This window comes from Diceros bicornis, chromosome 12 (assembly GCF_020826845.1).
Source record: "Diceros bicornis minor isolate mBicDic1 chromosome 12, mDicBic1.mat.cur, whole genome shotgun sequence".
NCBI lineage: Eukaryota > Metazoa > Chordata > Mammalia > Perissodactyla > Rhinocerotidae > Diceros > Diceros bicornis.
The window spans coordinates 5,885,656-6,174,013 of NC_080751.1; the positions used below are offsets into that span (position 1 = coordinate 5,885,656).

At 36.4% G+C, this 288,358-nt stretch overlaps 1 long non-coding RNA gene across 1 annotated transcript; it reads left to right on the plus strand.

Moving 5' to 3' along the window:
- The first annotated feature begins 40,643 nt into the window (after positions 1–40,643).
- LOC131411785 (uncharacterized) lies at positions 40,644–230,943 on the plus strand. Its single transcript, XR_009221646.1, has 3 exons — positions 40,644–40,906; positions 209,135–209,285; positions 230,462–230,943. It is a non-coding gene; the product is annotated as an uncharacterized LOC131411785 (long non-coding RNA).
- Positions 230,944–288,358: the final 57,415 nt, after the last annotated feature.

Sequence of the window (288,358 nt, forward strand, 5' to 3'; positions counted from 1 at the left end):
AACCCATAGAGACTGGTCTACTTTAAATTAATCACCACAAATTTAACATGGTAGCTCAACATTGCTTGGAGATATCATTTCACTTCCTTAGGATGTTTGTTTGTCTATAATCTTAAACTATGCACTCACATTTTTTCTTCACTCTTACAACTACTTAAACCTCTTCCTTTTGCCCTCCACTCTCAGCTAATTCTAGAATCTTCTCATCTTCATACTACTAAATATCCTACCTGATCTTCATCTTCACCCTTTCTATCTAGTTCCCTTCCTGTTCCCATGAACAAGCTGGAACCTCCTCTTGTGCTTGGAATCCCCTCCCTTCTGGCTTTTTCAAGGACTTTGTTCTTGCAATTATTCCTTTTCTGTTCTGCATCTTGAATATATACTTCTGTATCCATCCGCCTATAGATGTGTCAAGGCTTCCACCTTACAAACAATAACTAAAACAAAACAAATGAATCCAACATTTCCTCCAAACTATGATTCACTTCTTGGCTCCCTTCACGGTAAAACATTTTTGTCTATGGCTGTTATCTCCACTTCCTCCCTGTGGTAGCTCCAATAGTGAACCAAGTATAAATCCTGTCAAATTTCTCTTCTGAATTTGTAGCCAAACTACTAATGTTTTTACCTTCTCCACTACCATTTTATTTCAAATTATCATCAATTCTCATCTCAATTATAAGAAAAGCTGTCTGAAAATTTTCCCTACTTCCATATTTGTACTTTTGTCATTACCTACAAAATAGCCAGAATCATCTGCTTTTAAATAAAAGCATGATTATGTCATTCTTTTACTTAGTTGCTTTTAGAGTCTTCAGATTACAGTAAGGATAAAATCTAGTAGTTTTACATGTAATTATTAAAAGTCATGTAATTATTACACTCATAATCTGCCTACCATTTTTGCCTCATCTCATGTTGTTCGCACGCTCACTCTCTAATGTATATCCATCCTGACTTTCTATTGGTTCCTAAGACCTACTAATGTCCCTTAGAATTCAGAGCTTTCACACAAACTTTTCTTTCTGTCTTGGAATGTTTTTTCCTTGCTTGGTCTTATTCATGCTTCTTATCTTGCCTTAAATGTTATTTTCACAAGGAAGTTTTCCATGAAAACCCAAGCTTAGGTCCCTTGTATAGCACCCTGTAGTCTTTTAATATGGCATATAAGAATTTTTAGTTAATATTTACTTTCTAATTATATTATCAATTTCTGACTTATTCCTCAGACTCTAAGCTTCATAGAAGAAGGAATGACATTGGAAGTGTTGATTCCTGTATTCCCATCTCCTCAGTTTGTCCTCAACAGTTATTCATTGAATGAACAAATGAGTGAATAGATACCAAAAAAAAGAGGTAGAATCTTTCATTTATGGAGCGTCCACCACGTACGCGGCACTTCAGTTGATGTATTCTCTAGATGAAGAAACTAAGATTCAGCACACCTTATAAACTTGTTTAAGACTATATGATACCTAGCAGAAGAGGGAAGATTTGAACTGAAATAGTTCTGGCTGCAAAGGTAACCTCCAAGGCTGGTGGAATCCCCGATTCCTCCTGGAACTTGTTTCTTTGGATTGTCCCCTATTATGGGTCTCAAAGGGGCATCTTCTGTAGTAACTATTCTATATTTCTGCTCCCTAGGTGCTGTGGTCCCTTCTAAAATTTTTTGGTTCCTGATCTCTGGTACTCTGGAGAAATCAGTCATTTCCAGATCTGTCCTCAGACACTTGGCTTCAGTTTATTCACTCACCTCTCCACACATTTTATATACTTAATAAATGTTAATTTACTTCTTTTCCTCAATAAATACTCCTATGGATCACTATTTTAGTAAGGACATCCTATTATCTTCTGACATCAAAGTCTCTGGGATGACAGGATGACATAAGAGAGCAATACTTGATCTCTTTATGGTCAGTCCATTTTTTTGTTTGCCCCATCCAACCTCACAGAGTGTGTAAGGGTTAAAGTCACAATAGAGCAGAGTAGAAAATAGCACAGATAATAAAGAAGCCAGCAGAAATATCCTTCTGTCCTACTGCTTCTGCTGCAGGGCCTTAGGAATATTACAAACTATGACTATATACACATTTATGTGCCCTTGTAAATACATCACATGTAAATATTTTTCTGGAAGGTTGGGAAGGCTGAATCAATGTATGATCATTTTTCCTCCTGTCAGAAGCAATAGAATTTTTATTAGCATAATTTCCATTACTCAGCACTGACTATGGTATCTTTGATCAAACTAATTAGAAATAGTTACACTTTACACCACAAGATACATCAAATTTATTAAAAAAAATTATGTATGTGCACACATAGAAAATAAATAGGGATATTAAATATAGAAATATGACATTTATGCCACTGGTTGGAGTGAGGAGGCATTCTAATTAGATCATGAATTTCTTAAAGTATGGATTTCCCTGTGTGGATTGCACTATTCACTTAAACTACAATTGCTAATAGAACTTGAATGCATAAAGGAGGGCAAAGATTTTGTTTTTGAGCAATCAAGTCAATCTGTATTCATTGGTTCATTGTTATGTGTCTTTGCTAGAGGCTATGATGAGGAAAATGGGTTTCAGGCATTGAGAAGTATTGAAATATACCTTGTGGACAAAGACTAATTAGCTAGTATACAAAAATAGAATGTTTTAATATCTTCAGTTGTGTGTTAGAAGAAAGAACTGATGGAGTTGTTCAGAGAAAAGATGGAAACTTGTGGGTGGGAGTCATATTTATGGAGAAGTTTAGACTTAAGTGGTTTTGAAAACTGAGTTGGGGAGAGAAGATAGCGGTAGGGAGTATATGTCAGGGAGAGAATGGGAGAAGAATTGGAGCCTTACTTCCTGCACCCAAGGACTTAAATCATCAGAGATGGAGAGACTCAGACCCTGTAATGAATATGCAGTGTGTCCAGTGAATATTCACGAAACTTTTGTGTAATGGGATGAATAAACCAGAAGTGCTGGATGCTGCTGCTATGGTTTCTCTTGCTGATGATTTTAAGCATCCTTATTTAGAAGCAACTTCAGAGATCATGAGAAAACGGGCTTTCCCAGTCTTGGCAGTTGAAGAAAGTGTTTAAGTGACTTATATCATGTGTATGTCTCCAGCTTTTACTAGTCTGTGGTACAAATGGGGTCATATTATTGTAATGATCCACACTTCCTACAGGTCTCAGGTTTTGCAGAACCATCTCCATCAATGAGAGCTAAGGTCACGTCTACCAACATGGCAGCCACTCTCAGACAGTACCCCTTGGAGTCCCATCCCTGTGGCTGTGGCATTTAATGCTCTCTAATGACAGAGGTCCCCAACTCTGAATTCCACCAAAGCTCCACTCACAAGCAATATCCAAATCTTGGTAATTTGCACCTGCTGAGACCCTTTGTAAATTTACATTGAACTAAAATTAATGCTTGTTCTTCTCTGGAGAGCCAGAAGAAAGTAATCATATAATTTACCAGCTCTCTTCAATTTAGAGCCCTACTGCCTCACTTGATAGACATTCAAACATGAAATAGTAGCTGTCATTCCTCTTGAAGTGGTGAGAAAGTGTCCCTTCTCCTCACAGAAACTTTTTTTTTTTTTGCTGCGGAAGACTGGCCCTGAGCTAACATCTGTTGCCGATCTTCCTCTTTTTTTGCATGAGTAAGATTATCCCTGAGCTAATATCTGTCCCAATGTTCCTCCATTTTGTGTGTGGATTGCTGCCACAGGATAGCTGACAAGTGTTGTAGGTCTGTGCCTGGGATCTGAACCTGTGAACCTGGGCCACCGAAGCAGAGCACTCTGAACTTTAACCACTATGCCACGGGGCTGGCCCCCAGAAATTTTCTTTTCAGTTACCAAATTTTCTCTTTGTCAATTCTGAACTTTTCAGTTAATTTTACTATAATTTTTCAGACTGATGGACAATACCAAATATATTTTCAGTCATTTGAAATTCAAAGTTCCATCATGTGACTGCTCTGTAAAATGCCTGTTTTCTTCTGCCCTTGGCCTCCCTTCCCACTTCTTTCTTCAGAAGCACACAAATGACTGACTCAGAGCAATATATCTCTTTGAGAAAAATTAATCTGCATTGGCAAGAGTCAGCAGAGGTGAAGAGATTTGTTATTTGAATTACTGGCAATTAAGCAACCACACACAGAGTCGCATAGCAAAGGCACAGTTCTAACTTGTACCCCGTGGGAAGCAATCAGGTGGAAGCAGCAGTATAACACTTTTTTATTGCATTCTCCTTCTCTTGTCCTCTCATTTCATTTTACGGTTCTTTAAACTAAAACGTATTTAGATTACTGACTACTAAAAATGCTAAATATGCTGAAGGAGTAGTACACAAATATATGTGTGTGTGTGTGTGTATATGCACACGCACACAGGTCCACATTTCTGTACAACTTTCACTTAGTATAAACTTCTTGGAGGAGATAGGTCTCCAAAATCATTTCTTGGAGAAAGTATGTTCGTCTAGGTGCTAGAGATGGGAGACAAGACTGGGTATGTGAGACACTTGGTTTATGCAGGTCAGGAAATTCCGTGTATAATTGTTGCCTGTTTAGGTTCTTGCCCAGATAACAAATACATACCTTTGGGTTGACTCTCTAGTATTGGTTGTTGTCAAATAAAGTGACTTCTAAAGGATGTCTATACTTTTTTGACTATATAAAATAAATAGTTGACTAATAAATTGTTGACTGAAAATTGGCACCAGGAAACTATTTTGTTCCCATAAAGGCTATGTGTATTAGATACCATTAGATACTACAGCAAGCATTAAAAGTATTTGGAAAGAAAAATCTTTGAAGTTAAAATAAAAGTTTTCTTTGAGGTGTTAGTTGCTCTGGGCTATTTAGATAGCCATCTATAACATTAGATCCAAAACACAAGTCTACTGCGTGGCTTGACACAACTGAGCATTTATTTATCGCATAATCGGGACAATGAAAACAAGATAAAAAAAAGAGGAGTGTCCCAATATTTTAAAAAAATGGGCAAGAAACAATGAATTTAAAGTGGATCTCAAATGCACAGAATTGGATTAATTATAATCCTAATCTCATCATTTGCCCATTAATAACCTTTTGCATTTAGTTATTTTCATAATTAAATGTAATGTATTTTGAAGATGCAACTCAGAAATCCACCATTCTACAAGTACCCTAGGACTTTGACAATAAACTGCATCTAATTATACATACCTTGCCACTTGAGGACTCATCACCCTAAATCTTGTGCTCATCATTCCTTTCTTCTTTATTTAGTTTTATAGCACAGCTATGTATATTCTCTCTCTCTATGTGTATACATATATATATATATATATAACATACACACACACACACACACACACATATAGACACGCACACACATACAAGCATGTCTTTTAGGACTTACTTTTTTCACTCAATATTAATTGTTAAGATGTATTCATACTGTTATATGTCACTGTTTTAGACCGTTTGACCACTGTATAATATACCAGTTGGTTCATCTGCTCTGTGTTGATAGATATATGGATTGTCTCCATGTTTGTGATTATGAACAGAGCTTCTGTGAACATTCTTGTAGACACTTTTTGGTGAACATGTGCAAGAGTGGGAGTAGAATCAGTGAATTAAAGGGTATGTGAACATTCAGCTTTAGGAGACAATGAAAAACTCTTTTCTAAAATGCTGCTACAATTTACCCTCCACCACCAAGATATAAGAAATTTTAGTCATTCATGCCCTGTCCAATACTTGTTATTGTCACACTGTTAAATTTTTGCCAATTAAATGTGTATAAAATTGTAACATATTGTAGTCTTAATTCAAATTTACCGCATCAATAACAACATTAAACATTTCTGCATCAGTTTCTTAGTCCTACATACTTGCTATTCCGTGAGATCCCTATCTGTGTTTTTTGTCAATTTTTCTGTTGGGTTGTTATGTGCTTTCCTTATTATTTTTCATGAGTTTTTTTTTTTGATCATCTCATTACTTCAGTAAGTTATATGAATTGCACAAATATTTTCCCAGTGTGTAACTATCTTTTTTCTTTTCTTCATAGTATTTTTTATGAACAAGGTTCTTAATTTTAATATAGTCAAATGTATCAATCTTTTCTTTTAGAGTGACCACTTTTTGGGTTTTGTTTAATAATTCTTTTCATTCCCAAAGGTCTAAAGTTATTATAATTTTAGCTTCTATATTTAGGTCATTGATCTATTTAGAGTTAACTTTTATGTTTGGTATGAGGTAGGAATCCGGCTTTTTTCTTTTGCCTGTGACTGTTCAGTTGTCCCAGCACCACTTATTGAAGATACTAGTCTTTCGCCATTGAATGGTCTTGAAACCCTTGTTGAAAATCAATTGGCTATAGATGTATAAGTTTATTTCTGGACTCTCAATTCTATTCCAGTGGTATATATGTCTATACATATGTCAGTACAACATTGTTTTGATTAACATAGATTTGTAGTAAGTTTTGAAACAGGTAAATGTGAGCCCTCCTATTTTGTTCTCCTCCGCGAGATTGTATTTACTATTACGGGTGGTGTGCAATTCCATATAAATTTTAGAATCAGCTTGTCAATTTCTACAAGGAAGTCATCTGCAGTTCTGACAAGGACTGCATTGAATCTGTAGTTCAATTTGGGGTATATATCCTTCTTAGCAATATTAAGCCTTCTGATCCATGAACATGGGATATTTTCCATTCAATGTTTTCACTCATCTTTAACTTCTTTCAACAACGTTTTGTAGTTTTCAGAGCATGAGTTTTGTCCTTCTTTTGTTAAATTTATTCCTAAGGACTTTATTCTTGTTGATGCATAATTATCTCTACCTATGTCCTCTCCCTTGTGGTGCGTGTACTGGAATTGCCATCTAGGGTTACTATCTTTCAGCCTGAAGAACTTCCTCTAGTATATATTGTATGAGGTCTACTGTCATCAAATTCTCTCAGTTTTTTTTTCTTTAATTATAGAAATGTCCTTACTTCCTCTTCATTTTTGAAAGATAGCTTTGCTAGATATAGAATTCATAGTTGACAGTATTTTTTCTTTGAGCATCTTGAATATGTTATCCCACTGTCATCTGAACTCTATTATTTCTACTGGGAAGCCAGCTTTTAATCTCAAAGACATTTCCTTTGTCCTTAGCTTTCAGCATTTTTAGTATGATGTGTCTGTTTGTGAGTCTCTTTGCATTTAACTTACTTGGAGTTCATTGAGCTTCCGGGATGTGTAGATTACTGTTTTTCAACAAATTTGGGAAGTTTTCAGCCATTGTTTCTTCAAGTATTGCTTCTGCTCTTTCTCTCTTTCTATTCCTTCTAGGATTTCCATTATACATATGCTGGTGTCTATATTGGTGTCCTACATGTCTCTGAGGCTCTGACCATTTTCTTCATTCTTCTCTCTGTTATTTGACATGCATCTAGTGTGTTTTTCATTTCAGTTATTGTGCTTTTTAACTTAAGAATACCCATATTAATAAAAATTCTGTCTCTATTAAATATACTCTATTTGATGTGACATTGTCATGAGACCTTTCTTTACTTTTAATCATGGTTTCCTTTGAACACATTTATAGTGACTACTTTGAAGTCTTTTTCTGCTTAATCTGACATCTGGTTTCTCTCACGCAGTTGCCGTTGCCTGCTTTTTTCCTGCTGTATAGGTTATACATTCTGGTGTCTTTGCATGTCTCATAATTTTTTGTTAGGAAGTGGAAATTTTAAATAATATATTGTAGCAACTTTGGGTACTGCCCTCCTCTAGGCCTTTTAATGTTCTTTTCTTGAGTTGTTATAGCTAACACTAAAAACTGAGTTGGAAGGAAAAGGAAGCGACAGATACAGAGACTAATCAAGCAGGCTGCTAAGATTAAGAAAGTCAGTAGATCAAGATTATTTATTAACTTCTATTGTAGGAAATCTCATGTCCTTTGCAGTTGAGCCATATTACTGTTTCATCCTCACTTAGACTCCAATGTTTATTCAATTTTTAACAGAAGCTTATTTATTTTTTATTTTTGTTCATTGACTTCCTACTATGTTCCAGGCATTGTAAAAAGAATCTCGTATAAATTATCTAACAATTTTCACAAAAGCAATTTAAAATCCGTGTTATTACTCTTTTTATGAATGAGAACATCTTGTTTCAGAGATTAAGTGACTTGCTCAATAGTACGTCCTGGTAAGTAGCAGAGCAAGGATTCCATCTCAGATATGTCTGATTCTAAAGCCTGGGCTCTGAATAACTATAATACTTGACTCCTTTTGGCTAAGCTACATGTAAATCTCTTTGCTATGGACAGTTCTGTCACAGATTCTGAGACATTAGTAAGCAGCAGGGTGTCAGATGTTGCTGAACACTGGGGCGGAGGAACATCTGAATTTGTATGCCGAAATTCGTAGTAGCCATGCATATTTCCTCCTGAATCAAATGGTTACCAAGTGTGACCCTGAGGAGGCAGTTAGCCTGATTCTGTCCTTCCTTCTGGTGTGGGGTGGCTGCTATCAGGAAGATTCATGGTCTTCTTTTGCTTCTTTTTTTCCCTTATTCCCCACTCCCTTCCCCTCCAAACAATCCCCAGTACACCTAATGATCCAGCCACACGCATTCATTTTCCTGAGAAGGGCTTTTGCCCTGCTTTGTCGTGAATTCATACATCTGTTGTTACTTGATGAGCTGGTCTAGTCAAGAACGACCGATTTGTTTTTTTTAAATGTCTAAGCAAGAGTCATATCAAGCAATTCACTTATGACTTTGTCTGATCTGGACCTCTCTGACTCTGACTTTCCTTTGCCCCTAAAATGCGCTACCCTCGTCTTAACACCCACAGTTCTACTCAGAACAGGGAGAAAAGGAAAACAGTAAGAGTAAAGGGAGAGGAGCAGAAAATTAATATCTGTATTATATAATATATAATTTATAGTTTATATATAATATTATATGCATAAAATATATTTTTAAATCAAAATATACAAAGCAACTTGACACAATTACAAGAAGAAACAGATAAATATATAACCATAGTGGAGTATTCTAACATGCCTCTACAGAAATTAATGTATCAGACCAAACAATTGCAAAAGGTGCAGGAAATGTGAACTTAATTTACAAGCTTGAACTAGTGTATGTGCATGTATGATATCCCTAATAAATAGAAAATATACGTTTTAAAACAAACCTCAGAGAAAATAGTGGTTACTTTTGACAGCAGATTCTCAACCAAAATATTAGAAATGAGAAGATAATAAAGTAATACCCTCAATTACTGGAGAAAACAAATTTTTGTATAAATAAGTAGACAGACAGATGATAGATAGACCAAGCAATCTACAAAAAAAGCAGCAGGAGGATGGGGGTGGAGGTGGGGGTTGATTGGAGACACACAGACACTAGAATAAAGGGCAAAAACAACTTGCAAGATATAGAAGTTGTTTGAGACTAAAGCATTTTAAACTACTTTTATGCCTTGAAAGAGAGTTTGAGATACTAAGAATTTTTACGTTGAGTATATTGCAAACATTTAAAGGAAATTCTAACTATTAATAGAATAGAAAGAAATTATATGACTTTTAATCCAGGAGAAGGAAAACAGCTGAATTAAAAAGAAACAATTAAATGAATATATATGTTCATATGTATAAATTTGTCTAATACTGGGAGTGTTATTTAACCTTTGAACATTGTATAAGATAGTGTCTGCCAGGATCTTCCACTGTAAAGTTGGTTTTCCCCTTCTTGTAATCCATAAATACTTTTTGAGGAGGTAGTTTAAGACTATACAAATATCCTGTCCCTCAGAAAATTTCCATTCACTAATTGTAGTATTCACTCTTAACTGAATTAATCATTACAACTATGGTTGCCTAATGGAGATTTTCAATTCCGTCACTCTTTCTACTACATTCATTAGCATTCCTCTGTAAAAAAATTTCTCTCCTCCCTATTTATTTATTTACTCATATTAGAATGCACTCATGAATCATTACTTTATTAAATAGGTCAGACTTTATTACATTATTTTTCATTTTGTTGATAAAATAATCCCAGATTTTCTCAGCGGGAATCCTTTGAACTGGCTACTGGGTCCGTCTCACATAGCCTAGAGCACCTCCTTACTTGCTCTTATAAATGTTCTAGGCTCATCTTGAATTTTCCTTGTGACAATCTAGGATTTAGCCATTTCTCCAAGGAATCCTGGCTCCTTATGGTGGACAATAGTATTTACAAGCCAAGATAAGGGCATGAGGCATGCTGAGTACTATTGGGGTGTTATCGCTCTTAGACTCTTTCAATGGTTGGAGCTAAGAAATATATGCATGTCTGTGTGTGTCTATGTTTATATATATACATGTATATGCACAAATGAAAACCATGAGATCAACGCTAGTAACTTCAATTCCAATCCAACACTACAGGGCTTATTCTAGTTTTCTGCCTTTCCTTATTTATAACTCCCTTCTTTCACACTAAGAATCCTAATTCTTGCTATCCTCACCATATTTACTAACTTGATCAATTTTCCCAGTATATAACCAATGTGCTATTGCTATTCCTGTTGTTGTCTACTATGAAGACATCCTCCTTACTCACCTTGGGTTTTGCTAAGCCACTCTGAGATATTCACCACACAGCCTCTAGCAACTCCTGTGGTTACTCTCCCCACCCTGCTTGGGCTCTAACATTTGGTCCAAGCAGTTCAGTCCAGCTTTGGACTGAAGCAGACTCGACTCAGGCTTCTACATGTGCACTTGGCCACTGTCTTTACTCCCCCAACACCATGAATTCCTAGCTTACCTGTTCCTACCTAACGTGCTCTAGACTAAATTATCCAGGAAGGAGAGAAGGAAGGGAGGGAGAGAGGGAAGCTGATATAACTTAGAAACAAAACCTACAACAATATTAACAGAAATAAAAATTAAAGATGAATATTACTTATAATGTGGATATTAAAAATATTAGCAAATAGGGGTCAGCCTGGTGGCATAGTGGTTAAGTTTGTGTGCTCCACTTTGGTGGCCTGGGGTTGGCAGGTTCAGATCCTGGGTGCGGACCTACACACTGCTCATCAAGCTATGCCATGGTGGTGTCCCATATACAAAATAGAGGAAGATTGGCACAGAAGTTAGCTCAGCGACACTCTTCCTAAAGCAAAAAAAGGAAGATTGGCAACAGATGTTAGCTCAGGGCCAATCTTCCTCACACACAAAAAAAAGTATGAGCAAACTGAATCCAGAATTATGATAAAAATACATCTAATCTAGTTAGGTTCAACCTAAAACAACAGACATGTTTCCACATTCTAAACTGTTAATGTAATTCAATACATTACCAGATTAAAGGAGAAATATCACCATTTCAATAGATGCAGAAAAAGCTTTTGATGAACTTCAATACCTGTTTTTGATAAAATTTTTAAAAATTTTAAGAAGAAACTTTCTTAACCCGAAGCAGTAGAACCACCAACATTCTACAACAAATATATTTAATCATGGAATATGAGAAAAATTTCATTCAAGATCAGGTACAAAACAATTAAGCCTAAAATCATTGCTTCTTCTCATCATTTTACTAGACATTCTAGAATGTGAAATAACAAAACAAAAGAAGACAATTTTTTTTAATCCATGATTATTGGGGTATAATTATATAAGGAAAATTCCTTATAATTATATAAAGAAAATCATCCTTTTTATGTGTACAATTGAATGAGTTCTGACAAACATATATGGTCATGTAACCATCACCACATAAAAACATAGAATATTCCATCACTTCCCCCAAATTTCCCTCTTCTCTTTGTGTTCAGTAACCCCCATCCTCTTGCAACCATTGATCTTATTTCTGCCCAATAGCTTTGCCTTTTCCAGAATGTTCTTGTGATGGTTAATTTTGTGTCAGTTTGACTGGACACTGAGTGCCTGGACATTTGGTCAAACATTCTTCTGAGTGTGTCTGTGAGGGTGTTTCTGAATGAGGTTAACATTTGAATTTGTAGACTGAGGAAAGCAGATTGCCCTCCCCAATATGGATGGGCCTCATCAAATCAGTTGAAGACTTGAATTGAACAAAAAGGCTGAGTAAGAGGAAACTCCTCCTGCCTGACTGCCCCTTGAGCTGGGTCAAAGGTCTTTTCCCATCTTTGGATTTACACTAAAACATTGGTCTTGGATCTCAAGCCTGCTGGAGAAGGTAAATGTTTAAGGATTAAAAAGTAAAAGACAAAATTGTCATTCAAGGTTTTATTTTTATCTAAACAGAATGTACAAGAAAATCTTAGACAATGAAAATTATTATGAGAGTATAGCAAATGTGCTGGATGTAGAATCAATATATGAAAATCAATATGCTACTTTACATCAGGAAAAATAGTAATCTAAATTTTTTAAAAAATATTATTTAGGGGCCAGCCTGGAGGCATAGTGGTTAAGTTTAGTGCACTCTGCTTTGGCAGCCTGGGTGCATGCATTTGGATCCCAGGTGCGGACCTACACCACTCATCAAGCCATGCTGTGGTGACCCACATACAAAATATAGGAAAGATTGGCACAGATGTTAGCTTAAGGTGAATCTTCCTCAAGCAAAAAGAGGAAGATTGGCAACAGGTGTTAGTTCAGAGCCAATCTCCCTCACCAAAAAAAAAAAAAAAAAAAAAAGATATTATTTACAAAACAAGTTACATGGAAACAAATCTAACAAAATGTACCTTTCCGGGAAAAATAACATTTTATTTAAAAACCACTAAACACGACCTAAGTGATTGGAAACATATATTGCATATGAAAGGGAAGATTTTTCTACTGTCAAGATACCTATTCTCCATTCATTGATCTACGAACCAAATACAATTTGAATAAAAATCCCAACAGGATTTTTCATGGAACTTGAAAAGGAGATTCTAAAATTTTCTTGGGAGAGAAAAACGACCAAGACCACTGAAGATAATTTTTAATAGGAAGAACATAAAGGGGTGGTGCTTCCCTTACCAGTCATGCAGGTTTATTAACGTCCTAAATGTTTAAGTGGGTGAGCCATCTGCATTATCAAGTATAAAGATTAATTAAAATGCCAAAATATTTTAACAGATAGTGTCCCTTGAAGTTTAGAAGTTTTTAACTTTTTTTAAATTTGAAGTTGCAATTTCTTTTTTTTTTAATTGCAGTAACATTGGTTTATAACATTATATAAATTTCAGGTGTACATCATTATACTTCTATTTCTGCATAGATGACATCATGTTCACCACCCAAAGACGAAGTACATTCCATCACCACAACCATTTGAAGTTTTTAATTTTGAAGAAGTACAATATATCTATTTTTTCTTTTGTTTCTAGGTCTTTTGGTGTTGTATCTAGGAAACCATTGCCAAACATAAAGACATGAAGTTTTAGTTCTACGTTTCTTTTCTTCTAAGAGTTTTATAGTTTTAGCTCTTACATTTAGGTCTTTGATCCATTTTGAGTTAATTTTGCATATAGTATGAGGTGAGCATCCAACTTCATTATTTCGCACGTGGCTGTCCAGTTGTCCCAGCACTATTTGTTGTAAAGACTATTCTTTTCCTATTGAATGATCTTAGCACCCTCATCAAAAATCAATTGGCCATAAACATATGGTTTTATTTCTGGACTAATGGACAAATAAAATCATTTAGTTATTGGTCCTTATAGTTTGAAATCAATAGTTTGGAAAGGAACATTTCTTTTAATCAGATAACTATAAGAGCCTCTATTTTCTTAGAAGCCAGTACTGTTCTTATTATGCCTACATTATTTTATTTAATGCACAAAGTAACCCTAAAAGGTGGATATTGTTATATGATTGTTGCATAAAGACAGCAAACGTAATGATTCACAGAAAACACTTTGGAGTCATACCACCTGAGTTGAATCCTGACTTTACCATCACCTTTGTAGCCAAGGCCAAGACACTTAACTTCTTTGTGTTTGTCTCCTCATTTGTAAACTAGCACAAACCTCATAGGATTACTGCAGAGATTAAATAATTTAATATACATAAAACACTTAAATTAGTGCCGGGCTCAAAGAGCTAAATAAATGTTATAATTATTTCAAAGATAGGAAGACTTGGATACATAAAATTAGACCATTTGCTCCACGTAATTAAACCAGAAATTGATGTATTTGATAAAGCAAATGAGTTCTGTGCTTATGCTCCTGACTACTCTGCTTTCTGACTCCCGTGATGTTTATTTAGATTATTGTTTTTTATTGTTTTACGGGTGACTGGTGATGCCTGTTTTGAAATTTCCCAGGTGAAAAGCTTTTCAGTTTAAATGGCATAGAATTTTGGAAAAGTGATCTTCATTTGTCTGTGTGTTGACTAGACTCCAAATTCTCTTCTGGGGAATCTTTTGGCCCTGCCCACACGTTAATTTGGGTTGAGGTGAGATAGCCATCCATTCAATTATATGTCATGGTCACACTGTAATTTTGTAACTCTACCTACTACACAGGTGACTGTTACTGTGTTAATTGTCCCTTAACTAACTGATAACATATAATACCTGCATGTCAGGCTTTATATAGATAATGTAAACTCAAATCTTATGTTTTTACTCTTTATCAAAAGCTTTGTGTTAACACAGGGTTCCCGAGATACACTCAGTCCATTCATTCCTATAGATATTTAAAATGTATTATTAAATGAAGTCAGATCATCAGAGTTTGGTTGCATCTGGTTTGCATTATTATGTCCCCTTATAAAACCATTTACAATAAATTCCATTGTGGAATTATACAAATGACTTAAATTGAGGCATGTGTAAATAGTAGTTCTATAAATTCAGCCTTGTGTCTATCGTGAGGATTTGATTCAACACATGTTGAATGAATCAAATTCTTGACATATGCCAGTTACTCTACTAGGTTCTGGGTATACAAAAACAGTTAAGGCATGGTCTTACTTCAGAAGGACTCACAGACTTGCAAGGACAGAGTAAACAAATAATTGAAGAAAGAACTTTTATACCTGGCATGATAACATTGTATACTGGCAGCAGCAAGTTAAAATGAATCAAAGATTTAATTTCACCCGAATGGTCAGGAAGGTCTTTATGGCAAGGAGAAAGACATAGAGATAGTAAAGGAAGGCAGGTTCATCTTTCCGAAGGGCTTGGGTACAGAAGGAAAAAGGAGGTAAGTGGTGTTATGTTGAAGGAGGATCAGGTCTTCTCTCATTTATTTGTTTTGGTTTGTTTGTAATAGAGAAGAGTTGAACAGGCTTTTAAAGTGTTGAGAGGAAGTCATTGAAAAGAGAAATACCTGCTTGAGAAATACCAGCTCTCATCCTCCAGATCGGCAGTGGCCGTGAATATGGCAGCTTACACTCCTGGTGTAGGTTGCTAGTGTCAGAGTGAACAATATTGTCCTTATTCTCAAGTAATTATGGTCATATTTTCAATCCATCTGGTGGCTTCCTGAAAGACTGGTGAAAGGGCTCAGCTTTATTTAGCATAACTTGGAGCATTCCAGGGACTGAGATGGCTATCTGGGTGGCCTTCACTGAGCTTCTAAATGCAATAGTATTAGCCATAGCAGTCTGGGGCAAGGGAGAAGTCTAGACAAGCAATAGACAGCCTGGAAAGTCTGGAAGAAGTTGAGAAAGGAGACACGTGGGAGAATAAAGGCTCTTAAAATTTCCTGTGTACACTGGGGAATCAAGAACACGTACATGTGCAGAGCTGGACGCACGCTCAGAGAAGACCTGAGAAGACCCTCAGCTTCCGTCTCTGGCTGACCTTCAGGCTCCACAAGGGCAAGAAGTGAAGGTTACAGCAGGATTGTCAACAGCGAGGCTAAGTGCTGAAGGCGAGCCCTCACACAGAGCCAATCTGCAAAGACTAGGAGAGTATTTTTTTTCTTTTTTTTTTGGCCCCAGGAGTTTAAGGAAACCTCAGTCAAAACATTTGCTGATCACTAAGCTAATGGAACACAGACTTTAGTGGTCACACACAACAAAGAATACAGACTTTACAAAAGAAGGTTGGGAAAGTCAATAAACCAAACAGTAACAACCCACAAGAAGCAGCAACAACAAACCCAGAGTTGCCACATTGTAATATTTAAAGTGTCCTGTTTTCAACAGAAAAATTATGAGCCACACAAAGGAAAAAGAGAATGGTTCATTCACAAGAAAAAAAGAAATTAATAGAAACTGTCCCCGAGGAAGTGCAGGGATTGGACGTACTAGACAAACACTTTAAATTGACTATCTTAAGTATCTTCAAAGATCCTAACGAAGCCAAGGGCAAAGAACCCAGCTAAAAGAACTCTGTATCAGCAAATAGAGATTATCATTAAAGAGACAGAACTTTATAAAAAGGAACCAAATAGAAAAGCATAGGGAAAGATTTAATCTGAGTCAAAACAGGACATTTCCTTTTCTTGAGACTGGTGTTAAAGAGGTGAGGGGGGGTGCATCTACAAGATGCAGGGGTGGAAAATTAACAGAGGTCACAACAGAGAGCTTCATTTTGCTCTAGAACAAAGTCAACTGCTGAAAAGAGAGGATGATCTCTATAGGTCTGAGGGAGGTTGAAGATTCACATGTGGATAAAATGATGCTTAATATCGGGTTGATACTGGAGATCATGAACTGAGGTGGTGAGAATTTGCACCACTGTGATATTTCCTCGAGCTCATTCATCAACCACAGAGTAGGAGCAGAGAGGGCGTGTTGTCGTATTGATCCAAAATTCTTAAACTCTTAACCAGTGAAATCTCTCAGCGTTCTCTTTACTAGTATTTCTTACTAGTCTCAGTAACAGGAAAGGGTGTTTCTCCTAAATAACATTTAATTTTTTCACCAAGGGTTTGCATTAAAAACTTTTTTTATCAGGTGTTATGAAGTACGGAATCAAATTTCTATGTCACCTCCAGAAACTGGAAAGAATCATACGGTATGCATTTCTTTAAGTAGATATTTAATTCTTAGTTTTCACTCCACCGGCTTTCCTATAACAGCATTTTATAAAATGGATATTACCTAGAACTCAGTTCTGGAAATTTTAGCTAAATAAAGTCTGCATACTATATACCCTTCTTTGACAGTCACAAATTACATTAATATTCAGAGAGCACTTGTGTAATAAATATTTAACTATTTTTAAAGCCAGCTTTTCTCATATTTATTTTGTTAACTGTGGAACATTTGGCAGAACAGTGCTCTGTGAAATACTGGTTTGGGCAATTTTGCCCTAAGCCATTTATTTTATTCCCTCGTATTTTATATGTTTTTCTAAACTGCCTGAAACTTTTGTCATTTGAGGAAGGCGGGGGAGACCAGCTGGTCTCTAGATCGAGGGAAGAGATGATTTCATTTGACTTTTATGGGTTAGTTCACATCCAGGAACTTGTGTACCCATTTCACATCAACATCTTCTCTTTTCCCTCAATGCATTTTATTTCATTATTTTTTATTTATTTATTTTTTTGTGTGTGAGGAAGATCAGCCCTGAGCTAACATCCGTGCTAATCCTCCTCTTTTTGCTGAGGAAGACCGGCTCTGAGCTAACATCTATTGCCAATCCTCCTCCTTTTTGTCCCCCAAAGCCCCAGTAGATAGTTGTATGTCATAGTTGTACGTCCTTCTAGTTGCTGTATGTGGGCTGCGGCCTCATCATGGCCGGAGAAGCGGTGCGTCAGTGCGCTCCCGGGATCCGAACCCAGGCCGCCAGTAGCGGTGCGCGCGCACTTAACCGCTAAGCCACAGGGCTGGCCCCCTCAATGCATTTTAAATGGTGTTTTTCCACTCTCACTTCTTTGTTTAATATAGAATAAACCAATAAGGAAACACAAATGACCCATGGGTTGACTGCCTAGTGAATATCTGCTGAAATAAAAATAATAATAATATGTTAGGTACTTATGGAAAGAAATTGCAAATATCAAAAAATAACATAAAGTTATAAATATTATTCTTTCTAAAGGAAATTATTGTTAATAGTTTCTGGACTTGATTTTAAGAAAATACACCATACATCAGTAAACAAATATGCACAGATGTACATACTTACAAAAATAAGCAAAAGTTATCATACTATGTTGATTCACTAACTTGTTGCTTTTTTTCCCTCTAAAATACAACTTAGAGACTTTTCTGTATAGTTAAAAAATATGGCTATGTTTTTAAGAGTTGCATACCATTGAAGGAGAAAAGTAGAACTAATTTAACCACTCCTCTTAAAAACTTGACATAATTGGATAAATTTTCAGCAATAGGATTCCTAAGTCAAAAAGAATGAGCACCCATTTACATACCACCAAAAACATATGAGGTTGCCATTTTCTTCTTGTCATCACAGTTTAAAGAAGACATCGTAAAACCAGCACACACACAGCAAAGATGCTGAAAGTGTCTGGAAACCAGTCCATGTGAGAACAGATTGATAAGACTGGGCGACTGATTCTCAGGTAAAAACACTAGAGAAAATTAACTGATTTGCCTTAAAGCATAAACGAATTCTATTCATCCTACTTTGCCTTCCTGGGGTTATATTTATATTTCACAAGAAAATTATTTTAGCATGAGTTATTTTCTAATCGTGGATTTTAGGCAGTGTAGGAAATTATCAAGTTTAAAAAAAATAAACAAGAGTTATCAGAGGTTTTGACCTACAGGGTTTAAGCTTCCACAGCATTAATCTTGTAAAAGCTTCCTTCCTTTGTATATTATTCTTTACCCTCTTTTGAAAGGCACATATACTAAAAGGATTAAAAGAAACTATAGATGATTTACACTATAGATCAAAATAGTTGATCACTTTGTTTCCTAATATTGAGTTGATAAATGTATCAGGAAAAGAAAGCTCTGCTGGGGGAAGGGCAGTGAGGGAAAAAGGGTATTCTATTTTGAACTGTGACTTCTTTAAGCTAGAAACTGGGTTGACCTTGGGGCTACCTTTTGGAGGGACAGAAGGCATTATGCAGTCAGAAGGGCACCTCTGGGGAATAAATAACTGCCTCAAGAATGAAACTGAGCCTCACAGAACGGAGGTATGGAAACCACACAAAGACAAGCTCACAGATTTTATGAATGTTTCCAGAGCTCATATTACTGCTCAGTCTTCTTCTCATCCCTTTTTTTCTTTCTTTTTTAATTTTCTTTACTGTTTTCTCTTTCTTTTTCTTTCTTTCATTATCTCTCTCTCTTTGTTGGAAAATTAATTCAGTACCATCTGCTCAATAATGCTTTCCTGAGAGGTGAGGCACAGCCCTCCTAACTCCTCTCATCCAGGTCCTAAGAATGCAAGGCCAAGTCTGTGTCTCCACCTGCTTTCTACTGATTTCTACTTTGGATCCTTTTTCCACATTCCACCTATAGTGTATACACATTGTTTTGAAATCCTCAAATTACTGCCACTTTTTTTTCTTGCCTTCTCATAAATACCTCTCCTATTTCATTCATGAGATTCTAGTGGACAATTCCATATACCTAGGTAGTTCTGCTCCTTATCCACATTTGATTGGTGTGAGAAGGGCATGTGAACCGAGGTTGGCCAAGCAGAGTTCTTTCCTTAGACTTTTTCAGACTGGACTACTAGGTGCCTCCTTGAATAAGAGCATGGGGAGAGTCCAGAACACTGATGACTGAGTGTTCACCTGAAACATTTACCCAAGTTTCAAAGAAACAAGATCTAGTTTTACCTCCCGCCAGTTCTCAATAGAATTTGCAGCCCACAGCAGGATCATGCAGTCTGAGCATTCTGACTCATACTGATATGAACATTCTAATCTCTCAAAAGTGGCATTGAAGATGTCACCATTTCATTAAAGATATAGGCATAAACAAGTTAGACGTTGTTCCTTAGAAAAATTTTAAACTACCACAAATGCCTAGCGAAAACAAAGAGGAAAAAGTCAAGCTGCTATCACAAAGTAAACTTTAGGCAATTCACCTTTGATGGATGATTTTGATTCCATGTTGAAAGTTATCTTGGAGTTTAGTTTGAAGTGGTTTTTTCCTGAATTCTTATTCTTTAAGATAGCTTAAGATTGACGTCTTGGAAAATGCTTCCCAAGGTCACAATCTGTCTTAGAGTAGGCATCTTCCATGAAGCTATGAATTTAAGGAACAAAATGAAAATCTATTTGTCTCAAGAAAAATGTAATAGACAGATACTCTTTGGTGAATGTGATTTATGGTAGTTGATGGCTTGAGTTGTGGATCTTCATTTCATAAATCAGAAAATAAAGCCTATGACATGGTGATTGGCACTAACAAAAAACTCAAGCCTAAAATATATCCGATCTTAACTTTGTCTTTTCTGGACAAAGATTATCGTGTCATCTTTTCTTGGTGGTTTTATAATACCTGTGATATGTAGATGTCAACATCACTAACTGACTATTTAGAATTTGTCAGATAAAAACATTCCAAAGCACTGAAAATTTGGAAGTCAAATCATCTGCGCATTTCCATAATTACATCTTGCACTCATGTTTTTATTGATGTATCCATTCCTTTATTCAACTCAAATTTGTTGCACTCCTAATGCATGTTAGACATTGTGTTAGACTAACAATGGTGTGTACGCACTCTCATTCTGATCATCGTTACCCCAGAGCTCTGTTCTCTCTCTTTTCTTCATGTAGTCCTCAATGGTACATTTGAACCTACCTTAATGACTCACGAAAGTCATGCTCCAAATCACAAGTAACCACAAAATAAACTCTGTCTTATTTGCATATGTCCTAGAAGGGGCTGAATCATTTCTTCTCGTGAAATAAAGGGGAGAAAACCAAACAAAACAAAACAATAGAGGGATAGATGAATCTCTGTAAAGCAGGATTCACTTCTTTATTCTGCTACAGATACAAATATTCTGCTTGATTAATATCTCATTTTTAATTTATAGCTTTTCCAATTCTTCAACATTGAGTAACTTCATAAATCAGATACTTCAACAAAATTCAGGGAGAAAATTACACGTTGGTGAGCAACCACAGGGTTTCTTTGCTTACATGATCCTCTCAGGTTCTTTCCATATTCTTCCCAAACTAAAGCACATGAGTATGATTGAATTTCTCATATACATTTGGATCCAATGTACTTTTTTCCAAATTAGAAGTAGGATAAACACCATAGAGAATTTGTGATGAAGATTAATTGCTTTTCATTTCAAAAACATTGCTCCCTCATTTCATACCAGTGCTATGCATCAGTGCAAGGTGAGCTTTTTCTATTTTCTTGTTTTTGCTCAGCCAGTTAAAAATACTTCTAATTATTCAGTCACCTTATCAGGCACACATTCATTTACACTTAAATTTCCATTTGTGTGCTTTGAAACAGTAAAATATGAGAATAAAATAATAAATCAGCTGAGCCTAACATGCAAAGAACTAATCCAGAAAGATTCTACCTATTATTATGAAATGTCTTATGTTATTAAGGTTAGAATTCTTAGCTTGATCCTCACTAAGTCATAATCCTTCTTTGATACAAATATAAGTCAGTCCCTGAAGGCAGGATAAACAAGTGATAAACATATTTTTGTTGTCTAAAATTCAAATTTATGAGAAAGGCAGAATGGTAGGAAAAAAAACAGGAAATCATAATGTAAGCAAATTGAGAGGGAAACTTGTATTTTAAAAGTAGAGAAGAGTTTGGGGGCCGGCCTGGTGGTGTGGTGGTTAAGTTCACATGCTCTGCTTCAGCGGCCCTGGTTCCCAGGTTCGGATCCTGGCTGTGGACCTACACGCTGCTCATCAAGCCATGCTGTGGCGGCGTCCCATATACAAAATAGAGGAAGATGGGCACAGACGTTAGCTCAGCACTAATCTTCCTCAGCAAAAAGAGGAAGATTGGCAATGAATGTTAGCTCAGGGCCGATCTTCCTCACAAAAAAAAAAAGTAGAGAGGAGGCTTTCATGTAAGTTAGTTATTAATCTGTGCACAAAATGTGTCATGTGAAAAACTGGGCTAAACTCAGACGAAGGAGGAATGAAAATTGGTGGAGGAAATATCAAAAATCTAAAATACGCAGGTGATACCATCTCACTGGCAGAAAGCAGCAATGACTTGAAACAGCATTTGAAGAAAGTGGAAGAAGAAAGTGGCAAAGCAGGGCTGCATTTGAACACCAAGAAGACAAAAATCATGATACAGAAGAACTATACAGCTTTAACGCAGACAATGAAGACGCTGAAATTGTTAAAGATTTTGTTTACCTTGGTTCATTCATCAATTTAAATGGAGACTGCAGCCAAGAAATCAAGAGAAGACTGAGACTCAGAAGGGCAGCAATGAAAGAATTAGGAAAGATCATCAAGTGTAAGGAAGCGTCGTTAGAGACGAAGGCCAAGATTATCCACACCCTCGTGTTCCCGATTCCTAGGCATGGGTGTGAGAGCTGGACAGTGAAGGAGGCTGACAGGAAACAAATCTGATTCATTTGAAATATGGGGTCGGAGGAGAGCTCTCCAGATACCCTGGACTGCCAGAAAGGCAAACAAGTGGGTCCTGGAGCAAATTAAGCCTGAGCTATCGCTGGAGGCAAAAGTAATAAAATTGAGGCTGTCCTAGTTTGAGCACATCATGAGAAGACGGGATTCTTTGGAAAAGACAATAATGAGGGGAAAAGTAGAAGGCAGCAGAGAAAGAGGAAGACCAAATGTGAGATGGATTGACTCCATAAAGGCAGCCATAGGCATGAGTCTACAGGAGCTGAGTAGGGCTGTTGAGGACAGGACACTGTGGACATCACTCATTCATAAAGTCACCAGGAGTCAGAGCCAACTTGATGGAAGGTAGCAATAAAATATTGCAATATATAGGCCAGACCCATTTGGAAGATGACAATCAACTTTTGGATGTTAAATTTGACTCTTTCTGAACATGTATTACACGCTAAGCATTATGAAAGGGTGACAACAACATTTGCGCCCTCGTTCTGTGTTTTCATGGCATCCATGGTCTGTCCATAACTCCATTCCAGTCCCTGTGCAGCCTGATTACCCTAATAAAATATAGAGCTCCATATGTCATTGTCATTTTATTGTTATGCTAAACTGGTTAATTTAAATACCCAATCTGGTTGACATTTTATTGCTAACATTCTATCCCTTGTGGTCAGTGATTGGGAGTTTACAGTCAAAAAGTGGGCAAGATCATTGGGGCCGGCCCGGTGGCGCAAGCGGTTAGGTGCGCGCGCTCCGCTGCGGCAGCCCGGGGTTCGCTGGTTCGGATCCCAGGCGCGCACCAACGCACTGCTTGGTAAGCCATGCTGTGGCGGCGTCCCATATAAAGTGGAGGAAGATGGGCACTGATGTTAGCCCAGGGCCGTCTTCCTCAGCAAAAAAAGAGGAGGATTGGCGGATGTTAGCTCAGGGCTGATCTCCTCACAAAAAATAAAAAAAAAAAAAAAGTGGGCAAGATCAGTAAAACTTTTCACTATAAGAATACAGACAAACAACAAAACAAACAAAAGAAAAAACACGTCATAAAACAACATCCCTGACAAAGATAATATTTTCATCCTCAGAAAGGGCTTCATAAGGTAATTTGTTGATTTCAAACCAAGGATGAATCTAATAGCTAGAATTTTAGGCAAACCTGAGAGTCAAATGTAGAACATTTATCAAAAGGAGCAGCTTTCAGTGCTAAGCGTGTTACATTTTTTTAGGTAACCACTTATTTCATCTTTTGCTAAGACTCCAAGTTTCACTTAGCAGCTTCTAGTCTCTCAATAACTTTCTAGAAAAGGGCTACCATATGCAAGCTAGTACCTACTCTTGCTGAAACAAATCAAACCCCCCCATATTCAGCCCATTCATTACCTGGATTCTTTTTAACTGCTTCATTATGAATGAGACCAGAACAAAGAAACTTGGCTTTCCTGGGCAAGCCACATGCATCGCACCATGTATGGATGCACAGCCCTGGTCACGATGTGTTCCTGTTATTTCTACTAGGAAGATGGAGCAGAAGATCTGGGGAAACCGGGCACCAGACTGTGGCTTGTGATCCATGATTTCAGTAGCAAGATGAAAATAAAATCATGGGACCAACCCCCAACCTTTCTTTCCACCTCATACAGGAACAGGCAATCCTGAGACCTCTTTGGCCCCCATCCAGCATGGCAGCTGTGACTCTCAAATCTGTGGATTGATGCTGGCAATGAAATTCTCGACAAGATATTTTTCTGCCATATGTTCTGGGAGTGCCCAGGGCATCAGGCTTTCAATGACAATGTAATTTAATGGCTTAAGAGTATCTTAACCATATTTCCTTCCAAAATCTTCAGACTGGTTGAAATCTGAATGAAATCTGCTTCTGATACTGGACATTTACTTTCTTGAACTGTTAATTACCTGGTTTTGTCCCACAGACACTATCCCTTTGGGACTCTGGTATTACTGAGTTATTTCATTTACTTAGACTCTATGGCTTAGAGTACTAACTGCCTTTGTGGAAGAATCGTGACAGTGATGGTGAAAGAAAAGATTTTTTTTGGAAGTTTAATCTGCCTCTCTTCAACCCTAAGGCAACTTTATTTTCCAAACCCCATTTACCCCTGAGTGGAATTAACCCATAAAAACATAGTTTATAATGCAATGGCCTTTCTTGATACTTAACTGTTTCCTTCACAATATTTCTTCACATCAAGGTTGAAGCAAAGTGGATGGGGGCAGTAGCAGAGAGAGAATTTCTTTTTCTTCATGTCACCACAAATGTAAATCTTAAATCTGCTGTGTCCCTTAAACCTTCTCTATCTCCTGTGTTCTTAGGCCACTTACAAAAATCTTTATGGCTAGAAATATTGACATCACCCTCTATATCTGCCTTATCTGTGACAGAAAATTAGGTGTCATTTTAGCAGAGTTACCTGCAAAACAGCTATCAGATCTGACCTCCTACTCGTTTCTACCATCATTACTTTCATTCAGTTGTTCAGCATGTCTCCCCTAGCCATGTTGGGTAGCTTTTATATCAATGCCCTTTCCTTTAAGATACCTCCTGAGATATATTTTCCAAACTGTTGACACAGTTATTTTCCCTAAGCCAACTATGATCATATCACTTTCTCCTTTAGATATCCCTAATGATTACCTCTAGTACTAGCAAAATAACACTCTAATCCCTTACCAGGGTGTACAAGGCGCTACTCTACCACTGAAACATGTCTTCTGACACATTTACCCACTATGCTCCAGTCATACTGAATTTATTCACCATCTTCTGAATAAGCCATGCATTCCCATAGCTACATGCATTTGAACAAGTTCTTCATTCATTAGAATGTCTTTGCCCCCTCATCTACCTAATGAATGAATTTCTTCTTACAAATTCAAGGCACAGCTCCAAAGCCACCTGTAACTTTTCTCCTCTCTGCATCCACGTTAGTTATTCGTTCCTGTGTTGTAGCACACATTCAACTTAATTGTTAGCCCCTGGGAGGGTCTCTAGGTTTGCTTCTTAGGAAGGGTGCCTCCAAGTGCACTCTGCTGTTGAAAAGCTCATCTACTAGTTGGGGAGATAAGATTAATTTACATGAAATATTATACCAATGATACAAAACAATGGCATAGCAATAATGCCACAGACAATAATGTTATGTGCCACACAAGTTAGAAGAGTAAAAGACTACGTAGAATTGTTGGGAAAACTCTTATTGATGAGTTGAAAAGGAGTGAGTAGAACTATAGTACATTCTCTATGACCCAAAAGAAGTTTTACATGTATATTGAGTTCAAAAAAGAGAAAAAAAAGTTGATTAAATGATAAATTTCTATCAAAATAGCTATGGAATATCATACCTTCAATATTCCTATTCACTCTAGATATATACCAAGGAAGAATATAACATAAAGGATAAATTTAAGAAAATATATCTAAGCTCAAAATTAAAGTGCGTATCTTTCTGTAACAGAAATCAAAAAGAAATGTGAATTGGTTGGCAGTGGAAAGAGCAGAAACTGTAGGCCTGCTGGGCTCTGGGTCCAGGGACAGACTTATGTAGCGTAATGTAAAGAAAGCTTGTTCACACACACAGAATACTTTTCAATGTTAAAAGCCACAATTTTCCATGTTAAGGATATCTACGCACCAAATAACATAGTGACTCCTTTATAAAGCAAAAAATATAGGAACCGTAAGAAGACATGGTTAGAAACACATTATTAAAAAGAAACTAAGGTGCTACTTTTAGTACAACACAGATTGTGGGGCACGAAATTTTAAGTAAGGCAAGAGAAGACCTAAAAAACAATGAATAAAGCATTATTCATTATATATAACCTTATGGTTATATGTCAAATTTTATACACAGATAATAGAGAATACAACTTTTTCTCAAGTACACATAGAACATTCAAAAAAATTGATCATATATTAGGTAAAAAAATCATTGGTAGGGTCAATAAAGTAGAAATATTATAAACAATACTTTAATCACATATAATATAACTAGAAATTAGTATCAAAATCAAAAACAAAAAAGCCCTTTCTTCTGCCTATAAATTTACAAAAACCTCATCAATAATTCCTGGGTGCGAGGGGAAGTACAAATTTAAGCAATTTCTAAAAATAATGATTAATCATTTTGGATTTTCTCAGTTAAGTTTATGACCACTTTGAAGAGTTTCACAGGTTTTAATTTCATACTTTGGAGAACAGTAAAGGATGAAAAATACTGTTTTTTTCCCTAACTTTGTAATAATGGATTTGTACTTTATATGACTGAATTTTTGGATCCCACTATCACGTTATGTTGGGGTTTTACTGTGCTTCATTATACGATTAAACAACAGTTTATCTACCGTCCTACTGATGGAACACTAGGGTGTTGCTGACAAAGCTGTTGTTAACATTCTTATCCAGGTCTCCTTGTGCTTATGCAAAACATTTAAATTGCTCTTTTAGAGTATTTGCATCTTCAGATTTACTACATGTTGCCAAATCACTTTCCAAATTGGCTTTATACAAATATCACCTTGATCAGTAAAACATGGGATTTCCCATTTTGTCACAATTTTACCGACACTTGGTTAGAAGCTCTTTAGTTCTTGCCAAATTAAAGTGTACAAAATAACGATCTTATTACAATAAGCAGTAGAGGCTGTGGTTAAGAATAGACTCCACCAGCAGATTGCCTTCCTTCAGTGTCAGCTATGCCTTTTATTCACTGTGTTATCAGGGTAGGTTCCTTGGTTTCACTGTGCCTCAGTTTCCTCATCTGTAAAATTATAATAATTCTACCTTAATCATAAGGATCTCATTAGGGTTAAATGAGTTAATATATTAAAAACACTTAGAACAATGCTTCCTTTATAGTAAGCACCATGCAAGAGTTATCAGTTACAAATTATCCTAATAATTTCCTTATAGCACAAGAAAATCCCTGATCATGTGCTGCATTTGGTTGTCATGTCTTTTTAGTCTCCTTTAATATGGAATGCTTCATTAGATTTTCTTTGTCTTTTATGACATTAATATTTCTGGAGAACACAGGCAAGTTATTTTTCAGACCATTCATCAGTTTGGGAAAGTCTGACGTTTCCTTACAGTTTGATTCAGGTTGCTCATCATCTGTTCTTCTCAAAAACGGCTTCCTCTGACCCTCCATAGGGAGGTCTGGAGTTGGGATGGCCTTTCAAAACTTCTTGAGTTGGGTTGAGGGGACTGGGTCTTTACACTCCCCATTGAGCAGGCTGCCATGGGGAAGAGTGTGACCGTGGGGAAGGCAGCTCTCTTTAGCAGGGGGTAATTTCCGGAAAGGTCTGACAGCCGGGGGCTCTCTGTGTCAGCACTCCCAGCAGCTGGAAAGAAAGTCCCTCAGTGTTGAAGGGGGAGCTGGGGAGTACACCACAACTTCACTACGTGAGTGACGCAAGTTGAAAAATAATATGACCTACATCATGCCTTTTATATAATCTTAAAATAAGTAAAGCTATACTAAAACATATGTAAAGAGTAAAACAATACGTCATTTCAGGCACCTGTATATGCAGTAATAGTATGAGATGATGAGCATTAAATTCAGATTATTGGTTACATCTGAAGGGTATGTGGTTAATGGGATAAGGGAGGAATACCCAAGAGGGTACCTATGTTAGTAATGATCCTTCTTTAAGTGAAGAAAACAAATAAGATTTCTTAAAGCTGGATGAGAACACACGTGTTTCTAGTATTGTTCTGTTTATGTTTCACCATATCTGAAACGTTTCACAATAAAACTCTTACGGGGATCATTAAATCATTTAAGCATTTCCTGGCCACAACAAATGATCCATGCTAAGTTTTAAATAATTTTATTTTAATTAGGAAAGTAATTTGTGCTTATGGTGAAGCATCAATTGTACAGAAGTGCATTAGATGAAAAATAGTAGCGTACTTTACCATACCCTCGTGCTCTCAATGTCCCTTCTTAAAATGTCCTTTGTGGGTCTGGCCTGGTGGTATAATCATTAAGTTCAGCACATGCCTCTTTGGCAGCCCAGGGTTGGTGGATTTGGATCCCAGGCACGGACCTACACCACTCATCAAGCCATGCTGTGGCGGTGACCCATATACAAGATAGAGGAAGATGGGAACAGATGTTAGCTCAGGGCTAGTCTTCCTCAAGCGAAAAGAAGAGGATTGGAAACAGATGTTAGCTCAGGGCCAATCTTCTTTACTGAAAAAAAAAAGTGTCTTTTGTTTCTTTCTAGAAATATTCTACTTCTCTTCTTTGATAAGAAAAATTGGACTACTTCATATACACTCTTCTCAGCCACTTTTTTTATTTTTATTTAAAAATAAATCTTGAACATATTTCTTTATCAGCACTTGTATAGTTAATTCATTCTGTCTAATGTCAGCTTAGTACATCATTGAATGGCTGAATTATTATTTCTTTAACTATTTCCCAATTGATGGGATTTAAGTTGTTTTCAAATTTTTTATTTTGTTTTTTGATTTACACTCAATAATGTGTTAATTTGTGTGTTACCCAATCTCAGTTAGAGGGTGATCATTCCTTACGTGTGAGAATGGATGGCAGGAGAAGAGAAGGTCCACAGTTCTTAGTATCTTCATCATCTCAAGATATTACTATTTGTTCTTCAAAGATATTCTGCTTTTCTCATCTTATTTAGTCTCGTAATGGTACTGATATTTCTCAGCCTTTAGAGGATACGTTCATACCTACCAAGAATCTAAGAACTGCTTATTTGTGGACTTTTAAAAGGATATCAGGTCAAGGCTGGTTGAGTTTCAGAGAGATGGGAGTGCGATGATTAGGAAAGAACCATCTTGTCATCAGGAGTCCAAGTTTCTCACCTCAAGTATATGAAGTGTATTACTCTGAGAGGCATCTTCATAGAAGAGTCTGCATATTTTTAGATCCCTTGGGTCTAGGCAGACCTATATATATTTGCCACAGAAAGAGAATGTCTTCTGTTGGACTTTCCAGAGTGATATTTGAGGTCACTCTGATCCATTTCGGCCCATCCCAGTGACCTACACACTGGTCATCACTATGTTCCTTATTTTACGTTTATATTGGCCCTGGTGATGGTGACCTATAGGTCAGAGATCTATATAACAGGTTCCCCAAAATAAAACAAAATAGCTATTAAGTGTAGTTAATAAGGATGTCTTAATTTAAACAACTTAGTCCTAAACTGTGAAAACCCAAGTTGGTTTGACTGGGATGATTTATGTAAGTCCTCATAAAATAGCAGAGTGGGAAGAACACTATAGATCCTTCAGCTTCTCAGTACCCATTGACTGGTAGAATCAAAGACAGTGGTTGCTCCCCTTGAAAGACTTTTATCTAAACTGACAATACTATTTTATGGGAGAAATCCAGAGAGACTGAACAAATTACCAAGGTTTCACAGCTGGTAAATAGTAGAACCAAGACTAGAACCAACATGACCTGTCTTCCAGGTCCGTGCCTCATTGTCTCCAGTTAATTCATGTGCTTTTGGCATCAGTAAGCCAGAAAATTTATATGATAACTATAGGCTAAGCTGATTTTGTCATTAAAATGAATTAATTAATTTATTAAAAACTTTCTTGTTATTTTGGTCATTTTGGACACAGGTTCAAACTGTCAAGATATCTGATTGATTTCCTGCAAGGCAAGGTCACATAGCAATTTGGGAAAGAAAGTCTCCAAGAATAATCAATCCATTACCCAACTTTCATTGAGAATTTTTAAACTGTTATATTGCATTTTAATAATGGTATGAAAAGTTATATACTAGTCCCAGTTTTAAGGAAAGGGCTAGAGGGTGATGTATCAATTGCAACTTGATTGAAATACTTGTGGTCTGTATTTTAGTGGGAAATCAACAAGGGCAATGGCATGAAATAAATTTTCCCTGCTAATAGAAAAACCCATAGTAGTACAGAATTGAAAATCCAATCATGCTGCCTTCTTGTGAATGAAACATACAGATTGAAAGGTAGGGAAGGACCTAGCCAGAGCACCTGAATCACACAAAATTATAGGTTTGGTTTACAATTTGCCACTTGGGACTGCATTTACATAATAACAAGTGATGGAGTGTGCTGAGGCCAAGAAAGCATTTACTCTCCCTGTATCTTGAAGAAGACAATGTCCCTGGGCCCCTCTTGGTTGGAAATCACTTAGAATCTACTCTAGTAACTGTACCAAGCCAGAATTTGGGTTTGGACCTCTAATTCGAGAGTTGAGATTTGTTTTCATGATGTTATACTTCCTGTTTTTGGATTAATCATCTGACACTTGTGTTGCTTCTCGTCTCTCTTTGGGAAAAAAGCCTCTAATCCTTTGCTGATTGACATTTGAACTCGCTACAGTAACTATATTTCTATTTAATGTTGTTATTGTCCCTCAGGTTGCCTGGAACAAAACTTCCTGTTTACTACTCTCTGTTCTGGCCATGGGAGTCTTAGCTCTTGTATTGTCTACAAGCTGACTTTTGAAATCATTGACCTTAGAGTAAATGTCTGTGTGTGAGTGGTGTATGTGTAGGCATATGTAACCCACCTGTCTGCTCAGAGCTGTTATTGTGGCCTCATAAACATCTGGCTGCAGCTATATCTCGGGAGCTGGAATTTGCCAATGGGAAGGCCGGGACTGTTGAACTTGAGGCAACTTCTGCAGGTTTCCTCAACCTTTCTTATTTCTTCCCTTCTAACACATCAAGAAATTTCAGAAATTCTCTCCAAGCTTCCAGCACCATTTTCAATCTTGGGAGTGGACTAGCTTAAACTCTTTTTCTTCTTTCCTTCCAACATGATGAAAGCCAATTTTAAATCACAAAGAAAAAGTCTTCACCAAAGAAAACATAAGCAATAGTGAATTTCTGCTTCCCTGGCCACATAAAAAGCGGTAATCCTCTGGCCATATGCACTTGCTCCATCCACTTTGCCAGAAGCAGATGACTTCAAGTTTCTCCCAGGAGAATGTCCATGCTGGGACATCACGGGGGATGACTTCCATGCACACTGAGAACCAGTCTTCTTACTTAACCCGCGGAGAAACTGCTGTTTTCTCTTGTCACCATGTGGGGAGATTTCCTATAATTGTATCATTACAAAAAGGGAAGCTGCATACCTGATGCCACTAAAGTTACCTCTTGCTCTTGTTCAGACATGTCAGTGTCCCCTCTGCTGCTGAGGTTTCTCTTTCATCCCAAAGATCAACATAATATAGGTCAAGGACACTGTACACAAAAGTGCCTATTGGCCAATGTGGAGGGCACTCTGGATGGTGTTCACACTGTCACTAGGGCCCAGCACTAAGGCCCCAGCCACACTAATATCATCTTGATGGTCACCACTGTCATCAGAGCTGTAGTTGATGTCCTATGATCTCAGGCTTTTATAGAACTTATTGGAAAACACTCCGTTAACTTACTCATTTCTTGAAGACCTCTTTGAAACATGTGAAAGATTTTCCATTGCTCGTAGGATCAGAATCGTTAGGGTAAGGACCTTGTCAGTTTTTCTCCTCGGTACCTCTTCAGTACGTACCAGAGGGGCTGGCCCTTGGTAAATGATCAATACAAGTGTTTTGAGTCTATGAACTAAATCATCCGGCTGTGGGACTTTCCTATATATCTGTGGGATTTGTTACACTCTGAGACAGAACCCTACATTTAAAGTTGCCCGTCTTTTCAGAGTTTGATCCATTATTTGCGTTTCAAACCTCGACAATGAGTTTTTCTCAAAACAGTAGGCATACTAGCAGTCTGCCCTGTAGTTCTCCAGACAGACCTGGATCTTAATTTGGAAGGAACTCGTGGTTAACTTGTAACCAGTGATACATTGTTGGTTTATATTTCCGCTTCACTCACAAAATTCCAATCTTCTTGAGGTTTTAAATTTTCTCTTATTCCTGTGCCCTGGGGCCTAGCATACAAACTGGCTAAATAAATAAAATGTGTACAGATTGCATTTGTGTGTGTGTATGTGTGTATATATAGTCTCTTCCCCAGGATAGGTCATGTCATTGAAGCTTTCTTTACTGAATGCTGAATAAAACGGGGCAATAGGCCATAATAATTGAAGATCTGCCCAGGTGATCCTGTTTCACATGCTATGTTAAAAGGGAGCCCTTATATAGTGTTGATGGGAATGTAAATTAGTCCAACTACTATGGAAAACAATATGAAGATTCTTCAAAAAATTTAAAATGGATCTACCATATGACCCAGCAATTCCACTTCTGGTACCCAAAGGAAATGAAAATAGGATTTCGACTAGATATATGCATCACATGTTTTTTCACAAAAAAATGTTTGTGAAAAATGTTTACAGCAGCATTATTCACAATAGCCAAGATGTGGAAACAACCTAAATGCCCATCAATGGATGGATGAATAAAAAAGGTGTGGTACATATATGCAATGGACTATTATTCAGCCATGAGAAAGGAGGATATCCCACCATTTGCAACAACATGGATGGACCTTGAGCACATTATGCTAAGTGAGATAAGCCAGATAGAGAAAGACAAGTACTGTATGATATCACTTATATGTGGAATCTCAAAAAGTCAAACTTGTAAAAAAACAGAGAGTGAAATGGTGGTTACCAGGGGATGGAGGGTAGGCAGATAAGATTGATGCTGTTTAAGGGTACTACTTGTAATGAATAGTGAATAAGCCATAGAGATCTAATGCATAGTATAATGAATATAGGCAATAATACTATACTACATGATGTAATGTTATAAATATTGCTTCAATGGCAATTAAATTACAATATATAAATGTATCAAAGTAACATGCCATACACCTTAAATCTACAAAATGTAACATGTCAAATTTATTAAATAAAAAGAAGTCACTCTAGATTTGGTTTAGAAACCCATATTTCATTGCTTTATTTAGCTGCATGGGAGTGGAGCGAGTGCATGAAATGAAACATTCCAAATTCAAAGCTCATCTTTTTACTGGTATATATCTCCACAGGTTTCTACTTAGTAAGGTGAAGTGTGAAGAAATCCTTTTGTAAGAGATCAGGCAACATGACTTTTAGATGATGACAGGGACTGTACGTCATAGACTCAGCCTCACTCACAATCATGGAAGGACCTGGGATGGAAGTAGAGCTGAAACTGACCTTTAGATTCAAGTACGTGAAATAAAAGCTTTGTTTCAATTATTTTCTTTGGCTTTTGTTAGTTTTTATTCTTTCTCTACGTTTTTATTTTTAGCTTTCTCTTTCATTCTCGCAAGCAACAACCTAAAACTGTAGAACATCTACTATGTGCAAAGCCTGAAATTAGATATTTTTAAATAAAGAAATTGGTGAGAGATGGGTGAGCCCCTAACATCCAATAGTTCATAATAAATGTGTGCGTGTATGCCTGTGTGTGTGTGTGTGTGTGTGTGTGTGTGTGTGTGTTGCTGTGGGGAAGGGCAGGAATGGAGAAGGAAAGGAACCCACCGAGTATAGGAAAACAGTTGTATAGCCCAGTAACGAGAACTTTCAATGGAGAATTATGTGATAGATTATAGAAATACCAGAGGCTTTGTGCTTCAATTTCTATCCATATAGAATGAGAAAGTAGGGTTAAAAAATCTGACTTAACATCTAGAATATACAACTATGTACTGGGGCTTTGGGGAGGAAAAAAAAAGAAAACGAAGAGACGAAGATTGGCAACATATTAGCTCAGGGCAAATCGTTCCTAGCAAAAAAAAAAAAAAACACCTGGAATACTTAGAATTAAAAAAAAAAAAATCTGGATTACTGCAGTGACTTCTTCATCGGTTTCCCTGTTTCCTGTTTCATCCCTGCTCAGGCTCTTTTCTCCATTTTCAGAAAATTCTTCCTTATTTTATTTTATTTCTTTCAGCTTTATTGAGGTACAATTGCCAAACAAAATTGTACCATTTTCAAAGTGTGCATCATGATGATTTGATATACATATACATTATGAAATGGTTCCCCCCATCTAGTTAATTAACACATCCATCACCTCACATATTTTTCTTTTTTTTTGGTGAGAACATTTAAGTTCTATTCTCTTAGCAAATTTTGATTATAATATACAGTGTTATCAAATATAGTCACCATGTTATATATTGGATCCTCAGACCTTAGTCATGTTATAACTGAAAGTTTGTACCTTTTACCAACCTCTCCCTATTTCCCCCACCCCCCAGCCCTTGGCAACCACTTTTCTACTCTGTTTCTATAAGTTTGACATTTTTTGGAGGGGATTCCACACATAAGTGATATCATGCCCTATTTGTCATTCTCTGTCTGACTTATTTCACTAGGACTTTATTTCTCACATTTCTCACTTGGTCTTTTCCTTGATCAATGTGTTTCAGGATAAAGTCCTTAGCTAAAAATAATCTTGTATCCACTCTCTCTCTTATCTTGTGTCTTCAGACATGGCTGTAGCCATTCAATTATGATCCCTAACTCCCCCTTAGTGCTTTCATAGCTTAGCATTTATGTATACTGTTGCTCTGCCTGGAAAGCCCTCATCTTTTGATCCCTAGCTAAATTCTACTAATTTTTAAATCATCTTTTAAGACTCAAAATACACTTTGATTATTCTTTTCCACTAAAAGACTGGTTAGCTGCTTATTTCCTGTATTCCCATGGCACAATATCTTTATCTTTTTACTGATTATCAAGGACTTGTATTAGATATAGCAAATGACTATTTCATATGTTTAAATTAAGAATTATTATTTGTTAGTGCTGCGGAGTGGATTCCAACTCTTGGCAACCCTGTGTACAGCAGAGTGGAACCCTGTCCAGTCTTTGCCATCCTCTCACCTTCCAGCACTATATTAGACAATGCTCCACTGCAATTTATAGGATTTTCCTAGCCAATTTTTTCAGAAGTGGGTGGGCAGGTCCTTCTTCCCAGTCTGTCTTAGTCTGGAAGCTCTGCTGAAACCTGATCACCCTGGGTGACCCTGCTGGTATTTGAAATACTGGTGGCATAGCTTTCAGCAACACAGTAACACACAGCCACCACAATTTGACAACCAACAGACGAGTGGTTTGGTTCCCTGAACTGAAACGATTCTGGGCTGAGGTGGTGAGAGCTCTGAATCTTAACCATTAGACCACTAGGGCTGGCTAAGTATTACTATTATTCACATTATTATTGCTTTCTTGTTAAAGAATAGCCACCACTAACTGAGCTTCTTTGATGCGTAAGGGAGGAAAGTACAGCCGTCTCCACTATAACATACAGTTACAAGGGCTGAGAATTTCACATTTGTATTTTGAAAAGCCTTTATCAAGCTATATTTTTTGGTTTGATTTGCCCTCAATCACTCTCTTTAATTGGCTAGGGTATCCTATTTCACTTAAAGATCTAGGGGGAGGGAAAGGGAGAGAGCTGGGAGTAGAAAAGTACTGAATACTATGTCAGAGTGGGGAAAAGGGTCCTCCAGGTTCCTCTCTCTCTCTCTCTCTCTCTCTCTCTCTCTCACATACACACACACACACACACACACACACACACACGAAGGTCTCAGCAGAGGCACCGGAGGAAGCCCTCAGCAGTGGGAAGACCCCAGATAAAGAGACCTGTGAACCTAGATGCCTAGGCTAGGAATGCAAATATGCAGAAGAGCATGGCTGAGTCCTTGGCTGCAACTCCCTTTAGAGACTGTAATACACCAGCTGTGCACCAAATCTGATGTTGGGAGGCCAGCTTTCCTCTGTGAGGCCTGCCAGGTAAAGTCGTTGAATCGTCTATGGTTGGACCTGAAAAATCACACCTAGTTTTTTTATCCAGGGGTTCACTCCTCAACTGTCTCTTGGGTTCATACCAGGCTCTCCTTTTGGGCAACATACTTAGACGGGCTTTAGGAAAACCTCAGGAATATTTGGCTTAGACCTCTTCTACCTTTTCTTCAATCAACCCTGGAAATGTGGTCAGTTCTCACCGCAGCCTTCTCTTCTTGTGTTGGCACAAGAGAAGATAGCCAGCAGTAGTCTTTCATGTTTAGCCTCCCTCAATTATAGGGCCTGCCAGGTTCACAGCTCAAAGTCTAGTGTGGTCCCATTGAAGCCTTTCAACTTGGCTTTGATGTAAGAGGGAAGCCTCCATTCCCATTCCTCATAGGAGGGGATATTTTGCCACAGTACTGCAAAGTTTTCCAAAGAAATTCTAGTTCCAAGCTCCTTCAACTTCCACAATTCTATAACTAAGAGATGAGTATAAACCTAAGGGTTATCAAAAAATAGTTTTTGGTTATCTTCTTTGCAAGTTCTGTATAGCATGATAAATATGAGACTATTTACCACATTATTTTATGCTCACCCTTTTGGGAAACTGGCCAAAACTGATATAAAGTGCAAGCATCCCATTACACTTAAAGCACTGCTGAGAAGAAAATAATGTTGGTATTCAATCCTGATTTTACAGCTGAGAAAAGGCCCAAAGATGTGAAATAATGTTTTAACCAATATTACGCATTTTATCAGGGTGCTGGAGACTTAATTGTTTATATTTAATTTCAATAGTCATCCCTACACCAGTTTACTAGCTGTGTGATTTAGAGGAGAATAAATAAGGACTTTGAGCCTCAGTTTCCTCATTTTAACCTAATTTCTGTTATGATAAAAGGAAATAATGTAAGTCGCTAGTAGGGCGCTGATCCATTATGTATGCCAAAAGTATAAGCACTGTCCTTCCCTTACTATTTTTCTCCATGCTCCCTCTCTAAATCTACATATATTTCTAAAAATTCCTAATATAGTTTTAAAATAAAATATAAATTTACTTATTTTTTTTTTTTGTATGAAATTAGGATAAATTTTGAGACCTCTTCTTCTAATGTAGGTCCTAGGGGAGAAAGAAGATGCCTGGAAGGAGGATTCTTGCATCTGAACGTGAAGAGGGGAGAAAACATCACTTAAAAAATTCTGTGAGGGTGAGAAACTAAAAGGGGAGATGAATGTCTGGGATGGAGACACAAATGGCATTGAAGGAGAAGATCTTAGTGTAGCACTGAAATCTGTAAACTGGTAGACAGATCAGTGGTCTCAGGCAACTAATGATTAATCTATCAGCAGGGCTGGTTTTGCAAATAAATGCCCTACAATAACATTAACCTGACCAATTAGACTCTAAACACACAGATGCAGATCAAAAAATTTTAAAAAATATTAGATAAGACACCTGAAGAATGACAGTGCCTGGAAGGTGTCCAATGCATCGTTTATTGAGTAGATGACTTATATGCACTATAAGCAAATTCCGTAACTCAGTAAGTAGGAGCAAATTGGATTTCTTCTTTTTTATTTTCATATTGGAAAATGAAAATAAAATTTTCAATTGGAAGGAGAAGATTATTTTTGGTTCTACAATTCTCACTGCTTACTTACGGAGAAAAAAATTTGTAAGAATTACTGTCCACTGGGAAATCTCAGATTTGTCAAATATCTGGTGATCTTCTCAGAAGAAAGACGCAATTCCAATGTGAAATTAATTCTGAGCTTGTGTCACTCCTGCTCCTAAGTTCCTCTCCAGATGTAATTAGGCACATCAAGAATAACAAGTTACATCTTCCTGAAATGCCATTTGTCTTAAACAAATGCCTACTATTAGTCACTATAACAGTAAACCATACCTGACTTGTCTTTTGATACCCTCCATAAAATGGCTTGCTAGTTTTTTTTTTTTAATTTTTTGTTTATTGCAGTAACATTGGTTTATAACATTGTAAAAATTTCAGGTGTACATCATTATACTTCTATTTCTGCATAGATTACATCATGTTCACCACCAAAATACTAATTACAACCCATCACCACACACATGTACTGAATTATCCCTTTTACCCTCCTCCCTCCCCCCTTCCCCTCTGGTAACCACCAATCCAATCTCTGTCTCTATGTGTTTGTTTATTGTTGTTATTATCTACTACTTAATGAAGGAAATCATATGGTATTTGACCTTCTCCCTCTGACTTATTTCACTTTGCATTATACCCTCAATGTCCATCCATGTTGTCACAAATGGTTGGATTTCATCGTTTCTTATGGCTGAGTAGTATTCCATTGTGTATATATACCACAGCTTCTTTATCCATTTGTCCCTTGATGGGCACTTAGGTTGCTTCCAAGTCTTGGCTATTGTGAATAACGCTGCAATGAACACAGGGGTGCATGTACCTTTACAAATTGGTGTTTTCGAGTTCTTTGGATAAATACCCAACAGTGGAATAGCTGCATCATATGGTAGTTCTATCTTTGATTTTTTGAGGAATCTCCATACTGTTTTCCATAGTGGCTGCACCAGTTTGCACTCCAACCAGCAGTGTATGAGAGTTCCCTTCTCTCCACATCCTCTCCAACACATGTTGTTTCCTGTCTTGTTAATTATAGCCATTCTGACGGGCATGAGGTGATATCTCATTGTAGTTTTGATTTGCATTTCCCTGATAGTTAGTGATTTTGAACATCTTTCATGTGTCTGTTGGCCATCTGTATATCTTCTTTGGAGACATGTCTGTTCAGGTCTTTTGCCCATTTTTTAATTGGGTTGTTAGTTTTTTTGTTGTTGAGATGCATGAGTTCTTTATATATTTTGGAGATTAAGCCCTTATCAGATGTATGGTTTGCAAATATCTTCTCCCAATTGTTAGGTTGTCTTTTCGTTTTGTTGATGGTTTCCTTTGCTGTGCAGAAGCTTTTTAGTTTGATGTAGTCCCATTTGTTTATTTTTTCTATTGTTTCTCTTGCCCAGTCAGACATGGTGTTTGAAAAGATGTTGCTAAGACCGATGTCGAAGAGCATACTGCCTATGTTTTCTTCTAGAAGTTTCACACTTTCAGGTCTTACATTCAAGTCTTTAATCCATTCGGAGTTAATTTTTGTGTATGGTGTAAGGTAAGGGTCTACTTTCATTTTTTTGCATATGGCTATCCAGTTTTCCCAACACCATTTGTTGAAGAGACTTTCTTTTCCACATTGTATGTTCTTGGCTCCTTTGTCAAAGATTAGCTGTCCATAGATGTGTGGGTTTATTTCTGGGCTTTCGATTCTATTCCATTGATCTGTGTGTCTGTTTTTGTGCCAGTACCATTGTGTTTTGGTTACTATAGCTTTGTAGTATATTTTGAAATCAGGGAGTGTGATACCTCCAGCTTTGTTCTTTTTTCTCAGTATTCCTTTAGCTATTCGGGGTCTTTTGTTGTTCCATATAAATTTTAGGATGCTTTGTTCTATTTCTGTGAAAAATGTTGTTGGAACTTTGATAGGGATTGCATTGAATCTATAGATTGCTTTAGGAAGTATGGACATCTTAACTATGTTAATTCTTCCAATCCAAGAGCACGGAATATCTTTCCATTTCTTTGTGTCTTCTTCAAATTCTTTCAGAAATGTTTTATAGTTTTCGGTGTAAAGATCTTTCACCTCTTTGGTTAAGTTTATTCCTAGGTATTTTATTCTTTTTGTTGCAATTGTAAATGGGATGGTATTCTTAATTTCCCTTTCTGCTACTTCGTTGTGATGCCTTAGGAGGCTTCCAGTGTGCTTCCCTCAGTTCTCAATGTTTCAGGGGTGACCCCTATGTGGGCTACGTGTGTCCTTCTGTTGTGGCCTGTTTGCTCTCCCTGTAGGCACCCAGGGAAGCTGAGTTATGCTCCTGGCCAGCTGCTGTAATGCTCAGCTTCTTGTAGTTGTTGTGGGCCCTTCAGTCTCTTTATCAGGTGTGGGGAGCCCCAGCACAGTTGGCTGCAAGTTCTAATACCACATTTGTGTTGCAGTATTTCTTTTAAGTGAGTAGGCCCCCAGCGTGGCAGGTTGTTAGGCTCAGGGTCTTACAATTGCTGTAAGCCTCTAGCCTATTAGGTCTCTTGTCAGCTCTCTGAGGATTGCAGCTCAGTGGGGCTGGCCTCAGGCACAGGGGCACCCAATTGTTTCAGGCTTTGGAAGGTGGGGCAAACCCCCTATGTGGGTCTTTGAGAAGCACAAGTCTTCTGCAGCTGACAAGCCCTGTCACCCACAGGTCCACACACACAGTCAACACAGTCCTGCCCCGTGTGCACGCCCCGACCTCCCGAAGCGGACCCAGTCTCTCCATGGCGGGAGCCCCACACACTCTGCCACCGCCCCACACTCTCCACCCGCTCCTTGTGCACACCCTGCCCCGCTAAAGTTGGCTCAGTTGCCAGGCTGCAGAGACTCCAGTCACCAATCTATGCAGGCCCGCAAGTTGCCTGAGGGCTTGTTGTTGGGTGGGACCAGTCTCTAGGGTGGGCTGCCTGCCCTGGCTGAGCTGGATTAAATCGGTGCTCTAGCGGGTGGGGCAGACCCTGGGCTAGCAGGCCCCAGGGAGAACTCCAATGGCGTCTGTGTCAGCACGCCCACACCAGGCCACAACAATGGCCGCCACCAATGTCCCAGTCCCTGGAGAGGTCTCACCCCTCACCGAGATGCACTCAGGGCCTATTAGGTGAGTCTCTTTTCACCATAGCACTGTGCACCTCTCTTCCTGGTGATTTTAGGTTGCTTTCTGAAATGGGTGAGTTTGCGTGGGCCCTTTAAGAGCTGGTTTTAGTTTCTTTGTGAACCGGGTTTTCTGGGGGTACTCCCCAATGTTTTAGTAGCAGGCAAAGTCAGATATTATGCCGCTGGGGTCGACTGTGCTGGTTCCACAAAATGCCCACAGCGGGGGCGCTCCCCGGCTCAGGGCCCCGCTCCTCCAGGGAGGCTGTGTACCTGTGGGCTGCTCCCGGGCGGCCATGAGGCACTGCAGCTTGTGAAGGCAGCGTTTCTCCTCTCCAGAAGGGAGTCTCTGCCTCTTCCACCTCAGTTAGGATTGTCCGTTGTTGCAGGAGTTCCTCTTATCCAGTTTTCAGTTCTGTCTCAGGGGTAATTTTTCCACAAGTAGTTGTAAATTGGCTGTGTCCACGGGAGGAGGTGAGTTCCGAGTCTGCTTACGCCGCCATCTTGACTCGAGATCCTGGCTTGCTAGTTCTGATGAAGCTATACTTCCTAATATTCCTCATTTTTCTTCTGTTCTATTTAGAGTTGCCATTCTATCAATGGTGCTGGGACCAGTGGACTCAAGTGTTGATTCAAGGATCAATTATTGGTCTGACTTGGTATCAGGCATGCTTGTCCATATGGGAAGAGTGAAAGGGAGAAAGAAATTTGTACTTGATTTTAAAAGGCTATGTGTGGACATTGGACAGTGCTGCAGAGAATTCGCTTGACTCCCAACTGATTTCAGGTCACAATGTCCCCATAGGCGACTCAGAGGTGGATGTTTAGAACTAGGAGTTCTGCTCTGAAGGGCCATGCTCCAAAGCTCTGATCTGGATATCTGAAATAAAAATCTTAGTGGATGGTCTCAACAGAAGAATGAGAGAAGCACATGAAGAAAATAGGGAGTCGAATAACAGAACAATAGATTACTCAATTTGAGAAACAGAGTGAAAATAGACTTAAAAAAAAAAAGAAGAACAGAGGCTCAGGGACTTGTGGGACTGTAATAAAAGATCTCACATTTGTGTCAATGAAGTCCCAAGAGAGGAGAAAGAGGACAGGGCTGGAAAAATACTCAAAGAAAAAATGGTTGAAAATTTCCCAAATTTGGCAAGTCGTAAATGTACAGATTCGAAAAGCTGAGTGAATCCCAAACAGGAGAAACCCAAAGAAATTCACACCAAGACACATTATAGTCAAACTTCTGAAAACTAAAAACAAAAAACAAATATTGCTTCTGTGACATAAAACCACCTTACCTATAACAGTGGATTTCTCATCAGAAACCATGAAGGCCAGACAAGTGGCAAAACATTTTTCAAGAGCTAAAAGAAAAAAATCTGTCGACCCAGAATACTAAATCCAGCAAAAGTAACATTCCAGAAGAGGGGAAAATTGAGACATTCTCAGATGAAGGAAAACTAAATGAATTAGTTGCTAGCAGGCCTGCCCTGAAAGAATGACTAAAGGAAGTTATCTGAACTGAAATGAAACAATAAAAAAGAAATCTTGGAACATAATCAAGAAATAAGGAAATGATAAACAAAAATATGAGTAAATACAATAGACTTTTCTTCTATGTTTGAGTTTTCTAATTTATGTTTGATGATGAAGAAAATATAACACTGATATGGTTCTAAATATATAAAGAGGAAATATTTAACATAATTAAATTATAATCAGGGGAACGTAAAGGGATGTAAAAGGAGGTAAGATTCTACACTTCACTTGAACCATTAAAATGATGACATTAGTAGACTTGGATCTTGGACTTTATATAATATAAACCTAAGTAACCTATGCAAAATCACTATGCATAAATCAAAATGGAATTATAAAACATGTTCAAGCAACTCATGTGAAAGAACTAAAAAGAAAAAGAATAATATTAAAAAAACAGAATGAACAAAGAGAAAACAAAAAATAAAATGGCAGATTTAAACTCTAACCTATCAATAGTTACATTAAATATAATTGGTCTAAATATAGCAATTAAAAGACAGAGATATGAGGCAAGGACTGAAAAAAATGGCCCATCTATATGATGTCTTGATATCTAAAAGAAACTCACTTCAAATCTAATGATATAAGGAGGTTGAAAGTAAAAGAGTATATATTAATTTTGTAGGGCTGCTGTAACAAAGTGCCATAAACTGGGTGGCTTAAAACAGCAGAAATTTATTGATTTACCATTTTGGAGGCCAGAAATCTGAAATCAATTTGTTGGCAGTGCTGTTCTCCCTCCAAAATCTCTGGAAGAGAATCTTTCCTTGTTTCTTCCAGCTTCTGGTGGCTCCAGATGTTCCTTGGTTTGAGGCCACATAACTCAAATCTCTGCCTCTGTCTTCACATACCCTTCTCCTCTGAGTCTTTCTTTTCTTCTGTCTGTTATAAGGACACTTGTCATTTGATGTAGGGTACGCTCAAGTAATCCAGGATGATCTCATCTCATTATCTTTAACTATATTACATCTGCAAAGACTTTTTCCAAATAAGGTGTCATTCAGTTTCCAGGTCATGGGCATACCTTTTTGGGGACCACCCTTCAACCCACTCAGGATGGAAAAAGATATATCATGTAAAAATTAATAATACAAATCAGGAATGGCTATTTTAATATCAGCTAGATTAGACTTCAGAGCAAAGAAAATTACCAAAGAAGACAGGACTATCATATAATGACACAAGAGGTGAATCTCCAAGAAGACATTATTGACCCTAAATGAATATGTACCAAACAGAATAGTGGCAAAATATATGAAACAAAATCTAATAAAACTGAAATGAAAAAGAAACTAATCTGTGATTATATTTAGAGACTTAACAACCCTCTATCAATAATTGATGGGAAAATTGGATGTCAAATCATCAAGGATGAAAGTAACTCAACAACACCATCAACCAACAGGATCTAATCAATGTTTTATAGAACACTACACCCAATAACAGCTGAATACTCATCCTTTTCAATTATCCACAGAATGTAAACCAAGATGAACTACATCCTGAGTCATAAAACAAAACCAACAAATTTAAAAGAAATGAAATCCTAGAGCATGTTTTCTGGCCACAATAGAATTAAACTAGAAATCAATAAAAGATGACAAGAAAAACTCCAAACAATTGGAAACTAAACAACATTCCTAAGTAATCGATGAGTCAAAGAGAAACTTTCAAGGGAAATGAAAAATTCATTGAAGTAAATTAAAATGAAAATACAACACATCAAAATTTTTGGAAAACAGATAAAGCAGTGATCAGAAAGAAATTTATAACACTAAATGCATACATTGGGTAATAGAAAAGTCTCATCAACAATTGAAGCTCCTATCTCAAGAACTATAAAAAAGAGCAAAATAAACCCCAGGCAAGCAGAAGGAAGGAAATAAGAAAGCAGGAATTACTGAAATTAAAAACAAAACAAAGATGAATGAAAAAACATACAATGGAGAGGCCGGCCCCAGTGGTGCGGTGGTTAAGTTCACGTGCTCCCCTTTGGTGGCCTGGGGTTTATGGGTTCAGATCCCTGGTGTGGACCTACACACCATTCATCAAGCCATGCTGTGGCAAGTGTCCCACACACAAAATAGAGGAAGATTGGCATGGATGTTAGCTCAGTGACAATCTTCCTCAAGCAAAAAGAAGAAGATTGGCAACAGATGTTAGCTCAGGTCCAATCTTCCTCACCAAAAAAAAAAAAAAACAAAAAACAAAACAAAAAAAACCTCACAATAGAGAAATCAGTGGAAAAAGGAATTGGTTCTTTAAAAAAATTAATAAAATTCACAAACCTCTAGCAAGACTGACAAAGAAAAAAGCAAGAAGACACAATTTACCAATATCAGTAATAAAACAGAAATATCACTACAGACATTGCAGGCATCAAAAGGATAAGAGAATACTATGAACAACTTTACACATATAACTTTGGCAATCATAGATCATAGATCAATGGACCAATTCCTTCAAAAACACGCCCTGCCACAATTTACTCAATGTGAAATAGATTATTTAAATAGCTCTAAACTATTAAGGAAATATAATTCAAATTTAAATACTCTCCACCCAAAAATCACTTGGCTGAAACAGTTTCACTTAAGAATTCTTCCAAATGTTTGAAGAATTCACCATGTTACACATCTTTTCTAGAAAAACAAAGAGTAGTTAACAATTCTGAATTAGTTTAATGAAACAAATATTATCCTGATAACAAAGTGAGACTAGGACAGTCCAAAAAAAAAAGAAATGGCAGATCACCAATATCTGTCGTGAATATAGGTGTACATATCCCTAACAAAGTATTATCAGATATAACTAAACAAGATATAAAAATAATTACATACCAACCAAGAGGAGTTTATTCAAGGGGTGCAAGCCTTCCTCAATATTGGAAAATCAATGTAATCCATCATATTAACCATGGTTAACATATTAATACCATATTATTATGATATGAATAAAAAATTATATGATCATAGCAATCATTGAAGAAAAAGCATTTGATAAAATTTAACACTCATTTATGATTTTTAAAAATCTCAGAAAAATAGGAATATGGAGTAACTTCTTCAATCTGATAAAAGAGTATCTACCAAAAAAACCCCTTATAGTTAACAGTATATTTAATGGTGAAATACTGAACATTTTCTCCCTTAGATTAGGAAGAAGACAAGGATGTCACTCTCACTGCTCTTAATCAACATGGTGCTGGAAGTTCTATTTAGCACAATTAGACAAGAAAAGGAAATGACAGATATATTTATTGGAAAGAAAGAAATAAACTGTCCCTATTTACAGATATCATGATTATCTATTCAGCAAATCCCAAGGAATCAAAAAACCTCCTAGAACTAAGAAGTGAGCTAAGCAATGTCCGGTATACTAGATCAACATACAAAAATATTCATGAATTTTATTTCTGTATACTAGCAATGAATACATGGAAACAAAAATTAACAATCACTCAATTGTACTCACCGTTTACAACCACTCAAAAAAAATGACCTAAGTAGGCGCATATCGAACAAAACATGACTTTTATGCTCAAAAGTGCAAAATGCAAATGAAGGAAATCAAAGAAAGTCTAAATAAATAGCCAAACCTCCAAATCTTCATGAAGTTCACGGTTTGGAAGATTCAATATAATAAAAATGCAAATTCCTCCAAATTGATATACAGATTTAACACAATTCCTATCAAAAGCCCAGTAAGATTTTTTTGTGGATATAGACAAGATTGTTCTAAAATTGATGTAAGTAGTCAAATGGACTAGAGTACCAAACCAATATTCTTTAAAAAATAATAAAGTTGGAGGAATCAACATACCTTATTTTAAGACTTATTATATAGCTACAGTAATCAAGACTGTGTGTCTCTGGCAGAAAGAGAGACACATAGATCAATGGAATGAGATAGAGAACCTAAAAAGACACCCACAAATATGCCCAGCTGACTTTTGAGAAAGATGCAAAGGCAATTCAATGGAGAAAAGATAGCCTTTTAAACAAATGTTGCTGGAACAATTGAACATCCACGGGCAAAAACAAAACAGAAACAAAAAAAGCCACTTTGACCTAAGTCTCACACTTTATATAAAAATTAACTCAAGTTGGATCATAGGCTCAAAATGTAAAACTATAAAACTTCTAGAGGAAACATAAGAGAAAATCTTCGGAACATAGGGCTAGGCAACAGTTCTCAAATGTGACACTAAAAGCACAATTTATAGAAGGAGAAATTGAAAAATTGAACTTCAATAAAGTTAAAAGCATTCCCTCTGCAAAGGACATGGCTAAGATGATGCAAGACAAGCTACAGGCAGGAGCAAATATTTGCAAACCACATATCTGACAAAGGACTAATCTAGAATATACAAAGAACTCTCAAAACTCAACAGTAATAAAATAAACTCATTTAGAAAATGGGCAAATGATATGAAGAGACATTCACTGAAGAGGATCTAAAGATGGCAAATAAGTACATGAAAAATTGTTCATGATCATTAAGGAAATGTAAATTAAAACCACAATGAGATATCATTATACATATATCTGAATGGCTAAAACAAACAAACAAAAAATAGTGAGAATACCAAATGCTGACAAATAGGTGGAGAACTGCATCACTCTTACATTGCTGGTGGTAACGTAAAATAGTACAGCCGCTCTGGAAGACAATTTGGGAGTTTCTTATAAAACTAAACATTCAACTAACATATGATCTAGCAATCATAAACTTATGGGCATTTATCCCAGAGAATTTAAAACTTTATGTTCACATAAAAACCTGTATGTAAAAGTGGATTGTAGCTTTATTTGTAATAGCCCCATACTGAAAACAACCAGATGTCTTTCAATGTGTGAATGGTGTATATAGTCCAGGGAATACTACTCAGCAATAAACAAAGAACAAACTATTGACACTGACGAAAACCTGGAGAGACTTGTGCTGAATTAAAAAAAAAAAGCGCCATTCACAAAAGGTATGTATGATTCCACTCACATAACACTCAACATTTTTGAAATAAGAAAATGATGGAAATGGAGGCTAGATTATTGGTTGCCAAGGGTTACAGAAGGAGTTAAAGCAGGAGGAAAGAGTGTGGTTATAAAAGCACAAGGTGAGGGATCCTTGTTGTGATGGAAATGTTGTGTATCTTGACCATATCAATGCCAATATCCTAGTTGTGATATTGTCTTATAGTTGTGCATGATGCTACCATTGGGGGAAATTAGATAAAGGGTACATGGATTCTGTGTGTATTATTTCCTACAACTGCATGTGAATGTAGAACTTTCTCAAAACTGTTTAATTTTAAAAAGTAAAATGAGTATAGTCAACTGATCTTTGATAAACGAGCAAAGGAAACACATGGAGAAAAGATAATCTTTTCAGCAAATGATACTAGATCAACTAAACATCCACATTCAAAAAAGTGAACCTAGCCACAGACCTTATACACTTCAAAAAAGTTAACTCAAAATGGATCATATTTTACATAAATGTAAAATCCAAAACTATAAAACTCCTAGAAGATAATAGGATAAAATCTAGATGAACTTGGGTATGACAGTGACTTTTTAAGGAAGAATACAAAAGTTTTGTGAAACAAATAATTGATAAGCTATACTTCATTAAAATTATAAATTTGTGTTCTGTGAAAGACACCATTGGGAGAATGAGAAGACAAGCCACAGACTGGGACAAAATATTTGACCAAGACACATCTGAAAAAGGATTGTCATCTAAAATATACAAAGAACTCTTAAAACCCAACAATAATAAACAATTCAATTAAAAATGAGCAAGGGGGCTGGCCCCATGGCTTAGAGGTTAAGCACGCGGTCTCTGCTACTGGTGGCCTGGGTTTGGATCCCGGGCGCGCAACTGACGCACCGCTTCTCCGGCCATGCTGAGGCCGTGTCCCACATACAGCAACTAGAAGGATGTGCAACTATGACATACAACTATCTACTTGGGCTTTGGGGAGAAAAAGGGAAAAGAAAAAAAAGGAGGAGGATTGGCAATAGATGTTAGCTCAGGGCCAGTCTTCCTCAGCAAAAAAGAAGAGGATTGGCATGGATGTTAGCTCAGGGCTGATCTTCTCCACAAAAAAAAAAAAAAAGAGCAAGCAAAATACCTGAACAGATACCTCATCAAAGATAAACATATGGCATGTAAGCATATGAATAGGTGTTCCACATCATATGTCATTAGGGAGATGCAAATTAAAACAACAATGAGATACCACTACACACCTATTAGAATGCCCAACATCTGGAACACTGACCACATTAAATGCTGGCAAGGATGTGGAGCAACAGGACACTCATACATTGCTGATGGGAACACAAAATGGTACGGCTACTTTGGAAGACAGTTTCCAAATCTCTTATAAAACTAAACTTGCTCTTACCATATAACACAGCAATCACATTCCTTGATATTTGCTCAAATGAGTTGAAAATTTATGTCCTCACAAAAAGCTGCACAAGAATGTTTATAGCAGTATTCATAATTGCCCCAATTTGGAAGCAACAAAGATGTCCATCAGTAGGTAAATGGAAAAACAAACTGTGGTACAACCAGACAATGGAATATTACTCAGCACTAAAAAGAAACGAACTAGCAAGCCATGAATTGACATGGAGGAAACTTAAATGCATATTGCTAAGTGAAAGAAGCCCATCTGGAATGGTTACATATTGTATGATTCCAACTATATGACATTCTAACAGAGGCAAAACTATGGAGATAGTAAAAAGATCAGCGGTTGTCATGGGTTAGAGGGGAGAGATGAATGAATTGGTGAGCACATAAAATTTTTAGGGCAGTGAAACTATTCTGTATGATAATATGATGGTGGATACATGTCATTATACATTTGTCAAAACTCACAATTTACACCACCAAGAGTGACTTCTAATGTAAACTATGGACTTTGGGTGACAATGATGTGTCAGTGTAAGTTCATCAATTGTAAAAAATATACCAATCTGGTGTTGGATGTTCATAATGGGATGGCTGTGCATGTGTCAGGACAGAGTACATGAGAACTCTGGACTTTCTTCCAAGTTTTGCAATGAACTTGAAACTGCTCTGAAAATAAAATCTATTTAGAAGGGAAAAACAAGTGAAATGAGCTAACTTAACTCTGTTTTTTTTTTTCCTTTTGTTAGGCTTTTACAAACATTATTAATACTAAGCAACAGTTCATACAAAATATGATATGGTATTGTTGATAACTGTTGATAGCACAGTTGTAATTTAATTTCCTGCCAAAGACTATAATTCCCTCATATTTTAAAATATGATGTTTTTAATTCTTCTACTGCATTTCCTATTTTGCATAACTTAAATCTAATTGGTTTAACAGGATTAGCCAACATTCCCATTGTGTGTCTGTGGACAGTTATAAGTCAATTTTGATACATGTTTCATCAAGAAATTCAATCTTTGGGCAGATCTGCTCAAGTCAAAATCTGCCTTTTGAGTCAGAGAAAGTTCATTAATTTTGACTTGTTTTATTTTCTCTTAGTTCAATAGTATGTATTATAAGTGTTCTTTGTTCAACATTATTTTTGCTCATTGTTACAATCACTGTATTTAGTTATAAATTAATAATTTTATCTTAGATCTTTCTTAAGCAGTAATGATTTTTTTAATACTTTAAATATATCTTATACATTATGTTTAGCCATTCTTACATCAGATTTTAAAATCATCTCTACAGATCTAGAGATTTCCCTCTGTTCTCTGTAACATCTGCTCTGTAAATTCTATGATAAATATTATTTTAGTTAACTATTGGATACATAATATTCTTTTATGTACCTCATGTCAATATCCTATTTAGTTGTTTACTTGCCATTGTTGAATAGCATCAATTATTTGTTTTTATTCAAGCATATTTTAAATTCTAATCAAGGCATTCATGCTTTTTTGTGTGGAAGTGACAATTTGAGTTCTTTTTGTCAAAAACTTGTTTCCAGTCACAAATATCTTCATTGGACAAAGTTTATCTTAATATCAGTTGTGAAATAGGTAACAGAATTAAAGTATGTATATATATATTTTTTTTCGGTAGAAAAGCCTGGTGTTACAATTTATTTTTCCATTTGAAAAATGTTTTGGGTGAAGTGAAATATTGCAATCACTAATTTGGATACTACTGGATTTTACTAGAAACATTTCACACTGTCGAAAGAATGTGAAGAATGCATTCTAAGATCATGAGTCTTGATTATCAAACTAGATCATACAGACTAAGATCATTATCCACTATAGTCAAGCACCCTTCTAAAAATTTTTCCTATTAAAATGCTAATTTCCTGTATGTAGTTTTCTTAATCTCTCAATGGAAAGGTCAAAGCTACTATTTTTGCGTCTGAATTGTAAATTTTGTATTAATCATTCTCTTTTAAATTCTTATTGTTTTGATAAAAACTTTTCATTTAATAAGGAATGTAAATTGCACAAATTTTATCTAACCTCTTCAGATTGTTTATTTGATAAGAATATTTTTATTGATCATTTTCACTTGATCAGTAATTAAGTTTTAATTCCCTAAATAAAGAATCTGTAATGCCCCATTTGAGAATTTTCATGGACACTATGTCCAATAGCAGGCTGGTCACTTTTGTGGTTTCAAGTTTTTAAAAATTTAAGCAGACTATGTATTTTTTTATATTATTGCAAAATAGATTACTACAAACTTAGAGGCTCAAAACTGAATACGTTTATTGTTTCATGGTTTCTGTGGGTCAAGGAGTTGAGCAGGCTCACCTGAATCTTTTGCTGCAGGGCCTGAGGAGAGTCATCCAGAGCTGTGTTCTCATCTCAGTGTTCCCCTGGGGAAGGATCTGGTTCCAACCTTTCACGGATTTTGGCAGAATTCCATTCCTTTTGACCACACAAATGAGAGACTCAGCTTATTGCTGGCCGTCACCTGGATGCCACCCTCCATTCCTTGCCAGGTGGGCTTCTCCAACATGACCATTTGCTTCATCAAAGCCGGCAAGGGAGAGAGTCTACCATCAAGATGGGCAGTACAGTCTTATGTAATGTAATGAGGGGAAGTGACATCCTGTCACTCAAACACTCACACAACAACATGACACTGGCCCCTTCTTAGGCTTGGAGACTTTAAATGTGATTCTGTTGTCTCTTTCATTCTTTTCTCCCTTTAGTCCTTCACAAATGTAATGGGAAGGAAAATAAAAATAAAAATGACATCTTATCTGTTTATACAGAATTTTGTAGTTGACTAAGTATTTTCATATGCAATATTAGAAGGTAAAAGGATAGAATGGGAAGAATGAGGAATTTGGAGCCAGATGATCCTTAATTTCAACTCACTGAATGCTCAATTAGCCTAGTTGCGTCATCTGTAGAATGGGGATGCACAGTTTCGTGATTTAAAAAATGGCAACGGCCGTCAGAGTGGTTGCTATTATTGCTTTTGTCTATGTTTATCTGCATGGCAACATTTGGATCCAGGCCTCTTGCTTTTTCTTATCCTAATTTTACTGATGTCAACATTGAAACCTAGAAAGGATATTGCCCAAGGCTATAGAGCCTGCAATGGGAAGGTCTGAGACTTCTGGTCTACAGCTTAGTCTTAACTTTTCTATCTGCCCAACCTCCTCTTATAGAACCCACAGCATGTGCCACTTGAGACAAATAAAGCCCCAGGTAAATGTCACAAGTTTTTCTTTTTTGGGCACAAGGTCCTGAAAGATTTTCTTATTAATCATGCTCGCAATGCTCTGAAAATTTTTTTATCAATCTGTTAAACAAGACTGTGCAACCCAAGATATCTTAAAGTTCTCTTTTTCTTCTGTCTTTTCGCTTCTCCCTCTCTGGCCTGGACCTTGTTTAAACCTAGAACAACTCTTTGGAAACAGTGAGTATATGCTGTATCATGACCAATAAGAGTGAGGCTATATAGCCATCATACCCTCTGGTTGTCTGGAGATCAGCACAATCTCCTGGTACCAAACTCCCTCCAGGTGGCAGTGTGCTCCAGGAAGGTCCTGAGATGGGAACACCACAGCAGAAAATGACACTGATTGTTTTACTAAATAAGCTTTGTTATTTTCAAATGTTGTCTAAGTTAGGCTCTGCCCCAGCTCTACTAACACCATTGTTATCGTACTGCAGTGACAGCTTGATGAGGGAATGATGAGCCAGTGTGTGTAGTGACAAGAACTTTGGCCTGGGAGTCAGACTCAAGACTGAGTAATGGCTCTGCTATTGCGTCCCTGAGAGATTTGAGGTCTAAGATGACTTAACATCTGATGCCTTACCCTAATGTGATGTTAATCTTGAGACCTAAGGCAATGTCTTCAGCCTTGGGGAGTTATTTTGGCACCCTTAGTTTGTTTATCTGTGAAATGAGGGTGTATAGAACATGATACTCAAATCAATTACAGATTTTATATTCTGAGACATCATAGTGCATTGCTATAATATTCCCACATTAATTTACAGTTTCAACACCATTTCAATCAAATTGACGTGTTCTAGGAGCTGAATTTGAGATAATTTTTAAAATGTTATTATATTTTCTTGATTCTAAAATGTCTGTGATATTAAGAAAGACCACTGTTTTGATAACAGCTTTTCCAGGTAAAAAATACACATTCGAAAATAAGCAAAAAATATTAGCTGGCAGTATCATTTATTTACACAATTAATATGATTTTAATCTTCAATATCATATCCTAGAATCTAAAATTTCTTAGCATCTAAGATTTCTTCACATTTAGATTCTAAAGCAAATTCACTTTTGATTCTTGTCCATTTTGCCTATCAACATGGAGACATACTGCTTTTTTATTTGATTTGTGATTGTAACCCATTTCATGAGACATACTGCTTTTTTATTTGATTTGTGATTGTAACCCATTTCATACCAATACAATTAACAGAATAATTCTTGTGGTAAGATGAAGAGTGAAGTTTTATCTCCATTTCTAAAATGAGTAAAATAATAGTTCTTTTTTCCCTAAATTGAATTATGTATCACTGAAAATTAGCAGCTTTTCTTGAGAGGCCACTGGGAACTTTTGACAGATAGAGTTTCGATGTCTTTAATAGTCCTCTGCTATGTAAGAATCAGCCATGCCAGTCTCTCCAGTTTTGCAAATGCTTGATCTACCCTGAAAGGTTTGACAGTTACAATAGCCTTTAATTGCAGTGCCTGGCGTGTGTCAGGAAACACTTTTGTAAGTGTCTTAATGACAAAAGGCTCCACAGTTTTGGGTGTCTTTTCTTCTAAAGTCTTATGAAGTATTTGGTTATTGCTTTATAAAATATTTTATAAGTTCTTTATTCTTCCAGTAATACAAATTTACTTTCCTTTTAAAAGTAAACCTATCTTTTTTGCTACTTTAATTCCATGCTCTTTTGTATTTATAGTATGTTTTATCTGTTCTACTTGTTCTGTTGCATCTCAGTGTAACTTTGGTAAAATATTTTCAATGATGATGAAATGCAAATCTAAGTTATATTTCAGTTGCATATAGTGATAGCTTTGCAAATAACTGAACTGAGACAATAATCTCAGAAGCAGATACATTTTCCATGTGGCACAATTCATTCATGCTCAACACTGAGGCCTACATTAGCACTTAAATCTTCTTTCTAGAGTGAGCAAGATTATTTTGACAGGAACTTGAGAACACATCCTGGTTTGGGTATAGTTAAAAGACCAGGGAAAGAGTGTTTTTAAATCAAGAAACTATGTGTATGAATGTGTGCATGTGTGGGGCATGATAAATAAATGGCAAGCAATAGGATATACCGGAGTATATGAGGAAGCCATTTGGTGTAAAACTAATTCAGCCCAGAGTTTGTTTTTCCAAAAGGGCCTGTCACCTGCATTGTGTATCTGCTTTACCACGTCCCAAAGAGAAGAGCAAATGCCCTTAAGATAAGGATGCAACTTCCCCCTCATTGGCATTTCCTTAAAGATAAGCATTTCTCCCTAGGCTAGGATTTGATTGCTGCACTCATACTGTGACCACCCAATTTGAAACAACAGACCTGCTACCTGCCATGCCCATCAAGACAGCAGACCTGCTCCCCACAGTGTCCATCAATAACTATGCTGACAGGGCAATCTGACAAGGCGATCTTGTGACTATTGTCACTGTGACATTGCAATCACATGTGATACATGCTCTTTGATGGTATATAACCACTCTGTACACCCCACTTTGGTGCCCTTCCTTCCTTGGGGAAGGAAGGCCCCTGGCTATATGGTGTTCAAAAGTTGGCTCATAATAAACTCACTCTAATTTTCATTTATAGGTTGATTATGGATTATTTGTGTCGACAGGCATATTTATTGTTTGTTGTTATTGTTATTGTTATTTAAGAAAACAATGCTTAACCACAATGTGGATGTTAATCTTGAATAAGGCGATATAGCAGGTCTCTGAAAGTTATTAATGGAGGAGGGGTCCCTCTAGGCAAAATGGTGAGATATTCAGTTTGTCTGTGGTAGCTGTATTCTCACTACAAAGTCTTAGCCATCAACTCCTTTTCCATGAAGGATGCATATTCCTTCTCTAAATATATCTTCCACAAACTTCGTTGTTTCACTTTCTAACTCATGCAATACACAGCTACCCACAAACTTTGTGTAGAACTAGACTTGCAATCAAATAGATTCAAAACTCAATAGTTGAGACTTGTTTTAATTAGTGTATTTTCTTTTAAGCTGTGATTCTCTATACTTGGTTAGCATCCATTTTTCAGGTTTCCAATATCCTGTTTCTACACTAAACACTTATTCTGAATCCTGGAAAAAGTTAGAATAAACTGAAAAAGCAAGATATACAATTAAAAGTTCAAGTGGAAAAAAACAAAAGCAAGGTGGAGGAAATATACATCGTGGACCTAAAGAAGAATTGCCCCATCACATATCTGCTAGTCCCCGCCTTCCCAGGCTCAGGCAATATCTCACCTTCTACTCACAGTTTCTGAGCTTCTGCTAAATGTAATGTCAAGATGCCTGAAAGCATTCATACAGTTCACACCTAGCCCTCTAGGCAGAGAAGAGAAATGGCTGTTTCCAGAGTGATGTATGCCATACTGATTAACCCCTCACAAAAATCAAAAGCAAAGGAGAAAATCCATAAATAAGGTCTGTTTTTGACTTTTAAGTTATGGTGGAAATAAATGAAGACCACTCAAATGAGACCAAGCAGAGGGTATTTATTCAGAGCTTGCTATAGCATGGGAGTCAGCCACCAACACTTGAAATTGGCAGGGACTCAAAGGAAGGCAGGGGAATGAGAAAGCTTAAAAGTGAGATACGGGAAGACTTCAAAGTATGCCCTGATTGGACACCGTTGGCATGGGGAGGCTAGAGACATGCTAATTATTAGCAGGGTAACCTATGTGATTGGTTTAAAAGCATATTTGGATTTCTCTTGTTGGTCTTAAGTTGGAAACATGACCAAAACATGATGGAAGCTGACAGTCATTGACCAAGTCCAGAGCATTCTGGGTCGATTGCTTGCAGAGGTTGTAGTAATTTTGCTTTCTGGGCTGGTTGATACAGAGGTTACGGGTCAGAATTCTTTCATCATATATGGTCTATTGTATATTCAATTTCTCATACATATCCACATAATTTAAAATCTGCCGAAAATTTCCCACAATATCTTTGATACTATATGTGATAAAGGCAAAACAAACAGCCTGCATACATTTCAACGAATATATTTCAAATTTTCTTTCAGCTGTATTTGATTTGGTGTATAAAAAGGAGTAGAAATTAGAATGCAATTTTATTTATAATTTATAATTGGGATTAAGTAAGATACACAATTGCACAATTAACATGCACATGCTCAACAAAAACATAATATTTGGAACTTTGCTGGAACAAAGTATATGTAGTTTCTAGTAATCAAAAGAGGATATTTTTAGATAACAGATCACAGTGAAACTCTAAATAGAGGCCTAGGAAGGGGCATGGACACTTAGGACTGGAGTGAATCTTAGTGACTATCTAAATTGAAAAGAAAAGTAAATAAAATATCCAAATAACCACAGCGCTTTGAGGCAGTCAGTTAGTAGCAGAGTTGATGTCATTCTTCAAATCAGTTCAGCAATTGGCAAAGATTTTGTGTAAAGGACTAGATAGTCTCTGTTGCATATTATTAATATTTTTCATGCAACCCTTCACAAATGTAAAAACCATTCTTAGCTGGCGAATTATGCAGAAACAGGCCATAGTTTGTTGATCCCTGGTAGTATATTAAACAATTGAAGACAACGTAAGGAGCATAACAGCAAAGTTTCCAGTTGACTCCTATGCTCAACTCCCAAAACTGAACACCAGGAAAACCTGTTGAAAACAGAAAAACAAAGCACAATTTATTGAACCTACAGCAGTAAGAGAGAATACAGTGTCGTAATATGTCTCAGAATGGAGGAATTCAGGAAAGGATATTTATTGTATTAAGACTTGGGCCATTTTTATTTTTGTCCCCAAAGCCCCAGTACATAGTTGTATATCTTAGGCATAGGTGCTTCTAGTTCTTCTATGTGGGACGAAACCTCAACATGGCTTGATGAGTGGTGAGTAGGTCGGTGCCCAGGATCTGAATGGGCGAACTCCAGGCCACCAAATCAGAATGTGCGAACTTAACCACTATGCCACTGGGCCGGCCAAAGACCAAAGAGTAAGTCTTGCAGGGCAGGAAACTGTCTGAGATCAGGTAGACTTTATAACAAAACAACTTTGGAATGATAGGCACAACAAGGTGAGAATTTAAATTAATTACTGACAAGAAAGCTGTTATTCTTGATAAGTAACCTATTTAGTTTGTTCAGAGTTTTATTTTCCAGTAACAGGTATTTCCTGAAGCAAATAACTAAGAATTTGTTTCCCCCTGATTCCAGCATTGCTCAGCAAAGACAGCAATACTCGCTTTGTTCCAGAATTGTTAGCATAGGATAGGTACAAAAGGAGTATTTTGGCTTCAGTTCTCAGGACCTAAACACAATTTTGTTTTGAAAATTACCTTGAAAATGGACAAGTCATATATTTACTCTCCACTGCCTAACAATAGTTTCTTGCATAGTGTAGCTGACTAATGAAAAAAATACTGAATCTCACTGTACGATTGTGATTTTTAATCCAAAAGGATTTAATTAGCTGAAAACAGAGATGATGTTTTCCATCACCTTGATTTTCAGTTAAAGATTTTCTGAATAGTAATAAAATGGATGAAATCAAATGAGCGGCACCTTAACTTCCTACGTAACAGCATTTCTGTTTTAACCTAGAGTTTATTGGAAAAAAGTGCTCCTTCTACTATCCTGGCTCTACTTTTTTATTATTTTCTCTTTCTCTTTGAGACTGAAGCATACTAGCTCCACTCATGATAAGACCAGTAAAAGAAACCAATATTCTTCTACAACATACAAACTTCCCCGTGAAAGAGTTGCTTACAGGTAAGGGCAGGGAGGTACCCTAGCTTAACCTATTCATGTCGCAATCTGAAAACACTAATCTCCTAGACATCTTCATTTCCCCAGGTCCCCTTGCTGAGCCCCCAATTTGGAGAGAAAAATCTATTTCTTATATTTCTAAGCGGAAATTCTCAGCTGATTGTTGATAAATTGTGCATTGTAGCTGTCAGCAACACATGTTATAAAACCCCAGGAAATGTTCTTTATTTCACATGTCAGTTGGCTTTGCCTTGCATAAGCTGCACTCTATCAGTTGGTAATTTTCTTTCTTTTTTGGTGGCCTCTAGCAATTCATTCTCTCGCTCCCTGCTACATAAAACCCCACTCCCTCCACAAACATCCATTCACATATGGTTCTACTGCAGAATAGGAAGAACGCATCCCAGGACATTATTTTTACAAATGAAAAGACTAAGGTAAGACTGAAGTGAGACAAAATACCTGAAGGATAAGTTCAAAATAATCAAGGTAAAAAAAAATTGAGGATTTGAGACTGAGGACATCATGCCAAGTCAAGTTTAGGATGAACCATGGGTCAAGTCAGGAGGTAGAGGTTCTTGTCTACCACAGGTTCTTAAGACAGGGAACAGCTTGCTCATGTAATTATATAACTCATAATTATATGAATGAATGAGCAAATAAATGAGCAAGAAGGAAAACAGGAAGATGCATGGAAAGTAAGTTCTGGTAGATATTAGAGAACTGAGGTTGAACATTAGGGCCCAGATAAAGCTCCCAACAATAGCTAGGATTTCTCCCAGAGATGCTAAATGCACAAGGAGGACTACCAGTCAGTTGGGCCAACATTTTCAGCAAGGCTTTGATTTCTCATTTCATGAACTATGTCCTTTGGGTGTATATAGGGTTTCACTAGGACCCTGGTACCAAATGCCCCGCAATGGAGCAATATTGTATAATTGGATAGATTTCCCCGTTCTAGTCATATTTTCAGACTTATTTAGAGAAATAACAAATTAAAGATTGTTCCACGGAATAGGAAAGAGACTTTTGAAAAGAGCTTTAAGAAATTTAGTTTGTCAGTTTGCTCTTCTTTAAATTAATAAAATAGTAAATAACTAAAGATTATATAGTGCCAGACTTACTATGTGCCAGACTGGATTCCAGATATTTTTACATATTTTAATTTAGTATTTTATCAGCATTGTACTCATCATTTTGATCCTCATTTTACACATGAGGAAACTAAAGTACAATGTTACGTATTCATAGTCATATGATTATGTTACAAAGTCAAATACTTGGTAGACCTAAGATTTGATCGCAAGTAGTCTGGTTCCAAAATCCAGGCTCTCAATTATCATGGCCAGCAATGATTACCTCGCAAGATTGTTATTTGTTTGAATCAAGACAATGTATATAAAAATGCTTTGAAATGTTATAGCAATCTGAAAATATAAACGATTTCATTTGCAAGTAAAAAATATATTTCAAGAAGTTTATCAATATAATTGTATTGCTGTCCACCTCAGTACAATTCCTAGATGCTCTAGCATGGTAGTTGTCCTTATGACAGTGTAAAGGGCATGAAGCCAGGAGTTGGACAACTCGTGCTCCAACTGATGCTTTGAAACTAAGTCTGTGAGCCAAGTTTCTCGGCTTCTCTGATCCTCAGTTTTCTTACCTATATAATTAAAATGGTTGTACATCAGCAGTCTTCATAAGGGTTATAAAAACACGTTAAATAGTACATGGGAAAGTGATTTTGAACTGTAAAACATGGTTAACATATTTAATATGTTTAATTCTGCTTCTGACAATGACAAACTAGGTTATTTTGAAAAAACTCACCAACTGAGAATGACTAGGAAAGCTGGGTTATTTTTTCACAATGTATTGTTTGAGCATCAGCAAGCCACCAAGGCACTAAGGAACTACGATCTATGGAGCCAAGTTTTGATAGAGGAAGGAAGCCTAAAGAGGTAGTCAGGTTCTTATTTGTTTGTTTGTTTGTATGTTTACTTGCTTAAGGCATTCTTCATTTCCTAAAATGGTGTCTGAGAGACTGAGCCACAGATACCGCATTCAGTAAACTCACATAAAACAGAATTCAGGGGCCACCAAATAGGAGGGATCTTAATAAACATCTTGGGATTTTAGTTGGAAACATGAACGTCTACATCTTATGTATTAGTTTCCTATTGCTTATGTTACAATTAACTACAAGCTTACTAGCTTGAACTATAACAGATTTATTATGTTGCTATTCTGGAGGCCAGAAGTCCAAAATATGTCTCACTGGGCTAAAATCAAGGTGTTCCTTTCTGGAGGCCCTAGAGGAGAATCTGTTTTATTTGTTTGTTTGCCTTTTCCAGTTTCTCCTAGTTGCCTACATACCTTGGTTTGTGGTTCCCTTCCATCTTCAAAGCCAACAATGGTTGGTTCAGTCTTTCTCACACTGCATCACTCTGACGCTAAGATTCTTCAGCCTTCCCCTTCCACTATAAGGACCCTTGTATTTAGATTATCCAGATAATCCAGAATAATCTCCCTATTTTAAGGTCTGCTATTAGCAACCTTAATTCTCCTCTGCCATACAACCTAACATAATCAATTTCCAGGGACTAGAATGTGCACATCTTTGGAGGCCATTATTCTGCCTCCCACACTGTAAGAGTAAATGTGGACCATAACTGACAAGCCCTCACAAGAAGTAAACTCAGATACAAATAGTATGAATCTCTGAATGAAGTCAGGAGATTTGGGGTTGTTAGTGCCCCTAACTGGGCTTCATGTGAGAAGCAAAAATAGAGTTTCTCTGAAGGAAGAGAACAACATTTAGACTCTCAAGATGTCTAAATTTTTTAGAACTATCTGGCACCAAATCAAAATAACAGGGCTTGTAGAGGATAATACTTGAGCAAACAAAATGTGAAATATAAGGCAATTAAAACAGATTAATGTGAGATAAGAAATTACTGTTATCATATATCAGGTTTAAAATAGCTATGATTAATACATTCAAAAATATATTTAAAAAACCCCAGAGACCTAGAAGTTATAAAAATATTCAAATGATAGTTCTATACCTAGAGAATACAATTTCTAGAGTTAAGAACTCATAGAATATGTGTTCCAGTTATCAATTTTTTGACTTTTAGTTCTAAGCTCACTTTTTGGGGGGAATGGAGCTCTGTGTCAATGGAGATGAGCTTTATAAATATATGTTTTTTGCAAGTTAGTGCCTTTTGAGAAGAGGGTTCTGGGTGGACACTAGAGAAGGGAACGTCCTCCCTTCCTGGTTTTAGGGTAGATCATTTGCTAGATTCCAGAAGAGTGAAATTTTTTTTTGTCCATTTCTTGGCCTGTGCCCTTGCTCCAGTGCTAGGCACCAGCAGGACACCTAGCACTTGTCCAGGGGTTAGTAACCACTTGCTGTCTCTCACTTTCACCTTGGAGAATGGCAGTATATCTGGGGGCCCTGGACACTGCAGGCATGAACTCATGCCTAAGTTACTACTCCTACACTCTCCTCTCAGCTCTACGCATGCCTGTGCCAGAGTCCATGTGGTGCTGGCCATCTAGTGAGCTGGTTGCCTGACCCTCATCCTTCATGCCACCCTAGTCCAAGCTGACATAGAACATAGAAGTACACTAGGTTCCTGCAGGAGGAGACCTCTCCAGCTCCCAGTTCCAGTCATGTAGATTACCCTCACTCCCTCTGCATTGCCCATCTCTCAGCCTCTGTCCCAGAGCATTGTTTCTGTTTGCCCAGTGGTTGTGGAACCACCCTGGTAGGGCAATCAAGTGAACTCATCCTCCATCCAGTGGGCTTTAGCCACACCTAATTCAATGAGGTCTGCATCTCCATTCCAAGTTTACTTTCCTTGAGTACTCTCTCTGAGCTCTAGGAACTCTTTAGAGTTTTCTTTTCTTCTTTATAGTTACTTAGTATAGCTTAATAATTCTTTATAATAAACACCACTTATTTAAATTACTGTGTGATTTCTGTCTCCTGATTAGCCATAGACTGATTTACTGTACTTAGTACCAGATTAGACACAGCTAGAAAAAAAATTAGGGAGCTAAATGGAAGGTCAGAAAAAAAGTATGCAGTCTGAAGAGAGAGAAATAAATGTTTTCAAAAAATAAAAATAATTAAAGGGACTCAGAGGGCAACACGAGAGAAAAAGGGGCAGAAGAAATATTGGAAGTGATAATAACTTAGAATTTTGTAATACCAAAGAAAGACATCAAGTCAAGATTTAAGACACATTGTAGAACTCAAACAGGATGAATACAAAGAAAATCATACCAAGGCACACTATTATAATGCTGCAGAAAAATAAAAGCAAAAAGAAATTCATAAAAGCAGTCAGAAAATAATTGTCATAATGCTGTTGAAGAAGCAAGAAAACTGAAAAAGGAGTGTTCACAACAGAAAAAAAAAAAAAACGAAGCCTGAAGACAGTGGAATTTTACTTTCAAAGAACTTTTTAAAAATCTTCCAATCTAGAATTCAATATAAAATAAAAATATATTTAATTTTGAAAGTTTCAGCAAAAGAAAAACTGAGAACATTTGTTAGCAAAAGGTAAAAAATAAATAATATAAAAATACAAAAAAAAACCTTGAGGCAAGAAATATGTAATCCTAGGTAGAAGAAAGGAGATGCAGGAATAAAATGAAGAGCAAATGATTCCAGAAATATGTACATCTAAAATAAAAGTAGGTGGATAAATAGTAAGCTGGCAGCTACATAGATGGATAAATAACCTAGATAGAGAGAGATAGACTGATAGACAGAATTCAACTTAAAGACAACAATAACATAAAAGTTTGGAGGAGGCCACACAAAGTTAAATTGTTCTCAGAGCCTTATGTTGTCTTGGTAGTGATAAAATTATTCATTCACAGTAGATTTCAACAAGCCAGGGGTGCATGCTATAATTTTTAGTATAAACAAAAAAAAAAAATTAGTAAAAGTATGTATAAATGAAAGTTAGCCAAGAAAACACCTTGTAACTAAAATAAATTGATAAAAAAGAGAATAAAAGAAATATAGAACAAGATGTCTAAACAGAAAAGAAATAAAGTAGTAGTTTACAAAATATCAATCATTATATTAAATATGTTCTCACTGCCAGTTTACTGAGCTTTAAATGAAAAAAAAAGGGAGAAATAAGCACAGCCCAACAGCAGTTGCACTGAGAAAACATGCACCGTCTCAGACACAATTTGCAGCCCCTTCATCAAACGAGATGCCTTCAGTTACAGGCGAAGCGAGTGCAGCAGGTGCACGGCGTTCCAGCTCAGGGCAAGCACCTCCTCTGTTTCTCACCTACCTTTTGTACTGTGCTTGTCACATAGACCCATTAGGAGCAAGGGACATGTCACAGTCCTTCCAGTGCACCTGGAACTCATCAATAAGACTTTTCACAACAAATAAATCTGATAAGCAGTCAATTGACTTGATATGTCACATAGTTAAATTTCAACATTTATCTTAACTAACTACATTCCAAGAGCAGTATTATGAAAAGGTGATATTCCCAGGTATCTCTGGGTCTGGGATAAAAGTTCAGACCAGCTTTTAGTTCTTTACCTGTACCGTATAAACAGTAATCAAAATAAAGCAGTTTTAGCTGTACTAATGTCAGGAAAAATAAACTTAATGTGAGACATACCTTTCAGATGGTAAAAGGGTCCATCTACCAAAAATATATGACATCTCTAAATGTATATACACCCAATAACATATGTAAAGCAAAACTCATAAGAAATAAGTAGGGAAATAATCAAATCCATGATCATATGGGAATATTTTAATACTTAATAGAATAAACAGAGATAAACAATCATTAATAGCATAGAGTATCTAAACAAAAAATTTTAAATTTTGATCTAATTGATAGATATAGAAGAAATGTACCCAATAACTCCAGGTTGGATATTTTGATTAATTGCTCATAGAATAGTTACCCAAATTGATCATATTCTGATCCACAAAGCAAGAAATTGACTCGTATAAATTATGTTCTTTGATCACAATGGATTTAAGGTAGAAATCAATGCAAAAAAAGATCATTAGAAAATCCTCATGGAAGGAAAGAGTTAATGGATGGTTGTAGAATTGTCCCAAGGCTCAAAGATACCTGAGGATTTGATTCTTGGTCCAATCCTCCTTGTAATACTTACTCAAAAGTTGTATACCAGATCCAAGATAAATTTGAGTCCCCTTGAGGTTGCTATGCACTGACCCAAATATCTGTATCTGGTTAATAAAATTGTTTATTGAGTAACCTATAAGTGAAGAGTAACTTGTAATTATTTGATGGAGTTGCAGCAAAGAATGGAAAATAGTCACAGATTTTGAACAGTTCTGTGACTAAAAAGATATGAAAAACAAAGGAACCAAAGGAATGGGCTTCCAAGTACCTAAAGACAATGATGGCTGACTGGCAACCTGCTTCCCAATATTCCTTCCCAAAACAATTAAAAAAAACAAAAAACAGAAAAATGAAAAGAAAAGTTAATCTACACCAAACCATACCTTCTATATTACTTGAAAACAGAGAATGCCTAAACTTCATAATAATAAATAAAAATAAAATAATAAGAATAAAATAATAAAAATAACATTAAAAAATAATAATGAATAAAAAAGGGAATGGTCACCGAATGTTAGCATATGTCACTCATGTTTCTGCCCCGTCCTCACTCTGCTGCAATGCTTGGGGCAAGCAAAGGTAAACCAAGAAAAAAAATTGGGAAAGACAGAAAAGGAAAGCTAGCAAAGTGGTCTAAAGCCTAAGTTTACCTTAAATCTGAAAATACTAAAAAACGTTCGATAAAATCACAGTATGAACTACAGACATGGGACTTCAAAGTATGTGTGACTTAAAGAGTCAGGCACAATTCTGAGGGGGCAGTCTTCAAAACACTTTGCTTATGAGAGAATAAAGGCAAAAAAAGAAAGGGGGTTGTGCCTTTGGCAATTTATTAGCAAAGGGGAAAAAAGCAGAAGGGAAAACTTTAGTGTCTTGCAAGAGAAGAAAACCACAAAACTGGACGACTCGTAACCCCTCCCCTCACCAACAGAATAAGCAAAAAACAAACAAAAAACCACTAAATTATCAGGACTCTGTGACACTGACAGAGGAAGGTACCGTTAATCTTGGAATCTAGTAAAACACCCCAATACTATAAAAATGAATAAAGAAAGGTTAGCAGGTTTACATAGAGCTACTGAAATAACTTGGAAAACAAAATTTGACATATATCAACCAAGAAAATTATCACCTAGAGAAAAATGAAAGGATTAGAGCTTCCCTAGAGATGGTCCACGCTCAGCCACACTTGTCTTATTTAACTAAAACAGCCCAAGTGCTGAGTATTTTCAGGTATTAGGTGCTGTGCCTTGGAGGGAAGAAGCACCAGTCTGCTACCATGCATATAACACTTTTTGTACTGTATCACTTCTGAAAGATAAATAAACTTGGTTCTCAGTGAGTCCTTGCATCACATGAATTTGATTTTCAGTCTGAATCCAAGACCATTGCCATTGGTGAAACAAAGTGCAACTCATAATTTTGGAAATTAAACAATCAATGCCCATCAAGTAAATAGTGAATCAAGGAAGAAATTACATTGGAAATTAGAAAATATTTTGAACTGAATTATAATGAACTTATGCCATATCAAAACTTATGCAATGTCCATAAATTTGCATTTAAAGAAAAATATGTCCTTGCATGCTGTATGAGAAAAGAAGAAAGACTGAAATCAATGACACAAACATTCACTTCAATAAGTTAGAAGAACAGCATCCAAAGAAAGTACGAGGAAGGAAATAATAAATACAAAGAAACAAAGGAAGTAAAAGACAAAAGTTGGTTCTTCGAAAAACAAATTAAATAATATTTTCAAGACATCAATAAAAGAAAAAGACACATTAAAAACATCAGGAAACTATTGGGGGGCATCTCTATAAGTCATATATATATTAAATGATAAGATGATGTTTTGAACAGTCTTGTGCCAATGAATGTAAGTTAGGCAAAATGTTCACTTGGAAGCTGCAATAGGTAAATTTTACCAAATACTCATAATAGAAATAGACTCTAACAGAAACTTTTCCAGAGAAAATAAAAAGAGGAAACTCTTCTCAATGGTTTCATGTCAACACCTGATAAGAATCTTTTTAAAAACCTATGGGTTAATAAACTAAAAAAAATAGAGTTTAGGAGTATATATAAAATATAAACATTCTTTATCCAGGAATATTTAAAATGGATAAAATAGCGTGATCCAATTGAATTTCTCCTAGGAGTGCTAGGATGGTATATGATTTTAAAAAATGACAAATATATTTGACCACCCTAACAGCAAAGAAGAAATAAACTATTTCTGTAACTATTATAGTTAGAGAAAAAACATTTGATAAAATCCAGCAATCCTTCATGATTCAAACACAAAAAAGGCAAGCAGTAACAGCAGGGAACCTCCTGAATTGGCTGAGGGGTAGATTTAAAAATCTGTACAATGTAGTCTACACAGAAGTGTATATACGAAATATAATGACATACACCTGAAATTTATATAATGTTATGAACCAATGTTACCTCAATTAAAAAAGTAAAAAAAAAAAAAAGCAATCTACAGCTATTACTATATTCAGTGGTGAAATGTAAGTACTTTCTGTGATCAAGAAAGTGGCAAGTACGGCTGCTTTCATCACTATTTTTTGAGGAAGACAATCTTTTTCCTTTTTTTCCATTTTTCCCCCCAAAGCCCCAGTAGATAGTTGTATGTCATAGCTGTACATCCTTCTAGTTGCTGTATGTGGGACGCCACCTCAGCATGGCTTGATGAGCAGTGTGTAGGTCCGCATCCAGGATCCAAACTGTTCACCAGTTTGCAAACTTAACCACTATGCCATTGGGCCAGGCTCAGCTTTCACCACTTTTATTCATTGTTTCTGGGCATCTGAGGAAAAGCAATAAGACAAGAAAATATAACAAATGGTAAAAAGATTGAATAAGAAGAAATAAAATTATCATTATACACAAATGACATTGTATGTATAAAAAACAGGAAGAAATCCTAAAATAAACTGTTAAAATAAATATGAAATTAAGAATTCACTTCATACAAGTCTGAAATATGAAAATCAATAATATTTTATACACCAGAAATAAATAATTAGAAAAGGAGTAATTTTAAATGATGCCATTTATAGCAGTCTCAAAACAATTAGAATAGTTTTAAAAATTATGTGTAAGTCTTCTACACAGAGTATTGTAAACATTATTGACAGAAATTTAAATAAAACATAAATAAATAGAGGTATAATGTATGTTTATGGTTCAAAAGGCTGAACACTGTAAAGGTGTCATTTTCCAATCAATTTGTTCACAGATTCAATGAAATCCTAAGCAAAATTTCAATATTTGGGAAGGCAGTAGATTGGCAAGATAATTCTAAAATGAATATAGAGTGCGTTGGTTTAAGTTTAGTCAGAAAAATTTTAGAGCAGAAAATTGACAGAATTACATAATAAGCTAGTGAGTTATTATAAAGCTACAGTTCTTAAGACAATGATATGATAGGTACAACAGTATGTCAGGTTCAAACATAGAAACACAGATGTTGGAACAGAATAGGAGAGTCTATGAACATATCTGCACATATCTGGACACTTGAATTATGGTAAAAATATGACAGCAGATCAGTAGGAAAAGCAATGGTCTTTCCAACAAATAGTGCTAGGTGAATTGGATATCCATATGGAGAAAAATGAATTTGAATGCTACCTCAGATCATACTCAAAAATCAACTCCAGGTGGATTGTAGATCTAAACGTGAACATAAAAGCCAATAAAATTTCAAAAAGATAACTTAGGTGAATATCTTTATGAACTTTAGGTACAGAAATATCTAATAAATAGGACGTAGAAAGCACCAACCAGGAAAGAAGACATTGATATCTTGGACTTTACTAAAATTAAGAACTTATGTTTATCAAACACCATTGAGAATGTTAGCCGCAGAATGCAAAAAAGATGTTGGCAGCAGATATAACTAACAATCTGTTTATATAGGGTTTATTTAAAGAACTTCTACGAATCAATAAGAAAAAGAAAATCTCCTAGAAAAAAAAATAGACAAGAGAGTTGAACAGGCATTTTATTTTATTTATTTATTTTTTGTGAGGAAGATCAGCCCTAAGCTAACATCTATTGCCAATCCTCCTCCTTTTTTTTTTTTTCCTTTTTCTCCCCAAAGCCCCAGTAGATAGTTGTATGTCATAGCTGCACATCCTTCTAGTTGCTGCATGTGGGATGCGGCCTCAGCATGGCCGAACAAGCGGTGCGTTGGTGCGTGCCCGGGATTGGAACCTGGGCCGCCAGTGGCAGAGCGCGCGCACTTAACCGCTAAGCCAAGGGGCAGGCCCCTTGAACAGGCATATTAGGATAGATAGGATATTAAAACCCAATAAACATGAAAAGCTGCTCAATCTTATTAGAATTTAATAAAATAAAAATTAAAACCAGTAAAAGATACCACTAAACACCTAATGAAATGGTTAAAATTTTAAAAGGCTGATAATGCTTAGTTTTGATGAGTTTGCAGAACAACTGGAACTCTCAAACCCTGCTAGAGGGAGTGCATATTGGTACAACTCCTTGGAAATCTTTTTGGTGGTAATAAATAAAGCAGAATAAATGTGAACATAATACCCAGCAATTCTATTGCAAGGTAGTTAGCAGCAGAAATACATCCCAATGTGTACCGGAGACAAATACAAAAAAGATCATAGCAGCATTGCTCATATTAGACCTTAAATTTGAAATGACCCAAAGGGCCAACAGTAGTAGAATGGATAAATAGATTGTGGTATATTTATTTAATTCAATATTCTGACTAATATAAAGAAACTATGCTGTTATACTCAACAAGGATGAATCTCACATATGTAATTTTGAATGTATGCCTAATTCATTTAAATTTAAAAATAGCAAAGAATCTTTGATGTTAGAATTCAGGAAAGTGTTTACCTTTTGGCAGGCAGGTGCAGGTAGACATTAGGAGGGTGTGTGAGCAGCTATTTCTTGGATACTGTTTATATCCTACGTCTTTATGTGTGTTTGGGTTACACAATTGTGTTCCCTTTTTAATAATTCAGTCTGAAATACAGTTTTGATTTGGGGTCTTTTTTCAACATATTTATGCCTCAATAAAAATGATTATTAAAAATGCCTATACCTGGATCTCACCCCAGACTCAGAGATGGAGCCTAGTTGTCTGAGCAGCTCTTTCCACCTTTTGGTTTTCCCGGAAGAAAAAAAAGAGGTCTGTCTCTCTCTAGTTCCCTTCCCACCCTGCAAAACTATGTATTGCTGACTTGTGAGCTATTGCACAATGACTTGTTGGAATAATCAGAGTAACCAGATATTAATCTGGGAAAAAGTTTTAAAAAATAATTTAGTGGAGATAGAAATATAATTTTATATAGGCTAAGGAAAGAGAACATTTCAGTAATACAGCAACGTGTTCAAGAACACTTATCAAAGGCTATAACTATACCCCAAGGTGTCAATTTTAAGACATCAGGGATTTGCTCACTAAATATCTTTGTTTTTCTAATAGACCATCCTGGATCTAATCTTCATGAATTTGTCCAAAATTTTTAAAACTGTGTTCATTTCTAGTTTGTGTATTAAAATGGAAATACTAGGTTTGATGACAGTTGAAAAACAAATGGCATCTAGGACTTGCTTGAGAAAACCCACCTGTTCTTGACTTTCAAATTATGAATTAAATTTTCAGAACTTGGAACATAACTTCATCAGCACCACATCAGCCCAGCTGGACCTATAACATTAAATGTAGAATAAATAATGAAAGAGTTGCTCCCCAAAGAAAATCAAGGAGAATGCATCACCCAGGCTGGGAAATCTATTCAGAAGTCTCCCTTGGGACTCGACTGGTATTGAAAAACAGGTAAGTCCCATAGCACTGATGCTGTGTCACAAAATCAGCACCATCACCAGCAGCTGTATGCATCCTCACCCCTATAACAGCAGGAGCCATCTGTAAGAGATAAAAGACACCATTACTCTTTTTCGCTCCTGAGGAATGAATGTCATCAGAAAGATTTGTCATCCCTCAGTGAAGGAAACATCTATTGCATTTTATAGACTTGAATGTCCAGGAAACTGTAATTTAGATATAGGACAGATGGAGAAACTATAGAAGAGCTGAGAAGATAATCCTTAGGTGGAGGAAGTTAAGTTTTCTCCTTAATAAGACTTCAAAATATATACTAACTAGGCCACAAAAATAGTTCCTTGCCAAGATAGTTCTGTCAAACTTCACAAATGTTTATCATACATAGAGTACAACTGTTGTAGAAGCCTAAAAAGAAGTTGAAGACCCCATAGTCTTAATAAAATTACTCCAAAAGGGAATTTAGGGCATACAAAATTGATGTTTTTTTTTTTTTTTTTGGTGAGGAAGATTAGCCCTGAGCTAACATCTGTTGCCAATCCTCCTCTTTTTGCTGAGGAAGATTGGCACTGGGCTAACATTTGTGTCCATCTTCCTCTACTGTATATGCCGGATGCCTGCCACAGCATGGCTTGATAAGTGGTGCGTATGTCCACGCCTACGATCCGAACCTGTGAACCCCAGGCCACCAAAGCAGAGCACGTGAACTTAACCACTACGCCACCAGGCCAGCCCCCAAAATTGAATTTTGATGCAAGATGGAATCAAAGTAGTAGCAAGGTCTATACGGCTGAGATTGATATAGTTTAAGAAAGTAAATAAATTTATCCTTAAAAGGTGGTGTGCAAAACAGTTAAGACCCTGGGATATGGGATTAGACAGCTATAGGTTTGACAGCTTGGTAATAGCACCTTTTGTTGCTGATGGAAGAACTGCCTCAAAATACCCCTTCTTTGCTAGCCTCTGGGAAGAAGGTAGGTATCTTGTAATCAAGGCCAAGGAAGCTAATTGATAGAAAGTAATTAATTGAAATCTAAACCTCTTCCGTTTTAAAATTCGATGTTATTTGAACTTTTCTAAGATGGTTGAGGTTAACTGACAGGAAAGAACATGGAGGACCTGCAAAGGAGATTTTCCCATAAGGAAAGGGGAGTCTGCATTGGTGACAGAGTTTCACACTAAGGCCAAGATGGGCGTGGGGCAATGCCTGGTTTTGAGACATGCATGACTGAGATGAGAAGTTCTCAGCAGTCCCAGCCACCCTAAATTGGCAGAAGGGCTTTGAGAATAGTGGCTGAGAGATTAACACGTACTAATGAGCACTAGCATTGAGGACACAAGCATGGGATTCTTCTCTGTCCAGTGCAGGAATCTGGGCCAGTTATGGTGTGATCGCGGCAGCGAAAAAAGCAAGAACAAATTTTATGAGATCAATTATCAATAGTAACTATATGGTACTGTGCCCATTAGAGAATGAGCTGGGAATGGATGTGACACAAGACTCTACTTTCCTAAATCAACTAGAGGAAGGTGACCTTTGGAGAAAGGGATTCTGAAGCTTGTATGTGTATTACAGGAGATCAGAGTTTGCCACCGCAAAATGTGTCTCTCTGGCATGATTATTTTCAAGAACAAAAGACTCAGAAAGAAACTTTGACCTCCCCCCTAACTGCCTAAAAGAACTTAAGATAGAAGGCCTCTCCCAGGAAGGAGCTAATATTAGATGTAAGATAACTACAGTATAATATAAGCTAGGTGTGGTAGACAGGGAGGAAGCTAGCAAGGCCCATCTAATCAAAGTCCTCTCCACTCTCATTGTCTTTGCAAGGTATGGTAAATGTTTGTTTACCAAACATTTGCTTTTCCCTCTCCATATGAATTGCCTGCCTCCCCTTTGAAGTCCCAAACCACTACCCCCAACATTCTTCTTTGTCTTTGGCTGAAGATGGTATTTAAGGTGGTGGCTTAAGCCATTTTGGCAAGTTACTCAGTTTTCCTGGGTTTCTCCCATGTATACACGTTATTAAACTTTGTTTGATTTTCTCCTGTTATTCCGTCTTATGTCAATTTAATTCTTAGACCAGCCAGAAGAACCTAGAGGGTAGAGGAATATTCTTCCTTCCCCACAGTGTATACCTGTATATTCAATGCAAAAGCATTTATTGGGCCCTGTATGATGATGTAGGCATGTTCTTAGTAGCTGATGATACAGAATTGAACAAGAGAATAAGTAGCAGTCCCTTACACATGTGTGCACACCAAATGTCACTTTATAATTCACTTTCACTTGTGTGATCTCATCTGAACTATACAACATTATCCCATTTTACAAATGATGAGACCAAGGCCCAAGTAATAGAGCCAGTTAATGGCCAAGGAGGGGAGATAGACTGGAATCTGCTTATCAAAACTCAGTGTTCTAACTTCGTCTTCAACATTCCACAAATCTAATCAGGTTATTGCTGTGTTTAACTCCCAAAGTGTTGCCTGTTATCATTAGAATAAATTACAAAATATGTAAGAAAGATTAGCACACCCTGGTCCTTGGTAAATGCTCCAGGCTCATATCTGGCCTCTCTCCCCATCCCTTTCTCCTTTACAGGTACACTAGCCTTCATTCAGTCCCTCAAACATATAGTCCCTTAGCATCTTGTATTTCATGACATTTGGACTTAGCTTTATTATTATTTACTAGTAATTATTTATTTAATATTTGACTTCCCAGCTAGACTGTAAATTCTGTGTTGGCAATTCCACATCTGTATTGCCTACTTAGTCTATGTACAGTGCTTTCCACATTATCTGGCACACACATTCATGTTTCTTAATTCACACACTAACTCCAAATAAGAAAATTATCTTGGGGTGGGCCCCGTGGTGTAGCGGTTAAGTGCACACACTCTGCTGCAGTGGCCCGGAATTCGGATCCTGAGTGCGCACTGACGCACCACTTGTCAGGCCATGCTGTGGCAGCGTCCTATGTAAAGTGGAAGATGATGGGCACGGATGTTAGCCCAGGGCCAGTCTTCCTCAGCAAAAAGAGGAGGATTGGTGACAGATGTTAGCTGAGAGCTAATCTTCCTCACAAAACAAAAACAAAAACAAAACAAAACAAAAAAATTAAAAAGAAAATTATTTTCCTATGACCTTATATAGCTTCTGCTCCCCAGCCATCTTTCTGATATCAGGCAGATTATATCTACCTCCTTTGGTTAGCCTGTGTAATTTCTGCTGGTTCTTCCAATTTAAGACTCTCTAGGACAGTTTTTTATCCCGCTTCTCATCTTCTCATACATTTGCTGTAGAATCACACTGTCAACATTTGATTATGTTGATTCTTTTTATAAAAAACATGTATATTTCATGAGTATGTTTTCTTTTACTTCAACAAGAATTAAGATATTTTAAAGAGAAATTCTGAAGTTCTTTTTTTCCCTTTTCTGTATAGAGCCTATCGCCCGCCGGGCATCTTCAAGGTGATGAATAACAACATGCTGACATTGATTTGGAAGACAATGAAGAGTAGAGAGCAGTTAGGAGGCAAAGGTTTTTTGATAGAGCACGTGGTCCAGAGCTGATCAAAGAGAGGGCCTAGGGAAGACAGCTCTTTTTCTTTTTTCTTTTTTTTTCTCTTTTTCTCTTTTTAAGAGACTGCATGTCTAGAGATTGTGGTGAACATTTCAAAACATATCTGAGTAAATAACAGAGTAGATATTCGTCTCTCAAGATGCATCTGTGAGAAATGTACTGACAAAGTCAATCTGAAAACTAATTAGAAAGTCAAGGTTAATAGAAGACATAATGTTTGAGAACTCCAAACACAGTATTTACAAAAGTTCTAATTTAACCTCATACAAAAAAGCAACACACAAAGTGAAGTAAACCCATTGGAATTTAAATCACTTACAATCGTCTGTGTATTTGGTCCCTTTTATTCAAATATTTTTGGAGTTTTCAAACATTGAATTTAATCAACACAACAGTACAAAAATTGGCAATCTGACAGAAAGGAAATAATTGAATAGACTTTCTTCTTTCAACATGAATAGAACTTGTGGACTGAGGAAAACTATTTGTTCCCTATTCATTCTATGTCATAAATCTACAGAACTGAACAACCTTGTTCTGAAATTCCTTTTCAGCCGGGGGACATGAGGCTCTAATCTCAAAATCCTGTGTCCCAACCTGTACTGAGCTGATAGGTTTGCTTTTTTCATACTAAACTGTGAATTCCTGGGGTTCAGAGTATTTAGTTTTTTGCGTGCCTGTCAGTCACGTAGTGTCTGGCTTTTATGAGGCACTTTTTAAAAGTGAAAGGAGGCAGGAAGAATTACGGGAGGATGCTACTGTGAACAACGTTTACAAAATTTTATTTGGCAAAACATGAAAATCCCTCAGCTACAGTTTAGGAAAATGCGTTTTTAAGTAGACTTGGCCTAAGTGGAAATAAAGATGATGAACTTTCCACTGCCATGTATTTCCAGAATCTGCCTTCTAGAGTACGTGACATTTCCTTGTTTTTTTTAGCTTTGGGTTAAGACATTGCTGGCTCCTGTTAAAGTATTAATTTGGTATCTGAGATATGAGTAATACATTAAACCAATATCAGCTATATGAATTAGTGTATCAGATATAGCAAGACAAAACTAGTTGCAGGATGGGGACATAGGTAAGATAAGTTTTGACAAGAGACCAAGGGAATTGTGGTTCCAGGCTTATCCTCTGAGAGGAAAAAGTTTATGACTGCAAGGCAAGAAAAAAGTTGTTGAAAGGGATAGAGATAGAAAAGGCCAAACTACCCAGTTCACCCTTTTGAAGTAAACCCACCACAGATAGTGCAGTTCAGTGGTGTGACTAAGCTTTGAGTCCATATTGGCTTAGGATACTTTGCTGTGATATGGGAAGGAATTACAGAAATGAGAAAAGTGGCACAGGATTGTCACTTCAGTGGCACAGAAATATATATTTTCTCTCCAAGGCTTGCAATCACCTATTTTCGTGATTGGCTACTCAGCACAGTTTTTTACCATGTCTAAACCTGTTTGGGAGCCAAAACTAAGACCATATGCATAAAATATTTAAAGTAAGTGTCAGGGCTGGGCAGGAGCATAGGTTATGTGGATATGGTAATGTTTGTTGTCTTCAGAAAATGGTGATGAGGGTCTTTCCTTGGTTTTATTTTTTCTCTCAACTTACTCCCTTCTCCACCCCAACTCAAAGTTTACACTATCTCAATACATTCTGTTTCTTTTTTTAATGTAGATGAATCCATGGATGTTCATCAATTGTACTATGTTTCCAGCAATTACAAAATATGTTTTTTCAGAAATGTTGGGTGGGCGTGTTGAGACCTGGGTGGAGGCAGAGATGGGTGTAGAGCACAGGTTTCTTTTACTTCCTCCTCACTGATTCTGGCTCATGTGCTAGACAGGATTTCTAAAATGACCACCTCAAAAATGTCTTATCCTAATCCCACAACCTGTGAATACAATGAGATATCATACCTGTGAATATGTAAGCTTACATAGCAGGAGGGACTTTGTAGATGTAATAAGGTTACTTATAAGATAAGATTATACTAGATGTTCCAGGTGGGCCCGATGTAGTCACAAGTGCCCTTAAAAGCAGAGCTCTTCCTCCAACTGGTAGGTAGAACAGGAGGAAGTGGAGGTCAGAGAGATTTGAAGCATGAGAAGGAAGTCGTTGCTGGTTTGACGGTGGAGGGACACAGATGGGATGTAGGCAGCTCTAGGAACAAGGAGAAGAGACACTGACAGCAAGACAATGGGGACCTCAGACCTACAGCTGTAAGGATTCTGCCAACCACCTGAATGAGCTTGAAAGCAGATTCTCTCCACCAAGCTTCCAGATAAAAGCCCAGCCTGAGCAGCACCTTGATTTTAGCCTTATAAGAACCTGAGCAGAGAACCCAGTCCAATCCACCTGGAGTTCTGACCACAGAACTGTGAAATAATAAATGGGTGTTCTTTAAATATACTAAGTCCACGGTAATTTGTTACTTGGTTCCCCATCTCTTTAAAATCCTTACCATTTTGGGGGCTGGCCTAGTGGCATAGCGGTTAAGTTCATGCACTCTGCCTCGGTGGCCTAGGGTTTGCAGGTTCAGATCCCGGGCGCCGACCAAGGCACTGCTTGTCAAGCCATGCTGTGGTAGTGTTCCACATAAAGTAGAGGAAGATGGGCACGGGTGTTAGCTCAGGGGTAATCTTCCTCTAAGAAAAAAAAAATCTTTACCATTTTGAAACTCTGAAAGGGTAAAGCAAGAGGGGAGTTTGTGAGGATCTGTGAGTAATTTCTAGCTCTGCCCTCAAGGGGAGGTATGGGATGGCAGATAGAGAGGGAGGTTGCATTTGGGCATTTGGGCTATAACTAGACAGAGGGGCAAAGATCATGTGAATATTGCCATGGACTAGAGATGGGCTGCATGCAAAGAAAGCAGGTATGAGATTGTCTTAGGTCCTGTACGTAGGCTTTACTGGGAGGTGATGGTAGTTGAATCTGGGCTGTTGTAGGCTGTGGGAAACCAAGTGACCTCTGGAAGAGTCCATTTGCTCTCTTAAGACCTAGAGATGAAAGATCTCTAGTGATAGGAATCCACAAGGGACCCACAAGAGCACTCCCATGAGGGAAAATCTTGATTATGAGAGACTCTACTATGTAAGACTGTGTTCTTTCGCCCTTCGTTTTCTCTTTCGATTCTACCCTGGAGGGATCAGAAACCCTCTTAAGCTTGTGGGAGTGATGGGGAGTAGTGGGAAAGATGAGCAGGAAAGAACACAGTTTTCACCTACCTCGGGCCCTGCCCCAGTTGGGAAGAAGGAAGATGAGCTAACACCAAAACAAGTGAGGTGTGTAATTATTACACAGGACTGGGCTTTGAAATTCTTAGATGGAGACTGTTTCCATGGCTTACAGTAACAATAATATTGTCCTTATAGAAGATGACCGTAAATATGTCTATAGACACTCTTGTCCATACTCTTACTCATCTATTACTTCCCATAGTAAATTGTTGGAGTTAGAGTCAGTTCTTTACATGGGGCTCTGGGGCAAGAGGTAGAGCAGTACTTCCCCAACCATGCCCTCCTGGGTTCTATGGACTATAAAATGCTGTGATGCAGAAATACACACACCAGGAGGGACTGATCTACCTGGCAGTGGAGAGCTGAGACTTTGTGCCCAGAGCACAAAACATCTGTATCTTTCCTTCTGTCCTCACTACCAGTCTTTCCTTAATCTTATTTGGGCTATTGAAATAGCCTTATAGCTGATCTCCCTGCTTCAAGGCATCCACACTCTCTCTCAATCCATTTTTCACACCACACCCAAATGATATTCCTAAGGCTGAATTTTTTTTTTTTTAATTTTTTGTTTATTGCAGTAACATTGGTTTATAACATTGTAAAAATTTCAGGTGTACATCATTGTACTTCTATTTCTGCATAGATTACATCATGTTCACCACCCAAATATTAATTACAACCCATCACCACACACATGTACTGAATTATCCCTTTTACCCTCCTCCCTCCCCCCTTCCCCTCTGGTAACCACCAATCCAATCTCTGTGCCTATGTGTTTGTTTATTGTTGTTATTATCTACTACTTAATGAAGGAAATCATATGGTATTTGACCTTCTCCCTCTGACTTATTTCACTTTGTATAATACCCTCAATGTCCATCCATGTTGTCACAAATGGCTGGATTTCATCGTTTCTTATGGCTGAGTAGTATTCCATTGTGTATATATACCACATCTTCTTTATCCATTCGTCCCTTGATGGGCACTTAGGTTGCTTCCAAGTCTTGGCTATTGTGAATAACGCTGCAATGAACACAGGGGTGCATGTACCTTTACAAATTGGTGTTTTCAAGTTCTTTGGATAAATACCCAGCAGTAGGATAGCTGGATCATATGGTAGTTCTATCCTTGATTTTTTGAGGAATCTCCATACTGTTTTCCATAGTGGCTGCACCAGTTTGCACTCCCACCAGCAGTGTATGAGAGTTCCCTTCTCTCCACATCCTCTCCAACACATGTTGTTTCCTGTCTTGTTAATTATAGCCATTCTGACGGGTGTGAGGTGATATCTCATTGTAGTTTTGATTTGCATTTCCCTGATAGTTAGTGATTTTGAACATCTTTTCATGTGCCTGTTGGCCATCTGTATATCTTCTTTGGAGAAATGTCTGTTCAGGTCTTTTGCCCATTTTTTAATTGGGTTGTTAGTTTTTTTGTTGTTGAGATGCATGAGTTCTTTATATGTTTTGGAGATTAAGCCCTTATCTGAAGTATGGTTTGCAAATATCTTCTCCCAATTGTTAGGTTGTCTTTTCGTTTTGTTGATGGTTTCCTTTGCTGTGCAGAAGCTTTTTAGTTTGATGTAGTCCCACTTGTTTATTTTTTCTATTGTTTCTCTTGCCCGGTCAGACGTGGTGTTTGAAAAGATGTTGCTAAGACCGATGTTGAAGAGCGTACTGCCTATGTTTTCTTCTAGATGTTTCACAGTTTCAGGTCTTATATTCAAGTCTTTAATCCATTTGGAGTTAATTTTTGTGTATGGTGTAAAGTAAGGGTCTACTTTCATTTTTTTTGCATGTGGCTATCCAGTTTTCCCAACACCATTTGTTGAAGAGACTTTCTTTTCCCCATTGTATGTTCTTGGCTCCTTTGTCAAAGATTAGCTGTCCATAGATGTGTTGAATTTTGATTATATAATTTCCCTTATTAACATCTGTTAGTAGCTCTTTATAACCCTCAGGATGAAATCTAAACATATCTGTCCCTTCTACATCTGTTCTCTTCCTCCTTTTTGGCTTGGTGAAAATAAATAAATGAAACATTTAAAGTGGAGTCAGGAAGCCCCGAAGGGTGATCTTTCACACACGTACTGCTTGTTGCAGCCTGCATAACCAGCAGAAAGAAGGAAAATAAGAACTAGTTTGAAAAAGGAAGACACTAATCACTTTCTTTTAAGAAAAAGAAGGAAGCTGTCATCCTGCCCTAGCAACGCATCCACCACCACTTGTAACCAATGAGAAATCGCCACGATCTGGAACTCTTGTTCTTCCCCAGTGAACTTTTGTTCAAAACAACCCCCCCTAATTTCCTCCTAAAACCGGACCTGCCCTTTGTCTCTTGGGACTTGTCTGTGTTTCACCATAGCTTGCATGGCTCGAATTGCAATTCCTCTGCCATTTCCGAATAAACTCATTTTGTTTACAAAATAACTGGCTATTTTGTTTTCAAAGTCAACATTAATGATAGTCAGAAGTGGGATCTAGAGAAGACCCCCAACAACTCCAAGACTGATGAGCAAACAGGTGTCAGTACTCACAGAACTCATTGAGTTCACTGCTTTCTTATAGAGGCTGTAGTGTAGGGGAAAGTCTCTGCTGGGATTCCAGCTCGGCTCTCTTTGCATTTTGAGCTCTCTGGTTTTATTGAGGATCTGTTTTTTATGAAGGCACCACCCTTTATGGTGAGCACTCTTTTGTTTTCTGTTCATTGCAGTTTCCTGGTAAGTCACCCACCCTGTTCAAAAGAGGGGAAAACACATGATTCCTGGTGTTTTAGAACAGCAGTTGGAAAACAGAGCCCCTCATAATTAAGATATTTTAGGGAACACAAAGGCAAGATAGATTCCACCTGGTCCTTGGATCAGGATCCTGCACCTTTCTGGAAAATGAGTGAACTTTTGGATAATTTGAAATTATAATGGCCGTTCTGGGGAAATTTTGTTTTAGATAAGTCCACTTTAAAGAGCACTCTTGGGCCGGCCCCGTGGCTTGGCAGTTGAGTGCGCGTGCTCCGCTGCTGGCGGCCCCGGTTCGGATCCGGGCATGCACCGACACACCGCTTGTCCGGCCATGCTGAGGCCACGTCCCACATACAGCAACTAGAAAGATGTGCAACTATGATGTACAACTATCTACTGGGGCTTTGGGGGAAAAAATAAATAAATAAAAAATTTTAAAAAATAAAATAAAGAGCACTCTTAGAAGATTCCAAACCTCTTGGAGACAATGGAATACATTCCTTGATTGGTATGCAGAAGCTTCTAGAAGATAAAATGACTTTAAACAAAAGCTCTAAAAAGATGCTTACAGCATGTAAATAAAAAAATCTTGAATGAAAAACTTTGGCCACCTGATGAGGTAAATTTAACGTATTCTATCTGCCAGAAAAACAATCTGTATTTAACTATTCCTTTGAGTTTTATACCTGAGACATGGCTAAAATTTTTAAAAACAAAAGATATAAGATCTCTATGTCTGGCTATATGTGTATGTTATAAGTATATAATATTTTTCTACCTCTGGATGGTATTACCAAAATTAATTTGTAGAGAGCTCTATTTAATTGGCTTAAAGAAAAATTAAGTATTTATATAAATCACTATACTCTCAGAAATATAGAAACTAACCCAAACGGTTTTCAAGTTCACATGATCTAGGATAATCTTTGATAAATAAAAGCTAGTTTAATTTTGTTGGTTTCATAAAACAGGTATGTCTTTAGAGTTATCAATATTAAATGTAATACAAACACACAATTTTTTCTACCTGGGTTTACTAGTCAAATAAACTCATGCTATTTCTGTTACAGAATTTGTCAACAAGAAAAGTAAGATAATGGTTAGCTGTTTAATACTAATTCAAATATAATTGTTAAAAACAAGTGTTTTAAATAAATGTAAATGAGATAAAAGTTTACACTGTTAAACTAAATAATGGATATTCATTGAATACCTAAATCATTTTCAAAAAAGATAAACATTAAATGCTAAACATAAGTTTATCTATTTTTGTTTTTTTAATTTTTACAGAGAGAAAAAGGATAATTGGGTGTATTAATAAACACAACTTGTGCCACATGGAAAAATTTACTGTGAGGAAAAATATACTTCTAGAAATTATAAAATGTCTTTATAAGTTTATTAATCTACTACAAGATGCTAATATACGTAGACAGTTCACAATTGCCTGCTTCCTAGTTTTCACTGGAAAGCAAAGATTACAAATAATTAGGAAGTTGGAAGAAGAGCTGAGATTGGAAGAGGACATGCAGTTATCCACTGTTCTTCTAGCCTTGGGGCTGGCAGACAAGAGAGGAAAGCAAGATAATAATTTGGTGACTTAGCATCTTGCAAAGCTAGGAAAGCACAAGATGCCACAGATTAAGATCCAGGTGGCACTTATGACAAAGTCTTATTAGGATGCTAAGGAGTGGAATCTCGGAAAGTGGGGAGAAAGAACAAAACACCTCAAAATGTAAAAAAGCCTTTTGTGAAGGATCTAGGAAATCATCAAGAGTTAAGCATTCAATTCCAGAAATTGATCCTTCATCTGATGGTTCAAATTTTGGATGGGAAGCAAAACCAAAGCATGGATGGATCTGCATGAAGAAGCAAATAACAGCCAATATAGCAAAGGTGTTCAGAGGGAAGCATAAAGAATGGCTCTGAGATTAGGCAATGGAAATGAAAAAAAAGAGATAAGTCAAATTTGAATACCAGCAATTTGCTCTTCAATCCTCCTGTGGAGAGCCATACACAAAAAAATAAGAAAATTATGGGGCTGGCCCTGTGGCGTAGTGGTTTAGTTTGGCGCATTCTGCTTCTGCGGCCTGGGTTGGCAGGTTTGGATCCCAGGTGTGGACCTACACCACTTGTCAGCCGCGCTGTGGTGGTGACCCACATATAAAAAATGTAGGGGTGGATTGGCACAAATGTTTGCTCAGGGCAAATTTTCCTCAAACAAACAGCAAGGAAGATTGGCAACAGATGTTAGCTCAGAGCTAATCTTCCTCAGCAAAATAGATAGCTAACTAACTAAATAATAAAATTGTGAAATCCACAAAAGATTTGCCTCCTGATCCCCTTATCTTTGAATACAGAGGGAAGTTGACACTAAAAGAACAGTTTGAAGCAAATGAATATTTCTTTAAGAAGTCATACCCCTTTTAAAATTCTATTCTAAATGTCATGGATTAGAAATGTGTGTTGATGCAAGGACTCTTGGGAACAAGGCTCAGTCCATCCGGCGTTCTTGTATACCCAAAGTAGAGGTGAGGCATAAAATTGAAGATGGAACCGTACACCTTTACATTTATTTTATACAAAGTATTCCAAAGGGAACTAAAATTACTATTGCCTTTGACTTTGACTATGGAAACTACAAGTAAAGTTGTAAGTGGGTTGTGCATGCCTCAAAAAAAATCCAGAGTGCCATTTTCTAAAACGTAGTTCTGAATCCACAGCAAACATCAATAGTGGTTATAAGACCAGAAGGAAAAAAAGAAAAGCATATTTCAAAAGAAAAAGACGCAAAATCAGAATACTACTTTAGATTGTGAAGGAATAACCAACGAAATGAAGAGCCCAGAAGCTAAGCAGAGAAAGCTTTCTCCACTAAGAAATAACTCCCATAGCAATGAAGTAGAAATGGAATCACAGGATCAGATTGCAGAAAAGAAAAGGGAGCTGGTAAGTGTGGAGGCCAGTGGCTGCTTCGTGCTGGTGCGTGGGCCTAGTGCCAGCTGCTCTTCTCAGGACTGCTGCTGCCTTTACGAGGGCTTTCACACTGTGCTTTGTTTGAAGTTACCAAACAGGATGTGCCACTGAGCATTTCTATTTGGCTTTGTCATTACCATCCATGTAATCCCACTAATCTTTTGTATTTTTACTGTGTGTTTGTTAGACATTTTAGAACGTATGACACGTAAGGAATAATTTTTTAACACTTTCGAAGCAGAGGACTATTAATAAATTTTAATGCCAGAATTATTGTTCAAAATGGCTTTTATTAGCTAAATAATAAAATATTCCTTTCTCTTCTTAATTTAATGAAAAACAAAAATGGAATTTTAAAGCTTATAATAGCACCAAACAAATGGCTTATGCAAAAAAGAAAAAAAAAAGAGGTTCTTTCTAAAAATACAGACTGGTGTAGAAGTTCTCTTGCCAAAATCAATTTGTGAAAGAGCTAAAGTTATTTTTACAGAAACTACTAGAAACAATAAAGATGAAAAAAATGACTGTATATAAAAAATAAGATATATTTTTGACAAAAGATAAGATAATGCTGAGGCTTGCCCGGTGGCAGAGTGGTTAAGTTCACATGCTCCGCTTTGGCGGCTCCTTGCAGGTTCGCGTGTTCGGATCCTGGGCGCAGACCTATGAACTGCTCATCAAGCCATGCTGTGGCAGTGTCCCACATAAAAAATAGAGGAAGATTGGCACAGATGTTAGCTCAGTGACGATCTTTCTCAAGCAAAAAGAGGAGGATTGGCAACAGATGTTAGCTAAGGGCCAATCTTCCTCAGCAAAAAAAAAAAACGACAGAGAGAGAAGAAAAAAATGATAAGACATCACTGAATGGAAACAATAAGTTGTAGAAGGTTTATGGAAAATGAATCTTTGAAAGGAAATTTTAATGTATGGTCAAGCTGGCAAAACTAAAATAAATTTTAATATCAAAAGTACACCATGCAAAATTAGAATTTGATTTTTCTCTTTGTTAAAAGGACAAAGTTTCTTTGCCTTTAATGTAATCTGACTGAGAAAAAAGGATTCTATGTTTTGTCTTTATGAAGTCTTTGATTACTCAGAAAAGCTGAGACTCCTCAACATTAAAAGAGCTAAGAATTCTTGAGCTATGTAACCTTCTATATTTACTTTTGAAATCTTTTTGTCACTTCGATTAAATGGATAACTAAGTATTGTTTCATAATGTTCTTTGACCCTGTTTAGTCAAATGTCCAAACCTTTTGATATTTTTGACAAACTTCCCAAAAATAAAATTCTAAATGAAATCTTTTTGACCTTGAACTAACTTTGCGATTTTTCCAGAGGGCCCCTGGAGTATCTCAAAATATCTATTCTCTCTCCTTAGAAAAAGGGAGATATTAAACTAATTAGGCTTATTTGATATCTTAAATTACATGAGAAATATTGTCAAATAAGAAGTAATACTAAGCTTTCTTACTTTGCATCCACATAGGTATATGTTATAAGTGTTTCAGAAATTATATGACATTCCTGGAAATCTGATATGTCCTGGTATAATATTATCATTCAAAATTCCAACTATTATCTTAAAATGTTGTACGTCATAGAAATAACCAAATTCCCTTGTTTCTCTGATGCTTTGCAAAAATGTTCCTAGAAAAATGCTTCATCTTCAAGGAGATTCATGCAAAAGACCCTGACAAGCACCTAGAATGTAGGTTTCTGATAACTTTAAGATCATAACATGGACGTGAGTAAAGTTAAGTAACTTGCTCAAGACCGCATCAGCAGACAGGGGTAGAGCTGAGATTTGAACCCACTTCCTTGTGAACCAAAACCAGAGTTTGGGCCGACTATAATTTCCAGTGATCATATAGGGAGGTAGAAGGGTGCCAGGATCTCTGGATAACCGTAGCCAATTATGTTGGGGCAGATTTCATGATTATTAGCATTTCCAGTAATTAACAACATGAAACTAAACCCAGTTAATTCTTCTAGTTACTCAAATCTTTATTAACTGTGGAGTCTATGAAAAACTACATATATATAAAAAAAGCTCCTATTTTGCAGTTTATAGTCTCTAGTTGGGACAAGAAATGCATATTTAAAGTTTAACTGAAGCAATCAGCTAGTACCAGCACGCTAAAGATCTTTGTGTTTCTGTTGTGGAAGCATTTTTTAATTTTTAATTGTAATTTTGCTTGCAGGAAAGTAATGTTTATGACCACAATAAAATGTGTTGGTTTAATTAAAAACCTTGGACTTTAAACAAACAACCGCTTTGATTTCTCTGGTTGCTTATTTGTATTTCAGTTATTATTTATAAAATTTCCCATGTTGTTTTTATGAATATTTATATGATTTTTTTACTATCTCATACATTTTATTCATTTTAATGCTACTTGCCTTTTAAAACATTTTTTAAAAGACAAAACAACTGAAAAAAGATCCTTGTATTTCAAAATATGTTTGCTTTAGTGGGTTTGCTCAGCTAAAAGTGGCCATAATAATGAGAAATCCTGTGAGATCCAGAAAATTGTTGATCCATTGCCAGTTTGCTGTATAATTTGCTTATAAGCAAACTGTTTTTTGAATATAATTATTATTAAAACATAGTCATGAATTCAGCAGATTTTATAAAGTTTTCCTACATCACTCAATGAAAAGAATTAATAAATTCTTTTTTATGATGTAATGGATATCAGTATTTTCTAAGCAACTTTTCTAATACATTCATTTTAAATGAAATTAGTTCATCTAAGTGAAATAAAGACTACTCCTCCTTTACAAATTGATTCTCCATGATACCTAAGTGTGTGTTCCCAGCACAGTGCACACAGAAGATTTTAAAGGGAGGAGCTTTACAGTTACAGAACCTTCCAGGATGATTTTTATTTCAAATGCTAACTGAGAATTGCAAACTCAATATTTATCAACATGGAAAGCAAATCTCAGTCTAATACCAAGCGCTACAGCTTACTTTTAAACATTGAAACTGAATAATTCGCGTGGCTTAGGCAAGGTCTCAAACTGTCTATTGTAACCATACCAATGGATTTAAATGAAAGCATTTGTTTCTGTCATGTGTATGGTGTTTACTCCAGGGTCTAAAACAATAAAGCATATTTTTCTGTATCCCAGAAATGTTTTTTATAGTAACCATTAGTCAACTATAGTATTTATATAATTTAAAATATCAGAATAGAGACGAGAATGACATTGGAATATTGAGTTAGTCAATAAGGGGCCATAGTTGCTTGTGAAATGGAAGCTATTATTTTGAAATGTTTGGCTTTATTTAAGCTGAATGGTAATTTAAGCCAGAAAAAGCTATAAGGAAACAATTTCAGACATAAAGGTCACAGAAGTCCTGTAAATGACAGATTGTCTGCAGAAGCATACATAGAGAGTTAAATTGTAGCATGAATGCAGAAGCACAAGTTGGTTCAAGTTCCATCTCTTCGATTTCATAAGAAATCCGCTGAACCTAAACTCATGACCTTGGTTTGACTATTTGGGATTGGCCATCTCATATGAGTCAGGACTGGTTCTCTTAACAACTTCTTGGTTTTGTTTTCTTTCATACTTATGTCCCTACTGGAAGGACAGAATTTTCTTTTACTTTTCTTTTCTTTTTTTCGTTTTGTTTCATTTCATTTCCTCCCGTCTCCTCTTCTTTCCTTTGCCCCCTTCCCTGTCTCCTTCCCCTTCTCTTTTCCTGCAGGCTCTGGTGGTGGTGCCCTCCAGGAGCATGATTTTAACTGAAAACTCATGGCATTTTCTCATCCATTCATCCTCATGCATTCAATAAACACATATTTATTCAGCATATATTATCTGTGATTCAAGGTGGCTAGTATGATGTGGTACATCATAAAGCATAGGCCACTGCAGCACAAAGGAATAAAAAAGTATTGCAGGATAGTAAAGCAAGAAGACGTTCTACAATATGACTGGTGTTACAGATAGCATCCTTGTTCCTTTGGGCTTATGGGCTTCACCACTACCTCTGATAACTAATATGAGATCCATGATTTTACTATGTTTATTTCTATATTATTTGTGAACTTTTTTCTTTATTTATATTTCTGTTAATGATTTGTTAAATTCTATGAGATTTATTCCATGTTTGGGATCTAGTTCTACTCAAACAGTCCAGAATTCAAATGACAATTTCAGGTTTTGCTAGGTGAGTTCTCTGACCTAAGTCAATGGTGAACATTTACAGTCAATTAACTGAGGCCTATGTTGGCTAAACTGTGGAATCTGACTAGATACCATCCTAATTACTCCTTCAGAGTATTTCCTTCATTGTAACACTGCTAATTGTTTTTCTATTTATTTTGCCATTTAAGTAATTATTTCCTTAATTAGTCAATCTTTTAAAAAATTAAATGGAAAGAAGTGTAATATGATGGAAAGAGTACTCAATAAGGATGGGGGATACCTGAGATTTAGTCTGCATCTGCTTAAATTAGGGTATTAGTTTATATGAGCTGCCATAACAAAGTACCACAGACTGGGTAGTTTAAACAATCGGAATTTATTTTCTCACAATTCTGGAGGCTAGAAACAGGGTTGGTTTCTTCTGAGGCCTCTCTCCTTGGCTTGTAGATGACCATCTTCTCCTGGTGTCTTCCATGTTGTTCTCTGTGTGTCCAACTTTCCTCCTCTTATAAGGACACTAGTCATATTGGATTATGGTCCACTCCAATGACCTTGTTTTACCTTAGTTACCTCTTGAAAGAACCTATTACCAAATATGGTCACATTCTGTAGTACTGGGTTAGGACTTCAACACATAAATTTTTGGAGGGACAAAAATCGGCCCATAACAATTAACTTGGTGATTTTTTGGCATCAGGGGGTTTAGTTTTCTTTTTTCCTTAAAAAACTGAGTACCTAGTCTCTACATGTCTCACATACCTGACAACCCTGATGATTTGTAACTATATCAGCCATGCTTCTCATTACATGGAAAAATATATTGTTGAAAAGTAAGTTAGACTGTGAACATATTCAACAGGCTGACATTTGATGATCATAATAATGGTAATACAAATTAAGATTTTAAATGCTTGCTGAGTCAATAAAGATTAATTACACATACCTATACATTGAAATTATTTGCAAATCAGAAATTTATAGCTGATGATTGATTATGTGCATACCCATGGGCAATTCACTTGATAGTTTGTTAACAGATTTTCACATTTTTATTTTTTTGTCACAAATCTTGTGAGCTTGGAAAAGCCAACACTGCTTCTGTGCATTTTTACAGATAAATAAAAAAATAAAAATTAATGATATTGGAATATCTAAGATCTTACATTTAGTAAACAGCAGAACTAAGACTCAGAGTTAATCAGATGTCAAATTCTGTGCTTTATCCACCATACTATTCTCACTCTCTTGGGGAGATGAAAAGAAAATGAAGAAAATTTTGAACAAACAATATTGTTTAAGCACTTGACAAATGTAAATGGAATATTTACCAAAAAGAAAAAGAATTTAAGTAGTTAGAGAAAAAAAATGAGATGTTAAATTGGTAGAGTTGAGAAAAGATGGCACTGTTCACTAGAACAAATAAAAACAGAAACATTCTGGGCTGGCCCCGTGGCTTAGTGGTTAAGTGCTAGCGCTCCGCTGCTGGCAGCCTGGGTTCGGATCCCGGGCGCGCACCGACGCACCGCTTCTCTGGCCATGCTGAGGCTGCGTCCCACATACAGCAACTGTGCAACTATGACATACAACTATCTACTGGGGCTTTGCGGAAAAAAAAAAAAAAAGGAGGAGGATTGGCAATAGATGTTAGCTCAGAGCCGGTCTTCCTCAGCAAAAAGAGGAGGATTAGCATGGATGTTAGCTCAGGGCTGATCTTCCTCATAAAATAAATAAATAAATAAACAAAAACAGAAACATTCTCTGTTACTCTCAGCTAAGGGTTAAAGAAAATTGTCGAAGAGAATTCAGTGCAGAAAATGAGTAGAAAGAAATTGAAATGAGTAAATTCAATGAATGAGATTATAAATGAGAACATTAACATTAACCTGAATTACAATATAAATGAAAAAGACTAAAGCAACATATCTAGTTAGCTGAGATTTGTTGTGGGTGGACAAGTAAATCAGACAAATCCATACTAAATTTCATGCTTATTATCTAGGGTACAGACAAAATGAGTCCAAAATATCATTAAACTTTCTCCATCTGCAAAACAATTTATCACATTTTGTTTTTATGTATGCTGTGAGCAAAACGTTTTCCCAAGTACTACCATAATCATTCCATTTCTTATATCAAGCTATTATCCACTTAAATACACCAAAATTTAGCCTTAGAATTGAATAATCAGCAATCCGTGCATTATCAAATTATAAACTGCTTTCCTGATTCATGGCACATTCTCTCCTTTGCATGTGTCCATTCCTTCCTTCCCCTGCCTGTGGTGGATGCTCCAAATGGTTGCACCTTATATTGGTGCCGGTATTTGCACTTGCTTCATCAAAAGATACCTTTATTTATGTTTTAAGAAAACCCTCATGTAGGACTTGCCAAATGCTAGACAGTGATCTCAGTCTTCATCAATATTAACTCATTACAAATAATAACTCATGAGCTTCTTTCTCAGTTATTTTTAACGGAAATTTTAAAATCTCAACGTGTCATTACAATTACAAAAGAGCTAATTTAACTGGTTTTTCGGCTTCCTTCCTTCCCCATCACCATCAGGTAAAATACTGAGGATTGAGTGTTTCTGCCTTTTATTATTCCCCAGTAAGTATTAGAAGGTAGGCAGTGTAGTAAAGTCAGTAAGTGCACAGCATGTGGGCTTTGGACAGTTTGAAAGCTCTGCTCTGTCATTTACAGTGACAATGTCCTACTGCCTCTTCATCCTGAATTTTCTAATCAGGATGTGAATGCATGCTATCACAACCCAGCTTGAAGGAGTGTTAGCTATAGATGAAGGCTGCCTATAGCTAGTAAGAGTTGAATAACGGGCACACTCAGAATACAGAAAATAGTGTGTGCAATTGGAAATGGAACGTATGCCAGCAAAGAATCACATTCAAGAGAGTCAGCTAAGGCAGACAGACACTTGGTGATATCACAGGACAGGCAGGGAAGATGACTAATCAGGGAGCCAAAATGAGAGAAAAGCACATGTGAGCAGATCACTGGGCCCTCATCCTCCAATGAGTCCCAGTTCTACTCCCTCTTTCTGTGTCAAAGTCACCTCCTATGCTCCTGATTTCTTCCTCGCCTCCTCCACCTGAATATTTGTCTGCTGCTTGTCTTATTTCCTTCAGCAATCCTGTTCTTTGATACTTTTAATTGAATGAATTAATTTACTAAGAGACATTGGCAGTTGATAATAGCTCAATATCTCTTCCCTTCTGGAGCGTGTTTGTAATACACACACAGACACACATGCACACACACATGCCATATATGACATATATATGTATAGGACTGCAGTGCCTTTAACATAGGGCAGAAGAGGCAGGCAGGAAATCAAGTCCTTCAGGAAGAAGGGTTTGCTTTTCTTCAGAGAAGGCTCACACTGTGTTGATTGGTCCTGAGGGGGGCCTGTCTCATCCCAGTGATAGAGCAGTGACTAGAAAGAATTGGGAGTGAGAAAGGAGGGAAAGGAATGCTGCTGGGAAATGCAGTAGATGAGGCTCAAACTTTTCTGGCCAAGCAGAGTTTCTGCAGGTTTATTGATCTTTTTTTTTTTGAAATACAGTTTGAAAGGATTCTCTCAAGCTCATGAATGAGAACATTTTTAAGCAAGGCTGTGGCAAAGACATGTTTATGGTTGTCACTGTGTCATATCCCAGTTTATGGTACCTGTTTGGGGAATATGTTTATATCCTTCTTAGTGCTGGCATTTAACAAGCAAAGACACGACTTGGAAAGGGTGATTCATTTTTTGTGCCATTATGTTTTGAAAGACTTTCAAGTTACAAGAAGTCTTTGAAATAAGATCCTATGATTTGAAGATTAATAACAGTAATTATAGGGCTCTGTTATAGCAGAAAAAGCGGTAGCTTTTCTGTGAGATTGAATATGAAAGGTTCCTGGTCCAAGGGAATAATAAAAGCTTGTTCTTTCTGCAAGGACAGCCAGTAACAGGAAGACACTGTCTTCCTGGAAAATACACAGTGGTGGTGAGGGTTAAAGTCTTTTCTGAAGCTGTGATGATTCTCTGTAACCTAGCCCTGAATACCAATTCAGGTCATAATCACCTTTGTTGGATCCTTTTTTCTGTGATGCCAACAATCACCTGGGAAATTAGGATTGTTTTGACCCTTTCTCCCTAGCCACATACTTCTGAGTTTGCAGTGATTTAAAATGTTCCCTCCAGTAGCTACAGCCAACAGACCTGCAATCTGGTTAGGCAGCAGCTACAGGGACATTGATTTGTCTTGATGAGTGGCCAGAGGGGAACAGAGACTTGATAGTCCATCCATACTTTGGGAAAATAAGAACTGTCCCCCCAAAAGCCGTTTAACAATTTATAATGATGGAAAATGGCAAAGTTAAAAGCAATCTAATGATTTTCTCCCATTAACTTTTTAGGTGGCTGTTTTGGAAGTGGTGAGGGGAAAACGTAAGATAAAATAAATAAGGTTGGAAAGAAATATTAGAAAGTGAGCTAGAATGGAGTGTATGAAGGGGCAGGGACATAGAAAAAGATGGACTGAGGTAAAGAATGACCTGGAAGAACAGAGAGGTGGAAAGTGAGAGAGGAAGAAAGAAGAGATGGGAGGAAAGGAGAATAAATTGACAAGAAGTCGCAAAGGATAGCAGCATAGGAAGTAGAGAGAGTAATGAGGAGGAAATATGAAGGAAGAGATAGAGAAAAGTGGTCCAGAAATGCAATTCTTTCATCTATTCAATCCTCCTCTTTACTCAAAAGAGGGATTTGGAATTCAAGCTCAAATATAGAATCTCAGGGTTGTATCAACTGCACTCTTGAATAAGAAAAGTTACATTTAGAAATATAGAAATGGAAAGATTGTACTTGAAACCATTCCTCAGGATATCCAAGAGAGATAAGTATGCTGTCTTAAGTATGGCAGGGCATTGGGAAGCCCAGATTTGGAAGGCCATGCAGGATATACAGTGATTGGAGAGTGTGTTACGTTGTCACTTCCTCCAGGGACTCTGAAATTCCTCCGTGGGTGATTCTGCATGAACATCATCTGATGAACTTCTGACTCTCCCCACTCCTGCTTTCATCCTTGTCACCAATCATCAACTCTATCTTCAATCTCTCTCCTCCCCCTTCTCTCTTTTTCATCTGTGGTAGATTGAATTATGGTTCCTAATTCCTCACCCTCTCCGTATCCATACCCTTTGCCATGTGACTTTTCAATGCTTCCCACCAGAGGCAGGGTGTGCACTTGTCTGTCTTTTGACTTCGGGCTTGGCTGTGAAACTACTTTGGACCAATGAGATGTTGGTAGATACGATGTAAACAATGGCTTCAAACATTCCTATGTAATCAGACCTTCTCTCTTGTGCTTCTGCTGTTGCCAGGAGTAAAACATGTCCCAGGTGTTCTTCATGTTCTACATATGGAGTAGACCTGAAGTAAACTGGTGCCATGCAGCAAAGCCAAGCAGAGCTGAGCAAAGATCAGCAGAAATCCAGCTAAACTACAGCTGCATGGGTAGAAAATAAATGCTCGTTGTTTTAAGACAGTGAAATTTTAGAGAAGGTTGTTACAATATAGTTTTTTGTTTTTAATGCTATCTTGACCTAGTTTTGAGGCTCTGGCTGGGGGCCAGTCAATTCCTCTCCTTCAGCAGCTGATTAAGTCCAAACTCCAACCACTTCCCTCATCATGCTCTCACACTCCTGAGCCGCTATACGTCTACTCTAATAACTCTGGTGGGCACTGGACAGATAGGCACAGCACCATTGCCCAGAGCCTGCCAAAATTATTCAAACTAGACAATGTACAGTAATCCAGAGAAACTTAGCTAACCACAGTCCATTTGTCATACAAATTGTCCCCTATAGCTCCAACTTGCTCTTACCCTGTCCCCGGGTGCAAACCCCTGTGTGGCCCTGCCTGGTGGTCTTCTCTCATTTGGAGCTGTGAACAATGAAGAGTTCTGCCATTCATCTATCTGAGTGTCTGTGTGCAGTGTCCTGCCATCAAAACAATCTTTAAATTTTGTAAAACAGTTGTTATCAATATCATGCCTGATATAGTAACTTACATTTAAACACGTGAAGAGAAAGAAATTACTTCGTTTGACTTAGCCATTATCTTGCCTATTGGGCAAAGCTCTCATTTCAAATGATCTCATATTTTATAGGCCAGCCTACCAACTGGTCACTTTTGGGTCAAGTGCTATCCTCTGAGCTATCCTGTTGTGGACGGAGGAGTAGTGTCACCAGGTAGAAAACATGGGCTTCTATGCTGAAGGAGTAGCCTAGGACCACTTTCCTCAGCATAATTGGCTTGTATAACAAAACTATTCTGCCATTTTTCTCCTTACACTCCTCAAACACCTTTCTTGTCATATGTGATGTGAATTTTGAGGTGTTGACATAAGGTTCCAATAACTCAAATGTTAGGAAGCATGAAATAGCCATAGAACATTTTATTCACATTGGGAGAGATAAGAAAACAATTTAATTTTCTTCAATCAATAGCATAAATCAGTCATTCCCTTTCCATTCTTCAAACACCTGTCCTTTCCAGAGTGTTAAGTAGAGAAAGTCCGTAGAGTTGGAAAACTTGACTCTATTTCAATTATTATTTTACTATATGTATTACAATATATAAATATATATAAAATACTATTATATAACTGTTATTAGTTCTGGTTCTGTTGACATGCCACTCACTCTGGACATCAGTTTTCTAACATAAGAACTAATATTATAAATGGACATAAAAAGCCTTTGTAAAAGCAAAAGATACACGATTAATATTTATTATTATGGGTTAATAGGCTACTCATAACATTCAAGAATAAGCACCGTGAAGAGTTTCACTAACTTCTTACAGTTTCATTAACTATTTATAATTATGATTAATACGTTACTTATAAGTTGCAAGAGTGAGTGCTTTTAAGAGTTTCATGAACTAGAGACTTCCTCTTAGAACAAGAAATTTGCAACTAATTGAAAAGCCCATCTAGTGACAGATGTCATGTAGCTCCCCAAAGTGCCTTCCATTTTCCAGGAGTATCTGACAACCTGGAGGAGCCAATTTGGTAGGAAAATTTCTTCATCTACATGATTCTACATGACCTTCAATCTAGTCTCTGGGGAAAGTTTGAAATGAAAAATAACTTTAGGAAGAAGTTGGATGGAGTATCTCAGTAGAATCTTTGATTTCATTTATCACCGTTTAGGACCTAGAATTCAATATGTGTACGGGAAGGCATTAGTCTTACATTTTATTAGTTACTCATGCCTTCTGTATGTTTCATACTCACAAAAAGAAAGAACAATGACGTACTTCAGGGGAATGGTTTGGCAGAAAAGTACATGAGATTTGGACTCAGATATCCTGTGGTTTGGATTCTTGTCATGCTATTTATTGGTTGTAATACCTTCAGGAATTCACTTAACTTCTCTGAATCTACTTTTCTCATCTTTAAATTAGGATAATAATCTCTATGTCATAGAATTATTGAGGGTAATAAGAGTTTTAATGCATGCAAAGTATGAAATGCATCTCTGGCACATAGCAGGTACTCAAATATTTGTCGTATCTAAAAAGGTAATAAATAAGAAAAAATGTCAACGAGAATGAAAGGACAAGAAGAAAAGAGCAAAAGAAAACAAGATTAGAAAGAGATGGATTTGTTTTATTTCCATAAAAATTTTTATAACAAGAAAGAAAATATCACATCTCAAAAGAACTTAACAAGAATGGAAAACTCATCTGCAGCCTATTGATTCATTAATTCACTTGTTTATTCAAACATTTTTGATACCTACCACGTACTTGGCAGTGTGGAAGTCACCGTGGCAGGAGCAAAGATATATGAGACATGTAGCGGGCCATTAAGAACTTCCTATTCCAGTAAAGAGAGATGAGATATTGTTATAAATAACTATTAGTCAACATATCTAGAAGAACCTGCCATAAGAAATCCAATCTTATGAAACCCAGAGTTCTACAGTCAAATTAGTTTAGAAAAAAAGACACAGTGTATTTGACATCCACCCTTGAAAATTCACAAATTGAAACTCCTCTGAGTATTCTGAGGATCCTGTGTAACTAGTATCCCTATTATGTGTAGGAAATAAATGTTTATTGTTTCAATCTTTTTTTCCCCAACTAACCCCAATGGACAACTCGTGAGAATATTGTTGCATGGAACAAATTTTGTAAAATATTTCTATAAGTAAAGATATAAAGTAATAAGCAGCATAGGAGAGAAGTCAAGGGAGTGCTGTGTTCACAGGGTACATACAGGAGAAAAGGTGCTTTTCTCTGAGAGGAGGAACTGGGGAATTATGGGAAGAGCCACATTAGAGCGAGATTTGAAGTGTAGTTAAGGACAATAGAAGTAGAGATTGGCTGGAGAAATGTCTGAATTAAAAAGAGACATGAGGTTTAGAAGGTCTATGGGGTCCAAAATATTGATTTATTATATATGAAAAAAGAATTTGATTTATTTCGTGTGGCTGCCCAGCAGCAGCAAGGAGGCTGATTTTTGAGTAAATATGAGGACATTCCAAGGAACAGAACAGAGTGTAAACAGAGTAAGTAGTAGGTTTTCTGACCCTTGAAGGGTTTCAGTGGAGGCTAGACAATGGGATAAACACATACAAATTCATTTGTAAAATAGTTGGTGGGATGAATAGACCCCTGAGGATAGTCAACTTCAAGTCAGTTTTTAATTCCTTGAGTTAAAAGTTTATTCTGCCAGCTCTGAAGAACTGTTGAAGATTTTGAGCAGAAAGACTCATGATCTGAACTGTGTTTGGGAAGATTAATTTTGCAGTTCTGTGTAGGATATATTAGAGAAAGACAGTCACTTACAAGGATCCACGGACAAGCACCGCCATCATCCCCTTTTCCACCAACAGAGATGCCATTCAAACTCCTCTTCTCGCCTCCCCCCCCCCCGGGAGAGGAGGCCTTCATTACAGAACTGGGAAGAAGGATGGGCTTGAGTTCATTTGCCTCGCCTTCCGTGGAATTCAATCTGCAATGTACCATGTGGTCTGGGAGTGAAGAGGTGGGTATTAATTTAGGCTTTACGACTGATATCACTTTTTACTCTTACAAAATATTGACATAGAAATTATTGATAAAGTTTATCAAGACACTTAAAGGACATATCTTATTTTGTATGATATTTTGTAATAAAACCACTTATGCAAATATAGAATATTTGTGGGGAAATGAGAACATTAATAACAGAAGCATACCTCTTAATTTCTGTGAAATTTCATTTCCCTTTTTGAAAAAAAATTCTTGATAATTATATATTCCTTCATAATAATATGTATTATTTTTGAGCACGTAGGTCATAGGCTCTGTGCATGATACCTAGTAGTATTATTCCCTTCAAATGTTAAGGTAATAGCAATGATAAAGGTCTAAAGTTCACTTGAAGTTGGGTTAAGATTTGGGTGGTCTTATAGTCAAGTACCCCTGTTAGGGCTGTGAGGGAATTGTAGAGCAATTGCAGAGTAGAACTCGTCATCATTTTATTAATAGTTGCATAAAAGGATAAAGAACTAATTCTGGGCTCTTTAGTACAAACAAGACTAGGACACCGCTTAGGCTCAAGGCCTAAGGGGAGACTTCCTCTTCTTCCTCTGTTGCTTCTCTAAGCTCATATAGACATGTATGGAAAGAAGCAGTATTACCTTTCAACTTTACCCCCTGAATAAACGTATGTTATTAGCCAGAGTGAAGTTTGTTTACCATCTGCAAGGTGTTGGTGCAGTAAACACAAGTTTCTTTATATGGTCATTGTTTTCAGAAATTTCCAGCCACATGCTCCCAGCCCCAGCCACTCAAAGAACAGCTTCTTTGAGCTCTTAGTTAGGAGAAGAGGGGCTTCCTATTTTCCTTCAAATCATATTAAATGGAGGGCCGGTCATACATATAATCTTGTGGCTATTAACTTTCAAATAGAGAGATTAAAGTAATTGTTTGTCATATTCACTACTTGATAACCCCTACTCCATTCCTGCTATGTGCCAGGAATTGTAGTCAGATGTGGCACCTACAGAATTCAGGAAAATCACGGCTTTATGTCCCTGAGGAACAATCACACAAGGAAAACAATGATGTAGTTAAGGTTTAGTATCATCAAGTCAAACATTTTCATTTTACATGTTAAAAGACCCAAGAGCAAAGAAGGCTTGTCAAAATCACAAGGGATATTAGTGATACAACTGAAATTAAAACCCCAGTCGACCAGCACCCAGGCCTATGTCTCTGAACTCTAGATCTCAGGGTGCATATTAACTCATCTCTCTAATCCTTTGCCTTTACTTTTATTTGTTTGAAAGCCACTGGTCTTTCCGCACCACACTGATCTGATTCGCATCTACCCTCATGATTTCACTGCCGTGTCCCTGATCAATCCTTTGAGCCCCCTTTTCTCCTTCTCATCTGAGCCCTTAGTTCCTTGAGGATCCATTTTCTTAATCACTGTCTTTCACCACCACCTCTAGCTGATTAGGTTCACTCTTGCCAAGCTATCACTGTTCCTGAGCTGATTGCAGATAATGCTGCCTCATCTCTTCGTAGAAGTGAGAGAACGTACATTAAATAATAGTTGGCTACCTCACGTTTGTCTCCCTTAACTACGCAGTTTTTGACACGTCCCAGTCCTCTGTGGTTACAAACAAATTCCACGTATATTACTGCTTCTTTGGACATTGTTCCGGCAGTTAAAAATTCCCACTGTACACATTTCCATTTCTGATTGAGCTTTCTATCCTGGAATGGATGCAAATTTCTATTTGTCTCTGGGAATATCTACATGTTCACTCAATACCTTTACCATGATCATCCATTCTTTCTTTTAGTTTAGCTGAGCCTATTGTTCAGTACTGTTCAACAGTCGAGGATATAACAGAGACTGTGCCAGGCTTTAATCTGTTTTTTCAGTATATTTCAAAATTATGCTGTTTTCCTCTTTACTTTCCATTCCTTTTCATTAAGTCTCACTTATCAGACTGCAAATGCAAAACAATTACTTAATTTCTTCTATCTAGTCTTTATTCAATACCTACCTATTACTAGGAAATCTAATATTTAGGATGGACACAGAGATAAAAGACATATTCCCTGCACTCAAGTCTTTTGGGAAAGACAGACAAGTAAATCAACAATAACTCGACAATGTGACACATGGGTATGATGGAGTTAAAGACAGTGTTACAACGAAACAAATGAGGCCTAACAGATCCTCCTCTCCTTCCTGGCATGGGAGAATGAAAGCCTTGGTATAGTAATAGATTCTTAAACTGAGTGTTGAGTGTTGAAGGAAAAGAAAGAGTAATTGACAGAGAAGGAATGGTGTGCCATTTTGCAGCTGAGGAAACTGAAGTGTAAATAAAACATTGTCATACTCAAAAGCACAGGGTCCAGATTCTAAGAGATGCATTCTAGAAAAACACACAACTCACTCGAAGGAAGTTGGAAGTTAGATACATTCTGTGGAGTTTTAAGCATCCAAATTCAATTTGGGATTTCAGTGTACCAATTTCTTTTCTTCTCCTTTAAGATTATTAAGGAAGGACAAAATTTTGCAACATTCTAAGTATTTTATTTGATTCAAAAACTTAAAAGACTGTTAGAGAAGTTAATACAATGTCTTTTACAGGTTTTTGCTTTATAGATAAGAGGCAATAATTGAATATTTGAGAAAAGCATTTGTTATATTGATGAAAGGTATTTAATGAAGCTATTCTGACAGGGACATTAGGATACAATTTCATAACAGAAATAATTTGGAGAAAGTGGAACAGTTTGTAAATGAGACAAACCAAGACTAACATCATTTCAATAAGATTAAAAGTCAAAGCCTAGGGCCGGCCCTGTGGCTTAGCGGTTAAGTGCTCATGCTCCGCTACTGGCGCCCCGGGTTCAGATCCCAGGCGCGCACCGACGCACTGCTTCTCCGGCCATGCTGAGGCGGCATCCCACATACAGCAACTAGAAGGATATGCAACTATGACATACAACTATCTACTGGGGCTTTGTGGGAAAAAAAAAGGAGGAGGATTGGCAATAGATGTTAGCTCAGGGCCGGTCTTCCTCAGCAAAAAGAGGAGGATTAGCACGGATGTTAGCTCAGGGCTGATCTCCCTCACAAAAAAAGAAAAAGTCAAAGCCTAACTCAGAGATGCAATTTAAATAACAGATCAAGGTGGCCAATTGAATGAAAGAAAAACATCATTCTGAATTATTGAATATGAGTGAATTCAAAAAATGTTCTTATTCCCTCATGTTCAATAAATTTTTGTTTGTGAATTGGAACTTCTAGATATGATATGAATGCAAATACAAACTTTAAAATACACCCACCCAGTGACCTCAATATCAAATTGAAAAACCAAATTTATAAATGGAGAAGAGGTGTCCTGAAACTGTGTTGGGAATTAGGGAAAGATGCTTTCTGTATACAACATATTTGAAGCATTTCCTATTAAATAGGATGTTAATGGGACACTGTTGAAAGAAGATACCAGGAGCTGACATTGACATAAAGTATATGATTACCAGGAATTAAAGGAAAGGGTCCCATTTTGGTGCATTGCTCTTCAAAATCGGAGGGGAAGAAACTGAGACAGAGGCACAGAAGACTAAGGGCAGATCCTAGTATTGGAACATGTCTATGTGGCAACACCTTAGCAACACTAGAAAGCAATAGTATTAGAAGAACTGAGGTTTCCTATGATGAGTGAAAGAAGTAGACACCAGTCAATGTACCTGGAAATAGTCACTGAACAGGTGAGCAGCAGCAGTGGGAATCTCTTGGCATTGCCAAAATATCTACCCAGCAAAAAGCAGAGGCCAAATTAAAAGTTGGATACAGACATTTGGCCTCTAGAGCAGTTTTTTTTAATCAAAGACAGAGAAGACACTGGAGTAGAAATGTTATTACTGGCATTACCATGGCCCGGGCTCTCTCCTAACTTCCCATAGGCTACTGGATAACTGAACTGCTTAATTAAATTTCTATCAGCCAGCTCACCTATTTGAGATGTGAGAAAAGCATTTTTACAGCAACCAGATGGAAAGGAGGGGCATCCCATGAAGATGCGGACATCTTATTTGGCCAGGAAAAGTTTACTCCAATTAAGGATGATTTGAGAAAGCAAGAGAGAGTGGGAGAGCAAGAGGAAAATGGAAGCAGCATATGAAAAAAAAATCTGCATTCAAAAGGAGCAGAATATTGACTCTAAAAATTCAGAAAAATACACATCTATTTTTTAAAAATCTCTTAAAAAAGAGCTATTGGAACCATCTTCTACGTATATTCAATATGATTGAAAACTTTAGAGTTTATGGTATAAGAAATAAAGATGAGATAACATGGTAGCCAAGACTTTTTGTTTGCAATTTATTGTAATCCATCACAAAACAGCTTAAACCAGATAGAAAATTTGTTGGCTAGCCATACTTTTAACTCTAGAGAAGACTAATTGCAATTATAGCTGGGTCTAGATGTTCAAATAATGCCCTAAGGATCTAGGATATTCTCATCTCTCCTTTAGGCTCTGCCTTGCTGTCTTCATTCTTATGCAGATTCTCCTCATTTGATGCTCCTGGGCAACCACAGTTGAAAGCTCTTTTGCTAAGATTCCCGTAAAAACAGTCCCTGACTGGGGATCCTATATTTTCTCTGGAGTCACTTACCCATAATATACACAAGAAAGACAGGTAAGTCTCTATTACATTCAGTTCTGGGTATGGGGATAGGATCTGCCCCATCCATAACCCAGGAAATAAAAGTAAGGTAATGGTCATTCTGCAATGGAAAATCAAGAGACCGTTATCAGAAGAAGGTACAAAGCATACCAGGCTACATTAACATTAAGCATACATTAACAATTTCCGCTACATTCCATGCCTTGTAACACAAAGATTACATGCCCTTATTTCCATAAGACACATTAAAAATAAAACACATCTAACATGATATAACTATGTCACATACCACTAAAAGTCTACTTACTTTATCTTCTCAAAGGGACAATACTAATTTCTGTGCAGCTCTAAGTCCAAGATCTTCGGGTCATGTGTGTCGTTCATTTTCCTACGTCTAGACCAGATGGGGAATAAAAACAAGCATAATTAAAAAAGAAAAAAAAAAACTCAATTAGGAAAGAGGTGAGGAGTTTAAGATCTTAACAATCTATAACATACACTATATCCTTAGAGAGCTCTAACAATGATTCCCGTTCTGGTGGTGAAGCAAAGCCCATCATAATAATCGAAATGGGCTCTCAAGGAGGATATCCAATGTCTATTGTTCTCCATGGTCACAGTGAGATGGGCATGGGGAGAATCACCCCTAAAAAGACTGAAATATTTGGTAGTCCACTTCTTGTTGGTATCTGTTTGGCATCTTGAGGGCTGAGAAATCAATAGCCTCTTTGAGCCAAGTTTGGGCTTCTCTCAAAACACAACTATCTTAATTGCCAGAGATTTTGTAGTGATGAGTAAGACTGCCATCTGACCTTCATTATCCTAGAAATCTCTCGTTCTCATTGCCATCAATGAGCCCATTTCTGTAACCGCATCTCCTGGCACCAGCCCTGCCTTACAGAGGACCGCCACTGCTGAGCTTCTTAGTGATGCTGGCGCCCCTCAGCAGTGCCACCTGGCCACCTTAGTAAATGGAGTATCTTCTGCGTCCTTTCACTCTGGTGGGTTTTCTAGTGTTGTCACACTAGCGTGTCACTTCTCTGAGCCTCTTTATCTCCTTCTCCATCTTCTATCACAGCAGTGCTGGAATTACCACTTCACTGCGTGTGGGTTTTCAAAAACTGTACTAGCAGCACTTTAACCACCAACTTTCAGGGTCTTTATCTGGATGTTAATTTTGTATTATAATATAATGTTGCCATATCAACAATCTTTCACTTAACCAGTTTTATGTTCCATCCCTCCAGATCCATCACTCTCTGGACCCAGTTTCATACACACTCTCTTGGCTCCCGCCAGTACTTATTAACTAGTTCCTGCAGCTCACACAGGATATAGTCTGCTTCCTCCCTCAGCAGGCCTAGAACTTCTCCAGCTGGGTCTTGCTGTTATCTAACCTAAATTACCAGTCTGGAGGCCAGGAGGGGTGGTGGGGTTTTATCTTAGGGGGTACATAGGCTCTTTGTCTTCAAGCAAGAGTGGACGTCTAGTCTTTGACAAGGACAAATGAGACACTGCAGAAGTGCCCCAGAAGGTTCAGGTGAATCTCATGGTTCTTGAGTGCATCAACCAAGATATTTTCATCTACCCCCAGTCTCAGGGTTCCACTCCTAACCAGCCACAGTCCCGACTTTGGCATATCAGACTTGCCAGAGTGGATAATTCAATCTTCTCTAACATTCTGCTGTGCTTTTTAATTCAGTTCAACGTCTCAGTTTTATCTGGCCCATGATTCAGAACATGAGGTTCTTTATGTGCTGCCTAGGAGTCCCTCTGACTTTCTCATCTAGCCTTAAAACTATGATTAATCACCCTCAGCCTTTCATTGTCTATCTCCAGTGCATCCATTGCATACTGCAATAGACCACCTCCTCTGAACATCCCAATCAGCTGTGAAATTACTACACCCATTGCTACCAGCCATAGGCTACGTCTAATGGACTTTCCATCAGTGATAGGAGTTTCCTTGTCAATTGGACAGCTCTAAAGTGCTATTTTAGGACTCTTTTCTCAGACCATTTCTAACACCAATTGCTAGCACCCAGATTTCCTTCTATTTAGTTTAGTCAGTAACAAAACAATGAAAAAGTGTGCTTGGGTGCATGGCTTCACTCGTCAGTTCAGCAAATATTATCCAGCTTCTACCATAACCCAGCAACCACAGATGCCTGCAATACATAGATTTACAAATTTGTCCTTATTGTTATGTAGGTCCCCCATTTAATGTGACAGATATCATGTAGAAAGTAATGTAGCACAGTGTGACAAGGAGGAACACTATATTTTACCTGAAGGAAGTAGGTTAGAGTTGTTAAAAGGACGTATAGGACACTCAGTATGACATTGTTGAGCTGGGTAGTAAAAGACACATATGTTCCAGGCATACCTGGTAAGTAAGATGTTGCAGAGACAGGAAGTAGTGTGTACAAAATATGGTTACATGAAACAGCCTGGTTTTAATAAAGTAAACATAATTAACGCAACTCTGATGCGAGTACACTTGCTGGCCACGTGAAGAAACAGGAGTGTGTTAGGTAGGATTCATTCTTTTTTCTTATATATATATTTTTTTAATTGAAGTAAAATTCACCTTACATTAAATTAACAGTTTTAAAGTACTTAATTTTAAAATGAACAAATCGGTGGCATTTAGTATATTCATCATGTTATGCAAGCACCATCTCTATCTAGTTCTAAAACATTTCCATCACTCCAAATTAAAACTCCGTATCCATTAAGCAGTTACTCACCTTCCCTCCTCTCCCAAAGCCTTGGAAGCACCAATCTGCTTTTGGTTTCTATGGATTTACCTGTTCTGGACATTTCATACAAATGGAATTATAGGTGACATTTTGTGTCTAGCTTCTTTCATTTAGAATAACGTTTTTGGGGTTAATCCACATTGTCGCACATATCAGTACTTCATTCCTTTTTATAGTTGAATAATATTCCATTGTATGTATATACTACATTTTGTTTATCCATTTATACATTGATGGACATTAATGTGTACATCCTGTACAAGTATTGGTTTAAGTTCCTGTTTTCCATTTTTTGGGGTACATACCTGTTGGGTCATATGATAATGTTGTGTTTTACTTTTTGAGTAACTGTCAAACTGTTTTCCACATGACTGAATCCTTTGACATTCCCAGTTAGGATTCATTTTGACCAAATGTAATAGAAAACTTCTAAAAAAGCGTCTTTAACAACAGAGAAATTAATTTTTCCCTTATAAAAAGGGACAGAGGTAAGTCTGGGGTTTAGATGACATTCTGCTGTTTTAGCAATCAGGCTTCTTCTATTTCAGAAGTCAACAAACTATTGTCTGCAGTGTATCTGTGAGTTAAGTTTTATTGGTACATAGCCATTCCCATTCAATTTACGTACTCTCTACTGGGGCTTAAGCGTTACATGGCAGAATTGAAGAGACACAGAGACAGTATGGCCTGCAAAACCAAAAATATCTGGACTTTTACAGAAAAAGTTTGCTGAACACTGTTATTTTATTGGCCTGTCATCTATAGGTTGGGCTTCCTAATCATAGTCCTAGATGGCTATTTGAGCTCTCGCTGTGATGTCCTGAATCCAGCCATCAGGAAGGAGAAAGAACAGAGAAAGAACACACCACTCTCTTTAAAACTGCTTCCCTGAGGAGTCTCACTTACATTCCATTATCGTAAATTAGCCCCTACCCTTGACTAGCTACAAAGGAGGCTGGGAAATGTAATCTTTACTTCAGATGGCTAAGAACCCATCTAAAATCTGAGTTCACTTGACAAGGAAAAAGAGGGAAAAGAGATGTTTTGAATGACTAGCCAGCTCTGGCACATAGCCGGTACCCACCGGAGGAACTAGCACATCCCCTGGACGTATTCACAGTCCCCCTGAGATCTGTAGACTCTAGATAAAACAGGTAGGAATGGAGAGAGCTCTCCAGGACCCAGTAAAGAATCTAGGAACCAATTAGGGTCCTTTTACTCATTCCAGTCATAACAATTACAAATAGGTAGATGAGTAACAAATCTCTATCTTCCTTGATAAACTGAGTGATTTCTGAGTTCACTATTCTTCATTTTCTGGTTAATTTAAAAGTCTGATTAAAGTTTTACCTCTCATAATTGAGATCAATGTAGCATAATCTCTAGTTCTAATTGGATTTTCAAGGTTATACATTTGGAAAGGGACTGAAATTTAGAGAAGTTGTCAATCGAACATTTTGTAGGATTCGGATAACCAATAGATATTATTTTTCTGAAAGAAAAAGATGTTAAATATTGTTTCTACATCAGCTTAGGAAGAAACATCCATAGAAGAAATAAGAATTAACACAATGCGATATTAACTCAAACATATGTTTTAATGTGGGCACATACTCAAGAGTGTCAGAGTAGAATATATTTATGCTTGTATAAGACAGTAGTAAGTAAATTAAATAGATCATTCAAAAGATTTCTTCCATTTAAAAATATTTTTAATTTGCCTAAGAACAGAAACATCAATAAGAGGTTGTTATTCTGTGAATTTTCAAAAGTCCAAATATTAGTTAAAAGAGTAAATTAATTAAATATGCAATGCTATGAGTTCATAATATGTACACAGTCCAATGCTATGTTAGAAAGGATAGAGTGTTACATTCCAAGGAAATGTGGTGTTCAAAGTCTTGTTGATTTATTCATACCGGGGTCTTTCTGTTTCTAAATTTTGCTCATTTTTTCAGTATAACAAATGGGAGATTTACCAGAATTTCAAAACTCCAGTATTTTGTTTTCTTTGCTTTTTAGTTTTTAATTTGTGTAATGTAAATATCACTCTTCTTGGTATATAGTTCTATAAATTTTGGCAAATGCCTAGAATTTTACAACCACTACCACACACTCAAGATACAAATACAAGGTATAAATCGAATTTCATTTTTTACATGGGGGTATTCAATCATTTCAGCATTATTTGTTTAAAAGGATTTTTTCTCTCCATCCAATTGCCTTTACACCTTTTTCAAAAACTACGTAGCCATATTTGTTTGGGTTTGTTTCAAGGATCCGTATTCTGTTCCACTGATCTATGTGTCATCCCTTTCATCTATACCACACTATCTTGATTACTGCAGTTTATGGTAAATCCTGAAGGTATTATGTGAGTTCTGCAGCTTTATTCTTTTTATTTCAAAATGTTTTGGCTATTCTTATTTCTTTGCCTTTACATGTAAATTTTATAATCTGCTTCTCAATATCTTTTAAACGTCATTCTGGAATTTTGACTGGGAATGTTTTTAATTTATAGATAATTTTGTGGAGGATTGACACGTTAACAGTATTGAGTCTTCCAATCCATAAGAATAGTATATATTATGTTGCCATTTATTTATTTCTTCCAATTTCCTTTTTTTTTTTCACTTGAGGGGATCATTGTCTGGAATTAATCTAGCACTAGCTGCTGTTCTGTTACTACTCTAGGATAAGGTACTATTATAGCCTCCTAATATTCTTCACCACTGATAAAGTCCACCCAGTAATAATCTGCATTCTTTCTTTTCTTATTATATTTTACTTTCCATTCTCCCTAAGCATTATGTAGTATTGTTTTGTTTTGTCTTCCTAGTTGAGACTTAATACTAATCTGGGTCGCAAAATATCCTTTAAGATGTCTATAGATCCTAGATATTTTTGTTTGTTTGTTTGCTTTTTCAGTATTTCATAGGTGAGAGCTATATGTCACAAATAATGAAGACTTTGAGAGTGAAGGACTGGATGAGCCTCTAAGGGACAGCATCTTAATGGCTCATATGGCACGTTTGCAGGTTACTCCTTCAACTGCTTTTCATGGGTTGTAGGTTTTTATGATGATGCTAGGGTAAATTAGGGTTCTCTAGAGAAAGAGAACCAATAGGGTGTAGGTAGATGGACAGATAAATAGATATAGATAAATATAGATATAGATATGGAAACACACACACATATATATGTATATTTATGAAGTGATTTATTATAAGGAATTGGCCCACGTGATTATGGAGGCTGAGAAGTCCCACGATCTGCTGTCTGCAAGCTGGAGATCTAGGAAAGCTGGTGGTGTAAGTTCCAGTCCAAGTCTGGAGGCCTGAGAGTCAAGAGAAGCTAATTGATGGTGTAAGTCTCAGTCCAAGAGCAAGAGAAGACCAATGTCCCAGTTCAAGATTCAGGCAGAGAAAGCAAATTCTCCTTCCTTTTCCTTCTTGTTCTATTCAGGCCCTCAATGGATTGGATGACACCCACCCACATTGAGGGGGGCAATCTGCTTTACTCAGTCTACTGATTCAAATGCTAATATAATCTAGAAACATTCTCACAGACCCACCCAGAAATAATGTTTAGCCAAATATCTGGGCACCCTGTGATCCAATCAAGTTGACACATATAATTAACCATCACATAGAATGTAGTGAAGAGTGATAAAACAAGATGATATTTTGCGACATTAATAGAGCTAGATATCAGATGTGTATTGCTTGTAAAGTCAGTTATTACAAGGGTGAGAGGCTTGTAAAAATAATTACATCACCTGAGATTTGAGGCACCAATATCTTTTTTATGTTATGCTAAAACCCCAATGAAGAAGAGCTGTAAATGAAGGGAACAGGTAGTCACAACAATAACTGCCACTAAAACATAGAGTACCTTTACATTTATTTGCTTGTTTTATTTCTAAGACAATCAGGTACGAATGAGAATATGAAGCTTGGAGATGTTAATGCCCTTGCTTAGAGCTGCACTGAAAACATGTTGCAGCCCTGACCTAGATCCTCTGTCTCTAATTCTGTCTTCTTTTTACTATAACAAACTGCTTTCCATATTTCCACATATCCATATCCTTCACACATATCCAAATCCTTCATATTCTTGAAGATTCAAGTCAATTCATTCATTCGTTTCAATTTTTCTATTCATTCAATTTATGAATTCAATTAAACTCATTCAATTCTTACATAAATTCAATTCAATTTATTCAATTCACACATTAATTCATGTATTCATTTCTTTCAATTCTTCAATTCATGAATTCAATTAAACTTATGCAATTTATACATGAATTCAATTCAATTTATTCAATTCAATTAATGTATACAATTCAATTTATTCAATTCTTTCAATTCATGAAAGAATCTTCAAGACTCACAGAAGACCCTTCACTCATGCAGCAGTATCTTACATAGTTCTCTAAATATTTATTGAACCCTCAACATAGACACATTTTAGTTCCCAGGGATATGGTAGGCAAAGTTCCTTGTTGTAATGGGATATGCAATCTAATGAGAAAGACTGAGGAGACAGACATGCCATAATTAATTAAACATATACTATATTAGATAGAGATAAATGCTGTGTAAAAAATAAAGCATGTAAGGGAGATAGAAAGTTTTGTAGGTTGCATTTTTAAAACAAGGTAACTAGTTGAAGGCGTTACTCAGAAGGTGACACTTGAATAAATGCCTGAGGTGGTAAAGGAGTGAACAATTTGGAGATCTGGAGAAAGAGCTTTTGCAGACTGAGGGAGGATCCAGTGGAAATGCCCTGTGGTATAAATGTGCTTGGTATGCTCAAGCACCAGCAAGAAGGCCCTCTGAGCTGGAGTAGAGGGAGCAAGAATGAATGTGGTGGAGATGAGGTGGAAGAGGTTGTACAGGTGGGCAGGATGGAGCAAGTTCTTTGCATGTGGCTTTATTGGCATTGTGGGGATTTTGTGTTTCACTTTGAAAAAACTGGGAAGATATTTTTGAGCAAAAGCATACTCAATTCCTATTACTGGCCTAAAGTCAAGTAGGGGAAATAGACATTAATCAAGTAATCATAAAAAATAAATGTAAAAACAAAAGTAATAATGCTAAAATTGAAAGAGTCAAATGGATTAAGCTTAATTTAAGAATTGACATTTGAGCTTAGATCTGAAGGATGAGTAGACATTAACTAGTAAAGAGTACAAGTTTCATAATAACAATGCATTATTGAGTTTTGCCACTCGAAGAAGCTCCGTTTTCAGCACTTCACTTGAATGAATTCATTTAATCTTCACAATAACCCTATAAGGAATATACAGTTATTCTTTTTACAGATGAGGAACCTGAAACACACAGAGGTCAAGTAACATTTCCATATTCTCATATTTAGTAAATAAGGAAAATTAGACACAAACCCAAGAAGGTAGGTCACAGAAATTCTGTGATGTTAGATAAAGAAAATGACAAAATCCTTGGTACTCAACCTAAGAAATTCCCTCACCAGCCTCCCCAGCCCACTCTAACTGTCTAATTCATATCTATATTTCAATGCCTGGCTCAAATTTTATACTGTCTGGAATCTTTTCCTGCCTCTCCAGCCTTAGCAGACAATCTTTCTGAAATCTTGTAGGAAGGATGATCATTCTGTGATCTTTACTTGATAAATAATTACACATTATTATGTGGCATCTCTTATTATTATAAGAATTTCCAATAAACTGTTATGAAATTGCATGCTTTTTTACTTTAATTTCGCAAATTTATTTCAAGTCCCTAGGGATTTGAGCACAGTGGAAATAATTGGGATGATTGCCTATTTGTTTCCCATATAGAGTTGGTTATGAAGTTCTGCAATAATATTCACCATAGGACAGGAAAAAAAAACCAGAAGAGAATAAAAGAGTAAGAAGAAATCTCGTAAGTCTCTAGTGGCCGATACCTTCTTTTTACAGATAAGGTTGTGGACCAGGAGAGAAACTCCCCTCTATTGGCTCTTAAGCTTAAGAGAGTTTCCAATCCATATAAAGTATTATTTATATTGCTTTTTAGGATTCAAAGTGGTACAGGAGCCAGCCACAGAGTCATTGGGCAGCTAGATGCCTCAAAGCACGCTTGGGCACAAGAGCAACCTGGGATCTAAGGCAAGAGGTGAGAAGCTAATGCAAGCAAGAGAGGAAGAACATGAAGCAATGCAAAAGGGAAAATCCAACTAAGTCAAGCGTCTGCCCTCCGCTCTCAAGTTCCCTGCGGTGCCTGTGAAGCAACACTTTTCTTACTGATGAGTAATCAGCAACACCTGGAAAATGAGAACTGTGCAGGACAAGAGGATTGTTCCAACTCTTCTTGGCTTGGAAACTACTGGAGCTTGGGTGATGTAAGCCTTTAGGAGAGCAGACTGAGTTTCTCGCTTTAGTTTTGCTCTCAGCTCTCAGTGTGATTCTGTCTCGGTCATCTCCCCCTTTTTTAGGTATAAATTTCCTACTGTGTAATATGAGAGAGTCGCATCTTCTGTTTCTCGTATTCTATGCTTAATATCTTACATAGATTTCTTCTAGAATTAGAATTTTGCTCTTTTTCATATAGAACAATCTTGGAATGTCTCGAAATGTTGTTTCTAATCAAGTTTCTAGGGTTGAATTGAGACTGTCATCGCTTGAGCAGAGCTAGAAGTGAAAAAACAGATTTTTCACTATTACATGGTGTACATATCTGTTATGCGGGGTATGTTTCCTCCCCACCTCCTCACGATTTGTGATTTCTTTCCTGAGGAAGAACTCAGTGACAGCCATCTGCCCTTCTACTTACTGTGTCCTGGAGGCGGTGGAGTGACTTATCTGTGTGGTGAGTTTAGGAGGAGAAATTAAGTGTGTATAGCACAGCTCATTTCTTTCTCCTTCCTATTACAAGTGAACTGCCTAAAAGAAGTATATATTCCGTTCTACCCACCCATGATATAGGACTGCTGTATGGGGGGTCCTGCAGCCGTCAAGCTCTGCTGGGTAGAAGTCTGCTATTTCTGGGGTTCAGTAATAAGTCATCATCCCAAATGTAACACACTGTTAATAACAGCTTTGTCAATAGTAAAGGGATTATCTTGGCCCCCGCTGTGGTTTATTTCTTCGTCTTACCATCTCTCATCAATTTTAAGGTTTTAATTTATCTACATTTGAGATGCATCTTAAAATTAATGACATATAAAAGTTTTATTAGAAGCATTTTCTTTCTTAGCAATGAATAAAATAATGATATTTTTAATAGTTGGTGGCATCTCCCATCTGATGAAATACAATATAATCACAATTGATTTAGAGACAGAGTGGAAATCAAGTAGTACAAATTTCTGGCCCCAGTAGTTCTATGTTCTGGGGTTAATAAAAACATGCAGCTTTGGTGTGATGGCAAGGACAAACTCATTCTTTTGGAGCCTGACCACAATTGGATATGTTTCATTGTCCAGCCAAATGTATCAGTTTAAGTAAAATGATAATTAAAATAGTTTCACTTTTAAGACTGCATTCTCAATGCTTCCAAACGAACATTGCCCCTTGCCCACCACTCACTACCAGGTCTTCAATTCATAAAAATAGTGTTTGCACAAATAGTGAAAAGGCCCAAGGGTTTCTAAATGATGCTGTTAGTGAGAGCTGTCAATTATCTTCAGTGCACTGAGTGAAATACATTACCTGTTAAATGATCTTTAAAGCTCTTTGCTTAATCACTAACACATGGAATCCAACATGTATATGCATAACATCTGGTAGTCTCCAATTTTTTTTCTTTTCCTTAAAGTAGAGCTCTTGTTTAATGCAAGTTGTTCAAACAATGGGCCTTCATTCTCTGTGTGTTTTCCTGAAGTGCCTGGAAAGAAACAGAGAGATATATTTAGCAGATAATCTCTTAGTACACACTTGGAGAAGAGTGGTGAATATGTCAGGTTGCATGAAGTGATGAAGAGAGTGCCTGAAGTGGAGTCAAATGTTCATGGATTTAGCACTGGCTCCCATAGTAAATGACCGGAATATTCACTAAGTCACAATATTTTCTGACATTCAGTCTCCTCCCCACTGAAAGGTTGGATTTGAATGCCAGCTAAGATCCTTTCTATCACTCTGCTTCTTTAAATAGTTTCTTTCAAGTGCCCAAATTAGCATGTCACACAATAGAGAATATGTGAACAATGTAGGAAAAAACACCTATAAGTAAGACACTTGTGCATTGGCTTAAGGAGTCTAAACTATGGTTATACCAAATGTTAATACATATCATAAATTCAAAGTAATTAAAACAACGTCATATGATGCAAGAAAAAAGATAAATGTCATAAAATGCTCTAATATCGACTGGCTTATATTTAAAAGATGATTTTCCAGTTAATATAAGAAATGTTGTTATTCTATAAAAGATACTTGATTGATTTCTTATCTATTTGTAAACCAAAATTTAGATTCTCACCTCTTAGAGTATATTCACATAAATTTCAAATGTCTTATGCAGTTAAATATCAAAAGTAAAAACATAAAAAAATGAAGGATATTATGAACATAATGACCTTCAAGTATAGAAAGACTTCATAAGCATCAAAGGAAGTCATCCATTAGTTTTCCTAAGGCATTGTGTGCGACATTTTCTGTGAAGTCTTCCAATTTAGGATGGAAAAAGGAGCACATCCTTACCTCCTTTTCCTACTCGGGTTAAAAATTTAACAGAAAGGAAAATAAAAGGAGATAAAGATAATATATTTATAAATGTGCTAAGGATGGGAAGTGAGTACGTCGATGGATTAGAGATTTGGTAAGTTTCTAGAAAATAGGAAGTGGATTGACTCATGATGGACAAATTGGAATGAGCATTATAGCCCAGTCCAGATCCTGAAGGCTGCTCTATATGCAAAACTGGCAAAGTCATGGAGAGACTCCAAACCCAGAGTCAGAAGTTGACAGATTAAGAGTAGGTAGTAGTAATAAATAAAAATAAACAATTAAAGGAATGCTTACCTGGGAAGGTCCCTCCAAATTGTGGTGGATATTATAGCAAAGACACTCACTGCAGAAAAGAATAAGCTGCCTAGAGAAACTCTGGTCCCAAAGTAAAGCTTTTCTCAATTTGTCTTTGGAATAATAAATAGGAGGGATGGAGAGGCCATGCCTGTGTTTTCTACACTCACACAACCTAAAATGAAGCCTGACAGTTGGCAGGCCCAAGTCACAAACAGCCGAGTTCATGGTCAAGTCTCCCATTCAGGTAAAAAGCTTAGTTAATAGAGGAAATAAGACTTCTCACATGCTGAGAAAAACTATCTACTTAGTCTTTCATTCAGGCACATGAACAGACGAGACATGTTTTGGGCATTCCATTGTTAAATTAGCAGAATAAATCCCTTTTTTGCCACTTCTGATCTTGACAATTACTGAAAAACAGGTCCATGAAATACAGAAACACACACATGTGCCTAATCATCCCTTTTGCCTTCCTCCCTCCCCCCTTCCCCTCTGAGAACCACCAATCCAATCTCTGTCTCTATGTGTTTGTTTGTTGTTGTTTTTATCTTCTACCTATGATTGAGATAATACAATATTTGATCTTCTCCCTCTGACTTATTTCACTTAGCATAATACCCTCAATGTGCATCTATGTTGTCACAAATGGCTGGATTTCATTGTTTCTTATGGCTGAGTAGTATTCCATTGTATATATATACCACATCTTCTTTATCCATTCGTCCCTTGATGGGCACTTAGGTGGCTTCCAAGTCTTGGCTATTGTGAATAATGCTGGAATGTACACACGGGTGCAAGTATTTTAAGCATTGGTGTTTTCAAGTTCTTTGGATAAGTACCCAGCAGTGGAATAGCTGGATCATACGGTAGTTCTATCCTTAACTTTTTGAGGAATCTCCATACTGTTTTCCACAGTGGCTGCACCAGTTTGTACTCCCACTGGCAGTGTATGAGAGTTCCCTTCTCTCCACATCCTCTCCAACACTTGTTTCCTGTCTTGCTAATTATAGCCATTCTGACGGGCGTGAGGTGATATCTCATTGTAGTTTTGATTTGCATTTGCCTGGTAGTTCATGATGTTGAACGTCTTTTCATGTACCTGTTGGCTGTCTGTATATCTTCTTTGGAGAAATGTCTGTTCAGGTCTTTTGCCCATTTTTTAATTGGGTGGTTAGTTTTTTTGTTGTTGAGATGTACGAGTTCTTTATATATTTTGGAGATTAACCCCTTATCAGACATATAGTTTGCAAATACCTTCTCCCAATTGTTAGGTTGCCTTTTCATTTTGTTAATGGTTTCCTTTGCAGTGCAGAAGCTTTTTAGTTTGATGTATTCCCATTTGTTTATCTTTTCTATTGTTTCTCTTGCCCAGTCAGACATGGTACTTGAAAATACGTTGCTAAGACCAATGTCGAAGAGCATACTGCCTATGTTTTCTTCTAGAAGTTTCATAGTTTCAGATCTGACATTCAAGTATTTAATCCGTTTTCGGGTAGTTTTTGTGTATGGTGTAAGATAATGGTCTACTCTCATTTTTTTTGCATGTGGCTGTCCAGTTTTCCCAACACCATCTGTTGAAGAGACTTTCCTTTCTCCATTGTATATTCTTGGCTCCTTTGTCGAAAATTAGCTGTCCATAGATGTGTGGGTTTATTTCTGGGATCTCAATTCTATTCCATTGATCTGTGTGTCTGTTTTTGTGCCAGTACCATGCTGTTTTGGTTACTATAGCTTTGTGGTATATTTTGAAATCAGGGACTGTGATACCTCCAGCTTTGTTCTTTTTTCTTAGGATTCCTTTGGCTATATGGGGTCTTTTGTTTTTCCATATAAATTTTAGGATTCTTTGTTCTATTTCTGTGAAAAATGTTGTTGGAACTTTGATAAGGATTGCATTGAATCTATAGATTTCTCTAGGAAGTATTGACATCTTAACTATGTTAATTCTTCCAATCCAAGAGCACAGAATATCTTTCCATTTCTTTGTGACTTCTTCAATTCTTTCAGCAATGTTTTATAGTTTTCAATGACGTACAGATCTTTTGCCTCTTTGGTTAAGTTTATTCCTAGGTATTTTATTATTTTCGTTGCAATTTTAAATGGGATTGTATTCTTAATTTCTCTTTCTGCTACTTCGTTGCTAGTGTATAGAAATGCAACTGATTTTTATATGTTGATTTTGCATCCTGCAACTTTACTGTATTAATTTATAATTTCTAAAAGTTTTTTTTGGTGGATTCTTTAGGGTTTTCTATACATAACATCATGCCATCTGCAAATAGTGACCGTTTCACTTCTCCCTTTCCACTTTGCATCCCTTCTATTTCTTTTTCTTGCCTGATTGCTCTGGCTAGGACTTCCAATAGTATGTTAAATAGAAGTGGTGAAAGTGGGCATCCTTGTCTGGTTCCTGTTCTTAGAGGGCTAGCTTTCAGTTTTTCACCATTTTGGATGATATTAGCTGTGAGTTTGTCATATATGGCCTTTATTATGTTGGGGTACTTTCCTTCTATATTCATTTTCATTCAGAGTTTTTATCATAAATGTATGCTGTACCTCGTCAAATGCTTTCTCTGCATCTATTGAGATGATCGTGTGATTTTTATTATTCATTTTATTAATGTGGTGTATCACATTGATTGATTTGAGGATGTCGAACCATCCCTGAATCCTTGGAATAAATCCCACCTGATCATGGTGTATGATCTTTTTAATGCATTCTTGTATGAGATTTGCTAGTATTTTGTTGCACATGGAACATTCTCTAGGACTGATCACATATTAGGCCAAAAAACAAGTCTCCATAAATGTAAGAAGCTTAAAATAATACCAAGCACCTTTTCTGACCACAACGGTGTGAAACTAGAAATCAACTATAGGAAGAAAATCAGAAAAGCCACAAATATGTGGAGATTAAACAAAATGCTATTGAACTACCATTGGGTCAATGAAGACATCAAAGGAGAAATCAAAAAATACCTGGAGACAAATGAAAATGAAAATACAACATGCCAGAATTTATGGGATACAGCAAAAGCAGTTCTAAGAGGGAAGTTTATAGCAATACAAGCCTATCTCAACAAACAAGAAAAATCCCACATAAACAATCTAACAGTGTACCTAAAGGAACTGGAAATAGAAAAACAAACAAAGCCAAAAATCAGTAGAAGGAGGGAAATAATAAAAATTGGAGCAGAAATAAATGAAATAGAGACTAAAAAACAATAGAAAAAGTTAATGAAACCAAGAGCTGTTTCTTTGAAAAGATAAACAAAATTGACAAGTCTTTAGCTAGATTTCACCAAGAAAAAAAGTGAGAAGGCTCATATAAATAAAATCAGAAATGAAAGAGGAGAAATTACAATGGACACCGCAGAAATACAAAAGGTTATAAGAGAATATACTACGAAAAGCTATATGTCAACAAATTGGATAATCTAGAAGAAATGGATAAATTCTTAGAATCATACAACCTTCCAAAACTGAATCAAGAAGAAATAGAGAATTTGACTAGACCAATCACCAGTAAGGAGATCAAAACAGTAATCCAAAACCTCCCCCAAAATAAAAGTATAGGACCAGATGGCTTTCCTGGTGAATTCTACCAAACATTCAAAGAAGACTTAATACCTATCCTTCTCAAACTCTTCCAAAAAATTGAAGAGGAGGAGAAGCTTCCCAACTCATTCTATGAAGGCAACATCACCATGATACCAAAACCAGACAAGGACAAACAAAAAAAAAAGAATGTTACAGACCAATATCACTGATGAACATGGATGCAAAAATCCCTTGACATTTATTTTTTACATTTTCTACATGTATTATTTCTAAAAGCACCTCTTAAAAATGTTGTTTAATTGAAGCCATCAACTAGAAAAAATTAAGGTCTTTCTCTCTTACAGACACAATGTTCAGACTCATAAATGAATTACAAAAAAAGTATGACCTTTTAATATAATCATACTGTGTATAATCATACTCTCTCCTGTGTTGTCCATTTTGACACATCTGTAGTTGGCTGTTAGGAGGAATGACTGTAGTCATGGAACAGAGCAAAGTTAGCCAGACTGCATGAAAATTACTCCCTCCAGCTTGTTTCCACAGTCCGGGATCCTACCATTATGCCATATCCACTAAGACGTAGATACAGAGACTATCATGACTGAAACAGACTCTGGTCTAGAGACTATCTGGTACATATGCTGCCAGTGTAATTTACCATCAAATGCTCATTTATTATGTTTTTCCTCTACAAGGATTGGGCATTTTGAAATATTTAATTTTAAAATTACAACCTAAATTAGTAATCAATGCTTAATGATATTAAGAATATCTTACCAGGAGGAGATTGACTAGTCTAACTTCATTGAGTGGTTATAATTATGGCATAAAAAATGATGTTCTAGTGACTTATGTAGCTAAATCAAGTTTCTATGAAACTTTTTGAAATATTAGATATATCTTCCAGACTAATATTAATATTTTCATGGGCACATTCACATGTGGAGACTGTCGATTGGAAATTAGATTGAAGTCAAACTTTCTCAGTTCACTTTATAGAATACTGGCCGTTAGACTTCCAACCACCTCCCTTTCACCCAACAACCTCCCCCGCACACCACACACTGGCAGAGTTCGGAAGATAACTCAAGGAGTAAAATTGCTACTCCAAACGAAAATGCTTACACGTTAGGACTTAGCTGTCCTCCAAGAAAGCAGTTGCGGCTCATCTCATTGCTCACTTTACATTGAAGCCTGTCAGTCAGAAAGCCACTGCCTAACAGCTAGTATATTCCCTTTTTAAAACATTCACAGGAGGGGACTGGGCTGGGGGAGGGTGAAAGGAGTAAAGGGGCACATAGGTATGATGAGGGATAAAAACTAGACTATTGGTGGTAAGTATGATGCAGTCTATACAGAAGCTGAAATATAATAATGTGCACCTGAAATTTACAATGTTATAAACCAATATGGCCCTCAATAAAATAATTTAAAAAAAAAGAAAGAAATAAAAAGTAAATCAAAGAATCCACTAGGCATTTGGGGCATTTGAACAAAGTCTCTAACCTGAAAGGTAGGGGCCCAAACAAATCTTATAATCAGAAACTTTGAAAAACAAAATATATTGGAGACTAAAAGAAAACTTTAATGTATATTTATTTAAATATACCGAGGTATAAAAATATATTTCATTGATGAAAAAGAATGGGATGCTATTAAATAAAGAATATATATATATATAAAGAATGTTATTAAAAAGAATAAAAAAGAGAATTGATATAAGAAAGTAAATAGAAAGGTAGGAAAAAAAGTTGATGAAATATTTCAGTAGGCAACACAAAAAGATGAAGAGATGGATATTAAGTGAAGAAAAAAATTTTAAAAATTAGGCAAATCACACCAGGAAGTCCAACATAATAATATCAATAAGCATTCCAGTAAAAACAGGGAAAACAGAAGGGAAGAAATGATGAGCAATAATCAGAGAAAATTCCCCAGAACTGAAGAACTTTAGAGCCAAGGTGAAAGGGTCCACAAAGTGCTCAATCTAATGAGTGAAGAAACCCTGCCTGCAATAAACCCATCACTGTTAACTGTTCAGAATATTGAGGTAGAGAGAAGTTTCCAAAAACTGTCAGCGAGAGGCAAAAGACATGTCACATAAAAAGAAGAGGAAATGAAAAAATCATTGGGTTTTTTGGAAGTAACAGTGAAACTAAAATACAAGAAATTCCTTCAGAATTTTGAGGAGAAATGATTTTCAAACCAAAATTTTTTCTTTTTTTCATTATTTCATTTTTTGTGAGGAAGATCAGCCCTGAGCTAACATCCATGCCAATCCTCCTCTTTTTGCTGGGGAAGACTGGCTCTGAGCTAACATCCGTGCCCATCTTCCTCCACTTTATGTGGGACGCTGCCACAGCACGGCCTGACAAGTGGTGCTTTGGTGCACGCCCGGGGATCCGAACCTGGGCCGCCAGCAGCGGAGCGCATGCACTTAACTGCTACGCCACGGGGCCAGCCCCCTCAAACTAGAATTTTATACCCAAATTATTTCTCAAGGGAGAGAACAGAATAAAGATATTCAGTCTCGTGGACAATTCAAAAATATTACCTCCTTTGCCTCTAGCTACTTTAGAATGGCTTCTAAAAAATCAGGGATGAATTAACAAAGAGGAAGATGTGGGATCCGTGAGACTGGTGATTCAACAAGAAAATAAAAGAGGGTGATTTTCACGGTGATCATAAAGGGAAGTCTTGGAATGGCAGGGAGGCAGCAGAGCTATGGAGTAGCCAGGCTGGATTAGCTCCAGAAAATGGAGAAATGTATTACTAGAATTGAGAGAAAGAAACAGGAAAAATTGGAATAAACCAACAAAAATAAAATAAATTAAGGCAGTAGTCAATAATCTACTCTTGCACCCCAAATATACACCTGGCCCAGACAGTGTTATAGATAAGTTTTTATAAACCTTCAAGAGCATGCATTCCTTTCAAATACAAATAGTTTCAGAATAGAAAGGAAAGGAAATGTATCCAAATCATTGTATGAGGTTAGATAATCTTGATTACTGCACAAGGATAAGGAAAGTGTAAGCAAATATAATGTATGAATACATAGACAACAAATTCCTAAATTATTTACAAACTCAATTTGCACTGCATTTTATTAAAAATAGGTGGAATAAATTGGGTTTACCCCAGAATCTACCAATGCAATTCATTAGATTAACATAGTAAAGAAAAAAGCCTAATAAGCCCTACAATATAATTAAACTGTACTAACAAAGTAATGGATGACAACTTAATTTGATGGGGGAAAAACAGTATTCAGTAAGATTCAAAACTCATTATCTAAAATATAATTTATTATGTTAACATAGTAATGGATAAAAACTTAATTTGATGGAGGAAGAAATAGCATTCAGTAAGATTCAAACTCATTCATAATTTAAAAATAAAAACTTGTATTAAACTAGGAATAGAAGAAAACTTCTTTAATCTAATAAAAATGTCTACTTACTACCCCCTTCCAAAATAATCATACCTACTGATAAGATGTTAGATGTGTATCTTTTAAGACAAAAAAAGAGAGAAACAACTTCACCACTTGAAGATTCTATTATTAAATTGAACTTGAGATTCTATTATTAAATTGAAAAAGAGAATTAAAAGAAATATAAGAATTGCAAAAATATAAAATATTAACTTGTTAATTAAATTAATTAAATACTTGTAAATTAAATACTAGGATTGTTTGTATAGAAAGTATGAGATAATATACAGTCAAACCATCACAACTAAAAAGAATGAGTCCAGAAATATAGCTGGAAAAATTCAACAAATAAAACATAATAGCAATTTTCAAATAGAAATTTAATATATATATATATAATTTATAAAGTGCAGTTACTTAGGATATATATAATATACATATAAATATAAATATAAAATATACATGCAATAACCTTATGGAGAAATTTTCAAAATGCTACTGAAGGACATAGAAGAAAATCTACATAATTATGGGACACATATAGTTGGATACAAAGTCTCAATAGTATAAAGATGTCATTCTCCCACAAATTAATCTAAAAATTCAGTGTCATTTCAATCACAGCCCTAACAGGAATTTCCATAGTATTTAACAATTTAATTCTAAAAGTGATATGGAAAAATTAAAGACCAATCCAAAAGTCGGCAAGGATGTAGGGAAATGGGAACTCCCAGAAACTGCTGATAGTTTAAATTGGTGCAATCACTTTGGAGAACAGTTTTGAAATATCAAGTCAATTTGCAGGTAAACAGAAATGTCACTTCAGATTTTAACATAGCCTTTTTACATGCACAAAGAGACTATAATCTAATTGCAGAATTATTTACAACCATAAACAGCTGATCAATACAATGTTTATCAACAGGAGAATCTATCATGTATTATGATATATTCACAGGGTGTAAAACCACAGAGTAACTCAACTAAACAATAAATATCAAATACCTTATGTTGGAATAAATAGGAAAGATCCAGAATGATATACAGAGCATGATAGATTTAATGACATGCAAAACAACAATAAATATTGTTTATGGATATATACAAATGTAATATACTATGAAAACATTTACTGCAAAGTCACATATCACTTTTATAACAGTGGTTACCTCCAGGGAGTAAGAGTATTTGGATCTGAAGGGAATATAAAAGGGTCTTAAAAAATATATAGCGTGTTTGACTTCAAAACATTTTTGAAGGAATTTGTTAAATATAAGAGCTGAGTATTTGAGGGTTTATGATAATATTCTCTACCATTTTCTGAATATGTGAAAATTTTTATTAAAATTAATATACTTGTAAATTATTAATTTTGTAGTTTCAGTTTAAAACTAAAAGTCAATGTTGTTTTGGTTGCATCACAGTTCTTTTTGTGAATTAGGCTTTAAACAAAAAGTAGCTAAAGATTACCAGATGGTAAAGAGTTGAACATTAAACTATAACCACAATAATCAAAGAGAGAGCTTTAAGTTAATTTTACAGGTGGTGTGTTCTTTACAATGCTAGGAAACTAATAGACAGATGCTTTATCAGTTTATGCACCTTGCGTATTCTTCATCTGTAATTCTTGGATGCATCACTCAGCATTCCAAATAATCAGAAGAGTGGGCTAGTTGTGAAAGAAAGATAGCAAATTATCGAGTTTGCCATGCTCGTCTTTCATTCTAGACAGATGGTTGTCATTCCTTAGAAGTTTTATTGCACCCAGTTTGAATTGCATGGTGATTTACGTGTGCTTGGCATCTTTCCAGGGCCACCAGAGGGTTGACTTCAGGTTTTGAGAACAAAGCTGAATTTGCTGGAGGTGATCTTTGGACTGGTGTGACCAGGACTAACTCCATTCTTTCTTTCTTTTTTTTTTTTTTTTTTTTTGGTGAGGAAGATTGTCCCCGAGCTAACATCTGTGCCAATCTTCCTCTACTTTGCATATGGGACACCAACACAGCATGGCTTGATGAGCAGTGTGTAGGTGTGTGACCGGGATCTGAACTCACGAACCCTGGGCCGCCGAAGCAGAGCATGCAAACTTAGCCACTGTGCCACTGTGCTAGCCCACTAACTTTCTTACCTTTGACATAATCCCATGCATACTCAGAATTTTCTGATTGGAATATAGTAGCTGCTATTTAGTTTGAAAGGTCTCCAGGAAAGTATCTGTTCACCAGGGATATTTTTAAAGCACTTTATAACTAAGAAAATGTAAGTCTCTAGACAGTCAAACATTGAGGAAATTAACTTATTGCTACGCTAATGAGGGCTTTGACCTAAAGAATTGGTTCTGGTATTATCTGTAGACTTCTCAGTCTCAATAACTGCAAGTCATCCTCTCTGCTGGCCTGTTGTGATCTTTTTAAAATGTATGATGATGTCTCTACTTAGGTTCTTAAATTCAATCTTTTTTCTTTTGATCAGGGATGTTGGAGTCAAAATGAATTTCATTAAAGCCTTTCTCCAACAGTAATTGATGAAAAGCATTATCAGTCTTTACATAATTTTAGTGTAAACAAAACATTTTGAGGTCATTGACATGAATGATGGAAGTATAGTTAGGAGGCTAATACAGTTGCTGAAAATTCCTTGCTACATGACTGAAAGACATAGGAAAATTCAACACATTTGACCTTTTTTTGACACACACACGACAGTAAATAAATAATAGAAAAAAATAAGTGAGCATGTATTTAAAAACATGAATGAAGATTATTTTGATCATGCACTGCGTTCATCAAGCAAAAATTCTTTAAAAGTAATTTATCTAATATTGTATTGCTATTATTTTGTGAATTATTGAGAAAGTAAAAATCGTGTTCACCACCCAAATTCCATTACTCTATTTAAGAAATTTCCTTATCTTCTGTGGAAAGGAGCAATAGTGAAAAAATCAGGGACTTTAAAGTTAGAGAAATTGTGTGACTCTGTGGCTTACCAGTTACTACTCTGACTCTGAGCCCCAAGACTGTAGAATATAAGTTTTATTTTCTGTAAATTGGGAATAATATTTTAGTGGGTTGTGAGGATTAAATTGCCTAGTATTTTCTGCTCCCCTAGTAGAATACAGAGTCTACAAGAACATGGTTCTTAACTGTTTTGTTCACTGATGTTCCCCATTATCTATTAATATTGCCAGGCACATACTGGGGGACTCAATGACTATTTATTAAACAAAAGTATTAATATGAATGAATGACAATGCGTGAATGAAAAGGGTACCACTTGGCACAAAAGTGGTTAATAAGCATTTGTTCCATCTCCTTTCTCTCCTGCCTTTAGGATAGTTATGATTAAACAAGTCAACATGTGTTTAGATTATAGTAGCTACTGAGAAAAAAAGAAGTTGATTCTCTTCCCCTTCAACATCTTTGCATATTTCTATATATATTAATGCATGTATACTTCTAAATTATTCTACTGAAAAATATATAACTAAGAATGTGTGTTGAGTTAACTGTGAGTTGAATATATGGCTTTTCTTCAACTGACCTAAAATAAAGCTATTCATGATGCCTTCCACCTTCTCCAAGTTCCATAGCATGCCTAGCATATATGAAATAATTCAGCATTCAACTCTGGACTGTCTCAAAGCTCTCTTTGTTGTGTTAGGTATGTTTGCCAGCCCTAATTTCCTGATGGACTGTAAGTCCAGTGAAAGAGGGGCTCTAACTTCTATACCACAGTGTGTAGCTAAATATGTTCTAATAAATTATATCGATTAGGATGACATGATACTAATATTCCCTGATATGTCTTCTCTTACTCCCCATTAAATATACGTGGCAAAATAAAAACAACCCAAAACATGAAGGAGTGCAGTGGTTAAAGTGTGGTCTCTGGAGGCAGAGTGCTGAATGTCTGTCCTCTCTACATTATGCGGAAAAGTGTGGTCCAAGGTGTAAAGTGGGATTAGTAACTCCCTCTTAAAATTGTTCTGGGGATTCAATCTTTTACCACATTTGAAACACTTAGAACAGCTCCTGGCCATCGTAAAAGAGCAAGAATGTTAGCTATTATTCTTACCATCATTACATAAAGATTAGGGGAATAAAAACAAAATCCAGCTATTTATGAGAAACACCCTGAAACCAAAAGATGTCAAAAACTTGGAAATAAAAAGATATATGGTTCGCGATACAAATAATGACAAAATAAAGTGGGAGAGAAACTATCAATATTACACAAAAGAAAATATAAGTTAAAAAGAGTTTAATGGAACAAGAAGAGTTGTTTACGATTTATAAAAGATATTGGAAATCTTTCCATTGGAGATTGGATTCCGCTGGCAATCTTTCCATTGGAAAGATATAGCAGTTTATCAATTTTAAATAACTTTACTAATGCAAAGAAAATAGACATCTATAATCACAGTGACAAACTCTGATATATATCTCAAAACTCAATTAGCAAAATAGAAGCAGCAAGACGAGTAATACAGTTATCATGCTGACTATATTGACATATAGGTGTGGTTAGATATGAGATATGTGTGTTTGGTTATGGTCAGACTTGTTGCTCTGAAGCCTCAAGTAGTCCTGATGGACCAATAAAATTCAAAATCCAGAAGTAATTGGGTTCGGTTCAGTGGCTCAGAAAGACGTAATGAACTTCAACCCCCTCTTCAGGTCCCAGGACTTGACTTCTTGTTACTCATGTCTAAGCCCCTCTCCTGGGTGCAGACATGGAGATAAAGCCTCTATGACTGTACTATATTTAGCCAGTCAAGCAAGTTAGAGACTCTGGCCATTCAGCTGCTCTCAGAGCAACCCTTTCAGCGCTATTTGTATGTTTGCATAAAAATTGTTAATCATTTATGTTCAGAAGTCATGTAACTGATCAAGTTTTTTCAGATGAGTAAAGGATAGAGATTACAGTAAAACCCTCATATGACATAACAAACAAAGGAGACCCTTTTTTATTTTTAAGGGCCAGATTTTGTGAAGAAGCCTGGAATTCCCAAGAGTCACACTGCCCAGCAGGCTACCAAGGACTTTCATCACTTTAGATTACATGCTATGAGAATTGGAACAGAAAAGATAATCAAGGTAAAAACTGTCAAGTTAAACTGAACATATATTACTGAAGATCTCTCTTATGGAATAACTGGAGCTGTGAGTGTGGTAGGCACTGCTAAACATTTTTGGAGGAGGACACTGAAGCTGCATCCATTCATTGCCAAAGGCCAATGGTGATTAACATCTTTAAAACGATGTTCTACATTTTTCAATGATTTGATGTGTTAAAAATCTAATTATATAACACAGCTAGAGGCCACAACTGTTTCTTCAATTGATTTAATGTTGTGCTTTATCTTAAAAAATAATTTAGGGGCCAGCCTGGTGGTGTAGCGGTTAAGTTTGTGCACTCCGCTTCAGCGGCTCAGGGCTTGTGGGTTCAGATCCTGGGTGCAGACCTAATCACCACTCATTAAGCCATGCCGTGGTGGCATTCCATATACAAAAAGTAGAGGAAGATGGGCACAGATGTCAGCTCAGGAACCATCTTCCTCAGGCAAAAAGAGGAAGATTGGCAATAGATATTAGCTCAGAGCCAATCTTCCTCACAAAAAATAAAAAGTAAAAAATCATAATAATAATAATTTAAATGAAAATCAGTTGTTATCTCCACGGAAGGATGCTAAAACATGCTTGATTCAGATAGTTATGAAGTATACTAAAGATATTAAACTGGCTAGTTAGACCTCTCACTCTGCCAAACTATTAAATTAGAGAAATAGACAAGCAAAATAGAGAAGCATCTTATATGTGAAATTCAGAAACACTTCACAGTATAGTACTTTATTTATAGGGCTTAACAGATACTAACCAAGAGACTGTTATCATTTTGATGTGGTTAATTGTGATCCTAAAATATTAGCAATCACTTTAAGACCCAAGCCAATAACTGCACCCTCTGAGGCTTTTTAGAGGTGTTTACTTTACATCTCAGGAAGTGGATGTGGATAATTTTAGGTGAGAAAAATGCCCTCTGTTCATCTTGACTACAGCTCAGATTTTTTACCACTTAGCCTGCTCATCAAAGTACCTTTAGGCCATGTTATAGAGGATCACAATCTAGATTCAAGGTATTTTTCTTTACATGCCCACATTTGTCTACAGAGAAAAGAATAAAAAAGCAAGAAAAATAAATGGGATCAATCTTTAACGTCATTTATATTCATATATATTTGTATGTCATATTTCCTATTTGTTTTATAGAGAAATCACCTCGTTTGCTCCCATTTGGACCTCTTTACGTTTTAAGCGTATCCATTTTAAGTATATCCAGAAATAAGACAACTTGGCCACCCAGGACTACAATATTCTCTCATGAGCCCACACAACAGACAGACGCTCAGGTGGCTTCTCACTCTTCCAGCAGCAGCACTCCGCCGTGGAAATTCCTTATTATTGGCCTCTGTCCTCCAACCAACACTGGGAAGTGGCCCCTGGGAACAAGCAGCTGCAGACGCCCAGCTGACATCCTCACGGTTCTCTTCCTACAGAATCTTGGTCCCCTTGCTGCAACAGCCCTGTGGTGCCTTTATATTTCATCCAGGTTTCTAGTTTTTATCAGCAGGAGAGTTGGTCAGTTAACAAGCCCTCAATGATACTGGGAAGTGGAAATTGATTTACGTAAACTTAAAGGGCATTGACATTACTATATTCTCAAATGCCTTTGGACATATATAAGTAAAGTTTGTTTGCAAAATATACTGCATAACAAAAATATAAATGATATTAAAAAAATAAAATAAAGAATGATTGGATTCAAAAATAGGATCACAACTCTTTTCTTATAGAGGGAGAAAAGCAGCAAGTCCACGGTCTGGACCCTCCCCCCTCCCCGTTATCTATGGGCCTGGGAACACCAAAATTCAAACTCACTTCTGTGAAAGGGGAAGAAAGACCCTGAGAATTGTGCTTTTTGTGTTATCCTGTATATTTGACTTCACGTGTATGCTTTGCATCACTTGCTAGAAAAAGCAAGAGGAAACAAATGAAAAGGAACTCTTGCCAATTTTTACACCTAGAACAACTCAAGCACCTGTGGTCTCCTGAGGTTCAGCCTGTGTGCATACATGTGCCTTTGTAGATATTTGTATTCAACAGGAAAAGGCATTTACAGGAAAACACACACATGCTTGAGCTGTGCACACACACACAAAAGTTAACCCAATAACTGCCAAAAATAGAACTCACTTGGTATTATTTCATCTTACAAAAACACAATAAAGGCAGCATTTAACCTAACAGGATAGTCAAAACAAAACTAATCACTCGTATTTTTCAAATAATTATACTAGCATTAAAAAACCAAAATTAAAATTAGGTTATTTGGAAGAAAGGACAGTGTATATATCCCAATCTAAAAGATATAGCCAGAGGGTATAATCAGAGGGGAATATATAGTCTTAAGCACATTCGTTAGAAATTAAGGCAAGCTACATTAAAATAATTGAAGTCTCCATCCCCCACTCCACTCCAAAATAGAAGCTAGGGGTGAACACACACACACGAAAATAAAATAGAATTAAAGAATTAATTAAAACAAAAGAAGAAAGGTGAATTGAACATATTTCAAAACTTTTCCATTCCATTGCAAGCATCAAAAATGGTATATCGAACATTTTAAATTTTAAAAAAAGCATAGCCAAAATAAAGTACAAGAAAAGAGAGTTTCCAGAAATTAAAGTAGAAAATCAGAGAATCTACTATATTAAGTTGTGGTTGAAACCAGAAGCTATAAAGAGTACAAAGTGACACAAGCACAGGAGCATGGACCTCGATATCTATGCAGAGTCTGGGGACAAATCTCTATAATTTGTTTGTTGCAGAAGGTAAACATTAGATTCACTGGATAAAGTTTGGAATTGCCAACTCATAGATGGGGATAAAATAACTCGACATTATCACCTCCACACACCTGCATGCAAACTGTAAACCAAGTCAAAATATAAGCCACAAACTGGAAGACTATTATAACTGAAATATTATAATTGACAAAGTGATAGTCTACAGATTATATGAAAGATATCTAGAAATCAATATGAAAAAGAAACTCAAAGAAAAAGTAGTTCAAAGATATAAATAAAACATTCACAGAAGAGGAAATCCAATTGTCTATATATGTATGTTTTTACCCTCTCAGGTTCGGGGAAATGCAAATTATGAAACAATGATGTCTTACTTGCAACTATCAGAGTGTAATTTTATTTTTTAATTGTCAGTATCATCTTAGGGTTAGCCAGGATGTGGGGAAACAAATATTCTCATACCCTACTGTAGATGGCCGTTGCTATATATAATGATTTATTAATAGATTTGCAAAACTATATGAAATAAATACATTTTAGAAAAATAAAAAGTCACTCGGGAGCCAGCCCAGTGGTGTAGCTGTTAAGTTCATGCATTCCGCTTCAGAGGCCTGGGGTTTGCTGGTTTGGATCCTGGGCGTGGACATACTCACCGCTCATCAAGCCATGCTGAGGCGGCATCCCACATAGAAGAGCTACAACTGTACAACTGTGATATACAACTATGTACTGGGGCTTTGGAGAGAAAAAAGAAAACGCGGAAGATCGGTAACAGATGTTAGCACAGGGCCAATCTTCCGCAAAAAATAAAAAATAAATAAAAAGTCATTCAACAGCCATGGAACATGCTAATAGATCCAATATGTTGAAATACATTGAAAATAGATATCAAGAATACTCCAAAAGGGCAATAGGCTTACATGATTACAGGATCATTTTTCAATCAAACCATTGAGAAAAAAATATTTTTTTACTGAGACATTTGACTATTCATAGTTCACTAGTCTCTCCATGAGACAAGTGTGATGATATTCAAATTAGACAGAGAAATATTACACAAAACATATAAAACAATATTATTTATAGAGGTGCCAATATCCCAAATATAGTATTTTCAAATTAAAACTCTCAGTGTATTAAATTATCATGAACAAATAGATATTATCCTAGCAGTAGAATAATACTTCAATATTATAATTTATTAAATGTTATATTGAAAATTAAAGAGTAAACCAAATATGATCTCAATAGTTGAGATAGTTGATCTCAATAGTTGAAAAAAAGTATTTGATGTAGTTCAAAATTTAATTAGTTTAAAAACTCATAATAAGTCAGGTTTACAAACAAATTATTTATATATATATAATATATATAATATATATAATATATAATTATAATTATATAATTATAATTTATTTATATAATTAAAATTTATATAATTATATAATATATATAATATATTATATAAATATAATTATAATTTATATAATATATATATAAATAAAAAACAAGGTTCAGCCAACACTTTTGTAAAGGGTCAGATAGTAAAACATTTTTAGCTTTGCCATCTATACTCAACTTTGTCCATCGTTGTAGCATGAAGGCAGCCGTAGGCAATATGTAGATAAATGGGTATGGCTGAGTTCCAATGAAGTTTTATTTATAAAGGCAGGCTACTGGGCATTTGTCCCATGTGTTTGCTGAACCCTGTACTAGAAACGTTCTGCTGACCTTAGACTTATGAATGGATAATTAGAAATATTCCCATGAATTTAGGAACACAATATAGATGTCCACTATTAGTACTATCATTTAATACTGTTACAGATTTCCTAGGCAGTATAAGACAAAAAACAAAAAGAAAAATTAGTATTGGAAAAAAGGAGCAAAAACTATCATTCCTTCTAGATGTTTTGATTGACTAACAGAATCAATTGCAAAAGTATTGGAAGAAATAAGATCACACGATAGAATAGCAACATAAAAAAGCAATCTCTTTCCTATATGTAAGAAATTAGAAAATGCAATGAAAAAGGGATCCCATTAACAATTATGCCAATCTCCAAAATATATCTTTGAATAAAACTAACCAGAAAGGTCCTCTAGTAAGAAATTTGTGTTTCTCTCTTGGAGGATTTCAGATGGCAGACACCATAGATTATCAATAAATTTAATGCACTCTCAATCAAAACCCCAAGATGTTTTTACTTTTTATGGAATTTTTCAAGGACTCCTAAAAGTTCTATTTGGTTCTTTGTAAAGCATGCTTTTTTGTTTTTATAGATTTTACTTCTTACTAATGTTTTCAATTACCACTTTTAATTCTTTAATCATATTTAGCACGCTTTTTAATATTTTGTATCCATCAATATAAATTTCTGAAGTCCTTATGTATCTGATTCTGGTATTTACATTCTATATTTTGTATTTATTCTTACTTTTGATGCCTTCTACATGTGTGTGTTTAATTTTCATATTCACTAGAATTTTATCCATGGGGAATCTCTGAGGCCTATATTGAGACTATGTTCTTCTAGAGAAGATTTGACTTTCTGCCATTTGGTCCACTTTAAGTTTTGGATGATGTAAATATTGTAAATTCAGGCCCTAAATCCACCTAAGGCCTGACCCATTGTTATACAATCTGAGGAGAAGTTTTGATTCCTTCTACCCAGGACCCAGGCAGACACAGATTTCCTAACTGCCTGCCCTGGTGATGAGGTTTCCACTCGGGGAGGCTCTCGCCTTTCACAAGTGTTAACTTTGTACTGAAGTCTCAGATTCCATATCCCCTCCTGTGTGGGCCCAAGTCTTTGTAAACATTCCCCATGTTGATGGGCATCCATCATAACAATGCCTATTAAGACCAAAGCTCTAGGACCCTGTCATTAGGAAGTGTCCCACGGCAGCCAAAATATACTTACAAGGACTCAAATTTTGGCTAACATTTTGACCTCAGAAGATATCTGTTACTTCAAGCCCATCTATCTTTAATGTCTATACTTATAATAATCTATATATGATCTATCTTCATTTTTAGGTGTTTTGTTGTTGCAGATTTTCAGGATAATTTAATCTGCATTATTGCAATAAAAAGAAGTCTTTTGTATTATTTTTTAGGTAGAACTAGGAAAGTCAAAATGTCCCCCATAGTCTGCTTGATATTAAATAATTAGAAGTACCCTTGGATTTTGTATATATTTGTATTTACAAAATATTCTCCCTTATGATGACCTTTATAAAATCACCTTGCATCATATTTCTTTACAGGACTGCTCATTACTTGTCCCATTATATGTTTAGTGTTTTATTTATTATCTCTGTGCTTCATTCTCTGCCATAGCTCCAGTACCCAGGGTGGGGCTCAGCACAGAGCAAATTGAAAAAATTTATCATTGAATTAAGAATCTTTCTATTTCCAAATACAAACATAGCTTCCAGGGATAATACAGATGCAATAATCAATGCCTTAATGTAAAATAATAAACATGGATTACTTTCTTAGATACCTATATTTGAGATCAACTGTAAGATTCTACTAAGAAAATAAAAATTGTATGAAAAAGAGATAAAGGTTTGGAGCTGTCCCATTCAGTATGACACCACCTAATCACATGTGGCTATTTTAATTTAAATTTAACTTAATTAAAATAAATAAAATTTAAAAAGTCTGTTCTTCAGTCTCTCTACCTACATTTCAAGTACTCCATAGCCACGTGGTGCTATTGGCTAAGGTATTAGACAACACAGAATGTAGAACATTTTCGTTATTCCATCACCACAGAGAATTCTATTGGACAGTTCTGGTTTGGAGCATTCTGGAAAATTAGAGCAGATTGTAGAGGGAGAAAATTTTTTGAAGTGGGACTAAGAGTATAAGAAGGGGAATCCTGAATGAGAAGATCTACAGACAAACCTCACTTTTTCCTACTTTTGCCACCAAGACCACTTGACAAAAATATTTGGTTATTTTTAACTTAATAGTGGTGACACAATAATAATAATTGAGCAGAGTTTTGTTTGAATCTTCTGCAAGGAAAAATTTCTAGAGTTTTTTTTGTTTGCTTGCTTTTTTCTGCATCTACTTATAATAATTTGTCTGTATGCATAATATATCATATGAAAAGCTGGGCTAGATTCAGATGAAGAAGGAGGGAAAATTAATGAAAGAAAAGTCAACAATCTAAGATATGCCAATGACACCGTCTTACTGGTAGAAAGCAGCAACAACTTGAAACGACTTCTGACAAAAGTGAAAAAAGAAAATGCCAAAGCAGGACTGCATTTGAACAACAAGAAGACAAAAATCATGATTACAGAAGAACTACACAACTATGATGTAGACAATGAAGACGCTGAAATTGTTGGAGATTTTGTTTACTTTGGTTCAGTCATCAATTTAAATGGAGACTTCAGCCAAGAAATCAAGAGAAGACTGAGACTTGGAACGGCATCAGTGAAAGAATTAGAAAAGATCATCAAGTGTAAGGAAGTGTCATTAAAGACTGAGGCTAAGATGATCTACACCCTTGTATTTCCAATTACCATCTACAGGCGCCAAAGCTGGATGTTGAAGAAGGCTGACAGGAAAAATTTGATTCATTTGAAACATAGCTCATATATCCATAGAGCTCTGTTGGATACCCTGGACTGCCAGAAAGGCAAACAGTGAGTCTTCGAGCAAATTAAGCCTGAACTATTGCTGGAGGCAAAAATGATAAAACTGAGGCCGTCCTACTTTGGGCACTTCATGAGAAGGCAGGGTTCTTTGGAAAGGACAGCAATGCTGGGAAAAGTAGAAGGCAGCAGGAAAAGAGGAAGACCAAATATAAGATAGGTTGACTTCATAAAGGAAGCCAAAGGCATGAGTCTACAGGAGCTGAGTAGGGCTGTTGAGGACAGGACGTTGAGGACATCACTCATTCATAGGGTCGCCAGGAGTCGGAGGCCACTTGATGGCATGGAACAGGTTATAATAGTTTAACTTCTATTTAAATTAAAATTCTTTAATTTTTTATGTGCTTTTCTAAGCCACTCAATATGTGTACACAATCTGTCTTTATAATGCTAACGACAGTGAAAACTGAGTGTTGAGGGTTTTTATTCAAGAACTTATTTTAATTTAAATTTTAATGATAACAAAAAATCAAAGGGACAGGTCTCACAGTGACTTGGTTGCAATATTTATGACTCGTTTTTTTCTTGTCTTCTCCCAGTTCTATCATGGATAGGTGATATTGGAACATGTTTGGCCAACCCCAACCTAACCCAGTGTTCCCTATTATCTCCAATAAGGACGTATAGATGTCATTTCTTTTGAATACACTTTCCTTATTTTGATAATTTCCCATGTCTAAATCCTGCTACCTCCATGTAGGATTCAAAACAAGACAAAATAAAAGCACTGCCCCGCCTCCCTTGCTTCTTGCTATTAGAGACCAGGTAATTTTAGTTTATCTTTTACCAAACAAATGAACACACAGAAGACTTAATTCAGAACTGAGTAATATGACAAAGCAAGCTGGACCAAGGACAATCATTTTTGCTGGCTTGGGTTTAGCAAAGGCATTTAAGTTCTAGAGCCAGCCATAGGGGCGACAAATTCCTGATTCCATAACTTTCTGATCATGACAGAGACAGCATTGGCACTGCACCCAGCAAGAGTGGCTGTGGTTTCCAGTTCTTATAGCTTCCTAAGGATGGAAAAGGGAGTGGAGGTCTAGAAACAGTAGCTATGTTAAGTAGCTTCCTGATTCAGGGCTTCCTAATCATGGTGGAGACAGCAGCAACCTTGTCTGAAGTCTCTCTCTTGGACTGCCTCAAATGATTCTTTGAGCTCTCTATATTCCTTAATAAATCCCTATCTCATGAAGCTATCCACAGTGGATTCTATTGTCTGCAACTAAGATTCCTGACTGACACATCAAACTATTGAATATTCAGCAACACAGAGGCCAGAACCAATGATCCACCCTACTTCAAAAGAAGGAGTTGTATTATTATTATTAAAAATAGTGACATACAATAACTTTGAGATGATATATCAGAAGCCTGCATTTTGCATTTTGCGTTTTCTATGACTAGGCTAAGTTAAATTTTTTTTAAAGGAACAATATTACAATTTAAAAGGCAATAGGATAACACACATTCCAGAAAGGGCCATGACAAGTTCTCAAACTCATCTCCAAAGTAATTATATGAGGAAGGGCTAGGAAGTTGGCTGTATTGTTCAGAATAACCAGTCTTTTGTATTTTTATAAGTGCCTTATTTCTCAAAGCCACAGAAGAAAAAAGAGACTTTAGGGTGAGAATAATTATGGTACAAAAAAGAACAAAAATGACCTGGCTTTAGAGAAGAGAGGAGAAAAACTTGTTTGATAAACAGCACCAGTCTCTTCCAGACCATTCTGATTTTCACCCTCATATTTTCTGGCCATGATAATAAAAAAAAAAAGAAAAAAGTTTTGATTTGCTTTGAAGCAGAGGCTGTGGGGCTCAGATGTCTTTGTTTAGAAAGATTTGAATTCTTGCTCAGAGGAAGCTATAAAAAATCTTTTATTTTTATTTTAGAATTTCTCCCCTAATTTAGGCTCCTGGTAAGGTGTAGTCAACCTTCTTAGTTACTATGGAATTTAAAAAAAAATTATTTAACATCACGAGATATCGAGTGGGAATAACAAGAAACTAAACATGATTCCCTAGTTACTTTCACTTCTTCCTTTTCCTCTCCTCAAGAATGTCTATACCATATACTTACATTATGCAATAGCCTTCTTGTTTCCGGAAGCTCCTAATTCAGAAATTGGTAAACTTGTTCTGTAAAAGGCAGATAGTAAATATTTAGGGCTTTGTGTGTTATATGGTCCCTGTCGCAACTACTCTACTCTTCTATAGTGCAAATGCAGCTGTAGGCAACACATAAACCAATAGGGACTGGTTGTGTCCCAATAAAACATCTTCACAAAAATAGACATTGGACCATATTTGGCCTATGGCCTGTAGTTTACCAACACCTGCCCTAAAAACAAGAACACTAGTTCTCTTAGCTATAAAGTTTGAAAAATTCTTTGGAGAAGGATATAAGAATTTCTTATGTCAGACAAATGACATTTAATAAAGAATACCAGAAAGGGCACTAGATTTAGGTCAGGTGCAGAAAAGCAAGTAGTCGTTTCAACATATGCAAAATAAAACATCCAGAAAAGCAAAAGCTATTAACATGAACGCAGGATCACTTAGGATCTGTGGTCTGGAGCAAAATAAAGGGTTAAATAAGCAGACTACACATATGTCAGAGATATGACAATGGGTAGAAATTAAAGGAGGAGTTTTAAGCAGTCCTAAAATAGAGATTATACAGAAGGAAAGTTTGTGGCACTTCAGGAAGACAGTTGCTTTATCTAGGTAACCCTTATGTGAAAGAGGGGCTAGTAGACAAGTAAGACTGGGTGGGGACCTGCTGGTGTTAAGAGAATCTATCTGGAGCAGGACGCAAGATGGTAGAGATACAAATAATTTCTGATATTTATGAAGCTCCTTGGTGAATTAGGGAGGACAATGCTGCTTTAAAGTTCTGCCTCATCATGCTCAGGGACAAACCTCTCCACTGTGTGTTCTCATGGTGCCTCTCTCCCACTCTAGATTCTCTCCCATTTGCGTTGTGTCCCAAGTCTGAAGATTGGCTCATACAAATGTATGACATTTATCTTGCTCTTCTACTTTCCTTCCAGAACCCATTTGATGGACACATTTGTCTTCTGATGTAATGACTGTTGATCATTTGGATGAGATAAGCTGAAAAAGGTGAATACTGAAAAGTGTTTGAATGAATTATACTTAGCACTTAGCTGAAGAGGGTCTTCCAACAAACAAATGTTTTGACATCCTTTCTTCTTTGAAAGCTAATTCTTTACTACTGTAGTAATTATATGAAATGCCACTGATTTGGTGGACATTCTGTTACCTGAATCAAATCTTCATGTTGGATAGTTTCTTCTATATTCACTTATTAGTGGGTATTGCCTTGGCAATGTGTGTAAGTTTGATTTGATATTGAAGAGGATACATATGGTTTCAAGGGCCAAGATAGAACTTTTGATGTTTGTATTGTTAATTGCAGTTGTTTCATGCCCAAAACAAGCCAAGATCCAACAAGAAGAATATATAATTACCCTATGAGAGTTCCCAAAGGGAACTTCTAAAATGCCATATTCAATGAGATGTCAATTCCATTCTGCCCATTTCTGTATTTATTCTTTCCTTTCCATCTCTTCTTTTCAACAGCTTTATTTCCACGCGTTTACACCAAGGATCTCCAAAGTGAGGTTCATGCACTCCTGAGAGTTTGGAAGATTATTCCAGTATGGTGCAGGAAGAAAATCCTAGAATTTGTGTCAACATTTATTCTTTATCTAAAAATAAAGAAGAAAATAAGCTGATCAATTTGAAAATATTTATATATTTACATTCTTTAATATACAAAATACATAATTAGGTGTATAATATAACCTGTAGTATAATCTATATATTTATCCAGTTATTATATTTGATATGTAGATTGACATTGGTACTCTCACTCAGTTTCTAAGTTAGATGTTCCTGTGTCACATAGAATAGCCAAGATATCCTGAGGGAATAGTGGGATTCCACCATGTAGAATGGTTAATTATACAGAAATTAAGTAAAAGTCTCAATATGTTTCAATATATATTATTTGTTATGATTTCAGTTTAAAATCCAAGCCAATTACAAAATACATGGATAATAATGTTTGTTCTAAGACACTGAAGAAATATCAGAAAAGAAATAAGAACATATCAGAGAAGATAGATTCTCAATAGTTAATTGTTTCTTTAACAAATAGGATGTTTTGTGGGATATTTTTATGCGTGACTACTGGTGGTGAAGCTGACTTGACCAGAATTAAAAATAAACAAGAATTCCAACCACTGAAAGGGACTCCAGATGGACTTCATTGTTTTCATCTCTTTTCTATTCCACTCTATGTTTCCCTGTTCCCAGAGTAAGCTAATTTCTTGAAGCTCGCCTTCAGTCATGCCACCCTCCTCTTCATAAGCACACACTGGCCACTCAGAGCATACATAATCTTCAGAAAAGTATAAGACTCACCACTATGTGACCCTATTTATTTTTTCTTGTCTTATCTTCCACCCTTTTACTAAACACATTATATACTCTTGCCACATTAGACATAAGCATTAGACACATAAATATTTCTGAATAGCCTTATCTAGAAAATTATGAATTTCTACATTCCTCTTCTATATCTCAAACCTTCTGCATTTTCTACGTCAACCCCAAATGGCATCATAAATCCTTTTCTATTGTCCTCACTTCTTTTTTATATTCCTATTTTGTGCAGTTCTCTTATCTTTTCTTTCTCTTGAGAGAAACAATTTTGTCTTATGTGCCTTTGTCCCATATAGGACTCTTTGTTGAATTGAGTTGGTTCCTCTTCTCCCAAACCCAGTTGAAGGCCCATCTCTCACAAACCTTCCCTGACTATTCAATATTTCTCTGAGCCCCATCACTGAATATCTACAGCCCTTTAGCAAGAAAAAAAATATTTTTAAATGTTACAGCCATGTTTTATGTTTACTTGGATTATTTACTCCATGAGGACAAGGACTATGCATTTTCTTGATTCAAACCTGATAACTCCTAACACAGAGCATATTAAGTATACAAGGTTTAGTAAATGCATGCTGACTAAACACATAAAAGTTAACATGTAATCTAAGGCTATAGTTTTGTTTTATAACTCATTTGGACAAAATGAAACCTTGCATGTGAGATTGTACTTTTCAAAGACGACCACAAAAATAGCTCCCCTCCCACATGACACTGTTTACATCAAGAGGGGTGGTCTCTGTCTCCTCCTCTTGAGTTTGAGTGATCTAGTGACTTGTTTATAACCAATATAATGTTGTGGAAATGATACTGAGTATCTTCCGAACCTTGGTCAGAAAAGACTGCACAACTTCCCGCGTTGCTTGCTGGAACAGTCACACTTGGAACCCTGAGCCACTATGTAAGAAATCTGACTACTCTGAAGCCACTAGGCTGTGAGGAAACCAAGCCATATGAAGAAGCTACACCTGGGCTCTCCAGTTTGAGATCTCAGTTTTTGAGTTTTCTCATCCCCGGTTCCAGCTACGTGAGTGAGGGAGCATTCAGATGCTTCTGCCCTCCTACTATTGAGTCAATCCAGCTTTCAGTTCTTCCCATTTCAGGCTCCAGTTATCGTGGAATAGAGACAAATCATTTCTGCTTTGCTTTTTCTAAATTACTGAGCCGAAGAATATGCGACTATAGTGAAACAGTTGTTGTTACATTTGGAGTAGTTTGTTATGCAACAATATTACCTGGAACAACTTTTTTTTGAGTTTTTGAAAAATATTTTTATGCAAACACAAGTGTTAAAAAACATAATCTATGCTTATGTTTTTAGACATCTCCTAAACAACGATACATGGCCTGACAACTTTCCCAAAGTCTGAAGACCTTGTCACCATCTTGGCCTTCTAATATAATCTCCTAATTTTCTACTGCAGTAATGGGTAAGGAAAAACAAGGTGGGACCACAGAAGAAATTTTGAATAATCAACAGAGAGTAAGACCCTTTTAATATCCCTCTGCAGCCATAATTGTTGATTCTTTTATACCCTGACAGTTGTGTCTTGGGAGGTCAATCAACTTAGTTACATGGACATGTTTTCCTGGATTTCAAAGATAAATAAGCTCCCCCTAAATTTAGCAAGCTTCCCTTCTGTTCATTGACACAGAGATGTTAGTACGGTTTTTCTCAGTTAGTTCTATCAAATAAAAGTGTTCTATAATATCTGGCTTACCCAAAGCCTAGTGATCCCAGGAACAGCTCTCATAGGGGCAGAGGCAGGGAGAGGTGCTAGAATGAGGGTCGCATTCTCCATTCCAACTTTCACCCAGTGAGAAGTTGAGCTCTGAACAAGTCAATGAAATGATGCGTTGCCCCGTGCTGTGTGTACGATAAGCACATGAATCTGTGCTACTCTACTCGTAATTTACAAAGACAGTGATCCTTCTTGGTAACCACTGACCTCAGTTTTGACTCTTTTGCCATGAAAAAACCACTGAAGAACATTTCCCAACCTAATTGTTTACCCATTACATGGAAGAGCTTGAGTTGTTCATGTCCTGGGACTAATTCCCGTCACAAGACAAAGTATATAAAAAATGTTTCATGTATAGCAGAAGCCACATCTGCTCTAATATTTATCAATGGTTTTTATGTAGTCTGTTATAATCACTTGCTGAGTTTCTGACTCTGATTTTGCTTTCCTCATTGGCAGCTGTGTTTTCTGTGACCTCTGAGTTCTTATCTTGCTTCTATTGTCTTGCTGGTTTGACTGTCAATTTCATTGAAAATTCTGAGCATGTTGAAATTTAATCTATCTGAAAAGACTGGCTTTTTTGGCTCATGGGCCAAGTAGGACATTCAACCTTAGCCTAATCCTTGGATAATGTGTAGTATTTCTCTATAAAAGGTACCTTAACTAGTTAGGTAAGTAATACAAGATATATATTTTACACATGATTTATACTGGACGATAGAGCAGCAAGCCAACTTGCTGAAACCAAGTTTCTCCATGAATATTTATTGGCATTTGTTTATAAGCAAAGAATATTATCCAAGTTTACCAAAAATAATTCTAAGCTCAAGCTATTTATTGCAATCAGACCATAAATGGGTTTACTTTGTAGGGATTTTAAATTACCTTTTGCCTTCAGGCTTCAAAGGGTTGAACATATTTTCCAAGAAAATCTTATCCCTGCTTTTGGATACTCACTCATAACACTTCAAAACAGAGGTGGGATGACCACATAATTTTCTTGAAAAATGTCAGTATCTTAGCTCATCTTGTCAGTTTCTTCCTGCCAACAGCTTCATGTTGGCAGTATCTATATCAGGAATGTTGTCTCCTTGAATGGGTGGGATTTGGAATTAAGAAAGCTGTCCTCACTTTTTCTAATATTACCAACTAATTGTTAAACATGGTTGTACTCCTAGTGTGTATGATCATTTCCAAAAACTAACTACAGTTCTTGTTTTTTAAATGGGACTAGGCCTGTGACAAATTTACTTGAAAATCTGCTAAGACCTTGACAAACCACTTTTTCTGGGAGGGCTGGACGCTGTGCCTGCACTTTTCTGAGTTCCTGGTGTGACTGTTACAGGGCACTTCTCTCTGATCCAAATTTAAGTAATTTCTCAGGGACTTCATATCCTTGTACTTCAGAACAGAACACTTCAGATTTTGACATCTCCCAGTACAGATAATATTGACATCTAACTTGCTACCTTGGAGAGTGGGTTGTTATGGATAGAATTATGTACCTCCTCCACACATTCACATGTTCAAGTCCTAACCCCTAGTACCTCAAAATGTAACCTCATTTGGAAATAGGGTAATTGCAGATGTAATTAGTTTAGATCAAGTCATTAGAGTGGGCCCTAATCCAATAAGACAGGTGTCCCTATAAGAAGGTGAAATTTGGACACAGAGACACAAACACAGGGAGAATGCCCTGTGAAGATGAAGGCAGACATCAGATGATGCTTCTGTAAGCCAAGAAACGCCAAAGATTGCCAAAAACCCCCAGAAGCTAGGGGAAAGGCGTGGAACAGATTCTACCTTACAGCCCTCAAAAGGAACCAACACTACTGACACCTTTATTTCAGACTCCTAGTCACAAGAACCATGAGACAATAAATTTCTGTTGTTTAGTTTGTGGCGCTTTGTTACAACAGCCCTGGCAAACTAATATATGGAATTTAGGGTCAACGATCTGGAAATTTAATTCTCTAACCTGGAACCCAAATGCTCCATACTCCTATTAGTGTCCCAGAATGTATAGGCCACAAAGGCTACAACTCATCTGCAGTCTGTTTTTCTAACCCTTTTGTGCATTATAACACACACTGGTTTACTTCTGTACTCTGATCAAAAGGAAATCTCAAGGTATTTAGAATATTACACATATATCATTGTCAGAAAAGTACAGTCACGTATTCATATTAGATTTACAACTGTGTTATTGAAAGGGTATTTGATATATCTTTAGCATCAAAATAAAATGAGATTTATAAACCCATGTGACCTCAATAAAATAATTTAAAAATTTAAAAATTTAAAGAAAGAAAGAACACCCCTCCCCCCCCAAATAAAATGAAATGAAAAGACTGACATACAGTCAAATTCAGATCAGTTCAGTAATGGGAAAGGATCCTCTAAAACATTTGTTAGGTGTAAATATAGAAAAAGTAATAGATACAGTTTGTTCTTAAAATTAATTATGAAGACCAAAGTTGATATGAATTCCTGACTATGAGAGTAGGTGACATTTTAGAGTTGACTTCATAACTGGAATCCTTTGATCCATACATCACCCTGCCTTTTTATTGCTAGTCTCTACATTAATCTTAGATTTGATATTTGAAGTGACGGGAACAAATAGACTGTAATGATCATGTCAGGGAGGAAGGAATTTGGCTTTACTGTTATTTTTTTGAGTGCATATTGGTTTGACTTATTCCCAAGAAACTGTATTGTAGGATTACATACAGGAGGCCAAGTTTTATATAGATATTTAATTTGCAGATAATCTATCCAAGGAGAATATACTATTCCTCTTTCTGCTAAAGGGTCATTTCACTGGCATGGGTTTATGTGGAAAAGAATTGATGTAAATAAAATTGCATTAAATTTGCCTCAACCAAAAACAAATAAGTAACCAAAGCTATAGGTGCTTCTTATTTGTTTCATCTGTTCGGGAAACAAGATTCCATCTCTAAGTGTTGGCATGATACCCCTGTTGAAATGCCAAAACTCTATCCACACCATGCCCAAGACAAACATTTTATTTTATTTTTTATTTTTTTTAATTTTTTGTTTATTGCAGTAACATTGGTTTATAACATTGTATAAATTTCAGGTGTACATCATTATACTTTTATTTCTGCATAGATTACATCATGTTCATCACCCAAATACTAATTACAACCCATCACCACACACATGTACCGAATTATCCCTTTCACCCTCCTCCCTCCCCCCTTCCCCTCTGGTAACCCCCAATCCAATCTCTGTCTCTATGTGTTTGTTTATTGTTGTTGTTATACACAATGGAATACTACTCAGCCATAAGAAACGATGAAATCCAGCCATTTGTGACAACATGGATGGACATTGAGGGTATTATGCAAAGTGAAATAAGTCAGAGCAAGAAGGTCAAATACCGTATGATTTCCAAGACAAACATTTTAAATGATCATCATATTTTCCTCATTCAGTCTAGTTGTGGGGTCAGAGTTCTTACTACAGTGATCCACAAAGCTTCCATGAAATGCTGCGTGTTGGTTTATGACTTGAAATGTATTTGCCATCCTTGCTCATTGGTATCATTAATGGATAATTCACAGAGATAACTATATACTTAACTGAGAATGATTGAAGTCAATGTCTAGAATATTGTACATACAGGTTTATAAAACAATTATTTTGAATTTGACATGAATATGTTTGCAAGTTTTGTAGAATAGATAAATATATACTTTTACACACGTATGTTAAATTATAAAGAAAAACTGTACATGCTATCAATTTTTATACTTGGTGTAGTATATGGATGAAATTTTTTTTCCTTGGAGAAACCAGGGTCATTGCTTTGACCTGATCTCATTTGAAACTTCTCTTCCTGTTACTTCCTTCCCTTGATACTTTTCTTTTTCCAGGCCAGCCCGTGCATCATTCTGACTCATGAAAAGTTACTTCATACTGGTCACTTTTCTGGTTTGTCATTATATTAGGGTTGAGGCTCTAATGGCAGTTTATTGTACGCCTTTGTCCACAATTTCTTAAAGTTAGGAGTTTTATACAGAGTTATTTACTATTGTATTAGTTATCTATTTGATGTAGCAACTATACCAAAACCAAGGATCTCAACACACATTTATTACGTCTCACAGTTTCTCGGGGTCAGGAATCCGGGAGTGGCTTAGCCAGGTGGCTGTGGTTCAAGGTCTCTTACGAGGGTACAGTCAGGCTGTGGTCTCTCCAGAGGAACACTCACAACTTGGCAGCTTGTTTTCCCCAGAATGACTGATCACTCTTTTAACAAACCCTCCAGGTGATTCTGATGTGTGCTAAGCTTTGAGAACCACTGACCTAGGGGACTCTTTTAAAGAAACATGCCCTTTAAAAATTTTGACATAATTTTCTAGTGGGGAAAATCACCCTTCCCTTGGTATCACATTATTTCTGGAAATGTTTATATCCTTTAGTTGTATAGGGGCAGCAATAAAGGAAGCTCTCCCCTATCCCCCGGCCTTGTTTTACCTATTGGGAATTGCACAAATCCATGAGAATGCAGGATTTCAGGAGGTGTATACCCAGTCTCACAAATGTCTTGCACTGTTTGCTCTAAAATGCCTCCTCTAAGCAACAGTGGAAGGAGTCTTGTTTTTTTTCTTTTTTTTGGACACCCAAACCTACCCAGGGTAACTACAAAAATACTCCTCTGTTCTCCCTTTTGCAAATACAAAGCCTCTTAACTCTCACTTTATTTCCATTGCTTCATTATATACAATTCCCTTCTGCAGAGCAGTTGTAGCTTAGAAGCCTTTAAACCTTTCTGCTTAACGCCTTTCTTAACCTTTGCTCTGTAACAGCTCAAACCCAACTGTAGGCAGGTTATGGCATGATTAAAATGCTTCAATAAACAGTGTGGACACTGACTTACCCAGCTATCAACAAGGGGCAAGGAGAGGGTATTTTAGGATACATCCTTGTTCTCTTGTAAATGGAGGCAAATTCTCAAATAATAATTTTTTGTTTCTAACTTCCATATCTCTATCATTAAGTTTTGAAGCTCTGCTGCTTTCGGAACAAAAAAGCTTTTAAATTTCAACTACTCTCAGTGGAATGTTCCTCTTAATGATAAATGGGCATGTTTCAAGCTGGGAGGTTAAAAGGTGGGAAAAGGCTAAACTAAAACCATCCTCACAGTACAGTGTTTCACTTAATGATAAATGGTACTGTTTTAACTTGAGAGGATGAAAGATTTTACATTTGCTTTGAAGCAGAGAAATAGCCAAGTGCTCGCTATTGCTGATTACAGATGTGTCTAAGAAGGTGGGGGTAAATGGACAAATACAAGCTACTATCAAGCTTAGAATATCATTATTTTTTCCTCTCCTCTGCAAAACACGTTTTGTGCTGCCTAGGAAATCACTTAAATTGTTGTGCATAGAAGAAAATTCAAGCAAAAGTATAAAAATTTTTATTGTCATCTTTTTTATTTTTTCAGAGAAAATTTTAGGAAAACCAGGACAAGACCAACCAAAATAATGAGCTTCCTATTTTTCAAATCCTTGTGTTTTTGAGCATTTGTAACTTGAAACATACCTCAAAGAACCTGCCCCTATTTTAGTCTAACACCCCACACTCATAAGAAGAGAAATTATTACATAATTTGTTGATCAGATTCTTGTGTCCACAGAAGAGCTTAAAAATATAAAGAAGGCTTGCTTTTAGGTGAATGAAAGGACAAACAAGAGAGACGCAATGAGCTATCTTTTGAATATATTCAGGTGTCATGATGCTTACCCTCACAGATGGATTTTCATTCAAAGGTCGCTCACATGAGGATTAGTTTTCCCATTTCTTGAAAAGAACTGTCAACAATTAGCCTATCTTTACCTGCATATGACTGAAATTATTAGAGCGTAAATAGAGCACATAGAGTCAGTATTGTTCTAAAATATGAAGCTACCATTTAAAATGACAGTATGAGTTATTTGGAGATTCTAAACAAACCAAAAATTAAAATAATAGGACTGCCTAGTATACGTAGATTCCTTTTGTGTGAATAAATACAATGGCTCTCTGTTTCTTCTTGGCTTACCTGTAAGTTTAGCCCCACTCAGCTCTAATTCTCACCCGAGTTAAAAAAATGCTTACCACCCAAATCTCTCTCTTCTGGTTCATACCAGGACATCCTGACCTCCTGCCACAATCCACTCCCAAACTTAGACATTTAAAATTAACCATTTTTCTTTGCCTACTGCATCTTTGCAGACTAAAAATAAGAGAGAGAAGGACAAGGAAACTTACATTGCTTTGTGACCCATGCCCATCAATTTCCAATCATGATGTAATCCCCACAGTACTGTCACAGAGGCAAGCCCTCCTATTCCTACAGAAACCCTGCCTGACTTCCAAATTGGATTGTTGCTTCAAGGGTCCTCCTGCCATGTTCCACCCTGCTGTCTGAATCAGACCTGGGCTTCCTGTGCCTTTTGAATACTGTGTCATAGACTGTCCATGGAGCCCTGTGAATTCTCCCAAATCTAACTTTAACCTTTCCAGTCCAAGCAGGCTCCATTTGCTATAATCATAGCATCTCTTCAATCTTCTAGAATAAATAGATCTTAATTTATTTTCCATTGTTACGTGGGTAGATACTCAATTTAATATAATTGTATTAAATTGGTCACACGTAGTTCAATAAGTCTCTGGTTAATTTTTTCTTTTCTTGTCTTCTGTTTTGCTTTCTTCCTTCCCTTCTCCTCCATTTGCCTCCCCTCCCCTTTCCTCTGCTCCCTTCCTTTCCCCCTCTCCTCTCTTCTCATCCCCTCTCTTCTCTGCTTTTCTTTTCTTTTGTATGAGCAAGGCTAAGTGGGGTGGGTGGTGGCAGAATAGTGAAAGATATTGTAGAGGAAGAAGAGAAATCCTCTACCCTCTGGGTCCTTCTGGCTGGGCTATGAATTAAGTTGACACAAGACAGAACAACAGGAGAAAATCAAACAGAGCTTTACAACGTGTATACATGGGAGAGACCCAGGAAACTGGGTAACTCAGCACTCTGGCTGAGGTTGTCATCTTCAACAGCATCTTCAACTAAAGACAAAGGAGGATGTTGCAGGTAGTGGTTTGGGACTTCAAAGGGGAGGAAGGCAATTCACCTGGAAATGGAAAAGCAAATGTTTGGTAAAGAGAACTTAGATAAGAATGGGCTTAGCAAGGACCCTCCCAGCCTATCAATACCCAGAGTTATGTATGGTGATGGCCTGTCCTGGGGACAGGCCTTCTACCTTAAATTTCTTTTAGGCAGTTAGTGGAAGGGAGGTCAAAGTTTCTTTTAGAGTCTTTTGTTCTTGAAAATAATCAAGGCAAAGAGACATATTTTGAGGTGGCCAATTCTGATCCCCCACAATACACAGTTCTTATTAGGTTCTAAAATTTTTCTTACTGCATATAGAGCCATAAGGGAAGACATAGTGTAGCTGTGGTCTCTGACTCTTCCTAACATTCGTTTATTATTATGCTACTTATCTGACTAAGATTTCTCCTCTAAGTTGAAAAAAAATAACATTCAATTGGAATACTTTATAATCTTGCAGCTTCTGCTAAAGATCAAGCTTCTGCTAAAAGAAATAGCTGTGTTGATTCAGAGAAAATTTTATATATATGGTGCATGTGTGTATTATATGTATATATATTCATATATATATGAGACTAGATACACATATATGTATTTTTCCCTTTCATTCTGTGATGCTATGATGTTACGATATGTTGGCACGATCCTTCTGTAGGACTGTAGGCTTCATTTCTCCAGCAGCTGGAAGAACCGTCTGGAGATAGCCCTCGGCTCCCAGCTGTCTTTTGGAATTGTTTGGCTAAGGAAAGTTGCCTCCCCCAAGGTAAGAGCCCACCTCTAGAGACAGGCCATAACCAATGACCAGTCAATGTGGGAGCACAAAAGTTGCCTCCTCTCCCCAAATACAGGGAATTCTGAAGGACAATTTGGGCTTCAGAGTTGAAGTGTATACCTTGACAACTGGCTTTTGTTTTTGTAATGCAAGTGCCTGACTTAAGCTTTGTTTACCGAGGCATTCACTTCAAAGAGGCGTCCACTTTAAAGATGGGTATCTGGAATAAACAATTTACCAGCCACAGGACTAGACAAAGAGCCAGCACCCTCCACCCCCCTAGGCTGCTTTGTTGTCGAGATCTTGGTTGATTTCCATAACTGACTATTTGGGCTGCTTGTTTTTTCTCTTCCATGCTTTAAATTCCCACTCTTGTTTTAAATTCAACAATAAGGAGTGAACCCATAAAATCCTTGGGCCCTATCCTGGGCCCCCAAAAAAGCAGAACTCCAGGCCCACACTCTCTCTCTCTCTCTCTCTACCTATGACCTCACTGTGTGGCCCCAGGTGTGCCGTGTAATTTCCAGGACTTGTAAGTAATAAACCATTTTATTTTTCCAAAGTTTCCTGATGGTTGTTGCTGAGGGAGTCTTGCATCATATTGAGAAGCACGGGGCCAGTCCAGCCACAACATTGATTACCTATAGGCAGAGACCAACACAAAACAGTTGCCCATTGGTTGGGCCCATCTTCTGTCTTTGAGCAATCTTGATTCCTTCCCATCCCTTCCCTTCCCAGGTGATCATTCCAGGAGCACCTATAATAAATTTCCTGCATGCTAATCTTTATCTCAGAGTCTGTTCCCCAAAGAATGCATGCTGCAACATACTTCATTTTTTGACAGTTTAAATTATTTAAATAGTATTGTTATTAAACCTTGCAAACTGGGGCCTTTATATTTATATTTGGAAAGAGCTCAGCCAGGATAATAGAAGCATTACAACTCCATTTATGCAAAAATCAACTAGGACACATAGGCATTAAACACTGAAAAAAAAGAAAAACATGTGGGTCTCCTTCAAATATAATGTATAATGCAACGTTAACCATGTCACTGTAATCCAGCTTGGGAAATAGTTAATTATCAGACTGGGTAGCTGCCAAGAACAGACTGGGTAGTTATCAAAAAGAAAACATATGTCCATACAGGACCTGCATCTCCTTTTGTGTCCCATGTCCCTGCTCAATTCAGCTACTCTAGGAATAAAAATATCTTTGGGCCTGAATTTTTATGAAATGCTTTTGTTCCGAGGAGATTCAACAGTTCATTCATTTGTATAATGCAAATAAACATAAAATAGTAACATTTATGGAAAAGTTACTAAGTGTCAATTAGATTATCTTAATTATTGGATTGTAAAAGCAATTGTCTAAGCTATTTTGAGTGACTATACTTATCTCCATATTATATATTGGTAAACTGAGACACAGAGACACCAAACAATTGGCTGAGTCACTCAGCCAAGAAGTGACAGTTAGACCTCAGAACCAGGTTTATTTGATTCCAGAGCCTTAACACATACCTCTACCATGTTCCATTCTCAACACGGTGAAGCACTGCCTATGTAAAGATGCTGAAGAAAAACCCTTCACTGACAAAAAAGGACCAATTCTCCTGGCTCCCATCATGAACCTGCTGGTTTATTTCCATAATTTAAAATGTTGAGAAAGAGAAGGGGCTGGTTTCCCATTGGGAATCAGGCGATTTCCATGTGTATGTTTCTCACTAGGTCACATCAATTCCCACCTCTGTGCATTTTCACATGCCTCCTCTTCTTCCCCATCAATCCAAACCTCCTGTTCCCGCCAACCCTGTTTCAAGTACCACTTGCTCTGAGAAGTTATTCTGGATTGTTGCACCCTACAATGGTTGATCCACAATTTCTTTAAGCTCATTATCATCTGCCCAATCTCAAATTGAGATTCATTTTGAACATATGACATTCTAGGTCTTTACAAACATGATCTCCTTTAATCATCACAAAATCATTTGAAAGATGGGTATTATTACTATTATTTCCATGTACAAAAGAGGGAATAGAGACACTGAGAGAAACACACAAGAGATTCCGTCATGTACGAGTGGCTGGCGCAACCTGGTTTTGAATACAGAGTCTGACTCCAACACTCTTGCTTTGGCTGTGATTTCCTATTGTTTATTCCCTTGATAACCTATCTTCTTTTATTATATTTGTGCATTTTCTTATTTAAATTATAACTTAAATTATGAGTTAAACTATGATTTATGTATGAAGATTTTGTCTCTCAAGTATTCGCTTAAGTTTCCTCAATGAGGTCAAGGCTTAGGTCTAATTCTTCTCGTCATTTACAGGCCCTCATAAGCCTCCCTGGTAGAAAAACAGCCAGCTGAACCAACTCATGTTAGACCAGCTAGAACTCACTTCCTGGATACTTTTGAAAATTGCCCTGTGGATGGAAAGGTGACTCTTAGTATGTTTATAAGTCAAAAGCGTATACCTTTTCTTTTATTAAAAAAATATTTGCATTTGTCCCTTCTTAAATCATATTACCCTGTTCATCACTGGATTGAGGAGAACACCTCTCATGTCTACCTTTCCCTGAAGTCTGTGGCATCCTCACACCCTTTCACAAAGGCAGCTATCTTCCTGATAACACTCTATGAAAACCTGCTGTCCTCGGTGGATATTAGTTCAAACTCATCCATAAATAAGTCATGGCATTTAACTCATTAAAGTGAGACACGAGAAGGGGAGAGGGGCTATAATTTAACATGCAAAGCAAGGCTTCTTTGGTGACTTTCAAACCTCAGTGAGTCAGATGGGAAATATATTTTGAAAAAAGTCAAATGACTTCATTCATTTTTGTCTATGCTTTACCTTAGAAATGACCAAAGGGGCACAAAGATAAAAAAATATTGCTGCCTTTGTTTTCTGTTGTGTCTGCAATTTACCTATGGGTATTGTGCTTGAGTCCTGGAAGATCTGTTCCACACATCACAGGAAATTGAGATTCTGTTTTTGATTATCAGTATTCAACTGGCTATTTGCTACACAACCCAAACAGCACATTATGGAACACGTTCTGCTTCCCTACAGGAACATTGATGCTAACAGCTCAGCAGACAATCAAATTGTATTTAATTATTTACTACAGTGGCTTTTAGTAGAAAATCAAGATGTCTAGTTTTTATTAGGTTTATTTGGCTCTTTGCCGCCTTGTTAGGCTTTCTTTAGACGACAAATCAACATAGCCAGTAGTGATGAGAAAAACCCAATCTTTTGTTTTTAGAAAGATATTAGCATAAGACCTAATCAGAACATATGCAATTTTGGAGCAAACTGTGTAGGAACTTGCTGAGGTGCCTTCTCACAAATATATCTTCCTGCCTTCATGTTTCTGTTTTGTTTTTTGTTTCTTTTTTCTATTCAAATATGACATCCCTTAACAGATGGAGTCTCCTGAACTACTTTTTTCCTATAGTGAAAAAAACCAGAGCTGTTAGTTCTATAAAATTGGTGCAGGAACAATGAGGACCCCACTGAGTACACATGATCCTATCTATCAGTTTCCTTTCAAAAGATAAAGCCCATTAGATAAAGCTCTTTCTTTTTTAATTTTTGAAATTTTAAAAATTCTTTTTATTCTTTTTCTCCAGTGTGTTATATCTGTATTCTTAAATGCTCAAGTCTTTGCTTTTAAAGGCTGACAAGTTCTGGGTGATGCCAAATTTGATGCTATGGAAAAAAAAGAGACTCGTTGGCAGGTATCAGTAAAGTAAAAATGAATTCATTTCAGCTGAAATGGGAAGTTGGGAAGTCACGGTCAATTTTCTTGGCCTCTAGCGTAGTGTTTCTCAAACTTGAAGGCACATAAGAATCACTTGGAGGGCTACTTAAAGGGCTACAAATTGCTGGGCTTTACCCACAGAGTTTCCAATAGTCCAATGGGGGGCACTGTGAATCTGCATTCCTCACAAGTTCACTTGTGACACTGATGTGACTGTACCAGGTACCCCACTTTGAGAACTGCTGCTTAGGAGCATCTTGCTTACAGACATATATTTTTCTTGTCTTGCCTCATGTAGTATACTTTTCTAAAAAGATGATTTCCAACATATATCACTTGGAAGATTTTACATAAAGTTATTTTATCCACACAGAATAACTGGATAAAAAAATAAAATTAGACAAACTGGCAGCATGGGGTCCACACTCACACATGACAAGAATCTTCTGGAACTGAGTAGCAACTCCTTTGTGGTGAGATGTGTCCTCTCTAGCTATTTTAATCTGCTTGTCTTTAATTTCTAGTGTTCTAGAAATTTCTAGTTCTAGTCCTCAAAATTTTGGTATGCAAATTTCATTGTCACTTATTTCTAAATACTTAAAAATTTCCTTTTTGATTTCTAACTTTAAATTTAATTTACTTTTTAACTTATGGGTTATTTAAGAATGTGATTTTACAAGTAAATCTATCTATCTACATATATATTTATAAAATTATCTTTTAATTATTGCTTCTAATTATTTACATTGTGTCCAGAAAATATGTTTTGTATAGTACAGTTTAGTAAAGAATATATTATGATACAATTAATTTGGAAATTTTGAGATATCTAACATGGAATTTAGGAGGTCAGTTTTTATAAATGTTTTAATATGAGCATTAAACGAATGATTATTATATATTTGTTACTTTTTGGGTTCAATATACATTTATTAGATCACATTTGCTTTTTATTTTATAAAGCTTCTGTAGACAATAATTTTTCTCTGCTTGTGTTAATGTCTCCCTCTATGACTGTGGATATATCCATTTATCCTTAAAAATCTTTTAATCTTTCTCCATTCAGTTACTCCAACACCAGGAGCAGTCTTCTGATTTCTATCATCATAAATTTGCTTTGGCTATTTTTGAACTTTTTAAAAATGTAAGCACGTAGGATCTACTTTTTTTGCTTGTCTGGCTTCTTTCACTGAAAATGTTTTTGAGAGTCATCCATGTGATTGCACACTTCAGTAGTCCATTCTTTTTCTTAAATTGTAGTATTCCATTGTATAAATATATTACAATTGTTTAGCATCCTCCTATGGATAGACATCTGGAGAGTTTCCAGTGTTAGGCTATTATAAACAATGTTCTTACTTCTATTAGTCACTACTTAGTTTCTTTTATTTACCTAGTATATATTCCAAGGAGCACTTCAGTGTTGACTTTGCCAATGTTTTTGCTATTACTAACTTATTGACCTAATGATTTTCACAGAGAGGGTTTTTCCTCACAACCTGTCAGTCAGTCACTCAATAAAAATGTATTGAGAATGTATCACATATGTGACACTAGAAATCTAAAAGCAATTAGGGACTTAAGATCCCAAATATATAGAATTTATAATATAATATGTGAGTTTAGTACTGTAAATCAATAATTAACATTCATGGTAAACTCATGAAAGCCACAAAATAGGAGGAGATAAGTACCAATTGATGTTCAGTAGACAGTGAGATTCATCTTAGTGGGGTGAATGAAAAAGAGGTCTCACTGAAGATTTTAGTCCAGGAATTTGCTACTGAGAATGAGTATGATTTAGGTAATCAGATATTGGAGAGCAGAGAAATATTTAATTCAGAAGTATTAACATAAATAAAGGCATCCATGCAGGAACATCTTTCTATGTTATTCTATGTGTAAAAATCCTATAATTTTTATATTATATGTTAAATCACTATGCAAAATATAAGAGTTGTAGATTTTTTAGTATTATTTTTAAAAATCAGTGCATGAAATCAGGAGATCAATTCCTTCAGTTTGCCTAACATGTAAGTGTATGAAAGTCATTAATGGGAAATAAAACAGCACTATAGATAGAGATTATCTCCAGGCATAGAAGAAACTAAATTTCTCATGTGTTATTCTGACTTGTACTTTTGAAATGAAAACAAATATTTGCATGCTTAAATTATTTTTCCCTAAAAACAGAGACAGTGACTCTCTGTGTCCTGGTATCTTCGGTGGACCAAGAACTCAGCACAGGTGTGTAGGAAAATATTGATGAGTGTCAAAGATGTGATGATAATTTCAGTCCAAAAGAAGATTAAACTGAGCAAGCCTGATAAAGCAGGTTGATACAGGCTGCAATTCACTGGCATTGCTTGACAAGAATCTAGCAACAAGGAAAGACCTGTTTACTAGATATACAAAAAATTGAGTTCTGGATCTGATCATGGCAGATAGTGACATGCTGAAGGGCAGCCAAGTGACAAGTGTAATAAGGCTAGATGCTTTTGTAGACATTATAATACATTTTTATCCTGAGGAATTATTGAGCTGTAATTATTGCTTCCTTGTTTTGCCATTATTTAATTTGTTCAAACTAGCATCCCTTCAAAATCCAGTATTCAAAACAACAACTGAAGTGCAAATAGTTGGAAATCCGGGCTGAACTGTTTGTGATGAAAAATTAGGAAACATTCTGTCTGTTTTTTTTAAGACTTTATTTTTTTAGAGCAGTTTTGGGTGTACAACAAAACTGAGAGGAAGGTACAGAGATTTCCTATATACCGCCTACCTCCACACATGCCTTTCCTCTCCCATTAGCAACATTACTCACCAGAATGGTACACATTTTACCAGCGATGAACCTACATTGACAAATCATAGTCACCCAAAATCCATAGTTTATATTATGGTTCACTATTGGTGTTGTACATTCTATGGTTTTGGACAAGAGTATAATGACATATATCCATCTTTATAATATCATACAAAGCAGTTTGCTCTAAAAATTCTCTGTGCTCTGTCTATTCATGTCTCCTCCCCACTCCCCCCTAGAAATCATTGATTACCTTATTGTCTCCATAGTTTTGCCTTCTCTGGAATATCATAAAGTTGGAATCATACAGAATGTAGCCATTTTCAGATTGGCTTCTTTCACTTAGTAATATGCATTTAAGGTTCTTCCATGTCTTTCCATGGCTTGATAACTCATTGCTTTTTAGCATTGAATAACATTCCATTGTCTGGATGTACCACAGCTTATTTATCTATTCATCCACTAAAGGACATCTTGGTTGCTTCCAAGTTGTAGCAATTATGAATAACGCTGCTACAAATATTTGTATGCAGGCTTTTGTGCATAAGTTTTCAAGTCCTTTGGGTAAATAGCAAAGAGAGAGGTTGCTGGATCATATGGTAAGAGTATGTTTAGTTTTGCACGAAACCTCCAAACTGTCATCCAAAGTGGCTGTACACTTCTTTCCCCAGAAGCAGTGTATGAGACTTCCTGTTGCTCCACTTCTTCAGCAGCATTTGATGTTGTCAGTCTTCCATATCCTGGCCATTCCAATGGGTGTGCAGTGGTATCTCCTTGTTGCTTTAATTTCACTTCCATGATGACATATGATGTAGAGCATTTTTTCATATGCTTATTTGCCACCTGCATATCTTCGTTGAGGTGTCTGTTAAGATCTTTGACACATTTTTTGATTGGGTTGTTTGTTTTCTTATTGTTGAATTTTAAGAGTTCTTTGTATACTTTGGATAACAGTCCTTTATTAGATGTGTCTTTGCAAATATTTTCTCCCAGTCTGTGACTTGTCTTCTAGTTCTCTTGATATTGTCTTTAGCAAAGCAGAAGTTTTTAATTTTAATAAAGCCCAGCTTACCAACTATTTTTTTATGGATCTTATCTTTGGTGTTGTAACTATAAAAGGCATCATTATACACAAGATCATCTCCATTTTCCCCCATGTTATTTTCTATGAATTTTACACTTCTGCATTTTACATTTTACATTTAGGTCTATGATGCATTTGAGTTAATTTTTGTGAAGAGAGTAAGGTCTGTGTCTAGATTCATTTTTTTTCATGTGCGTGTCCGTTTGTTCTAGCACCATTTTTTGAAAAGACTATCTTTGATCCATTATATTGCCTTTGCTCCTTTGTCAAAGATCCGTTGAATATATATATATTCTCTATACTCTCTATATATATACTTTCTATTGTGTCCCATTGCTCTATTTTTTTATTCTTTCACCAATACCACACCATCTTAATTATTGAGGCTTTTAGTAAGTCTTGAAGTCAGGTAGCATCAGTCCTCCAACTTTGTTCTTCTCCTTCAATATCATGTTAGCTATTCTGGGTCTTTTGCCTCTCCATATAAACTTTAGAATAAGTTTGTTGATATCCATAAAATAACTTGATGGTATTTTGATTGAGATTTCATTGAATCTATAGATAAAGTAGGGAAGCACTGACATCTTGACAATATTGAGTTTTCCCATCCATGAACAAGAAATATTTCTCCATTTATTTAATTCTTCTTTGAATTCATTCACTAGAGTTTTGTAGTTTTCCTCATATAGATCTTGTACATATTTTGTTAGATGTGTACCTCAGTATTTGATTTTTTTCAGTGCTCATGTGAATGGTATTGTGTTTTTAATTTCAAATTCTACTTGTTCATTGTTGATATATAGGAAAGCAATTGACTTTTGTATATTAATTTTATATCCTATAACCTTACTATAATCACTTATTAGTTCCAAGAGTTTTTTGTTGATTCTTTTGGATTTTCTACATAGATAATCATGTCATCTGGGAAATTGTTTCTTACCATACCTATGGACTCTAATATAATTTGCCTTGATGAACAATAGTACCCAGATACTTAAATGTGTAACATTGTATTTAAAGCTAGAGTTGAGAATATTTTAGAAGTTTAGTGTCAAGTTTACAATTCTCATTATCTATCACTTTATAATAAACCACCCCAAGATTTAGTGGCTTAAATAAAAGTTTATTATTATGTATGAGGGTTCTGTGGACTGACTAGGCTCAGTTGGTCAGTTTTCACTCGAATCTCTCACGCAGTTGCAGCCAGGTGGTAACTATTGTTATCTGAAGACTCAACTGGTCTGGAAATCCAAGACAGCTCATTCACGTGGCTGGCAATTGATGTTGCTGTCATCAACAGGAAATCTGTCTGATTCATTCTGATTCAACCAGAATGCCTTCATGTGGCCTCTCCATATGGCTTGGATTTCTGAAAGCAAGTGGTATGGTTCTGAGAGGCAGGATCCCAAAAATAAGCATACCAAAAGGAAGGGCATAGAAGCTTTCAAGTCAAGTAGGGGCTTGTATTAGTTTCCTAGGGTTGCTGTAACAATATACCACACACTGGGTGGCTTAAAACAATGGGAGTTTATTGTCTCTCAGTTCTGAGGCTGAAAATACAAAACCGAGGTGTTGACAAGGCCATACTCCATCTGAAGGTGCTGTTTCATGACTCTCTCCTAGCTTTTGGTAGCCTCAGGCATTCTTTGGATTGTAGATGCATCACTCCAGTCCTTTGTCTTAACATCATCTTCCTCTGAATGTATCTGTATCTGTCTTCATTTCCTTTTTTATAAGGACTCAATCCAATTTTATATTGGATTAGTGCCTACCCGAATGACCTCATTTTAACTTGATCACATCAGTAAAGACTCTATATCCAAATAAAGTCATATTCTTTTTTTTCCTGAGGAAGATTCACCCTGAGCTAACATCCATGCCAATCTTCATCTGTTTTTTAGTACGTGGGGTGCCAGCACAGTGTGGCCACTAACAGAGCAGTGTAGGTCTGTGCCCAGGAACCTCAGTTGGGCCGCCGAAGCAGAGCACGCTGACCTTAACCACTAGGCCACCAGGGCTGGCCCCAAATAAGGTAATATTCTGAAATATTGGGGATTAAGACTCCAGCATATCATTTTGGGGGGAGACAACTCAACCCATAACAGAGCTATATCTCAATTGACATAGTATAATACCTGCTGTATTTTATTGGTCCAACAGTCTCAAAGCCTGCCCGGTTTCAAGGAGATAGAACATAGACTCCACTTTTTGAGGGTGGATTGGCAAGTCATAATCCAAAAGAGTTTAAGAAATGAGAAGTATTGTTGTGGCTTGCTTTGGAAAATACATCCTGTCACGTTCCACCCTCTACCCATAATAATCTCCTTTTTTCCATATGCAAAACTCACTTATCCACTACAAAGAGCCAATTACAACACCACCTAAATCAGCTCAGATATGGCTAAGGCTCCTCAGGCAGATTTCCTTGGGTACAAAACTTGTCAAGTATGGCTACTTTTGATTTGAAGACTTTTGAACTAGAAAGAAATTATCTACCCCATGCATACTGACATACAATGTTGAGACAGTAATATGTAACCACAATAGATGTATTGGTTCAAAAGATAGGGAATGTGATGTAAATAGCAGTTACGAGTCCACAGCCATGCTGAAATCCCTCTGGGTACATGTCCCTAGTTCCTGTGAGAACTGATCTTTGGTTGTGATTTTCTGTGGTTCTTGTTCCACAATTTAGGTTTTGGACACCATCATCTGAGTTATTCATCCTTTTCTATAAAAAATAAAATGGCCCATGTTTTCTCTAAGTATGTTTTTCAGCCAACTTCCTGCCTATAGGTTTATAGGTACTAAAAATGTGGGAAAAACAAACAAACAAATCTAAAAGGAAGTCTGAAATTAAATCTTCAAAAGCAAAGTGACAGGTATTTTAGGTTGGCTTACTCAACATGCATTTCCAACTTCCTTCTTGCTTAGTTTCTTCTATTATAGAATGTGGAAAGCTAAGCCTTTCCTCTCATGCTTCTTCTTTCTATTAAATCTCCTTCTGAATGTCAGTAGTCGTCTTGTCTCCATAATGGGAAAATTAAGAGAATTTTTGATATCTTGGCCCTACTATCCTTAAGCTTGTCTATAAAACTGAAAAAACTGAAGCTTTCTGTTGCCTGGGTCCTTTGAGAAACCATGTGCACATATGTCAGAATCATCCCAATGGAGAACAGAGCAGCTATAGCAGAGAGAGAAGAAAGGTCTTACTTTGGGATTTCTCTTATGTGCAGCCGAATGTAATGCTAACTAATACCAGAAAGGGAAGCTCTAATTAACCCATTCCTGAAGAAAAGCATTTGTTGACAGTTTATATTTCAAGGACTGTGGTAGGCACTAATTATTCAACTGTGAACTACACAAACATGGTCGATGATCTCCAGGAACTCATAGACTTAGAGCTTTAGAACTCTAAGGCATGTCTCTTAAAAGGATCCAGGCTCCACTCATCTTTTTCTCCACCATTTTTAACACTTGACTTTTGACTTCTTGGTTGAAAAATGACATCTACATCTATATCTGTAGGCCTAGGATGCAGATTCCCCATTGTAAGAACAGGGAAGGTGCAGGTAGCACAATGGTATTTTACTCAGGAAAATGTTTTCTTTACAAGGACGTATCCCTCCATCTCACTGTCTATAGACGTGTACATGACTGCCCATGTCCAAAGGAGGGCCCAGTGTAAGGGAGGCTGGGAAAAGAGGGTTTTTATCTGGGTATCATGCATCCACAACAAAATCATAATACTTTAATATTATTCTCAATATTATCTTCATCAAGGAAAATGGCTATTGTGTAGGGCACTAGTAGTGACTGCCACAGAAAGCTGATACAGTCATTCAGATGAGAGGTGGTTAACATCTACAGTAATCAATAGCTCATTATTTCAGGCAAGGTTAGCTGTGATAAAGTTCACTGTTTGTTTTTTAATTGTAGACATTATTACTTCCAGACAGCTAACCTGGGAAGTTGCATGCTAAGTAAAATGTGCACATTTCTGAAAATACGAAGTCAAGAGAAAAAAGCAATAACAACCACAATGTCTTTGAATTATATTTATATCTTTGTTAGTACGTTTTGACTGACTCCATCATATTACCTGACCATAAGAAGAGCTACTGCAGATTTAAGAGCCCAGAACAGATGAGAAAAAATGTCAAACTTCTAAGACCAAGCCATGCACTCATCATTTTTTATTACAACTATAATTTTTCCCCACTTCTTTATGCCTAGGGTCCTTCACTCTATTTGCTATAGTTCATTAAACCATTTCTTCTCTGGTAGTTTCATTTAAGAGTTATTTTCCAAATCAGAATATATATTATATTTCCATCTGATGTTGCTCAGGAACCTGACTTTTTCTTAAATATCACAGTGGAAACAAGTGTTATGTGGGAGAATATGTACAACAAACTGTCCATTTATATAATTATAAAATCTTTAAAATATTAGAGAGTGAGAAGATTCTAGTTATAACTTTGGTAAACTCATTCATTTTAAAGATAAGTGGCCAAAGGTAAAACAAAAAAATATTGTTACCTATATTGTACCCAGGTCACTTTCTTTTGTACCCCACTTTTGAGATAGCTCTACATGGGAAAACTCTATATAGTGGTAAGAACAGTTTCTAGAGAGAAGTCCAACGGCCCGTGGAGAAGAAAATCAGGGAAAGTGATCAAAGAGAGGTGAACTCGAGTCATTTAACAACTATAATTAATTTACTCATGAACCAATTTTCTGACTGTGTTGACCTTCAGATGAAATTTTTAAAAAATTCTCTCATTATTCCATATTCAATAAAACAGTTGTCATGGAATTCCGAAGTCCTTGATTTGCTATCAACTAAGTCACTCTTGTTTCTCTTTCCCCTATTGGCTGTAGGAAAAAATTAACTGAATGTGAAACTTTTGCTACAGCAAGAAGGTGTCAAAAGAATAAAGAAAATACACCATCCTCATTGTGAAACTTTATAAAAACAACCAGAAGTTTCTGTTCTTGCAGAAGGCAGAGCGAGTGAAATTTGCAAGAAGCAAAGCTCTGACATCAGATAAATTGTAGGAATGAATTTTATCCTGAGGCACTAGAAACTACTGAAGTATTCTATGTAGAGTCCAACATAGTCAGATGTGTGTTTTAGAAACCTCTCTACCAGCTATAGATATTGATTAATTTTTCATAGTGATAGGAGAATACAAGTTTCAGGGGTAAACTCTAGTGGAGTATAAATAAAAGATAAAATTTCAAAAGTATTAGAGGAGGAAAAAATAGCAAAAAGCAATGAATGAAAAAAATGGACAAGCAAAAATAGTGAATAGAAAAAATAAGTAAAAGAAGTAAAAGTAAATACAAAATTGATTGAAGTAAAGTGTATACGTTCAATTTCCCAGTTGGGAGAAAAAAATTGTAAATAATAAAACACCAACCCTTTCCGCAGTTCTATATCTACCACTTTCCTCTACAATTCAATAAATTACATCATTATTCACCAGTTTCTTAGCCAAAATTTGTAAATTATACTACTTGATTACTCTTATCTCCTTTTACCTCACACCCAATCATCCGCAGGATCTGTGGGATCCATCTCCAATTATATCTCCCAACTATCGCTTTTTATTGTCTCTACTATAGCAAACTTGGTCCAAGCAATCACCATGTCTAGCCTGGACCGTAGCACCGCTAGCTGGTCTTCCCTCTTCCTCTCTCTCTCTACTTCTCTTTAATCCCTTCCTCTGAGAAGAAAGATATTCAAAAATAAATCTTATAATACACACCCTGGCTTAAAATTGTACGAGGTAAGTATTTAATTAAAATATAATCCAAGTTCCATTTTATGACTTTTGTTTCCAGCTATGAGTTTGTAACAAGGCCAGATTTACCTTTCCACCTTGCACAACTAAAACAGTAGATAACATACATGAAACAATGTTTTTCAGACATTGGAAAAGCAACAGCAGAACAGTAATACCTAAGAGAGGGGAAAGAAAAATTATGAGCCTTACAGATGCCCCAGCTTAATTACCTAGAGGGATTACCAGGCCAAAGCACGGAGAGGGAGAATCCAACTGAAGTCTGTGGTCTCCCTCAGTTGTAGAAACAGAATTCAGAGTTCAGGAGGCCATCACAGCCAGAATTCTAAAGATACAATATTGGAGAAGAAAGAGCTACACAGAGATCTCCAGGACTCTGGAAGAGAATTCCTCTTGAGTCTTCACCTGAGTTTTTATCATTACACAAGCGTGAGGAAATTAGTGAGGTAGGGAAAGAATCACCAGAGAGAATCAAGTGGAACAGTCTCTGGAGCTCATACAAGGCTGGCTCATCTTTACAGCCAGAGTGAAAAGCCTCCAAATTCACATCAAAGAGAGCACTCAGGAGGCTATTGCCTCAGTTGTGGGGCCAAATTAGCCCTAGACTAGAGGCTGGTCTGGCCCCACCTTACGAAGCTTAAAAGCAGGCTTTGGCAGAATCAGACTAATCTCAAGAAATTTTACAACATCTTAGACTAAAACTCAAAGTATTTAAAGGAATGCAAAAAAAATCTTGCTCCCCAAAACGTAAAATGCACAAGTTCTGGCATTGTTATGCGTTGAACTGTGTCCTCCCAAAAGATGCATTGAGGTCCTAACCCCAATTACCTGTGAATATGACCTTATTTGGAAATGGAGTCTCTGTAGATGTAATCAAGTTAAAACGAGGTCATTAGGGTGTGCCCTAATGCAATGATTGACATCCTTGTAAGATGAGGGAAATTTGGGCACAGAGACATACAAAGGGAATACGGCCATGTGAAGACAGAAGTGGAGATTGGAGTTACGCTGCCACAAGCCAAGGAATACATGGCACTACCAGAAGCTGGAAGAGGCAATGAAGGTTGCTCTCCTAGAGGCTTTGGAGGGAGCACGACTCTGCCAATACCTTGATGTTAGACCTCTAGCCTCCAGAACTGTAAAGAATAAATTTCTGTTGTTTTAAGCCACTCAGTTTGTAGAACCTTGTTAATACTACTCTAGGAAACTAATGCAGATAACTAATCAAAAATTACCAAGCAGGGCCGGCCCCGTGGCTTAGCAGTTAAGTGTGCGCACTCCGCTGCTGGTGGCCTGGGTTCGGATCCTGGGCGCGCACCGACACACTGCTTCTCCGGCCATGGTGAGGCCGTGTCCCACATACAGCAACTAGAAGGATGTGCTATGACATATAACTATCTACTGGGGGCATTGGGGGGAAACTAAATAAATAAATAAAATCTTTAAAAAAAAAAGGAAAAAAATTACCAAGCATACAAAGAAGTAGAAAATATGAGGCATAAAAAGAGTAGAGTTAATCAATAGAATGGAAGATCCAAAATGACTTAGAAGATGAAATTGGTAGATAAGAATAATAAGACACTATCATAAATATACATCAGATTGTTCAAGAAATTACAGTAAAGCATGCACATGATGAGAGATGTGGAAAATATAAAAAAGACTACATCAAACTTCTAGAGAGGTAAATTACAACATTTGAGATTAAATACACATTCTATGGGATTAATGATAGTTTATACACTGCAGAAAAAAAGATTAGTGAACTTGAATACATAGCAATAGAAACTATCCAAAATGGAATAGAGAAGAGAGACTAAAGAAAAAAAAAATGAACAAAGTATCAGTTATTTGTAGAACAAAATTAAGTACATGTGTAAGTAGTTACAGTCCCATAAAAGGGAGAGAGAGAGAAGGACAGAAAAAAGTTTTGGGAAAATAATGTCTAAGAATCTTCCAAATTCAATGCAAACCATAAACCCACAGATCCAAGAACCTCAATGAACTCAAAGCAGAAGACATGAAGAAAATTGCACCAAGGTATACTGCAATAACATTGCTTAAAATTAGTGATAAAGATAAAATTATTAAAGCAGCCAGAGAAAAAGACACATTCTGTACTGAAGAACAAGGATAAGAATGATTGCAGATGTCTTGCTGAAAGCAATACACTCCAGAAGGCTGTGCAATGACATCTTTAAAATCTTGACAGAAACATACAATCAACAACTAAAACAACAACAAAAATCTGTTAACCCAGAATTCTATACCCAGTGAAAATATTTTTAAAACTATTTTATGACCTACAAGACTTTAAATTTAAGATACTATCTCTCTCCACTCTACCCTCATTTATTACACTTTAGTGAAGATGGCCCACTTTCAGTCTACCCAACGTTGCTGAATTCATTCTCAACTGAGAAACATTGTATTTATTGTCTCTTTGCCTAGAATGTTCTTTCCCCAGATTTCCACAACCTGGATTCTATCAGTATTCAGGTCTCAGCTCAGGCCTACTTTGATCACCCTAGCTGTAGAGACTGGTGTGAGTAACAGAAATAAAAATGGATTGAACAGCAAGTTTATGGAGTTTTATATAAGGAATGTGTGAACATTTCTTCCTAATATGCAAGGAAGATTTAAAAAATTTAATCACCCTCAAAACAACCCAAGAACTGTAAATTACTCAAGGAAAAGTAATAACGATAAAATAAAACTTTGCTGATAGGTAGACTGGTAAGATTCACTGATGGCAGTGAGAGTACAAGAAAAGGTAAGAATGATGCCAGGTTTTGTGACTTGAATGACTAAAAGAATAGAATTGTCATGGAGATAGGGAAAACTATGCAAGGAATGCTTATGAGGAGGAAATCAAGAGTATATTTTGACATATAAGGTTTGAGATATCTATCAGATATCCAGATGGAGATGCCAAATAGGCAGTCAGATATACAAATTTGGATATCCAGGGCAGAATCAAGGCTAGAGATATAAATTTGTGAGTTTTCAACATATAAATGGTATTTAAAGCCATGTGACTAAATTATATTACCTAAAGTATTAATAGAGATGTGTAAAAACTAAACTCTTGTGTATGCCAACATTTAATAGTTAAGCAGATGAGGAGAAACTAGCAAAAGAGACTGAAAAAGAGAGAAAACACCCCCCAAAAGACCAAGAGATACTAATGTCCTAATCTTAAGTGAAGATAATGTTTCATGAGGAACTCACAAAAATGTATCGAACAATACTGAGACTTTGAATAAGACAAGAATATGTAACTGATGATTGATTTCATCATATTGATAATGTTTACAAGGGCAGTTTTAAAAAGAAATAAGGATGCACTACTAACTGGAGTGGACTCCAGTGAATGGGCAGAAAGGAAGTGCAGGCAATAGCTTTCTATATTCTAAAACAGAAAGGCATACACAAAATATAAAATCTACCTATCTAGAAACTAAAAATGTGTCAACAAATAAACAAAAGTAAACATTCATAAATATCTTAAGGGTAAAAAGAGAAAAGAAAAAGAACATAAAACATTCCAGACTATTTAGAATAACCAGTATACAACATATATGTGTGGCCAATGGTACTCATATATGATTTAAACATATGCTGGAAAAAGAAACATTACAAGTTGTAAGTCAGAAATGTGTTCAGCAAGAAGCTAAAGAAAATACAACCCACACTAGCCTAAATAAGTAAGAGGTTTTTTGATCTCAGCCAATACTTTCTTAGGATTAAGCTGCCCAGGTCTTTGTGACAGCCCAGTAATGTCATCAATATATATAAGCTCTTGCTCTTAATCTTCCTTACCATCCTCGGCATTTGGCTTCTTTTCTCAAGATCCGTTGCTGTGGTATTTCCAATTATGAGATCTGTGGTCATGGTGGGAAGAAAGAGGTAGGACCATGAGAAAAGTGCTGAAAAACCGTGGCAACCACTGGCCAGAACTATCTGTAGGTGCAAGGCAGTTGAAGTTGATTGTTTTGTCTTTATCATAACTACAACAGAGAAAGACAAAGGAAAAGAGTGGTGAGTAGCTTGTGGGTAACTAATCCAGAGTTTGCACACTCAAAATAAGCAAAGCAGGCATTTGACTCAAACATATCAAAATAAAGTAAGAAGAAAAATGTACTAAAAAAGAAAAAAATAATAATGGGGTAAGGAAAAATAACATAAATTTAAGAATGGTTCTTTAAAATAATTACATAGAAACCACACCGTAGCTTAAACCAAACCACAACATTGCTCAATTTAAAACAAAAGAAACAAGTAATAAGCATTTTAAACATGAAAAGAAATATAGAGTCAAATGCAAAAGAATCTGAAACACACCAGAAAATTCAATGTGCAGTTTCAAATCTTTGCAATTTTTTAAAGTTGAGAGGAGATGGATAATTTTTCACGAAAATTTAAATGACAAAAATGGTCACAAGGAAAGAAGAAAAACCTGAATAGATCATTAACCATGGGAAGGGGCACATAAAAGACTGTCAAATATTTACCTCCCACCTAACACTATGCCCAAATGGATTTATTGATCATTTTCATAAAATATTCAAGAAAATGAGAATTAAGGTTAAGTTTTCTCAAAGCATAGGAAACCATGAAAAACTTTCAATTTCCTGATCTTTGGCCAAATTTCCTGATCTTTTATTTTTCCAAAATAAAATTGAACAAAAATAACACCATATCGGGGCCGGCCCAGCGGCATAGCGTTAAGTGCAAACGCTCCACTTCAGAGGCCCCAGGTTCACAGGTTCAAATCCCAGGCTCGCAGCAACGCACCACTTGTCAAGCCATGCTGTGGCGGCGTCCCATATAAAGTAGAGGAAGATGGGCATGGATGTTAGCCCAGGGCCCATCTTCCTCAGCAAAAAGAGGAGGATTAGCATCGGATGTTAGCTCAGGGCTAATCTTCCTCACAAAAAAATAAAATAAATAACACCATATCATTTGTAAATGTAGATTAAAATATTATGATTAAATATTAGCAACATGAATAAACATACTTACAAATAACATACTACAACCAAGTGAGGATTCTTCTAGAAATATGAGCTTAGCTCAAATTTGGGAAATCTATTATGTTAAAAAATAAAGCCAATATGAATCTCAAGGGGGGAAAATTACATTTTAGAGGTAAGAAAATTGAGATATACAGTGGTTAACAAACATGTTCAAAGTAGAAAAGAATACACATGGCACAGCTGAGATATAAATGTCTTTCTGACTTTGAAGAACCTTCTTTTGTACTAGATAAAACAATTTAGTTGTTGCCTGGGTCTCAGATAATCTGGAGTGAATCACAAGTTGTCCTAGTAAAATAAACGGTTGAATCATTTAGGATGTAACAGAAAACCTGGATAAGAGTTTCTCTCTCTTATCAGGATCTAAAGCCTTTCCCAGAAAACCCCCAGCAAGCATCTCTTCTTCTCATTGACCATTACTGGCTCAGATGACCCCTGTGGCTGCCATGAAAGCTATATGGCTTTTGAAGACTCTCTTGTGGGAGACTACCAGAAAACAAGTGGCTGGGCGTTACTATTAGGAAGCCAAAGTACGTGTACCACAGTGGGATTATTTTTGGATGGTTGTCAAATGATGACTTCAAACCATTTCCCCCACCTCCTTGGTGCAATCAGGAGAGCACAGTACAAAGTGAGGGAGAAAGAGGAAGCACTTGCTTTTTAGGCAATGCGTCCACTTGCTTCCAGCCATTTCTCTATCCTGAATTATTTCCATGACACATCAGCCTCCGTAATGCCGTCATGGATGCCCCTAGGAACTGCTAGTTTGGCAAATGTTTAAGAATAATTCATTTTACAATGCAGTCGTTCATCAGGGAGCCAAAGACAGTTTTATTGAATTAGATACATAAAACAGTTTATGGTCGGAGGACACTGGAGGGCAAATCACTAGTAGTGGTGATTAGTCTCGCGTGATGTGCCTCACACATCAGAAAATAAAATAATGTGAATATGGGAACAGCTAAAGAGATATATGAGTGTTCCAACACTATTGTAGGCAACTTTTCTTTGCTTCACTCTAGAATGTCACACACTTAAAATAATATTTTATGGGTATGTGACATGAAAGGAATACCTTATGTTATAGGGCCCCATCTATGCTCCTTGAAAAGCTCATCTTTGAACTGCATGACCACAGATCAATTTGGAAAATGCCTTTGGTGAAGTCTGTGCAATCCACTGTCTGTCATTTAAATGGTCTTCAAATCAGCAGGGTCAGTGGACTGTCACTGGTGCATCAACCATATTTCAATTTGCCGTGCCTTCCACTGAAAAGCAATTTGATTCAGGTCTGATTCTGACTTCATCTCACAATTACTAACCAATGAGAAATTGAGAACCTCCTTTTTTCACTAGATCTTCAAGAGTTAATTCTCAATTGGTCAAGCAAGGTTGATTTATGGGGCTCCCACTAAATGTGCATTACAGAGGGGAATGTCTCATAGTTTCTGTCTCTAAGGGAGAGAGGGAGGCAGAGGTGCTAGGGCCTGCTAGACAGAGAGAAGCTTTAGTGAGTGAGAAGCTTCTTGCCTAAAGGGCAAATGTGCTGAATTTTCCTCTCTGGAATAATTTAGAGCAAAGGCATTTTGTTAATGTAGCTCGATTAGAGTGGCCAATGCTGTGGCAATAATTCCAAGGGAGAATGTGGAAAGAAGCTGAAGCCTTTGCCGTCTTTTTGGCACTACAGTCATGTCCCCATATCAAGGTTTTGGTCAAGGACGGACTGCATATACGATGGTGGTCTCATACGATTAATACCATATAGTCTAGGTGTGTGGTAGGCTATACCATCTAGGTTTGTGTAAGTACACGCTATGACGTTCACACAACCACGAAATCATCTAATGATGCATTTCTCAGAATGTATCCCCGTCGTTAGGCGGCGTCTGACAGTATTTCATTTCACTCTGTTCTCCTCTCATCCTTGAGCCTCACACTCAGCTCCTGCTCCCCGGTGCCTCCCATTTATGTTCTGAGGCAACAGTTGTGTTGTGCTTTGATAAGGTTTTAGTAACCACATTATCAGTCCTGGGGAAACGGTGCTGTGCTGCGGTCATAAGAGACATTAATCAGAAGGATTGATTCCTTTAGTTAATCCTTCTCTCTTCTGCATCATAAATTTTTTTCTTTGCTTGATTGTTACTATCAGCATATCAAAATTCTCTAGTAACCTCCTAGTTTTAAAACATAATACTTTGGCTCATCACTCCGGACCCACACACGCCATCCAGCGCGTCATCTCTGCTCTCTTTCATCACACCCTGATCAAGGCTCTATTATCCTTCATTGGAATTGTCGTATTAGCCTCCGTACCCTTTTAGTTCTCAGCTCCGGCATTCTTGCAATCCATTTTCTATTCAACATTTATAGTTACCCTTTCACAAATCGGATCATACCATAAAAAGTTAAATGCTTTTCCCTTTATCCTAGAATGAAATTCAACTCCTTTCATGATAAACAAGACCTTACATGCTTTGGCCCTTGCCTCATTCTCCAATGTTATCTCAAGCCATGCTGCCCTCACTGTCCCTCTCTCCCCACAACATACATCTCACTTGCTATATTTCAGCTGCACTCATTACTCTTCCGTCCTTGAATATTTCAAGATTCTTTCCACTTTAGTTTGCTGTTCTTCCTTCTTGGATTGCTTCTTTCTCTGCTCTTTGAATGACATATATCTCCTCATCCATCTATTGAATCTTAGCTCAGCCATTATCTCTACCAAGTGGGCTTCCTTCCACCTACCATGTTAGAAGTGTAACTGGCCCACTCCAAAAACAACTACTCTCATGGGACACATATGAAAGTATTTTGCTTACTGATTTCTAGTTTAGATTTGCTGTTATTGCAGTCACAAAATACTGACACAGATACACACATACCACAAATGTGAGCTCCATAAGGGCAAGCGCTTGGTCTGTTTGTTCATCTCTGCATTCTTCCAAACAAGAAAAATGTCTGGCACATATGAGATGCATAATAAATATTTTTGTGTGAATCATTCTTGAAATGTGGAATTGGATAAAAGGAAGAAAGATAATGTCAGAGAGAACTTAGGTTAATAATAAACACTAATATCTATTAAGTTCTAATTACGTTTTAGACAATGTCCCAAATACTTTACATGTAATAATGCAGTTGATCTTCAGAACAACCTTACAGTGTGGTGCTTCTATCATCCCTATTTTGAAGAAGATTAAGTAAAGACAAATGATGTCCATCAATCGCCAAAGGATACAGAATTAATGATGGATATTGCTAAAATTCCAGTCCAAGAAGTCATTATCTGTTTCCTGAATCTTAATTGTACTTTAATGTTCCCTTTTTGGTGGCTCCAGAGTGACTGTCTCAAGAAAAAGATGCAATGACTGCTATTTTGGAATTTGGGGACCCTGAACACCACTCAGCAGGTTCAACATTACAGTCACTGGCATTAGTAGGTCAGTAATCCATTGTCCAAGGAGGAAGTGGCAATATAGGAGGAGCAAAACTAATAGAAGAAGAAATTAACAATTATTAACAATAGTAAAAATAATAATTTTGGCCTATTTCAATGTTGCCAACTCTAATTGCTGCAATAGATCAGAGGAAGGAGTATCTGATGGTCATTACACACATCAACAGCTACTTGAGCAGAGATCCATTTCAGATGCAGAACAGGGAAGAAAGGAATAAAGCTCTTTCTCTTACTTCAGGGCAACTCATTCAATTCCATTTCATTTTAATTCATTCCACTCCTCCCAAGCTTAACCTGTGTAATCCTATCCAATTTTATTCCATCCCATTCTGTTTAGTTTCACTTATTTAATCACTACTGAATATTTTTATTTTTATTTTTATTTTTAAATTTTTTGTTTATTGCAGTAACATTGGTTTATAACATTGTAAAAATCTCGGGTGTATTTTTAAAATATGATGTTTTCCATTTGATGTTGGGAGTAAGAGAAAAGGGTAGGGATTATAAAGGTAAACAAAATGCAGTGCTTGTCTTCATGTAGGTTAAAATCTAAAGGGGGGATAATTTACGTCTAGGAATCAGAAATCTCTGTATTCTGAACATAGATCTTCCAGATATTCAATGTTTGTGAGACTCAATCTCTTCCTTTAGGACATTAAAATTTATATACACATATATTTATATATAAAAGCTTGTTTAGTATTAAACAATTAAATACAGTAATATATACAAAGAACCTGGCATAGTCACTGGAACATAGGATTTTAATTTTCTTCCTCTTCCAAGGCCTCTATAATAATACAGCAAATAATAAATCATAAAAGATAGTGATGATAATTTCCAGAATTATGTCAGAAACTTAGTTTTTCTTTTCCAAAAAGCTAATTTGTTAAATATAACTTCATTCCATTTTAGACTTTTCACCAAATTAAATAAATTAGGGAAACCTCACTTTTTAGAATATCTGCACTGTTATTTGAGGAATCTGTCAGCCATAAATGTGCCACAAAATCGAATAGATTCATGGAACACAAGGCCCAAATGGAGGAAAAAATTTAGAGGTTCTTTGGTTAACGGCCAACGTTATACTTAATGAGAACCCTGAGGTTAAAAGAGTGGAAATAAATTGCCAAAAATCACACAGTGATTTAGTGATTCGTCCAGCTACTTCATCCTCCTTGTTGTCCCTTGATCATTGCTGTGTATCCCCTAAAATTCTAATAAAACTCATTTACTAGTTTGTAAGAACATTTTTGTATGATATCCTAGATGATACAGAATTTGAGAATTGCCTGTCATAATCTTTTCTAAAGCAGAATGAATTTCTCTCAACTTTTCACCTTCCCTACCATTATTGTTCCTTCTTCTCTTTCTTAACTTAACAAATATCTGCCAAGCACCTACTTTATGACTCATTTCCCGAGACCCTAGTTCCCATTTTGATACAGGAAGTTTAATAAGACCAATGCCACTTATATTGCACCATGGTGGTACAATCAATTCCTTTATGAACTAACTAAACTCATACACACAAACACACACAATCACACACACAGTCCTTAAAAGAATTTCTGAGGAACTTATACAGGTTTTAAAGCAAAATCCGGGGCTTGTGGGACCAATATTAATTTATTAAAAACTGAACAGAACTGTACAAACACAATGTTTTTAAAATGGGAATAAATGCCTATAGTAGTCTTCTCGTTGTAATATTAATATATACTCATTATAGATCACTGGAATAATACTGGAAACCTAGAAAGAACAAAATAAATCATCCATAGATTCACTACCAGGAAGCAATCACTCTTAAAAGTCATTAATTTTTTGACGTCATGTTTTTGTTAAGGGATGGTTCAGATTACAGTGCATTCACAGTTTTATAAACTTCTGTAAAATTTAACTTTATGGTTGAAGCATTTACTGTAAACTCTTTATATGCATTTTAAAAAACAGTGAATTATCTGGGTGTTCTATTATTTCTTTAGCCATGTCCTTAACAAAATCTGGCTTCCATTCTCAACTACCATTTCTTATTTTTATTCCAACACTTGAAAAGTCACACAAAATAAATACAACTTAGTCTAGGAAAGTAGCTATTGATTATATGGTTCAGAGATATAGAAAAGGAAAAGCAGGCACCACCAGAAACTGTTCAAGTCCTTACTTCTGAAATCATTTGACCCTTATTCACAAGCTAAGTCTCTTTCTCAAATCACCTTGGACAGGAGATTTTTACTAGGCTCCAATCAAACATTCTAATATTGGCAACTGAGTTATTACTGCTGACCTAGCCATTTTGATTCTGCTGTTTCTCTGTGCTGAAAACCTTGTCTTAGTAAATTGTGGAATTCTCCATTCCTTTTTAGACATGGAAAGGCTTTGCCTTATTCTCACCAGACTCCCTTTAGGGATGTTGATCAAATTTGATTATGCCAACAGCCTCCTGGTTTGAACTTTTAATAATTTTGTCATTTATTAATTCATTTGCATATAAATTCATGCATTCAAGCAGTAATTCCCCCCAAAAGTTTCTAAGTCTCTTCCACGTACCAGTCACTGTGATAGCTGCTGGGAATACACAGTCAAATAGAACACAGTTCTTGATCTTGGAAGAGTCTTAGCCTTGCAAGGAAGAATGGTGTTTGATGCACTCGTCCTTGCTGACTTCTACACTCATGCTCTAATAACTTGTGCCTTGAGAGGAAGGGCTTCATTGTTCTATCACTTTGTATTTGGATATGGTATTCCCACCAAATTAGGCTTCATTTATGCATCTGCAATTTTGTCTCTCTCCCAAAATCATTCTGAATCCTGAGCTCTCTTTCTCAGCCAACCTTACACCGTGGCAGAAGCCTGACTATGCCCAACCATGGCCTGTGATATGACAAGAAGAATTTAAGAATTTCTAACACTCTAACACTATCCCAACTTCCTACTCCAGTAAACTTAAAGGTGTCTCTGCAGAAGGAACCAAGCCCTTTCTCCTAATCAAGCCAAAAAGTTGTGTTTCATAACAGAAGGAGACTATAAGTTTTATAAGAGCAGTTTTATCTCTTCCTTTTCTGCTGAAAAGCAGAAAATGAATTCTCAAGGTTAAGTGGTAAAAAGAAACAGTTGAATGAGTTTCTCTTAAATTTTCACATATGGAGCCTACAAAAATCCCCTGAATATCCTCAAATGTTCTGTTGAGAAGAGACTGTGGAGCAATGCCAAACTGCCGATTTCTATCAGTTAAAACGGAAGGCAGCATTATGAGGGATGAACAGAGGGACAATTCACTAATCCACAGTTGGCAGATGAGTGTTCTGCATGCCAAGGCCATTCTCTACCTGGATTTCCAAAAGTGCACAATTCTTCCTTTGACACAATAGAAGTTTGTACCTATCTCAACAACCAGTAAGAAATAATGCCATCATTATACTACTGTATCAGGGTTATCCAGAAAAACAGAACCAATAGGAAATAAGATATACATATATATATGTATACATATACACATCTGTGTGTATATAGATAGATTTGTTATATATGTGTGCATATATATGGAGGTATATGGGTGAAGAGGGTCAAAAAGTATAAATTTCCAGTTATAAAATGAATAAGTCATGGGGATGTAATGTACAACATGTGACTATAGTTAATAATACTGTATTGCATATTTGAAAATGGTGAAGAGAGCAGATCTTAAAAGTTCTCTTCACAAGAAAAAAAATTGTAACTATGTATGGTGATGGATGTTAATTGGACTTATTGTGGTGATCATTTTGCAATATATACAAATATCAAATCATTATGTTGTACACTTGAAACTAATATAATGTTATGTCAATTATACCTCAATCTAAAAAAAAAGGCAAAATTGAAGTTAAAAAAATTATCTCTGGACAGAAGGGTCCTACGTACTGAGGGTAGAAATTTAGCTAGGGCCTCAGTCCCCAAAAAATAGAAAGGTGAGACCAAAACAGGTATCTAGCATTTGCAAGGGAATCAGAGCAAGTCAGGGTCCTGGAATAAAAGCATTCTAGACTAGGAGTACAAATAGAAGTTGAGTCCTGTATAATTGGACACAGAGGGCAGGCATGGGATCAGGAATCTGACTTTAGGGGCCTCTGTGTCAGAGCAATGACATTCATCCATTCATCTATCCATTAATTCATATATTAACTCCTCCATTCAATGATAATTGATACAAAGATAGATGATCTTCACAATGTTAAAACTAAGGTCAGAGGGATGGTATGTAAAAAATAAACTCACCCAAAGGTCTGTAGTGCCATGACACACGACACATGCTTATTTAGGGAAAGAGGTTGCATGAAGTTTATGGTGGTGAAGTCTTTCTGTAACAGGGATTGGAGAGTAGAAGGTCACGTTAAGATTTCAGAGGGAGGGGCCAGCCCAGTGGCACAGCAGTTAAGTGCACGTGCTCTGCTTCCACGGCCCAAGGTTTGCAGGTTCGGATCCTGGGCACACACCGACACACTGCTTGTCAGGCCATGCTGTGGCGGCATCCCATATAAAGTAGAGGAAGATGAGCACGGATGTTAGCCCAGGGCCAATCTTCCTCAGCAAAAAAGAGGAGGATTGTCATTGGATGTTAGCTCAGGGCTGATCTTCCTCACGAAAAAAAAAAAAAGATTTCAGAGGAAATCTGACAATACCTCATAAATAGCTCATAATTTGGATGGGCAAAAAATTTTAAGATCTTTGATCTTCATGTTTTTTTGACAGGAATGTCAAATATTTTATTATACTCTATATACTGAATTTTTAAACTACTTCTTTATGATTTGAAACGCCATGCTACCAATGGTGTCATGTAAAGATTAGTCTACATTTTCTTTTACTTTGTGTAGTAATTTTTTCTTATTTATTTATTCATATTTTTAAAACAAAAACATAAGGCTTAGGCAAGTATCAACCTGTGTGCTTCTTCTGGAGATTTTTTAGTCACTGTTCTAAGTAACTCCTTGCAGAGGAAATTATCTATCAGCAAAATAAGACAATAAAATGGAGTAGTACATTTGAAAGCTACCTGAGGTATAGGCTGGCCTTTTCCACAAGTGAAATTCAATATAAGAAACCGTAGTCAATAATCAATTATATTTCAGACTCTTGCCCTCCAGAAGTTTTTCATTGTGCCAACCAGAAGAACACCTTGAGATCTAACTCTAATTCAGTTGTAGGAAGTACAGAAGAGATTTGAATGGGTAGGACTGTGACTGGTATAGAACTGATGGAGGGAGAATATTCTAGGCACAGCAAGAAGGAAAAGAACAGAGGTATAATGTTTTCAGGAAACTAATAACTGTATGGGCAGTCAAATTGAGTATATGTATTTGGAGGACAGTGAGATGGGGAAGTTTCAAAAGGGAACCAGCATGCTAGAAGCTGAGGGTGGAATACAAAGTTGGTGCAGTCTCGTACAGAAAACCATTTTCCACTAGACTGTAATACTCTGACCGCTGAAAACTCATCAAATTTGTTAACTGCTGTATCTCTGGCATGCAAACATACTTTGTATCCTTAGCACTGTAGCCACTAAATTTTTGTTGAATAATTAATGAGTGAATGAATGAATGCTAAAAGCTTACAGGCTGAGAGAAAGTGTTTAGACACTAAAGAGAAATAAACAAAGGCTAGTTTTTAACCTTCTGTACTTAAAATGTTTTACTAGTAGAGTGTGAGGATCCACATCTATCTCAGAAAGACAACATTGCTTGCAGTTTGAGGAATGGACTATTAGGGTGACAGACTGAAGGTGAAAAGACCAGTTAGGAACCAATTATAACACTACCACTGAAGAAGTAAAGTAGTCTGCAAGGCACGAGGGTGTAGGATATTAGAAGAGCAAGATTTGTGAGTGAATCGAAAGGAGAAATGAACAGGATTTACATATAGAGGTGGTTGGGGAAGGAAGAAGGTGTGAGAGATGATGGAATGGCCTGGGATGCTTTGAGGAATGGCATTCACTGAAAAAGAAAGTAGAGGAAGAGGAGTGATTTATTTTTTCCACCTTCCTATCATCTGTGTCCTCATGCGAAAATCACTTTTTAGGAATAGAAAATAACTAAAATTTTATGATTATACTAAACATCCATATGTATTCACAGCACAAATGCCATTCTTTTACTTCAATTAATTTCTATTTAATTGTTTAAAAGAATGCTCTGTTAGCAGGAAAGATTATCTAACACTGGAAGGTATATCTTACTCCTCTCTGCATACTTAGCACTTAGAAATTTGCCTGTCATGCAGCAAATTTTTGTTGACTCTTCACATATGGGTTTGGATATATTCAACCTAAGCATAGTCCTGTTATTTTTTCTTATTATCCTAATTATTAAATTATTATGTGCCTATAAATCTCTGCTCTTTGACCACATCTCCTCCATATACCCCTTTACACAATCTTGCCAGTAAGGAGCCTCTGAGAACTCTCTTCATCTATGTTTTGTTATCCATCTACCGCTTTATTTGGTCATTTCATTGCTCTATCCCAGATATTTTGTGATTAACCAAGAGGTCAACAAGGGTTAAGCATTTTGACTATTGATTTATGACTGCACATTTTCTAACATTTGATTTTTCCATGATTTAAAAAAATATTTGACCTACCAAATAAGAATATCTGGGCGTGGTGCATGTGAATCTACAATTTTAACAATCACCCCAGGTAATTCACATGTACCCTAAGGATTGACAATTATAGTATTGGAATGAAGAGAGAATATCCTGGAACTCTGGAGTTATTTCCGCTGGTTAATTGACTCAAACCCTCAGATCTCTTGATTAAGATGCTGCTCAATAAAAACTCCTATCCTAAAAAAAAAAATTGTTTAATTTTATTCACTTTTTTTTAACTACAAAAAGATGAAATATCAACATTGAAAATCAGGTTGAGACACATATGAATTTTATTAAACTAATAAAATGTAAATGATTTCCTTTGCTTCAGTTATTTCTAGATCACCTCAATTTCTCAAGATGAAATTTTATGACAGGGTAAAAGAAATGAGACTGGAATTTTCTTCATAGTGGATGAGATTTTCAACCTACATTACAAATTTTTAATCACACTATCTAGTATCACAGCAATATTAATTCAAAACGATGTTTGGGGAATGACAATTTAGAGAATAAAAATCATTTGAAAAGCAAAATTAGAGTCTGATTTTAGGATGCACTAGTTTAAATGGTAATATTGAATAGAGATATTTCAGTCTCATGTAATGACTCAAAAGACATTTAACTTGCCTAGAAAAATGAAATAAAGTTCTTGAAAGAATAAATCCTAAGAATATTTGTGGCTAGAACCTTGGGGCATACTGGGAGAGTGCAGAGAAATTTATAGAACTGTATTTTATTCTTACCTGAATGCAGTAAGGAATATCATACACTGGGCAAAATTTATCCCTCTCTAATTCAATATTTATGTGCCCTGTGTTTTCTTGTGTATTGGGATCATAGAAGATGAACATCAGTACAAATGTGAAGGAGAATATCGTGGTTTATTTTACTCAGATGTACTTTGAAAGAGCTAAGCAACAATTGCATTTTATTCTAGAGCCTAACATCTTTACAAAATTATCTTGGTATTTTGGCAAAATTTTCACAATCTTGTAATTAGGCCTTTATTTTTTATTATAAAGAATGTTAAAATAACTTTGACAGATCATACAATTTTCAGGATTCTGAGTCTGACAGGCACTGTCTGTTCTTTAGTTCTTAAGTATCAAAGTTACTTATTAATTCCAGTGGGTGTAGTTCTGATTCTTAACTGACAGTCTTATCAGCCCCTGGATTGGCTTATGAATTCCTGAAACTGTATGAATTTTCTTCCTGCCATATAGATCTTTCACTTTTATAAGATTCTTAAAGGATTCCTCTACCCCACCACCCTTGCAATGAACACAACTCCAACCAGTCATCATGTTATAGTATGCTATGTATTATATGGGGGATGGGGGGTAAATTTAGTGCTCATGCTCTTCTCAACAGAAGGAATTCCCTATCCTTTGTCCCACTTTACTCAAATTCTTCCCATTTTAAAAATCTCAGTAAAAATACTCTATTTTTCTTGATACTTTCTTTCCAAATTGAGCTATGTTTGGTCAAAGTGGCATCTCCCTATTCTTAATTATTGTCTGTATTATTATCTATTTTACATTGTAAACACATCACAGTTTTTTTTTAAATTTCTTTCTGTCTGACATTTTAATATTCATTTCTTTTGTTTTGTTTATATTCTGTCCTGCTCATCCAGAATATAAGAAGCATGAGAATAGAATCTCGATGACAGTCAAAGAGTAGGTGCTGAATAAAGGCTTGGTTAACAAATATTAAATGAATTGTTGTTATTTTGACAACTATACAACATTCATTTTTTGTTCTGTCCAGTATGGCATATTTGGCAAAGATACTGTATAGACAGGGTAGACGAAAAACAGGCTAGTAATTTTGCAAATTTTTAAAGAGGCTTTGCTTAGTTATTTGTTCAATATTTATTTATAAGGGTCCCAGCAGCTACCAAACCAGGCTATTTATCAGAGTACTTTTTTAAACTGAATTGCTGAAGAGGAGTTCTGGTAAAAGATAATGTTTTACCCACCATGTGATATTTCCGGATATAATTTAGTACCCATTATAAGTTGGTGTTCGAGGCCATCTGACTGGCCTGACTTCTAATTTGACTTAAAATCTATAAGGGGTAAGTGAATAAGGATGAAAAGAGATTAGGTCTCAACTCATCTGTCATCCAGAGGGCAGTACTTGGCTGCCAATACAGTCACGAGTGGTCAATCCTGGAAAGATTCCCCGGGAGTCATTTCAAAGAGGAACCCAAGTGATGAGGCAATGGGCAAGGGGCGAGCAAAGCTGGTCGTTCTCCAGGCATCAGATACAAACTCAGAGATACAGGTCTCAGAGAGCTCTAATGGATTTTGTTGAAGACTCTTGCTGTCTGCCAGCTTTTACTGGTCTTGCCCCACGCGCCACAGCTCCTATTCCAAAAGCATCATAAAATAACCCTGTGGCCTTTGATATGTCTTCAGGGAAAGAATATTTTCAGTAAAGAGTGAAGTGTATTCCAAGTATCAGAGATTTAAAAGAAATCTACTAATTCACTGAAAAACTCAGAGCACAAAGTGCATATCTTACTAATGTTATTTATTTATTACAGAAATATACATTAAGTGCCTATCCATATCAATCACTGTGTGAAGTGCTAGATAAATAAAAAAGTAACACACAGTTCCTTTTCTTAAGAAGCTTAGAGTTTAAAGGGGTGGCAGATAAATTATAAAAAATTACATAGCAGTGTCATAAGTGCTGTGATATAAGCCAGTAGAGGGACATAGGAGACCACATGGGAAGGAAAACAAACCCAGTTACAAGGAGAACACAAGTCTCCCCGCAACTATGTCCAATAAATATGGCATAATCTGAATGAAAGAAATGCCAAGGAGTTTGTTCTTGCTTAATTTATCCATGAGATTAAGTTATTGCCTTACATTTTAAATCTTTGCTATGACAGCAAAACCTAGGAAACAAAATAGTAATTGAGAACCCCAGATTGGGAATCCAGATTCTGGGATGGTTTATGAGGTGAAGCAGGAAGTCTCTGCATCCTGAGAAGATCCTCTTTCTCTGGAGGAATTTCAGCGTCGGGCAGATAGGGTAGAGGGACAAAGCAGAGTCCAAAGACACAGTGTCCTGAGCCCTGCTTCTCCTTCAACCAGAGGAGCTTACTGTCATCTGTTTATTATAGTAATGTCTGATGTGAAATTTCAGTTAAGGAAGTTTTGTGTGTGTGATAAAAAGAAATTTCAAAAGCTTTAATGTAAACAAAGCAAACTCTTACTGCTGTAACTATTTTCTACTTAATATTTCCAAGTCTAAACTCCTTAGCCTACATTTCAAGGTCATATAAAACTTGGCTCATATCTGCCCTTTCTGGATCATCTCTCACAGTCTTACATTCCACCAACGTGGAATTCCACCAGGACATTCCACCAGGACAGCTCATTGCATTTCTTTGCTTTGTAGATGTTGATGAATAAATGGCAAGCAATAGGATATATTGGAGCATATGAGGAAGCCATTTGGTGTAAAACAAATTCGGCCTGAGCTTGTTTTTTCAAAAGGGCCTATGGCCTTTGAACATGCATTGTATATCTCCTTTAAGCAATTAACATGTCCCAAAGAGAAGAACAAATGCCCTTAAGATAAGGATGCAACTTCCCCCACATTGGCATTTCCTTAAGGATAAGCATTTCTTCCCTAGGCTAGGATTTGATTGCTGAGCTCATCCTGTGACCACCCAACTGGAGACAACAGACCTGCTACCTGCTGTGTCCATCAATCATTGTGCTGACAGGGCAGTCTGACAGGGCAATCTCATGACTATTGTAAAAGGGACATTGTAATCACAGGTGATACATGCTCTTTGATGCTATATAACCACTCTGTACACCCCACTTCTTTGGTGCCCTTCCTTCCTTGGGGAAGGAAGGCCCCAGGCTACATGGTCCTCAAATTTGGCTCATAATAAACTCACCCCAATTTTGATTTGTAGATTGATTAGGGATTATTTGTGTTGACAATGTCTAGATATTATGAATTTTCCTATTTTAAATTTATCAAATAATTCTGCTTTTGCTGTCCTGCTTAGAGACTGGTTAGTGTTTATATTAATCCACTCACATTTTGTTCTGCTTGTTTTTCACATAAATCATATTTAAAATCATCTGATTTGAGGTGGAATTGTGGCATTTAACATTTCATATGAGTCAGGATCAGCATCTTACAGAGAACTATCTCCCTTTCTATCCATAGAATTTAGAGTTTAGGGTAAGCTTTTGTCTCACCAACTGAGACTGAAATACTATTACTAGTGTGTCAAAATTCCTGAGGTCAGCATGCAGAGAAACTCTTTGCCTTGAGACTCACAACACTAGTGTAAAGGATGACAATTAGTATATTTTGGCTGAATGTTCCAGTCAAGTAGTGCATAGCTTTGGAGGAGCAGCTGTCCATGTTATAATTTCGTTTTTCTTTCTCTCAAAAGTATCCTGGTAAAGAGCACTATACATACTTTTTATGTAGTTTATGTATTTTAAGTGAAAAACTACAAAAGGTAAAAAGAAATAACATTTCCTTGAAATACAACTTATATCAAAATAAAAAAGTGCAAGTCATTCAGAAAGTCAAATATTTCAAGTAGTAAAAATGGGAAATGTTAGCATGTAATATTTGGAATTCTATCAAAGTTTATTATGATATAATCGGGAAATTAATCAGGGCATGAATATTGCTAGGAAATTACAGAGGTGAGTAATAATTCTACATAAATTGCAATCAAGAAGCAATTAAACAGCATTATTTACAATAGCCAAGAAATGGAAATAACCCAACTGTCCATTGACAGACAAATGGATAAAAATAGTGGGATATATACATACAATGGACTACTATTCAGCCTTAAAAATGAAGGACTTTTTACAATTTGCCACAATATGGATGGACCTGGATGACATTATGCTAAGTGAAATAAGTCAGTCACAGAAGGACAAATACCACATGATCTTACTTATATGTGAAATCTAAAATAGTCAAACTCATAGAAGTAGAAAATAGAATGATGGTTGCCAGGGGATAAGGAGAAGGCGAAATGGGTACTTCTTCAATCCATATAAAGCTACAGTGATACAAGATGAATAAGTTTGAGATCTGCTGTACAGCACAATGCCTATAATTAATGATATGCTATTTTGCACTTAAAACTTGTTAAGAGGGTAGATCTCGTAATAAGTGTTCTTGCCAAACACACACACACATACACACACAATCAGCAAGGGGACACAAGAAATCTTTTGGAGGTGATAGGTATGTTTATTACCTTTATAGTGATGATGGCATGAAGGGTGCATGCATATATCCAAACTCACCAAGACATATACATTAAATATGTGCAGCTTTTTGTATATTAAGTATAACTCAATAAAGGTGGAAAAAAAAGAATAAATAGGACTCCCAGCTCTGGAATAGCAGCTTGAGGTGCTCCATAGACCTTCTTCCAGGTAAAACAACCTGTAATAGTTTGGATAGTATCCTCCCAAATTTCGTGTCCTCCTGAAACAACACCTTCTTCAGAAATAGCATTTTTGCAGATGTAATCAAGCTAAGGATCTTGAGATGAGATCATCCTAGATTTAGGGTGAGCCCTAAATCCAATGACTGGTGTCCTTATAAAAAGAAGAGAGGACACTTCAGTCCTCCAGAACTGTGAGAGAATACATTTCTGTTTTTTTAAGCCTCTTATTTTGTGGTAATTTCTTATGGCAGCCCTTCAAAACTAATACACAACCGTAACTGGGGAAAACTGAAAAAATTCAAAATTTTTGGAAATTGTACTAAGAACATAGAAAAAATGAAGAAACATTTATTCAAGAAAATCCACTAAACCTAGGTAATAAGGGGGAAGTTGTATAGCCATTGAGCCATGACCTGCTCCCACCCCTATCTGTAGGTTTTCTTGGTGGAAGCTCCACTCTGAGTGGCCAGGAAGATGGGCTTCCCTATCTTGTCAGTCATCAGTCGAGAGACACAAGAGGAGGCTGTGATACAGCCTCTGGGAAATCTAACCACTCCTGTGAAATCAACTACAGTGTCTGAGCTGTTATCTTTAAAATCTATGTACATAACACAAGTAAAAGTAACCATTTGGTAAAGAGGAAAGTAGGCTAATAAATGAAAAAGAAAGAAATCTTTATTTTGACTCTAGGATTTTGCAGAAAAGAAGATGAGAGAGGAGAGACAGAGACAAGCAAGTTTGAGAAGTGATGTGACTTGTCTAAAAATCCAACAAGTAACAAGTGCTGGTTGTTGTACTCAGATGTAGGATCTGGGAATATACATTTTTTATTCTTGAGGTTGCTGTGATTTCCTTGAATAGTTACTGTTTCAGGACTTTCCTTATTAGGCTAGTGGCAGCCTCAAGAAAGAAGTGAGCTTATGTAATTTAAAATATAATCCCAGAAGGCTACAAAACTAATGGTGCACTCTATTTATGTAATGTCACTGTTAAGTGCTTCCTTCAAGTATCCTAAACTAATTCCTTCATTATGTGCCAAACCCCAATTGATCCTTAAAGAGAGGGGCTCTTTTTTTCCTGATCTGGAGTTTATTCTACCTATAAAGTGCAACATGAAACCATTTCCTCTTATTACTATCATTAGTCAAAAAGCCCAGTCTAGGATCCAGGGGGACTGAGGGGTGAAAAAAGTAAACTCGATAGAAGAAACAGGCAGAGAGGGTGCATTGGGGACATTATGACCAACTTCGGTCAGCTGAAAGCCACAAACAACAATGTGGATACCTAAAGGGAAAAAGAGAAGAAATTCTCCAAAGGGATATAAAGAAACAGAAATAGAATGGAATAGCTCCAAAAACATTATGTCATAAATTTCTACAAATTTATAATTTTTATAGAATAAAACTCTAATTTATACATATCCTTTAATTAATTTTAACTGACAATAATTTTACATTGCCCTTTTTTTCAAAAGGTAAACTATTTGTTTAAGCTATTAAAAAATTTCAGTGTATTCATATTTCTCTCTCCATAATAACGTTAATTTTAAAAAAATCAACTGTCTGAGAAAACACGTACAGTGATAATTACAAGTTTAAAATATTTGGCAGACTTTCCCCATCTGATCTAAAGACAGACTATTACGCTGGGCTCTAGTAATTGTCCATTTCATTATATGGCAAACATCTTTATTGACTGAAAAGCAATATATGCTATGGACTTCAATGAACAAAGACATTTCACCTTCATTTACCCAGCAGTTTACTTTATCTATTTGCCTTGTCATTATTCTTGACAATACCATCAACTAGTACATTTGCTTACGAGCCATTTCTTTAATTATTTACAAATGAAAAAATCACTAATGCATCAGAAAGAGCCATTTTTTAAGCCATTGCTTGTAAACTTATTAAGTATACTTGCAGTGATTTTAAGTTTGCCTTTAATGAATTGTGTTTCCACCTCAAATATCAACCAGGAAAATAATGCCTGAGGTTGCCCATTTTTAATAAAATCCACAAGAAGAGAGAGCATGACTTGTTCACTCACGGGCCTGCCGCTGGCATCTAGACAGTTCTCATTACACATGTGTTGAATAAAAAAGCTCTAATGATAGTGCCCACAATGGAAGTTATGATAATCTGAATCATTGTTCAAATTGTTACAGTGCTACAGGGAGATGAGCACTGTAAAATTTGTTTGGTTGATGAAAGGTGAGCCAGAGAAAATATAGGGAAAAATATACGGAAAATATACAAAAAAAATATAGAGAAAAGATCTGGAAATCAACTGCATCCTAGAAGTCCTTCCAAATACAAAGTTCAAATTTAGCAAAATATTTCATTCCATCCTTTATATAAATATAATTCTCTAAAGGACATCCTACAGTACACTAGAGAGAGCTGAAGATTTCTCAATAGCAGGTGGGTGGGTGGGTGAGGGTTTACATCTTCTTAGTCAAAATATTTTATAAATTATGCCTGTTAACTAGCATTTGGAGATTTTTACTGCATTTCCAATGCATATTATTGTAGTCAATTTAAAAATACCTTTAATAAATAAAGTTATGAAGTATAATATACTCCCATATTGCTCATGGATTCTTTATTTCAGTATTAAAATCACACTCTTGGAAATAGAATACTTGGGAATGGAGAAGGATGCAAAGATCTCTAGATGTGAGAAAATATAAATAATATTTGTGTTTACTTTAAAAGAGGAATAGAATTTTCCAGGCAGAGACGGGCAGCAGAGTGTTAAACAATCTTGCTTTAAAAAGCCTATGCAGGGCTGGCCCGTGGCTTAGCGGTTAAGTGCGCGCGCTCGGATACTGGTGGCCCAGGTTCGGATCCCCGGCGTGCACCAAGGCACCACTTGTCCAGCCATGCTGAGGCCGCAGCTCACATACAGCAACTAGAAGGATGTGCAACTATGACATACAACTATCTACTGGGGCTTTGGGGGAAAAAAAGGAGGAGGATTGGCAATAGATGTTAGCTCAGAGCCAGTCTTCCTCAGCAAAAAGAGGAGGATTAGCATGGATGTTAGCTCAGGGCTGATCTTCCTCATACACACACACAGAAACGCCTATGCACAGACACAGAGCCATAACAGATGTCGAAGGGCTGAAGTAGTAACAAAATGTGGATATGCTGATTTAACAAGCTTAGGGGAATAGGTTGAATAAAGTAAGAGTGGAAGGATAGGTAGGGCCAAGACTTTGAAATGTCTGCCATTTTGAGGAATTAAATCTAATGTGTAGACATGTAGAAGACAAGAAATGGTTATATTTGTAACGTTAGCAGATTTGGTTTAGAGAAAATAATTAGTAGCAGTATTAACGGGGCAAAGCTTGGAGTAAGTTAATTAAGGGCTATTGCAGTGGCCTGTAGATGAAGAATTTGAGGGTATAGGATGACTTAGATCAGAGTTTTCTCTGATTTTCCAGTTTAAAGGTGATTAACAGTAAGAGGCATCAGAAGTGAACGAGAGAAAGACCAGCCAGTTATATCTATAGCGTCTTAAGGGAATAAGTGTGAAGATATTCAGTAAATAGTTGAATATATTGGTTTGGATCTCAGGAGTGAGCATTATCTTATGACCAATTTTAATTGAAGACATTGTAGTGGACACGTTTTGGTTTATATCCTAAATATGACAAGAACCAAGAATAGAACCCTAGGTTACAAATATTTAATAAAACAGAGATGAAAGAGAGAGAAAAATAAAATGAGATACAATGGTGAAGAAAGTATTTCAAGAAATAAACAATATGACTGAGATCAAGAATGGAAAAGGAATAAAAATTTGTTACTAGTTTAAGTAAGCAGGGAATTGCTGGTGACTGTAGCAAGAAGCACATTGAGACACTCAGAAGGTAGAGAATCTAGATGTAATTGGGGGAAAAAAGTAAGTGGTTTCATTTAACAAACGTTTGAAGTACAACATAAATGGGTAGCTTTATAAATTATTACAACATAAAAACTGCTCTGAAGCCACAACTCAATCAAGAAATAGAATCAGCAGAATCTAAAATGTCCCCCACATCCTTCTTCCCAGTCAATGTCTCCACCCTCCTCTAAAAAGGTAAGTGCAAGGAGACTTCTAACACACTAGATTATTTTCAAACTTTATTTAAACAGAATCACAAGCTATGCATTCTTTTTTGTCTTTTTTCCAGTCAATATTTTATAACCAACCTATTATCCCTATTGTTTCATTAACTTTCATTGCTTTATAGTATTCTAATGTATAAATATACCACTGATTATTCATGCATTCTATTCTTTATGGTTATTTGCATTGTTTTCTCTTTGGGCTATTACAAATAATTCTGCTATGACTATTTTTCCACAAGTCTTTTGGTGCACGTAAGTTTGCAGTGTGGGTAGATATATACCTAGTAGTGTAATTGGTAGAAGCAAAGGGAATGTATATATTATACTTTAGTACATACTGCAAAAAATTTTACCGAAGTTGTTGTACCAATTCACATGTCCACCAGCAGTATATGAAAATTCCTTTTGCTGCACATCCTTGTCAAACCTTGGTAGTGTCAGTCTGTAATTTAAACCATTCAAAAAGGTGCCTGGTGAGATCTCACTGTGGTTTTTACTTGAATTGCTCTAATGATTAATAACATTGAATACCATTTCATACATTTACTGGAAATATGGATATCCTTTTCTGTGAAGTGCTTATTGAATTCTTTTGCCCATTTTTTATAAACGTTTTTATTGTGAAATAGTTTTAAAGAAAAATTGAGAAGATAGTACTGAGAGTTCTCATATACCCACACCCAGTGTCGGCTGTTAATAACATCTTACGTCAGAACGGTACATTTGTCACAATTAATGAAGCAATATTGATTTGTTATTATTAACTGGAGTCAATACTTTATTCAAATTTCCTTACTTTTTAAAATTTAATGTCCTTTTACTCTTCCAGCATCCCATCCAGCGTACCATACTACATTTAATTGTCGTGTTGTTTTAGGCTCCTTTTGACTGTGACAGCCTCTCAGATCTTGAGAGAAATGTTATTTAAGCGTGAACTAGATTTCATGAAGAATGCTGGACAATATTGAAGGCTATAGGAGATCATATTTTTGTAGTGATGCCCTTTATGTCAGTCAGATCGCTGTATCCAAAATTTAAAGCAGCTTAAAGTTGGAGAAGGGAGGATAGCTTTTAACACTAACCCCTTATCATATATATGGTTTGCAAATATTTTCTCCCTTTCCTTAGGCTGTCTTTTAACTGTATGGACTGTTTTCTTTGCAGTGCAGCTTTTTAGTTTGATGTAGTCCTACTTAGCTACTTTTGCTTTTGTTTCCTGTGCTTTCAGTGTCGTACCCATGAAATCATTGCCAAGATGAATGTCACGAAGCTTTTCCCCTGTTTTCTTCCGGAGGTTTTATAGTTCCAGGTCTTATGTTTATGTCTTTACTCCATTTTGAGTTAATTTTTGTGTATGGTGTAAGACAACAGTCCAATTTCATTCTTTTGCATGTGGATATCTAGTTTTATCAAAACCATTTGTTGAAGAGACTATCCTTTTCCCATTGTGCAGTCCTGACACTTTTGTCAAAGATCGGTTGACCATATGTATGTGGGTTTATTTCTGGTCTATTTTGTTGCATTGGTTTGTATGTCTGTTTTTATGCAAGTATCATACTGTTTTGATTACTGTAGCTTTGTCATATATTTTGAAATCAGGAAGTGTGATGCCTCCAGTAGATCTCATGTTAAGTGTTCTCACTACCATAAAATAAAAAATAATAATAAAGATGAATAAACTGATTTTTAAAAAAGGACAGATTTTGACTTTATTTAGAGGAAGACTTTGCGAAGATTTGTAGGTCAGAAGGTAAAGGTTGTGATAGAATTGAGAATACAAGTGATAATATTTTAAAAAATAGTGTAACTATAAAGCACAGGCATGGTAAACTAGAGAACGTAGCATGAGAGGCTGGATATAGTTAGTCTCTGTAAGTGGAAGACTCAACAAAAGTGAAAAGCCAACTTAAAGAAATGGAGTGAGAGACACGAGGAAAATAAGGATAAAAATCAAAGAGCAGATTTTCTTAACAGAAGATTTCTAGTTTCATTTGTTTCACAATGAAGACAAAGTCCAGAGAGTATATGTGAGTGTATAACTTAAGTGGAATAAATTTTTTTAAGAACTTATATGTCAACGATTATGAGTTTCGGATCTGAGAAAAACCCCATTACTCTTGGTGAAACATTTCTGTTCAAATTTGCACAGAGAGGTGTATATACACACATGCAATATATATAATATATGTATCTATATCTACATCTATATATGTTTTGCTGTGGCATTTAATCATTGTTATTGAGACAGAACAATTAAAATATATAATTGGGAAGGACATAAAAATATAAATATAATAATATATTATATAAATATAAATTGTACTAAATAAAAGTTATATGTTATAAATAATATAATTATATTATAATTATGAATTATATAATCATATATATAAAAATATCTCTCATTAAATATATAAAAAGATATATATAAAAGATATATATATAAAATATATGTCTCACTAAAAAATATAAAGAAATTGCATGCTGAATAATTATGAAAAGACAAACACCAAACACTTACATGCATATGGCATCGCTTTTCATGCATTCTTTGTGGCTGACACTGTGGAAGCTGTTTAATGTAATGAAGGGAATACTGGACTTGCAGTAAGCATATCAGGGTTTAAATTTCAAGTTTTCTAGTAATTAGCAAAGTCACCTGTCTCTATGAACCCCATTTCAAATATCTAAAATGAGTATGTTCAACTGAAATATTTTATGATGAAACTTTCCATTGTCTTATGTTCTCTATCATTTTAGTAGTTGCCACTGTATAGTTTTACATTTTTTTGAAATCATTATATAGCTGTTGAATTTGTATACTATCCATATGTATAAGTAAAAAGTGGATAAAAATTAAGACAATACAGGCATTTTTTCCCACGTTCATGTAGGTTAGATATTCATAAAAACAGAAAAATAAAACATACATTATAAGCCCTTTATATTTCAATTATTTCAGAATAAAATTATTCTCAAAATATTATAATTTTGGAGTTACTTTAAGCCTCATTCTATGTAAATAATAAGCTCATTTTGTCGCCATCAAATTTATGCAGTCATTTTGACCTTACTCTTTGTCTGTGGTTGAATCACAATGCAAAATAACTTCATCTCCAATCAGTGTGCATGATAGTTCCTTACTCTCACCCCAGTTCTGACTCTCAGTCCATCTCAGATCCTCCCACTGCATCCCATATCCCATCCTTTAGTCAATCCTTATATTTCAAAGAAGGTAGGTATGATGTTGAGGTCAGGCTCCAGGAATAGAGTAAATATTTCTAGTAGTATACTAGTTGGTAATAAAAAAGCTAAAATTTCAGTGGTTTCTAAAATCCTCATCAGAATAATTTATTCAAAGAAAACATGTCAAAATGATTTTGTCAAAAAGCCATATCAAACAGGCTTTTGCTTGTTGCATATTTGTAACCCCTAGAGGAACCTAGTTTTGTTCTAGATGTCTGTTTTCCAAATAGATGCAATTGTTCAGGCTGTAAATAAAATTAGATACAGTGGGTGGATATGAACAGGTAAAGACGAGGTCAGGACCAAGTTGGTGCTGCTGTGCACGCCATGCTTATACTCAGTAGAGTCTGTCTCGGCAATGAGGCATGTACTCTCCTTGACTAAGATCTGGTATTACTGTTTTTCCTCTGTGGAATAAAATCAATCTGTGAGGCATGAACAAATTGGGACGAAAAGCCAGCTAACTCAGCAAAAACGACGAAAGTGGTAACTATTTAAGCTTTCTAGTGGTGAAGGAGTAAAAGATTGGGAAGTTAATACAATAAAGTAGCACAACAAAATAATAGAGACATGGCATTAAGAAAAAGTCAATTCTTTTACAAAACTTTTTTCCCAAATTAGGAGCATGGTTGGGAAGGGGTGTGTGTGAAAGTCTACCATTTGCTTCCCATCCGACTAATTTTTAGCATTAATATTATTAAGGCATAGAAAGTTTTACTAAAATAGTGAATAATTAGTTGACATGAAATAGCATTATTTAAATGGAAAAATGCCCAGTTACTATATCCACCCTGCCTCTTAGGCCTGCTGCAAATCTGGTGTGAGGGTAGATAAAGGGATTTTTCCCGTATTTCTCATAATTGTAGATGTGGTTCATATCGACAATGGGAAAAATATTAATAGCCCTCACAAACTGCCAGAAATCTTTTACATGAGATAGTTTTGGCTTCATGGGCAGTAATTTTAACCATTAGAATTGCTGATTGATATTCCTCATTATCGCTTCTTCAGTTTGGTCAGCCATAAACTATTTTTCACCTGGCATCTGGTATCAAAGAAAATAGAGGGAAGGAGGCAGGCAAGGAGAGAGAGAGGAAGAGTGAGAGAAAGAAGGAGCCGGGTGGGGACTGTTAAGAGATATATCACATGCACTCATAATTTCATTTTATTGGAATTTCGTTCTTTTTGGGAAAGAATAGTTAATTCAGCAATCTCTTACTTTGGGCCCTTTTCATTATATGAAATTCATTTAACAAAAATAAGATTAAAAAATAAAGATACAAGCAAGGCCAGGTCTTGTAGATAACACATTCTGCTTTCTTTTTTCTTATGCACTGCCATATATTTCCAAATAATGGCATTTGAAGCAATTGTGTAACTGATTAGCAGATTAAGATATTTAGCTGAAGAGGCAGGTGGTAATGGAAACCGGAGATTTTAAGCAAAAATTTGAGCTCGAGTTTTAGAATGAGCAGATGAAATAAGCAGAATGATTATGAACACAATAATGACTCTTATATTAACAAGAATGACTGGAGAACCTCATGGCCACGCCTGTCATCATCGTAAACACTAGTAACTTCAGATAGTTATTATCTATTTGCTCTTGCATGTTACTTATTCATTGGGGTTACTTTTCTAGTTAAAAAATGCAACTGATTTTCATTAGGAGAACTCAATTCGTTTTTTCTTCTCTTGACTAATTACAAGTGAAATATTTTGAATAGGGTTACAGATTGGAATTGTAAGCTTACATTACAAAATATTCTGATTACTGGGGACAGAGGCAGCATAAACAGACACACAAATGTATCTGGATAGACTTAACCCACCTGTGTCACAGCTGAAATGGCTCGAGTATATAATTTTGGTAGATATGCTGCTATTTTACATTCTGACATCTTTTCTGGGTCTACTGTTTGTATGGCATAGATTAATTAAGTGAGCACATTGTCGCAACATTTTTCAACATTCTTTGACAACAGAAATTTTAAACAGTGGTAGGAGCAACATTGAAAACTTGAGCATTTATTTCAGAAGTCAATATATTTCAATGAATATTTATTTAATACCTACTATTGTTACTAGAGCCTTGATCATTGGCCCTATAAAATTAACAAAGAAAAGGAAATTCAATTTTATAAAGAGAAAAATCAACCAAATCTATGTATGCTAGAACAATGTATTTCTAAAACAGAATGTATTGCATTTTGAACATCTATAGTTTTTCTTGAACATATTTATATAATTTTGATTAAGCCCACATGGAAATATATAGTATATGAATTTTAAGTTTATATGAGAATGAAAAATGACAGTAGAGTGAATTAAACCAAGAACAAAAAACCCAAAGAACAGTATTTAAATAGTCCCCCAACTTCTCAGTTGACAATAGTTTATTCACCAATGTTTATTATTAATCATATATTTCTTCAGTTGTATATGGGTGTAATTTGGAGAAGAAAAAGAATTTAATAAAAATTTTTGCATGAGCTTTCTTGGCTTATAGATAAGCAAAATCTTTTTATTCTTAAGAAACCTGATTTCAGCAATGCCTTCGCCAACATATCCTATAGTATCTTTTCAGAGAAGATGAAGAAAGGTGATCTAAATGATTTTACAGGAAGTTGGATTGTAACTGGTTAAACCATTGTATCTATAGAGGTTCTGGGGACTCAGTGGTAAGAGTTGAATACCCTAACTTTACCTGATAACTCAGTGGCTTTATTCAATAAACATTTGGGTATGAAAACCTGAAGATCCATGAAGAGGCAAGATCTCCTAGTAACAGCAATAGGCTAGAGCCTGTTTTTGGACTTTGGACTTTGAAAAACCCCACTGTCTTCGTAAGCATCTCCTCCATTAGACGACGCTTCACCATAAGCTCAGTTCAGATCCATAGGGAGTAGTTTGCTCCATCCTTTGAGATCTTCAGTGTGTTCCTGACTCAATTTCAGATCTTACCTCCCAGCCCCATGTTGATGTAGAATAACTATGCTCTGTGCCCGAAGATCCCTAAATTTTAAAAAATGCCATGCAGTGATTTACAATATTATGTGTATTTTTATAATTTTCAAATATCTTTAAAATAAAATCAGATCATGTGAGATGGGGAGGAAAGGTAGAAAGAGAGAAACAGAAAAGGAAGAAGGGAAGAAGAGAGTAAGATAGAATTGAGGGAGAAAGAAGGATAAGGAAGGAATAAATGAATGAACAAAGGAACCAATGGATGAGGGAAACATGGCCTGAAACCATAAATATTTGTTAGATTAAAGAAAAGGAGGAAGAAACAAAGGTGCGAGGAGGGGAAACAAAGCTAACATTTGTTGACTATTTAGTATGTAATAGTCACTGTACTAGGCAATTTCACCTATGATTATACATGAAATTTGATCTTTACAACTTCCTTGTGAGATAGCTATTTTCCATGTAATAGAACTGAGATTCTCTATCTGGTCTGTCAGAATCCAAGTCCCTGGATCTTTATACTGAAAAACTGAACACGGGAAGTGAGCCATCCTCATTATTAAAATTACACAGCAAGCCTTTTTTATCCTTAGTTAAACTTTTCCATCACCCTAACTATATGGTGTGTAGCCATATGCTTGGCAATTATAAGGCTGAATGTTTCTCTCTACTATTTTTATCACCTCTATGTCTAGGTTGTAATTTGAATATTATCAGGCCAAAAATATAAAGAATCTATGTAGTGTTAAGTGGGTAACCTCATCTATCTAATCAATATTCCAACCATGCTAACATTTGATAGTTAGGCAGAGAAGGCAACAGAATTGATATGCAGTCTTCTTTCCTAGACAGATTTTCTGTCTAAACTATATGCCCAATAATAGTGGGCATATAGTCCTTGAAAGGAAGATAGGGAGAAATTACACATTGTGTGATCAGGAGAACAGGAGAGAAATCAAATCTCTCCTCTGGGAGAGAGCCAGCTCCAACCCCTATGAACCTGTCTTTGAGAAGAGCACAATGCACTCCACTGCACTGTTTCAGGACAGAGTTCTAATTAGTTCCTAGAGAATTCAGAGGAAAAACAAAATGGTTAATAATTTTTCTGTTAAAAATATCTGAAAATAAATCAAATTTACAAGACATAGAAAATTCATTTTAGACTGTTAAAACATTGATGTGTTTCGTGATGAAAAAATTAGCAATAGATCACACACACACATACACACACATATACACAGATATATAACTACATCCAATTTATTATGTTTGCAATTGTTTGTGGGGAAAAAAGAAGTAAAATGTATAATACAGTAAAAAGTGAATTTAAAGAGGAAGGGGAAGGTGTTGATTTAATGAGTATAATCTGTAAGACTAAAGGTATAAAGAAGTGTACAAAAGCACTGTACTCTAGAACATAGAGCAAAAGCAATGAGCAGCAGAGTAGGGAAATCATTATGTCCTTTTTTGTTGTTTTAGAATAAACTCTAAGTAATTGCCATGGTCAAGAATGCTCAATGAATTTTAGTTGACTGATTGAATGAATGAATGAATGACAAATACATGGCACGCTACTTTCGGTTTCCCATTACATTCCCTTGATAGATTTCAATTATTGATGAAGGTTTTCCACTTTGCCTGAATATGACCTCAGAATCCTTTCTTCAATTCTCTGTTGGGTTTCTCAAAATTTGAATAGAATTGGGCACTGTTCAACTATATAGTTTGCTTCTCTAGCAGATTTTCGACAATAGTGAGTTAATCCTTCCTGAGTGTCACCCTGAAGGAGGTGATAAAAACAAATGAGATCATGTGGTTGGTCTATAATGCGAACTAGGGAACTTGATAATGGAAACTGAAATAAATATGAATTGAACACCTATCATATAAAACAGTGAGTTTTAAAAATTGCATATTACTCAAGGAAGTATGAAATAATCCTTACATGCAAGGCACAGAAATCTATGATACGCTTCTAATGCTTCTTTGCTAAAGTTACAGGTTAGGGTAAAGTCCAAACAAATTTTGTACTCAAACTGCTTCTGATCCATGGGCACGGATAAGCCACGTGCCTATGAACTCTCACTAATAACAAACAAATTTGTAGCACAAGTTATAAAAATTCCTGGGATTCATAGAAAGAAGGAAGCAAAGTAACCCAGATTTCTTAGATATAGGGGAGAAATAACTGAACTGACTATAAGAAGTGTATTCTACTCCCTGAGTTTCTACTATAAAAATTATCAACATCCACTGTACCCAATGTATTGCCTATTAAAAGAGGATATTGTAATGCACCCTACCTATGGCAAAGAATTTGAGTATTCCGAGAATTTTTCCCCAGAATCTGGCTTACCTCCTGGTGCCTGGAATGAGATTAAATATATATGTGTTCTTGAATGAATGATGAATATATATATAAATTATTAAATAAATTTAATATATATTAATTTATGCATTAATTCAAAAACATACATATATTTATCTCATTCTCATGCACCAGGAGGGAAGAGAGATATATTTTAGATATATATAACGTATTTTATACATATTCTTATATATAATATATATATTTACATAAATAAATAATTTATTTATTCATATATAAAATTTATAAATATAAATATATATATTTAAATGCATCCTATATTAACTTCTGGTGTGATTTCTGTATGTTGTCAAGGTGTGTAATTATTCCTTATCTTATTACCCTTTTTTACATTCTTCCTGATCTCATCACTATCTGAAAACATTTACTTATTACTTTATTACTTGTGTCCCCTCACCGACTACATCCTTCAACATCAAGAAAGCAAGTTTAAAGTGAACAGGATCCTATTTTGTTCACTGCAGCATCTACAAATAGAAAGCAACACCTAGCACATTTTAGGAGGGTAAAGATATTACTGTGTGAATAAACGAATGTCTTAATATTGCTGGGAAAAATACAGAGAATAATTTTCTTAATGATCAAAAGAATGAGAGGAGGTTGAAGACAGATGGAAGCAATTTGCTCTTCTCAGTTCAAAAGAATGGAATTTGATCGTGTATAAAAATAATCTAGACAGTCCAGGGGAAATCAAGATTTGGAACCTGACTAATTCACCAAATCACAGAATATTAAACCTGAGAGTAGGCTTGCCTCAAGTTAAATAGGAACATCAGGCAATGGCTTTATAAAGATCATTTTTCAAAGAGGCACTAACAGGCTGAAATATGAAAAGATGCAAAACAAGTGTAACCTAATTATAAATTGTTCATTAAATCTGGACCCTGGAGGACTGCTACTTTGTGACATTCTCTTACTTCAGTTTCATTTAATTTGCATACATGAAGGAATGAGAATTACATTTCTAAACACATATTCTCAAATCTATTCTAAGGATACAAATCAACCCAAAGAAGGCTCCTCTCACAACTGCGGTTTTCAGGTAATCTGGCCCCTCTTCAGATCAGGTAGATCAAGTTACCTTTCTAACTGCCAAAAAGAACATATCAACCACTATTTCTCTACCTCTGAAATAAAGAGGCAATTTGTTAAAATTAATGAAAAAAACACAATAGAACATAAATTCCCTGCACCTCAACTGTAGCAATATAACGATGCAAGCCTTCCTCCTCTCTTTTTTAAAAATGTGCAGCATCATCTACTTGGAATCCAACATTTGTCAGCCAGAGCACAAATAGGGGCAGAATCAGAGACGGGCTCTTTGGTAGCCAATTGCCTGAGTCCAATTTTCTACTTCTTTCTAGACTGCAAAGCAAACTTAGGTAAAGGTTTGATGACATTAGCAAAAATGGGAGAAAACGTTGGGACTGTCTGCAGCCAAAATCTTGGTTGTACCGACAACAGAGATAAAAATGAAAAAGATAGTAAGTAAAATATAATTATGGGCTTCTGATGGCCATGCTGTACTTGAAAGCAGACAATTGAGAAAATTAATCTATACTAAAAGATTACATGTCAGAAAATGAGAGTTTCATAGGTGACCATAAAATGTATCATCAAAACTAGGACATTTCTCTGAGTGAAAAAGGATATTATTAATCATTACTCTGGAACCACAAGAACAGATATGTACTTCTATGCCTGTTGGGGATATCAGCTTGCCTGATATCCAGAGTAAAGGAGACTATGTGCTAGGGTGGGACTACTGATTGGGGAAGAAAAACACCAGAATTCTTATATAATTGTGGATATAATAATTTTTGAAAATATTATTTTCTAATATTTATTTGTGTGGGATCATTATTCTTATAGGAATTTATATATATTTATTTACTTAATTAAAACATTTATATATATATATATATATATGTATACATATATATATTTTTTTCTAAATCTCCTGGGATTAGAATAAGACTTACAGTTTCTTCTGGCCAAGGCTGGGTGTACAAAGCTTGACTAAATCTATAGCTTTTATTCCATTGATTCACTGGAAGACAGAAGAGCTTGAGAGTTCAATAAGCCCAATTCTGGCAACAAACTATTTTCAGATGGAAGAAAAACTTACTTATTATGTAACAGATACAAATAACATTCATGAAAAACAAATCAGTATAGTATGGGAGACAGTTCTACTCAAGATGAATGATGTCATAGAACTTTTCTCTCTCTCATTTTTTTGCAGTATAATTTACATTCAATTTTTCTTCGCAAGTCAAATTTAAATTTTATATACAAACCGAAAAGTACATAAATCAATTTCCCCCAGGTCAATATGATATGTTAGCCCTATGGTGTCTTGAAAAATGGTACCATGGAGTATTATTGCACCTAAAAATTCTATGTAAGGAAGATATTCAAACTTCCAGAGTTACAGCATTAACTTCTGATTTTCTCTCTGATGTTAGTAGGGTGGACTTATAAACCTTTTAAATATGAAATATGATAAAACATGGAAATAACTACACAGAGAGCAATGTCAGAAGATGTGTCACGTACCGGATGAATCAGGTTAAACAGAGGGACATTCTACCATGAGTGAGGAGAGGTGAGTTAGCAGAGCACCAGAAAAGCAAAGTGTTTCACATACCTGAACTCTGTCACCGTGGTGGCCCCTAACACTCTCACCAACCACATACCCTGGCCATTTATTCATTCATTTGTGAAAATTGGATTTAAATATTGTTAGGAACTCTGTATCCAGCAGTATGCTACGCATTAAGGATGCACAAATAAAAGACACAGCTCACAACCTTGTCCGGAGACGGTAAGCAAACAATGAGATTACAATGAGAAAGAAGGAACACAATTTGCCTCTGGCAGTCCAAGTAAAAGCAATGCAGGAGCCAGTGGGTTTATGGTAAATTTTATTTCATTTTGGTTACATTGTTTCTCAGATGTTCCTCATTACCAACCTTTCCCCTCTCCTTTTCACCATCTTCATTCAGAAAAAATTAAAAGTTTATATAACAGTGAATATTACTGATTCCCAGTTTTACTGTGCTTCTACAACAGTAGATAATGGACCTCTAGAAGTTTCCCTTTAAAGTACATCAGCTTCTTTCCTTCTTTCATTCATTCCTTCCTTCTTCCCTGCCTTCCTTCCTTCCTTTATTTCTTTTTACTATTTAGATTAAGAATATCTTTATAATGCAATTAAATACATGTGAAAGGCTTCATGGGATTGTGAAGCTGGACGGGGTTGTGTTTTAAGGAAGGGAGAGGACCGGAATGGTGACAGAAGCTAGGGACAAGAGGCCTAACCAGAAGATGCTGTCCAGGGTAGGACTCTTCAGTGCAATCCTTGGACAGCCCTGAAGAAATGGTGAGGAAGATATGTGGGATGCCGCCACAGCACGGCTTGATGAGCGGCGTGTAAGTCTGAGCCTGGTATCTGAACCTGCGAACTCCGGGCTGCCTAAGAGGAGCACACGAACTTAACCACAAAACCACTGGGCCAGACCCAAGAATCTCCCAACTCTTAATCCTCCTTCAATTCTCAGATGTTGTCTCCTTTGGTGAATTTTTGATAAATATTATCGTTTTACCCAACACTGATGAAGTCAATTGAATCCTGTGTGAATTACATCTATATCCTGGCACACATATATTGTTGAATGTATTGCTCTTCTTTTGCATTTGTTTTTCCTTATTAAGATCTGAAACTCTTTAGGAAAATATCTTTGTCTTTCTGCAAGAGTTTCCAAATGGTATTTCTGTGGAGTGACACCACTGCCATTTCTTTCTTTCTTTTATTTTTTTGCTGAGGAAGATTCTCCCTGAACTAACATCCATTGCCAATCCTCCTCTTTTTTTGCTTGAGGAAGATTAGCTCTGAGCTAACATCTGTGCCAGTCTTCCTCTATTTTGTATGTGGGTCACTGCCACAGTGTGGTTGGTGAGTGGAGTAGGTCTGTGCCCGGGATCTGAACCCGTGAATGGGGACCACCAAAGCAGAGCACGTGGAACTTTAACCACTTGGCCATGGGGCCTGGCCCACACCACCACCATTTCTTGAGGAGGTCTTCACTGGGCTTTGGGGAAAATATCAGGATAAAGATACTAACTGTTCTACCAACAAAGGCCGTTATTATTAAATCATGATAAGAAGGAAAGATAATTGCATTTATGTCTTACTCGGCAAAATAAAAAAAAAAGTTACCAACTTTATGACTGTTTTCTATATTATAGTTTTTATGTTAATCTACGACATCCAATTGCATAATGGTAATAGTGTATTAACAGCTACTTGGGTTGGGATCATATTTCTGACAGCACCTCACTGTGTGGGTTAGAGTAAGGCATTTAATTCCTCTGAACTTCAGTTTCCTTGTATATAAAATATGGATAATAATACTGCTTTTAAAGTAACAAACATAACAGTGTCTGGAAGAAAAAAAATGATAAGTAAATTAGAAATTATTATTTCCATAGTTCTGGAACCAAATAATAGTGTCTGGTGCATAATGAAGTAAAATAAAAATGTTTGAATTCCATATACATTCTATGAGGATCAAATAATAGAAGATATACTTATTGTAGCAAACTAAACAAAGTTAAGGAATTAAAGTCATTTTCATCTTACTCAGCGTTTGTTATTTCTCACCTACAATCTAGAATCTCATGATATACGTCAAATCCATATTCAGGTTCCTCCAAATCCAGAGACTGTGAACAAAAATGACAAGTTAATAATTCCATTGAAATTTTGCAATATTATTTTATAAAGAAATGAAATGTCTCACTCAAAAAACAGATAAGGAGTTGGACCAGAGGATGTTGTGGTAGATGGATTGCAAGTTTAAAGCAGGAACCTAGAGGGCCCTTCCGCCCATGCTTCCAAACACCAGTCTGATGAAATCCATTCCCCACCATCAAGTTATTTTACTTTTATTCAGATAGCTTGAGAGAAAGGTATTAAGTAAGAAAAAGATCTGGAATTGTGCTGGGCACATCTCATACTCTCATAAATTATTGGTAAAAGATGCCTAAGAGCAATTTTGAACCATCAGAAAGTGAGTGAGCAAAGAGAGCAAGAAATATACTTGAATTCAATGTTTTATTTAACGAGGGCCCCTTCAGTTGATACTGGAAGTAAGTCATGACTTTCTGCAAAGATTAGTCTCATCCAGCAGCTTACTCAGGTGTTAAGTCTACTTGGCAGCAATTTGGGAGTTCTAATAATCCTGGGACTGAAGAATGAAGAGAGATGCTGATAAACTTCAACATTGGTAAAAATTAGGACTACATAACAGTAACAATGTTTACACCTCCAGCTCTTCCTTCTTACAAATATTGGAATAAAGTAGGATTAAGGAAGTACCCAGGGTTAACATAAGTCCAAAGTTCAGAAAAAAAAGAAATATTACAAAGCTATAGTAATCAAAACAGTATAGAATTGGCATAAAAAACAGACACAAAGATTAATGGAACAGAATAGAAAGCCCAGAAAAAAATTCATACATATACAGTCAACTATTTTTTTACAAAGGTGTCAAGAATACACAATTGAGAAAGGATAGTCTCTTCAATAAATGGTGCTGGGATTAATGGATATCCACTTGCAAAAGAATGAAGTTGGACCCTTATCTTACACCATATGCAAATATCAACTAGAAATGGATCAAAGACTTAAATATAAGACCTAAAGCCATAAAACTCTTAGAAGAAAACATGGGAAAAACCTCCTTGACATAAGTCTTGGCAATTATTTTGGGATCTGACACCAAAAGCACAAGCAACAAAGGTATAAACAAACAGGTGAGACTACAAGAATCTAAAAAGTTTCTGCACAGCAAAGGAAACAATCAATCACATAAAAAGGCAACCTACGGAATGGGAGAAAATATTTGCAAATCATATATCTGATAAAGGGTTAATATCCAAAAATATATAAGACACTCTTACAATTCAATAGCAAAAACCAAATAACCCAATTAAAAATAGTCAAAGAACTTGAATAGACATTATTCCAAAGAAAGCATACAATGGCCAAAAAGTATAGGAAAAGATGTTCAACATCACTAATTATCAGAAAGATGAAAATAAAAACTACAGTGACATATCACCTCACACCTGTTAGGATGTGTATTATCAAAAAGACAAGAAATAACAAATGCTGACAGGAATGTGGAGAAAAGAGAATCCTGGTACACTATTGGTGGAAACGTAAACTGGAAATGCCATTATGGGAAACAATATGGAAGTTCCTCAGAAAACTAAAAATTTAACCATATGATCCCAAAATCTCACTTCTGGGTATATATCCAAAGGAAACAAAATCATTAACTTGGAGAGATATTTATACTTCTGTTTTTATTTTTTTTTGGCTTAGGAAGATTTGCCCTGAGCTAACATCCGCTACCAATCTTCCTCTTTTTGTGTTTGAGCCACCACCACAGCATGGCCACTGACAGATGAGTGGTGTAGGTCCATGCCCAGGAACTGAACCCGGGCCACAGAAGCAGAATGTGCCAGACTTAACCACTAAGCCACCAGAGCTGGCCCTGTACTTCCATGTTCTTTGTAGCATTATTCACGATAAGCCAAGATATGGAAACAAGTGTTCATTGAGGGATGAATGGATAAAGAAAATGTGATATATATGTGTATACACACACACACACACACACACACACACACACAATGGAATATTATTCAGCCATAAAAAAGAAGGAAATTCTACTATTTTTGACAACATGGATGAACCTGAAGGGCATTATGCTAAATGAAATAAGCCAGACAGAGAAAGACAAATACTATACAGTATCACTTATATGTGGAATCTAAAGAAAAAAAGAACTTATAGAAACAGAGAGCAGAATGGTGGTTGCCAGGAGTTGGGGGGTGGGATAAATGGTGAAAAATTGGTCAAAGGGTATAAACTTTTGGTTATAAGATGAATAAGTTCTGGGGATCTAATGTACAGTATGGTGACTATAGTTAATAATACTATATTATACACTTGAAATTTGCCATTAGAGTAGATCTTAAGCCTTCTCACTACACACACACACACACAAAGGTAACTATGTGAGGGGATGGACGTGTGAATTAACTTGATTGTGGTAAATACTTCACAATGTATACATATATCAAATCATCAAGTTGTATGCTATAAATACATTACAATTTTATCTGCCAATTATACCTCAATAAAACTGGGAAAGAAAAAAGAGAAGAAACCATTCATAAACCACATGATGATCCACTTGCTACTGAAATATTAGCACATGCACATATTAAGAACATCAAAGCTGGGTCCAGCCCCGTGGCATAGTGGTTAAGTGCACGGGCTCCGCTGCTGGAGGCCCAGGTTCGGATCCCGGGCATGCACCGACGCACTGCTTGTCAAGCCATGCTGTGGCAGCGTCCCACATAAAGTGGAGGAAGATCAGCACGGATGCTGGCTCAGGGCTAGTCTTCCTCAGCAAAAAGAGGAGGATTGGCATGGATGTTAGCTCAGGGCTGATCTTCCTCACAAAAAAAAAAAAAAAGAACATCAAAACATCAAAGCAGGCAAGAATTCATGTGATGCAAGTTAGGCATCTTCTACAGTAATGTTATGAAATAATATAAAATATTTCCATATAGAATATAATATTTATATATGTAAGATAAAGATATATATGTAGAGAGATACAGATATATAGGTTATTCTTTAAATTTAATAATTTTAAATATAAAATTTGTCTTTTGTCGATTTAGCATCACATTTCATGAATGTGTCAGAATCTACTTAACCAGACACCAATTGGAACACACTTAGATGCTTTTCATGCTCTTCTCTTCTTAAATTATATTGATTGTCTTCAATGCTGATCATCTCATCTTTATTGTTCTCTGAATGGGGTGGACATAACATTCTCTAGGTGACAATTTACACTTTAGAATCTAGTGATTAATAAAACCTAGGTAACATTAGAGTTAATTCTTTTCTTTTTTGTCTTGAGTCTTTTTTTTTTTTTTTTTTGAGGGAGATCAGCCCTGAGCTAACATCCATGCCAATCCTCCTCTTTTTGCTGAGGAAGACTGGCTCTGAGCTAACATCTATTGCCAATCCTCCTCCTTTTTTCCCTTTTTCTCCCCAAGGTCCCAGTAGATAGTTGTATGTCATAGTTGCACATCTTTCTAGTTGCCGTATGTGGGACGTGGCCTCAGCATGGCCGGACAAGCAGTGCGTCGGTGTGCGCCCGGTATCCGAACCTGGGCCACCAATAGAAGAGCGTGCACACTTAACCGCTAAGCCACGGGGCCAGCCCTATTAGAGTCAATTCTAATGTTTGGTTCTGGGGAGAAGAGTGTATGTGTGTTTGAGTGTAATTTACAAAACTGCCTTATTTGAGTTTTGCAGCACGAACATCAGCTCTGCCTTAAGATTCTGCCCCAGAAACTAGTCTTTCTATTCCAGTTGTGCATTACATAGTGAATCAAATATTGGTCATACTCTTTCAATGTCATTCTTATGGGAAATTTTGATACCCAAAATATTTTCACCAAACAAATTATCCTGTCACAAAAAATATAACAGAAACATTAAATAAGCTTCAGTTCATGGTTATTTCCTAGGGCAGGCATAAGGGAACAAAGAAATAAAAATATTTGTTCTTTGATATCAAACAACTTACAATGTTTGTGGAATGATCAGTCCTACAAACATAGAATTAAAATCAAATAGAATTAAACAATAGATAGCTGTGTATTATGAGAGAGGCAGCCATCATCTCATTGGTCACGATAATTTGCTCAGTTAATCCAATAGCCTAGATTTGTGTTTGTTTCATTTCAGTTCTACTTAGGTGACCTCTACTCTGACAGGTGCATAAATACGTCCCAATTTTATTGAGTCCGGTGCTATGTAAACAGCAATAAAAGTAGTAGCAGGTGTCTACTCAACACAATCCTAGAAAAAGTCACAGCCTTTTTGGTGAAAGGATTACAGGAAACCATAATACAAAAATATACACAATTAATTGATAAATAATGTAGAAAATTGAATCATAAAAATTATTTAGAAAAAAGAAGCAAAACACAGACTGGAGAAAGTAAGATTCGAGGAGAAGTGTGATGAATGAGAATTGTGTACACAGTGCTGTTTAGAATGTGAAGGGCTGTCTTCTTTCCCTTCTTTTCCCTACACACAGCAGGGGGAAAGCTAATTTGATTGGTTATTCCAATTTGTAGATTTCAGGACCACATTTGGGTGACATTTATCAATTTGTGTTTTGGGGAAGTGGCATCAAAGGTTCCATTTGTATCTATGAAATAGGAATATAAGCTGAGCAGAGGTTCCTTAGCGCCTGGGTATTTATATATCCTTCAAGTTTTGTGTTTGTTGCTTTCTTTTGTTTTGAATCACATTTATCTGTTCGTGTGCCTGTGTGTGTGCGTGTCTGTGTATCTTCATCGCTGTTTAATGTTCCATTACTTGAGTCAGGCAGAAGGGGATAAGAACTCAATATCTGGACTTGGGCTGAGGGAAAAGAGAGGGTCTATTGGCTTATTCACAGTTTGAATCCACACAGCTTTACCAAAAGTATTTATAAAGGCTATCATTAAATAATAAAAATTGATATCTGGTTTGCTATTTGATGCTGTTCTTTCCGTATATATCATCCTCAATATCCCCTTAGGGGATAATGACTGAGGTAAAGCTAGCTTCAGTTATTCCTTGTCCCCTTGCCAAATTACATAGAACTATGTAAGTCTCCATAACATTGATTTTCCATTCACATTTCCTGATTGTTGGCTAGATGACTGAAGTCCATTATCTGGGGGGTACTTAAAAGTGCTCATTATTATTGCCTCCCTCCTTTTCCTCTTGCACAGGCCATTTTGTTTGCACGGCTTTCCATTCATTGCAGTGGTAAGATCCAATCCTTAGAATCCATGGTGGTGAAATAGACAGGCCTTGATAAGGTAGTAAGAGTGAGAAGGACTGTTATAAACATCCAGATTTGTAATATTGGAGAGAGAATAAATATGCTGGAGGAGGTCTCACTAGCATTTGTTAAAGTATTGACACAAAAGAGCATCCTTGGTATAACGATAAATATCAATCTGAAACTTAAGGGATAATTTATTAGTGCTTGGGTGGTGCGTTTGAGGGAGGATTGAGATGTGGGAGAGGCACTCATATTTAAGAAGACCTTCCTTTGATTCAAGCACTATACTGCATTATGTTATAAAATTTAATGAGTAAACAGCAGTCACAGAGGCATTCATTGCCTGTAAGAAATGTATGATACACTTGTGTAGGAAAATATGACTTGCCATTAGGTGACTCCTATAACATCACAACAAGCAGTGTTTAACTTGTGTTTCTGAAGTGCTGAGAAAATATGAAATGGATAGAGAGTGATCTGATTATTATGTAGGTTTTAGAGAGACAGTCAAGAAAGTGTTAACTTTTAGTGAATAATACATATGAGTTTTGGAGAAAAATATAAAGATGTTTTCAACAAGAAGCTGTTTCCTTGTAAAGACCCAGATGGTGGGTATGAGGAAATGTTGCTCAAGGAATAGCAGGCAGATTAGCCTAGGGAATAGAGGATTAGTGTGGGGAAGTGAGAGCCCGAATCGATTTTAATGGCCGGCTCAGTGGTACTCCAACTCTTTATAAAATTCCAGTGTGTGAGCCCCTCCTTAACTCACTGAAGCAAAAACTTTCCAGGCAATTCCAAGTAATAGACACGGTTACAATCACTAAGATTGGTACTTCTACATTTTATTTGTGACACTGACAGATAAAAGTATCCAGATGTGGGAGCCAGTACAAATCTAGGAAATGTCATGCCTAAGATTTTAGTAACACCTTAGGACATTGAGTCTGTACAAGATGATACTGAAGAGGGATTTGTTAATGGCCATCACCCAGAAAAGATCGTCATGTGGGAAGGGAGAGGTAGAGTTACTCTTGAAGCCTAAAACCAGAGACAGAAAGTTCAGATAGCTATTATCTCTGGATCTAAAAAAATAGTCTAAATGTCCATTTAGCAGTAAATACCATAAAGGGAAAAAGGATCTGAACCATCGAAATGGAGTTTGAAAATTGCCTACTGAGTTTCTATTTTCATTTCCAGTTTCCATTTTCCCTAGTTTAAGTTAAGGGTATAAAAATATCCATCACAAGACCATATAATATTTCTTACTATATCAATAGGCTGGGAGATAATTCCGTAAGCTTGCTTCTGTCTTTTTTTTTTTTCAGATGAAGTTTCTTATCTACTGTGTATTTCTCATGAACCTGTTATGTAATATTTCAAGATTTGGCTTAGGAGGAAGCAAAATAATAAAATAAAATGCTATTTGATACATTTTATGAACTCACATAAATACCTTTAGTAGAAATAACCAAACATTTAATTAACATATTGAAAGGTAAAATAATTTCCCCTTGTAAAATCACTACTTTAAGGTCATTCAAAACAAACATTTTTATTGTGGTAAAATATACATAACATAAAATTTCCCGTTTTAATCACTTTTAATATACCAATCAGTAGCATTTAGTATATTCACAATGTTGTGCAACCGTCACCACTATCCAGTTCCAAAATATTTTCATCACCCCAAAAGGAAATCCTGTTCCCAGTCAGCAGTTTCTCCCATACCCTCTGCCCACTATGCCTGGCAAACACTAATCTGCTTACTGTGTCTGTGGATTTGCCTCTTCTTGGTATATCATATACATGGAATCATGGAATATGTGGCCTTTTGTGTCTGACTTCTTTCACTTAACATAACACATTCAAGGTATATCCATGTTGTAGCATGTATCAGCATTTCATTTCTTTTAATGGCTGAATAATATTCCATTGCACGTATATACTACATTTTGTTTATCTGCTCATCAATTGATGGACATTTGGGTGGTTTCCACCTTTTGGCTATTGTGAATACTGCTGTCGCGAATACTCATGTGCACGTTTTTGTTTAAACTCCAGATTTCATTTCTTTTGAGTATACACCTAAGAGGTAGAATTGCTGGGTCATATGATAACTTTATGTTTAACTTTTGAGGAACTTCCAAACTGTATTGCACAGTGGCTGAACCATTTTAAATTCCTACCAGCAATGTATGAGGGTTTCAATTTCTTCATATCCTTGCCAACTCATGATATTTTTCCATCTTTTTATTAATTCTTTTTTTATTATTGTCATTCCAGTGGTGATAAAATAGCATCTAATTTTGGATTAGATTTGCATTTCCCTAATGACTAATGATATTGAGCATTTTTCCACGTACTTGTTTGCCATTTGTATATCTTCTTTGGAGAAATGTTCATCCAAGTCCTTTGTCTATATTTTATTTGGCTCATTTTATTGTCCATTTTTGGTTGAGGTATAAGAGATTTTTTACATATTCTATGTACTATACTCACATAAGATATATTAATTTGCAAACATTTTGTCCCATTTTGTAGATTGTCTTTTCACTCTATTAATAGTGTTCTTTGATATATAAAAGTTTTGAATTTTTAAAGAGTTCTATAGATATAGATATATTTTTTTCTTTTGTGGCTTGTGCTTTCTAAGAACCCATCACCAAATCCAAAGTCATGAAAATATATTCATATTTTCTTCTGAGAATTTTATAGTTTTAGCTCTTATATTTAGATTTTGATCCATTAGAGTGAATTTTTGTATATGGCATGACATAACAGTCCAACTTCATTCTTTTGCCTGTAGCTATCCAGTTATCCCTGCACTATTTGTAGAAGAGACAATTCCTTCCCCATTGAATGGCCTTGGCACTCTTGCTAAAAATCAATTGACCATTGATGTATGGATTTATTTTGGACTCTCAATTCTATTCCATTGATCTATATGTCTATCCTTGTGTCAGTACCACACTGTTTTCATTATTGAGGCTTGGGAGTAAGATTTGATATTGAGTGAGTTCAATTCTGTTGTTTTACAAGAATGTTTTAGGTATTTGAGTTTTCTTGTAATTACATATGAATTTTAGAATCAGCTTTAGGATCATTGGGATTGTGATAGGAATTTCATTGAATCTGAAAATCAGTTTGAGGAGTGGTGCCATTTGAATAACATCAAGTCTTCCAATCCATGAAGTCTTTTCACATATTTAGGTCTGCTTTGATTTCTTCAAGCAATGCTTTTTAGTTTTCAGAGAATAATGCTTGCACCTCCTTAGTTAACTGTATTCCTAGGTATTATATTATTTTTGATGCTATTATAAAAAAATGATTTTCTTAATTTCCTTTTCAACTTGTTCATTTCTGGCATATAGAAACACAATTCGTTTTGTGTGTTATTTCTATACTCTGCAACTTTGCTGAAGTTAGTTTTTGCTAAAAATAGCTAATCTAGTCGTTTTTTCCTGTGTAGATTCTTTAAGATTTTGTACATATAGAATCATGTCATTTGCACATATAGTTTTACTTCTTGTTTTCCAATTTAGATATCTTTTTTTTTCTTTCTCTATTCTTTTCTCTTCTTTCGTAAATACATTCTCTTTCTCTTTATCTTTTTAAAATAAATGTTCTTATAATGCTGAGGAAGTTCTCCTCTATTCTTAGTGTGTTGAGTCTCTATTATAAAAGGGCATTGGATTTTTTCAAATGCGTTGTCTGCATCAATTAAGATGATCACGTGGGTTTTTTTTCCTTTATTATATTAGATTGATTGATTTTCATATGTTGTACTACTCTTACATTACTGGAACAAATCCCACTTGGCCATGATGTATAATCATTTTTAAAATGATGCTGGATTCACTTCGTTAGTATTTTGTTGAGTATTTTTTTATTAATATACAAAAAGGATATTTGTCTATAGTTTTCTTTTCTTATAATGCTTTTACAAGGCTTTGGTATCAGGATAACACTCACCTTATAAACTGGGTTAGGAAGTATTCCCACCTCTTCAATTTTTTAAAGAGTTTGAGAAGGATTGATGTTCATTCTTTAAATATTTGGTAAAATTAGCCAACGAAGCCATCTGGTCCTGGGCTTTTTGGGGAAGGTTTTGATTACCGAATTAGTTCTTTACATACTAGGTCTATTCAGTTTTTCTGTTTATTCTTAAGTCAGTTTTATTAGTTTGTGTATTTCTAGAAATTTGTCCATTTCATTAGTTTGTGGCCTATAATTGCTCATAGACTTCTCTTACAATTCTTTTTATTTCTGTAATGTCAGTAGTCATGTCTCCACTTTCATTTCTGATATTAGTAATTCGAGTCTTCTCTCTTTTTTTCTTAGTCTAGTTAAAGGTTTGTCAATATTGTTGATCTAAGAATCCACTTTTGGTTTTGTCAATTCTACCTGTTACTTTTCTAGTTATTTCCTGTATCTCATATAACCCTTATCATGGGCTTCATTTTGCCAACTTTGGTTTTACTTTGGTCTTCTTTCTCTAGTTTCTTAAAGCGTAAAAGTAGGTTATTGATTTGATACCTTATTTTTCTTTTACTGTAGGCATTTGTAGCCATAAGTTTGCCTCTGAGCATTGCTTTTGTTGCATCCCACATGTTTTCTTTGTTTTTGTGTTGTTTTCATTCATCTAAAAATATTTTCTAATTTATCTTGTGATTTCTTCTCTGATTCATTGGTTGTTTAAGAGTGTATTAATTTCTATGTGTTTGTGAATTTTAGTTTTCCTTCTCTTATTAATTTCTAATTTCTTCCCATTCTGGTTAGCAATGGAATCAGTGATGCGTGGATCAGGCTCATCCCAACTGTGAGAGCTGCTTGTGTGCATGTCTTTCTAGCTCTGTGTTCAGTGATGTCGGCCCCATTTATCTTCTTTCTTTATTAAGTACTTCCTTGATTGTTGTAAACTGTTAGATTCCTGAGTTCTAAAAAAGTTGATTTTTACCTTTATATCAGTTTAACTAATCCTTGGTGATGCCACTCTCAAACTCTGAAGGAGAGCTAGAGTAATGCTAATGCACACTCACTGGTAACAATTAAATCATCTGTATCAAATTAAAGCATTTGCCTAAATTTTGCAAAACACATTACCTCATTGTTAACATTCAAGTCAGATCCCTAAGAAGGTTCTTAGAAATGTCATCTACCATCATGGAGTTTTTCCATAATAAATTTTCTATTTACTTAGGAGTTGATGCCAAGACAAATACCTCTCCCAGAAATATTAAGAAGGAAGGTGACAGTGCTTATATATGGCGCAAATAGATGTTCCAAATGTCATGTATTTTACTCATTTGAAATCCATCCAGATGCTTGCTCAAATGTTACTTAGCTTAGTTTACATATAACTCTCTCAATTTGATTCTCTAGTTTCTTAGGCCACAATTGATTTGAGAACGCAGACCGAGAAATAGACACTTAAAACAAATAGTGCTGTTATGAAGCCTAAAAGTAAAGAAAAATTCAAAGAATTATTTAAAAAACAGGAACCATAACAATGTTAAAACTGTGGTATTCTGCTTTCTTCCGGCTTTATTGAGATATAATTAACATACAACATTGTGTAAGATTAAGGTATATAATGTGTTGATTTGATACCAATATATTGCAAAATCATTACCATCGTGGTGTTAGCTAACACTTCCATCATGTCACATAATTATCATTTCTTTTTCAGGGTGAGAACACTTAAAGATTTACTTTCTTAGCAACTTTCAATCATACAATTCAATATTTTTAACTATTATCACCATGCTGCACATTAGATCCCGAGAACTTACTCATTTTCTAACCAGAAGTTTGTAACTTGTAACTGCCACTCTACTCTCTTTTTTAGATTCTACATATAAGTGAGATCATACAGTATTTGTCTTTTTCTGTTTGACTTATTTCACTTAGCATAATGCCCTCAAGATCCATAAATGTTGTCATAAAAGGTAGGATTTCCTTCTTTCTCATGGCTGAATTATATTTCATTGTATATATACACCACACCTTCTTTATCCATTCATCCATCATCAGACACTTAGGTTGTTTGCATTTCTTAGCTATTGTAAATAATGCTGAAATGAATATGGGAGTGCAGGTATCTGTTCGAGATCCCGATTTCATTTCCTTTGGATATATACCCAGATATGGGATTGCTGGATCATATGGTAGTTCAATTTTTGAGTTATTGATGAACTTCTAATTCTGTTTCTATAGTGGTTAAACCATTTGCGAAAGATCACACAAGTGGAGCCATATTAAAATAGAGCTGGAGCAGCCATTTCAGAGGAATTGCCTTGCACATCTTATTTTCTTTATCTTCCAAACAGGACCAAACCACCAACGTTCCGAGAAATTAGTAAGGACAAGAATATCCTGTTTGTAAGAATCGATGAATTGGACTTTGCTGATGAACAAATCGCTAAGCAATCAACCAAGTACAAGTCTAGCTTTTTGCCTGATGACTGAATCTCAAGCCAATCTATAAACCTAGCTTTACCTCATCTAGCACCAATGAACTCTTCTTTAATACAACTTACCTCATCTTCTTCCCTTTTTCCCATAAAAACCTGAGCCCTTCTCCTGTAATTGGGACACTATTTGGGTTTCTGCCTGAATCTGTGTGCCCCAAATTGCAATTTTTTGATCCCAAATAATTGCTTTGCCTCTTAAACTGGTTTCTGTTTTTGTAGGTTGACATATGGTGTCAGAAAGTGGAACTTGAAGTGATCTCACCTCTGTGGACTGGCATCCTCTGGAAACGGATTCAGTACCAACACATGTCCCCTCCTGTGTTCATCGCTTTCATGGACCGCTGGCTCCTCCAACTCCGACTCCTTTCAGGTTCTGATCTCCCTCCGTTTTGGTTGAGGTCTTTGCCTTTCTTTGGGATTCTGGGGGCAATAGCCCAAACTGGTGTCAATCGACCAGGAGACAATTGTCTGTAAGCCAGGTCATGGCTATTGCTGTCTGGAAGGGTTTCCCTGTTTGAGCCGGCTATGGCTGCTGCCATCTGAGGGTATATTCCCTATCTGGTGAGTACTCAAATTGTGTCTTTTGTGTTGTTTGCCCAAACAGCTGTAGCCAGCGGGTCAGAAACACAAGTAACAACCAGGGGCTTGCAACTGGTGTCTCTGTCCAGCTATGCTTTAACATGCAAATTTCATCTTCTAAAAGTTCCTGAGAAGTTCCTGCCTTGGGAACTCCAGTCAGGTTTATATTTAAGAACTATGATCCTTCCTCTTGTAAATTTTTGTTCCAGTGGATTTATAATACTAAAGATGATTTAAAATTACAGTGGCCACTTTGGGTCTCTTTTGAGCTTCCAAAACTTGTCTTTTTGCACTCTAGACTTGAGAACTGTGAATTTAACACCAAATATAAGATCTTTAATTTCTAAAGAGTCAAATATGCCACCTTCTGGCACACTTGCTTAAAAACTATGGTTCCTGGAAGCTGTAAAAATTTACAAAGAACAGCAAAATCTTACTGAGCTTGTTTCATGTCCTGAGAATTTAGCTTGGTAACCATCAGTTAGGGGGCCTCAAAATATGGTCAGACAGAAATGTAGGTTGCATTCCATTTGTGGCCAGACATCGCTGGGCAGAAATGGGGGTTAAACTGCATTTGTGGCTAGGGTCCTACCAAACTGTCACCAGCCTCAGGGGCATTACATAGGCCATTAGAAGGAATATTCTAATTAGATAAGATCATTTAAAGATTACAGTTAAAAGCAAAGGCTTCAAAATTCCAAAATAACATAATTGAAAGTTTTATTATAAAAAAGCTAATGAAAAATTATAAATAGAAGAGGTACCTAAAAGAAAAAGACCATATGACCATAAACAAAAGTCCATCAAATTAATGGCTTTACAGGCACCCCCATATCTACCTTCGAAGAAGGACCCCTGTATGGGCCCCTCCCAGAGTTAATAAAACTCTGCGAGATTTTCTGGTAAAATGCTGTGTTATTCCCTTAAATAGCCAAGGGGAACTAAAATTAAAAATTAGTAAAGTTGTTTAATATTGACAGAAATATTTACTGTTTGTCCCAGTTGAAAACTGGCAAGATATTTAGAAGGATTTTTTTTTTTAGTAGTGCTATGGTCAAAAATTGGCCCAATTAAAAGCTGATATTCAAACACTGAAAGGAAATTTTTTATAGGCCTTCTTCCCTAAGTTAAAATAGAACTATGTGCCCAGAGGGAAAGAAGCAAATTAGGGATATAGTTGGACAGGTAGATCAACCATGTTGTCATTTAAGTTACAATCCAATTTCTGAGGAATTGAGAGAAACTGTCCTTATCTTATAAATCTTTGCAAAACTAGATATGCAGCTCTAGAGGCTATTTAGATTCCACCCATTCCCTTTCACCAATCCCAAAAACTTCCCCTACTTGTCTCAGAAGGCTTGTAACCTCCAGAAACTTATCTAGACCATCCCTAATTCCTAAGACCGAAGAAAAAAGTAAAAGTAAAAAGAGGCAAATGCCTATAGGAGCACCCTTGCCCAAAATCTAATATCTTAAGTGTCTTCTCCACAAATATTAGTGTAAAAAAGCTTTAGCTATCTAAACAGATAAACTTAATTTATTCCATCTGCCAGAAATACAGTTTGAATCTAATTGTTCTTCTATAAACTAGTGAGTTTTGCATTGTCACACCTGTCTCATGGGTAAAATTCTAAAACAACAACTATTTAAGGTCTCTGCTTGCAGCTACCTATGTATCTGTGTATGTCTATGGATGTATGTTAGGTATATGTGATATTTTTCCACCTCCAGATGGTATAATTTCTACAAAAACTCTATTTAATTGAGTTAAAATAAGCACTTATATAATTTCTAAATATAATAGAAAATAACCCAAGTGTTTTTCAAGTTAATGTGATATAAAACTTTTGTTCTACGTAGGTTTACCAAAGCCAAACAAATCCACATTATCTCTATTACAAAACTTGGCAGCAAAAAAAATTGATGGCTGACTTTGTCTAATTTCTCATAAAATTTTTGTAGATAACCTAAACAAAATTATTGAGAATAAGTAAACTAAATAGATGTAAGTAAAAGGTAAACTTTTAACAATAATTATGTGTTATGGTATATGTATTCAAAAGTAACTTCAAAACTTTTTGGTAACTTGAAATCTTTGAGTTTTGCTAAATTAAGTTAAATGATGGAAATGTATTGAGTATCTAGATTGTTTCCCAATAAGATAAAATATTAGACATTAATTATTAAACATGGGTTTATCTACTTTTGGCTTCTTACCATGGAAAAATAAAACGATGTTTGGGTTTATTAGCAAACATGCCTTGTGCCACATTAAAAACTTTACGCTATAAGTAAATTTATGTTTTCAGTAAAAAAAGGTATAAGGAATGGAGATATTTTTGTTAAGAAAGTAAATTTGTCCTAAAATAAGACTGGTAATGGGAAAGAAGAAAAGACAAATTCTGAATGTAAAAAAGCAAGTTATAGAAGGTTAGTGGAAGAGGAATCCTAAGAAAAGAGTTTTGTGCATGGTCAAGCTGGCTAAAGATTGGAATGATTTTAAGTAAGTAAATGAGCTTTAATAGCAAAAGTAAGCTAGTGTTAGATTAGAATTTGGTTTTCTCTCTACTATTAGGGCAGCTTTTCTTGGGGCTTTTAGTCTGCTCTTGATATAAGAGATTATGAAAGGTTTTTTTTTTTTTTTTTACCTTTGAGTAGTCTACCAGAAAGGCAGGGATTTTATGTTTTCTCAAAGTAATTTCCTGTATAGTTTTAATCAGGTCTTTAGTCACAAGAGCTATAAGTTTTTCTTGATCCTATTTGACCAAGTATTTTAAAATATTTTGATATTATTGACAAACTTCTCAAAATCTAATTCTAAATGAAATCTTTTTGACATGGAAATTACCTTGAGGTTTTTCAGAGGGCCCCTCCTCGAAAGATTTGTTTTCTCTACTTACAAAAATAGAGATATTAAACTAATTAGGCTTATTTGGTATGTTAAATTACATGGGGGGCATTGTCAAATAAATGATAAACTTTCTTAGGTTATATTGTATGAGTGAATATTATTAATATGTGTTCTAGAAATTATATGAAATTAATAAAAAAAATCTAACATGTCTTGGTACAATGTTATCAACTGTAATTCTAGTTATCTTAAAATGTTGTATGTCATAAGAATAACCAAGTTTCGGGCCGGCCCCATGGCTTAGCGGTTAAGTCTGCGCGCTCTGCTACTGGCGGCCCAGGTTCGGATCCCGGGCGAGCACCGACACACCGCTTCTCCAGCCATGCTGAGGCCGCATCCCACATACAGCAACTAGAAGGATGTACAACTATGACATACAACTATCTACTGGGGCTTTGGGGAAAAAAAAGAGGAGGATTGGCAATAGATGTTAGCTCAGGGCCGGTCTTCCTCAGCAAAAAGAGGAGGATTGGCATGGATGTTAGCTCAGGGCTGATCTTCCTCACAAAAAAAAAAAGAATAACCAAGTTTCTTTGTCAATTGAATTATATTGTTGTCTTTTTTCATTTATAGACAGCTATTGTTTTACTCCGATGCTTTTGCAAATACATTTCATCTTCAGAGAGATTCATGAAAAGGACACTGACACTATAAAATACAGGTTTCTGATAAACTTTCAGATCATAAAACTGAAGTGGGTAAGAAATTACAGAAGTCTAATGGAGAGAATGATGGCTTCATAAAATTGCTAACAAAAGATGAAGAACAAATATTAATTACATGGGACTATATGAACTGGAAAGTGTTTGATCAGAAATACTTTCAGAGAAAGATCTTGATCAAAAGGGAGAAATGTAAAAAGATGACATGAATGGAGCCATATTAAAATAGAGCTGGAGGGCTGGCCCCGTGGCTTAACGGTTAAGTGCACGCGCTCCACTGCTGGCGGCCCGGGTTCGGATCCCGGGCGTGCACCGACGCACCACTTGTCTGGCCATGCTGAGGTCACGTCCCACATACAGCAACTAGAAGGATGTGCAACTATGATGTACAACTATCTACTGGGGCTTTGGGGGAAAAAAGGGAGGAAGATTGTCAATAGACGTTAGCTCAGAGCCAGTCTTCCTCAGCAAAATGAGGAGGATTAGCACGGATGTTAGTTCAGGGCTGATCTTCCTCACAAAAAAAATAATAAATAAAAAAAATAAAAAATAAAATAAAATAGAGCTGGAGTAGCCATTTCAGAGGAATTGCCTCACACATCTTGTTTTCTTTATCCCCAAAACTGGACAAAATCGCCAACTTTCCAGGAAGTCAGTAAGGACAAGAATATCCTGTTCGTAAGAACTGATGAAATTGGACTTTGCTGATGACCAAATTGCTAACCAGTCAATGAAGTACAAGTCCAGCCTTTTGCCTGATGAATGAATCTCAAGCCAATCTATGAAACACAAACCTAGCCTTACCTCATCTAGCACCAACAAACTCTTCTTTACTTAGCTCATCTTCCTCCCTTTTTCTCATAAAAACCCTGAGCCCTTCTCCTGTAATTGGGACACTGTTTGGGTTTCTGCCTGAATCTCTGTGCCCCAAATTGCAATTCTGTGATCCCAAATAAATGCTTTGCCTCTTAAACTGGTTTCTGTTTTTGTAGGTTGACACAATTTACATTTCCACCAAGAGTATACAAGGGTTCTCTTTTCTCCACATCCTCACCAGCATTTGTTATCTCTTATCTCTTGAGAATAGCCATTCTAATAGGTGTGAGATGATATCCCATTGTGGTTTTGATTTGCGTTTCCCTGATGATTAGAGATGTTGAGCACTTTTTCATGTACCTGTTGGCAATTTGTATGAATTCCTTGGAAAAATGTCTTTTAACTTCCTCTACTCATTTTTTCATTAGATTGTTTGGAGTTTTTTCTTGCTGTGGAGTTGTGTGAGCTCTTTATACTATTTGAGTATTAAACTCTTATCAGATATATGATTTACAAATATTTTCTCCCATTCTGTAGATTTCCTTTTGATTCTGTTCACTGTTTCTTTTGCTGTGCAGAAGCTTTTTAGTTTGATGTGGTCCCACTTATTAACTTTTGCTTTTGTTGCTTGTGCTTTTAGCATCATATCCAAAATATCATTTCCAAGACCAGAATCAAGTTTTTCCTTTTTCTTTTGGCAGGTTTACGGTTTCAGTTCTCATGTTTAAGTCTTTAATCCATTTTGAGTTATTTTTGTGAGCGGCGTAATATGGGGTATAACTTTATTCATCTTCATAGGGTTAGCCAATTTTGCCAACACTATTTATGGAAGAGATTATCCTTTCCCTATTGAGTATTCTTGGCTCCCTTGTAAATTATAGGTTGACTGCATATGCGAGAGTCTATTTCTGGGCTCTCAATTCTGTTTCATTTGTCTATGTGTCTAATTTTATGCCAGTACCATACTGTTTTGATTACTATAGCTTGGTAGTATAATTTAAAATCAGGAAGTGTGATGCCTCCAACTTTGTTCTTTCTCACCATTGCTTTGACTATTTGGGATCTCTTTTGATTCCATACAATTTTTGGAATTGTTTTTTCTATTTCTGTAGAAAATGCCATTGGAATTTTGTTAGGTATTGCATTGAATCTATAGATGGCTTCAGGTAATATGCACATTTTAACAATATTAATTCTTCTGATCCATAAACATAGGATATCTTTCTATTTTATTGTACATTCTTCAATTCCTTTCATTAAGTCTTGTAGTTTTCAGTGTACAGATCTTTCACTTCCTTGGTTAAATTTATCCCTAAGTGTTTTATTCTTTTTGATGCTATTGCAAATGAGATTATCTTCTTTATTTCCCTTCCAAATATTTCACTGTTGGTGTATAAAAACGCAACTGATTTCTATTTGATTTTGTACCCTCCAACTTTACTGAATTCATTGATTACTTCTAACAGTTTTTTGCTGGAGTCTTTTAGGATTTTCTATACAGAAGATTTGGATTGAAATTTGGGGGTTCCCTATTAGTTTTGTGATCTTGGATGTCCAAATCTCTCCCTAGGTTTGAAATGTTCTCAGCTATTATTTCTTTAAATAAGCCTTTTGCCCCCTTCTCCCTCTCTTTTCCTTCTGAAATTCCTATAATTTGCATATTGTTTCATTTTACGGTTTCCCGTAGATCATGTATGCTTTCACACTTTTTCATTATTTTTTCTTTTTTCTCCTCTGACTGGATAATTTCAGTATTTCTATCTTCTAAAAGATTCTTTTTTTCTGTTTGGTTTATTCTTCTGTTTTTGTTCATTTCATTTTTGAATTTTTCATGAAATTTTTCATTTTTCACATTTTTCATTTCATTCATTGAATTCTTCAGCTCCAGACTTTGATTATTTCTTTTTTATGATTTCTGGTTTTGTTTCTCATTTTTTCGTGTACTCTTTTCCTGATTTTGTTTAATTGTTTTTCTTTGTTTTCTTGTAGCTCATTGAGTTTCCTTAATACTACTATTTTGAATTCTTTATCGAGTAAATTGTAGATCTCCATGTTTTGGGGTCCAGTTACTAGAAAATTATTGTGATCCTTTGGTGGTGTCAAGTTCCCTTAATTTTTCACGTTCCTTGGAGTTTTGCATTTCTATCTTTTCATGTGAAGTAGCAGTTACCTCCTCCAATCTTTACTAACTGCCTTCAAGGAAGAAATATCTTTTATCAGTCCTGCAGAGACTCTGAGGTATTCTCAGACCTTGTATGAATACACCTGTTCCACCCTTCTTGCTCTATCTTGTGGTAGAATTCTTAAGTTTGTCTGCCTTCTTTTGATCCTACAAGGCACCAGGCTGGCTGCTGATAGCTTCTCTGTTGCTTTCTGGAAGATGGAGCTACAGCTCAAGTTAGTAGTGTCTTCCTGGCCCACAGACCCTGATTTACTTTTTGCGTGTGTGTCTCCAGCTGTCTACCAAAGCTCACTTTCATCACTGCCCCCAGAAGCATGCATAAGGAGCCAGCCACAGAATGGGGAAATGTATGGGTAAGGCACATGGTGTATATGGGGTGCCTCCACACTAGTTGGGGGCAACTGTGGATAAGGCTTTCCCAGCAGCTCTTGGGCAGGCTTCCTAATGGAGTCCACAAAGCAGTCAGCAGCATCCCTTTATTGTCCAATGAGAATCTTATCTATTGCTCTCCTCATCTCCTCCCACCCCACAGTCACGGAGCTCCCAATTGAGTCCTCTAGATGCTGCAAGAGAGAAATGGAAAATTCAGTAGTTAGCCAAGGGAGGAGGGTGTCATCAAAGCCTTGTTCAACACAATTGCCATATTTCTGTACACTTCACTGTGTTTTAGTAGAAACAACTCTTTTCTTGGTTTGTGAAAACTTGGCTTCAAGTATTTTTTTTTTCAGCCAATTGCTAAGGATGTGATGTTAGAGGAACTTCTCCAATAGTACTATATAGAAGTAGTCCCTCAGGGAGTTTTGAATCAAATATGTGGCAGAAAATGCATCTCCTTATTTTACACATCCATGGGATATGTGAGGTTATTGAGAGCTCTGAGAATTCTTTCAAGATAGAATGTTTTAAAACTCTCTTTATACCAGCATTTCTCAAACTCATTTGATCACTAATTTTTTTTTTTTCATGTAACACCTTTTAACCTGCATATCATATTTTGGTAAACTCAATATTAGATGCTCAATCTCTCTGAGCCTGTAACATGGAGATAAAATAAGCATCTTTCTGACCACATGCAGTGATGATTTAATAATGTAATATGAGTATTCATTATGAATGGCAATTATCCTGTTATTATCATCATGAATAATTATTTTTAAAACATTACATTACATTCCCTATTGTTTCTTTGTGGAGGCAGAACAGTGAGTTGGCAGGGAGTTCAACCTTTGTTTTAGAGGAGTAAATAGTCCTAGAGAAATTAAATGCCTTATCCAAGACCTCACAGCAGCAGGTGGCTGAACTGGAATGATAAACCAGATCTTCTGACGCTTGGAACAGAATACTATTTACTTTTCTGCTCTGCCTCCATACAGTCACATGTCAAACCACTCATGCATAGAGCTGCTGGGGTGAGAGATCTAGAAGCATTGTAAAACTAACTCTGTACAGTATCAAATTGGAGGAAATTAGGAAAGAATCATAATTTAAAATTCAATTTAAAGACCCACATATAGGATATTATAATCAAAGATGTATGTGACATATTTTTAATTACTTTTTATCCCAAGTAGTTTAAAAGTATATGTTCTTAAATGAATAAATAAACTATAGTTATTTGAAAACTTGTGTAGCTTGATATATTCAATGAACAAAATCTAGATTGATGAGATGTTTCCAGAGGTGCCTAGACTACAACTCTGTCATTTAATTTTCAACAATGATCTCCAATGTTGCTGTTAATATATAATTCAAAAATGTGTTCTACCTAGCCCCATTCCCTATCTTTTTTTACCTTGTTTCTTGTCATTGTATCTTTCCTTCAAACTTCTCATTCTGTTTCCTTTGTTGTTCATTGTAACTTCTGATGAAACAAGTCCTACATGAAAAGAGTGAGAGTGTGGCTAAAAGGGAAATGGCACTGGGAGATAATTCTGCTCTAGTCTTGAATGTGTTTGCAAAGTCATCATTTCAAAGTAACATGAGAGGTACTTAAGGTACAAACATAGGCAGATAAGAAACAGATGGCATTGGGGAGGCTAAAAATGTTGGTATTTTTGTAAGTCAAACAATATTTTCCTGGGGTTCTCTCAATCTCAAACTATTTCTGAGATGGAGAAACTAGTCAAAGAAGCTCAAGGGCCCTAGTGCAGTGTCATAATCAGTAAAATGACCAAAGGACCAGAACTTAAAACACTCCTCTTCATTCCTTGTCTCACATTTCATTTTTCAAACTGGATAGTTATCTATATAAATGTTATACAGTCATGCACTGCTTAACGACGGGGATACGTTCTGAGTAATGTGTTGTTGGGTGATTTCATTGTTCTGATATGAGCTCAAGACAAGGTTGACATGACATATTATAGAAAAGAAACCCTATTGTAACTTTGAATGACCTCTGACTAACTAACCCAGCTGGGTATGCACCCTCCAGGAGAACTAACTGCTTTGTGGATTTTACGACCTCTGCTTGTGCATATACCTCCCAGCTGCGATAAGATGGTAACTCTTTTCTTTTGAGTTCCTTAGGAATATGATGACCCACAAACAGAGAGTCTATACTGATAGCCATCATCAATGAAAACTGAAAGATCTGGTGTGGTGACTCCCAGTCTGTAACACCAGAAGGTCAACATTCCTAACCCCCTCCCCTATAACCCACCGGCTTATATAACTGCCGTAAGATATTGTGCCCCCTTAAGATGGTTCTTTTGGACATTAGTTGGCCATCTTTCCTCTTGCTAGCAAGCTGTAATAAAATGCCCTTCCTCTGCCACTATCTTGCCACTTGACGATTGGCTTTTGTCTTGTGGTGAGCAGATGGGCCCTTTATGAGCTAACAGTTGTGTGAACATCAGAGAGTGTACTCACACAAACCTAGATGGTGTAGCTTACTACACACCTAGGCTGTATGCTACTAATCTTATGGGACCATCATTGTATATGTGGTCCATCAGTTGACTGAATGTCATTATGTGACACATGATTGTATATTCTAAAATAAGATAATGATTTATAAACCAGAAATCAAGGCTTGAAATTGAAAAACATTTTATTTTCACTACTGTGAGTTATGAAAACATAGTAGTATTTCCAAGTATTTCAATATTTTGTGAGGAAAGAAGAAAATAATGTTTAAAATCAGGATTGCTGTGGAAAATTCAGAACATTTTCCTAATTGTGTGGAAACCAATGTGGTTTCATTAACATTAGTGTGTGAGTCTAAGAATTGAGGATAAATTGACATGTTACTATACCTAGTCCATCAGAAATGAATTAAAAAAAAACACAACTCATGGCTTAATCTTAAGTAGGATTTCTTTAGCAGCTACACTGAGTACAAAATGGAGCTGTACTTTCTACAGGGAATTGAAAAACTGCTCCATGCCAGAAAGTCATTTCCATGAGGTACTTGGCTTATGTATTTGTCTCCTTCTCCTTTGTCTCTTCTTTCTCTCCCCTCTGTGGAGAACCCATGGGCAGCTTCCCACATGGGCTCATGTTGTTTTCCTGGTGTGGAGGAGTCCAGCGGGTGTGAAGCATCAGCACCTGCACAGGGCATTATTTAAACTGCATTTGCATTTCATTTCAGGTTTTAAAAAATAAAATTGGGCATGTGAATTGAATGACAATTGAATAATAATGCCCTACTTAGTGAGAAATTGATACTCTAATGAAGATTATAACCCAGTATGAATTTTTGAGCAGAAATATTTGCCTGATACTTGGTTTAGGAAAAGAAAAGGAGTCTGGGATAGTTCTATTCAGTAAAGCCAAGAAATACCAAGCAAGTATTAATTCCAGGAGGAAAGACCTGAGTAGATGAACAATCGATTTATCTATTTCCTAAACGTCCCTACTATGCCTTGAGTTCATAACTATGCTAACGGACCTTGTCTGGGCTCCTCTTCAATTTCTTCTTTTACTTAGTGACGACTTGCTTAATTTTCTGATTTGCTTCATGCCCTCTTGCAAGCATCTTGAATCGTCTCTTGATTATTGCCTTTTCCACCCCTACACTCACTTCTACTGATTCCTTCTATTTGTCCACTTGAGAAACACAAGAAGGAGGTGTCTCTGCTATCCTATTCTGCGTTAGCAACAGAGGCCATTAGCATTCTTCTAGAGGGAATCATAGAGCCCTGTGCTAACTATTGGTATCTAATTGCAGTATCAGGCTCCTTTCTTAAACAGTTCAGATTACAATCCAAAGTTCTCTGAGGGGAGGGTTGAAGTTGTGTCAATTTCAAGTTGTATCTTCCAATATTTAAGTATTACTTGCCACTCTGAAGATCTTTTCAGGAAAGCCATCTCAATAGAGAAGTTCTCTCTGAAAGCTTTTCACAGATAAGCATATTTTTAAGATCAAGATTTAAAAATAATTGTATATTCCATGTTCACACTTTAACACTAAGACCATATGCTCAAAGTATTGTACAATCATTGTTGGAACCTATTCCAAAGCGTTTCACGACTGCAACGCTGCCTGAAATACCCATTCATTTATCAGGACTTTCTTGTTAACTGTGTCCATGGTAAGGGGAGAAGCTGATAACTGATTTATATATCAGGTTCAAAGGGGGAGAGTACCTCACTATAGAGTAATTCACAACAAAATCCACGCACTGCAGATTCCCGGCTCTACCACAGGCATCCGCATTCTGAATATAATGGAGTGAAGGCTGAGAAAATATATTTTGAACAATTACTTCAAGATATTTCAATGTAGTATAAATTTTTGGACTACTAGTAGATGCATGGTCCAGAGAACAAGATGCTTTGTTGATTTTATTTCAATAAATTATATGCATTAATTAATTTAAATAGTAGTTTTAATATTTGTTTACTATGTTAAACAATATGAATATTGATCAACTTCAACTTATCATCACTCTCTGATACGAAGGAAGCTTGGCGACATGGGCATAAACAAGAAGTGGTTTGTTTTCTCCCTCTCTTTGTTCCCTGGGCTTCAGTTATTGGACATCTCCAGGAAATAGAAAGAGAGAAAAAAAAAGTTACAGTCCCTGTGGACTGTAACTTTTGTCATACTCGATTCCAATATTAGAGCTTCACATGGACATCCCATTAGGAACTGGGCACATCACTCCACTTATGCAATAAAATAAGCTTTCTGAAAATGAGGATACTCAGTGCTGACAAGTATGCAATAAAATGGCCCTTTCAGTTTATTTGCACATACAATTATAAAATGGTACAAGTCCAAACACCCTTATCTTAAAAGCCTGGAGACAAATGTATAATGGAATGCACTTTTTTTCAGATAGTACAAGGTGAAGACAATTTTCAGCACTCATAATGAACATTTTATTATTTTTGCTGCAAAATATATGGATATTTCATAAACTAGAACAAACAAAGTGTGTAATTAGCCTCTGAGAAAGTAAAACGAAAGGAGCCTTTCACATCCTAAAGCTGTCCGGGCCCTCACAGCTCGACCATGGTATTTTCCTATCATCTCACATAAACAATCTCAGACCACTAACCTAGGACAAGGTTACTTCGATTCCATCATAAAGTGAGACAAAACATGGCTACTTCATAATTTTGTCTAAGCGCAAATAAAATCAATGTCAATTGTCCACTCTCTGGACTAAAATGAGCGGCTGCTACTTCTTTACCAATTGTTTATTGGTAAAGCTTTATTGTCATTATAGCCTGCCTTCTCTATAGATAAGATTTACTGAGATACCCAAGCAAAGAATTGCCCGTCTTCTGACAGTGTCCAATCTAGAGCCAACTCCACTTCTGCAGACTCAATCCAACATCACCCAAGCAAAGCCCAAGACCTGTAACAGGTTCTTTCTAACACTCTCTTGCTGAGATACCCCAGGGCTCCTCATGGTATGTGTTCTACACCAAGTAATAAACCCGGGTTGTTCAACTGTAGGTATGTTCCTGAGAGTTTTGGATGCAAAGCACTGACATCTCACATTATATCAGTTTAGGTCAGCTTTTGACATACAATGAGTTCGGGTAAGTCAGATTTTGTTACTAAGTTATAAAAAGACTTTTAGGTTGCAGGGTATTTTGGATTTAAGAATTCCAGATAAGGTTTTGCACACTTTATAGTATTTTTGGAAACCAGTTGGCAATATTTATCTAGAACTTAAAAAATGTACACATGCTGATCTAGTGATATCTTAAGGGGAAATCTCAAATTTAGGTTATCTCTTGTGGCATTAATTATGAGAGCAGAAATTCAGAAATAAAAGTAAATATCCAAAAATATGATGATACATCCATTAAATGGACTACTATGCAGCCATAAAAAATGCTTAAAAGCTTTGATGAAATGCTTATGACATAATGTTGAGTCAAAGCAAAAGATAAAATTGTACACACAGCACAATCTTATGGAAATTTACCAAATGAAAAGAATGACCAATTTTGATTGATTTGTACATTTTCTTTACTCTTTCAACATTCTTTTCTAGACTTTTACATTTTTTTGAAATCACTATGAGTGTGAATCAGTCTTTTGCCAACACAAATATTATTCACCTATATTTAGTTACCGTTATTTTGTGTATAATCTCTATGGAAGCCAAATGAAGAATAGAATTTAATCATTCCTAAGAGGCTTGCAGAATAAGAAATATGGTGAGGAATATACAAACAAAAAACTGGATATAAAACAGCCAGAAATATATACAGTAAACTAGTGATTGTCAGATGTGAAGCAAGCAGGAAGGGGAACTTTGAGGCAAACATATAAATATATATATATTTAACTTAATGTGCATAGCTTGCTTACTGTGGCCAGGTGATGTAGGTCATAGGTATAAAATTAAATTTAATCTTGCTTGCATTACTCCAATTTGCTGAATAAGTCAATCCAATGGATGATATATAATTTTCCATTCTTTTTCTTTTCTTTACTTGTTTTAGCAAATGACTTTGACACGAGGAAAATATTTTTTTAAAAGAGAAGCTGTATTTACAAGGGTTAAATAATTCAACTTGTCAACAGCATTTCTTCCAAAACATATTTGAAGTAGAGAAATACTTAGGCGATTTATGCTTTGGGGTGAGCATATTTCTTTGGCATTTTATTCTCTGTAGTAATTCCATTAAAAGAGCACAATTTATTGCACATCTGTCTTTGCAGATTTTATCAGTGCTGAAACCTTTTAAACTGAGAATGAGATTAAATAAACCTCGTTTACCAATGTGGTAAAATATAATACACATCCAGCCCATTAAATGGCCAGCTAAATCAATATATACACTTGGCAGCAATTTCCAGAAGATAAGGTGAAAACCTCCTGTTCTATTTGATAGATGAGTAAACTTAAAGGGAAGAATTTACAGTAGATTCAATGTGTACCTTGAAGAAATGTTCATTATTCTCAAATTACCTTCTCATGCCAGCAGATTTGTGGTTAGTCAACAGAGGGGCCATTCGTACTCCTCCTCCTGAGTAGTTACAGAGGTTGCATTGAAGCAAGTAACTGATGTGGAAGGCAGATGAGTGTTTGAACCTATTTAACAAAGGTGAGATTTCAGCTGTGATTAAAAAATGTTGATAAATTTTAATTGTGTAATACACACTGTTCAAAATCACCCCAAATAATGTGGCTGTCTATATGAGGGTGAAGAGGGGAGAGCGTGAAGGACAGAGGAAGCTAAAAAATGTAATAATAATGATAACTTATAACATGCTTACAATGTGCCAGAAACTATGCTTGGCACATTTACATACATTGTTTGTTTAGTCTTCAAAAAAAATCTTTGACGGGCCGGCCCAGTGGCACAAGCAGTTAAGTGTGCGCGCTCCACTGTGGCGGCCCGGGGTTCGTTGGTTCGGATCCTGGGTGCGCACCGCCGCACCGCTTGTCAAGCCATGCTGTGGCGGCATTCCATATAAAGTGGCGGAAGATGGGCACGGATGTTAGTTCAGGGCCAGTCTTCCTCAGCAAAAAGAGGAGGATTGGCAGATGTTAGCTCAGGGCCGATTTTCATCACAAAAAAAAAAAAATCTTTGAGGTAGATATCATTAAGGATATGGAAACAGAACTAAAGTGAAATGCCCCAAAATCATGATAAAAAATATTGAGGCTAGTATTTTAATTTAGTTTTTTTGCTTCCTAGACCCACTGTTCTGTACAACTGTATACCAGAAATAGAAGTGTTTTATATATATATATAAATGTTTATATTTAAATTAAAATATAAATAAATAAATAAATATAGTCCTAGGCTAAAGCTGAGTATTACAAATAGAAATTAACTCTTTAGATGAAAGGTCAGGAGACAGAAGTCAGCGATTGAAGTCAGGGTCAAGCATTGAAATCAGCGAAAGAAGCAGCAGCTCATGGTCAATGTCTCAGAAACACTCAGGGTCAAAAACAGAAACCGCAGCATTATCACAGAGAGAACACAGTCTGTGAACCCCTACAGCCACACTTCAATAAAAGAGCTAAGTCATGACCTTCAATGAGGCAATATGCCCGAAAACCACTAACTTTCTGTCGGGCGCATTTTAGCTTCAATAAATGCCCATCGAACCTAGAGACTTAGAGGCAGGGTGCATCCACGCTGAGTCAGATAGACTTGATTTCAACTCCCAAGTCTGCCCCATTTCTCAGCTGTGGGACTTTGTACGATATTCTTGGATGGTTTAACCTCTCTAAAGGCTGTTTCTTTATTTGCAAAATAAAGAGATGATAGAACTTAACCCACGGTTTTTACATGACAATGTTATATAATACATATAAAACACTTAGCTCAGGGGCCGGCCCGGTGGCGCAAGCGGTTAAGTGCGTGCGCTCCGCTGCGGCGGCCCGGGGTTCGCTGGTTCGGATCCCGGGCGCGCACCGAAGTACTGCTTGGTAAGCCATGCTGTGGCGGCGTCCCATATAAAGTGGAGGACGATGGGCACCGATGTTAGCCCAGGGCCGTCTTCCTCAGCAAAAAAAAAAAAGAGGAGGATTGGCAGATGTTAGCTCAGGGCTGATCTCCTCACAAAAAAAAAAAACAAAAAAAACAAAACACTTAGCTCACTGCCTGGTCCTTAATGAATGCCCAATAAATATTCTTATGCCCAATATATATTATCTGTATATACACATAAATACATATGCATACACACATCTGCACACACACTCTTTATATGTATATAGACACTCTTTACATGTATACATATATAATATGCATATATTTTTAATATATTTAAATGGTATATATGTGTCTACACGTATCTTTGTATACATATATTGTATTTTACATATCTTACATACAATATAAATATGTATTTTATATTATTAATCTAATAATCTATGTAAAATGTTGTATTCTATTTTTTTGACCAAATAATAAAAACATGCTTTGTTTTAATATTTTAATAACATTTCTCCACAAAAGAACTTTTCACTGGCTATACAGCACTCAACTCTGTGAATGGCCCAACATTAACTTAATCATTCGCCTATTGTTGAGCATTTAGAAAATTTACACTTCCCCCCAACATGTAAACTGTAATAAACATCTTCTGCATGAATTTTTTTTTAGTTTTTATTCATCTATTTTGGATTATTTTCTTAGAATAGAATACAGAAATTAACTGGTCAAATGTTTTAAATATTTTTATACTATTAATTTGTATTATAAAACAATGCAATAAAAATTTATATGTATTTTGGAGCACCTATCGTAAGCAACATTAATCTCTTAATTTGAAATATATGAGTTGTACACTTTCTTCTTCCAAAAAATGGGTTGGATATAGTTTACATTAGATAAAGAAAGGAGATTATATAAATTAACCTCTAGAAGCCAAAATAAAGAAGTTAGCATTCACTGAGGAATGTTAGTTACACATTACATGTCAGATGCTGTTTGGACAATTCCTGTTACCTTAATTAAATACCACTACAGCCTTGAGATAGACATGATCTCCTTTCACAATGTAGGAAGCTGAAGTCATCAAATTACTAGGTAGCAGAAAGTAGACTTCAACTCAAATCTGAATCTCTACTTCTCCACAGTGGAAACATAATGCAGATATTTCCTAATTGTGCAAGGCCTTGAACTTAATGTTGCAGGTGATACCAAAGATATCTTTTCCCCACTGCACTGCTTTGCTGAGGGCTCTCCCTGAATCTTTCATTCAACCTTCTCGTAGCAATACATTTAGCATTCAAGAGCATGGAAAGAGAGGAAAATAAACTCAAGTTTTGTGCTGCTTTATCTAGGGCTCCAAGGTAGAAACCATATTCTAAATCAGAAAGAATTCCAAGGGTCCAGTCTGAAGTTCTCTGTTAATGTTTTACAGATTTAGAGAATGCACTAGAAATCAGAGAAGATGGGGGCGGACATAGGAGGGCAGAGAATGTTGGAGTGAAAGTTGCTTTTAAGAAGGATCAGTATTAGAAGAATAAAATTTCTTAGCATGATAGGTTCTTTGCCAATATTTATCTTGGTAATTTACTATATAAACATAAACCTTTAGCTGTTGGCATGGACACTGTCTGGATGGGAAATAAGCCTCTGGTTCAATGACTGTTCTGAAAACCAGAGTCTCTTTTTTTGGTGCCATTGGGCATGCAGTGCTCTAAACTCCACTGTCTCCACATGAACCAGGTATTAAGAAGGGCAGAATTGATGTTCAGGGTGAAGAGGCTTTTGGGTTAATCTTTCTGTATACAAATGTATTGAGCATGGCCCCTTTGGAGTGAGTACTTCACTCCTGTGTCCCTGAAGTATTGGATTTAGGCCTGATGTAGGTGGTTGTTTATGGCCTTTTGTGAGTTGTTTCTTACAACCGACCCCAAGTTACCCAGGTCTAAATGTGACTTTAAGCCAAACCCGGGACCAGCTTTAGTAGCTGTAACTCTTTGCATCTTAACATGGTATGGTGCCTTTTTAAGGGAAGCGAGCCTGTTCAATTATGATTTCACGTTTCCAAGGCAGCACAGGAAGGATGCTCTCATCCCTGTTTCTTAATCAGTGTATCATAGATGCTGAGCATTTATAAAACATCTTCTGTGCTTCATGACAAATGGGACTTCTTAAGTGTCCTTTATAGCGGTGTCAGTTTTCAGGGTTTACCTTGTATATATGGGGAAAGGAGGAATTTTGCCTAGTGAGTCATGTGCTTACATCTGACCCTCAGTGTTGGACCTTTCTTACTCTTCTCTGCTGGGTTACAGGTCAATTTTCAGCTTGTTTATAGCTACCCCCTAAAGCTTCTGGACACTTTCTCCTTGTTTGAGGGTGGCTTTCTCTGCACAGGCAGCAGGGAGAAGTCAATGTGAAATATATCTCATTTTCTCCACTGCCATGTGCTGCTTGTTTGTCGAGGGCTAGTTTATACATGTTTAGTTAGCTATAGTCTACCTTAAAATAATATTATATGACTTAAAGTGTAATGGGAGGCTATCACAGAAGTACACTACCAATTTCTTCCCTTTTTTAGTGCTATCATTGTCATACTTTCTAATTTTACATATGCCATAAATATATAATACGTTATTATTTTCAGACTTATATTTTAACAGCTGTTGAAAAATAAAAAAGAATTGAATTTTATATTAACCTTAATTTATGTAATTTCTAATGTTCTTCACTGATGTGTGTGTCTGTATGTGTGTATAGTTCCAAGTTTCTGTCTGATATTATTCCTTTTGTTTAAAAATTCCTTTAATATTACTTATAATTCAAATGTACTGTCAAAGAATTCTGTCACTTTTAGTTTGCCTGAAAAAAATCTTATTTTTCATTTTTTGAAAGGTATTTTCACTGGTTATAGAATTCTGTGTCAATAGACTTTACTCTTTCAGCACTTTAAAGGCACTACACAATTGTCTTTGGCTTGCATAAGTTCTCAGGTGAATCCTGATGTTCTTTGTTCTTCCACATGTAATGTGTCTTTTATTTGCCGGCTGCCTTCAAGATTTTCTCTTTATTATTTTCAGCAATTTGAATCTGATCTATCTCGGTGGTTTCTTTGTGTTTCATTTACTTATTTGATATTTATATACTTATTTATTTGGTACTTATCCTGTTTGGTATTCTCTCGGCTTCTTGGATCTTTGATTTATTTTCTTTCATTAAATTTGGAAATTCTCAACCATCATCTCTTGAAATGTTTATTTTGACCTGTTCTCTCTCTCTCCTCCTTCCATATCTCTGCTGGAATTATTTGTTCATTCTTGATGTTTACCTTTTCCAATAGAACCTTTAACATATTAATCATAACTATCTTCAATTCCCTGTCCAGATGTTCCAACGTCTGGGCCGCCTCTCAGGCTGGTTTTGGGGATTGATTTTTCTCTTGAGTCTATTGTTTTACTTCTTGTTTTCTTGTGCTTCATGTAAGCTTTGGTTGAAAGCCAGACACCTTGTGTGGAGCAGTGGAAACTGAGATAAATAACATTCATGCCAGAAAATGGGCACATTTCTTTTTGGCTAGGCTTTATTGGGGGGTAAGGTTAAGTCGATCGAATCAGGTGTTGTGCTGGGTTTGGGCTTTGTGGTCACTATTGTTACCCTCAGTGCACTATAGGCTTCAAAGTCCTCTAGCATTACATTCTGTTTAGGATGGGCACCAACCAGTTGGTCAGAGAGAATTGGTCAGTGTGTGCTTCACCTCCAACTTGATGATTTCTCTTTGTATCTTGAGCTCAGAGACACTCTCTTCCCAGGCTCGTGTCCCACCCCCAGCAGGAGACTGCTGCTACACGTCGCTGGACATTTGTTAGCAAGGTGGGGAGAGAGAGCCGCATTATCTATTGCTCTAGTTCAGTCTCAGACTTAATCAGCTGTTTCTTCCTGAATCTTTGGAGTGGGGCCTTCTCAGAGATCCTGCCCCTCTCCAACTAGTAGGGGATCTCTAATGGCCTGGACCCGGAGTTTCCCGCCCCTTGCCCAGGATGGGCCTTTCCATATGCTGTTAAGGTGATAAGTTTTGCTGCCCTTCCTTGAGTATCTTAAGACTTTTGTTCTATAGAGAAGCTAGGAAAGCACGATCCAGACAGGGTTTCAATAATTTCCCGCAATCTTTTAGATCCTAGTTCTAGAGGACTCAGTGATACTGTGCATGGTACCAAGATGTGGACACAGGCAAAGAAAATAAAGAAACTAGTATGGATAGGTGAATCGAGGAACCAAGATTTTCAGGAATAAGACAGAGATCAAATATTCTAGTTGAAGTATGTAAGGTAATAATTGTTTAATAATATAACTATTAAAAATAATAGTTATATAATCAGAAGAATGACTTGATTGCAAACGCCAGGATGACTTTAGGTGTAGGAGTAGAGAAATGCAGATAAGACTAACTTACGTGGCCATAGAGGAGTCATGTCCCTGCCAGATGTTTCCCAGTAAATTTAAACTCATATTTAAATGCAAGGGCACCAAAGTATACTGTCTTGGTAGTCAAAGTTGGATATATTAGTAAATAGTGTCAGCTTCAAACTGCTCAAAATATATTTTTTTAATCTATTCTATACGTATGTGGCAAAGATTCTAATTAAATTTATTAGCTCCTTATGTGTTTTATGTAGATCCAGCTTTAGCTAATGGGAGTGACTCCTCCTGACTAGTAATATTCATAAGGATTTTTCAAAGGTGGAAAAAGAAAGAAAACAAAGGATGGAACCATTGAATAGGATATTTAACACATAAAATTGTCCTGGAAGCAGAAAAGATAAATTTGTGAAATACGAAAAGTCAATAGAGATAGAGGACAATGGAAGTCATATGGCCAATGGTGGAGATAAGTCAGAATGTTTTCAAGAAGCTGTACGGGATCAGAATTGCCCACCCCAAAATGTATCTCTTTGGCATAAGGATTATTTTGGGCTGTTTACTTTTAAAAACTGCAGAGATGGGAAAAGCTCTGAAAACCAAGTAGAAGTAGAAGTTACCCTTTGTAAGAGACATTTACATTTGAAAGGGAAATCTGCACTTGTAAAGATGTCTCCCTCTCTGTATCAGGAAGAGGGGAGGATGATCCTATCTCTAGAAATTCTTATCAATGCGGAAGGCAAGGACTTAAATCTGCATAATAACCTTGCTCTTGTTTACTGTCCTTTTCTGGTAATCTCCAGTAACTGACTCTCCCCACCCCCAACATCCTCCTTTGTCTTTATCTGAAGATGGTATTTAAGATGACAACCTCAGCCATTCTGGGATTTGCTCAGTTCTCCTGGTTTTCTCCCATGTATACATGTTATAAAGCTTTGTTTGATTTTCTCCTGTTATTCTGTCTCATGTCAATTTAATTCCTAGACCAGCCAGAAGGACCCAGAGGGTAGAGGAAATGTTATTCCTCCTCTACAAAGCAAATCCTATTTGACAACATTTATGGGTCAGAAGTTATAAACAATTTGAGTAAAATTAAAATACAGTCTTTGCTTTTGTGACAGGTGCTTACAAATTGTTGAGAAGACGAATCTTACCCACATGAAACTATCAAAAAATTGGGCTCTCAAAGTAACCTGTGACATCATGTGAGATCTGAGAACATTTTCTCCAGCTTCCTTCTTCCGGACCTGCCTCTGTGGACAAGATTAGGTGCTTGATGAATGCAGAAAGACATGTGGCAGGGTGTTGGGACAGGATTCTGTGAGCACGAAGTAAGTCAGAACTGTCTCAGAGGTGAGCCAGGGGATGGGCTCACGTCATGGGCTCCATGTCATGAACAATGTTTCCTCTGAGTTTTTAAAGCTGTGAGCAAGCAGCTATATTACATGAGGAGCAGAAAAATGAGTATTCATAAATATGCTGATGGTCTAATAAAACAAAATTGGTGTAAAGAATAAAAAAAAAAGATTCGGTGCTTGAAATACACTGCTCATTTAGCTTCAATGATGCCACAAAGTTTTATTTCTTTACCTCTCTGAAAAATTTTCTGCTTCCCATTATCAATTCTCACTTTCTTTTGTTCCGTTTTTTCTTTCTGTTTATTTCCACTTCCCCACTCTCAGCTATGTATCTATCCAAAGGTTGAGTCTTATGCTCTTTTTTTCCCTCTCACTCATCAGCACAACTCCAGCTATCTTCTTACATTTAATTGTCAGAATAAAATTGGTATTACATTTATACACTGGTTCTGCTTACTAAACATTTCTGTTGGAATATGTTTCTATCATATCCTTGTTAAACAAACTTATATTTATTAAACACCTAGGGACAATACCAGGCAAAGAGGATGCAAATATAAAAAAGGAGTGATGCCTGACTTCAACAAAACAGCAATAGTAATAACAACTAATTATTCACTCACTCCTTCATTTACGCCACAAATATTTATTATGAGAATAGGGACCTTGTCTTTTTCAGTTACCACTATATTTCCAGCAGTTGAACAGTTCTTGGTACAAATTAAGCATTCACTGAACATTACCAAATTATTCAATGAAAGGAAGTAAAGGAAGCCTATGTGAGAAAAGATAGAGTTGTGTTTAGCACAAAGAGGGACAGAGAGACAATGGCCCTCATTAAATAAATAAAAGAATATGAGGTTATTGTAGAGAGCTGATACTCACTGATAGTTAATTAGGTAAAAAAATTTATTCTCCAATGGAAGGGATATATTTTGGATTTTTTTAAAGGCTGAAAATAGGGACTGTGCGTAATTGATATCTACCCTTAAAGAAACTAGCAAACCTTGATTCCATAAACATTTTCAAAAAAACCTGTAGAAATTATAGACCATGTATGATCTTAACAGCCTTAACTGAGGGCTGGTTGTGTGATATCTTCATGGTACCTCCCAGTGAGGCTAATGTCCTCATTAAACACATGTAGCTCTTTGCATCTAAAACTTTCCTTTATCTTCTTTGTCATGTCTATTTATAAATTGCTGAAATCTGGGGTAAAATAGATGATTCCCCAAAGTGATAGCAGGATATTCAACACTGAATTTCATAAATTATCTTTTTTGTTGTTTTTTTCTGCAATCTGGCACAGAAAATTTCTTGAAATATAAAACACTATTCCCGCATTTGATATAAATAGAATACTCATGAATTTTAAATATTCTCAATATGCCACTCATTTAATACTCTAAACAAATACAGTGCTTCTCAAAAAATACATATTAAGTCATGGGAAGGGAGGAAAGGAGAAATTATTTTCTCTACAGTTATATATAGCATTTAAATATCACACAGTACTATTTGAGGGTTACAGGTGACTGTAGGATTTAATGCTTCTCTTAAAGGAACGCCTTGGAGATGTGTGCCCTTACAGGGCTAAGGACTTCTTTCCTACATGTGGTAACATTCGAATAGAAAATAGTCTATAATAAAAAATACATAAATAATCCCGTTTCCTATAGCATTGAGTAGAGCCAAAGACTATGAATCACAATTAGGAGAAATTTTCCTTTATCCTTCTAGGTTCTTATGGCTGGTCTAAGAATTAAATTGACATGAGATAGATTAACAGGAGAAAATTAAACAAGATTTAATAATGTGTATACATGGGACAAACCCAGGCAAACTGAGTAACTTGCCTAAATGGTCAAAGCCCTCACCTTTAATATCATCTTCAGCTAAAGACAAAAGAGGATGCTGGGGGTAGTGGTCTGGGACTTCAAAGCAGAGGAAGGCAATTCACATGGAGATGAAAAGCAAATGTTTGGTAAACAAACATTTTCAATGCCATGCAGAGACAGTGGGATATGGAGAGGACCCTGATCTCTGGGCCCTGCCAGGTCTCCCCCACCACACAGCACATAAATTTTGTATCTCTGGTAACAGCTTTTTTCCTGTTGCAGGTCATTTATCTAAATTCTTTAGGCAGTTCAAGGGGAGGTAACAAAAAAAAACTTTCTGAGTCTTTTGTTTCTTAAAGCTAATCAGCCTAAAATAATCCTCATGTTATAGAGACACATTTTGGGGTGGCGCATTTTGTTTCCCTTCAGGTCTCTGCAGCTGGATTCGGTCAGTGGAGTCTATGTCCTGTGCATTGGAAGGGAAAAGTGCCAGAGGTTCTGTGGGGGACGAGAATTGCCCCCCAGCCCCCCAAAATATGTCTCTTTGCCTTGCCTTGATTATTTTTAAGAACAAAAGACTTTGAAAGAAACTTGGACCTTCTCTCTAACTGCCTAAAAGAATTTAAGATTTTATCCCCAGGACAGGCCATCACCATAGATAACTCTGAGTATGGTAGACTGTGAGATCCCTTGCTAAGCCCATTATCAAAGTTCTGTTTACCAAACATTTGCTTTTCTATTTCCATGTGAATTGCCTTCCTCGCCTTTGAAGTCCCAAACCACTACCCCCAAAACCTTCCTTTGTCTTTAGCTGAAGATGATATTTATGGTGGCAGTTTCAGACTTTCTAGCTGAGTTGCTCAGTTTTCCTCGGTTTCTCCCATGTATACATGTTATAAAGCTTTGTTTGATTTTCTCCTGTTATTCTGTCTCATGTCAATTTAATTCTTAGGCCAGCCAGAAGGATCTAGAGATGGGTAGAGGAATTCTCTTCCTCCCCTATAGTTCAATAATAGTCATATTTTTAGGATGGGACATTCATTAAAAAGTAGGAATGTATAGATACTTTGGTAAAATTTAAACTATTTATTTTGCTTTAAAGACATCATTTTGCTTAATGAGGAAACCCTAAAAGCATTTCTGATATAGGCATGAACAAAAGAAAGATGCCCTCTATTATCAATACTATTTATCTTTGGTGCTATTATCCAATGAAATTAGATAAATTGAAGTTTAAAATTTGGAATGTTTCTGGTAACAGAACTAAGAGAATTAATATTTTAAAAATTTTGTAAACCACAAAAAAAACCATATTGATTTATATAGTAATAGATTATAAAAATAATGTATAGGATTCAATAGCATTTATATGTACAATCTACTTAAATTAGATGATAAAATAGAAGAAAATACTCCATTTGCAAGAGTAGCAAGCACAAAGTAAATACCCAGCAATAAAATTTTAAAAATTTCAACAAAAGTATCAAGAAAATTTCCAAATGCTACTGAAAGGTATTAAGAAAAATTTGAATATGAAAATATAATGTATTCTTCAATTAAAAAAAGATTCAGTATAAGAAATACATTTCCTATAGTTTTTAATAAATTTATTCCAATTTAATTAGAATACCAACTTTAAGTAGAAAATGTGAACCTAAAATTCATATGAAAAATTAGGAAATAGCCAGAAACACTGAAACAGTAGATGAATAAAGGGAGATTAATGCTACTTTATATTAAAAGCTGATATTTTAGGGGCCGGCCCCCTGGCGTAGTGGTTAAGTGTGCGCGCTCTGCTACTGGCGGCCTGGGTTCAGATCTCCGCCACGCACCAACTCACTGCTTGTCAGGCCATGCTGTGGCAGCATCTCATATAAAGTGGAGGAAGATGGGCACAGATATTAGCCCAGGGCCAGTCTTCCTCAGCAAAAAAGAGAAGGATTGGAATGGATGTTAGCTCAGGGCTGATCTTCCTCACACACACACAAAAAAAATTGCATTAAAAGCTGATATTTTAAATCTGCAGTAAGTAAAACTGTGAAGTATTGGTACATGAATTGATAGATCAGACAATGGACAGAATATTAAACTCATACATATACACAAATTCAGAAATAAGTTGGTATATAATAGAGGGACAATCTGGCTACTATTGTTGTGTAGTAAATCACCCCAACATTTAATGGCTTAAAACAGCAATCATTTATAATCACTCATGATTTCTGTGAGTTAGGAATTTGGGAGCACCTTAGCTGTGAAATTCTGACTCTCACTAGTTCTGGGGTCATCTCAGAGTTTCTTCACTCATACGTCTGGTGTCTGGGCTGAGAGCTGGACAATGAAAGAGCTAGGGCTCCACAGGCATCTCTCTGTCTCTCCACACCGTTTATCCATCAAGGTTGTGTCAGGGTAGCTGGACTGCTTACATGGTCACTCAAGGTTCCAAAGGCACATTTCCTGAGATAGAAAGACAGGTAGAAGCCATATCACAGGTCTCAACTTAGGAAAATCATGCAGCTATTTTTGTGAAATACAATCTTCCACAAGAGTTACATTCAAATGGAAAAAGACAAATTATTGAATAAATGGTATGCATAGCATATTGAAAAATGTAGATCTATATTTAACATCATAAAACAGAAAATTCCCAACATGTAATTCCCATTACAAGTAAGTGTAAAATGATACAACCATAAATTACTACAAGAAAATGTTAGCAATTCTCTTTTCAATATCAACTATTACTTAAACTCAAAAAATCATAAAAAAAGTAAATCTGTTAACATAAAAATAAAAACTTTTGCAAGGTTCCAAATTAAAAGATGATAAAGTAAAAATATAATAGCAAACTTATAAAGTTATAAGAAATGTTTGAAACTCCTATCACAGACAAAGGTCTAATATCTCTAAGTTTTAAAAATCTCCTCAAATAAATAGGATAAAGACCAATAATCCAATGTGGGAAAATGGGAGAAGAAATAAAAGTATTAGTGAAAATGGCATATAAACAGTACTTAAACATATGAAAAGCTATTAAATCTCATTTATAGTAAGAGAAAGATTATAAAAACTATACTGAGAATCCTCAATTCACCTATCCGACTGATACCATTCCAAAATGTATTAACGCACAGTACTGGTATAAGGAAACAGGAACGTACTGCTTTATGAAAATGTAATTCTCCAGGAAGGGCCTTTTGTCAATTTTTTTCAAACTTGTAACTGACCCCACAATTTCGCATCAAGGAATATATTTGTGGTAGGCAGAATTGTAAGAAGATCCCTAAAGACCCACGCCCTTGTATAATCCAAGCCCCTCAAGTGTAGGCTGGACCTATAACTTGCTTCTTAACCAATAAATATGGTAAAAAGTAATCCGCTGTCACTGCTGTGATTATTTCAAGTTATAAGTCAAGCATGAAGGAATTTTGCATATGTAATTAAGGACCCTTTTGATACTGGCTCAACACAAGTTTGGCATGAGGGAAGCCATATCGTAACTATGGATGACCGCTAAGTAACTAACCCAGCTGGACGTAATCTGGCTTGCATGTAGGCTAGATAATAAATAACTGAAACATAAAAAAAACTGCATGCTTCATGATTTATGACCCCTGCTTAGCTATATATCTCCCAGCTGCAATGAGACAGTAACTTTGTTGAGTTTCTTAGGAATGTGACCGCCCCTGAACAGAAATTCCATACTGGTATCCATCATCAATGACAGCTGAAAGATCTGGTGTGGCGTCCCCAGTCTACAGTGCCAGATGGTCAACATCCCTGACCCCCTCCTCTGTAGCCCAATGGCTCTATATAACTACTTCAAGATTCCATATACCCCCTAATGTTCTTTGGGACATTATTCCACCATCTTCTGATTAGCTAGCTCATCATTTAACAAACATGCTTTCTCTACCACTGTCTTGCCCCTTGACAGACTGGCTTTTGTCTTGTGGTGAGAAGATTGCGCACTTTGCATGGCAACACTTTGACCGAATCAAAAATAGTACTAATCATTTGTTGTGGCAGTTGGAAGATGGGATCTGATTTGAAAGAGGCTAGTTGCAGGAGATAATCTTTTTACTGCTAACGTATTATTTATTTCAAACAAATTTAATAAATAAATTTTATTTTAAAATGTTAAAAAGAAAAGAATGAATGTCAAAAGCCATAATCAAATCTTAAAGAATACCACAAAGCAGGAAAAAATAGGTATTAACAAGAAACAGATAGGCCTAGAAGATTCAAGAACATAACACAATGTAAGATAGTGGATAGGACAAAGAGCGTTTGAGGTAAGGTTAAATAGTTGATACATTGTAGGATGGTTGGTCTAGTTTAAAGCCCTGGATACGGGTTGATATCTGGGATAATGAGACACTGTCATTTTTGGAGGTAGTCAGGTGTTGGTTGGGTCAGATATGGGGCACAATGAGCCTGCTGATGGGAATGGGGAAGCAGTGGCCTATAGCAATGCTACTGTTTTCTACCCAAATGTAGCCCAATCAGGCCATCTCCCTTTTCATCTCTTAACCCCTATATTGCCATAGTGAAATTTCCTTATTTGTCTCTAGGAAGCTTTCTTACGAGTCAAGTCGTGTTTCTATGGCTTTGATTTAGACATTGCCAATATTATAGGACAACACTGCTGATAACATTGGAGAATTCTTAGCGTCTGCACTTGAGCACTCTCATAGCTGCCTGTCTATTTAACATCTCTAACCACTAGTTTCCTGACATGACTCATCTTTTACTGCCAGAGTGATCCTGACAGTATTTTTAGAAACAAACCCAGGCTAACATAATATATGGATGATTTCATTGTTTAGTGAGAAGATTCAGGCCTTTAAGTGGTGAGACTATAGAGACATCTCGAAAGCACTTTGCATTTTAAAAGCACTTCTGTAACTTCAATGTATGACAAAGGCATTGCCAGAACAACAATATCTGCAAATCAGGTACAAAGAATATGAACAAAAAAATCCCTTTCGTTTATTTAGTGTCTGTCTCTGGGATTTATTTCTATGCTGGGAAGCTGTGGGAAAAAGTCTGAAGCTGATGCTGTTTGTACTTCATCTGGTACCATTAGAGGGCCAGCCCTGTCCACTCTCCCAGGAAAAGGAACCCGGGATATTCTCACTCTCCATCATTCATTATAATTCCCCACTATTTAAGCTGCAACTTGGGACTCATTATGCACTTTGGGGAACTATATTACCTATAGCAGGCCACTAGGGACATATGTAGTGTGCAGAAGCTGTAATTTACAAAATATCCTCTAGAGAAAGGAGAGAGGGAATGGCGCTTGGAAAGTGCTTCCTTTTCTGCAGTGGAGCTTATACACTATGGGGATTAAACTAAGAAACCTCATCACTACACAAGAGCTTCATAAATACAAAGGAGTCTTTCTGTTACATACAACAAGGCAATTCAGAAATCTCTTGTTTTGTGTCCACGTAAGCTATTGTTGTAATAAACACGCATTCCCATGGTTCTCCTAATAGCAGTTGAACAAGAACATTAGCAAGTTCCTTCCCTGCTTCTCTGGGTAATTCTCAAGAAGATACATTTTACTTGTTTTATTGTCCTATCAGAGTAAGTAGCTAATGAAGCTATGTGGTGATTTTTGTTAAAAATTTATTCTGGGGAGAGTAGATAACTGACTGACATGAAATAATTGGAACTTTGTTATGGATATTTCAAGTGTATAAATAGACTTATACTAAATTGATTACTGCTAATCAGAGACAGGTCTTTCTTTTACCTATTGAGAGGCTGCCTGATTGCTTCTTAGAGGTTTTGGCAATTATAAATAAAGCTGATATTAAAAATTAGAATGCAGGGGGGTGGGCCTGGTGGCGCAAGTGGTTAAGTGCACGCGCTCCACTGCAGCGGCCTGGGGTTCGCCGATTCAGATCCCAGGCATGTGCCGACTCACCGCTTGTCAAGCCGTGCTGTGGCAGTGTCCTATATAAAGTGGAGGAAGATAGGCATGGATGTTAGCCCAGGGCCAGTCTTCCTCATCAAAAAAAAAGAGAAGGATTGGCAGACGTTCGCTCAGGGATGACCTTCCTCACCAAAAAACAAAAAAACAAAACAAAAAATTAGAATGCAGGTATTTTTGTGGAAGTAAATTTTCAAGTTAGTTGGGTAAATATCTAGAAGCTCATTTGCTGCATTGAAGAGGAACGTTAAGTATAGCTTTGTAAGAAACTGCTGCATTGTATTCCAGAGTGGCTGTAACATTTTGCATTCCCATCAGAAATGAACAAGAGTTCCTGTTGCTATTCTTCCTTGTCAGCATTTATTATTGTCAGTTTTTTGGATTTTAGCCATTCAAAATGATGTGTAGTGATATCTCATTGCTGTTTTAATTTGCAATTCTTTAATGAAAAATTATGTTGAACATCTTTTTATATGCTTATTTGCTTCCTGAATATCTTCTTTGATGAAGGTTCTATTCAGTTCTTTTGCCTATATTTTAATTGTGGTTGTTTTCTTATTGTTGAGTTTTAATAGTGCTTTGTACATTTTAGATATGTTATATATCAGGTATATGTTTTGCAAATATTTTTTCCCAGTAGCTGGCTTGTGTTTCATTGTATTAAGTTTTGTTTGTTTTTTTGTAGAGGAGAAGATTTTAATTTTAATAAAGTCCAACTTATTATCTTTTCTTTCACAGAATGTGCTTTTGGTGTTGTATTTAAAAACTCATCACCAAACCTAGAGGATTTCTTATGTTTTCTAGTTTCTGGGTTTTTTTTTTTTTTTAACATTTAGATCTATTATCGTTTTGAGTTAATTTTCGTGAAAAGTGTTTGATATGTGTTTAGATTCTTTTTTTTAATGTGTATATCCAGACAGTATTATTTCTTCCTTCTCATTCTAATTCCTTTCATTTACTTTTCTTGTCATATTTCAGTAGCTAGGACTTCCAATACAACGATGGATCAGAGTGGTGAGAGGGACTATCCTTGTGTTGTTCCTGATCTTAGAGGAAACGTGTATAGTTTCTTACAATTAAATGTCATGTTAGCACTAGGTTTTTTTGAAGATGTAATTTATCAAGTAGAGAAAGTTTCTCTCTATTCCTAGTTTACTGAGAAGTTTTTGCTTTTCCAATCATGAATGGGTGTGAATTTTGTCAAATGCATATTCTGCATCAATTTATATGATCATATGAGTTACCTTCTGTAGCCTATTGATTTAGTGGGTTACAATAATTAATTTTCAAATGTTAAACCAGCCTTGCATACCTGGAAAACTCCCACTTGGCCATGGTGCACAATTCTTTTTGTACATTTTTGGATACTTCGTTGAGGATTTTTACATCTGTATTCATTACAGATATTTGTCTGTAGTTTTCCATTCTTGTAATGGTTTTATCTGGTTTGGGTAGTAGGGTAATGCTGGCCTCATAGAATGAGCTGGGAAGTGTTCCCTCGCCTCCATTTTTGGGAACAGATTATAGAAAATAGAATTTCTCTAGATATAGATATAGAGAAGAGAATTTCTTCCTTAAATGTATGGTATAATTTCCCAGTGATATTATCTGAATCTGGTGAGTTTTTTTTGAAAGGTTACTAATTATTGATTCAACTTATTTAATAATAGATATACACCATTCAGATTATTTATTTCTTTTTGTGTGAGGTTTGGTAGTTTGTTATCTTTTAAGGAATTGGTCCATTTCATTTACATTATCAGATTTGTGGGCACAGAGTAGTTCATCATTTATTACTCTTTTAATGTCCATGGGATCAGTAGCGATAACTCCTCTTTAGTGATGTTAGTAAGTTGTGTCTTCTCTCATTTTGGGGGGTAAGCTTGGCTAGAGTTTTGCCAATTTTATTGATCTCCTCAAAGAACCAGCTTTTAGTTTTAGTCAATTTCTCTATTGATTTCTTGTTTTTAATTTCATTAATTTCTGTTCTAATTTTTATTATTATTTTTTTCTTCTGGCTTTAGGCTTATGGTTTCATAAAGTAGAAGTTTTGAGTATTGATTAGATCCTTCTTTTATCCTAATATATGCATTCAATGTTATAAAATTGCATCTATGCACTGGTTTTGCTGCACCCCACACATTTTCATAAGTTTTATTTTCATTTTCATTTAGTTTAAAATATTTTTTAAATTTCTCTTGAGACATATTCTTTAATTCATGTGTTATTGAGAAGTGTGTTTAATCTAGAAATGTTTGGTGATTTTCCAGCTGTCTTTCTGTTATTGATTTCTAGTTCAATTTCATTGTGGCCTGAGAACATATTTTATATGATTTCTATTTTTTTAAAAATTGTTAAGGGGCCAGTCCCATGGCGTAGTGGTTAAGTTTGGCGTGCTTTGCCTCAGCAGCCTGAGTTCATGGGTTCAGATCCCTAGCGCAGGCCTACACCACTCGTTAGCCATACTGTGACGGCAACCCACATACAAAACAGAGGAAGATTGGCACAGATGTTAGCTCGGGGAGAAAAAAAAAATTGTTACAATGGGTTATATGGACCAGAATGTGGTCTATCTTGGTGAATATTCTAGGTGAGCATGATAACAATATGTATTCAGCTGTTGTTGGATGGACCATTCTATAAATATCAGTTACATCAAGATGATTGATAGTACTGCTGAGGTCAACAATATCCTTCAAGAACTTCTGCTTGTTTGATCTATCGGTTACTGAAAGCAGGTGATAATATCTACAACTGTAATAGTGGACTTGTCTATTTCTCCTTACATTTCTGTCAGTTTTTGTCTCACATATATTGATGCCTTTTATTAAGTGCATACATGTTAAGGATTATTATATCTTCTTGGAAAATTGACCCTTTTATAATTGTTTAATGCCCCTATGTATTCCTGATAATTGACCTTGTTCTGAGATCTGCTTTGTCTGAAATTAATATAGCTATCTCATCTCTCTTTTCATTGGTATTAGCATAGTATATTTTCTTCATCCCTTTAATTTTAATCTATCCATGTTTTTATATTTAAAGTGGATCTTTTAGACACATATAGTTAGGTCTTGCTTTTTGTCTACTCTGATGGTTTCTGTCTTTTAATTGACATATTTAGACTGTTCACACTTAAAGTGATTATTGACACAGCTGAATTACCAGTTACTGTATTTATAACTGTTTTCTATTTATTGCACGGGTTCTTTGTCATATTTTTCTTCCTTCTTTTTCTACTTTTTCTGGTTTTAATTGAGCATTTCACATGACTCCATTTTATTTCCTCTCAGTATATTAATTGTACTTATTTTTAAATTAGCAGTTCTCCTAGAGCTTAAAATATACATTTATAATTTATCTAAGTCTGTTTTAGAGTAGTCCCTGTACTACTTCATGAATAGTGCAGGTTCCCATAAATGTCTTTCCATTTCCTCCTTCCAAACCCTTATTACCTTGCTGTCATTCATTTCCCTACCTGTATGCTATAATCACCTAATACATTATTGCTATTATTCTTTTGAAGAAACAGATATCTATTACATCAATTAAAAATAAAAACATTAAAAATTTTTACCTGTATTTATTACTTTTTTGATGTTCTTCTTTTGTTTATGTAAATCAGATTTCTTCACTTTCCTTCCAAAGAACTTCCTTAACATCTCTCACATGACAGGTCTGTTGGCAACGAATTACCTTACTTTTTATTTCTCTGAGAAAATCTTCATTTCTCCTTCACTTTTGACAGATAATATTGCTGAATGTAAAATTATAGGCTAATATTCTTTTCAATACTTTAAATATTTCATTCCATTCTCTTCTTGTTTGCACAGTTTCTGATAATAAGTCAGCTATACTTTTTATCCTTTTTCCTCTATAGATAAGGTACACTCTCCCACCATAGCTGCTTCTTTTGAGATTTTTACTTTGTCTTTGGTTTCCTGCAGTTTGAATATATGACCAGGAATAGATTTTATGATATTTATTCTGTGTGGTGTTCTTAAGCTTCCTAGATATGTGGTTTGATGTCTGTCATTGCTTTCAGAAAAATCATGTCCAATCTTCAAATATTTATTCTATTCCTTCTCTTTCTGGTATTCCAATTACTCATGTTACACCTTATGTTTTACCAAATTGTTCCACAGTTCTTGGATCTTGTATTCTGTTTTATAAATGATTTTTTTCTCTTTGCATTTCAGTTCAGGAATTCTCTTGACATATTTTCAAGCTCACCAATTATTTCCTTGGCTCTGTCCATGCTAATGATCTGTCCAATAAAAGCATTCTTTATTTCTGTTACATGTTTTTGATTTCTAGCATTTCCTTTGGTTCTTTTGTAGAGTTTTCACTTATCTGCTTACATTATCCATCTCTTTTTGCATGTTATCTACTTTTTCTATTAGAGGCCCAACCTATTAACAATTATTTTAAATTTTCCATCTGTTAATTTCAAAATCTGTGTCATATCAGAGTCTGGTTCTGATGTTTACTTTGTGTCTTCTGACTGTATGTGTTTCTTGCCTTTTATCACACTTTGTAATTTTTTTGTTGAGAGCCAGACAATATGTATCAGGGAAAAGTGGCTAATGTAAATAAGTCTTTAGTTTGAAGTTTTATGTGAATCTGACTAGGTGTTGGGCTGTGTTACATTTGCTATAACTTTAGGTGCTATAGGCTTCAATTCCTCAAGTTGTCTCTGGGTTTGTCTAACAACTTTGTAAATAGAGTTTTCACCTTATAGCTCTTTTAGTTGCCATCCATTGTTACTATACTGGATCCCTATTGATGCGTTGATTAGATGTGGGGGAGGGAAAGGTTTCTACAATGTTATGATTAAATCTCAGTGATTTACTGAGCCTGTGTCCTCGGCCTGTGACCTTCACAAGTATTTCTTAGCTTCCTGCTGCCTTAGGTGAGACAGGAAGGCTAGACAAGATTGGCCATGGGTGAATGCCCATCCCCCTAATGGGAGAAGGCTCTGATAAAGTCTTTCCCCCTTGGACAGTAGGCCTTTGTTATAGAGGATGCTCTGGGAGTATTTCAAAATTGTTACTTCTACCCTCCCACTTCCAGAAGTATGAGAGGATTTTTCTTGACTCTTCACCGGGTACAGGTGACAACCTGGTATAGCACCTGAAGTAAAGCCCATTAAAGTGTGGGGGACCCACCTAAGAATGCAGACCTCTATGAGTGTTTTCCTTTCACACTTAGCCTCCAGCATTTTATCAAAATTACGATTAAATGTTGCTACCAATTTATGGCTCTTGTGGTTTCTGCTTTGGGTTAATCAGTCTCAGCTATAGATCTCTGTATTTGTCTGCTACTCTAGATTGTGGGGTGTCAATTTGCTCTATGGTTTATATTCTCTGATTAGTCCAAGAAAAGTCACTGATTTTTCAGTTTGTTCAGCTTTTTTGTTGTTGTAAAGATGAGAGAAACAACTTCCAAGCTCTTTACATGTTGGAGATGAAACTGGAAGAGACATGTCCTTATCTTGAATAAAAGAAAAGAAAATGCCTTCTTTAAATGCCTAGCCCCTTTTAACTACCATATTTTTATTTTTATTTTTCAATCTCTCCTTTGTCTTAATGCTGAACTTTATAATGATGATTTGTACACATATTTTGTCAAATGAAGCCCAGGCCATCTTAGAAAAAGCAATGTGACGCTGTGGGCTTGTGAGGACATTTGCTCAGAGGACGCTCGGAGATAGGCTGCTATACTTTGAGAAGCCAGCACATCCGATTTTGGAAGTAATCCATATTTGAGAGATTTCAGAGAGTGGAGTTACAGATTATAACTTTAAAAAATTTTTAGCCCTATATCTGCAATAACTATATTTTCTAAACAAAGAACTAGAACATGTAGTAAATTAATTAAGTAATAGTGTACTTACCCTGCATTCAAAAGCTCATACCTACAGAGGCCAGGAAGGTAACATCAATGTGTAACTCACTCTGGTAGTAATAGGACGTATAAGACATGTAGCTGAACTAATAGGCAAACATGCCACATTAAGGCATTTAAATTAAAAATTAGGCCAAAGAAAAAATGCATCTGTGGGCTCTATGCAGGATAATGATGACCAATTTTTTATTTGTTATATATGTGGCTGATTTATTTATCAGGTTCCTACTATGCAGGCTAAATAAAATGAAATACTTTACATGAGAAGATAGGAAATTTTATCTATGACAAGCGAATTATTATGCTTTAAAGAAGGAAAGTAGATTTTTCTGCTATCCTATATGCACAGGAATTTGCTACTAAACTGAATTTTTCATACATGTAGGCAAGAAGATTAAACAGAATGTCATCCTAAACGAGTATTCGCTTGGTGGCCAGACCAACTTTAAAAATTGCTTTTGTAAACTTATTGTCACATTCTTAAATATCACCTGGAGACAGCTCAATGCAGGTTCCAGAAGCAAGGATAGATTTTATAAAACAATTAGACAATATAATTAGAATTACATTCTTCATCATGTTTAACCTGGTAATTCTACTTTTCAATTTATCCTTAGAAGCCAATAGAAAATACAAACCAATATTTATGCAAAGATGTTCCTTGTCTGTAAAACAAATAAAGGATGTGCACAAATAAAAACAATCTTAATATAAGTAGATAAAGCTTTAGAATATTAAAATGATTATGTATAATTTGATGCAGACATTAAAATTATGTGTGCAAAGAAATAATAACAGGAAAATATATAAGTATTGTATTAAAAAATGAAAATGTATTTGTGGCAATCTAAAACAACACTCATAAAAAAGGGAAAAAAAATACCAAAATTTAAAGACTGGGTTCAGTAGCACCTTTTATTCTCTTGTCTATATTTTCTACCATAAACAGACAGTACTTCCATGATCAGAAAGTAAAACAAACTAATTACCAATTCTGGTGTATTTCCTTAAAAGACTTCATAACCCCCAGATATTTCCTATAATACCTTTTTTAATTTGTCAAAATTACATCATTGATTAACTGAACTTCCTTTTCATTAAAACAAAGAGAAAAATAGTTATTTAAATGACTGTCATCCAGAGGAAAAGCCGAAATCTGGAAATCAATTTCACGAACTACAGCTAGTATAGCTGCAGAACTTCCCAGTGTGATTCAGTGAGAGACAACTGGAAAACAAGGGATGCTAAGCTAGATGAGGCAGAAGGTGGCACAGTAGACAGAAATCACCTGTCTCTCAAACGTGGATGTTCAGGGTGTGGATTCTGTCCCTACCTGTGTTCTCTGGAGAAGGACCCAGCTTATGTACACCATGGTCCAGTCTCCCTGTGGCCAGGGGTTAAGTTTGGTGACTTCCATGATAAGCAGTGACACTATAGGAGAGGACAACAGAATGTCAGGATTGCATGTGAGAAACCACAAATCCACAACTCAGCAAAGTAAAAATGCAGCTAACACAAGGGAGAAACCAACCAGCTCACTCTCAAGGGGACAGGGCTCAGTGGTGCCAAGGATGAAATAAGTGGAATTGATGAAACTCTGGCTCCTGGACCAGGGAAGAAGAAGGGACTTGGGGGCTGGTGTCCAATAGTTCTCCTGTTGGGGGGAGCTATGCTGCCCCTGTGTTTCCCAGACTCCTTAATTTCCATGGACTCTGAGATCATCCAGGAAACTCACGTCCAGTGCACTTTATCTTTAATCACAGTAAAGATCCTTACAACACTGACAGATTTCTCACTTGTGAGGTCAGCCAAATTTTCCCCTCTCTATTGAAATACCTTTTATATTTTCCACATATCCACATATATTTCATAATGATAATTTTAAGGATACATAATATTCCATCAGATTGATGTATCATAATTTATATATTTATTATTCTGATGTTGAGTGTTTACGTGTTTTTCAATATTTCATTTTTAGAAATAGGTACTAAGGTACTAAGTAGGTACTAAGATTATTTTGTTTTCTGCGGAATAGTTTCCATTAGATAAGTTCCTAGGAGTGGAAATGCAGGATTTCTCTTGATTTGGATTTGTAACTCACTCTCCAAAATGTTACTAACAATTTACAAAGATATCATCATCATAAGGGTGTTCCAAATTGGCTTCAACCATGTCCACTGTCTTAGTCAGCTTGGGCTGCCATAACAAAATACCACAAACTGAGTGGCTTAAACAATAGGAATTTCTTTCTCACAGTTCTGGAGACTGGAAGTCCAAGATCAAGGTGCCAGCAGGGTTGGGGCCTGGTGAGAGCTCTCTCCTTGAATGTGAGCAAGTGAACTCATTCTCTGGTGTCTCTTCTTATGAGATCACTAATCTCATCACGAGAGCCCTGTAGGGAAGGCAAAATTTATCTCTACGCATCTTAGGTTTTCAGGTGGGTCTCTAACAAAATGACAGATTAACAAGAGAAAAATAGTCTATTAACATGCACAGTGCACATCACATGAGAGAAACCTAAACCAACAATGACTCAAAATGATAGCTTAGAATTCCAGCTTACGTAGCATCTTCAATAAAGAACAACAAATTTGTAGAGAAATAACAGGAAAAGGAGAGCAGTTTTAGGCTTCCAAGGGTGGCAAATTGTGGGAAGGTAAATATATGGGTGGAAACCAATGGAGTTAAGATTTGTTTACAGGTTCCTTTGGTGCCATCTCTGGGTTGATAAGACTCAGTCTCCAGTAAAACAATAATTTATATCCTACCTTTAGGCAGAAAAGGGGGAGCTTTTTCTGCATTAGCTGTTTCTTAATTGCCTTCAGCATAAAATAACTTTTACGTCAAAGAAGCACACTGTGGGGTGACATATTCTGGTTTCGTTGGCCCCATTCTCATGACTTCATCTAAACCTAGTGATGTCCCAAAGTTCCCATCTTTAAATACCACCACATTGAGGATGAGAGTTTCAACATTTAATTTTGGGAGGTGTAGGGCATCAGAATTGGCCACCTCAAAATACATCTCTTTACCTTGATTATTTTCAAGAACAGGAGACTCCGAAAGAAACTTTGACCTCCCTCCCCCTAACTGCCTAAAAGAATTTAAGATAGAAAGCCTGTCCCCACAACAGGCCATCACCATAGATAACTCTGGGTATGGATAGACTGGGAGGGTCCTTGCTAAGCCCATTCTTATCAAAGCTCTGAAAATCAAGTAAAAGTCAAAGCTATGCTTTGTAAGAGACATTTACATTTATAAGGGAAATCTCCATTTGTAAAGGTATATCCCTCTCTGTACCAGGAAGAGGGGATGATCTTACCTCTAGAAACTCTTATCAGTGCAGAAGGCAAAGACTTAAATCTGAATATTAACCTCTTATTTACCATGCTTTTCTGGTGATCTCCCACAGCTGACTCCTCCCATGCCCAACATCCTCCTGTGTCTTTAGCTAAAGATAGTATAGATGAGAACCTCCGCCATTTTGTTGAGTTAACCAGTTTCCTGGGTTTCTCCCATCTATACATGTTATAAAGCTTTGTTTGATTTTCTGCTATTTGGTCTCATGTCAATTTAATTTGTAGCTCAGCCAGAAATGACCCAGAATGGGTAGAGGATAGTCTTCCTCTCCTTCAAGGGACAAAATTCAATCCATAGTGTCCACATTAAGCATTGTGTTTTCTTGTTTTTTGACTAATTTTATGCATGTGAAATGATGCCTTGACATTGCTTTAATTTGCATTTATTTAATTGCTTATGTTTTTGTACAATTTCCTCTATATGTTTGCTTGAGTTGTGAGTTTATATCCTTTTCACATTTAACTATTGGGATTTCTTATTTTTTCTCTACACTTGAATGAGCTCTTTATATTTTCTAGATATGAACTATTTGCTTTTTTTTTCCTGGTCCATGTTTTCCCTCAAACCACTGTTTTTATTTTTATTTCTTTGTGTTGCTGTTTTATTATTTCAGTTCATTTTAGAGACATTTCTGTTTTATAGTTGAATCCTACACACACTTGGAGACAGGAGTGACCCTAAGTCTTTCCATTTTCTTCATGGGTTTTCCCCCCTCATGAGGACTCTGTGAAGCCCTTATCTTCGTTCCTTGTCATCATCTTCCTCTCAGTAAATTTGCCTTTACTTATAAGCACTCTGCTAATATCTATGAAGCTTTTATTATGAACCAGGAATATTTTGTAGACTTGGAGCATCAACCATAAATGAACAAAGTTCCAGGTCTCATTAAGCTTATTCTGTAGAGTGGTAGAAAGATATAACAAATAAACAAGTCTATAAATAATGTAATATCAGAATATCAGATAGTGGTAAGTGCTACTAAGGAAAATGAATTTATGGACATAAATTATGCTCATGAGAAGTTTTAAGTCCTCATTTAAGAAATCTTGAAGAATTGGAGGAAGACAAGGCATTAGTAACACCAAGTTCTTAGAAATGTCATTAAGATGACTGTTTTTAACAAAGCTGTTCTGTCCAAGTATTTTGTTATTTTATATGTCTATCAAAAATGTGCTAGAGTTGGATGTGGGATATAAAATACAATTATAATAGTAATCTGGTTTCACCTGTCCCTTTAACAAAATGCTCTTCTCCTTTGTGAAGTTAATAAGTATCTTCAAGTTTCTTAGGTTTTGGTAGACCTGTGAACATCTCAAATCTTTTTCCCTAAAGGTAAATATTTTAAGTTGTTTCCCTGCTAACCCAAGCCATTGTGATTTCAGAAGTTCTGTAATAGTCTAAGATCTCTAACGTGCCTGTTAGATATTGGACATGCATATTCTCTTTTAAAAAATGGCAGGGAGAGGGAAGTGTTCATTAGTAAATCCTCTGCAGAGATTGTGTTGTCAGAAAGGTGCATTCAAAGAGCTTTCAAGTAGACCACAACTAAATATAAAATATAGTGGAAGGAAAGAAAGATTAAAGTCACTACATCATCTTTTATTTTGATCAGCTCTGCAAAAAGAGTTAGAACGTGTTTAAGCATAAACAACTAAAGATAGTCTTGATTATTTGCTTCATTCTTCTTCTTTCTTTTATGCCACAATCACAGTGTTCTTACATTTCCATTTTACTGGGCCCGTTCTGGTGGTGAACAAAGGTAGATAAGCCAGAGATGAGAGCCTATATGATACAATATGATTTCAATGGCCTAAGTAAGTTAATCTAGACCAAAAAAAAAAGTATGTATAAATATAGATATAGATATGGATATTGACAAGAGATTTTCACATATTGAGGTATATGGGGTAACTCTTCTGGTTCAAAACTGATTCAGCTTGTACTAAAGAAGCCTGACTCATGGCCTATTAAATACACATCGTACATATGCTTTAACCATTGAGGCAAGGAATGGAGTCTCTTAAGATAAGAATGCATACTTCCCCTCCAAGCTCTATTGGTAACGCTCATATTAGTCCCTTTCCCTACATCATGGTCACGTTGACCCACTAATTTGCAACTGAATACCTCTTTGAAACTTTGATAACTATGTCTCCTGGGCATGTTTAACATATGTTCTTTGTTCTAAAAAGGTATAAGACTGCACTGAAAACCCTGTTTCCCAGGAACACTTTCTTCCTTTCTAGAAAAGGGCTTCCTGGGATATAATACTCATCCTGGCTCAAGTAAAACTCACCTATCTCTCTTATATATAGAATTGTTATTGGTTATTTTGCATCGAAAATATGGAAAGATATATAAACAAATGCATAATTTTCTTACAACTCGATATTATCTGTAATTCACTTAACTTGAGATAAAGGATTTTAGATCCCCCAGGCCATGGAAGGTTGAACTCCAAGTGAAAACATTTACGTAGATTATGGTGTTAATGGTTCTCTTTAGACTTGTTCAGCTTAGAAGGAGAAAGGTAAAAATGCAAATAACTTGATGCAAGAACTAACTAATGCTAATGTATAGGTGGCCTGGTGGGCTGAGTCAATCCCCTGTTTGGTTTTAGTTGCTTATCACATGCTTATGAATATTATTATTTCCTTTTGAATGTCTTATTGCCAGGAACCGTGTTTTCAGTTAGTTGAAGATACTGCCTGTCCACTCTTCTTACATTTATCTTTTCTACCTTGCTTCTGAAAATATTTGAATTTGAGTATGTAGGAGAAAAAAAAAATCTTTCCTTCTACCCTTCTAAGTAGGGTCTGGGGTCCCTGTAACAAAAACCGATTAACAAGAGGAAAAACAAAAGTTGATTAACATGTATATGTCATACATACAAGGGAGCCTACACAAGAAAAATGAAGACCCAAAAAAGAGGTTGTTGCTTAACAGCTTTTTTTGTGTGTGTGTGAGGAAGATCAGCCCTGTGCTAACATCTGCCAATCCTCCTCTTTTTTTTTTTTGCTGAGGAAGACTGGCCCTGGGCTAACAACCATGCCCATCTTCCTCCACTTTTATGTGGGACACCGTCACAGCATGGCTTGCCAAGTGGTGCGTTGGTGTACACCCAGGATCCAAACCAGCGAACCCTGGGCCACCACAGCAGAGCATGTGCACTTAACCGCTTGTGCCTCTGGGTCAGCCCCTGTTTAAGAATTTTTATGCGTCAATGGAGATATTAATGTAGTTTTTCTCCTTAAGCTTTTAATACAGCAAATTTCATTTTAGATTTTTCTAAGATGAAATGACCTTACATTCTAGAAATAAACAAAACCCAATCATAACATATTCCCTTTTGCATACACTGCAATATTATGAAGTAGGTGCTTTACAATCTCTTTACAGAGCGTCATTTAGTAGTCGTGTGACCATGGGTAAAGGCAGAACTTGACCTTGGCCCTGTCTGACTCTACACCCCATGGTTTTAACCATCTGCCATGGCTCTCTGGATGCTTTGAAGTTAACAACTCATGAGAGTGCCTCAACACACAACATTTTCACAGTGTCCACTAGGCATCTAGTCCAGTTGTCTGCTCTTGGAACGGTAAGATCCCAATGGGTTAATTTAGTTACACCTGACTGGTGGACCTTGAAAACCGACCTTGTAGATGTGCATTTGTACGGTGGGAGGAAAACAGAGATGGCACTGCTGGCATTAAAATGCTTGGAAGACCAGAGGGAAGACCAGAGGTAAATGAAGACTAAAATGTCTTTTAGGTGTATTAGGGGGAATGACTATAAGTTTATCAGGTCACCGTCTTAATGGGAATGGGCCTCCTTATCTCCTTTCCATCTAGACTAACAAATCTATCAAATCTGTTTACCCAACCCCGCCTCCACATAATTTCACACTTCCTTGTCAGAACCTTCACCATTGTCAGTCATTCAGTATTTAACTTTAGGTTGAAAGGACATTTGCCAGAAAAACTTGGCAAGTTCTCACCAAACCATCCAATGTCCAAAAGTCAGTTCAGATTTTCTCTTACGCATGGTTTTCCCTCAATTTGAACACATGTGTTTTCTCAACCTGCTCCAATTTCTCCACATCTTTTTCTGAGTTCCATCCCAGAACCAAACACCATAGAGAACTCAAATGAACTGGGGAGAAGACCTAGCTCCAGGGAAGCAAAAGCCTTGGGAAACTCAAGAACGGGTGTCATGAGGCTTCATCCCTTCTGTGCTCTTAAAAGTCTGCCACATTTGGGGATGGCCCCATGGCGTAGTGGTTAAGTTTGCGCGCTCCACTTGGGTGGCCCAGGGTTCGCAGGTTTGAATACTGGGCGTGGACCTACACACCACTTATCAAACCATGCTGTGGTGGTGTCCCATATAAAGTAGAGGAAGATGGACACAGATGTTAGCACAGGGCCAACATTCCTCAGCAAAAAGAGGAGGATTGGCAACGGATGTTAGCTCAGGACTAATCTTCCTCACGAAAAAAAAAAAAGTCTGCCATATTTAAGAGATCACGTTCTAGATATCCACATTACACTGGAGACCCACAGTACTGCCTGGAGCCTTGGCTTTGGAACTTTGCTTCTCTCAGATTTCATTGTCTTGATGAATACTTCCCTGAACACTGCAAATTGCAGCTCCCCTCCTGGCTCTCCCTATTCCCTTCCACTGTGTTATTTTCCTTATAACACTTACGACCAACTGACAGTAGATGTTATTGTTAGATCAACTATAACAATAGTTGTCCAACTACATAAGAACAACTATAATGATAAATGTTATAACATTTTTTTTAAAGATTTTATTTATTTATTTTTTTCCTCACCGAAGCCCCAGTAGATAATCTTCCTCCACTTTATATGGGACGCCGCCACAGCATGGCCTGCCAAGTGGTGCATCTGTGTGCTCCCGGGATCCGAACTGGCAAACCCCGGGCCACCGCGGTAAAGCGTGGGCACTTAACCACTTGTGCCACCAGGCCGGCCACCTGAACAGCTTTTATACTAAGTCAGTCAAAGAGTAGTAAATTGTGAAACTGTGACAAGACAAAGGGGCTTGGGATAGGGCAGTTCATGGTGGAAAAGAAGCTGGGAAGACAAGGGTTAGGTTAACAACGTTTGTTTGCAGATTCCTCTGGTGCCATCTCTGGACTGATAAGAGTTTAAAGTCTTCTCCAGAAGAGACTTTATATCCAGTTGTTAATGAATAAGAGTTATAAACTGTAAGAGAATCAAAATGTTTATTTGGGGTCTTAGGAATTGCAATTTAGGAGAAAGAGATTCAAGTAGAAACTCAAATGTGCTCTGAGGAGAACAAAAGAAGCAAGGGTTTATCAAGGCAAAAAGAGATAAATTCCAGCAAAGTCACATAGGTTGTTTTGCAAGATTTGTGATTGGTGCTGGCAACAACTGTTACTTCTTGGCTATACAGGATTGGTTGCTAAGGCCATCTCTAAGGCAGAAAGGTCTTATCTCCGGGAATAAGCATATCTCTTGGAAGAAGGTTAGGATGATAGGGGTGAAGCACAGGTCAAAAGTTGACATTCCACCTCGGTGGAGACTTGCACAAGCCCCACTTGCCTAATGGCCTCTTGGCTCCATTTTAGGTGCCCTTGACATGGTGACTCTGTTTTGTAATCACCTTCCACACAGTCTTTAGACAGGAGGAGGAGAGGATATAGTTTTTCCTGCATTTGCTGCTTCTTAATTATCTTCAGCTCAAAATAATTTGAGGCATATTTTGAGATGACATATTCTGGTTTCCTTCAAGAGCACTGATACAAATTCATTCATTCATCAGTGAGCAAACATTTCTTAGTTGCCTATCAATGGTACAAGCACTATGTTTGGTTGACAAAATGAGGGACACAAAGAGAACTCAGATGTGACCCCTGCCTTTAACGAGCTTGGACTTCCAGAGGTGTATTTTAGAGAAAGATGTGGCTTCCTCCACTCATGAATTTTCTTTCTATGTGAAGGGAGTTCATATACTGCTTGTCTCTCTCCACCTTTTCACATATTCTACCCTAAGAAAGGTACAGTGACTTACCTGTTTGGATAATATGGAAACTGGAGAGAGGAAGCTGGCTATACTTGGCTCAGCTCTACCTCCCTTCCTTTTAAAGCAAACTAACCACAGTGGTTTATTATTTAAAACCTACTTGATCTCACACTATGTTGCAACCATAATTGTCTCTATTAACTAATAAAGGTGATATTCTGGTGTTCCAAATTAATATTTTGTCTTACTTCTAAATCTCTAAAAAATTATAAATTTATTGAGTTCCCTTTATACCCCTAATCAAGCACAAAAGACAAAACATTAAAATTACATTTCAAAGCAAATTTGAGACCTGTTGTGTGAAGGAAACAAATGTAGTCATCTGAAAGTTTGGAAGAGGTTGTCTATTTTCTGTTGATGACATTAGAAAAGGTGGAATGTGAACTTGTATTTAAGTATTAGTAACGTTTAGCAGGTGAGAGAGGGTTAGGCCATCCAGGTGGAGCTATAATAGGCACAGAGTCAGAAAAGTCCACATAAATGCAGCATAGAAGACAGAGAATAATTTGGATTGGCTGCAGCATATAGCAAGTCAAGGAGAAGTGGGAGAAATTGAATTAATTGCCAATGATTGAGAAGCTATAACTTCAGGCTAAAAATACTAGTTTTATTCTGTTGGAACTTGAGTCATTGAAGGAGCATTCAAGAGCAAGTAAGTAGCCTGATGAAAACTTGATTTATAAAAATAATTTGGGGAGTTATGATACAGGTGTCATCTGGGCTTCCCTGCTTCCGCTCTAGCTGCATTCTGCTTCCTGCATCTTGATTCCATAGGCCCATGAAAGACCAAATGCCATCCAATGATGGAGCTTATTCCTCATTCTCTTCCCTGTCTTCATGTTCCAGCCACACATGTTGCCTTTGTCTGTCTGCATCAGTAATGTGTAGCATACACCATTATTAATTTCCATGAAAGACAGACTGAGCATAAGCCTGCACATTTCATGAATTTAGTAACATTGAAGAGAGAAATCACTTCAGCAAATGCCTGAGGCCTTCCACCATATTCCCTCCTTTGCTCCTCCAGTATCTCCTCCCTCCCACATGCTCCAGGGAAACTGACAGTTCTTTCCTTTACATCTCACAAAACAAATCTGTTCAGGCCCTGAAGGTTGAATATGGCATTTCAAAAAAAATTTAAACTTAAAGAAAAATTGACGATATAGTACAATGGACATCCATGTACCCTTGTTAATATATTATCTACCTATCTATTGATCTATCTATTGATCTATCTATCATCTATCATCTATTTCTTACCAAACCATTTAAAAATAAGTTGCAATAATCACAATACTTCACCTTTAAATATTTCAGCATGTATATCTAAAAATAAAGACACTATTGTATTTAATCAAAAGTATTCATGTCTTTGTAAATTAGCATTATATAAGAAATATCATACTGTTCACATTTAAATTTTAAATTGTCCCTCAAGGATAATTTTGTCAGGTTGCTTTTAAGATTTTTCTCTTTATCATTGGTTTTCAGCAATTTGATTATAATATGATGCTACATAGCTTTCTTTGTGTTTATTTTGCTTAAGTTTCTTTAGACTTTATTTGGTCTGTGGATTTATATTTTTCATCAGTTTAGGAACATTTGCAGCAATTATTTATTTAAATGTTTCTTAATACTTAAGAAATAAATATGAACCTTTCTTTATACATATGGTATACTGCTTGATGCTGAGCCACAGGGCAATGAAAGTCACATTGAGAGAGTGCTAAAAAACATAACGAGAAGACAACTGTGCTGATTCGATGTAATTGCAAAAGATGCACAGCTCTCCAAGACAGAATGATTCCCAAACAAGGAAGAAAGCTAATACTAGTCATTATCTGGCTCAGTGCCTATACCAAGTAGACCAAATAGCCAAATGAAATTATTGACCATCCTTTAAAATATATATTGTAATTGAGAAGCTCAAATTGCTTTGAGGCACTGCATAATGTAGATCTCATTCCCTTCCTCTAGTAACAATTTCTTACATTAGGAATCATTTTGCATGTAAAGATATAATAATATGTGAAACAGTCTCAAAGAGAATAGTCAAGTAGAAATAAGCTTGGAAAAAAAGGACAAAAGTATTACGTTTGGATAAGAAGAAATGACAGACAATATATGTGCTTTTATATAAATTCTCAAGTCAGTAGCATTGTGCCTTGAAAATCTATTACACAAAATAATTGAATAGTTATTAAGCTTTTAAAAAAGTTTCGTAATCTTAAAATCTAATAATTAAGCTTACCAGTAATCACAGAGAGCTCTTACGTATTTGGGTTGTTTGAACCGATATACTCCCGCACTTACCATGGTTTTAATTATACCACAAAAATTGAATGTGGCTGATATATATATGGAAATTATTTAAAAGCTATAAGATGGCTCATAGAAGAGGAGGGGAGGCTGCAGAATCCATGACCACAGGTATGTCACAGACTAGCCTAATGACAGTGGCATCTTCATTGCTCAACACCACGTGCTGCAGATGGCGCTATTGTTAGCACTATGACACTACGCCCATGCTCTCACCATCACCAAAATAGATTTTTGATGCAACTTATTTTGTGTCTTGAGTTCTCACTTTAATTCAGAGCCACATCCTTATATCCTAGCTGCAAAAAGTTCTGAGAAAATTAATATATGACCCTTTCATCTTCTATATTGGAACAATCTTTGCCTCCTACCAATACTCAAGCTTTTAAATATAGGATGAAGACAATGTTTATGTATTTCAGACATTTAAATATGAGTACTTTAGGCTAAGACATTATTACCAGTATTTCTTGCCTAAAGTGCATGAAAGGTATTATATATTATCATATTTTTTGTTATTAATACTTTTGAATCATAAAATGTTTGCTCCAATTTATATTCTAATCAAGACTGTGCCCATCCTACTCTCATCTGCTTTTAACTTATGACTTCTCCAATGACCTATACAAATCTAGAATGCTATGACTTGATAAGGCCCATATGTTATACCAGGAATCAAGTTTCTGTTGTTCTTGAATCAAAGCTGCCCTTAACAGCTATGTGACATTGGAAAGAATAATTCTCTCTTACACTAGGTAGTCTCATTGGTAAAATGAGAATGTTAGATTCAGTATCATTAATATCATTTGTAACTCTAATATCCTCTGCAATATTTTCACTAAAAAAGGTGACTAATAGCTCTGGTACTAAAAATATCTTATTTTACATGATTGATCCTATGTTTTTCACAATATATCAAAATTTTGGCAATTTCAATATTTCATTGTTTTTTATAAGATTAAATTTAATGTTTAAAATTAAAATTATACTTAGAATTATTTAGATTAAAGTAAATTAAATCCCATTTTATGTTCCACAATCCTTTCAGGAAATGATATCCAAGTTTTTGGAGCCATTAATAATGCTGTTGTCATGAACTCAAGAAACATCATCCTGGTAATTTCAGGCACTTGTTGAAAACTCAATAGTATAACTACAAATGGACTTACAAATTTATTTCTTATCTAGCTGGATTTAGAAATTACAGCAGATATTCATTTTGAACTTGAATTTTTATTCTTGGTGATAAGCACTGTCATGTTTGTGAACATGCCTAAAAATCAGTAAGATTATTTCAACAAATCTGACTATGATTTCTCCTTTTGGGTTAGAAACTGCCATGCAATTTATACTTTTCTAAGAGCCTAGGAAGGAAAACTGTTTCTGTCCTGCTCATGTTTCCATTGGAGAATTTCCCAGCTGTGGATTTTCAGTTTCAGATAAAAGGATTTCATACAATCAAATTATGTATCTACCACAGCCCATATTTATTTTTAAATGGGACCCCCCACCAAAATAAACCAAATATACTGAAACTGTTCAACTTCAGTCTAGATTAAGCAAAGTGATTGCACTTTTTTCTCAATATAGAGAGATTTTCATATGAATATAGTTGAAATTATTCAATCCTAAATTTTATTTTAATTTTATATTAATTTCTAATTACCTCATAAGTGTTTCTCTAATCAGCTGGAATAGAAATTTGCAAGCAAATGGGGGGAAATATCAAAGATTGTTGTACTTCCACTGAGGTAATTTTATTGTTAAGAAATTGGACATCAAAACTGAGTCCTGGGGCCGGTCTGGTGGCACAAGCAGTTAAGTGCGTGTGTTCCGCTGCTGCAGCCTGGGTTCGCTGGTTGGGATCCTGGGCATTCACCGACGCACCGCTTGTCAGGCCATGCTGTGGTGGCGTCACATATAAAGTGGAGGAAGATGGGCACGGATGTTAGCCCAGGGCCAGTCTTCCTCAGTAAAAAGAGGAGGATTGGCAGATGTTAGCTCAGGGCCGATCTTCCTCACAAAAAAAAACACAAAAAACGAGTCCCTGTTGCTTAGGGTATCAGAGAATGGACAGGTAGCCTCTGCAATTTAAATATTTATTTGGAGTAGGAATGAACCAGGTAGTCAGACTAATACTAGGATCATATATTTATAGTCTGTATATGCCATTAATTGTATTTCATTCTTATCTCATGTGGTTCTGTTCAACTTTTTAAATTAATATTGTCATACTTACTTTCATAATGAAATATGAGATTCACATAATGTGTGTAGCTTTCATCCAAATTCCATACATTTTAAGTGATGTGCACATTATTCAAAACCATGGTTGCAATATTCTAAAGAACATATATTTTTACAATACCATTCTACCTCTCTGATTGCCTACCTCCTAGATCCATTTAATCCATCTCCAGTAAAAACAGATATTAATCACATCCATCACCAGTTTTCACTGGTATCACCTACACCCAGAGAGAACGGGTTTGTCTCTGTCTGCTGTGAATCCCCTTCATAAACAGTATATTCTCCTTATGGATGCAAGTGTGTTGGTGTCACTTGAATCATGGACTTGATGAGCCAGGCCATGTTGTTTATATAGGCTCAGAAATGCAAATTTATTAAGGCTGGAAAGAGGAAATGTTAGTTTATGAACCAGGAACTAAAGCTATGAATAAATACTTTCAGTATAATATCTACGCTTTGAGTCTGCAGCCCTATATATCTGCCATAAAGAAAAAGGGGATTTGGGAAAGGAGATAGTTTTGCTTTCTAACTATCAGGAATGATTTGTCTTTTATGTTGGACATGTAGAGAGTTAACAATGTGGGGCATGTCATAAGTGCTCTGAATCACAGTGTTCTTTTTTTTTGATAGTCTGGCAATGTGCATGGACCTAAAACCACCTGTGATTCAAGGCCCTTCTAACTTGAAAAAGTCAGGGAAGGAAATTATTCAGATAAACCAAATGTGGTGGAAAATATATACACATATTGCTTGGCCCACATTCATTCATTTATTTTATCAATCAATAAAATTATTTATCAGGCTTCTAGTATATTCTTGGTCCCATTATGTTCCAAGGGATAAAGAAGATAAATAAAATACGGTATCTACCTACCTTTAAGACACTTAGAATTTATTTTGTGAAGTAGATACATAAGCACATAATTATAATAAATTATAGCCTGGAAAGTTTAATACAGGGCATCCTAAAAGTCTTGAAGCAGTTCTAAGAATTAATAACTCCAGAAGGATAAATGATACAAACATAAAAATAATTCGAAATTTTTATTTCAAGTTTTTATAGATTTATTTAGTTTTGTGCATTTTGTGTAATAAATTTTTAATTTTATTTTTTTGTTTTGGTTCATCTGATTAAAAGTAGTACACACTGACTAAAAAATAAGAATTAAAACTTTCATGAGTATGTACCAAATTGAAATGGAAAACCTTCCAATTGATGTTTATTTTGTTTGTGACATTTATGCTTATTAAGTTAATAAAACTTAAAACTACATAAAACCTTTTGAGACAGACTATATTAAAAAATGCATGGTATTTTAGAAACAATTATGAATAGAGGAGATGGCATGAGAAAAGATAGAAAAATAAGGACAATTTGAGTGTGACACACAGTCACAATCTTCTCACATCCACAATATTGACTCCTACTCCCTTCTATTCACCCCTGTTCATTCATTGAAGACTTTTGCATTTAGTCCAGCTTTACTTTCCTTCAAGACTTTGCCATCATTCTCACTGCCTTCAACAGCATGTGGATGATGTACCCAATAAGGAAGACTCTTACTGAATTTTTCTCTCATTATCCTACTTTCTACCTCTACCACCAACCTCACACACATTTTGCATATTTTCATCACCAGAAAATTTACTCCTCATGAGCTAATATATCTAATATAGCTAATATATCTCACTCTGATCCCACTTCTTTTCTTCCCTGATTGCTTGTTCAAAAAAAGGCTCAAGGAGACTTTCTGGAGTTTGTTTTTGTTTTTGATTTTTTATCTCTATGGTCTCAGTGAGGCATCTAATCAACCGACCACTCAAACTTTTGTCTAAAATGTCAGGCCACTATACAGAGGTACATAGTGGAAAAGGACAGACCAGGCAAATCAGAAGTGCACTTGACATATCTGATGTGATTTGAGTATGTGGTAGTATAAAAGGGCCGTAGCTACGTCTGCACGCAGACAGAGAAAAATTATAACTCTCAGTAAATGTTGTGTTTCCTACTTTCCTTTCAAATTGAAGCCCTTTAATTCTTGGGCTCTAAACATAGAAGGCCATTTATAAGGTCAAAATTATTAGATTAATTAACATAATAGAGGCCTTTTCTTCCTCCTTTCCCTGACTGTTTGGTACTACCTACTGAAATAGTGTCTGCAGACCTTTGGTTCCTTCTGAAGAAAAATAACAACAACAGAAATAAATTTTAGGTCCTTCTGATGCAGAATTGATAAGATCTCTCAGACTAATGTTAGAAATGTAGTAGTATTAGAAATGCAGTTATTGATATTTAGGGCTATTGGAGTGCAAGGCAAGTTTTCAGCACCAGTCTCTAGGACAGTCAAAACTTCCCATCTCAATGGCTGGTGGGTATGGGATTTGAGCTTTATTTTCTAATCTAGGTGATTTCTTTTTTATATCTGAGAAGTCAGAAGCGACTAATTTTTCATAATTCATAATCTTCTGTTCAACATAATTTATAATCTTCTGTCCCAGTACTATGATAAAATATTTACATTTAATCAAATTTATCTAGAATATTCCTTGCCTTTTATGCTTGAACCTTTTGGGACTGTGCCCAGATAGATATTGAAATGTTTTAGACCTCCTGACCAAACAGGATTTTCTGTTTTTTTTCCAAGTTTTTCCACTATGTATTCTAGACACATTGAAAATATTAAGTATATTTTAAAAAACCTTGGCTGACATTCCACCACTGCTTCCAATTTTATAAATTGAGGTATGTTATATTTTCATTTAACAGACGGACAATAATGAAGGTTTCAATTATTGTATATTGTGTTGTACATCTATAATGTGAGCAGTTCTTAAAATTAGGACACACTGTATATACCAATACTTCACATTTGCCTTTCTTGTTTTTTTTTTTTTTAATTTCTATTCCCTACATACAAGACTTGCCTAAAATGGAGTTTTCCTGTGTATTTTAGTAACAAAAATATTAAATGATGAGTGCTATAGGAGCCTAAATCTGGAATTTTATATGGTTCCAACTGTGGTCAAAACAGATAAGCAGAAGAGTGGGTAACAAATGAGTCATAATCCATAGTGGTAATTCCAGTCAGAACAAAGAATTGATTCTCGTGATAATAAATTTAACAGTTTTAAAACCAAAAGACAGTAAACAAAGTTAAACAGGATCCAACGGAGAAATACAGCAGGAGGGATGTCAATGTCACTTGATTCAGCCAAATCAAAGCCTCATCAACACTTTCAGCCACTTGCAACCCCCTGAGACCTTTAATTCTCAAACTGTGACATTGACCCGCAGAGAGTTGTTTTTCGCATGGCAGCCTTTTAAAGCAGTTAGCACTGAGACATCATTTGCATGACCTTCAAAAATTAATCTTTATAACAAGGCCTCCCTCAAGATGAAAGGAAAATGTTCTATTGGTAAGAGAAATAACCCTACCCTATTTCTACTGTAAGCTTAATCAATTTTCTTGTTGGGTATGAAAATATTTTGAATTAGTCATGGTGCCTTTGAGATCATGTTGCCTCTCACTTCTTTACGTGGCTGTGATCAGCCATTATCTTTTAGTCACAGACCTCATTCCCACACTGAGGAATTCTGATGAGACAGGATAGGTAATGAAGATCAGTACAGATTTCTAGACTTGCTAGATGCTAGCTGTTGTGTATTTGCTGTCAGGATGCACGTCAGCTCATTTATTTTTATTATTGGTCTGTTTTGATGAAATGGCAGAGAAAGGTGAAAATTTACAAATACTTTAGAGTGATTATTTATGTACTTTGGGTATCTTTCAAGAAAAAGTAATCATTTTCATAAAAGCCTCAGAATTTTTGCATTAGAAATAAATCTGGAATGCTACTTCAGGTAATGGCAGAATATCTCATATCAGATCAACCGTCTTACCAAAAACAATTAAAAGCACTAAACAAAATATTTTTTAAATGTCCGAAGGCACTACAGAGTGACCAAATGCAGGCAAATTCTAGAAGGGAAGCAGTGCTTGGAATTTCCTGGTTTTAAGACTTTTTGTCTGAGAACATGGGGAAAGTTTCCCTGTTTTATGACTTTTCATCTAGGTTCAGGTCCTAGTTGTTGCCCTGAGGGCTGACTAAAACTAACAAAAAAAAAATACACTCTTACTACGTGAGGAAGGACAGTACAACGTTCACTGTGACCACAGCTGCAAAAAGAAACATACACTCTGTCCAGCAATCTGGCAACCTATGCAGTACCCACATGTGGACAGACTCCAGAACACCCAGCTAAGTTTAAAGGAACTAAACAGAGATTTTAATTCTGCCTATTGCAAGGGAGAAAGAGTTCAGAGTTTGAATTCAACTCAGTTAACTCCCTGCTTAAACAGAAAAAAAAATCAATACTCTATAGAGCAGAACAGAATCCAGAGAGATCACAGATTCAATGACTTATCCAAGGTTAAACGGAAAGGCTGTGATCAGTCACAGTGAGTGACTTGACCTTTGAAAAGTAAAATAAAATATCAATAGTAAGTATAGATTGTGTACTTCATTAGTCATAACTCTACAACTTGTTTGTTACTGTCACAATATTACTGATGAGGAAACTGAGGCTGAGTAAAGTTATACAAGAAACCTTGAACCATGAAGTCCACAAGTGATAAAACCATCATTCTTAGACTGTAGTTCTAAAACCTAAAAATGGAAATGTGCCACTTCAAATAATCTTACGTAAGTATATAACTGCTGACAGAATGTCCTGAGGTTGTGTATTTCAAGTGTTATGATTCATGAAACCCTTTGCCAGTAGAAAATCTCACCCATTTTTCTTGTCACTGGGAAAAGGGAAAGAAAAGATGTTGGAAATAATGGTTTGTGGAAAACATATTTATGAAACATATTAAAACTAAGGTTTTTTCCTGAATGTTTGAGCTAAATAGTAAACTCATAACAGAATAAGCATAATAATAATTATCCCAGGATAAACTATTTTATTATATAAGTCAAACCAAGGGCCACCTTTTGACACTTGATCCCTGTCAACATTAATCCTAGGCAACTAATATTTTCAATTTACATCCTATGTGCTTTTAAATACCTTTGGAGCCATCTTTTCCCCATATTCTGCTCCCTACTGTCCCATTTTATCCAGATTTGCAGGCTAAATCCCATTTCAGTTTTGGAACTACCGGGCCTGAGCAGAAGATAATAGCCTCATATTTAAGGACAAGGCAGCAGGGCACTTACTTCATCCAACAGTAATGGGATGCTCTGTTCCGGGGCTGATGTCTTGCTTCTCACTTCATTTCTGAGCCTTACCCTTCTCTTTGCATTCAGCTCTGATGTCTGTGTTTTACTTTGTCCTTTTTTTTGGAAGTAAGGATATAGGGATCTGTATAACACCATATTCGTGAGTCTCTCATTTGTTCTTGCCAATCTCTTAGGGTGATAATCATCCTAGGATCTGTCTTTATCCACATTCTCCAGAGCTATGTTCAATGCACTTTGGGACATCCTTGGACAATTTTGGCTCTGACTGTTAGGATTGGAACTTATATTGCCATTTCTTTTTCAGATGTTAATATACTCTTTGATAGCTGACCAAATCTTCTCTTTCTAGTCATCTTTCTGGTTTACTTCTCTGCAGGTCCTGTCTTGACTCTATGAGTATGACTTGTTAGGTCTTGGCCTCTCCCTGTATAATTTCAAGAACATAAAAAATAATTTCCCAGAGTTTTTCTTTTTTTTTTTTCCCCCCAAAGCCCCAGTTGATAGTTGTATGTCATAGTTGCACATCCTTCTAGTTGCTGTATGTGGGACGCAGCCTCAGCATGGCCGGAGAAGTGGTGCATCGGTGCGCGCCCAGGATCTGAACCTGGGCCGCCAGTAGCGGAGTGCACGCACTTTACCGCTAAGCCACGGGGCCAGCCCCCCAGAGTTTTGATAGGATATATACCTTCATATTTAAAAAACACAGAAGGAATGAACAAGGAAATTTAAAAATAATTTTTAAAAAAACCTCAAATGCATGCTCAAGAAATTTTAGAATATAGAATTTTAAAAAATTATTAGAAAATCTCAAATAAAAACCCAGGTTACTTACAACCAAATGCAGATCATATTTCTCATCAACAACACTGAATTCTAAAAGCTAGTGGACATACTGCCTTCAAAGGCCTGTGTGAGACTGATTTTGAATGAAGACTTCTCTGCCAAATCAAACCATGCATAACGTAGGAGGGCAAGATAAAGATACTCTCATACTTCTAAAGTCTCAGAAATGTTTTAAGAATTACTAAATCAAAATAAAAAAAGAAAACCAAGAGAGGAAGATAAAATACATGAGAGAATCACATTAAAACAGGGATGCAGTGAAAGACTTCCTAGAATGACAGCTGTTCAAAAGACCTAGAAAATCAGCTTATATTTTACCATTCCATTAAGCAGCATCATTAAAAAACTGGATGATGATATTACAGACATTAAAAAGAAGACATTTGGGGGCCGGCCCGGTGGCGCAAGCGGTTAAGTGCGCGCGCTCTGCTGCGGCAGCCCGGGGTTCGCTGGTTCGGATCCCGGGCGCGCACCGACGCACTGCTTGGTAAGCCATGCTGTGGCGGCGGCCCATATAAAGTGGAGGAAGATAGGCACAGATGTTAGCCCAGGGCCGTCTTCTTCAGCAAAAAAAGAGGAGGATTGGCGGATGTTAGCTCAGGGCTGATCTCCTCACAAAAAAAAAAAAAAAAGACATTTATTTTTCTGTAGAAAATTCAAAATATAGGCAATTTTAATCTTTAGATTTAAGCTTTTAGTCTAAAAGCTGTCTACAAAATTAAGAATAAAATATAAAGAAGAATTGACTGTGGCATTCTTTTTGAGTAGTTGATGCAATATATGAAAATATTTGAACCTATGTATAAATATTTTTTCTTAAAATGTCATAAATTTAGAGACTCAATTGTATTCTTAATATGTAGTTCTAAAACTACAGAACAACCCTATTTGATTCTAAATTTAATAGTTACATAATCATAATTGTTGACCTTATTATCATTGTTATTTAGAATTAAGCTATAGACAAAACAAGGAAAAGTTACAGTTGTATAACCTGGTGATGTAAAAGCAAGTGAACTTAGGAATTATAGAAGAAGGCTGGGAGTAGGGACCCTAACATCTTCATCTTAAATGAAGACACAAATTCAAATAACATGCAAGGAGAGTTAAGTATGTTACTTATGGCTGTAAATGTACATGATAGAAGAATTAATGACGTAGTAAACAAAATGGTCTGTGGTGAATCAATAAATACTTTGGTGGAATCAATACAATCAAGAAATAGATATATCAGTATAATATTTGGAATTATACTGTTAGCCAAGAGAAGAACTAATACAAGAATGATTAAAGGTGTTCATCTCTTGGGTGTAGGACAGGGTAGCAGTGGGGGCAGATATCTTTTCTCTTCATTTAATATCTTTATGGATTGATTATTTAGTGGGTGCAGTTATTATATAATATGAATAAATTTTTATATAAATAGATACACATGTAAATTGGTAAAATGTACATATACTTGGATACATAAATAAATTAATTTTAATTGATTAATAAATGAACAAATTTTAGAGAATCTCTTTCAAATCTTGAGTTTCTGAATTTGTGGAAGGAGAGAGAATTTGTTCTGACTGCAGAACTTCTGTGCTCTCTTATCATAGATGGCACTCTCAGAATCGACTTGGATTTGAATCTCATGTATGCACTCACTGGTTATATGGCCTTTTGCAGATTATTTAACTTGAGGAAGAGTCAGTCATCAATCTGTAAAATGGACATTATAACACTGACCTCACTGAGCTACTATCAGGATTCAATGAGAAAATATGCATAGAGGGTCTAGCATAATGCTAGGCACACAGCAAGCACTCAACAAATGTGTTTATGTTGTTGTGGTTGAAGATATTAGAGGTGATCAAAAATACAGTGAGACACCACTTCACACTTATTAGGATGGCTATAGGGACTTGAGTAGGTACTTGTATGCCAATGTTCATTGCAGCATTATTCATGATAGCCAAAAGGTGGAAAAAAACCTGTGTGTCCATCAACAGATGAATGGATAAACAAAATGTTGTTTATATGTATAATGGAATATTATTCAGCCATAAGAAGAATGAAGTTCTGACACATACTAAAATGTGGATGAACCTTGAAAACATTATGCTAAGTGAAATAAGCCAAATATAAAGGAAGAATAATCTATGATTCCACTTATATGAAATACCTAGAATAAGCAAGTTTAGAGACAGAAATTAGATTAGAGGCTACCAGGGGCTGGGAGTTACTGCTTAATGGTTACAGAGTTTCTGTTTGAGTTGATGAAAAAGTTTTATCAGTAGATAGAGATGATGGTTGCACAATATTGTGAAGCTATTTAACGCCACTGATTTAAGTGCCAATGTGCACTTAAAAATGGTTAAAATGGGGGGCCAGCCCCATGGTGTAGTGGTTAAGTTTGGCACACTCCACTTTGGCGGCCCAGGTTCACGGATTCAGATCCAGGGCGCAGACCTACAACACTCATCAACTGTGCTGTGGCAGCAGCCCACATACAAAATAGAGGAAGACTGGCAACAGATGTTAGCTCAGGGCAAATCTTCCTCAGCAAAAAAAAAAAAAGGTTAAAATGGCAAATTTTGTTAGATATATTTTACGACAAGTTAAAAACACTAATAACATAATATATCAAAAATCATTGAATGGTACATTTTAAATGGATTAATTGTATGCTTTGTGAATTATATCTCAATAAATCTGTTTAAAAAAAGATATCATGAGTGATACTAAAAATATTTAATAATAGTAACCCAGAAGGGCCAATCAATCAGAATGGCCTGGATACTAGCCATTTCACTGTACTAACTTACCAGCTGAATATCAGCCTGGATGTTAAATTCTAGTCTGCTGCAAGAATATATTCTGAAGTATTTTAATTAAATCTTATTCTGCTATCCTTTCAAAGTGGCTGTATTTTTAAAACTTTGTACTGAAGGATAATACACAGAAAAAAATCACTTTTCATAGGTTTAGAGCAGAGATTCACAAACTATAGGGCTTAATCTGGCCTGCCTCCAGTTTCCATATGGCCCTTGAGCCACATAGATAAATACCAATCTTTCTGAGTTCTACTGTAGAGTTTGCTTAAGGGTCAACAGAGCAGCCCTGCCATGGGAGTCAGGATGTGTGAGGTATGGAGCAGAAGGCAGGGGCATCAGGAGATGCTCCGTCAGGTTGGTTTGCTGGCACGAAGTTGGGCAATGTCCACATAGAGCTGGTAATTGCAGCAACAACAGATAGAACATGAGACAGGTAGAGATGAGAGGATTCAAACCAACATGTGAGAAGTGACTTATACAACAAATTCAACAAATAATTGCTTAGATAATTAGAATTATTTTCAAACAATCTCATATTTTCAGAAAAATAGTAAGTAAATCCTAGGGTATCTAAACTTATGAGATATAAAATTAGTTAAGTGCCCTAGTATGCAAGAAAAATGATTGAAAAATACAAATATATTTAATTGATAATCAGATAGATATTTTAATCAGATTTCTAGTTCTAATCCCTTTCTTCATGTAAGGTTATATTGAATCATGTGGTATATTTTGGGGGTTTTAAATCTCTTGAGTTGCTTCTCCATCTGAAGATAGAGAAGTGAGCTTCAACTTTTCACAAGGTGGAAAAGAACAAATAGCAATTTTGGCTGGTTATGTGAGGGATGAACTGTACCCTCCCCGAGTCCACAGTATCACTTTCTTCCATTTGTTTCTGTAGTGTGTTTGATCGCCACTTCAAAGCCCCCAACTCTGTTTGGTACCATCCTTCGTATTTGCTCTCTCGAGTGACTGCAGAAATGGAAGCAGCTGGTATTTCCCATTCCGACAACCCCTGTTCAGCACTAACCTCAGGTTCAGATTGCAAACCTGTCACAGGCTGCTATTTTTCTGGAAAATGGCATGCAACTCCTTCTGCTGCCTTTTAAACTTTTGAAAACTTATTTCCTTCTTGCTATGAGAAAATAGTTAAGCAAAGAATTAAAGCTAACATGAAGAGCATTTATCTTACTGAAGGTGTCTGTAAAATGTCATTAATCAAATGAATATTTATTTCAAAATAAGGAAAACTCCTATCAACTCTTTTCTGCAAAGAAATAACATGATAAGCAGATTAAAGAGGTCTCAGGGAGAAATATGGTATGTGTGTATTTAAATATGAGATTTCAGAAAGGTTGATCACTATATTCAAGGAAAAGAAAAATATTTGTGAAAGAATTGACTCTATTATGTTGAAATTTGTAACAAATGAAGTACATAACTTTGATGGAGAACTTACTAAAAGCAGACGCTGTGTTAATAAATTTATAAATCTTATTTCATTTCATCATCATGTCATCTATCCAATAACGTAAGTGCTATTAGTATCTCCAGATACATGAGTACTCTCAATGAGAACCTCTGGTTGTAAATCAGAAGGGTTTAGAAATTTACCTGGAGGATGATGAGGAAATGATGTAGCCAGATGCAAAAACAAGGGGCCTGATACTCTCTTCTCTCTTCTCAAACCTATAGTGTGTGTGACCTCATTCCTTAACAACAGAACTCTGATCTATTAGTTTGCCACAGCTGCCATACAAATTACCACAGACTGGGTGGCTTAAACTAACAGAAATGTATTTTCTCACAGTTCTGGAGTCTGGAAGTCCAAGACTGAGATGCCAGCAGAGTTGGTTTCTTCTGCGGCCTCTCTCCTTGGCTTGGAGATGGCCAGCCTCTAACTGCCTCATCACAAGGTCTCCCTCTGTGCATGACCCCCTTGTGTCTCTTCCTTTTCTTGTAAGGGCACCTGTCTGATTGGATTAGGGCCCCATCCTAATCCAATTAGTTTATTTCAGATTATGTAGCACCTGCCAGAGTTGCCTTTTTTTTTTTACTTTTTTTTTTTTATACCTCTTTAAAGACCTTATCTCAAAATATGTTACATTCCAAGGTACATCCTGAGTCTGGGAGTTTGGACTTCCATATATGAATTCTGGAGGAACACAGTTCAGCCCATAACATCTGATTTTGTTAGAAGATTGGCAGTCCTAGATCAAAACTACAAACAGACAATAACAAAAAATCTTGCATTATATGATCTACTTCTAACTAAGGACATATAAGCAAAGTACTGTTGTTTAATGGGACTACTCTTATAATTCCAAAAATAAATATAAGGAAACAGAGATGTTAAGTAACCCGCTCACACCATGAAACTGACAAGGATGGAAGCTGGGACATGCATGCGAAGTGTAAGAGGTAAAATCCCTACCCCACATTAACAGTAATCATGATCAATGGTTGTGAAAGAGTAGAACTGTACGAGGAATAGGAACAAGAGAAGGAAAAAGAGATAGAAGCAAGACTGTCAATCCCCTCAACAAGTTAGGCATTAACTATGGCCTATCTCCTCCCCAAGACAAGATGAAGAAAGATTACTTAATAACTTCTTAACAAAAGCCACATAAAAATCTGTGCTAATATATGGTGTGTATGTGTGTATGTGTGTGTGTGTGTGTGTGCATGAGCACATGCAGGGGGATTTTGATGAAGTAGAATAAGGTATAATTTACCTAGCATGATTTGGGTATTTTTCAAAGCATCATCAACCCCAAAATATCTCCATAATGTGAACTTTACAATACTTGCACATTTTGTCATTAAACAAAAATGTCTTTGGCTTAATGCCTTGTGATTCCTTTGAATTCCAGAAACATATATTTAACGGGGTACATTATCCTACTACCTTTTAATATTTTATAATAGATTAATTTATCAACCAATAAACACTTTTGACATTAACAAGTAAGACCCATTGGAAATGAGACAATGAATGAATAATGTTTGAAATGTGGAGTTAAGGGTGAGGAGGAAAGTGTGGGAGGCTACACAGGACAGTGGGCCAGATGGGGGTGGTTGAACTGCTCAGTTACAGAGAACTCCAGCAAATCACATAAAAGGGCTTTTAACAGGGAAGTTAAAGCGGAACCAAGGAACTTGCTTGCCAATTACGGAGGTTCAGGGTTTAAGGCAACCAGGATGAAACAACAGTAAAAAACTCCCCCCTCTTCAGTTAGGTTCCCTGATACAAACACTCTTAGAACTCTCATGGAACAAAGCATATGTCTTGTGCTACTTACTGTGGAAGATACTGGGAACAGTGTGGTAAGCAAGATAAACATTGTACTAGTTATACTGAACCATGTTGTATATTTTTGGGGATTTTAAATTTTCTGAGTTCCTTCATCATGTAAAGATAGAGAAGTCGGTTGTATTTTTTCACAGGTTTGAAAAGAAAAAGTAGTAATTCCGGCTGGTTGTAAGATGGATAAATTTACATTCCCCTGATGGGTATGTAAATAGGTATTCTATGAGTACTTAAAAGCACAAAGAGGTGTTTTTTTTTTTCTTCTTTTTTTGTGAGGAAGATCAGCCCTGTGCTAACATCGCCAATCCTCCTCTTTTTTTGCTGAGGAAGACTGGCCCTGGGCTAACATCCGTATCCATCTTCCTCCACTTTATATGGGACGCCGCCATAGTATGGCTTGCCAAGCGGTGCGTTGGTGCATGCCCAGGATCTGAGCCGGCATACCCTGGACCGCAGCAGCGGAGTGGCCACTTAACCACTTGCGCCACGGGGCAGGCCCCACAAAGAGGTGTTTTGAAAGGAGAGTGCAGAGTGAGTACTACTGAAGTAGGGACCTGGTGAATATAATCAAGTTAGAAGTTTTATGAAGGTTTTGTTTAGCAGAAAATACTGAATTTGAGACTGGACTTTCGTGTAGGGGTTAGCTAAATGAATAGATGGTGGTGGTAACGAGGGTGGTAGGTGAAGTCATTACAAAGACCAAAACGTTTGAAGATTGTGAAATTAATAAAAGACTAAAGCAGGGAAGAGAAACAGAAGGAAGTGAGGTAGGATTATGGTGAGGAACTAAATGATGTAAGAGGAGTCATAGAGGTAGGCAGGGACAAAATTATAAAGGAATTTACGGTTAATACTAAAAATGTATTTATCTTAAGGGCAATAGAAAGCCACTAAAAGATTTTAATCAAAGGAGTTAGAAAATCATTTCTGCATTTAAAAAATGATTATTCTGGTTTTAATATTAAAAAAATAAATTTTAAAAAAGAGCTTAAGTAAGAAAACCAGTCAGGAGGCAATGGCAGTAGCCCAAGTAAGAGATGATGACAGCTTCTTGACTAATGATGATAGCAGGGAAAAATACAGATTTAAGGATTTTTATAGTCTCAGTCATTGGACTTGGCATTTGGTTGCATGTGGGAGGTAAGGAGTAGATAGGAGTGAAGAACGGTATGTTTGTTTCTTGCTTGAGCAACTGGGTTGGTGTTGAAGATTTGGGGAAAATAACACATGTATTTTTACATATGTTGACCTTGAGATTCTGTAGAGCTTTCTGAGGTAAGATGCTGAGTAAAGATTTGAGTATAGAGATTTGGAACTCAGAAGAGCATGTTAACTCAGATACATACATTTGGAAGCCATTGGCATGTAGAAAATAAGCAAAGCCATTGGAGAAGGAGAGACTTTCCAGGAAAAGAGTACAGAGTTTAAAAAATAAGGGCCTAGGAAGTAGCCATGAGGAAATTTCTCATTTAATAACTGATATAAAGGAGGTTGGTAAAGGAACCCAGTGATAGAAGAAAACTGGTAATGTGTGGAAGCCACAGAATACAAGTGTTTTGGTAATGAAGGAATGGTCAGTTTTGTCAAATACTGATCGGATATCAAACAAGATAACTGGAAATCTTAGCTTAGAGATCTGGGCTTTGTTTTTGAACTTAGAGGAGGTTGCAGGGTCAGGGACAGAATCCAGATGTATGCTGATTAAAAAGTAAGCGCAAGCATGGGAAACAACACAGGTTGTTTTCTCAAGAGCTAATCCCCATGCCAACCCTGTATGTGCGCACGTGCGCACGCGCGCACGCGCGCACACACACACACCCTTCCTTCCTGACTAGCTCGTCTTCCACAGTAGAGGTTGCACGTCACATAATTGTCTTCCCCAGGTCCCTTTCAACACATGGGACTGTGACCAAGTTCTGACACATAGGACTGTGATCAAGTTCTGGCCATAGGATCAAGAGTGAGTGCTTGCTGGAGGGACTTCCTCCCTAACACAAAGGAAATGCTGAGGCAAAAAATTTATTCTTCTCTGGATAAATCATGCTTGCCATTGAAATACAGAAATTCTGTGACCATCCAGGGACCACAAGGAAAGATATTGCTGAATATGATTTTATATATAGATATATATCAAGATGGAAAGTGCCTGAGCCCTTGATGACATCGTTAAGCAGTTGAGTTAGCCCTCCAATGCAGCCCTATCTTTGTATGTCCTATCCATTACAAGAGATATAAGCCCCTTAAGGCTAAAGTCATCTATAGCGTGTTCTGTGATGTGCAACTAAAAACATCCTACATGACACAGAAGGTTGGAAAATGAGATAGGGATTTTTCCAGGAAGTTTTTCTGTTGAAGTGAAGGATTGGACAGAACCAAGATGAGAACAGGTTATGTCAGTCTGAGACCTTCTTTTTTTCCTTTCTTTTCTTTTCTTTTTATCTTTCTCCTTTCTTTTCCATTCCCTTTTCCTTCCTTCCTTCCTTCCCTCTTCCTTTCATTCTTATTTTTCAAGAAAGTGAGAATTAACTGTATTCAAATATTAACGATATTGGGAAGGAGTTGGGGAGAGAAGTACTTAGTGAGGAAGGGATGGAGGCAATTAGGAATAGAGAATAAGAGAGAATGGTGCCAACGTGCTGAAACAGTAATAGAGGAAACACAACACTAAGAAGGGAGATGGGATGATTTTAGAGGAGAAGTGGTGGTGGATGGTCTAATCCTTGAGAAGTTGTGTGGGAGTGGAGGGTCAGATCTAGTTGATTTCAGATAGGACAAAGGAAATCCATCTATTATAGTAATAGAGAAGAGGAATGAATGGGTTTAGAATCTGGTAGTTTCATACATTTGAGAGTGGGAGTTTATGGTAATTCCAATCTGATTATTTCTATTTATCTTGTTAAGCAGGAAGTAAAGTTCACAGCTGTAACTAATATGTGATCAGAGAAACTATAGAGATGAGTAAGGAAAATAGAGCTAAAAGGCAAGTTGGATTGGTTGAAGTCCTACTAAGGACTTGGGTCATATTTAACTGTAGCTTGGAATGGAGTTCTACAGGTTGACTTTGTGGGAAGAGGAGTCAGGAGTTTATTTTCTCCTTGGTCTGTGGGGATGGGAAACAATAATGGGCAACTTGTAGTCGGCTTTTTTCTTATTACCCTATTAGCTGAAGAATGGCCTTCATAAGATGTCTGCAGCAGATAACAAAACAGGGGTGCAAGCTCTTTAGAATTTAGAGTAAAAGATGTAAAAAGTAAAGAGAAAGCTATATAGTATAAAAATTAAATATATCTTGATTTAAAATGGTATACAGCGTGAGATTAATTCTTAGGTAAATATCACATTTAATTTGCTTTAAAACAGCGATTACAGTCTCTAACTCATATTGAATGGCACTTTATTGTTTACACCGGTATTTCAGAAGGTCCTATTATTTGAATCTAGGCTTTCCTTCATCCTGAAGGAAATGTCTTCAATTTTATACGTTAGCAAAATGTAATTAATTGGTGATAGAATAATGAAAGGTTTTCTTTTTTGAGTTTTGGATTTTAAACAGTAGAATAAGTGTTTTTAGCTAAGAACCATCGCCAATGAGATTCAACAAACAAAAACAAAACTTTTGAGATGAACTGATGAGCTGTTTTTTTCTTCTGAACAGATGTGGGTAGTAGATGTGGGTGGTGTTCTGTGTTGGTATAAAAATGAGTAACAATTTCATAGAACAAAAACTAAATGTAAATTTTTGTGTGAAGTTAAGCAATTCTGCCTGTAAATTTAGCAATTAGATGGGGATAAAGAAACGTCAAGGAACTGTGCATCTAAATTGACTCCAAATATATAAAAAGAGAGTAAGATATAAATTATGGGTACCTGACATAGGCAGACAATTTCCCACAATCTTGATAAAATAACAAAGTTCAGAGATTTGGTTCATTTCAATAGGCAATTTACTGTGAGTATATTTGAAGAACAATCAGATGAAACAATCTTTTGAAAAACAATAAGATATGAAAAAACACCATGCCATTTAATTTGAGTGATGAAGACAAGCAGCAACAGTTTGACATTTGTGCTGATTTTTCCATAGAATTTGAAGGAGACAATGTTTGTGATAAAGAAGCAACTGATCATAAAATATCGTGCTTCTAGAATGACCCAGAGACAAAACATCACAGCTTGCTGGGGAAAAAAAAAAAAACAAAAACACCACACAGGCCCCAGGAGACCTGAGAAAATATGCGTGTCAAAATAACAGGTGAAGATAATAATGATTTCTCTCTCTGACATTCATGACATTGTTGTTGCAGAATCCCAGCCCACAAGGTTGGTCAGAAAAGAACTCATAATATAGACCTTTTGAAGACAAAATTTATGGTTGCCTGATGATTCCTTTTTTTTTTTTTTTGCATGCCAACACTCTCACACACTTTTGATTCTTAACGGAAATTTTCTTTTTTTTTTAGTTAATCAAATCATTGCTTCCCAGTTAATAGCCACTTACTATATTTGTCTATAAATGCTTATTTAACCTTTCTGGAAAATGAAATCATCTTTCAAATGACAACAATAACAAAAGTGAACATAATGTGGTCTCCCTAAGAAAATCAACAAAAGAAATTCTTTAGAGAGTTTTCCACAAATTTAGTGAGTCTGCTGATTCTTTTGAATCCATGTATTGCATAAGATGAAAACCTGAAGATGTAAGGGATTTATGTTTATTATTAGAAACTTTGGCATGTTTGTCAAATCGATATAGTCTTAATGATTTATAGCTATACATTATAACTATTGTTAACTATAGAGTAGGAGATTCTGAAAAGCAAAGTCTGTCATGTTATTGGACATACTATTTTTTTTTCTGATAAAATTAATAGACTTTCCATCCCACATAAAGGAATAAACTAATAATGGCGAATCAAACATGGAGATTTGCGTGTGTATGCATCAACTTTAGAATAATCAATTTTTTCTTAGTTGTGTGGGAACTTTTGTTTGTTTTGCTTTTTTTTTTCCTTCCTCAATCTTAAGTTCCTACTTTGACTGGTGGATCACATTGACATTTTAGGTTTCTAGGAATTAGCATCATTTCAGAGCCAGGGTCTAGTAATCCCTGATAGTCTCCATATTTACTTTTCCATCATAAATGGCCATATAATTCTTTGGAAAATCTTGGAGGAAGAGTTACCATGTATACTTTTGGCTGTGTTGTTTCCTCAGTGGGCCTTCATTTTAATCAAGTTGTCCAGTCAATCTACTGGTTTACGTTGGAAACCTGGGCGAGAAGCCATTACTCTCCTTTATGGTGACTCAAGTCAGGCTTCTAGAGACCAGATCTAGAGTTTTCCCTGTTACATAAATGAAGTAATATTTTAGTAGGTGTGTCAGTGGTCCCCAAGGTCACCCTCAGGCTTGATGAGTTGCTAGAAGGACTCACAGGACTCAGAAAAGCCGTTATATTCATGGTTATGATTTATTACACAGAAAGATTAGAGATCAAAATCAGCAAAGGGAAAAGACGCATGGGTCAAGTCCAGGAGAAACCAAGAAAAAGCTTCTAGGCACACTCTTTCAGTGGAGTCTCATGAGGACATGCTTAATTTTCCCAGCAACAATGTGTGACAACATGTGAGAAGTATTGTCAAATGAGGAGCTCACCCAAATCCTGATGCCCAGGCTTGTTACTGGGGGTCAGCCGCATAGGCAGGCAGCACCCATGTGACTGACCTCAGCTACTCGACTCCACCCTGACTCTCAGAAAAGAATAGGCTTCCACCATGTGTCACACTGTTAGGATAAACTCCTCTGGGCAAACTGATACAAGGCCCAAGGCCTCAGGCATACAAAAACACTCTTATCAGGCAGAATATTCTAAGGACTCAGAGGTTATATCCCAGGAGGCAGCCAAGGACCAGTCCTGTAAATAAACTTTCTTTGGAATGTGCAGTATTTGAGCAACGGAGGCCTGCTGAGTTAATCCTTTCTTATCCAGTAGGTTTCTCATCTATTTTATATTTAGAGGCTCCACGATAATTAGGCATTCCAAAGAGCCCTGTGGGTTAAAATACCCCACTCTTGCTACCTATTGCAGTAATCCAGCCCATCTCGTCTCTGGAGCATCATAGTTGGCATTTAGCCCCTGTCATTCTAGCACGCCATTAATGCCATAAAGGTCAAGGAGCTCATCTCAATGATGGCACCTCCACCATCATTCCCAACCTACAAAGGACAGCCACCAGAGATGTCTTTGAGGACACGGTGCTCCCTCACTAATGTGTTTCTCAATGTCTTAATAACAAGAGTGTCCACTGAGCTTTCTCTGGGCATATAGTGTGTATTTGTGTGGGTGTGTTTTGCGGGGAGGCTGTTTGCAGTTTACATGTGAAAGCTCTACTCCATCATTTCTATTTCCCTCAGCTTTTGATTTCATCCTCCACATTAGGCTAGGGAATTTCTGGCATCTCATCCTTATTGAAAGTAGGCCATTATTGATTCCAATTTCCAATCGACCAAAGCAACTGTTTGAGGTGTTTCCTGTAGTGTGAGATAGCATAATAATTGTGGAATCTCTGGTAAACATAGCCACACTGATAAGCTCATAAAAGATCCAGTAGTATACCCCATCTTCTTTGGATTGATTCCCTTGGCTTTCATTCCCATGCATATTCTACAGGTTTTTACTGAAATGAAATAGTAACATCTGGCACCTTTTTGGAGTATAACCTATTTAATCCCAGGTCAGGCTGAGCTCTTGTCCCTCTGGAGCATAAGATCACATTGTAATTACAAGACTGGAAGCAATAAAGAATTGTTGGAGTGTGTCCTGAGAAGAATAGACCTCCCTTTGTAAACTAACTTAAATGACGTTATTACATAGTCGTCAAATTAGGATGACTTCAGACAAGAGGGTGCAGGCTGCTATACTGGCAATGATATCTCAGAGAGACTTAGGGATTCGAGATTCCCAAGTTTGTCTCGGTACACACAGATGTCTCTGTTCTAAGCTTCTGGATCTCACTTGTGGCTAAAATATGCCCTTATTTTCACATAAGCAGTATGGCAAGGTTGCGAATTGAACTTCCATTAGAACTCTGCCACCAGCAAAATTTGGGCCTGGTTTTCATTTAGGTTGGACCTGCCACTAAAAGAACTAGATCATTTTAGGGCCACCCTGGAAAAGTTCAGGATCTCTGATCATGATTTGAACTGAGAGTTTAAAATTCTGAGCTTAATATTTGATTCTTTCTTTTATCTCTCTAGTGCATTTAGAAATAACAATCCCACTCCCCATCCTTGCAGTCTTCATTACTGCCATAGATTAACATGCATAAGCCACTTGGTCTGCCTAGGTATGTCCCTTTTAACAGGCACTTGGTTTCAGCAAACCACAGGTGATTTTCCAATTAGTCATGATGCCATTGCAGGCCATGTGTTTAACAGCGCCATTTCCCATTGTATTCAAAACCGAGAACTATAGCTAAACTAATCATAGAACTCGGTCTTTTTAAGTCTATTTCCTAAAATCACTCTTGGTACCAAGTATGTATCAACCATATAGTAAACACTGTCCATACCTCATGGGCCTTACCATTGTAGTACAAGGTGGGTTCGACTTCTAATTGCTTGATGGCTTTCTCTAGAGGCCAAAAATCTCTCTACCTATCAGCACTAGCAGATGGCTAGTAATAGCCATGAACCAATGACTGACAAGAGTTGGTGCGTAAATATCCCAGCTCACTTGTCCCTTTGCTGAGATATGCTGAAGCACGCGTTCTACACAGATTCGCACAGCTCCCCAGGCTGATTTTGCTCCCACAGTGGCAACTAGCTAGATAAGTGACCATTTACTGGCTGCTTCCCTTCCTTGTCTTATTTTTCTACTATCCTTCTGGTCTTTCTTGAGATCACCCTAATACCCCCAACTGGCATAAACTAACAGAAAGATAGCAGGCAAACATGAAAAGTTGTTTAAATAATTTTCCAACTCCAAGGCAAGGAAATTATTTCATTTATTTTATATAATTAAAAATAATAATAATCTTTGAATCCATGGCCTCTAGCTGCTTTGCTTTCCTGCTGGTGGCATTAAACAACAAGCTTAGATGACAAGGCTGGGTTACAAGTAGGAGTATATAGGTTAGGTTTAACTTTATTACAGAAGTAAAACAAAAGTAGAAAGAAATGTGCCCCCAGAGCACTTTGATAATCCCGGCACCCTTTGAGAAATTGTCGGAGAAGAAACAAAGATTTTAAAAACATCTTAATTTGCATTTGTATGTGATTTACATTTAACACTTTGTCTTTCTAAAACATTACCTCACTTATTAAGATATACAGCTGTTAAGCTGCATAGTAAAACCTGAATTCAGGTTCTTTAACTATATTTCTCCTTTCTCTCTACGTAAAATTACTCCAAGGAAAATAATGTTTTATTCAGTCAATTACCTATAAAACCTTTACCTAATCAAACCAAATATTTTCCTAAGAAGGACTCCCATTGAGCTGGCTTAATTAGAGAAATGATTGTGATTATCCACATCTGCCATTACATGCACAAACACACAAATATGGAACATAAACAAAATAAACAAATGCTTATTGTTACTATGTATGGTACAAGTTATTAATACAGAAATGGCTCTTTCTTAGTTGTTTAACACAACTTATTTCCTGATATGGTTTCCAAATCAGGGTATTTGTAAACACCGTGGACCTACTAAATCAGATTATCTGGCATGCAATAGTTACTTTGCAACTTTGTTACTAATAGCAACTTTGCAACTGCAAAGTTAAGGAACACAGCCCACATAGATTGCCTTCTCTTACAACACCAATTGCAAGTTCAGACAGTTCCCATAATGACCCTCAATTTCAATAATTCACTAGAAGGACTCAGAGAACTCACTGAAAGCTGTAATATTTGCAGTATAGTTTATTACAGGGAAAGGATACGTACTAACATCAGTCAAGGGAAGAGATGCATGGGCCACAGCCTAGAAGAGTTCCAAACATGAAGTTTCCAGAGGTCCCCTCCCCATAGAGTCATAGACAGCATCAATTATTGCCGGCAATGATGTGTGAGAACACACATAGAGTATTGTCAGCTGGGGAGGTTCACCTGAATCTTGGTGTCAAGAGTCTTTATTGGAGCTGCATCAGTTAGGCATGGTTGATTGTCCACGTGCCTGATGTCAGTTTCCAAACCCTCGGGAGGTCAAGATGATACTGTGTGACCCAAAGTCCTCACCCTAATCTACATTTATCCTGTGGCTCATAGTCCTCACTCTTAATCACATTATTATTATCAGACTGGCTCAAGGCAGCAAAGAGAGACTTGATCAGGCATGACATTCCAAGGGCTTGGACATTACCTCCCAAAAGCCAAGGGAAAAGGCTAGATCTCTCTTTGGGCAAGGTTAAATTCTTTGCTACACATAGGGGTTCAGGATGGGACTGTAAAGTTTCCCAAGTGATTCAGATATAGCTTGCTTAGTGCTGGTTTCTAAATCAGCATTTTTGAACCACTGCCTCAAATTACACATCCTCCCTGCCCCTCTACAATCTGGCCTGCAGTACAATTTGCAGAGGAAAATAATATTTGATTGCATAAAAATAAATTTGAAAACTGTCCCTTCTTGTTTTTCATGAATACTTAATTACAAGCATTTAAATTAATGACATGTTGATACTTAAAAAAATGCAGGGAAAATGTACAACATGTGCATTTAAAAAGGAAATATTGTTAATTAAGCCATCTGGCACATTGTCTTATACATAGCAGTTATTCAAAAATTCATATATCACATTGGTTTTCAAAACTAAAGGGATAATTTAAATTCAAAGATACGCTGATGTTTGGATAAACTATGTTTTTATTTCAAAGGAAACCCCACGTTAGAACTGGTAATTTCAGAAATTGTCTAGTCCAATGACAACATGATTAAATTAGGACCTCTGGATATGAAGTGATTTTCCTAAAATCGCATTTTGAATTGGGATTGCACATAACAGAAACCTGACTGTGCTGGCTTAACCGAGTCAAGGTTTTTTTCTCATGCACGAAGAGCTCCAGAAGCAGAGCCCAAGCCTGGAGTGAGTACTCAAGGAAGCCATGAAGGACTTAGAGACCTGCTAGCTTCCTGCTCCATCATTCTTAGCGTGTGGCTTTTTTGTTCATGCTCTTATGATGGCTTCTCCTCTTTGAGATATTGTTTCCACATTCCAGGTGACATATAGTGGGCAAAAGAAAAATACAAAAGACTGAGTCTGACCTTTTCCAGGATAATTTGACTCACACTAAGTTGGGCAAAACTTTGCACTAAGACCCTCATCTAAGGGAGTATTGAGAAGTAAGTACCAAAACTGTGCATGTAATAAATAGCAGGATCTCAAAAAAACTGTGGTTCTAAGAAAGAAGAGGAAATTGGATATTGGCTATATCTATGTTTGCTGTATATTTCTTCAATAAATATTTTTAAGCATCCATGTGTCCTAGGCTCAGATTATAAATGTTGAACAAAACCAACATAGTCCTGGGGCCAGTCCCATGGTGTAGTGGTTAAGTTTGGCACATTCCACTTCAGTGGACCTGGTTTGCGAGTTTGGATCCTGGGCATCGACCTACACCACTCATCAGCCATGCTGTGGCAGTGACCCACATATAAAGCAGAGGAAGACTGGCACAAATGTTAGCTCAGGGCTAATCTTCCTCAATAAAAAAGGAAAAACAAAAACCAACATAGTCCCTCAGGGAACTTATGGTAATTGAGGGAAAAAAAGCTAGCAAAGGGGCTGGCCCAGTGGCACAGCAGTTAAGCTCGTGCACTCCGCTTCCGTGGCCCAAGGTTCGCAGGTTCAGATCCCGGGTGTGGACGTACACACTGCTCGTCAAGCCATGCTGTGGTGGTGTCCCAGATAAAGTAGAGGAAGATGGGCACGGATGTTAGCCCAGGGCCAGTCTTCCTCAGCAAAAAGAGGAGGATTGGCATCGGATGTTAGCTCGGGGGTAATCTTCCTCACACACACAAAAAAAGGCTAGCAAGTAAACAAACTCATCTGATTGCAAATTGTAATAAATGTTATACTAGAAAAAAAACAAATGCTATGATAAAGAGTATTTGAGTGTTAGAGAAGGCATGATCCACTTCAGGTTATGTGACCTGGAAAGGCTTCAAAGGGATGACATTGCACCTGACACTTGAAAGAAAAGTATCAGCTTTGTGGAGTGTGGAAAGAGAGGTTGTTAAGTGAGAACTGAATGTGTGAAGGTGCTGAGCTCTAGGAGATTGAAATATTCAAGAAAATGAGCATAGGCCATTATGGCTGGAGTATGATGAATGAGAAAGGTAATCTGTGAGACAAAGCAAGGCAAATGTTTGATTTCTTTCTACCCTGATGCCCCTCTCTCGTTAAAATAGATAGATTCTGAGATATCTGATGTCATGGAGAAAAAATGACAAAACAGAAATACAGAGAACAAGTTTTAGTTTCAAAAGCCAAGGCTGCAAGGTGATGAAAATCTTTAGAACAATTATCTCACCCTAGACAGTAGAAGATTTTCCCAGTAACAGGAGAAAGAGAAAACCAAAAGAAATGAAGAGGGAGAGAGATCAGTGGGGCTCAGGATGGCAAGGCCACACCTGCAGAGATCTAATGGGGAGAAAGATCCAACATTAGCAGCCAGAGGTTGTCCACAGTACCCGTCATGGCCATGAGGTGAACACTGCTCCATACATGGTGCTATGGAAGATGTAAATCAAAACCTGTTTTCTGTCAATCTCACCTCTATCTGAGAATGCAGCTGGCAGGGTCTATGCTCACCATCTTTATGCTTGTCATCAAGCAGGGCTCCTTCCTTCCCTTTAGTAAATATTGCTCACTGATTACCCAGAAGTAATGTCTACTTACGCCCTCTGGCTTTTTTCTACCTAAAAGGCACTGGTGGTTGTAATGAGAACACAGCCATTAAAACATGGCCTCTTCATAGTCCAGTGATCAAGAAGGACAGTAAACCAAAGAAAAAAGAAAAGAAAGATAAATAATTGCTACATAATTTAACATAATTGAGTTTTCTTTAAGGAATACCTTTTTATTCATTCAGCACACTATTACTTAGAGTTTACTGTGAGCAAGGCACTAAGCCAGCCATCCAGGAAGACACATCTTGAGCAGGTGTGTAGGATTCGTGGCATACATTGAATTTCTTTACTTGTATTTTATTCTCTGTCAGCTCTTTGCTGACAACTGCCAGGATCTTTATTCTTAACTGTCACCAGCTTCTGTAGCTCTAACGCTCAGTCTTTTTGATGCTGTTTCTATATATTGGCCTTGATGCCATTAACACCTCTACCAGTTACACATCTTCTCTTTTGGCAGGGTCTGGAATCCCTCCCAGCCAATACTGCTTGTCTGTTTCTGCAGGGCATGACAGGGTCTATTGGTCTGGTTGGAGTGGGGGGCGTCACATACCACTGCAGTTGGTGTTTATAGCAAGCACTTTGCGTAGTCCCAGCCAGAGGATTTTGGCATAACAATCTCTTTAGTCACTTGTTATTCTTGTCACCATTTTATCAGCATCTGTCAGGCAGGGACACATGCTGTCTCTGTTTTGTATGACATGACTGTCCCGGGTACCTAGCAATGATGCCACAATCCCCACAGGCAAGCACTTAACATTGATCCTGATGCTGGTGCTGAGACCTACTCATTAAACTTTCATGAATTACAAACATTTCAAGTTTGACTCACATTTTATTTTTAATATGATTTCAAAATGCTGTGAGATCCCTCAGCATGATAAAATCCCATCAGAGTTAGAGTTGCTTTTGTTGCAATTCTGAACAATCAAATGTGTGGAGTCACTCTTGAGTGACTGCGATAACCATGGCATTTCTAAAGGAAATGTTGAAGCTCTTTATAATGATGGCTTAGGGGCTAGTCACATCACCAATTCCACACACACATCCATATATATAAATTCTTAAAGAGCACACTTTTCAATATAAAATCTTATGAAATCAGACATATTTTAAGGTCTCTGTGTATTACTATTTAGTATCTAATCTTATCTTCTCGTTTGAAACACAAAAGGTATTTGATAAAGTTTATTTCCTTGAAATTTCAAGTAGTCTGTAATTTTAGTTGTGCTTCGGTTCAAGGGAAATCTAAAGATTAACCATATGTGCTATTTAGTTGGCTCCATGGGTTTTATTCTTGAGAATATGCATTACTATAAAAATGGACAAAGCACAAGAAGAGGAGGCGGCACCAGGGGGTAGTGGAAAATACACTGATCTGGATTAGGAAATTCCATCCTCAGTCCTACCCAGAGCACTCACTTATGTCTGTTTTCTTATTTTTTAATAAAGGTAAATAATAATTCTCTCTCCCTGACATTTTTTTCTGAGAAACAAAAAAATGTATATGATAATATACATAATAAACATTATGCATTTGGGAGAAATTATTATTATTATTATTATTATTGTCATTGTTATTTGGTGAACAATTATTAAACACACTTGAACAGGCATATTAGCCAACTAAAGCCCATGTTCAAATTTTACTTATTTCTTAATAACTTAAAAAATTCATGTTAAGAAAAATTGTTTTTTACCAAGATGTTCCTCTCTTGTATATGCTGTAAGATAACACCTAAATACAAACTTCATCATTGTTTGTGGCCTACATTGCTCCTGTTCTACAGCAATTCACCAATTTACTCCCTCTGTCTTTGCAAACAGTGCCAATTTAGTTTGAATGGCCACATCCTTGGCCTCAAGGGATATATCAGGATGGGTCCAAGCTAATGATGGCAACTTAGCTCACCTCTGGTGGTGACTGCTTAAGGACTAGACATGTAAGAGGCAGAGAGAGAGAGAGGGATGTAGATGTAGATATAGATATAGATGTAGATACAGATATACAGATAGATAGACTCCTGTGTTCTTGATGACATCAATAAGGCAACAAATCAACCCTTTGATTTTTAATCACTGTAAACCTTGCTAAGTAACAAAAAATGACCTTGAGATTTAAGCTAATATTACTAATATTCTGTTCTCTGTGGTTGAAAGCATCTGACGTCAGTGGTGTTCTGACCCTACTGGCTTCTGGTCAAATTGTAGTACTACACTCCTGGCTCCCTTTGGCTGATGAATATTCAGTGGCCACCTGTGAGACCCTGCAGTGCTCTTTTCTATCTGGCACAGTGACTGGCAACTTTTGGGATGATTACTACAGTTATGCATCACTTAATGAAGGGGATATAGTCTGAGAAATGCATCGTTAGGCGATTTCATTGTTGTACATCATAGAGTGTACTTACATAAACCTAGATGGTATAGCCTGCTACACACCTAGGCTGCTGATTGCTCCTAGGCTACAAACTTATACAGCATGTTACTGTATTGAATACTGTAGGGAATTATAACACAATAGTAAGTATTTGTGTGTCTAAACATAGAAAAGGTACAGTAAAAATATTGTATAAAAGATAAAAAATGGTACACTTGCGCAGGTTACTTACCATAAATGGAGCTTGCAGGACAGGAAATTGCTCTGGGTGAGTCAGTGAATGAGTGGTGAGTGAATGTGAAGGCCTAGGACACTACTGTATACTACTGTAGGCTTTATACACACTGTACATTTAGGTTACACTAAATTTATAAAAATATTTTTCTTTCTTCAATAATAAATTAACCTTAGCTTACTGTAACTTTTTCCCTTATAAACTTTTAAATTTTTTTAAACTTTTTGACTCTTTTGTAATAACACTTAGCTTAAAACACAGACACATTTTACAGCTGTACAAAAATATTTTCCTTCTTTACATCTTTATTCTATAAGGTTTCTTATATTTAACCTTTTTATTTGTTTATTTATTTTTACTTTTTAAACTTTTTTCTTAAAAACAAAGACACAAACACAATTAGTCTAGGCCTACAGAGAGGGTGAGCATCATCAATATCACTGTCTTCCACCTGCATATCATGACCCAGTGGAAGGCCTTCAGGGGCAATAACACACATGGAGCTGTCCTCTCCTATGATAACAACGCCTCCTTCTGGAACACCTCCTGAAGGACCTTCTTGAGGCTCTTGAGGACGGTCACTCTTTTCAGAAATATGTCCGTGGCAATTTGATTGGTTTGTTTCTTTTTTTCATAATAGGTTTGCTTGTCAGCAGATAATGCACCAGGAACATTCCTCTCTATTAATGAAAACCTTTCAATGTTGGGGTCAATATTTTCAACCTTTTTAAGGAGCTTGCTGAGGTCTGCAAGAGCTTCTGCTAAACCCTTCACTGTGAATTTTCTTGGAGGTTCTTCTTTTACTTCTCCTGTAGTTTCCTTTTCTCTTGTCTCTTCCTCAGCTATGCATTCTTGTTCAGCTCCAACAAGTCCTCATTAGTCAGTTCCTCAGGAACCACCTCTAGGAGCTCCTCAAAGTCATCCATTTCCATATCTAGGTTAAAGTTGTTTGCCATCTCAACTACATCCTTGTTGATTTTTGCAACCTCCTCATCCTTGACAAATCCTTTGAAGTCTTGGACAAACCTCTTGGGTGTCTTCTTCCCGATGCCATTCATACACTGCTTGGTGACATCATGAGTTTCCTGATGCAGTTGTAGATGTTATAATTCTTCCATAATTGCATCAGTCTCTTCTCAATGTCTTCTTCAGTTGCAGCAACAGCCTGAGCAAAGGTGCTCCTCCGGTAGTAGGCCTTAAAAGTTGGTGTAACTCCTTAATTCACTGGTTGGATCAAAGAGGTGATATTTGGAGGGAGAAACACTGCTTTGATATTGGGATGAAGATCACCAATAAAAGGAAGATGTCTGGGAGCATTATCAACAATAAGCAAAATCTTGAAACATATGTTATTCTCCAAACAGTATTTATCCATTTCACTGGCATAGCAATTTAGAAGGGCATCTTGGTAGAGGCGATGGGTCATCCATGACTTCTTATTGCTCCTGTAGTACGCTGGCAGTGTGCACTTGTTGATATGCCTGAAGGCCCTGAGGTTCTCACTGTGCCAGATCACAAAGAGTTTCAATTTGTAGCCTGAAACATTGCCCCCAAACAAGACTGTTATTCTGTCCTTAAAAGCCTTGAAATCTGGCATTGACTTGGCCTCCTTATGGATGAAAATCCTTTCAGGCATCCATATACAGAATAGGGAAATTTCATCCAGATTGAATATTTCGTCCGGCAAGTAATTTTCCTCCACAATCAGCTTGTCTATAGTTTCCAAAAATTCTTCACTTGCCTTCACATTAGCACTTGCAGACTCACCGCTCCCTTTCATGTTATGTAATGAATAACAATTCTTGAATTATTTAAACCACCCAGAGCTAGCAGTAAATTCAACATCGTAGTCAGGTCCAGCCTTTTCTTTCAACATCACAAACAAACTTTCTTTGGCTATGATTGTCATGGTGTTGAGAGGGATGCACTTCTGTGTCTGGTCTTCAATCAAGGTCATTAGAAATTTCTTCACGTGTGATATAGGCCCTTCTCAACATTTTGTTAGTCTGATTCCCTTCAATGAAGCAGATCCTTTAATAGCTTCCATCACTTTGTTCTTGTGCTTCAAGATTATAGCTATGGTTGAATGGGACACGCCTTACTGGTGAGCAATAACTGTCACTGATTTTCCCCCTTTGTAGTTCTTGATCACTTTTAATTTCATTTCCATGTCAATCACTTGATATGGCCTCTTACCGGCAACATTAGCAGTGAATTTCGTATGCTTAGTGGCCATGATGAACAAAACAACATGAGATTAAATCCAACATAAGAGAAATGATGCAATCAAGAGATGTAGTAAACGAGATATATGAGGCTGCTGCTGGTGTAACTTGGCACACTGTTTTCCAGTAAATTTTTTTTATATGTAGAAAGAGTACACTCTAAAATAATGATAAAAAGTATAGTATAGTAAATACATAAACCAATAACATAGTTGTTTATTATCATTATAAAGTGTTATGTACTGTACATAATTGTATGTGCTATACTTTTATATGGCTGGCAGCACAGTAGGTTTGTTTACACCAGCATCACCACAAACACGTGAGTAAAGCATTGCACTATAACATTACGATGGCTTCAATGTCACTAGGCAATAGGAATTTTCGGCTCCATTATAATCTCGTGGAACCACCGTCATACACACAGTCTATTGTTGACTGAAACGTCATTATGCAGTGCAAGACAATACTCATGTAGCCTGGATCCCTGAGTGACTATGATAAGAAGAATATTATCATCCAGCATAAACAAGATATAAGTCTTTATTACTGCAAGCCACATATACCTTGGGCTTTGTTACTACAGTATCAACTAGCCTGGTAAAATGTCATTGTTATGAGGTGATATGTGACCTCTGAAAAGATATGTTGACATCCTAACTCCCAAAACTCAGAATGTGACCTTATTTGGAAATAGGATCGCTGCAGATTAATTAGTTAAGATGAAGTCATACTGGAGCACAATGGGCCCCTAATCTAATATGACTGGTGTCCTTATAAGAAGAAGGAAATTTGGACATAGCCACACAGAGAGAATGCCATGTAATGACAGAGGCAGAGATTGAATTATTGCAAATTCCAGCAAGGAACATAAAGGATTGCCCAAAAAATCACCAGAAACTAGAAAGATGCAAGGAAGGATTCTCCTCAATTGGTTTCAGAGGCAGCATGGCTTTGCTAATATCTTGATTTTGAACTTTTGGTCTCCAGAACTATGAGATAACA